This window comes from Scleropages formosus, chromosome 18 (genome assembly GCF_900964775.1).
Source record: "Scleropages formosus chromosome 18, fSclFor1.1, whole genome shotgun sequence".
NCBI classification, from domain to species: domain Eukaryota; kingdom Metazoa; phylum Chordata; class Actinopteri; order Osteoglossiformes; family Osteoglossidae; genus Scleropages; species Scleropages formosus.
This window is the reverse complement of record NC_041823.1, coordinates 25207054-25495411: the sequence shown is the minus strand read 5'-3', so window position 1 is coordinate 25495411 and position 288358 is coordinate 25207054. Positions and strand designations below refer to the sequence as shown.

Sequence of the window (288358 nt, the reverse complement as noted above, 5' to 3'; positions counted from 1 at the left end):
GGCTTGGGAAAACATGTCCGGTGAACACACATCTTGGTTTAGTCATCTTAATGAGGCAAGGGCTCCTGTAAGCACCCCAGGGTGTGGATGCTGCCTGGCCTTTGGAGCACTGCCCCAAGGGCTGCTCCGCACGCTCCAAAGCACCGGTGGGTTTCTGCTGCCTTGGAACCTGTATCAGCGCCTTGGTAACTAAAGTTTCCACGGCAGGAGCCTGCTGTGATATTTGGAGATGTTGTCTTCAAAAGCTGTGAGGCAAAAAAAAAAAAAAAAAAGCGCTTTCCATGCAGTGTTCGGGTGAATTCACCACCCCTTCCTGCACTCCACAGCCCGCTGCCCTGCCAGAGAAGTAGGGCAAATGATGTCTGCTCTCCCTTGGCAAAACTGCAAAAGATGAATGATAAGCGAGGTCTGATATAACAAATGAAAGCGAAAGATTCTTTGATGAAGCTGCGTAAATAAGTGTCTGCGGAACCTGCACACCATGGACTGCAGCTAATCGGGTTCTATTAAACACCCCACCGAGTCCATGGTTCCGTCACGGAAAAGGATGGTATGCCCCCTTCAGGTAAGGGGAGAGTTTTTGCCCCAGGTGGAGGAGTTCAAGTATCTTGGGGTCTTGTTCACGAGTGAAGGGAGAAGGGAGCATGAGATCGGCCGCAGACTGGGAGCAGCGGCAGCAGTAATGCGGTCGCTGTACCGGACTGTAGTGGTGAAGGGGGAACTGAGCCATAAGGAGAAGCTCTCCATTTACCGGTCGATCTACGTCCCTACCCTCACCTATGGTCATCAACTCTGGGTGATGACCGAAAGAATAAGATCGCGGATACAAGTGGCCGAAATGAGTTTTCTCCGCAGGGTGCTGGGACTCACTCTCCGTGACAGGGTGAGGAGTTCGGACATCCGGGAAGAGCTCAGAATAGAGCCGCTACTCCTTCACATTGAGAGGAACAAGTTGAGGTGGTTCGGGCATCTGATAAGGATGCCCCTTGGATGCCTCCCTTTGGAGGTATAGCAGGCACGGCCAACTGGGACGAGGCCCCGAGGTCGGCCCAGGACCCGCTGGAGGGATTACATCTCACAGTTGGCCTGGGAACGGCTGGGGATCCCCCAGGTTGAGCTGGAGGAAGTTGCGGGAGGACAGGGGCGGCTGGGCCTCTCTGCTCTTCCTGCTGCCACAGCGACCCTTTTAGGACAAGTGGGACAGAAGATAGATGGATGGATGGATGGAACCTGCACAAGAATGCACCAAACACTTCACTGCTACCGTCCTTGTGACATCCATACAATCCGCTTCAATTCAACGTATTTTTATGGCATGCCCTCCTCACCAAGTGGCACCGAGTGCTGAACAGTGGAATTCCAGGGAATTATGAAAGCGAGAAGAGCAGCCCTTGTAGTTAACCTTCAGGATAAGGCAGCAAGCAGCTGAGGAGAGGAAATTGAAAAAATTCCACTGCAAAGAAAAGGAGAAATATAAACATTTCTTCTTGAGCCTTCAAAAAACTCTGTCCCTCCTTGCTTCTACCTCTTGAAATATTAACTCCAAAATCAGTTTGGCCTCTCCTCTCCAATAGCCAGGCCTCTGAAACCCACAAACCTCCAAAGCTGTTTACGTACAGAATCCATCCCATAATCACTTCCATGGGTTTCGAGGGGGGTTCAGATGTCATGTGCTGGGTCACCGATTCCAACCACAATCTGAGACCCAATCAAGACCAAAGCGCACTCTCCAGAACAAACTGTAAACTTTTTATTGGAGCTAAATAAGTATTGTGTGTGTGTGTGTGTGTGTACATGCTTCAGGAGCAACTGAACGCCATGGTGTGTCTTGTTATGTAAGCAGACCAGTGAAAGCTCAGAGTTTGGTCTAGGCCCTCGGTAGTTTAGGCTGGATGGGAGAAGTTTGGTCTCCTGAAAAGTGTGGTTGGGAGGCAGTGTTTTCGTCTGCATGTTTCTGTGTGTGTGATGTGGCCAGAGGGGGAGTGAGGGTGTCGCATTGTTTCCACTTTCATTTGAGCAAAATACAGAGGTTTGCATAGACGCACTTAAAACTGCTTTCTCTCTCTCTCCCTCTCTTTCTCGCTCCCTCTCTCTCTCTCCATTACCAGCTTCTGTTCTATGACACCTTCTAAATAAATCCACTGTTTTGGCTCCACAAGCAATGCATCTCAGCATCCTTTTCAAACCCTGCACATGACAGGCGCTCTCTTCCTCGGGTCCATGTGAGGGTAGAGAGCCAGTCTTCCTGTTTCTCTGCAGCATGCGGGAAAAATCCCCATTTGTTCAAATGCACTTCCCCAGAGCCCATTTAATTCTGCTGATTTTACTCAGCTTTACTCTGATTTTACTGCAGTTTTAGCTCTTCTCTCTGGATCCTGTGTCACACATTTTTCCGCATTTTCACATAGAAAAGCTGTGCTCAGCATTTATCAGTAGTCAGAAGTACTTCTCTCTCTCCTGCCTTATGCCACAGCAGGTTGCTGGTACTGCTGGAAAAGCGACATTTTAAAACTGAAGACACTTTTTTGTTGAAATTACACTACTGTGCAAAAGTCTTAAGGACTTAGGTGTTTCACAGAAATATTTGTTTTAGATGGTTATTTAATGGGGGGGTGCGGTGGCGCAGTGGGTTGGACCGCAGTCCTGCTCTCCAGTGGGTCTGGGGTTCAAGTCCCGCTTGGGGTGCCTTGCGGTGGACTGGCGTCCCGTCCTGGGTGTGTCCCCTTCCCCCTCCGGCCTTACGCCCTGTGTTGCCGGGTAGGCTCCGGTTCCCCGTGACCCCGTAAGGGACAAGCGGTTCTGAAAATGTGTGTGTGTGTGTGTGTGTGTGTGTGTGTGTGGTTATTTAATGTCTTCTGCGTTAGTGTCAATGGGAAAGAGCATGTTTTAGATTTCCAAGCATTCCTTTTGCAAAAAGTTACAGTGTTACAGTAAGGGTTTTGTATATCATTAAAAAAATAAAGTGTACACACACACACACACACACACACACACACACACACACACACACACAAAGAGTCTGAAACTGCTTGTCCTGACCGGGATCATGGCAAAGCGGAGCCTAACCCAGAAACACAGGGCGCAAGGCTGGAGGAGGAGGGGACACACCCAGGACGGGACACCAGTCCATTGCAAGGCACCCCAAGCAGAACTCGAATCCCAGACCCACTAGAAAGCGGGTGCCGGCCAAGCCCGGTGCGACCCCACTCGGGACAAGCGGTTGCTGACGATGGGTGGTTACTAAGCTTTGTAGGAAGTTTATTAATTAAGAGCATTATTTTTGGAAGCATTCTCACTCTACAGCTTTTTTCCCCAACCAAGTGCCTAAAACTTGGCACAGTACTGTATCTCATAGGAAAAGAAAATCCTGCTGATATGTGTCCGGTCACGATTAGTCTAGATCACCTAATTAATGAGAGCGGACAGTTCTGATCCAAAACTTAACCTCAAGGATGTATACCACCGTGATATGTTTCATGCCCTGGCTCACTTATTCACTCATATTTTGACATGTGTAATTCGCCAGGCTGAGAAAGATGGAACCTCTTAGGCTTCTGTTGTGAACAACTCTTACGCAGTAGGTGTATAAATGTGTAGACATGCATTTTCGCTGACCTGGTAGCAGGTGGTGTACTGATGAGAGCTGCAGTCTTGCCATCTGAAGGTTGCCGGAATGCATCCCACTCCTGCTGCAGCACCCTTCATGGCGCTATTTACTCTGAATTACTTTACTTTGAATACCCTGCTCTATTAAAGGGTGCATCATTGTAAAAGTTGCATTAATCAAACTGTAACCTTTGACAAAGAAACATTATCACCATAGATGATGATAATAATAATAATAATAATAATAATAATAATAATAACACACACACGGGCCAAAGCCGCTTGTCCTGAGCGGGGCTGCGGCGAGGAGCCTAACCCGGCAACACAGGGCAGAGGGCTGGAGGGAGAGGGGACACTCTCAGGATGGGACACCACTCCATCACAAGGCACCCCAAGGGGGACTCGAACCCCAGACCCACCAGACACCAGGACCTGGCCAAACCTACTGCACCACTGCACCCCCTAATAATAATAATAATAATAATAATAATAATAATAATAAGAATAATAATAACAAGAAGAAGAAGAATCATCATCATCATCATCCAGTGGCAGTATAGGGCACCTGAATGTCTTTTCAATTTTTTCTGCGACCTCAGCACAAAGTTCACTGGAGCCATGGAGCCACTGGAAGCAGGAACCCAAAACGCTGTGTCAAATCGGGCTCCGTGTATAGGTTTACAGAGGCCAAGATTAATTATCTCTCAGGTCAGAGTAACAGATGACTCCAGTCTGAAAGGCTCAGCCCTGCAAAAGCTCATAAGACTGTAAGATGACACAAATAACATGCAAAGTGAGGTGTGTTTAAGCCCACAAAGGGGTGTGCTCCATGAACTTGAAACACAATAAGTCCACCTCACCTAAAATACAGTGCGTGGACAAAGCAGCTGCATAAGAACACGGCTCCAAATGCAACAGGGCTTAAAATACAGCGAAGACATACAGTAGAGGTTGGGGAAAAATCCCTTTTCCAGCTTTTGAAGCCTCTGTAAAGGACATGGTCCACTGAGACAGTGAGGTGACACTGACCCTTCAGAGACTGGAACTGATTTCCCATCTGGAACTGATGCTCCTGTGAGTCACTACATGCGTTTTGTCCCTTTGCCTTTCTCTTCTTCTCTCAGCCTGGCCTCTCTGCTTCTGGCTATTTCTGTTCTCCCTTACTTCGGTGGACATGTCGGCATGGAGATGAAAAATAGTTCCAAGAATAATAAAACGCGTGACAATGTTTTAAAATAAACAATTGCAGATACAGTTATTATAACCCGTTTTTCCTCGGACTCCTTTCTCCTAGCAGATGAGCAAGGTTTTAAGCATTTGGGTATTCTCACTGTATCAGTTCGGGGCAAGATCTAGTACAGCAGGAGTGGGACTCGAACCTGCAACCTTGAGAATACAACGCGCGCACAAGCCGCTACCCGGGATTCGAAGGCACAGCAGATGGAGAAGTGCCGCTTCAATCTGCGTTCGCTTACTTCGTTTTTATTTTTTTATTTTTTTTTAGATAACTACGGTGTTAGGAGTAAATCCCATCATCATTCGCTCAAATCTCCGCACTGCCCATATTTTCAAAGTTACTGTACATCCCAGGTGGTTGTTGACACTTGAGTAATTTAAAAACACGACGCCCAGAGTAAAAAACGAGCGTAACACAGTAGAGACGGTTCACGCAACCAACCAGCGGTTACACACGAAAGGGTTTCGATCTCAACAGGTTCCGACTCGACTGTGTTCGATTCCATTCCACGCGCTCTGGCCCGAAGTCTTCGGACGTGTCCCTGTCTGTCACACGAGCAGCAGTAAGTTCGCTTCTTAAGGAGAGAGTGACGCGCTGCCCACGGGGTCGCGCAGCGAACTCACCCGCGGCGCTGGTTGCTGTGTCGCTGACCCACGCGTGGACGATCGCTCTTTTCCCGCTGTGCGGTTCCTCCCCACTGATCGCGTCCGCTGCCCGGTCGGCGGTGTCCGCTCAGCGGCGCGCAGTCCGGCCCCTTCCCTCGTGGGCCGATCCGGGATACGGTACCGTACAGTACTCCCTCCACGCACGAGGACTGGAGCGCGTGGCCAGCGTCGGGCGGCGCGCTTAGGAAGCCCACTCCTGTCTGCTGGCGACCCTGCGTTCACAGGGGGGTGGATCCGAACAGCGGACTGGGGGCGGGAGGTGTCGGTGCGATCCTCCCCGCGCTGCACGTGCAGCCCCGGGTGGGTGTTTACACTGCAGCGAGGGAGTAAGTGGCCGCATCCACGGGCGGACAGCGACACTCAGGCTGCTGAGCCGCACTGATCCACGGGCATCGATCACATGATCATGATACAGGAGCCTTTTTTCTTCCGGCCACATATAAAACGCGCATTATACTGTATGTCAAGTAAAAACGCAGTAACAAAGTATGAATCGTGCAGTTTTGACTGTGTTTAAGCTCCATGTGGGTCAGTGCATTTTTACTGCTTTTAACAGCCTTATCATGGTAACATGCGTTTTACCACACTGTCCAGGTCGCCTGCTGACTTAATCCATTAACATGATCTACTGAATTAATCACAGCATTCACTCATACTACATGGGGGTGGGGGGGATTTGTACCTTCTGTATAGGCTAAGGGTGTCGTGATCAAGAGAACTCAGCAGGAGTGGGGTTTGAACCACCAACCTTCAGACTGCACAGTAACAGCCTGAAACAACAAAGCATCCACAGCGCAGCATGGAGTGACTGGACAGCGTGGTAAAAAGAGGAATATCTGTAGGTGTTGTTCTAATAGAGAAGGAAGTTGTGTACTGAAGGTGGGGTGCAGTGGGTTGGACCAGGTCCTGCTCTCCGGTGGGTCTGGGGTTTGAGTCCTGCTTGGGGTGCCTTGTGATGGACTGGTGTTCCATCCTGGGTGTGTCCCCTCCCCCTCCAGCCTTGCACCCTGTGTTGCCGGGTTAGGCTCCGGCTCCCTGTGACCCTGTATGGGACAAGCGGTTCAGATGGTGTGTTGTGTACTGACAGTAAAATAGAGTTGATCGTATAAAAAGGTGCGGTGCGCTGAAATGAAGTCCTTGAGGTTGTAAGAGAGAAGCAACCGGCTGCTTCAGAATATTTCCCTTATTTAAATAATGAAGCGCACATCTGGGGGGGGGGGGGGGGGGGGTCGGGCTGTACTGACATTCCATGTCACTTGTAGTTTAGTGGTCATCGGTGTCTCAGCCCTCCAAACATCTATTATTATTAACCCCATTCCGTCGACTGGATGTTAGTCTGGAAGTCTGGGGCGTTGGCACAGCAACAGCTTTCCTCACGCAGGATACATCCAACATCTTCCACCTCTCTGCGGCAGCAACATACTTGCGCTGGGTTCGCAAGTGGGTTTGTAATGGGGAGCAGCAGTCATTTCTTCCCCATAGAAAACTGCTTCTGCTTGTATAGCACACCAGTTTGTTTGTCATCTTTAAAGACCCAAATTATTGTTGGACAAAATCACACAGCACCCATTTGCTGGTGAAATACATTTAAGGAAAGCTGTCCTGTCTTGCAGGTTTTCATCATTACTTGCATATCTGAAAGAGATCTTTTCCAGAGTGACTCAGTCTAGCAAAAACCTGAAGTGTGTGTCAACTAAAAGAGTTTACTGATGGATTATAATCCTTAATGGACACTTGTGACAGACCTGAGAGCAGGGTAGCAAACCGGACCAATTTATGGAAACTTCTACTTTAGCTGGATAATACAGACTAGCTTGGCTTTTTAAATCTTTGTTCAGTATTTGCCTTAGTTTACCACATTTCCTGTAAATTTTCCTGCTGACTGCGACATCCTGAACCCCACAAAGGCAGGATGTGTCTGTCTCCAGAAAATTTACTGCAACGCTGGTTACCTACAGGACACCCTACAGATGACTTGGTAGGGTGGGGCAAAATTAACGCTAATCATAGCATGGGCTTCTTAGCCCTGCTAGGTGGAAATTTCAAGATCCTTAAGAGGTCCTTTAGAGGCTCATACACAAGGAGCCCTAAACTGGACACTTACTGTTAACGATGCCCCAGAATTATGAAACGAGAATCTGTGCTGCTGGATTTGGCTTTCCTGGGTAAGAATGCCTTTGAGATAAAACAGACGTGACAATTGCAGATGATGGCAGTTGTCTGGCTCAGTCCTGGGAGTATGGCTGGACTCTCTGGAAGAAGTAGCATAGGGATGGATTCCAAAACTCCTAGCCATCATGAACCATGACTCTCACCTTTGGCACAGCACCCTATACTGCTGGGCAACCTTTTACTGGAGCAATTCAGGATAAATACCTTGCTCAAGGTGGGAATCAAACCTGCGACATGTGCGTCCAAAGACAGGAGCGCCAACCACCAAACTACCAGCTTTACCGTGTTCAGCCCTATGCTGGCCCAGTTGAGCTGTCCAAGACATGGTAACTGAGGTCATATCTGCTAATGGCCATTAGGATCTGAAATGAGTCTTCAAGCTATCAGAGTGGTACTAGGCTTCCACTGTCCTACTCTATTTAAACCCTTTTTTGTGTCTGAATATGCTATTTATTTGTGTTATTCATGTGTGATTTTAGTCTCTGCACCCTTTCCTTTCTTTTTTACACATTGCTATACATATGGCATGTGGGGGCATGGTGGCGCAGCTGGTTTGGCTGGGTCCTGCTCTCTGATGGGTCTGGGGTTTGAGTCCTGCTTGGGGTGCCTTGTGATGGACTGGCGTCCCGTCCTGGCTGTGTTCCCTCCTCCCCACTTGGACTGTGTGAGTATGTGTATGTATGGCTTCAGACAGTATCTGAGTGGGATTAATTTCTTGCTTTCTGGCGCAAACTCTATCTGAACCCTCTTTAGTTGTTCTTTTGGCAGCTGGCAACTTCTTAGGCATTGAAAAATACGAAAAATCTGGCAGTCTTATGAGTTGCACACCTTGAGTTGTCATTAATGTCGGCTCCCACTTTGTCTGCGCCTCTTGCATCGCCACCCGGACAAAGTAGCGGCTCTCAGCCCTTTCGAGGTAGGGCCGATGTTTTGTAAGAGGGTGCTGTGGGAACTGCAGTGGTTAATAGTGCAAAGTGCCAAATAACTGGGGTGGTCACAGCACCTTCCTCTGGTCTACAGGGAGCTGCGAAGCGTGCAGGGATCGACAGATCAGCATTGTTTTCCCTAGGCCGCCTCTCCCTTCCTGTCCCCAGGCGCCTTTTTATTGGCCTGCCCTTAACAAAGAATAACACAGGCAGCTCTGGAGCAAAAGGCTGGCACAGATGAGAGGGCATGATTCTCACACCTGTTCCTCATTCCTGCCTCATCACTCAGAAGGAGCTGACAGCCCTCCAAGGAGCCCCCTAGATCCTTCCCAAGAATCACGCCCACAAATACAGTACATGCACGCAGACACAAGCACGCACAAGTAAACACAAAGGTGCATCTTTGCACAAAGTCAGACAAAATATGTTCACATATTTTGGGATTAAGTCACCAGAATTACTTATATTTTCATAACACTTGCAAACTCGTCAGAAAGGTAGGAAATGTAGCCTTATGATTTCAGTTAGGGTTACAATGAGCTGTCCTGGGTTGACCTCCGGGGAAAGAGACTTTCCATCAGACTGTGAGGACACAAGGAGGTGAAGCAGCACTTCTGTGTTGGCACGGCTCTCCCTAACTCTCCTAAAGTCACTACTTGATATATTTTCTGCAGTGCCGTTCATGGATCCAGGCCTTTTAATCATGGCACTTGTCAACATCTTCACACACGTTGCCCATGTGTGAAGTTCGGTTCTGAAATGTACCACAGCAAAGAACTTGTTCCCTGTGGCACTCTGATTCCCTCAAGTGTTTGCCAGTGAGGGAGGTATAAACTTGTTTACTGCAGATCCGTGGCGTGTGAAATCACAGTTTTGCTCCCTCTGGACCTGTGTTTTTCGTGTGTGAAGGAACACAAGGGTGTCAGTCAATCACTTATGACTAATCTGTGGCTTCATGCAGATGTTCTGTTGGGGAGGGAAATAGATCTAGAGAACTGTGTTTCAGGAGGTTGTTGAATCGGCATCAGCCTCGGCTTGTTCTTTTATATCCCCTCCCGCGGCCTCCAGTATGCGTGCTCCGGCCCCCCCAAGGAAGGTGGGTATCAGCCCTACGTGATTTTCGCCCATTGTCCTCTTGGGGCTTTACCGTGGCACCGGTTTGTTTCTAAAAGCATTTCTCTGACATTGCAGATGTAGTCCAAATTTGTAGTAATACTAAGGAAATCCTTTCACAGAGCTTGACAGAGAAATCAGCAGTTTTCAGCAAAGCAGTGATGTTTTGACAGTCAGTGTGCTGGATATGTACACGTGCAGCTGTTCGCCGGCTAGATATGAAATCACGCCACTTGGCACCGAAACGCACTAAATTTGTCTCGGAAGCTGAACAAGGCCAATGCACTGGACTTTTCTGCATTTCTTGAGAATACAAAGCCATTATTTTTAGAAATTAAAAGGACTTAAATATTAATTGTAAGTAAGATGCATGTATGTATGCTTGTGTTTTGTATTTTTATGGGATAAGTAAAGGTTGTTGAATCGGCATCAGCCTTGACCTTCAACCCCATACTATTCCTGTGTATAGTGGTGAACAGTCGTTACAGCAGCTAAAGTACAATTCCCAGTATGTCCACTTTTGTGCCATTTGTTTGTGTCCCTTTCCTTGATCGCCTGCTTGTTAGCTATGTGGTGGCTATTTGGTAAGTGTTTGAGTTTGAAGTTTGTTGCAGACAGGAGGTCAACAATCCAAAACACCATTTCTCTCACATTCAGAATGGTTCATGATACATTGACCATGATGTATATTTGGAAGATTCATTTTTGTGACACGGAAATATTTTTAACCACTCGATCCAGGAGGTCACCTCCTTTCCTAATTGAGGTGCAACAATAGAATAAATCCTTGATGATCATCTAGTGGGATTTGATTACTTTCAAAGAGGAAAAACATTGACCTCTGGACACATTTACAGCTGACCACTGCCTTCCGCCACAACAGACATAAGAGGAGGGTTTTTGCGGGCAAATAAACAAATTGAAAAAAATCCTATATAATTTTGCAACATCTTTAATCTAATTTTTTATGTATTATAAATTAAATATAATTCCGAGTGCAAATACGTAAACACGTGTAATAGACTTGCTTTAAATAAAAGGGAGTCATTGACCTTCTCCAGAACATTCCAGAAAATACCACATTTTTAGCATCTCATAGGGTTTGTTCAGCATTTGAACCACCATCACCCCCTGCTCACGTGGTGTTTGTACTGCCCCAGCCATGGCCAAGGTCTGTTGCCTCTAGTAAATGAACCAGTTATCTGTCCTTCTACTTGCTCTATAGCCCCTCCCTTCCTCCACCGCATCCTCACTTCTTTTGTTTGGGATGTGTGTCTTGTGGGAAATCCCATGCCTTCATGTTTAATGCTTTGATGCTGATTCTCTCAAGAAAAGAGGGATGGTTTCGGAGGGTGGGGAGGAGGCAGTGGAGGAAAAGAATTTCCTGCGACCTGCAGATGTCTAAACTGTTGATGCGAGGGCACTGGTTGTTTGGAGGTGTAAAGATAGTAATTGATGAAAGTTATTGTTTAGGTTGTCCAGATTCAATGCCCTGGGACAGCATTGTTTTGATAAATGTCAGGTATGTGTGGATAAGGGGCAATGCATGGACGATGTTTGGACATGGAGGTGCTCAGAGGCCATGTTGGCCCTTACTCTGTAATTCCTGTTGTTTTTAGGATGCTTCCATGGGCAGCTGTGAGCAAGGAATGTGGAGAGGTTATATTTCATATTAAAAGACAACATTTGTGCATGGCCGAAAGGCGGGTCAAAACAGCGATCTCAGAAGGCCCAAGCATTTCCGGCAGGGCTCAGGGAAGGGTGGACTGCTTTTCTCATGAAGGACATCACGCTGCTTCAAGAGGGTCTTCATAAGGAAAGTGTTGGTGCTGTGAAAATGATACAGGTATTCGCCAGTTTATGCCACTTAAACAAATATATATATACATAATTCTAGAAATAACTCTAGGAAAAAAAATCTGCTAGTCCTTCTCTAGGTACCTGTTAGATGCCCTGGTATTGCTAAAGATAAACTTGACAAGCACAGGGATGAAACTGAGGCATCTGATTTATGGGGTGTTTGTCGTGAAGTTGGCCAACCCTTCCAGACTTTATGAAATAATGTGGAAGTTGACCATGACCCCACTCCTTCGCAGGAATCTGCACACCTTAAATATGACAGACTTATGTACAGTGCTGGGCTGGGAGTATGATATTACACAAATATCTCTCTGAGCTGAGATTAAGATATTGCGTTCCAAAGATACCTTTCCAATCAGGTGTATGAAATGCATCTTTTCTCGCAGAGAACAGGGAATGTTTGCTTTTTAGAGGAGTTTGTGTTCATAGCTTCCCCGTTCGTGAAATGCCATCTTGAAGCACGTGCAAAGGATAAGAGTATAATGTGTATTTAGGCACCCCTGAAAGTGTCAAGAAATCTGTTAGAGATTGCGTGAACTCTTCAAACTTTACGTGCAACCGTGGACTTTTGGGTGCTGCATTGCACTGATGCAGCCTTACATCACATGCTTTTGTAAGTTGGTGGCTTCAGAAGACTTTATTCTGGCAGATGTAAATGTTTGAAAGCCCTTGCGTGATTTTTCTGTTTCAGCTGTCTGGGCCAACATCAGGTCTGGGTTTAGGAGCCATCACATTGAGAAGTGGACCTGGATAGATATAGGTCTGGACGGGAAGGCCAGCAGACATCAAAGACAATTTAGCTGAAGTTGGCCAAAAAATTACTAAGTGCAACAGGAGGGATCTATCAAGCAGTTGGCTGTATATAAATGTAGATGATTTCATAAAAAGGTATTCTGGTCGGAAATAGTATATTTTTGGTGTCAGTCGTAGTAATGGGCAGTACGCAACTATGCTGCATACAGTTGTGCCCAGTTGCTGCCCAAGTTGAAGTAGTATTTTCATTTTTGCGTCACCCAATTCCATAATAATCACCCCGTCAGTCAGAAACAAAGACTAAATGACCCACCTATTGACTTGTAGCTATGCATCACACAGCGTTTACCCTTCCACAACTGAATGACATGACTTAATAGAACAAGGAACTCAGTTTTGGGCAGGGAGATCTTCCTGATTCTTCCAGAGAAGTAGCTATGGAAAGGCACTGATCCAAGACCTCTGGGAGGCATTTTTCTCCTGTTTTCAGAGGCCGAGATGCAGTTGGGAGATGCTGGATGGTGTGGCACAGTCATCACTCACCACCTGTTTTCCAACGTTCACTCTGGAGAGGGACACCATATTAAGTATCTTCTTGACAGACGGCATTGTGGCCATTTCCTTCTTTATGCAGGTCCCAGAGGAACAGGTGTGGGGGGTTGATTCTCACCCCCAGGACTTTCTACCTACATGGGTGTGCCCTTTGGACCCTCTCCATCCTACTGTTGTTTTGGAAACAGTTGCCCTGGCGGATATGGCGCCCTGTAAAGCCTGTCAGTACCCTCCTTGTCCCAAAACAGAGAGTACTAAGTGGAGGTGTTTTGTGAAGCCTGGAGATGTGGAGATTGGAGTTCCCTATTAGATTCCTCCTTTCTCCTCTTCCTTCCCTTTCTCGGGGCAAATGGATTGCATGGCCACTGGTTTCTTGCCTTCAGCAATAACCTGTATCTGTAGATAATGGCATCTTTTTCTCTTTTCTTCCTCCCTGGTCTTTTACAGGAGTGCGCTGTGAACAGAATGGACCACGAGGAAGGTTTTAGACCACATCCTGGGGTCATGTATCATTACAGTCGCAAGCAGCTGTTCACCATTCTGCACACTACGGACAGCAGTGTTGAAACTGAGCAGCAAACCGTGACAGCAAATGTGTGTTTATGACACTTCTGACATGGACACCCACAGCTATTTGCCAAACATCACGTACAGGTAAACACTGACAGGCAGCAGAGAATCAGATATCCTGAAAGAGAGCACCCCTCATTAAGCAGGCATCTGAAGAACATGTGTCAGTCAAGAGCTGCCTTTTGTGAGCTAAAGTCTGTCAATATACTTCTGGTCCAAAGGTGAATCACACCCAAATGCTAAATAAGCTCTTGTTTCTTTACGCAGCTCAGGACAAAAGAGAGCGACGTGTTATGAAGAAGGACACATGCTCGAAACAGCACTAGAGACAGCCTTACTTATATTGCCGGACAAAACATGGTACCTTTGTCAAGTTTGAAATATTATGATGAACAGCTCTGAATTTTTCTTCATTATATTTGTTTTACAGAAATCTTTTTTTCACTTCAATAATTCAGTGTTTGATTCTTGAATAATGAAAAGAGTGAGCAGGTCATACAAGTCTTGGAAAAAGTTGTCTGTCCACAAACACCACCTTCTAACAAATGACAACACACACACACACACACACACACACACACACACACACACACACTGTCCAAACCACTTGTCCCATACAGGGTCATGGGGAGCCAGAGCCTAACCTGGGAACACAGGGCATAGGGCCAGAGGGGGAGGGGACACACCCAGGACAGGATGCCAGTCCGCTGCAAGGCACCCCAAGCAGGACTTGAACCCCAGACCCACCCGAGAGCAGGACCCAGTTCAACCCACTGCACTACCGCACCCCCCCAAATGACAACATGCAACAAGAAAGTTCTTTTCACATTCTCTTATTCCGCTAAAACACTGCAGCCCCCATGCCCTCAGCCGGGTGGTGTCCAGGAGGACTACCCTGACGGAAATTAACCTTAAGTCTTTCAGGAAGTTTCGGGGTTCTAGAGTTCAACAAGTGTGATCAGCAGTGGCTACATTGTTCTACAAACAGCCCTTGTGAGTCTCAGGTCACTGGTGCCGGAGCTGAAATCGCTTGTACCTTCCCAGCAAGGCACCGTCTTCTCAATGCCGCATAGGCAGCATTGCGATGTGACACTCAAGGCGGGTCGATGGAGGCAGACAGGCAGTCGCACAGAGCCCCTATTCTTACATAACCGTGGGGGACCGCATTGCAAAGCTGTTAACACACGAGGACAACACCTCTGGGAATGTGATCAGGGCTCTGTCTCTGAGGAATCAGATACAATGTGGAACCAATGTGGGGCTGTTATTAATAGGATGACCACATGGTCCACATAGGGCAAGATTATGCATTCACTATCAAGGAAACTTGTATAGGAGTCCAAATGGGCTGGCTCACTGACACTCCCCTTGGCAGATCACAAAGTCTGCCTTCTGATATACGTTCGCGCTGAATGGAATTTTTTCCTGTTTGTAAGCCTTTTAGGAAAGACTGTTTCATGTTCTCCCTGACCCTCACTTGACATTTTCAGAGGTCCCAGCCTTTCATTGACTTTACATAAAATGTTGACCCTTCGTGCAATTTATTATACCAAAGAAGAACCTGAATTCAGACTTATTTATTTAGCAGATGCTTTTCTCCAAAGCAACTTCCAATGAACCCTAGGGAGTGTCATCAGCCCACACACCTTATTCACCAAGAATATGCAAACTCCACATGGACTTAGCAGGGATCAAACCCATGTCCTCTCACACCCTCCAGGCGCTGTGAGATATCAGCATTATTTGCTGTGCCACCCCCTATTGGCGTCATTCATTTCAAATCAAAGCACACAAATGATTTGTCAAGTGTCTTATATTAAACTGATTACAGAAAAAAAACAGCTGTGATTACAGAGCCAGTTCTGACACATATTCAGAGTAACACTGAATTATAAACACAGCAAGAGCGTGTACAGAACTGGGTCACAGCAACACAGAGACAGAAACAACACACTGCAAATCGACAAGTAGATACAGAGCGTGATACAACACAAGGGTTAAAGTATTTAACAGGTTTTTACATGTAGCACGATCAAAGATGTTCCAGAAAGGTGAATAGATTCCCAAATTCGATTATCATGGAGTTCAAATGTTAACTCTTCTAGTGAAAGCAAGTCAGGAACTTGTGACAATTGCCTATTTCTCACAGCGCCTGGGTGGTGCAAGAGGATGTGGGTTCGATGCTCAGTCTGTGTGGAGTTTGCATGTTCTCCCTGTGCCTGCATGGGTTTCCTCCCACAGTCCAAAGACATGCTGTTCAGCTTCACGCATAGTGTGCGAGTGACAGAGAGTGTGTTCCACTGATGTATGAATGAGTGACCCATTGTAAGTAGTGTCTCTAGCAGTGTAAGTCACCACAGTGAATAAGGTGTGTGGGCTAGTAACACTACATAGAGTTCATGGGAAGAAAAGTGTGTGCTAAGTAAACCTATATGTAGAAGGATTAACACATAAATACAGGTGAACCAATTAAACACACACATTTTCGGAACCGCTCGTCCCATACGGGGTCGCGGGAAACCAGAGCCTACCCGGCAACACAGGGCGTAAGGCCAGAGGGGGAGGGGACACACCCAGGACGGGACACCAGTCCGTCACAAGGCACCCCAAGCGGGACTCGAACCCCAGACCCACTGAAGAGCAGGACCCGGTCCAACCCGGTCCAACCCACTGCGCGCGCGCACACGCACACACATACATTTTCTGAACTGCTTGTCCCATACGGGGTTGTGGGGAACCGGAGCCTACCCTTGCACCAATTAAACATTCTGTTAAAAATCTTTTGAACGGGCGAATGAACGTTGATCCAGTAAGTTATTTCTTTTATCACATGTCCAAAATAAACGCATGAAAGTTCCGGAAGCAGATTTACATCTTAAATAGAGCTCTAGATTCTGTAAATGATTTTGAAGTTTTGTTCCTGGATGCTGTGGGAGGTGCACTCAAGGATGTATATGACTTAGTTCATAAGTTTATAGAAGTTATTTCACAGATGGTGAAAACTTGCCACCATCTGATCTGAAACGAAATATGATGTATTCGCCAGACCCTTAGACATAGATTCCTGGAGCCCAGTTTGTCAAAGTGTCGAGGGGAGAACTTGGTTTCGGGCAACAGGACACCATAATGAGAGTCCTGCTGATATCCCTGAATATCTCTTAACATCTCTGCAAGCTTGAAGGCTGTGGAGTACCACGTTTTCCAGGTAAAATGGAATACTATGGATTTTTTTGAATAAAAGAAACAGATCTTAAGAGTGTCTGATAACGTGAGAATGACTCCACACCCACCCACATTAAGAATCCAGCTGAATCTATGTATTTATTTCCAGACACTAACAAGTTGGACTTGTGCCTTTGGCCACCCAGCAATTTATGTTTGTGTGTAAAACACTGTATAAAACATTTTTCAGCACAGGAATATAAATATAACATGAATTTGTCAGGGTGCTGTATTCGTTTCTCTAACTTATGAAGTGGCAATCAGCTGTAAAATACAGAGTTTGACCTTTGGCCCTGGAGCTCTGCAGAGGTGTGTATATACCTCTGTGCACGTCTGTGTCTTTGTCAAAAGGACATGAAGCACATAGGCAGCACTCAGACACTGCATTTATAAGCGTTGTTTTACTGTCAGTGGGCTGTGTGCTCTGGAGGTTTTCCCTTGATGGGAGAAAGCAAAACAAAGCAAAACAAGCCCATGAGACAGCCGATTATCAGTGGTCTGTGCTTCAGGTGTCCAAGGGAAAGGAAGCCCGCTCCCACTTGCCCCAGAATAGTTCACCTATTGCACATGTTTATCTTTAAATGTACTCGAGGTTTATCCATGCCTCGGCACTGCGCCCCGTCCCTGATGCCCTAATCTCTGCGCCTTCTGTGATGCGTTCTTGCACCCAGAACGTTAAGAGCTGTAAACAGGAAAGCAGCCAGGTCTCTTTGTGCACCTCCTACCCTCCCAGGAACACCCGCTGAGGGGGCAGAAACAGGAATGCTGCCACTGCCGAGTGATGAGACACAGGGCAATTTCAGGCCTCTTTCACCAGAGTAAAGGAGCTTCTGGGATTTTCAAGCACCAGGATTCACTTACCTATTGTTGAGCTCCTTCCAGTGACAGACGTCAGCTGACAGCAAATACAAGCAGCTCCTAAATGAGCGGAAGGCATCTGTGGCCTCTATTCAATTCAACATAGAGAAATTTGATTTATTTTTATAGAGTTCCTATCCAGCATGGCTACCTTAAAGTGCTCAGTAAAATTGTAATCAAGATCTAACAAGTGTTAAACTTTGTATTCACATCTTCAGTACTTATCATTTTTCTCTAGTTTGTAATACTTTAGTTGTACTCGTTACATTTGTTCAATGTTTTTTTTTTTCCAAAATCAACTTCCAGTGTTAAGCTCCTGATAATTACATACCCATTTATACAGGTGGGGAATTTAGGGTGAGAGCTTTGCTACAGGGTGTGGGGGGTGCAGTGGGTTTGACCAGTGCCCACTGTGTGGTGGGTCTGGGGTTAGAACCCTGGTTGGGGTGTCTTGTGACGGAGTGGCATCCCGTCCTGAGTGTGTCCCCTCCCCTTTCAGCCTTGTGCCCTGTGTTGCCGGCTAAGTCTCCAGCTCGCTCCAGCCCCGCAATTGTTGACATTTGGTTGGTTGGGTTGGCTTCACCAAAGGGCACAGAAGCTGGGATTCAGACCTGTGATCTTCAGGTGTAAAGGCAGCAGTTCTAACCACTGTGCCACCAGCTCCCTACAGCAGTGCATTTTTAACATATATAGGCAAGGTCTACGTACAAGCAGGCCTTATTTGAAGACGTGTCTACAAGTGATGGAGGGGTTGAGAAGGAATTTGCCTGGAGAAGGTATTCTGCTGAGAGAACTGACGTCAACATGTACTGTAGTTTTGCAGTTTGAAGACTGGGGTTCAAAAAGGTAAGTATTACACAGAATTAGTGGCTCAGGAATTGTGATGCCATTGCCTCCCATTGTGTGCACATGTCCTGCTCTGCCCCATCCAACAGTAAATGACGTCACTCTCGCTCAGTTCCCAGAACCGGGAATTCGGAAACTGTGCAAAAGCAAACAAAGCCATAGAGTAATTTGGGCACAGTCTAATGAACAATTTCTGTGAGTCACTCACCACGGGTTGCATGGACGAGGCACAAGTGCAACAGAACCTGTGCAGAAGCACTTGGCATTTCTGAAATGTTCAAAAGGATGTTTGGACAGTTACACACAAACTGTATACTCTTTGAATTTTGTAACAATTTCCTCTTTTGGAAGCTTCTGGGAGAACCGTGTATTTCCCCCCTCCCCCCTTTGCAAACAGGAGCTCACAGATGGAGTTTGTTAGAACCCGGTCCCAGGGCTACAGGCTGCAGCTGTGTCAGAACTGGGAGGAAAAAAAGGATGAGAAAATGAGAAAGATGAAAATGAAGAGAAGAGGTGGAAGGTAATGGAAATGCAGGGTTCACGTGAGGGCTGTGTTTGTGTTGGACTGTTTTTTCCTCCTCTTCCCCTGTCCTGCACTCCCTGGGGACATGAAGCCAGTTCACGACTGGGATATCCAGGGCTTTCGAAAAGGCTGGAAACCCCTGGGACACTGTGTGTCGTCTGCAGGAAGGAGAGGTGCAACATCAGGATGAGCTCCCGGATGGAGGGGACTGAAATTACCTGGCGGTGTTGGGAGCCCCTGCTGTGCGCCGTCCCCCCCCCCCCCAAGAGCCTGCGTATCAGGAGGAGTTTAAACAGCCATGGTACGCCTGCATACACCCACAAAGGTGGCGATGTTCTCATCAATAGCATCCACCATTACATTTGTCAACTTAAAAAAGGGGTGATTTAAGGAATCATGTCATGAAATTGCAATTAGATCATATATATATATGTCTATGTCATCAGTTGCTCAAATACAAGGTGATGCATGCACACCTTTGCATACACACAGATACAGTACATATCGGTAGATACAATAATGTGGCACGCATCAGCATGCATTTAGATGTGGTGAAGAAGAATGCATAACCAGTGTTCTTCTCAAACAGCTCATTTGAACACCAGCAGACAAGAAAACAATGCTCTCAGTCCAAAGACCCCCTTTTCCTCAAGTACCTATAGTTCTAGCCAGTTTTTCTAGCCTGCTTAGCACCCCCAGGTTCTTTTCTTTTTAACATGCTCTCGAACACAGTCAACCCCATTAGTTTCCCCATGAATCGCCCTAGTGGTTGAACCCTCTACTTCCAGTTTACCCACAATTCAACTATTCACATTAAATTAATTCACATTAAACACACACACACACACACACACACACACACACACACACACACACACACACACACACTTTCAGAACCGCTTGTCCCATACGGGGTCGCGGGGAACCGGAGTCTACCCGGCAACACAGGGCGTAAGGCCAGAGGGGGAGGGGACACACCCAGGACGGGACGCCAGTCCATCGCAAGGCACCCCAAGCAGGACTCGAACCCCAGACCCACTGGAGAGCAGGACTGTGGTCCAACCCACTGCGCCACCGCACCCCCTCACATTAAACAAATCTTCCCATCCAAACACACAGTAACGCGAGTCGTTACAATACACACTTACATGTACTCATGTTGACAAATCCATACATGAGCATGCATGCATACTCAGTCCCACACAGGTGTATTCTGAAATACAAGCACAAATATAGCAATCTGATGGACTGATACACAAACACAAATTGAGCGGCCCAGCTCGATGTACAACACAAATGCACCAGACAGATTCTCATTTGTTTTTTGGAGAATATTCCAAACGCTGGCATTCTTTTAGGATAATGTTGGAGTGACAGCCTCCTGACAAAATGATGATATGGCAAACACACACACACAGAGAAACACACCTGACATGAGACAGTCTACTCTCTGCCATCTATTGACTCAGAGAAGCAGTATAAGAAGATGTTCATTTATTTAAAGTCAATTTGCATGCAGAAGTGGCATTGGGTTGTGCCTCTATGCTTTTCAATGTAAGAAGAAGGTGGAAAGCCTGACAGAACTGCGCAGAATCAGTCAGAAAGAAAAGCAGCTCTGTTGTAAATATATTGTCAAAAAAACACCTCTATGACTTCTTTCCTCCTCCTCCAGTAGCTGTGGGGGATGCGACTCTTGTCCTTTCAAGCAAGAATTCATTCTACATTTATCTGATGCTTTTCTCCAAAGCGACTTAAAATGTTAAGGTTATAATTATCAACTCATTTAGACAGCTGGGTAATTTTACTGGAACAATTTAGGGTAAGTACCTTGCTTAAGGAGGGGGTCCGGTGGTGCAGTGGGTTTGTCCTAGTCCTGCTCTTCAGTGGGTTTGAGTCCCGCTTGGGGTGCCTTGCGAGGGACTGGCGTCCTGTCCTGAGTGTGTCCCCTCCCCCTTCGGCCTTACGCCCTGTGTCCCATATGGTGGGAGTGGTTTGGACAGACCTTGCTTAAGGATACCATAGGCAGAGGTGGGGATCAAACCTGAAGCCTTTGGATCCAAAGGTAGTAGCTGCCCTCTTCTAAGAGTCAGCTGTGCAAATGTCAGTCTAAAGGTGTGTCATGCCACACATCTTCAGAACCGCTTGTCCCATAGGGGGTTGCGGGGGACCGGGGCCTACCCGGTAACACAGGGCGTAAGGCCGGAGGGGGAGGGGACACACCCAGGATGGGACGCCAGTCCGTCACAAGGCACCCCAAGCAGGACTCGAACCCCAGACCCACCGGAGAGCAGGACTGCGGTCCAACCCACTGCGGGTGTGGCATGACATGTTTCTGTAATTGCGCGAGTCTCACAGATTGTGTTCAGAGAAGATATGTGTGCTCACATATACTGATGATGGAATTTCTCCATCCTAGATATTACATAAGCCAAATACTGTTAATGTATGCCATAAATGTGTGTGCATATGAATATATTGGTCAGGCCTGAATAACACAAAGCTTTTCACATTCTTGTGTGAAATACCACATTGCAACCCTTTTGCTGGGTTTCACATTAATCCTAATTATCAATAATTGACTTGGACACAGCTGGACAGAGTAGTGTATTCAGCTGGTGCTTGCTGTGCGGTGGGTCTGGGGTTCAAGTCCTGTTTGGGTTGCCTTGCAATGGACTGGCGTCCCATCCTGGGTGTGTCCCCTCCCTCTTCAGCCTTGTGTCCTGTGTTGTTGGGTTAGGCTCTAGCTTGCCGCAGCCCTACTCAGGACAAGTGTTTCTTGACAATGGATAGCTGGACAGACATCATCATCTAACCAATGACATTAGATCTGCAAGTTTGTCCCCTATGTATGGTAAAAAAAAATGTGCACTTATGATTACATTATAATTAATATTTAAACACTATCTAGAAGAATTAAACCGCAGTAAAATAGATCTGACATGCCCTTCATACAGAAAATAAGGTGGTGTCTCTTGGGAACTCTTACAACTATGGCAAGAGGCGCACACACCCCATACAGGGTTACAGAGCCTACCCGGTAACACAGGGCGTAAGGGATACACCCAGGACGGGACACCAGTCCGTCGCAAGGCACCCAAAGCAGGACTCGAACTGCAGACCCACAGAAGAGTAGGACCCAGTCCAACCCACTGCGCCACCACACCCCCCTGGCAAGAGGCATTGACTTTTAATTCTGAAGTATTTCATGTGGTGTCACAGATATTCTGACCAATAATGTAACAAATAACATGGAAATGAGCCAAGGTGACATCACTACAATATTGTGGCTGAGAGTAACAGTGACAGAAAGATATCGTACATGGAAACAGTGGCACTGGGCTGGAGTGCTTTAAAGTGGTGGAGGTACGAGTGTAGGACAAACCCCTCCAGGACAATACCCCCTTCGGACAAATAATTAAAAAAAAATTTATTCTTCTGATTATCTGTAGTCTATGAACACTTCTCTGAATTGTAAAATGCTACATTTAATATATAATGACACTACGCTAAGGAAGGCATTATAAGTTTTGTATTGTAGCATACATTAATACTTCTGTTATAAATTTGCAGCTCACTACTTTCCGACATAAATTTATTTGTGCATATCATAAAAAAGCATAATTTAAAGAATATCTTATCTTTGAAAAATAAAAATCATTATTATAAACATCATTCAGTGTTAACACACACACACACACACACACACACACACACACACACACACACAGTCTGAAGCCGCTTGTCCTGACAAGCTGGAGCCTAACCCAGCAGTACAGGGTCCAAGGCTGGAGGGGACACACTCGGGACAAGATGCCCGTCCATTGCAGGGCACCCCAAGCAGGACTTGAACCTCAAACCCACTAGAGAGGAGGCACTGGCCAAGCCCACTGCGCCACCATGCCCCCCCCTTTAAAGTTAATTTACTGCTACTAAATTTCATTTACTTTGTTCCACTTTGTGTTTCAAAAGGGAGAGTTTTGTTCTATGTGGCTTTTGTCTGGACCCCGGAGGTACAGGCCTAATTACAGCCATACGGCTCTGTTTCTTGTCTTGCTCAGGAAAAAAACATGTAAAGAAATACATCATGTGAATCGAAGTATAACCCTGACCATATCAATATGCTTACATACAATGTGCCATTGAAGCTTACTGAGTCCCTCTGTAAAAGTACTACATTTATTGGAAGCAAGTCACAAATCCCTATTAACTGCTATTGTGCTCACTGATATATACCATATTAATCACCTGGAAATGTGATGCACTCACTGTCAACATGTATTAGTTCAAATCTGAAAGTGGTTAGTTCTGACTTTTCCATGTGGGGAAATAAAAAAAAAAAAAAATCCTACACATTGTTATAGATGAAAATGTATCTAATTCTTCTAGAGTATCTCCTGCAGTTACAGTTTAACAGGCGTGAGTGGCAGTCGTGGGTGTGTCTCCCAAAAAAGAATAGTTTAACTGATTTTTTGGAAACAGCTACAGTTTTGTTCTTCTTCCCCGGTGCTGTTGTTCTGTGCCTAGGCGCAGACAAAGGGAGCTTTTAGGGAAGGCATTGAGAGCTCTTGCTGTGTATTCCTGCCCATGCATTGCACACTGCTGGAGTGAATGACCCCATGTAACCCCCAGCCCCCCTTTCACATTAACTCCTCAGAGACATTTAACTCTTTTTTTTTTTTGCTCTTGTTTGCTACCGTTCAGAAGGAACACAGCACCCATCCTTTGTTCAGATGAATTTCTCTTTTATATAACCGCCACTTGAATTATTGTGACAGTTATATGATTAGGAGTGAATTTTTCCAAAGGGGGTGACCTTTTTTCATGCTTTTACAATGATTAGATTAATGTTGGGCTGCATGTGCATACAATGCACGGTATCAGGGAGCAAACAGCTTGCCAATCGTAGGGCTCTCTTTCGGTCTCGGTCCTGCCCCAGGACGTTGGATCGCTTGCTCAGTGAGCCGTCTTATAGCTCCTCTCATCCTGCCACATTTACCCTCGCGAGAGTGGAAACGAAGGAGCTGACCGATGTCCACGTCGATAGAACACGCTTGTAACTCTGCTGCTTTTCCAGATGTTCCCGTCGCACATCTTCTTGCCCTGATCTGACAAAACAACAGCAGTTTGCTCATTTTCCTGGTCTGCTGTCACTGTCAGCTTCATTACCATATTCATTACACAGTAATGTGTTGTTCTCTCTCATTCCATTCTTCCTTGCCACATTCTGCCAGCCCCTCTCTTGCATTCCTCTTTCTTTTCTTTCAACACATTTGTCATGGTTTGCTTTTCATCTTCATCACTCTGTCCCTCTTCCACACATTTTCACCTGTACGGCTCTGAGGTTTTTTCCACTGCTCACGACTGTCTCTGAAAATTCCTCTACCCTCCCCTTTTCACCGAGCTCTTGCATCTTAATCCTCCCGTTCTTAAGACATCGGGAATCTTGTTAACTTGTCCATACAGCAGCTGCTAATCTCATCATCGTGTGCTGGGTGCTGGAGAGCAATAGCTGCGGCAAACCGCAGACCAAACAGTGCCGCGCTCTTCTCCAATTCCAGCGGGGAGGTCATCTGCGGTCTGGCTGGGGGGGGGGGGGCTTTATTCATACAATTCCTCAATTTTTGGAGGGATTTTGGGGAGCTTTGAGGAGCTTCGAGGCCTTTCCTAAAATTTGCCCACACTGCACTTGCCTCATGCCACAGCAAGCCCCCACCATAAAACTGTCCTGCTGCATTCCCATCCCCAATGATTCACACTTTGTGCAGATTCATTTCCACCCACATTTCTGAGGTCTGCCGCAGGCTGTGGAGGAAAACAATGCGCTGCACAAAACACGCTTGTACACACTAATCGACAAAATAACAGTTCTTTTTTCTCATACCCAAGCACAAATTGTCATTGGATTCATTAAGATTATGGTTATGAATTTCATGTTGCCAGACTGAAATATTTAGATGGCATATCAGTGCCGAAATGCTCACCCGGCTTGCTGCTTATGCGTCCACTGATGACCTCATTTCCAGTTTCTGCACAGCATTTCCGCTCAGATGCTTTCGACATCGCCACCGCTCCTTAAAAGAGTAAGACAGGAGGAGACAGATGCACAATATGTCCTTTGGAGAACAACTAGAAACTCACTGCAGGCAACATATGGTTGTCGTCTCAAGCTTCACAAGAGTACATTTTCAGTATGTCTGACAGTAAAGGACATGGGTGCCGAAGACTGAAGGCAGGCGTGTTGCTTCCCTGAAGTCATGATATTGAAGTCTTGGTGTCATCTTCAGAAATATTTTCATATAACCATTCTCTCATCAGTGCTTATTGCCACAGCCATGTCATAAGGGCTATGTAATGTGACTTTTGAGTACCATGCTCTTTACTTATAGAACATACAAACTTTACAAAGTGTTCAGTGTAAATAAGTATCCGATTACTGAACCAACAAAACTGATTGTATAGCCTCTACATTTGTTTGACCAGTGTTGCCACAGCAATGACTATACAGAGCACAAGCTTCTAATGTTTCACAGCAGTGTGTTCAAAGTGTTTCGGTGGTGGTTTCCTCGTGAACAGCATCCGGCAGTACATTTGTCAACTTAAAATAGGGGTCATTTAAGGAATCATGTATTGAAATTACAATTATACTATAACATACACACACACACACACTTTCAGAACCGCTTGTCCCAGACGGGGTCACGGGGAACCGGAGCCTACCCGGCAACACAGAGCGTAAGGCCGGAGGGGGAGGGGACACACCCAGGACAGGACACCAGTCCCTCGCAAGGCACCCCAAGCGGGACTCGAACCCCAGACCCACTGGAGAGCAGGACATGGTCCAACCCACTGCGCCCCCCACTATAACATACAGTATATGTTAATATACTATAACATAACATAACACGCAAACACACGTGTGTGTGTGATCAGTTGCTCAGCAATATGTCATCTCTGAGTGAAACAATAAGATTTAAAAAATAGTGACATTTTTAAGGAAAAGAAAAATACAGTATGTATCCATAATTTGTCAAAAAACAAATGTACAAAAATACTCTTTTTACTTGTTACTCTTCCACTATAAGCTGCAACATATATACTCATAGAATATAGGACAGTTTATTGAATGTTTCATTGCCGATAATGTAGATGTTTTACAGTCAAATGTACTTTTATGACGTTGCACATTAGTTTCTCTTTTCAACCCCATTTTCAAAGTAGTGTGAGCCTGTAATTCTAACCCAACAGGCTGTGCGAATGGGAAGAAACAAGTCAGATCAGTTACAGTCTGGACAGGACAAATACACCATTAATTATTCAAGCTGACTTGATCCTGTCCAGTCTCTTGACTATTTCCACATGCCACAACAGTTGGGTTGTCCTGGCATTTACAAACATGTCCCCTTGGGGAGATGGCAGACAGCTGATAGCATAGTGGTTAGTGCTGTTGCCTTTGGATACCAAATTTGCAGGTTTGATCCCCACCTCTAGATGCAGTATTTCCAGGTAAGGTACTGAGCTGTGTAAATGGTTGTAATACTAACATTATAAGTCATTTTGGAGAAAAGCATCAGATAAATGTGTTTGCATTTTCACGCATCTGCTTGAAGTGAATGATCCGCATTGCCATGCAAAGCTCTTCCTACTGGCTTATGTTTTACTGAAAAAAAAATGAAGTGACATTCTTGATGTTACCAAAAACTATTTTGGTTTTGGAACAGCCCCCCTATTTTCTGGCTTGGAGATGGAGCTACTGGTGTTCAACATTCATGTTCAACTACACACAATTAGTATCAACACAGCAGAAAATCCTATCATGCACCAGTAAGGGAATCCTGTCATGCTGGTTGAGGGCTGCCTCATGTTTTTTGTCACTTTAAAGACTGAGCTCAGCTGAAGCTGCATTGTCATCATCCGGGTTCACGGGCCATCTCAAATGTGGGCTCTCGGAATACCACAAGGGCGGCTCCCTGAAAACTCCCCATGTCATGGTTGGGGGTGGTACGCCAGTCAGCAGAGCTGTCCTTGGGAGCGATTAAAGAGGCTGATAGCCTAATTGAAGGCCTGCCCTTAAAGAGAGGGTGAAAAGCATTATTGGTAGTTACACATTGGTTCTACTTATAAATAGGAAATGCAAGCTAAGTATTCCACCCCCTGCTCTTCAGGCAGCCTTAGGTTTAAACATTTTCAACACACACACCTGCTTGTCCCATACAGGGTCACAGGGGAACCAGTGCCAACCCGGTAACACAGGGCATAAGGCCGGAGGGGGAGGGGACACACCCAGGACAGGACACTAGTCCGTCGCAAGGCACCCCGAGCAGGACTCGAACCCCAGACCCACCGGAAAGCAGGACTGTGGGCCAACCCACTGCGCCACCGCACCCCCTTATCACATTTTCAACATTAACGTTAAATTGCAGAGTGAGAACAGAGGATTCTGGGACAGCAGAGAATAATTACGCGGATTTTGCAGAGTAAGGGTGTCAAGACAATTTTGTCATCAAGGGAACACAGACATGGATACAGTGTAATGTGGAAGGGTCCAGAAGAATCACTGCAATGTCCTTCTATAGTTTTCTATAATGAAATCCGCCTGTCGTGGAGATCAGTGGAGCAATGAGAGGCTGATATTTTAGTGTGTGCACCCAGGCACTATTGAACAGCTGTGCGATGCAACGATACACACGTTAAACAGGCAAATGGTTAATACCAGTCTTTGCCTTGAGTGTCAAGCAGAAGACATCATTACCGCTTCCCTGCAGTGTTACCCAGGTTACAGATGTAAAGGGAACATGACAAGGTCACTTCCCTTTAATTGGCACTGATAGATCAGCACTAATGGTTTTGTACCCTCACTTGGTCCATAATGTTCATGCCTCTTTCCATCTGTACCTTACTGGATGGCCAGAAAAGTGCTGCAACTTGTCCTTGTTTTCACTTCCCACACTACTGGGCACCAGGGTGTCAATGAAAAATATATAAAAATATAAATAAATATAAAAAATATTTTCCAGATTCCCTCATGTTATTCTTTTTGTATAAATGTGCATAATCACACACACATTTTCTAAACCACTTGTCCCATACAGGGTTGGAGGGAACCAGAGCCTACCCAGCAACACAGGGCATAAGGCCAGAGGAGGAGAGGACACACCCAGGATGGGACACCAGTCTGTCACAAGGTACCCCAAGCAGGACTTGAACCCCAGACCCACCAGAGAGCAGAACCCAGTCCAACCCACTGCACCACCATACGAAATAGGATGTATCTAAGCTCAATTTCGAGTGTCATACAAAGGGTCTGAATACCTGCGTAAATGAGAAATTTCACTTTTCATTTTTAATAAATCTGTCAAAACTTCTAAGATGTTTTCAAACGTTTTTAGTTGTTGCTCAAGTATGTCACTTCCATGTGCTACAGATACATTATATTGTCACGTATAATGTTAATTCTTTTAGAAAATCGGAGTCCACACTTCATTTAAAGTCACAGTTTTTACGCCACTGTGACCTTTTTCGGGTTGGGAAAGTCCTGTCGGTGTTTCTGCACTACCTGCAGTAAGAGCTTTTTCTGTTCCTCCTGGATATTCAGTTCCGAGCTAAAGATCCCTGTGAGAGCTATTCTACTTTCTGCAGCTTCATTCACCACCTTCAGTGCACACTGGTGTATTTGTGAGATATTCATATACTTTTACATGCATGAGTCTGAATGAAAATGAACGTATCTTGAGAAAATGTGCCAAATCCATTCTCACAACACCATTAGTATCATGTCCCAAAGGCATGTTGCTAGTAAACATTAAAACTTGAAGAGTTACATAAAATGATGGTGGGGAAAACTGATAGACTCGGTAGATCCAAGCGTATAATGAGGGTGTGCTGGGAACAACTATCAGAGGACCTTGTCCGGAATGATTTTAACTTACACCACCGGGAGAGCTTCTCCCATGTCCAAGAGAAGGTAGGGGACATGGAGTCTGAATGGACCCTGTTCAAAACCTCCATTGTGGAAGCAGCAAAAGCTTGTTGGTGCCAGTCATGGCGGCAACCCAAGAACCCACTGGAGGACACCGGTGGTGAGGGAAGCCGTCAAGCTGAAGAAGGAGGCCTTTAGGGCCTGGTTGGCTCTGGGGACTCCTGACTCAGCAGACAGGTACTGGCAGGCAAAAAGGGCGGCAGCGGCTGCGGTTGCAGAAGCAAAATCCAGGGCATGGGAGGAGTTTGGAGAGGCTATAGAAAATGATTATTGGTCGGCCTCAAAGAGGTTTTGGAGAATCATCCTGCGGCTCAGGAGGAGCTGGAGGAGCTTTGCTCAAACTGTGTTCAGCAAAAATGGAGAAACTCTGACTTCTAATGAGGACAATGTTGGGAGGTGGAAGAAGCACTCTGAGGATCTCTTAAACCCGAGAGATATGCCTCCCTTACAGGAGTCAGGGCCAGAGGTTTCTGGGATATCAGAGTCCATTTCCCTGGTGGAAGTCACTGAGGTGCTGGAAAGCTCTACAGTGGCAAAGCACCAGGGATGGATGAGATTTGCCTGGAACTGCTTAAGGCCCTGGATGTTGTAGGGCTGTCATGGCTGACACACCTCTGCAATGCTGCATGGACCTTGGGGACAGTACCTTTGGATTTACAAACTAGGGTGGTGGTCCGTATCTTTAAGAAAGGGGACCGGAGAGTGTGTGCCAACTATTGGGTTATCACACTTCTCAGCCTCCCTGGGAAAGTCTATGCCGGGGTGCTAGAACAGACGTTCCGGCCCATAGTTGAACCTCAGATTGAAGATGAACAATGCAGATTCCGCCCTGGCCGTGGAACAATGGACCAGTTTTTTAACCTTCTCACAGATAATTGAGGGGGCATGGGAGTTCACTAATCCAGTCTACGTGTTTTGTGGACTTGGAGAAGGCCTATGATCGTGTTCTTCGAGATATTCTGTGGGAGGCGCTTAGGGAGTATGGGGTGCCGGGGCCACTACTGCAGGCCATTCGGTCTCTGTACACACAGAATGAGAGCTGTGTCTGCATGCTCAGCATTATGTCAAGCCGTTCAGAGTGGGTGTTGGACCCCAGCAAGGTTGTGCCTTGTCCGCACTCCTGTTTGTGGTTTTCGTGGACAGGATATCGAGGCGCAGTTGAGATCAGGAAGGCATTCTATGTGGGACTGACTAGGTGATGTCTGTGCTTTTTGCGGATGATGTTGTCCTTTTGGCATCGTCAGATGGTTGCCTCCAACACACACTTGAACGGTTTGCAGCCGAGTGTGAAGTGGATGGTATGAAGATCAGCACCTCAAATTCTGAGTGCATGGTTCTCTCACAGAAAAGGATGGTATGCCCCTTTCAGGTAAGGGGAGAGAATTTGCCCCAGGTGGAGGAGTTTAAGCATCTTGGGGTTTTGTTCACGAGTGAGGGGAGGAAGGAGCGTGAGATCGGCCACAGACTGGGAGCAGCGGCAGCAGTAATGTGGTCGCTGTACCGGACTGTAGTGGTGAAGGGGGAGCTGAGCCATAAGGCAATGATGTACGTCCCTACCCTCACCTATGGTCATGAACTCTGGGTAATGATCGAAAGAATAAGGTCGTGGATACAAGCAGATGAAATGAGTTTTCTCCGCAGCGTGTTGGGACTCACTCTCCGTGACAGGGTGAGGAGTTTGGACATCCAGGAGGATCTCAGAGTAGAGCCGCTTCTCCTCCACATTAAGAGGAGCCAGTTGAGGTGGTTCAGGCATCTGATAAGGATGCCTCCTGGCCGCCTCCCTTTGGAGGTATACCAGGCACGGCCAACTGGGACGAGGCCCCAAGGTCGGCCCAGGACCTGCAAGAGGGATTATATCTCCCAGCTGGCCTGGGAACGGCTGGGGATCCCCCGGGCTGAGCTGGAGGAAGTTGCGGAGGACAAGGGCTGCTGGGCCTCTCTGTTGCTACCGTGACCTTAGAAGGACAAGCAGGCAAGAAAATGGATGGATAGATAAATAAATAAACATTCTTGGTACAAACAAGTAAAGGTCAGCATTAAGATTACCATATGGTTTTTTCCCTAGTAAAGAATAAGTTATGCAATAGTATTGATGGTAGAATATCAGACAGACACTGAGCAATTTGTTATACACGAGATATAAAAAAAATTTTTCAGCAAAACTCACTTGATGAAACCGAACAATTTCAAGGGTTGAGACGTCACAAAGAAAGAAACTTAATTATCTTTCTGTCTTTCACTGGCACCTGACGGGGCACACGTGCAAAACTTTGGCACTCCAGAAGAAAGGGCTCTCTCTTGTGGATTTTAGGAGAAATACACTGAAAGAAGGCAGCACGCCGGTGCAGCAGGTAGAGCTGGAGCCTCACAGAGCCTGGACTCTCTGATCGGATAGAGGTTCAACTTTCTCGAGGGTCTCCTTCTGGCACTCCACATCAAAGGCACGCCTTTCAGGTGAATTGTTCACTTTAAATGGCCCTTGCTGTGAGTATCTGTGATTGGATGGATGTCTAATTGCCGCCCTGCTATGGAATGGAGACTTACCCAGGGTATACCCTGCCTTACACCCCAATGCTTCCAGTATAGGCTCCGGACCACCAAGGTCCTGCATTGGTCAAGCAATTATTGATTATGGATGGATACAAAGAAGATTCAAGATTGTATAGTTTTTCTGGGCATTTAAAACAAATTCAAGTTTTCCCCACTTATTGGAGTAGTTCTATGAAATCACCCCATTAGGTGGAGAACTATTATACTGGTGTCAAATGACCATGATTTGTTCAAAGACCTACAAAGTTGTATTAGAAAATCGCTGAAGCACTAAAAGAATGACAGTGCCAACTATAAAAAAAGAACATGATCGTAACAGTGGTGTTACAGCTTTTCAGGTATTAACATTTACACTTATTCATGTAGCAGACACTTCTCTCCAAAGCGATGTACATCTCATAGAAAATACAATTTGTTCATTACGTTAGCAGAAAGACTTAATTGCAAATGTGTGATTCATAAGTGCAGTTAGCTTATTTCTTTCCACCATAAGAACCAATGCTCATCACACGAGTAGCTGCATAAAACTTTCTCTGAAAATCGACGATTCCCAGTCACCTTCCTAATATTTTTTTTTGGGGATATATATATAAACATTTACATTACATTATATGAGTAGCTGTGTAAAGGTTTATTTGGGCATGATCACTTACACCTCATATGAACTTAAGAGATCAAAGAGGGCAAAGTGAGTCTGGAAAAGGTGAGTTTTAAGACCCATTTAAAATGAAGACAGAGATTCAGCAGTTCTGAGTGAGAGAGGAAGGACATTCCACCACAACAGAGTCAGATTGAGAACCTCTGCGCTTTACCTTTTGTGCATGGGACCACCAAGCGGGCAGATGTGCAGGAGCAAAGCAATCTGGTTGGGGTGTAGTGGACGATCAAGTCTTGTAGTTAGCTCAGAGCAGTTCCATTGATGTTTTTGTAAGCCATAACCAGGGTATTAAATTTGACCTGGGCAGCTATAGGAAACCAGTGCAGAAAAACAAGTAGAGGAGATACATGGGAACACTTCGGCAACTCAAACACAACTCGGACAGTATTGCAGGCACACAAACATTATCGGTACTTCTCAAAGCAGTTATACACAAGTACTGGGGGGGACACTACACATATATGATACACACATTAGACTTGCTTGAACCCGGACTTAAAGCGTCTGCCCTCTGCTACGGAAAATCACAGGAGAAGGTTTCACTCTTTGACAATGTTATAAGCAGTCCTCTGTAGGTGTAATTTGTGTCCTGCTTCATCACTGTGATTTTTACACGAGCTACAGCTCTGCGGTAATTTACCTTCCCCTTTGAACTTCAAAGTCAGTTTTATTTACCAGGTGTTTCCAGGCCTCACCAGATGTGACACAGGAGAACTGCTGAGAGGCAAATCTGTTGCCGTAATGAGGCCGGAGGCCTGGCTGAAACCCACATGGGACAGAACGGGAGAGAAGCGGTCCAACTGCCACCGTCACCGATCCCTGTAGAGCCTGACAAGAACACACCTGAAACTCCATTTACACTCATTAAAATAAGTGCCGACGTATGTTTTCTATTTCAGAACTCTAAAAAACAGCTTTGACATTCATCAGCTTAGCCAGTGCTTTTCTCCAAAACAGCTACATTTAGCTGATGCTTTTTCCCAAATCAACTTACAGCATTAAGTTAGTTATTTACGCATTTATACAGCTGGGTAATTTTACCGGCGCAAGTAAAATAAGTACTTTGCTCAAGGGTACTATAGCCAGAGATGGGAATCAAATCTGCAGCCTTTAAGGACAAAGGGAGTAGCTCTAAGTACTACACTACCAGCTGTACCCATGTATACATTTAGGTGAGTTTTACCTTACTAAGGGCACTACAGGAAGGAGGGATTCAAACCTACAGCCCTCACAGCTAAAAGCAGCAGTTCCAACCACTATGTTTTGTGGAATGTTTTAAAGGAAACTGCATCATTTATGAATAAAAAGTAGCAAATACATTCTGGAAATACACACTTTAACTTATTTCACTCTGCTTTTCAGGCGTTTTACTGTGTATTGCTGTCTAACACATCGGATGCTTCACATTCTTATTCATACACATGATTATGAAATGAAGCCACTTTTTCTGCATCCACAACTTTTCAACCCCCATTTCCAAGCAGTGTCGACATGCTGTACAACCCAAAGGCTGCGTGATTCATCCGACACCCAAAACAGTGAGAAATTTCCGATTTCTTCCGATCCTGACAGGACAAATGTGACGTTTGACTGAAGCTGAAGCGACCCTGTCTTTTCCTGTCAATGGTTCTACACATTAAAACATCTCGGTTCTACCAGAGCCATGCAAACATATTCCTTGCCATCTTCACGTGCAGGCACAGGTCATGGAAGCACTGCAGACAGCCTTTCTAAAGCTGAGCGAAGCCTCTATTACCCCCAGGACATCTGCTTGGAGCACGAGCGCCACCCACAGGAGGAACAATTCTGACACTAGTGCCACTGTGAACTACAGCAATTTGTGTCCAGAAACACAACTATGTCCTGACATTTGGTCCCAAAATGCAAAATAAGCAAAACAAAATGTACATACTATTTTCCACAACAGCTGGGCTTTCAGAGCAATTTGATGTGGAAAAAAGTCCCTAAAGTAGCTGCTCAATACATTGTAATTACATTCTCTAAAGCAGTTTTCTTTTTTAACTCCAGTTTGGAAAACTTGCATTTATTTATTTAGCAGATGCTTTTCTCCAAAGCAACTTCCAATGGGTACTATGTAGTGTTATCAGCACACAGACCTTATTCAGCAAGGTGACTTACACTGCTAGATGCACTACTTACAATGGGTCACTCAACCATACACGAGTGGAACACACACACGCTCTCTGTCACTCGTACACTATGGGTGAACCTGAACAGCATGTTTTTGGACTGTGGGAGGAAACCAGAGCACCTGGAGGAAACCCACACAGACAGGTGAGAACATGCAAACTCCACACAGACTGAGCGGGGATCGAATCCACATCCTCTAGCACCACCCAGGCACTGTGAGACAGCAGCGCTACTCGCTGTGCTGCTGTGCCGCCCGTATTAGAACATGGGCTCGGGAATACTGCAGTAAACCTTTGTCAGTCACCACCATTTGCCGCTGCATCCACTGATGCAAGTTAAGGCTTTACTATGCAAAGTTGAAGCCAATACGGTACACTAGCACCGCTTTCTTCTCTGGGCTCAGTCTCATCTAAGATGGACAGTAACACAGTGGAATCGTGTTTTGTGGTCCGATAAGTCAACATTTCAAATAGTTTTTGGAAAAAACAGCTGTCATGTTTTCCGGGCCAAAGAGGAAAAGGACCATCCCATCTGTAATCAGCGTCCGGTCCAAAAGTCAGCATGTGTCATGGTATGGGGGTGTGTCAGTGCCCATGGGAGAGGTAACTTGCATTTCCGTGAGCGAACCATTAACGCATAAAGATATGTACAAATTTTGGAGCAACGCGTGCTGCCATCCAGATGCTGTCTTTTCCGGGGACGTCCCTGCATTTCCCAGCAGGATGACGCCAAACTGCATTCTGGCCGGATTACAAGTGGATGGTTGTGTAAGCAGAGAGTGTAGGTACTAGATTGGTCTGCCTGCAGTCCTGACCTGGGTCCTATTGAGAATGCGTGGTGTATTTTGAAGCACAAAATTCGGCAATGAAGCCCCTGTACAATTGTACAGCTGAACACCTGTGTAATGGATTAATGGGTGACAAATTCTACTTGATAAACTCAACTAACTGGTGTCTTCAGTGTCCAAATGCTTAGTAAGTGTTATTAAAAGACATGGTGACGTTACACAGTGCTAAACACTCAACTGTCCCAACTTTTTTGGAACGTGTTGCAGGCATCAGATTCAGAATAAACATGTATTTTCAAAAAACAATGCAGTTGATGAGGTAAAACATGAAATACCTTGTCTTTACACTGTTTTTGTTTGAATATAAGTCAACATAAATTTACAAATCACTACTTTTTGTCTTCAGTAGCATTTTCCATACTGTCCCAATTTTTTTAGAATTGGGGTTGTACCATATATGAACTTTTAACTCTTCTCAGAGTAATAATGGAGACCAGATATGTGCTCTTAGATGTTCTCATTATAAGTTCAATTTTATTTTTTATCATTCATGGGTAGTCATATCCAGCAGTGGAACATTAAAAACATAAGATGACCTTTTTCCAATTAGCTCTGCTTTTTTACTGAAATTTTTCTCATTTTCACTTAACTCTACTTTATTGATTACACACACACACACTTTCTGAACCGCTTGTCCCATACAGGGTCACAGAGCCTACCCAGGGACACACCCAGGAAGGGATACCAGTCCGTTGCAAGGCACCCCAAGTGGGACTTGAACCCCAGACCTGCTAGAAAACAGGACCTGGTCCAACCTGCTGCACCACCGCAACCCCCTACCTTATTGATTATTTTTTTTCTATTCCCATAGTAATTGAGGCCATTTACAAGCTGCATTGGTTTACTGAACACAAAATACCACAAACGGCACATGCTGCAGTGATATAAAGACTTCAGCTGCAACATCAGTGGCTACAGCTCCAATAAAAAGGCTGGGAATACTGGGAAATATGGTGAATGCCTCTGTTGTGGCCTGGGAGAATGAATAGCTGTCATCTGGAACAGGATTTTAGAAATAAGACCAAGTTAGTTTTTATTGGACATATGGTCATGGTTGTTGATACACAACTTCATATTTACTGAACTGAAGAGATACTGTCACTGTGCAATTTTCATTACCTACCTACCTACCAACACAGGACATGATGGTTCTTCTTAACTCTAAATACTACTGAAGAAATAAGTTTTTTAAATGGGTTCCTTCATTCCCCGCAACAGTCTCACATCTCTTTATATCCTTGTCTTCAAAATGTCCTTTTGGACACTGAAGAACTACAAAATATATACAGTAGCCAAAAGCAGAACCACATACTGAGAACAGAGAACACTTTTAACTCCACAGCAGCCACATTTGCCTTTTCATTTGCATAATTATGAACCTGGGTATGTTATTGAAGTAAACAAGATTATATACCTTGATCAGAATTGCCCCCTCCTTGGACAAGGAAATCATCATCAAGTCATGTGTTCCTCCACTACGGTACATAAAGTAGACATATGCGTATAACAAGATTTTGTTTCAATATTAGACAGAGGTTAAGCCCAATTTATGTCGGTAAACATTCAAAAACAGCATATTAAAAATCTGTGTGTGTGTGTGTGGCCCAACAGGGACTTGAAAGTTTAATGAAGAGCACTCAAAAACCATCTTGTTCAACTTTAATGGTTAGGGTTTGTAAAGCATTTTGAGGCCATTGGGGCAATTCAAAGATCCTTAAAGTATATATGCATAGCTAATAACACACACACACACACACATTTTCTGAACCGCTTGTCCCATTCGGGGTAGCGGGGAGCCAGAGCCTAGCCTGGCAACACAGGGTGTAGGGCTGGAGGGGGAGGGGACACACCCAGGACAGGACGCCAGTCTGTCGCAAGGCACCCCAGGCGGGACTCGAACCCCAGACCCACTGGAGAGCAGGACCTGGTCCAACCCACTGTGCCCCCTTGCCCCCAATAGCTAATAACATGTTATGTTATTATGTGCCTGAAAGGGATGAAAAATGTGTAGAATTTATGGCCCTAATTAAATAGACTTTGTAGCTAGAAGGGAATACAGTAAAACAATGTGGTAGACACACACACAGACTGAAACCACTTGTCCCAAGTGGGGTCGCGGCAAATCAGAGCCTAACCTGGCAACATAGGGTGCAAGGCTGAAGAGGGAAGGGACACACCCAGGACGGAAAGCCAGTCCATCACAGGGTACCTCAAGCAGGACTTGAACGCCAGATCCACCAGAGAGCAGGACCCGGCGAAAGCCACTGCACCACCACATCCCCGTATGTGGTACACAAGTTGTTTAAAAAAAAAATCATTTAATTAGTATATTATTAATGTGCAGAGACACAGAAGACCCCTGCATAATGTAATTCAGTAATGCCTCTAGCGTGCAGTTCCAACTTATCATGCAGTCACAGGGTATAATTCATAGTAAGCTCTCTAATGCAGAAATGTTCATTTATTCATTTTGCTGATATTCTCCTTATAAATTATTTACATTTACATTGATTCATTTATCACACTTTTCTCCAAAGTGACATACATCTCATAGAAAATACAATTTGCAGATTTACAGTGTTAAGCTACTTACAGTAATTTACCCATCTGAACAGCTGGGTACCTTTCACAGGAGCAACTCAAGAGAAGTACTTTACACAAGGAAACAACAGCAAGAGGAGGCAACTCTGACCACTACAGCACCTGTTGCCCCATAAGAATGCCTAGACATTCTCAGAGAGCTCATGTCACCAAAATGTTGAGCGTGTTGCTTCTCTCTTGTCCACAGCGTTCATTTTGCAACACGGGACACCATAAGATCCCATTACATGACTGACAGCGCTCTGAAAACATGACAGATGTCACAGTACTGCTTTGCCGCCTTTGGTGTACAGCATCTGTCCTACACGCGGTGATGACTTCAAAATTCTTCGGAATAAAGGTTCTTGTTTTCCCACTTTTTAACGTGTTTATTAAATGTGCTCTAAAGACTAGACATTACTCAGTGGATGTGTTCCTGTGACTTATCAAGCTTAAAAAGTGCCTGAAGTGCAACAAGGTTTAGGCAGCATTGTCATAGATGGTATATCCATGATGTTTCATTAAATTAAACTCCTGGGAGGAAAAAACCAGTCCTAATGAATGCACTGTCACTGTTTTTTTATTCATTTCAGTGCCAGGTTGCCCTGCAGCACCCAGAAAAGTCATTTACACAGCTATTAATCCTGTTGTGCTTTTCACAAATGGGATAGAAGCTTAATGTTTCTGTTTCTACTATAAATCAACAGAATTTGCATAAGCTTACATTGACTCATCTAGCTGACACTTCTTCAAAGCAACTTCCAGTGTTAAGGCTAAAATTATTTACCCATTTATACAGCTGGGAAATTTTACTGGAGTAATTTAGGGTAAGTACCTTGCTCAAGGGTACTACAGCCAGAGAGGAGGATCAACCCTGCGACCTTTGGATCCAAAGAGAGGAGCTCTAAGCACTACGCTACCAGCTATCCCAATAGCTGCCTCTCAAGCTTCGTAACAAGAGATATTTGATGGTGACAGAAAAGTAGCTGAGTAAAAATTACCCAAATTTTTAAATTCTATGTCCTCTTTCTTGCTGGAAACTGCAATCTTTTTTACTGGGTCAGAGAGGAATCAGAGGGAGAAATTATGTGGACGTGTACAATGCAGGAAGGAAGCCAAAAAGGAACTACAGTCACAAATCTCAGTGAACATAGTATTTTGTGTCTGTATTTTTTGACAAAAGGTTCAGAAACAGTTTCATCACTGCGCTCCAAGACCTTTGAAAAAGTACAGTACAGGTGTGCCCTGGTATACATATTCCCAGTTTATAGAATTTCGGTATAACGGCCTCAGAAAAGTTGTGTATGTTTGGTATATGGACCAACTGCTTTCGCTTTTACAGACTTTTTTCTGATACCTCTCGCTATGTGCTGGTGTTCCAGTAAACATTTGTCATAAACGGCCTCCCTGCATATTTCTTTGTCCCATTGGAGCCCAAAGCTCTCCTCGCTACAGTATGTTGACATTTTTTTACATACATTAGTTTAGTGAAAAATAAAATTTCTGCTCTAATGTACTCTTTCATATCTTACTATGTCTTTAGACTGTCTGTAAATGTTTGAAGAGTATTTCTGGAAACACTTGGGCATGTCTGCAAAGTTGAGGAACACATAATTTTTTTCCCCATTTGAAATAATGGGAAAGGACCTCCTGGCTTACCGACTCTTGGTATATGGACTGTTTTCAGGAACAAATTAAATCCGTATAAAGGGGGATACCTGTACAAGTGTATATTTAAGTAGATGGTTTACCTGTCTTTACAGATACCCAGCTTGCGGCTGGACAGTGGTTAGGGGGAACATCTAGCTGCACACATCAGGCCAGGGAGCAGGGGGTTGGCCTGTCTGTGACACGTGTCAAAAATGGTCCCCTCAGGCATTTCAGGGGCAAATTCCTCAGATTACCCAGATTTAAATCCTGCTCTACTGTAGTACCTTTATTTAAGCAAGGTAGCTACCCTAAATTACACCAGTGAAAATTATCCAGCTGTATAAATGGGAAAAGGCCATAAGCTTAACTTTGTAACAAAGTGTCAGCTAAATAATGCAAAAAATGTAAAAAAATTACAGTCCCAAGTATTTTGCACGATTTATTTTTGCTGAGTCACTGCTGCATCTACACCTCATGTTTCCTTAATGAGTTGGTTGGAATGGCATCTCTGCGTGAGCGTGTGAAGTGGACACCAGCTTCTGAACTGAACCACAATGAAGAAGAACTTTCATTTGTATGTGCAAACTTAAATAAGCCTGGAAGGAAAATGCAAAATGAGTGAAATGACTGGTACTGAATACAAACATTTTGAAACACAAGGCTTTAACTCTATGTATAATCTTATGGCTTTCTAGACTTACTTTTTAAAAAAGTAACTTTTTCTTAAACTTAAGCCATATAACCATATGACATGATGCATGTAATATTAGTATATAGTAAAAAGTAAATTATTATTGTTATTTGTATAAAACTGATCTGAACACTCATACTACAGGTGTACTGCATGCATGACAGTGTTGATGGCTGACCAGCACTTTCCAGCAGGGAAGATGAATGTTACCACCGCTGGCCGTACCCAGTCCGCAGCATAAAGGAAGTGTAGAAGAGCAGTCTGTCCAAGACAGTACACCTGTGCCTGCAAAAACCAAGCAAAGTAGCTCTAAAATGTCATGACTATAAAACAAGTAAAAATTTCCCAGCTGTATAAAAGGGTAAATTACTGTAAACTTGTAACCATAGTAACAGTAACATTAGCATTGTGAGTCACTTTGGAGAAAAGCATCAGCTAAATAAATAAATGTAAATTACTTACCCATTTATTGGGGTTCGAGTCCCGCTTGGGGTGCCTTGTGACGGACTGGCGTCCCGCCCTGGGTGTGACCCCTCCCCCTCCGGCCTTCCGCCCTGTGTTGCCGGGTAGGCTCCGGTTCCCCGCGACCCCATCTGGGACAAGCGGTTCAGAAAATGTGTGTGTGTGTGTATACTTACCCATTTATATGAGTAATTTTCCTGTAGCAATTCAGGGTAAGTACCTTATTAAAGGAAACAATAGTTGAGAACTGAACTTGCTCCCCCGGTGGCGCAGTGGGTTGGACCGGGTCCTGCTCTTCTGTGGGTCTGGGGTTCGAGTCCCGCTTGGGGTGCCTTGCGACGGACTGGCATCCCGTCCTGGGTGTGTCCCTTCCTCCTTCGGCCTTACGCCCTGTGTTGCCGGGTAGGCTCTGCGACCCCGTGTGGGACAAGTGGTTCAGAAAATGTGTGTGTGTGTGTGTGTGTGAACTTGCTCCCTTTGAATCTAAAGGGAGCAACACTAACCACTATGCTACCAGCTGACCCTGTCCCCCACACTATTAGCTGTAGTTTTCTTAAAATTTTTTAACAGTTTTCATTCAAAAAAGTGCTGGTAATCACTACATACTGAACGGGATACGTCTAGGTGTGTGATGACACCACTTTGCTGATGAAATGCCTGTATTATAAAAGTGATTTTTAAAACACGTAATTATACCAGACCTTTCCCCCCCATTCCATAATTAAACCTTGAGTTAGATTCATGGGGACAGGAAAAAATGCAGTTGCTTTCCAGGGAGACAAACAACTATAAGAGCAGGGTGCTGAGCTGTTTTAGGACCACAGTACGATAACTCTGAAAGCTGCAAGACAGGGAGGCCTCAGAGGGCAAACCAGGAAAAAAACCCCAAGGAAACCTGGTTAAATAAAAGGGATGCATAACCAGGGCATGCTATAATTGCAGCACTGGCGGAAGGCAGAACTTTGGGTGAACTTTTTTGGAGGGATTACTAAAAAGAGCTTGATGTTTCTAGAATTTTTAGCTACCCTTTGACTTATGCATGTGAGCAAAAGTTTGTGAGGCCAAAATATAACCACTAAAGAGCTGAGTTCTTTGCGGTAAAGCAACATTGGTTTTCTGTATTTAGATCCATCAGCTCTAATTTTACTGCTCGGTCATCAGTTACAAGTTAATGGAAATATATCACCTACATTTAGTTGATGTTTTTCTCCAAAGTGATTTAGAATGTTAAGCTGCTACACTGATTTACCCATTTATAGAGCAGATTCATTTGTGGTGCAATTCAGGTAAGTACTTTGCTCAAGAGTACTACAGCAGGAGGTGGGACTGAAACCTATAACTTCCACTACACCACCTGCTACCACTGACAAAACAAAAACCTGGTAAAAAAATAAATAAGTTAGAAGAAAAAATGCAGAACCCTTTAGAATTCCTTGGATTTCAGCATAAAAAATGGTATCGGATAAGCGTGGTGCAGTTCTGCAGAAATATTGCACTGCACTGCAGAAAAAAGTGTCATTAACTGATTATGTATGTATGTTCGTTTTCAGTAACATACCATCAAACGGTGTGACTTCCAAGTAAGACTGGACAGACAGGTACCGCTGACATTTTGTCCTCCACACTAGCAGATATGTGAAGCCTGAAACCACTCTCCAGCTTTCAGTGGTTTTGTGACCAACAGGATGATATTTCCCCTTGAGGCACTCAAGATCCATCCGTACTTTGTCACTCTGCGATGCCTTAAGCTGGCATGGCTAAAAGTCCTGCCTGTCCACAAGATGAATAACCGCTAGGAAGTATGTGAATGCCTTGTAGTTCTATAACTGTCACTGTTAGACCCTTTCAGTGAAGATGTGTCAAAGCACCTCACTGCATTCCTCCTCATCCCAAACTTACCCATTTGTCAAGTCATTTGCATTGCTACATTTGCACTTGGGCATCGTGTTTTGAATATTATCATGGTGCCCCAGCTTATGCATCTCTGTTTTGCTATCATCCCCAGCCAACCTTTTTGCCACAGGTCAGGGTCTAAACACGAAACGATTTTCCCATCGCTGCTCTCGAGTGTAACTCAGCAATCCGAGTCCCCTTTATAGCATCTCTTGCCCTCACGTTGAAGAAGGCTGAAGAAACCTCACTTTGTTTTGATGTCTCCAGCTCTGTGTAATGACCTGTGTGATGATGTAACACAAATGATGACACTGAGGTGACCATACTTCAGACACATCATGAGAAGGCCGGATTCTCTGGAAAACAATGGATGGGTGGAAAAAAGTAGAGGATCACCAGCAGCCACGATGAACTCAGTCGCAGTAACAGTGAACACACCATCCATCCATCCATCGTCAACAATCGCTTGTCCCATATTCCTTACATCATGTAGACATTAACTCAGTGGTTAATTAACACAGAGGCACCTTACACAATCACATAAGTGTGGTAAAAAGCAGAGGAACAGTATGACTCAACCAGCAGATTACTGAGGAAAGGAGCAGGGTGTGCTGACTATACTCTGGTATAACTAACCTGTAGACAGTGTAGTTCTGTCATTCAGTCACCGAGAGATTGAGCTGTACACGATCATCAGACAGCTCAGCATGATCAGGTTATGATACGTTCGTTGGTATCAGCCAACGCAACGTCTCTCTACTGTACTGCAGACGCCGGGCTCTTGTGACTCGCAATATCAGGCTGATAAAATGTGCTCCATCTTGTAGGCACCTGTGTGTCTTACCAGCAGCTGCAGTGACGAGAACTGCAACGCGACTGAGAAATGCAACGCGATCAGCGTGACGAGACGGGACGGGACGCGACGCGACGCACAGCGACACCCCGGCAGCCTCTAGGGCGACTCTCTGCAATGACCCTCCTGTCCAGCAGATGTCGCTGCAGTGGAACTTCAATCCCCGCCCCCTTTGTCCCTCCTAACTCCCTCCCATGTGGAAACCCTTTCTCAAGGGTGTGTTTTTTCCGAGGGTTATATTTAATAACACTCCGGCGGTTGGCTGGAGTGCCAAGGACTGTGGAGACACGTTTCGGGGTGGGTGGAGGAAGTGCGCTTACGGCCGTGTGTTTGGGGGAGGGGGGCTTCTTCATCACGACACGAGCTCAGAAGACCGGGGCTTGACGGGACAAGGAAGGCGACACAGGGACTCATCACTCCTGGAAACCGACGCCACCCGTCTGCTCGGGCTGCGGGTCTCCACGCGGGTACGCAGCCCAGTCCAGTTAGCTGGAGCTGCCTCACTCTGCTCTGCGTGTGTGTTTCTTCCGGACTGACTCCTCAGTCGTCCGAGTACTAAGTGTATCCGCGTCGTTAGCAATTGAATTATGAATTGTTCTCCTCACTGGCGACTTCTGTTCGCGCGCCCCGCCGGAGATGGTCCGAGTGTCCGCTTGCGCGCGCCGCGCAGCTAGCAGCTAGCAGCTTAGCCCGTGTCAGACACACTTTCAGCGCAATACCCGCGTTTTTTTTTTTATATATTACCTTGAGGTAAGCGTGCGCTGCTGTCTGTGTGTGTGTGGACTGACTGCGTGTTCTACTCCTATGGCGTGACGACTGGACGTGTTGTTGGTGCCGGAGCAGTGCGGACCATTTGTCACCGAGACGGGAGAGAGGGCGCGCGGCGTTGTGTGTGTCTCTGTGACTGTCTGTGTGTGTGTGTGTGTGTCTGTGTGCGCGCGCGCGCGGATGAGACGCTGTCCGCGTTTTTCTCTTGGCGCGAGCTGACGGAGCGGAGGACGTCGCGGAGACACGAGCCATGGCTCTCGGAAGGCTCGCGCTTGGCACCGTTGGCGCGAGCCGGCGCGTGTCGCTGCAGCGCGGGCTGCTCTTCCTGTGCGCGCTGGTGCTGCTGCTGCTCTCCGAGGCTGTGGAGCCGCTCGGCGCGTCCGGGAGCCCAGGGGGCGCGGGGGACTCTAGCGGAGGAAGTCACGGCCTCCAGAAGGGCTGCGAGGCGGACGTGACTAAGTCTAAGCACCCCACGAACCGCACGAAGAAGCCGTTCCCTGTGCTCTCCTTCGACTACGAGCACGTCAAGACACCCTTCGAGATCTCCTTGTGGGTCCTGCTGGCATCCCTCATGAAACTCGGTGAGTGTCCTGGACCGGCCTGGCGCTCTCTCTCTCTCTCTCTCTCTCTCTCTCACACACACACACACACGTTGCTGTCAGACAGCAGTCAAGGTCCAGCAGAAGGAGGCCTTCACGACTGTTCATTTGGTCCCAGGACTGTAGCGCTGAGGAAACAAGTTAGGCAGACTTAGCAGCATGATTATGCAGCCTTTCCACTGACTGAACGCTAATAAATAAGTCAAGACAGGCAAAAACTGCATGTTTCGTTTGTTTTCTCTTCTAGACGTGTCTTGGCGACTTCAGTCAAATGCCGAACTGTATCTTATGTGCAGTAATTTCCTTACACACACGCTCCTATCCCGATCCGTACTATCGATTCAGGGTAAGTATCTGTAGCAGGAGCAGCACGATTCAAACCATCCACCTGAAGGTTACAGGGCTGAAGCCCTCACAACACAGGCTGCCGACACATGATCAGATCAGTGTGTGGCCTTTCACTGTAACTGGGCAGGAAGACTGATTGTGCTGCAGAGGGCCTTTCTGAGAGATGGCATCGCAATGTGCGGCGGTGGAGCAAGTGCGTCATCCGACGGGTCAGGCGACAGCAGCAAAGTAGATGTTGCAAGACAAACACCCAGTGTCTGAAATCAGTCTTTTGAACAGCAAGCCAGATCATGTTGCCTCTCTCTCTCTCTCTCTCTCTCTCTCTCTCTCTCTCTCTCTCTCTCTCTCTCTCTCGCACGTAAATGTGGACGGATGCATTGTGGTGCTGAACAACGGCGCTGGGGATTACTCCCCTATGCTTGTGTTGCTTACCTTATTTCCTATTGCTGTCTGAAATAGCTGCTTCAGTTTGCTCACCTGTGCATGACTTGGCAAGTTTTTTTTTCTTTTTTTATTTAAAAGATCACACTGGAGGTTTGTCCACCACATCACAGCAGTTTTTACACATCTTTAGCTAGGACATTTGGGGAGTGACAGCACTTGTGGGAACAAATAACATGTGCAAACAAGCATGGGGGGGTCCTGTCCTGTCCTGTCCTCCCTGTGGCAAGGTCTTACCTCTTTACTCTGCTCTGTCAGGATACCCTAGTAACTGTTGCTGTCTCCTCCCCATCTTTAATTTATTCAGTAGCTTGGAATCTGATGCCATTACCTTTTTATTTTCACTCTTTCTACACTTCCTTATTTCTCCTTTGTTATGGCTGCCTGACTTAGTTCTCTTCTGCCTCTTGTTACGCACTACTGTAGGCCTCTTTGCCCTCACATCACTGCCATCTCTCTGTTGCTCCCATTTCCTCTTCCATTCTACACACTCTTTTTCCCCTTCCCAAGCAGGGTTGCAGAGTCAACCAGGCTCCTGCTGCACCCACAAGTGCTCCGAACCGTAGTTGTCACAAGCTCCCCTTGGTAGAGCTGTCTCCCATCACTCCCCCCTCCCCCCGGGAACTTGTTGGCCTCATCCCAGTTACAGTGAGATAGATGACCTTCAGAACCACCACTTCCCTGAATCCTCATCTTGCTCATACTGTATGTGCTGTAGGAGCTGTGCATCCTTCTCACTGTCCCATGTGTCTGCACAGATTAGTCTGAAAAGGGAAAGACTGCAGTGGGTTCACTGCAGGACATGCTTCTCCTTTTTGTTAATCAACCTGGCAACCCAATATTGCACACACTGTCTGTCTATATGCTCATCACTGTTGGTTGCTTCCCTATGCCCACCTGCTGATACATTGCTATCCTGTGTGTCCTTGCCCCCCTGGGGTATAGAACTCGAAAGCTTGTCAGGCTAAGCCCATGTGATTGCTGGCAGTGCTCTTTCTGGCATACCAGACTCATTATGTGGCCCACCCATACACTTACTCTTTGACCCCAGGAGAGAATCCTGAAATGAATGTCTAGGGAGGTTAAGCAGGTTCCGTGTGTGCGGGAGCAGGCTGTTTATTAGAGGCACGGCAGACTAAGCTGTGTTCTTGTCCTGGGCTTGACATCCAGCATAGCATAAAACCATTGATTTCAGAAAGGCGCCGTGAGGCTTGGGAATAAACAGCCAAGCAGACATGTGGACAGTAGTGAAGCATTTGCACAAATGATGCAAAATTGGATATGTTGTTTTAATGGCAGCTTGTAGCAGCTGAGAAGCTGCTTTGGATACAGCTCACACAGAATTAGGAGAAAATTTGTGAACTTTGCTGAATTTATGTAGTAATGAGCTTTCCATAAGCCTCCCCTTCCCCAGGACTTGTTTCTGTTCAGTGTCTTGCACCTGCAGCCTCTTGCATTTGTTCATTTTATGCCATTGCCAGGTCCACCTGACAAGCTCTTTATATGCTGGTGTACCAAGTTTCCTGGGAAATCAGTTATGTTTTAGGCTTGTCAAAAAGTCTTGGGTCTGTGATTTGGAAGAGGGTGAGCTGAGTGCTTGTCCAGTGCAGGGTCGCAGTGGTCTAGAGCCTGTATTGGAAGAACGGGGTCGTAAGGCAAAGGTACACCCTGGACAATACGGTGGTTCGTCACAAGGTAATCGCACTCTTTCATTTGGCCACATGCACCATGGGTCCATGTATGTTGCGTTCATTCGATTCGAAATTGAAAAACAAAATGCGAATTACGATGCCTTCGTTTTTTGATTTGATATTGAAAGCAGAAAAATGGCTTATTTTTTCTGAGCGCACACACAAAAAGAAAAGGATTTTGTCAATTTTTGTTTAATCATACAAAGTGTAGAAATCTCTCTCAATTCTAAATATGAATGCCTAAAGTGCGCAATATTTTATTTTTACTTCATAGAGCACTCTTCTCACGCAGTGACACAGAGCACTTTAACACAGGCATACAGCAAGAAAAATTGATACAAGACATATTTCAAATATTTCTCATCTAACAAGTAGTCTAACCTAGAACAGGTGGTACGGTGGCACAGCGAGTAGAGTTGCTGTCTCACAGCACCTGGGTAGTGTGAGAGGGTGTGCATTAGATCCCTGCTCAGTCTGTGTGGAGTTTGCATGTTCTCCCCATGTCTCTCTGGGTTTCCCCTGGGTGCTCGGGTTTCCTCCCACAGTCCAAAGACATGCTGTTCAGGTTCACCCATAGTGTGTGAGTGTCACAGAGAAAGTGTGTTTCACTGAGGTATGGATGAGTGACCCAGTGTAAGTAGTGTACCTAGTAGTGTAAGTCACCTTGGTGAATTAGGTGTGTGGGCTGATAACACTACATACTATCCACTGGAAGTTGCTTTGAACAAAAGCGTCTGCTAAATAAATGTTAACTAGAACTTCATGGTGCTTTTATAAAAATCATTAGCATCTGAAAAATAAATCCTGCCTATTTTCTCAGTGGACATGTCATCCTGTCATTCTCTTGCTGCTTTTGAAAAGCACTTAGTGATCCATGTTAACTTATGATCAATAACTTGGAGTGAAGCCGGCATGTTTGATGAAGCCACTGATTGATTATGCGTGGTTTAAATTAGTTTACACCCGGGTTGTACAAGAATACAACAATATGGAATTACTCAGTCAAAAACTAAGATGGCAAGAAACTATAAATGAGGCATATTTTAAATATTTTACATTTTGAGCGACAAATGATTTTTAAACACAGTTAATTCATAAATTTTTATTTTTTTTTAGAAAAAACAAAAAAACGAATGAAGGCATCGTAATTCATTTTGTTTTTCAGTTCCGAATCAAAAAAAAATCAATGAACCGTGCTTGGACCACCAAGGGTGGGGTACCCCCCCACCACCTCTCTCTCACTAGTTCACCTGAAATGTTTACCTTTGAACTGTGTGAGGAAACCCATGCAAACAGGGAAAGGAAATGCAAGCTCCGCTCAGAATGGGCCGTTTGAGGAAAAACTCATATCTGCACCCACAGTCCTGGAGCTGACAGGTACCTGTGCAAATCCACTGTACCAATATGCTGCAGCTTGAATTTAACAGCTAAATAACAGTTCTTATGTATAGTTCATGTGCTTTTGTACAGATGATACCTTTTCATTTTTCTTAATTTGTTTACTTGGCAAATACAGAGGAAAAGTAAACTGTAGTGAAGTCAGTATACTTAAAATGGCTGCAATCAAGGTGTGGCACAGCAATTTCAGGAGTTCACAGCTCTTAATATGTTGCTTGTGAATAGTTGTTAAGGAGGAGTCACCAACAAAACAGTATTTGTGCAACTTCATTCTGTGTTTGTAATTTCTAGTCTAGCCAGTGTTTATTTGCTTGAAGGGAGCAGGTTCAGCAAAGTTAACAAAAAAATGACTTATGTTGCAAAGTTTGGAGAAACATCCTCTCTGGATCCTAGTGTGTTTACAGATCACCCTGGGTGGTGGATATTTTTTATGATTTTGGAAGTTTTGTTTTTGATTCCACATACAAGATGTAGTCATAGGGTATTGACTTGGTGTTGTCACAGTGGTTACGTATTTCAGTGAAGGGGGTTTGGTGACAACTGTTGCACAACTCAGTGAAGAAACATCTGTTCTCATTTGAGTCTAAATGTCTGCACTGTCAGTGTAAGTTCCCAGACATCTCTGATGCATTTGGATACGGTCTGTCTTTGCATGAAATTTTTCACCATTCTAAAAAAAAAAAAAAAAAAAAGGATGGGATTTTGTCTATGTAGCTCCAGTAATAAAGTACTTCAGGACAAAGATGTGTAGCTAGTGGCACAGAACTGGCATTTTCAGAATCTCACACTGGAAGGAAGAGACTTGCAGTCTTGGATTAGGATGAAATCAGTTTACCCTGGTCTAGCAGTTATGTAGTTGGGCTTTCTGAATGCATCCATCTTCAGTGTTCATTTAAAACTTCAGTCCACAGTGGTCCATCACTACCCCATCATTTTACAGGGTTTGCATTGCCTTTTAATGGCAGGGTGGGGTTCTTTTCACTCGCAGCATTATTCCGCTGACATTGCTTGCAAGATAATGGTCACTTGGAGGTACAATTTTTGGTAGCACTCAAAAATGCAACAGTACAGCATGACCTGCTCAACCAGACATGATCTGCCATTACCAAACATTTGATTTGTATCAATGTCTCAAAGAAAGGGCATTAACATAGTGTTTTCAGTGTGTGTACAGGCCATCCCATCTGAGAAGCCTGCCTGCCATCACATCATCCAACCAGTCAGTAACCCATTGTGTAGAATAAACTTTGTACACTCGCATGTGCTACTGATTGTATGTACTACTATGTACACTTTAATACAATGTTACTTTATTGTCCTTTCAAGGAGTCGATAACTTATTTTCTGAATTCTGGCTTCTCAACTTACTAGTGTAATTACAGCATGAATTCTTTTTGTAAATCTAAATCCAGTAGTTTGACATTATTAGTTTAAAATGGCTGAAAATATAATTTCTAGAAACTTCTTTGCAGTCCTGATTGTTGACTGATTCATGGGCAAAATGCCATGTTCTCCATCTTCATGCCACTTTCAGCTTTATCTGTACTGTCTTCATGGTGACAGAACTCCTATTACTGGTGTTAGGGCAGCAGGTGGTGTAGTGGTTAGAGCTGTGACTTTGAAATCAAAGGGACCAGTATGAATGCCTGCTCCCTATGTCACACCCTTGGTCAAGGTACTTAACCTGATCTAGCGGTATACATTTATTTACATTTACATTTATTCATTTAGCAGATGCTTTTGTCCAAAGCGACGCACATCTCAGCAAAAGTACAATTTAGAAGAAAACTGTATGTAGCTTAGTATTCAGAATTCACATTTTAAGTCACTGTGAACAAAAGTATCTGCTACATAATGCTTAATTATGTCTGAATCCCCAACATTCACAGACAATGGAAATGTGGTGTAAGTGTTGAGAACGCAAACTGATGTGGTTCCACACTCTGGCTGCGTTTCACTAATACATATAGCATCATGTAAATGTACAGAAATCTGCAAAAAAGGGGGGGGGGGGGGGGGTAATGGCTTGGTAATTAGCAACTTGATGAGCCAGTATGTTTGGGATTTTTTTTAATTCCCTCTTGAATCTGAATAAGATGTTTACTGAACAATGCAAGATTTACTGAATCCTTTTAACCCTCATATAACATGAACCAATTTTAATGTTTGTGTGACTCAGTAATATTAACCATTTGCCATGTTGACATTGTCTAGCCTGGATGTTTCTGTATGATTACACTAGAGAACTACAAGCACCTGTCTGTGTGTGGTGTGCTGTGGCATAGTCCCTAATAGATGATCGTAAAGCTGCTTAGTGGCTTATCTGTGTGACGCTCCTCTCAGTCATGGCTTTGCTCTAATCTGTCAGACAGTGGCACTGATTACATCAACAAGCAGAAGGGGAGGCAAACGATACTCCCAATCACATGGATTTGAGTTGACCTGCTACTTGTAAGAACTACAAGACATTTGTAGTTATTTCTTATGTACTTTGTACATTGTACTTGTAAGGACTGCTATGGCGAAATGCTGACAGTAGATAGGCCCTGCCTTTTCCAATTATTTGTCACTCTTCAAGTCTGCAGTGAAGTCTGGACTGGGTAACCATTCTCTTGAATCTTGGAAGGTGGATTTATCAGATTTCATAAACTTCCATCAATTTTTGTTCTTTTTTTGTTCTGTGCTTGAGAATTACACTGGTAGAAACTGGGGCACAAACTTGGTAAATGGCAACCAGTGCTGTGTACTGGGTAAAGTGTGTTGACGCACAATCTTTTTTTCCTTTGGTGCAGTGGCTATCTTTTGAGTATTCAGGTTCTGAATTAGGTGTCATTCACTAGGTGTCTGACTAGCTGGAGAGGTGTAGAAAATGGGCTTGCTCTGAATTAATGTTTGGCTCAGGTGCTGTGTGCTTATACAGAGATAATCCCATTATTAATTTAGCAAATGGGTTGTAGCTGTAAGGCCCAGCAGCAGCAGGGTTGCCCAGGTGCTGCTTTCTGAGGCAGGAGGTGGAGCTTCAGTGGTTGCAGAGGGGGTGGCTCTCTTTGGCAGCTAAAGCCTGTTCTTTCACAGCTATACACATGCTCACCCACACAAGTTCTTCTAAAGGTCCCCCCCAAGGGTGTGGTCAAACAGGTTCTGCCACCTGGAAAATGAGTCACGTGGCCATACATGTGGTCGGGCTCTCCATGGTTCATGTCTTCCAAATGAATTGCGTCATTTGCATCAGCAGCAAAATCATCTTTTCTCCTTATGTTTAGCATCCACATTTGAGCTGGGTTGTCCCTTTTAAAACCTGTGCTATAACATTCTTTTGTTTGTCTTAAAACTTTGAGTACATGATAAATTTCATAAACGTTTGAACTTGCCATGTGTCACTAGACTCCATATAGCAGTAGTTTATGCTGCCATGTACCTGTGACAGCCAGGCAGTGTAGCCTCATCACTAGTGCGCTTTGCTGCAGGATGCAGCTTGGGGCCACCCTCTTTGCAGCCGCCACGAAAGCTCACTAAAGGATTCTCAGCAGGTGGACCCACAGAGGAAATGACTCCTCTGAAAGTGGGAAAACTAAAGTTTTGAGAGCAGTCTTCAGAGGAGGGGAGAAACTTCCTGAGGAAAGAGCAGTCCAAGTTGTACCATGAATCTTCTCCGAGCTAAGGAGCTGTAATTGTGTTAGCTTTGTCACCCTGCTTTCACATGCCGCTATATGTAATTGACTGAGGACTGTGCCTTCTCCCCCCACTATATTCCTGATGTGGCTCCACTTCAATTATCTGCAGGTCTGTAAAGCTTACCAGTGAAGTGCTCGTTTGTCCTGAAGGACCACGGTGTTGTCATTCTGGTCATTGTCTCCAACGATCCTTGTCTTGATTTTTAAACCAGTTAGACTCCTGAGCCCTGAGAGAATGAGGGTGAGATACATATTTACTGAAAGCTGGCAGATTCTGAATCATTTTAGTATAGCTTATCTTAATGGGACTTTTTTAATACCTCAATTAATCTAAGCCTCTTGATCATATAAGGCCGCCTTGGTTTTCAAGTGCGTGTGTAATATAGAAGAAATATTTATTTTTTTTTGGTCATCATATGATCTTTATGTACATCATCCCAATAAACTTATCAGGAAATTTGAGTTTTATTTATCAGTTGGTTCCATTAAAGTAACAGTGGTTATGGAAAGTGGCATTTCAAAATGATTGAAACACTTCGAATGTTGCCTGCACTGTAACAGTTCAAAAATGCCCTTATAGGTTTTCCATTTGTATCCAAGTTTCCACCTGTTTTGCCTAGCTAACCTTCATGTTCCAGTTCTGAAAAGTGTATCCATTTGTTTGTTGCGGGACACCTCTGACTGTGTACACCATCATCCCAGTACTTTTTGTGTGATCTCCTTTGTACAAATCCATGTTGGGTAAACACTGGATCTGTATGTGAACCCCAGCTGGGTGTTGCAGTCGGTACGTTTTTGTTGTACATGGTGGAAGCTGTACATTCTTAGACAAAAAATATTATGAACAACTATATTTCCAAATTATGCCAAAGGATAAGAAAATGTTTAGCTTAGAGTACAGGGCGGTTTGGACTGCATGGAAATTATGGAAATTTATATGGAAGTGGCACTGTTGATCAGATATTGTTTCTGAGGAAATCGGAGGCATTGCTGTATTTTCACCTTCGTTGCAGCTACATTATGCTGTAATGCAGCAGAGAAATGTTGGTTTGCTGGCACACCGCCTCTTTCTCATTTAAGCAAATCAGTGTTTGCGGCCCTGTTTTGAATATGAAAAAGTGCAGCATCCCTTTGTTACAACAGTGCACACCTTATTCACAAGCGCTGCTTGATGGGGAATCGCCCGATACGTTTTCCGTGTAGTATATAGATAGTTGCTGGTAGGCTAAAGTTACATTAGTGTGTGCGTGTGTGCGTGTGTGCGTGCGTGCGTTACGTTTGTTTGCAAAAGCTATCTGTCACTCAGTGGTAACTTGGCAATATATTAATGGGTGACTGATTGGTCGCATGCTGGCGGAGCTGTAAAGTAGCAGCACAGGTAACAAAGTAGCAGTGCAACACAGGTAGTAGTGAATTGCTTTGGTTTGCTTTATATGTGTGTGTCCAACAATTCCACAGAAGCTTTTCTTTACTTATCTGGAACCCCTATGGTGGAAGTCACTATCCTCATATCTGCTCTGCTGACTTCCTCTTTCCTTTGGAGCCTCTGTGTATAACCTGGTGAAATATTGGTGCTGAAGGTGGGGGCGGTGGTGATATTTTACATTTATCCGTTCAAGGCAACATACAGCTTGGCGAGGTCCATTTCATCGCAGGAGCTCTCAAAACCAAGTGTGTGCTGCTACTCCTACAAACCTGTCTGACATGTAAGACATTAGATTTTCTGTCAGATACAAAAATGAATCCCTTTCTGCATACCAAGTGTTTGAGCGTAAATATTTGAGGTTTCTCCTTGTGGTAAAGGTGGGAGCCATAGTGCTTTGCTGATATGAATCCTATTGCTAAGCAGAGTAATCTTGTGATTCAGGCAGTGAACAGATGCAGTGAGCAAGGTGAGAAAAGCAGCGTGGTAAAATATTAACCTCATTAATGGTGTGGCTACCACTTTTACGTAATGGCACCTGCCTAATCAGGCAACAGAAGAGGTTTTCATTCGATAGGATTTGTTACTGTTTGGTAAATGTGTGGCAGTAGTGTTGGTAGACGAGCATAACCCCCACCCTTCCAACACCACCACACCGGCTTGGCTCTTACTGGCTCTTATCCTTTTTATTTTTTTAAAAATCAGCAGATTTACCTACCACACACCAGAAGTGTTAATGTTTCAACTCAAATGTTTTTGAGGAGAATGAGTGTTGCATTCATAATTAAGGAAATGTGGAATAATGATTTAGAAGTGGGGCAGACATGGAACGAAGAACTTTCTGATTCTAATATCTGGAGTAAGGCTCCTACTGTAATAACTGTCTAGTAGCAAATTTGTCACAGTGGGCTTTCTGAACACAAAACACAACAGATTGACTTGAAAGTGTTTAATATGTTGTGCTTGATGAAGCATGCTGTACTTCTGTTTACTGCCTGCTTTGTGAGGTTTGTACACCACTATCCTGGTGTTCTTGTTGTCTTTCTCTCTGTGTGTGTGTGTGTGTGTGTGTGTGTGTGTGTGTGTGTGTGTGTGTGTGTGTGTGTGCGCGCGCGCGCGTGCGTGCGTGCGTGTATGTGCGCATATTTTGTGTAACTTTCACTACTTTGACTGCTTCTGGTTCTCTGTCCCTCCAAAAAGTTTTGACAGAGTAACGCAAGACTTTGGTATTCCTTACATCCAGTTTCGGTGAGTAGTTGGAACCGGTTTGTAATTGACAGATTAGAGGTTTGCTCTGCTTAATGTTTGGAAAGGGTGTGACTGTTCGACAGCCGATGAATTCCCTTTGATTTATACTGGTCACCACGCTCTCTCTCCCGTTATGTGAAAAGTGACATTCTCCACCAATTCATTTTCATCTGAATGAATTAGACGAGCTGCTGTGATCATGCTGGATTTCATAAATTAAATCGTGTTTCTAGAAGGGTTTTGGTTCTTCCCTGGGTACACTCTGTCACAAACCTTTGAATGTCTTCACCAGCTTAAACACATGACTGCTCTTTCCATCATGCCTTCCTCCTACTGTCAGCATCTGGAAGTAAGGCGGGTGACAATCAAACAGTCCTGCTTCTCTCACTTTTCTCCACTCTCCTATTCTAGGCCTCTTTCTCTTACCTGCGTTAGAACCCACTTTCCAGCACTTTGCAATTTTTCAGGCATGCCTTCAGACTTTCAGCTGTAACTCCATTATAAATGATCTGTAGTGGGCAATACTTTAGCTGTTACACATAGTTCTTGACAGCGGGTGGAAGGAGACAGGAAAGGCCTGTTTTCACCTTCTGCGGCTGTCCAACGAGCACTTGCATCCATTCCATTTTGATCCTCCTCCTTACTTCTTCTCGGTCAGTGAGAAGAAGCAGCACAGCGTGCCCTGGACACCCCTCTAGCATGACAGTAGTGTTCAGTGGGGCACTTGTTTTCAGTGATTCATGGTGCTGTGAACAGATGACACAGTTGACCTGAATTACTGTAGTCATTGTCAGTGGCATCCATACATGTAACCTAGAATAAGGATGTCTGTCTGGCAACTGCACATCTGTTTGGCTTTATCACACACAATTTGTCTGCTGTACTGTATAGATATACACGCAGTGTGAAACTGCTATAGTGCAGGAGATGTCAACTGAGCTGGTTTCTGGTGTGTAAACTTGTTAATTATAGGCTTTCATCACAGCTGATGTAGTCTTGCACAGTGTGGGCAGCATTAATGATGGACCAGGCTTATAATCAAATAGGTTTGCTGCATGTCTTCGTCAGAAGGGTGTGTCTCTTTATTTTGTATGCTCTTATTCATCCCTGACATCTCTGCCTAGGAAAGCCCAGCTATCACCTCTTCTAGCTGTCTGTTAAAAGCTTTTAATATTGCAGAAGGGGGCGTGCTATTAGTGAATGACTTTAGACCTTTTTCGTACTTCACATCAGCGTGACTCTTTCCTTCAGCTTCATGTAGTCCAGAACAAAGATCAGTGTCTTTGTGTTCCAGCTTTAACACTCACCTGTTTAAGCTGCTCTTGTGATTCTTCTGTTTTCATTGTCCCTTTGCCATCTGGGTGCCTTGTAGAGCCTCCACATGCTAGAAGGGGCAGCACTGTGTGATTGGTTAGTTCTTCAGGTAAGTTATGGAACCTCTGAAGGCAACGTGGCCTTCATTGCAGCTGCCACTGCCTGATTTGAAAGAAAGAGGTATTGAGTTGTATGCCTTCTGGAACCAGTCCCAAAATGTGTTTGCATCAGTTAATGCTTTTCTGCCTTCCCAGTAGGAAGGAAGGGGGGGGCAAAACTTCCTCTACACAATTTTTCTATTTATCACTGAGAAAAGTATGTAGTGGTTGGTCCTCAGAAATCACACTCATGACCTCAAGTTGTTACATGTAACATGACCATTCACAATGAATTCATGTGATACTGTTCTTCAGAACAAGGAATCGCATGACTTGTCGTCTTGCTGCCTTTGAGGAAGCATTAGAGAAGTGTGTGAATCAGAGAAGCAGGAAGAGATGTAGAACCTACAACAGAATGCTTCTTTTTTTGGTTCCTTTTCTGCCCCAACAGCTCAGTGAGCTGGTTTGCCCCCCAGTATTTTCTAATGTCACTTCCTGTGTAGCCACCACCCTGCTTGCTCCAGCTTCAGTCCCATATCATTTCAGTGAGTTTGAAATCACCCTGCTCATAGTCTGATCGGAACTTGAGGGTTATGTTGCTGTTTATTATTTATCTGTCGTTATCTGAATTGACATGGTGTTAAAGTAATCATTGATACAGTAGGGTGTTCTTATTTGAAAGTACCTTGATCAAGAGTACTGGGACCTTCAGACTTCAAGGCAGTACCTATAAATGCTATTCCAAATGCTGTCCCAATCAAGTGACAATGCAAATATGAGACCCAAAAGCTGCAGTTCAGGGGCAAATCTGAATTTCTTTAGCAAAAATGTTTAGCTGTATATAAAAATACTGATAAATTACATGTAAAGAAATTTATACATTTGTTTTTTCTGTCAAATTATTTGTGTGTTGAGGGGGGCGCGGTGGTGCAGTGGGTTTGGCCGGGTCCTGCTCTCTGTTGGGTTTGGGGTTTGAGTCCTGCTTGGGGTGCCTTGTGATGGACTGGTATCCCGTCCTGGGTGTGTCCCCTCCCCCTCCAGCTTTGCACCCTGTATTGCTGGGTTAGGCTCTGGTTTGCCACGACCCCTGTCGGGACAAGCTGTTTTAGTCTGTGTGTGTTGTGTCCAGAAGGAAAGCTGAGTAAACTTCTAGGGGATTGTAACCAGGAAGATCATTGCTGCATCAGCTTGGTTTCAGGTTGTAGCACAGGATTATTTGTGCACAAGTTTTTTTCATGTCAGAATGATGGTGACGTAGCAGGTGATTACAGCTTATACTGTGTTTCTTATGTATGTGTTTGAAGTCCATGGAATGGGAAAATGGGTCGGTTGCAGTGACCCAGCAATCAAGGAGACGTGCTGTAGTAGCTGATGGCCTCTCCCATACAGGCTGAATTAACAGATGCTCCCCCCCCCCCCCCCCCCCCCCTTTTTTTTTTTTTTTTTTTTCCTCCTGCCTAGGCTTTCATCTGATCCCACGGTTGTCCTCCATCGTGCCAGAGAGCTGCCTGCTGATTGTAGTGGGCCTGCTGGTGGGTGGCCTCATCAAGGTGGTTGGAGAGACTCCCCCTGTGCTGGACTCGCAGGTTTTCTTCCTGTTTCTTCTGCCACCTATCATCCTGGATGCTGGCTACTTCCTGCCCATTCGGCCCTTTTCTGAGAACCTGGGCACCATCCTGATGTTTGCAGTGGTGGGCACACTGTGGAACTCTTTCTTCATGGGTGGCTTGCTGTATGGAGTGTGCCAGATCAAGGGCACAGACCTGAATACGGTCAACCTATTGGCCTGCCTCCTCTTTGGTTCCATCATCTCTGCCGTGGACCCTGTTGCTGTGCTTGCCGTGTTTGAGGAGATCCACATCAATGAACTGTTGCACATCTTGGTCTTCGGCGAGTCACTGCTCAATGACGCAGTCACTGTGGTAAGTAGATGGGACCTATGTGCATGCTAACCTCAATTACTTGAAGGATTGATATATCCTCTCATTTTACAGCAGCATGTGATGTTGGGACAGCTGGTAGTGTAGTGGTTAGAAATGCTCCTTTGGACCCAAAAGTCACAGGTTTAATTCTCGTCTCCATCTGTAGTGTCTTTGAACCCTACAATTACTGGAGCAAAAACTGTATAAGTGGGTAAATAATTGTAAGTAGCATAGCATTTTAAGTTGCTTTGGAGAAAAGCATCAGCTAAAAGAGTAAATGTCAGTGATTCTTAGTTGTGGTACAATGCACAGGTTTCTGGACCCAGCAAGGTACACAGAGCAACAATAGACTGACAAAGGCAACATAAGCCACTTCATTTATTTTGAGTACTCATCCTGTCTTTGGCAATTGATTGTATAACACCTACTGTTCCTTTTGTACCAGAACTTGGTCTGGTTGCTGTTTTAGTCTCATTCTGTGGGAGCTTAGTTTAAAAAAAAAAAAAAAAGCTTACTATGTAGTTTCTGCATTAGAGCCTATCATATGTTCTTCCTTGATGATATTGTGCATGACCTTAAGAGCAGAAGACCATTTTAATGTTGGATGAGTACAGAACAAATGAAATCTAGCCCTACTCCAAAAAAGCTCTAAAGCATTGTTCTGCATGACTCATTCCAGAGGTTATTTGCATTTCCTGTTGGTGATGGGTGTGGTGTGCTGTGTAGCTGGAGTTTCAGGTCCTGTTTTCAGCTCCTTAAACCACATCAAAACAGGTGAGATGAGTGAATTGCTGTGGTGCTTTGAGTTTTGTCTGGGATACATTCGAAACCTGAAGAACACGTCCTTATCTTGTAAGGTTCTGATGTTTCAACTCCATACCTGCTATAGAAGCACACACAAGCACCTGACCCCTGTGAGTTAAACCTGGTGGTGTTAGAGGGTTAATCTCTTTAAATAAATTATGCAATCTAAAAGAATTGGTTTGGATTTCAGATTTCCTGCATGAGCACACAGGTAAAACTGTTGGATCAGAAGGGTATTAAGATGAGTAGGTGGAACCTGTTGTCAGTGTACAACTCACCTTTTCATTCCTACTAAATCTGCACGCGGCATCCTGTACCAGGTATGAGTCCCATCTGTAAAAGAGTGGAGTCCTGTTTTCTTGTAAATTTTGCATGTTCACCGAGCATATGTTAGCACAAGCTGAATTTCTTGCACAAATGGTTGAACAGCTGTGTGTAAGTTTGAGGTCACTTTAAGGATGGCCTGTAAGTAATGCTCATATGACAGTCTCCCAGATCCCAAAGAGAGTTACAGCAGAGAATACATGGTACAACACAGATGTTTGTAAACAGCCACATACACCTCTCTTTTGGGCCACGAGTGGTGATGTAGTGTGCCGAATCTCTCATTGAAAAATGAGAATGAAATTAACTGACAAACATAATTTAATATAACTTGGAATGTAATTACAGGTTGTCCCCGTTTTTTGATGGTTCGACTTAGGATTTTTTTTTTTGACTTTACGATTGTGAGCTGGCGATAGACATTCAGTAGGAACCGTACTTCAAATTTTTTTTTAAACTAAATATTCATTCATTCATGACAACGACAATGATCTGCATCTCCCACTGTGTCATGCAGAGGTGTGTATTAAATGGGTTTCCGACTTACAATATTTTTTACTTATGGGTTTCGCAGAACGTAACCCCATCATAAATCGGGGACCACCTGTATATGAATTTGTAAAGCATATAGATGTGTACACACTTAACAAGGTGTGGGTTTTGAGCAAGTCTGACGTGAAATGTTAAATAAAACATGATCTAACTTTAGAACTGCACTGGAGTCAGTTTCAAGTTTATTGTCATAGGTACAAGTATCATGAAATTCTTGAATGCTTCTCCACAGACTATGAACAAAAACAATAGAAATACTACACAAAACAATAACAATGACAATGAGTAATGCTAATAAACAATAACAATAAATAATAACAATAAATAACAGCAGATTGCCAGAAAACTCAGAACATGAGAATGCTTAAAGTGACAATGTAATCTACCAATGTGCTTGAAAGGAGCAGTCCAACTCTAGTTACTAAAGGTGGCACATTGGTGAGTGTTGTATATTCTTACAGCACTAGGGTGAAAGCTGTTCCTGTACCTAGCAGCGCAGGTTCGAATAGACCTGAGCCGCTTTCCAGACAGCAGAAAAGAGAAAAGTGCCTGTGCGGGGTGACTATGATCTTTCATTATTTGCATCGTCATTCTGAGGCAGCGTGTGGTGTAGGTGTCCTGGACTGCTGGTAGCTGTGTGCCAATGATTCCCTGAGCTGTTTTGATCACTCTCTGTAGGGCTTTCTTGTCCTGTATGGAGCAGCTGCCACACCAGGATGTCATTTGTATTGCTCAGCAATGTAGTAGTCTAAAGGGCCTGGATAAGAATTATTAGGTTTAGGAATTAAAAAAGAAAAAAATTACTCTGTATAGAACAGTTAAGAATGGTGAGGTTTGTGTTAAGGTGGGGGGCGCAGTGGGTTGGACTGGGTCCTGTTCTCCGGTGGGTCTGGGGTTCGAGTCCCGCTTGGGGTGCCTTGCGACGGACTGGCGTCCCGTTCTGGGTGTGTCCCCTCCAGCCTTATGCCCTGTGTTGCCGGGCTAGGCTCTGGCTCCCGGCGACCGTATATGGGACAAGCGGTTCAGACTGTGTGTGTGTTTAAGGTACTGGACATGATAAATGGCAAGGCCATTTCCTGTTACCTTGTCATGTCTGTGCATGATGGTCTTACTGTGATTTAGTTGTCATTGTAACTAAAGACTGACTAAAGAATGTTCAGTGGTTACTGTAGGGGGAAAACCAGTCTTCTCCCTGTGGTGTACAATTATATTGTAATCACTGAGTGGTTAGTCAGTATACTGTTATATATTGTTGCTCTTATAATGTGTGAGCAGAGTATGTCATTTGATTGGAAACACTGCTCATGTTGTAAATGGCTCTGCTGAGTTTCTCTCACTGTCATCTTTGTTACTCCTTCCTAGGTGCTGTACCACCTGTTTGAGGAGTATGCTGGCGTGGGCTCTGTCAGCATACTGGACGTTTTCCTCGGCGTGGTGTGCTTCTTGGTGGTGGCATTGGGCGGCGTGCTGGTGGGGGCCTTCTATGGCATCCTGGCAGCCTTCACGTCACGCTTCACATCACACACTCGTGTCATTGAGCCACTCTTTGTCTTCGTCTACAGCTACATGGCTTACTTGTCTGCCGAGGTGTTCCATCTTTCCGGCATTATGGCGTGAGTGTCAGCTCATTTAGCAGCTCATTTTTGTTTCCCTCCACCCCCCTTTCAGTAGTATGGTGGCCCATCCCGTAGTACTGCTACCTCACAGCTCCTCGGTTGTAGATTTGAATTCAGTCTTTGTGGAGCTTGTATGTTCTCTCTGTCAGTTGGTGACTCCAAATGCCAATAGTGTGCGCACGAGTTTGTTTTGATTGCCCACTGAAGTAGTCTCCCGCACATTCTGTTTCTGTGATAAACTGTAGATCACTGCAGCCCTGCTTTTTCGCTAGTGGTTAGTGTTGATGCTGGGGCGATCAGTGTTTCTCAAGACTTGACTTTATCCTTTATAAGAGTAAAGTACAGATGAACATTATAGGTGTGCCACATGTTTCAGAGGTTTAAGACTGCTGAAGGCCTAGAAGTAGTTATGATTCCCTAAGACAAACTGTTCAGAAACATACTACAAAAGTAGAGTACTCCTTTTTTGGTTTGATGAAGTTTGTGTCACATAACGTGTGCCTAGTCACACTTGAGTCAGCAGTAATGCAGTTGTGTCTGCAGGGCAAGTATGCTAGATGTACTTCTTGCTGGGCTTTGAAAGCTTTTCCTAGAAGCTGTGGGGACAAGCCAAGAATCTTGGAGGAATAGTAATTCATGTCTGCCAGGCATGACAGAATGCTGGAGGAGTGAAAGGAGGACCAGGCCTGTAGCCAGCGGCTTCTTCCTTGCCAAGAGCAGTTAGGACTTTGGTCCTTGTGAGCAATGCAAAGCATTACATGTGTTTTTCTATCACTGGTAGTGTACTGGGCAGGGCCTGCAAATTTGTCTCCTGTCATGGTGATGCCTGGTCCTCAAAGTGCTGTAGTGTCAAGAGCTCCTGAATGAATGTCAGATTGAAGAATGAGGTGTGAGGAGATTATTTTGGGACAGGCGGATGTTTGTCAACAGCGGTGGCTTTTTGTGACATTGGTGCAGGAGGCTTGCAGCAGGACCTGTACTCATCAAAATGCCAGAACTTCAGTGTGAGTAAAGCTGTGTCATGGGAGAACATATGACTCCTGCTGTGGTAAAATGGTGCAAAGGCTGTCCTGAGGCTGCTTTGCTGACAGCTGGCTTCACATTTAAATCATTTTGCTTTTGGGTGGATTTCACTCACTGGCTTCTTTTCAGGGCTTCCAAATTGGGTAGGACTCCTTTTTGGATTTGTTCAGGTTTCCATCAATGTTCTGACCAAAGAAACTGATTTGGGAAATGAGCCCTCTTGACAGGTGAGATGTGCCTGTTGGCAGTGATGTAATTCACTGTGGTGGGGAGTTCTGTGACTCTGCTTCTCTGCTGAAGTTCCTGGATTCAATTCAGTTCCTACAGGGATTGAATCCAACTGTCACTTGAACCAGATACTTTGCTAGGAATTTAGTGTTCCTCAGTCTTTATGATTAAATTCTGGTGCTGAACAGATACTACCATGTGTCACTGCCTTTTGGTTTATATTCAGCTAGATCTACAACTTCTGCTCTCCTCTGGTGTCTTATTAAATTTAGGATTTTGTTCCACTCTCTTTCCCTGTCCGTCTTAACCCATTGTCTTCCCCCTTCCGTCAGGTTGATTGCCTGTGGGGCTGTGATGCGCCCCTATGTAGAGGCCAACATCTCCCACAAGTCCCACACAACAATCAAGTACTTCTTAAAGATGTGGAGCAGTGTGAGCGAGACTCTCATCTTCATCTTCCTTGGTGTCTCCACGGTGGCAGGGAACCACTCCTGGAACTGGACTTTTGTCACAGTCACTATCATCCTCTGCCTTGTGTCTCGTGTACTTGGTAAGTGACTGAATGAATCATTCACTCATCACGCAAATGGTTAATATGTTTTGTCAGTCTGGAAAGTGATGCATACGCTACAGTGCAAATATTGTATTAAGGATAGGTTGGATGTAAAAATGAGTATAATTACTTATTCATTTAGCAGACACTTTCTCCAAAGCTAAATACAGCTTAGTAAAAAGTGCATTTCACAAACAGGTGGAGAGAGACAGATGCAAACATGCTATTCTTGAATTAGTCTGTTACTGATTCAACAGGTATACATTATATGTGTGGAGGATCTGCAGAGATGGCTCCATTTTCTGTAGTAGCCCATGAAGAAATTGAAACAGGGTAGAGTAGTAGTCTCCAATGACAATGATTAAGCTTGGTCTGGATGCCAGAGACATCTTCAGTGTTAGACATTTTCAGTCCATGATACCTTGCAGAATACAATATGGACAGCAGAACTCATTTAGTATTGTGGACTCGTGCAGGTAGACCCTCTTGTCTCTTCACACCAAGAGGCTCCTGCTGTTGCTGCCACAATGCATCAGTTACTGCAAAGTAAAGTTGACCAAATTGCATGAGCTGACAAACAGGACCGAAACTATTGTGTGATTAGCAAATAAACAGTAGGCAGTATGATTATTCTAAACCCCAGACTTATAGCACACCACACTGCCTTGTTACCAAGCACATGGGTAAAATAGTAAATGAATAGATTTGTATATAAATTAAAAGTAATATACAGTCTGTGTGCGAATATACGGGGTATGTGTGTATATATGTATATACATATATATTATACATACACACACACACACACACACACACACACACTGCATCTCCGACTGTGGTCCCATAAGATTATAATGGAATGAAAACTTATCGACTAGTGAAATCATAACAGAACGTGTTGCTCACGTGTTCGTTGTGCTGCTGTAAACAAACCTTCTGCGCTGCCAGTCGTATAAAAGTATAGCACATAGTTATGTACAGTACATACTTGATAATAAATGCTTGTTACTGGTTTATGTATTATAGTATTTCGTTAGTGTACTCTTTCCACATATAAAAAGTTTACTGTAAAACAGTATGCTGTTACGCCGGCAGCAGCATCAAATCTTGTTTACCACGTCTCTTGACTGTGTCGAGGCTATACCATCTAGGTTTGTGTACTGTAAGCACACTATGATGTTCACACAGCGATGAAATCGCCAAACGACACATTTCTCAGAACATATCCCCGTTGTTAAGCGATGCATGTCTGTATATAAACAAGCTGCTAAGACTGATGCTGTGGTTTTGAACCTGTGTAGGGCCATTTAGTTTGAAGGCTCAGAAAAATGTATAGGAACGGTAATGTGCAAGTGGCATAGGGCAGTGGGAACAGTGAGGTTCCAATATCACCTCAGGAGAGTTGCAAATATTTTCCAGAAGTTCTCTCTAAAAAAAATTTCATATAACTTACTGTACATTCAACAAAATGACTTAATTTGAAAGCAGATACCAGATGCAGCGTTTTCTTAGTCCTTGCTCCTTATTTATTTGCTAGTCCTTTACAAACACTTTATTTACTGCAGGGGTGGTGGGTCTGACCTACGTGATCAATAAGTTCCGGATCGTCAAGCTCACCACCAAAGATCAGTTCATTGTGGCATATGGTGGACTACGAGGGGCCATTGCCTTCTCACTGGGGTACCTGCTGGACAAGAGCCACTTCCCCATGCGGGACATGTTTCTAACAGCCATCATAACGGTCATCTTCTTCACCGTCTTTGTCCAGGTGGGTTCCACACTGGGCATGTAGCTGAGTTGGGGTTAAGGGTCCCCCCCCCCCCCCCCCACCTTTTGGTTTTTAATGAACACTTGAGCTCCATTCAGCTAAAGTCACAGCCTTCCAAAGTAGAGCCTTATAAGGCTACTGAGTAAAATAGCTCATTGTACTTGCCATTGGAAGTCTCCAAGTTCAGATCTCTGGAGATGGATTGCAGTTGTACTTTTTAGATGCTTAGACTAACTTGCATCATAAATGCTATAAATGTTACCACTCAGATGAAGTCAAGAATTAACAAATGAACATATTTGTAGATTATAATTTAATGGTTGCAGGTTTTGGAGATAGCAACCATTTTTGTGACTCTTAACCTGTGGTAAGCTATTTATATATTTGCATCTGAAACTGAAAATAGGAAGACATTAAAAACAACAGTTGTTACTCCCTCAGATTTTTTTGTAAGACTTCATAGGTCATTATGTCTTCTTTGGTCATCTGAAGTGTCAAACTCATATAGGACTTTGCCTTTATGTATAATATCATGTGGGAAAATACTGCTGAAGCTTAGAATCTGCATTAAATGGCCTGATTTCCTGCTAACAAGCATTACTGTTTCCTGCTAGGCTTTTGCTTGTGATCTGTGTGTCTTGGAGGGACCTAGAGAAGGCAGCAACAGGAATACACTCGCTACCCTAATCTCTCTTCAGCACTACTGTCCATGATTTATTCATGCCTTTGAAGTCTTTAGACAAAGTGCAGATTTTGTGATGCATCTGAACCAGGATTGTATGGGTTTGACCTGCAGCTGTGCAGGATGAAAGGGGTGTGTGTGTGTGCGCGCTTGTTTGTTCCTGTGGTGTCCTGCAGATGGGTGTTGAAATGTCAGCCCCCATTGCTGTACGCTGGTCCCGTTGCAGGTATTTATCCTTTTGTGAGAGAAGAGGGCATGTTTAACCTGACAGCACACAAACAGGTCGTTTTGGTCTGATTTGTGTCAGGTTATAAGCCCAGACCGGACCCAATCCCAGGATGCTGCTTGCTTTTCAGGGTGTTTGCTGTTTATTCAGAACAAGGAAGTGAAGGACAGAAAACGATACAGATCCAGGGGAAAGTTGAAACAGACAATTTCAGCATTAAAAATTAAACATTAAAACCAACTGGACCTCTGCTGTGCAGATAGATTTTTTTTTTTTTAGTCCCTTTTAAACACTTGCCCTGTGTGACAGCATATAACGCTAAGTTTAATTGTGTGGCTCTGATAAATAGAGCAGGACGTATAGCTGAGAGATACTAGTCCTCTGTCAGCCAGTAAATACTTGCTCTGTTGTCCTCTCCTTTAGTCTGCACTAGTGCAGTAAATTAATTTACACATTTGCATTTGTGTGTCACTCTGCTCATGAGCCTTAGAGACGACATCCCCACATATGAGAGTAAAATACAATCGCCTGCTGAAAAGAGAGGGGACTTGTCAAGAGTTTGGGGTTTTTTTTTTTTTTTTTTTTTTTTTGCCCCATATCCTCCCTGCTCTGAAGTACATGAGGCTAAGAAAATCGCAGCATTACGTTTGAGAGACGAGGGGTAGCTTGGCTGCTGTTCCTGCCAGGAAATTGTGATTTGGGTTGCTCATCTTGCCTGCAGTGCTGCAGGGGCAGCCTTTGTTTGCGACTCTGTGATGCTCATCAGTGAGTTACAGAACACAGCCCTAAGGAAGGCGCTATGTGTCAGAAATGGACTTCAGGTTTGCTGTGAACATTAGGGGCGTAACTTCACTTAATGTCTCACGTGAGATTCTTTTCCCTGTGCTGTGACCAAAACAAAATGTGGAGAAGAAGGTGCTGTCAATTATCAGAGGCTGGTCTGTCCAGTACAACTACAAAGGTTTCAGTTTGCTGCTTATCTTAACTTCAGTTGAGTGGCATTAATCCAAAGTAGATGGTGATGGTTGGATAGATCTGCTAAAGCTTCCTCATTCTGTAACCTCCACATCCTGTCTCTTTTAGGGAATGACTATTCGACCCCTTGTTGACCTCTTGGCTGTGAAGAAGAAACAGGAGACCAAACGTTCCATCAATGAGGAGATCCATACCCAGGTAAGCAGCCACCCCAGCTCTTCGTGCCCACAAGCACATGGCTTTTCAGCGAACTGATCTTAGGCCTGTAAGTTATGAAACTGGATATCTGACAAATTAGAAGTAAGCGGGTACCTCCCAGGGAACTGACTGACCTAAATTAGTTTTCCTTTTTTTTTTTTTTTTTTTCCTTCTTTTTTTAATAAAAAAAACCTGGTTTAAGATACTTTGCTCTATTGCTGAGCCATAACTCCTGAGAAACCATGAGACTGGCAGTTTTCCTGTGAAACCTAGACTGTGATCAACTTAGGAACGGTACAATAGGAAGCATTTTATGGACCAAAGCCTGTGCATTAATGCACTAACTACACAAATGGCCAGTTTACACTTTTTAAAGATACAATCATTGTCCTGTTTATATATATTTTTTTAATTGTTTTCTTGTATATTTTCCAAATTTTTGCCAGTTGTAAAAGCAAGCTACATTTACACATCAGCAAAGAGTTGGCAGCAAAGAGCACCCAAGGTGACAAACATTGTACAAGTTCATGGGATGAATCTGTCAACAGTTAGGTTTGAACAGGAGGTGACCAAATCAACACATTTTTATTTTCTGTCAGTTTAGGTTAGTATTCATTTTAATGCAGCTCAAAGTTAATAGAAAATTGTAAATTACATTTATTCATTTAGTAGACCCTTTTCTCCAAAGCGACGTACATCTGTTTGATTTGTTATGGCTGTATAAGGTTTCTACAGAACTTAAATCAAAGAGATCTGTATTGCTAACCTTTCACTGACTGTGTCGTTTAAAGGGATACTGGATTAAAAAACAAATATCATTAGACTTCTGGTTTTGGTTATGTTTACATGCAGAAGGGCCAGTGTACTTTATTACCCTTTTCCTCCTCATTGAGGTTACATTGCTCAGTATCACTGATTGTTGAGCAATGTATCGTCGGCTAATCTCCTTTTAGTTGTGTGCGGGCTGCTTGTTAGCTACCCTGATAGCTTACTACCAGGCACTTTCTTTTTTCCCTCTCCTGTCTCTTCCATAATGAACAACTGTTGTAGCGCCCCCCTTAGGCTTTTAAAGGATTGCTTGTCATCTGGCCCTCCAAGGCCCTGGTGTTCTGACAATGAATCTCACACACACTGTGTCTCTGAGGCACCGGTGCCTTCAGAGTGATAAGTAGCCAGACTCCCATCACTGCTTTCTGTGGTAATAGCTGTGTCCAAATAATGCACGTTAATGATAGCCAGGGCAGGCCTCTTCACTGGGAAGGCTTTAAAGAGGACCTTTACCTTCATTCCCTTCCCCCACTACCACAGATGGTTGATGGTCTGTGTTTAAGTGCTGTAGGGATGTTGCAGTAGCGACAGCCTTGGAGAGGCTGGCAATGAGCCACCAGGTTTGAAGCGCATGAGTCACAACTATGAGTCAGCAGAAGCCCATCTGTGCTGCTTGGGTGCCTTTCACAATCTCCCTCTGTCTCCTGAGGTTTTTTTTTCTTTAAATTCACCTGACAGTTTTTATACAAAGCATCACAGATACATTTAAATGCAGTGCAACTGTGATCAGGCATCATGGAATATTCAAAATGTAAAAACACGTACATACAGGGCTTAGATACTGCAACAGAGATGGGGCTATTGATTACCATCCTGCACAGGTAGAAAGTGTAGTCTGCAGAGATGTTTGAAATTGCTTTTTTTTTAAACTAAAACATGTTTTGAACATTGGAAAATTCAGTCAGTACAGGCAGTCCCTGGGTTACGAACATCTGACTTACGTACAACTTGTATGTAACCAACCACCCCCTTACTGACCGGAAGTTTTTTTTTTTTTTTTTTTTTTTTTTGGTCACCCTCAAGTAGCAATCAAATAGGCTTAATTATGAAGTTTCTATTATATTTAAAATTTGAGTTGTATACAATGGTTTGTAATAACAAATGGGCGCTACTTTGCGACCTCCATCAAAAAATTGCGTGTCTACAGCTCTTTGTCAGCTCGTGGGCAGGGCGTGCAAGCCCAAGGTATGACAGACGTTGTTCTTCGGTCGCGATTGAAACTAAAGTGGAAATAATAAAGCAATCAGAAAAAGGTGAAATGCCAACAATAGTTGGAAAAGTGAACATTAAATCTTCTTTAATGTTTTGCGAGCGCACACACATGCATGTTCTCTCTCTCGCTCTCTCTGTTATAAATAGTAGTTGTCACAACCACCGCCCACACCTCACTCAGTAGTTTTCAATCAGACCACTCTGCTATAAAAGACGCTTCACCATGATTTCGGTTCGTCGCCTCTGTTTGCTGATTGACTGACCATTTACTCAAACATGTCTAGTCCTTTGACTGAATAAATGATCCTGCACTTGTGTCCAGCCTCCTCTGTGTCCTCTGTTCATCATGACATTAGTAACATTTATGATCTTTGTCTCTGTGTTGTAAATACTGTAGCTACATTTATTATTGTTGCTGTTATCGTATTATCATTACATTGTATTATTACTGTATTGTTATATTAAAGATGTTTTACTGTATCCAAAGTTTCTTTAATGTTTTTTATGCATAAAAAGGTATATGATATGCTAAGACAAACAGTTGACAAACTGACGCTAAATACCCACCATACCAAACTGTTCTGCCTTACGTCAAAATCCGACTTAAGGACAGACGGAGGACATGGAGCTCGTTCGTAATCCGAGGACTGTCTGTATTATAATTGACATCATGTAAACAAACAATCTCACTACTTTTCTGATCCTCTCAGTTTCTGGACCACCTGCTGACAGGCATTGAGGACATCTGTGGTCACTATGGCCACCACCACTGGAAAGACAAGTAAGTTCCCTGTCTATATAGATGACATTAGCCACACTATGGCAACGTGCTGCAATGTCAAAAAGGTAACGGAAATACTTAGCATAGGGTTAACTGAACCAGTAGAAAGTCCTGCAGTTTCAGCAGCTTTCTTCCCAATTCAAATGAGATGTGTTTCAGAGTCCTGGGAGATAGAAAGGTTAGATTACATCTTATGATGGAAAGACAAGATGTGGTATAAATGTTTTAAAAGGGGACACATGAAAGGTGTCAGACAGATGTTGGGTTGTTGGGCACTGAGTGATGGAACACAGTTAACAACATCACCACCTCTACCACATTTCTAAGCTCAAATAAAAGCAACCACAAGGCTATTAAACCCCAGGACAAGCTAGATTGAGTCACTGTAACACATGACCGAAAGAATGAGATCGCGGATACAAGCGGCAGAAATGAGTTTCCTCCGCAGAGTGGCTGGGCGCACCCTTAGGGATAGGGTGAGGAGCTCAGTCACCCGGGAGGAGCTCGGAGTAGAGCCGCTGCTCCTCCGCATCGAGAGGAGCCAGTTGAGGTGGCTCGGGCATCTGTTCCGGATGCCTCCTGGACGCCTCCCTGGGGAGGTGTTCCGGGCTTGTCCCACTGGGAGGAGGCCTCGGGGCAGACCCAGGACACGTTGGAGAGACTGTGTCTCCCGGCTGGCCTGGAAACGCCTTGGGGTTCCCCCAGAGGAACTGGAGGAGGTGTGCGGGGAGAGGAAAGTCTGGAGGACTCTGCTCGGACTGCTGCCCCCGCGACCCGGCCCCGGATAAAAGCGGAGGAAGATGGATGGATGGAGTCACTGTAACACCTCAGAGTGCTGGGGTTCCATTTTAATGCAGGGAGCCCATGATTTTTTTAATTTGACATGCAGCAGTGAGGTAGAGTAGTGGGCACAGGTTTTTTTTTTTTCCTTTTTTCTCTCTCAGAATATCCTTCGTATTTGTAATAAGCTAGCTGCTGTCTGTCTCAGTACTTGACAGTCTTGCCCTCTTCTGCCAACCCTGCTTCATGCAGACTGAACCGCTTCAACAAGAAATACGTGAAGAAGTGTCTGATTGCTGGTGAGCGTTCCAAGGAGCCGCAGCTCATTGCCTTCTACCACAAGATGGAGATGAAGCAGGCCATCGAGCTGGTGGAGAGCGGGGGTGGGGTCAAGTTGCCCTCTGCAGTGCCCTCCACTGTGTCCATGCAGTAAGATTCCCCCATTCCTCTTTTACCTAGCACCTATATCAGAAATGTCCAGTAGAGGTGTTTGTTGTGCACGACTGTACTAAAAGGGAAACGGTCTAGTCATTCATTCTTTATCCATATCCCTATCAGCTTTATTTGGCACTTGTACATGAGTAGTTGTGGGCCTAATTACTTTCACCTTTTCTACTCTTTACACATCCCCTCCGATCTGTTGACCACCCGTCTCTTGTCTGCTTCCATATCTTTATAGTATCATTTGCCTAACAAATGTACTTAAGTGAAATTTCCAGTAATTGCACAAAAGCTTCATATGTCTGTAAGCTGAAGTGGTGAGATCATAGTAGTGCCAGACTGATCAGGATTTAGGTAATATGTTGAACAATGTAAAATATTTGACATCCCATGCTGCTTCTGTAGGAACATCCAGCCAAAGAAGCCACCCTCTGATCGGGCCATACCCCAGATCTCCAAGGGTCGGGAGGAGGAAATCCGAAAGATCCTCCGCAACAACCTGCAGAAGACCCGGCAAAGGGTGAGGGAACCCCTACCACTCATTCCTCTCTGCCCGTAACTGCTGATTTAAGATCTGTGTAGCCTGCAGTGAAACTGACAGCAATCTTGATTAGTTGAATAATCAAACTGATCCAGTGTCAAGTGATAAAGCGTGTTTTGCAGGACCCGCTTTGTAAGATAGTACTTTGTGTCCTGTTCTCTTTTTGGCTGCAATTGCCCATCACCACAGGGAAGCACTGATAGAAAGGCAATACTTATGTGCCCTGAGTGGGCTGACTGGGCTCCTCTCTTTTGTATGTGTGAAGTATATAATGCAGTGTAGTGCATGTTGCTGAAATTCAGTGGTGGGGGAAGGATTTACTGCACTGCTGAAACGTTGCTTTTCCGCGTCTGTCCTGCTAGCTGCGGTCTTACAACAGACACACACTGGTGGCAGATCCCTACGAGGACGGTTGGAACGACTTGCTCTTCAAGCGGCAGAAGCTAATGGAGATCGAAAAAAAGGTCAGTGAGCACAAAATGTTCCCTGCGTATTCCTACATTGATAACATGGGAGAAGAAAAGGTGCTGCTTGTTTAATTTGGGCCTAGTTAAACTGAATGGATTGTGTAAAATTTAGCAAAACGGAGTGGTGCTTTGATATTGCTCTATGCCTCTGCTGTTTCCCCACAACCTTCAATCACTTGATTTGGTTGATACCAGAGGATTGAATCACTCAAGCCAGGATGTATGTGTAGAGTTGGAAATAGCAGCCAAATGAAACCACTTATTTCAGGAATTTAGTCAGGCAGAGGCAAGTAGTGCTCTGTTACATAATGACTCCACCCCCTTTCCACAGATGTCAAAGATGAGCAACTACCTCACTGTCCCGGCAGCTGCCCCAGACTCACCCACCCTCAGTCGTGCCCGGCTGGCATCAGGTAAGTGAGTTGGTCCTTTCGGTGCAGCATGGGGTAGATTTGTCTGCATGCTGGGAGTCATTTCGTATGGCCACTGTTTTGAAGCTCTCTCCACACCCAGATATAGGCAGAATGAAGCTGCTACTTGTTTATAATAGGTGCTGTCCTCTTTCAATTTGGGGTCCCCCCACCCTTCAATTTAGTTTCTGTCTGTGAGAGTGCCTTTATTTTTGGATTACTTCTGCAGTAAGGCTGATTATTGGCGCCAACGTTTCACTGCAGCAAAGGGACATGCTGGGACAAGGCAAATACATAAATCATTTGGTAGAGAAGTGTTTATGTCCACACACACACACACACACACTAGTTTTTCTTCCAGGTGAACCTGAATAGCCAAAACATTCTCATTTCAACCAAAATTCCTTTCCAAGTTTCTTTTGTCAATTAGTGACTTCCCCAAAACACTACTGGGGTGACTGAGGATAAGTAATTAACTGTCTGTAAAACATTTTGTTGTCAGTCCTTCACTCTGTCCGTTCACATTATTTGCAGACCACTACGTAGGAAGTGTCTCGTTGGTCACATTTGTGGAATCAAACAGTATCTTATATATTCATTTAGCTGATGCTTTTCTTGAAAGCAACATATGTCTTACAGAAAATAGTTTGCCCAATCTTAATTTAATGCAGTTATTCACTCACCAAACTATATTAAATATGGTTCCATTTAGCTTAGAGTACTGAAGCTGTGAATTTTTAGTTTTACTGGCAAAATTCTAGTAACGACTATAAAATTGACAACGATGACAAAATTCAATAGGAATTTACTTTAAATATTCAGTCTCGCACAGGTGTGTATGCGAGTGTGCGTGTCTGTGTCTCTAACCCATGTCCCTAATTGGTGGCTGCACTCATCAGACCCCCAGGCCTACAGCTCCAAACCCACCTCAGACGACCTCCCCACCATCAAGGTTGACCTGGCCTCCCCACAATCGCCAGACTCAGTCAACCTCGTGAATGAGTTCCAGAAGGCCGCTACACAGAACGACCCCGACGATGATGGGGGCTTGGTCATGAAGGTGCCTTTTGCTGACAAGGACCAGGGTGAGCAGGACAATAAGAAGGAGCAGCAGCGGCTGATGCGCTGCCTAAGTGACCCAGGACCTGGTGGCGATGAGGAAGAGGATGAGCCTTTCCTGCCCTAAAATGCCCTTCCCACTGGGTAGGGTAAGGAGGCTGTGGCTCACACCCCTTCTCTCTTTCTCCTTCTGAGGATATTGGTCATTCCCTTTAGGTTGAAAGCCTGTAACAGGCCAACACAAAGAGAGGGGGGGAAAAAAAAGGGGGCGGGGAATCAATCAATAAACCAAAATGCAACGGTAAAGTAAAAAATAGCCATTTATTTTCTATTATCATTGTTTATTTTAATGTCCCAAAAGTCATCCCCAGCACTCAGGCAGCATGGGTTTTGGGTGTGGTCCTGGGACAGTGGGGACAGAACTATGCATTACCAAAAGTTTGAATCAGGTGGTCCAGTGCTGGTTGTGGAGGGCAGACAGATGGCCATGAAGGTTTTCCATACAGCTGAGAGTGCAGACACCCCAGTCCTTCCTCTCTCATGTCAGGCACTCCAGCATCAACGGGAGCTGGAAAACCTGCCAGTCTGCAGCTTGCCATTCTGGTGCTGGAAGCCCTGCTTTCTACTGTTTTAGTCCAAGACAATGTTCTCTGGTGTTAGTTTAGTTTCTTTTCTGTGGAGGTTTTTGTGCTGTTTTTATTTAAGCAATTTTTTTCTATACTTTGCCTTTTTGTTTGTTCACAATTAATGATCTTTAGTGAATTTTGTTTCAGAAATTGCCTTGGCTTTAATGAAGGGGAGAAGTATTCTGTTCACACCAGGTGTGCTTTAGTGTCCTCATTAATTCTCTTTTGCTCCAGTTCAGGAAGAATATGAAACCATTCTTTCACGCTTGTACCTTTAAGACTACGTCTTTGATTTTGAGCAGATCTGGGGTGTTTACTAGGTTTTGTGCCATTGCAACAAACTCGCAGCTTCTTTCTGCCCTTACAGGAGTTTGCTGCCAAGAATGCTTTGCGTCTTCACTTGTAGACTCTGCTCCTTATTGCCTCCAAAGCCTTTTCTCTGGCTTTGAATTGACACAGTAGGTTGGCGTGTACGGACGCAAGGAAAATCCAATTTTACTTCCTCCCAAAACAGGTTTTCTCATGAATTGCCTCCATTGTGTGTCCCATCGCGAGTGGTGAAGAGCACCACTAGAATGAAAGCAGGCAACCTCAGAGATTGGCAGTAACATTAATGCTAAACACTTGTTGGACTAACATTAACTCTGAGAACCTCATGTGGGATCGTATGCAGCTCCCAGAGGCGGCTACAGTTTGCTCACTTTGTTTGAATGTTTGCTTACGAAAACTATCCTGAATGTGTATTACGTGTTTAATGAGGATATGCCAAGGTTTCATAGCATCTGAGAGATGTACCTCTTTAGAGATGTTTCTGTTGTGGGAAGCGGAAATACGGGTGGCCTCCGTTTGTGCTTCAGTCATTGTCATGTGAGACACCCACTCTTCTCCCTCCCCCTGGGTGACTTCTCAGGACAGTTTCAGTTCACCCCTCTTCAAACTGATATTTACTCTACATCTCAATAAAATAAGCACCTCTGCACTGAAGCAATACGTTCCTTTTATACATACTGAGTTCTGAGGTGCAATTTTCCCTTGTTTTACCCTACATTTTTATGTCATTTTAGAGCTTTGTGGTTCTGTGTTTTGTTTTTCATCTTCAAACACAGAGCAGCAGGGGCAATGCAAAATCTTAATCTTAAGGTTCCTTACTATGGCTCCTTGCACTGTTTTATAGAACAGTGTATTAAATTGCATGAATATGACTCTTCAAAAGAGTGCCATGTACCTGTATTGGTTTTATTGTTATGGCTCTAACATATGATGGGCATTAAAATAGAAATCTCACAGCCATTTTCGTGTACAATTGCTGACTCGAGCTGAAGTCAAACTGGGTGTTCATGAGCTAGAATTGTGTAGAAGAGTGGCTGTCTGAAAAGTTGTAGAAAACCAAATCTATGCTTTTATGTTTTTACTGCTTGTTAGATTATCCTAACTTGCTCCAAAATCTGACTCTAAATTAGGGGTCTTAATGTTTTTTCCCCCCACCCATCTGGGTCACCAGCAGGAATTTCTGCTGAAATATATCTGCCATTTATCTGTCTCCTATTGATGTTATGTATATGATTGTATACTGCACTAAATTTTATATATATATATACACACACACACACACCATTCCCTTTAAAGCTGATATAACGTACAAACAGTGCCATGTAACTGCTGTCTGTTTTTATGTCAAAGCTTGTGTTTGACAGAGGCACTGAAATGATTGTCTCAGTTGTGAAACCACCTTGGTTCAAGCTGTGCACTTGAAACTATTGAAAATGCAAAGCGTCAGTCCTGCTCTTAACTTTGGAGTGTGTACTGCACATGTGAGCTGAAACAAACGATTCCTGTAAAAGGCACACCTCAACACACCGAAATGGGAGATTGTCACAAGTGCACGGATATTGTAGGATGTGTGCAAGAAAAGATGCAATTGTTTTTACGACTGTTAATATCACATTATCTGAAGTCCCACATCTCTGTGAAAGTAAAGCAAGGGCATGTTCGTGTTTCGGCCCCACTTCTGTGTCAATCGTCTCTTGGAAGTTGCATTGTCCTGCCAGCTTTTTAAATGGACTTTTCGCTCAACCCTGTAACGTTGCCTTATATACGTCTCCCACCGGTGCACAGCAAAGGCAGCCATGACGATCAGAGCACCCTGGTCAGCTTTCAAAGCCAGCGTTTCCCCATCTCACTTGTAGTTCCTGTTCCCAGTGTGACAGTCTGCGCCACCTACGGCTTGTGGGTAACAATGTGGAGAGGGAGGAGAACCTTCAGATGGATGGGCGCACAGGGTTTCAGGTCCCTGTGGGCTTGCCTTCTGCGCTCGTCTGCATCTTTGTCATCTGAAAGACAGCTGCTTGGGTTTGCCTTGGTGTCACGTGTCCTGCTGGAGCAGCACTGAAGTGTTAGCACTCCGACTTCAGTCTTTTTGCAGGCTTGAACGTGTCGCCAAGGGAAACAAGGCAACCCTTGGTCAAGAAAAGGGTGATTGTCTCACCAACAGGGTTCACTCCCTTTTTAAGTTTATGGTCTTGTGCTAGATTGCTTTCTCCTTACAAATGTTTTGGAAAAACGTGTCTCGCATGGAAAGTCTTTGTACGTGTCCCATCATGACCGATATGTTGAGAGGCTGTGCAACATGCCACTGACTGCTGTAGGAACAGCGAAGGTGCTTCTACATGGAGTCCACACTCGGGCTCTGTTCAGCTTTTATTGCAGTAAACAGCTCTTCGTGTTCCCTAAACCCCAGCGCGTGAAACTCGTCTCAGGTGGATCTCTGAGAAAGACTTTGTCATACTCATCGCTGGCTGCCGTCATAAAGTTTGTGTAATGACTACAATAGATGTGCTGCATGGGTCACACATTGTGCTTTTTGATGTGTTCAGGAAATACTTTCTAAATGTTGTATCCTAGGACAAAGAAAACAGTGGTACAGTCGTTCGGTATAGAGTTAAGGCAGGGAGGTGGTCAAGAATGAAGACCTGTAAACCCTTGATGGTTGCTCTGTGTTGCTGTCACTTACAGGGAAGGCAGTGAACGTGCGAGACGAGCATACAGAGTGCTAACCATCTGAACAGGTCCTCCCGGGGCATTATGGAACTGCGACCCTGGGTAAATGTTTTCGATCCCCCTGTGAGCGTAGCCCGGAGAAGCCATTGCGAGTTACTGAGTGCGTGTTGCACTTTTTTTTTTTTTTCTTTTTTTTTTTCTTTTTTAAAGAAAACCATGTTGGACTTGGCTAGGAATCACTTTGAGAAAGTGTACCAGTTCTGCAGAAGCGTCGACGCACTCGCACGCTGTGTACATCTGCGCTCTTTCCATGTGTCTGGGGAGGTGTCACATTTTCCGACAAGTTTTCGTGTAGAATAGTGTAAAGTGAACTGTATTGTATGACTCAACTCCTGTGAGCTTTTACTGCAGCCTCTCTCATCATGTCGTGTCAAAGTCCAACACTGGTGAGAGGAACAGAACTGCTGTGGACTTGTGGCTCTGTCTGCTCCAGCTCTCCCTCACCAGTCCTCCTTTACTGTAAGATCAGGCCCCATGGTCACTTTGGCGATTCTAAACCACAGGGTCAGCTCTCTGCGTTTGTATCTGTAACTACATGTAGGCTCTTTGACGTCATGCGCCATATGACATCACGAAGAGCTCCTTGTGTTTCTATCCGTGTGCTGTTACCTCATCAGGCGTGCGGTGGCTGAGTGTTAACAGTGAAAACAGTGCGTTGCGGATCAGTCTCTTTTTTTGGAAAGCAAAGAGGCCTTCTTCCTACATGGAGCTGCATTGATGACTCAGGCAGCCTGACCCATGACCCCCCACAAAGACTGCTGCTTCTTGACTATGCCCTTCTCTGGCCCAAGTGAGCTTCTCTGACATGAAATAAATAAAAACACAAGTTTTACCTAAAACATGAATTGGTGTCACGGAAGAGCAATAACCAGCTGTGGCTCTCACTGGCAGGAAGGACCTTGGGGCAGCAAAGAGGCAGGATTGTGGAGGGGGGGGGGGCTAGGTGCTGGTCTGCTCACCCACAGCCTGTGCAGCTGCAGCTTGGGTCGCATCCCCAGAAGGTTCTCTAACATTGATGTGTTGCCAGCTGTCAACAGAATACCACAGCTTTACACCTTTACTTCACCATGGGCTCTGTGTTGTGTAGTACAACACAGTGGGGCTGCTGCTGCTGCTGCTGCTCCCCTCCCCCACCCCCACAGTAATGGGATCACCCTTCTCCTCCCAGCCCACCCAGACACTGTCCTCTTGTTGTCAGATCCTCCCCCTTTCCAGCCCCAGCAATTCACTGCTTTATAGTTGTCTGGTTCTGTGCAAAACTGTACTTTGCAATAACATAAGATTATTTTATATACAGTAAATGTAATATATATGAAGATGTCCTATAAATTGAAATTGTAAAACTTTGGACTGATGTGTATTGAAAACCACTACAGTGAAGTGCACACCGTAATATAAAGTCACCTGGCTTCAGCATTCCATTCTTGTACTTTGGAGAAACTAATGTACTGAAATTGTCATAAGAAAACATACCAAATTAAAGTTTTAATTTATAAAATACAGTATGTGTCTTGTACCTTTCTGGAGCCAACTGTTCAAAATGGTCAACTTTGTGCGCACGACACACACACACACACACACACACACACGTGTGTTGGTTTGAAGTGACTGTGTTGTCTTTCAAAGAGACCTGATAAAACCGCAGGAGGAGCAACGGAGCAGAGTACAGAATGAGGAGAACAAGAGTCACAGGAAGGTAGGCTGAAGGGTAGTACTTCACAATGTATGTAAACAAGGGTTTTGGGGAAAGACCAGGGTGTTCAACATGTTCATGTTTGAAAGAAGTGGTGGACAGTCATCTACATCTATGAAATACAGTGAAAGTTTTCAGTAGTTTGTGTTCAACTGTAATTGCAGGGATAATGTACATCATTGCAACTTTACAGCAGACAAACAGTGCTTAACAAGGCTTTGGTAATAAAATATATTTTGCAGTCAGTCACAGATGCTTTTACTAGATGGTTTATTTATATTTGCTATATCCATAATAATCCGTAATACCAGGGACAACTGACAGTGTAGTGGTTAGAGCTGTTGCCTTTGGACCCAAATTTTGCAGGTTTTAGTCTCACCTGCAGCTGTAGTAGCTGTGAGCAAGGTACTTACCCTAAATTGCTTCAGTAAAACTAACTAGCTGTATAAATGGGTAAATAATAAGTAGCTTAACATTGTAAGTCGCTTTGGAGAAAACTGTCAGCTAAATGTAGAACTTTTGACTGAGGGGAAAAATACAAATAAAATGACCTGATCTGTTCTCACCCCAAGTGGCAGCGTTTGGCTACTCTATGCAAGTGTACAATCTTCAGAAACATGATAGCAGTTCCTGTTTTGTATCCCAAAATTTCCAAATGTATTACGAAATCCTGAAAGAAAGGAGTAATGCATTAGTAGTGAACTGTGATTCCTTTCAGCATAAGGGTGTCTGATTCTTAAAAGTTTTGTCCTGCATGTCCATCTGTTAATTTGTACTTAAATGTACTGAACTAAAGTACATTTGGTTACTTTACAGCTAAATGAAAATTTTCTTCTCCTAGATGATGCTAGACTATATTAAAGTTATCATGTAAATGCACCATATAAAACCATCCTTAAATATTTAAACAAATACTGTGTTTAAAACAAATTTCAGTGTTAAAAACATTTATAGCATTTGTTACAGCGTAGGTCAAGGTATTGTGAACTCAGGCTTAAGGTTTTAAAAGCCCCAGAGGAAGAAACTGACCAACTGTGTTGAATATTATCAGCAAATGTGAAATGTAGCCTAGTTGTAAATGTAACTTTGTTTTTGAATGAAATGATTTAACTTGATTTAATGTGCGGTTTAATGACAGAACTTTCTTTCAATGTTCAAATGTACTCAACCCTGATTTAACAGGGTGATTTTTGAACTATTTACATTAATCCACATCAGCTTCCCTCAGCACCAGTACAGTATACTTTAAAAATGACAGTTTTTATGAAATATGGCAGTGACGTATACAGGATTTTACCAAAGTGATTTTATTGCAAAAATATCAGTCACATCTAAATGCCTGCTGAGAAGCCCATGAAATTTATTGCATCTCAGTTTTCTAACTGTTCTTCCATTGAAGGTATGCGGGTATTCCACATATCAAAACGAGACTAAACGGATATTTTAAAGGGAATTATATACTGATTGTTGTGATTTATTATATCCTTATTATTGACTGTTAGCCGTCGCGTGACACAATTTGTATCTTTACCGTCAAAATCGTCCTGGTTCCGCCCGTTTCAGCTGCTTTCCCGACGTCCACCACTAGAGGGCAGCGATGCGCCACAAGACCGCGCGCGTCCCCTCTGCTGAGAACTGAAGCGACTTTATTTTTTTTGACTTGGTTCCATTTATGTTTGACCGTCGGATTTACAACCCATTTAGAATCCGATGAGATCCGAATGCGGCCAGACTTGGACCTTCACAAGTGCGAAATAAGGATGACGTTCCTTGAAGCTCATGATGTGCATAGCTTTGTGAATTTAAGTGCCCCTTGACAAAATAGTCTGTCCAATTCTTTTATGCACTTGCTTAAAAATACCTTATAAGATGCAGCTGAGGAATTAAACTTGTTTTAAGATTACAGTACAGTACCATGTAATACACAGTATCCATCCACTGCAGGACAATCTCACACAGCCCACCTTCCCCAATAGGTGACATTACATGTGCTCATTTAGCTGACACTTTTCTCCAAAGCAACTACCAGAGTTGAGGTACCTAAAATTATTTACCCATTTTGGTAATTTTACGGGAGCAACTTCGGGTAAATACCTTGCCGAAGGGTACTACAGGTGGAGGGATCCGAACCTGCAACCTTTTGGTCCAAAGGCAGCAGCAGCTGCTTGGGGCCCCATAACCAATTAGTTACCAACAGAGTCTCTCAGAACTTTGTCTCTCAAATTCCATGAATGCGATTTGGTGAATGTCAGTTGCCACAAAAAAAAAAAAAAAAAAAAAAAGAATGATCCTGTCATGATTGGAGAAGGAAACAAGACCGAAAAAAAAAGAAGGCTAAGAAAAGTAACAAATATAAAAGGCAAATCGAACAGTTTTTTTTTTTTTTTTCTTTGATTTAATCAGCGTTGACATTGAAATATTATAGCGCGGTTCTCTGGGTTCGGATGGGGCAAAGAAGGACCACAGACACCGTTGCTGTGAATGTTTATTGGAACAGCAGCACATACCAAAGGAAATAATGCTCTTGGTCCAAGGACTCCTTTACCTCAAGGACACACACACCTGACGCAAGCTTTGATTAGCCTCTTTTACTTAATATGACTCTACAGACACTCACCCCCTTATAGTCCCTGTCAGCCTCCACGGCGGTTGAACAACTATTTCACATTTTTCCCACAATTCCCATTATTGCCACCTGTTTACAGTGAACCTCTGTTCCCGCTCGAACATGACACTCCTTAGTAACGCAGTTTGTTACATTGCACCCTGTCAACAAGAACGGCAGCGTCCACACTGCCCACCCGCCCAAGTGCTGTCTTACTATGTCAAATGCATCTCCTGCCAGAAGCGTAGGTCCCGGACGCTCGGTGCTGATAGCCGGGGCAGGGAAAGCTGAAGTATCCCTCCATGGTGGCACGCCCGGGGCTGAAGTGGCCATTCTCCCACCTTGGCCGCCTGGCCTCAGTTCCAGCACAGCTCTTTGAGGTACATGGAACCAGGCCTGGAGGCGCAGGTGTGGTTTTCCTTGCGGAGGAAATTTGGGTCGACTTGCTGCAGACGCTCCGCGCTCTCCCTGCTCAGTGGGCGATGACGATGAACACCCCTCCTGCGTGTCTGAGGGCCCCACCACACCTCCTGTCGTTCACTTACCTTTCGTCGGAGGACCCCGATGGTCCGATCTGCTTCCCGCTAACGCCCCTACCGCCTCGCCGCATTCCAGGTCCGCCATGATGCCCACAGGACCGGGTGCTTCCCATTGGCCAGCACTCTTGTTTTTGCACTATTCTTGTTGGCTTTCTCCACTGCATTGCCCCTTTTTAGGGCAGCTGGAAGGGTCTTTCTCCGCCACAGTGGCAATGCGTTTAAACGCGGGTGATCTCGCGTATATGGCTTTGCTCGTCTCACCTGGGCAGCCCTGCCTTTGCGTAGGTGGGCTACGCTGTTCCACGCCATCTTGCATGCTGTTGGGAAACGCTCTTTTTAGTGGGAGCAGGGGGATTTTTTTTAAACGCAAGCACTCGCACTCGGAGGCAGTTCACTGCCCTCCTCTGATGCATTTTCCACTGGTGCAGGGAGACCCCATTCGACCTGCTTGCCCGCCATCAGCAGGACCTGAAAGCTCTTCCCCCAATGTCCCGCTGGACACCAGTGCTTACATACTGTCTATTAGATGAGTCTAACAGCTCCTCTGCATCGACCCTGATCACTGCAGGCTCCTCCGTCACAGATTGATGATTTTTTTTTTTAAAATCACCCTGCTCACTTCCTCCTTTGCACTGATTTCTGCTTCTCCATCTTCCGGGTTCCACTACTTGTAAATCCAGCTTCTCGTTGTCCTGCCCCATCCCACCACTGACACCAACTTTGGGTTCGGATGGAGCGAAGAAGGACCGGCAGACACCATTCATTACGCATATCTATTGGAACGCTGGCACACAGAGAGAGGAATTGGCGCGAAACAATGGGAGTAATGCTTTTGATCCGAGGTGATTTCTAGTCAAACTTTACTGAATAAAGTTATTTCAATCACCAGTAATGCGTCACAACATACTGTAACGATCCACGTTACTGGGAGTTTCAGCAGGAAAATTGTTTTATTGAAAATAGTTGAATTGTGGGTAAAAGGGAATTGTGTTCAACCGCTATGGGGACTCATGGGGAATCTTAGGGGTTGAGTGTGTTGGCCAGTGAAAAGTGGAAGAAAGTCTGGAGAGTGTCAGACAGGCTTGTTGGAGGTGTAGGTCCTTGAGGAATAGAGATCCTCGGACTGAGAATATTGTTTTGTGCCAGTACTTCTTGCTGTGTGCTGCTGTTCAAATAAATGTTTGTACATCCCTCTTCACCCCATCCAAACCTATAGTCCTGTGTTGCCATATGTACTATTCCTCTTACTTGAACAGAGCTGTCTACCCATGTGTAACAATGTAAAAGAACTGACATTAAATTTTATGATTTCCTCATCAATATATAATTCTACCTCTCCAACAAAAAAAAATACATCACTGAAACACACCAAACCACGTAATGAGATAAAATATTCAGTACTGCATATTCTCGATCCTAGAAGCCCTTTTCTTCAAGGAGCTGCACCTCAAGACAGCCTTACAGACTCCCCACCAGACACATACTCACCCCTTATGGTCCCTGTCAGCCCCCACAGCGGTTGAACAACTTTTTAACTTTTTTCCCACAATTCCTGTTAGTCTCATCTGTTTACAGTGAACAGCTCGTCCTGCTCCAACATGACATGCCTCTGTAACCCAGGTCGTTACAATATAATTACATTGGCTATATTAAATGGGGGGGGCAGCGGCACAGCAAGCTTTGTCAGGGTCTGCTGTGTGGCGGGTCTGAGGTTCGAGGCCTGCTTGGGTGCCTTGATGTGGACTGGCATCCCATTCTGGGTGTGTGTCCCGTCCCCCCCCAACCCTGCGCCCTATGTTGCTGGGTTAGGCTCTAGCTTGCCATGACCCCTGTGTATGTGTGTATATTAATAGATATCATATTTCTGTTGATATTGATCAATGTTTTACTATAACTAATGTGATTCCTAAGGAATCTTGACTTTTCTAAGGTTCTGCAATAGTTCTCCATTAGAAATATTGGAGGAATTTTACAGGTTGTACCAGACTACAAGAGAAGAATATTTTGAACCATAGAAGTAATTAAGTTTTAATATAAAAACTGTAAGTTGAAAGACAGCATGTGTTGTACAATTAAAGATGTGGTTTTTTTGTGAAATCAGCCCTTAAACTATTGAACATTTATTAAAAAGAGACAAATGTTGATATTAACTTTAAACAAACTGATGTGGTAATAGATTTCAATCCAACTAAAAGATCAAAAGATATATTTGTTCTAATTATTTTTTTTGGCATTTTATTATACATACAAAGTGAAATGGTTGAGGAAGAGTCCTACATCGGAGCACTCCAACATTCATGTAAAGACTCATTTGGAAACTATTTCGAAAAGTGTATTTGTATTGTAATGTGCTCCCTCATGTTGTTTTGATACCTATATGGAAAAGCTGTGTCCTCGTTTCTATGGTTTCCATGTTGTTATTCTTGTTGTTTTAATAAAGTTAGTTTTTTCTGGGGTTTAATTCCAATGTTATCTAACTGCTTTTGGTTTGTAGGTGCACCAGGAAGTGGCAGCTTTACATAGCAAATAATCAGTGTTGTTTTACTGAGAGGGGGGTGCAGCGGGTTTGGCCGGGTTCTGCTCTCTGGTGGGTCTGAGGTTCGAGTCCTGCTTGGGGTGTCTTGTGATGGGCTGGCGTCCCGTCCTGGGTGTGTCCCCTCTCCCTCCAGCATTGCGCCCTGTGTTGCCGGGTTAGGCTCCGGTTTGCTGCGACCCTGCTTGGGACAAGTGGTGTGCGTGTTTTACTGAGAACATTCTGTCATTTCGGCTGTCGCAGTCATCGAGCGTAGCTTGGGGTGCGCATGAGGGAGGGGAAGACACACAGAGGAATCCCACAACAACCCCAGGAATCAGCAAGAAAGTATGGCAAGAAGAGTTACAGTACCTTTATTCACTACAGTACCCACTGTGATGATTCAGCATGAGCCACAGCCTCTTGTCTCACTCTGCTTGTTCTGCTGCAGGACCAGTGATGTTTGGCCTGCCTGCAGGAGGCTGTGAATCTGGTAGCTAAAGCCTTTCCATCAGCTCTTTTGCCATATTTCCAGTGCTTCCGTGGGGTCCACATTCTTAACTGAGGGTAGCTGGTAGTGTAGTGGTTAGAGCTGCTGCTTTTGGACCCAAAAGTTGCAGGTTTGAGTCTCCCCTCTAGTTGTAATAACCTTGAACAAGGTATTTACCTTAAAAATTGCTGCAGTAAAAATTGCCCAGCTGTATAAATGAGTAAATAATTGTAAGTTGATTTGGAGAAAAGCATCACCTGAATGAGTTAAGGAAACTGAGATTTATGTGGCTTATATTCATATATATCATAAGCCTTATTATTCATACACCTGCTGCTTCCAATTTTATAGTACATATTTACAGAAGCAAGTCAGCTGTCATACCTCCTCAAAGGGTATCACAAATATTCCTCCTGTAGTTTTGAACCCACAACCTTCAGATTGTTACCTCAGTGCCTTAACTGCTACACACCAAGGAATACATTGTGCATACTGCAGCACAGCTTTTCAATTTTAAATAGCTGATGCCTTTTTACACAGCATCTTTTACTGAATACATTCAGATGTTCCATGCCGAGCTGGGGATCAAAGATGCCATTTCCCAACATTATCATTATTACTTGTTACACACTGGCTTACAAACTGTTACTTTCTAGAAAGCCCAGGAGGGGTGGGCTACCACTGGCCCATGGACCGCCAGAGGTTTTTTCTCCCTCAACCTTCAGTTGGGAGTTTTTGTTCTTTTCCCCGCTGGCCAGTAGGTATACTTATAGCTCTATAATCAGTTCTTCATAATGGTAGCCATTGGTTGACTGTCTTCTTTGTTTGTATCGATTTTTCTTGCCGTATGCCTGTGTTAAAGCGCTCTGTGTCACTGCGTGAGAAGAGCGCTCTATAAAAAAAAAAAAAATTAATAATAATAATAATAATATATTATTAAGTAGCGGGGTGCGGTGGCGCAGTGGGTTGGACTGCGGTCCTGCTCTCCGGTGGGTCTGGGGTTCGGGTCCCGCTTGGGGTGCCTTGCGATGGACTGGCGTCCCGTCCTGGGTGTGTCCCCTCCCCTTCCGGCCCTACGCCCTGTGTTGCCGGGTGGGCTCCGGTTCCCTGTGACCCTGTATGGGACAAGCGGTTCTGAAAGTGTGTGTGTGTGTTATTAAGTAAAGCAGGGGTGCCATGTGGTGGTGCAGTGGGTTTGCCCTGTGCCTGCTCTCTGGTGGGTCTGGGTTCATGTCCTGCTTGGGCTGCCCTGCGATGGACTAGCATCTAGTCCTGGATGTGTCCCCTCCCCCTCCAGCCCTGTGTTGCTGGGTTAGGCTCTGGCTTGACCCCACTCAGGACAAGCGGCATCAGTTAATGTGTGTGAGTGTGAGTGAGGGGCTCCATGGGACCTTCTTGGGTTTTCTATAAATTTTCCATAATAGACTTTTTGTGCTGTTGAAGTCTTTGTTGTAATGGTTAATGCTTACATATAATATCCCGCTTTGACTCATCTGAATCTGAAATGTTTACATATAAAATCCACACACAGCCGACTCATCTGAAAACGGGTCCCAAGCGCTCGCATCCCTCCTTCGGTTCATGGAGTTGGTGAACGAGAGGTGTAGTGGGGGAAAAGGTTACGAGACATTACAAAACAGAAACAACTTTGACAGTTTTATTCACGAATAGGCAGATTTATTTTGTGGCTTCTCAGTATGAATTTGTAAGGAAACCAAGAAGGTTTCACTACAACTTTGACATTACATGAAACCCACACTCACACACACTGTCTGAAACCGCTTGTCCCGAGCGGGGTTGTGGCGAACCAGAGCCTAACCCGGCAACACAGGGCGCAAGGCTGGAGAGGGAGGGGTCACACCCAGGATGGGACGCCAGTCCATCACAAGGCGCCCCAAGCAGGACTCGACCCTCAGACCCACCAGAGAGCAGGCACAGGCCAAACCCACCGTGCCACCGCCCCCCCCCCCCCTTTACATTACACCTTTCCGTGTAAATTAATCAACTCGGCCAGAGCAGTGCCCTCTCACATTCGCATCTCTTCCTGACTGAGCCGACTAGTGAAAAAACAAAGATCACCAAGTCAGCCGTTGGCCACCCATTCCTGATTCCCCAAAACTCCTAGCCAGTACTCATGTCAGTGTTCCAGGACTCGTGTTGACCCACCACTCAAGGCCAGAGTAGAGATGCTTCTCAGCTTACGACGGTCCAACTTAGAATTTTTCGACTTTACAATGGTGCTATAGAGATACGCATTCAGTAGAAACCGTACTTTAAGTTTTGAATTTCGATTTTTCCCCGGGCAAGCGATATGTAGTATGATGCTTTCTTGTGATGCTGGGTAGCGGCAGTGATCCACATCTCCCAGTCTGCCATGTGGTCGCTAGTTCATACAACCAATACTCTACAGTGTTCTGTGTTGCCACTGTTTTTTTGATGCCCCCTACCGTATCTACGTTGTGTTTTGTGCATCCATCATGTCTACGATTCATACATTTGTGTCTCCTGCTGCTGGTGAGAAGAAGAGGAGGAAGGCAGTTACTCTTGAGGAGAAACTCTAATTAGTATGTTTATATCTATCGTATTTATTTTTCTATAATTTCTTACACTTTTCGTACACTTTATGTAGTCCTGTGTAAGAGGTTTTGTGCTGTTTTATGTAGCACCATGGTCCTGAAGGAACGTTGCTCCCTTTCACTGTATACTGTACCACCTGTATATGGCTGAAATGACAATAAAGCCACTTTGATGAAGGTGACAAGCCCATAATGGCCATCGCACGTGAACTTGGACTTTCGCAATCAACAGTCTCGACCATCTTAAAGGATAAGAAGCAACGATGTTCCGTAGGTTAATTATATCAGATGCGTTTTCGACTTCCGACGGGTTTATCGGAACGTAACCCCATCGTACCTCTGAAGCCCTAGACGCCTGCTGGATGCTGTCTCAGGAAGACACCAGGAGGTGGCACTCTGCTGCCAGGTACGGAAAGTCAGCTGTGACAGCTGAGACCCGGAGCCCAGGAGGGCCGTTGGAAGGAGAATGTAGAAGATGGACAGCGAGGCGTCGGAGGGCGCGTCATCCCAACTGTCACGATTCGGGCGCCGAAGAGATGTTCCCGGACCTGCTTTGTTGTAAGGACAAGCAGCGCTTTCAGGAGGCAATTTAAGCCTAGCTTTTTCCTCCCTTTGGTGGACGTATTGCGCCGTGGGCCGGCGCCACTCCCGCCTCGCTCCAAAGGATGCGAGTCGCATGCTCCCGTTGAGTGGGATTGGCATATTTGCCGTGGATGTAATGTGCCTAATGGCCTGGCTGCTGCTGCATTTCACGCTAATGTGCGGCTTGCTGTTTCGCGGCTTCACGCGCACTCGGCACGCTCCAGCTAATTGCTGCTTTCAGGAGTGTTTACCTGTCAAAATGGAAAAGAGGGAAAACGGCGGGTCCTTCCCTGTGTCTGGGATGGTCTGCTGGGCTGCAGCGGATGTGACAGCAGACACTTCTCTTAATGTTACCGCTAATCCATTTTGTAGCATGGAAAAAAGGCCTTAGATTTCTGCTGGAATGGGGTCACATCACCCTGGGCCATGGTGGCTTGCGGTCGATGAAAAGGTGAAGGGCAAAGGGAAAGGTGAGCACTGCTCAGAGGGACGACGTCTGTTACCGGCTCTAGCTGCCGACTCCACCCGTCCCCCGTCCTCTGTCCTCCGTCCTCCGTCCTCAAAAGCGTAGCCCCTGCAATGCGGAGAACATACATGGGCTGAACCACCACTGCCTTCTCTTCCATTAAACTGTGCAAGCCTCCACTTCGCCCTGAAAGTGTCTGTCTGTCAGTGTTTCTGAATGAACTTTATCACAATTATTTCCCTTATTTTTTTATTAAACTGACCCGTCTCTCTATGTCGGGCCTCTGCCGACGGCCCGCGGGCCGAGTCTGACCTGCGAATACTTATCCGGTCCTCAAGCTGATTTTGAACATTAAAAATTAAAACACATTTATCTCTGCAAAGAAAGCTGTTTCTGGCCAAAACTGTGCCCAGTCCAAGTTCCTCAAGTAGGAAACGACTCTTCCTCTTTGCCCCTGCTGTCAGATCCAGCATGGGTGCTTCTGACTCACGTGCTGGAGCTTCAAAAAGTCTCAAGGTTCCTCACCACTCTGCCTATTTGTTCCAAAAGCGGCCAAACACGTCTCCCTACTTTAAAAATAGAAAACGGACAGATTAACAATGATTGCACTGAGAAATATCTATTTGTAAAGGCATAATTACTCTAATTATGTTCCCTAGAACATGTGAGTCAAGATTCTTGCGCATGAATAAAAACAACCACCCCTCCCCCCCCAAAAAAAAAATCAGTGTCGGCAAAGTGGTCCTGCTTCGTATGAAACCCACTTTACAGCTGTTGCAAAGTCAATCAAGTGCAGTTTTGGCCATTAGAAGGCACATAAACTGAATACAGGTTGTTAGATGTGCACCTTATATAAACAACATAAATCAGTTGTCAAAACAGAGTGAAGGTCAACTAAGATCGGGGCATTTTGAGATGTCATCTGTGCTCCTGTGGATATGTTCTGCTGTCTTAAAATGAAAAGTGATTGTAAGAAATTATGAATATGATCATAAAAAATGTAACAAAAAGCAATATATCAAAGCGATGGTACTGCAGCCGACCCCTTTGAGACACAGCGTTGCATTTAGTGTTGTTGCTCTTGCACACATGAGGGGGGCACGGTGGCGCAGTGGGTTTGGCTGGGTCCTGCCCTTGAGCGGGTGTGGGGTTCGAGTCCCGCTTGTGGTGTCTTGCAGCGGACTGGGGTCCCGTCCTGGGTGTGTCCCGTCTCCTTCCAGCCTTGCGCCCTGTGTTGCTAGGTTACGCTCCAGCTCACAGCAACCCTCCTCAGGACAACCGGTTATAGCCATTGTGTGTGGGTTTGTTCATTTACTCATTTACATGTGAACATTGAGATTTGAGAATTACTCAAAGTAATTTTTTTTACCATTGCTATATTTTGCTTTTCGTAATCTGGCCCTCATGAGGAAGTCGTTAAAGAACCTGCCTCCAAAGCAATTTACAATGATTTACAGCTGGGCAATTTTACTGTGTGAATTCAGGGTAAAGATGTTCAAAAGTACCACACTGAGAGGTGGGATTCAAACCTGCAACCTAGAAAGTCTGTGCCTCTAACCACTACGCCACCTGCTGCCCTGCCTGTGTGTTTGTCTGTCTTTCAAGCACAGGAAAGCATTCGACGCTCAGTGCCTTCCTGCTAATTTAAGCGGTTACTCAAATCTGAGCTGCACACCTTCCAAAAGCAAAGAGTAGAAATACGACGAGCCACGAATGGGTGAGGCACAGAAATGAAATAAAGCTCTCCAACTGCCCACCTTAGGAAGCCCGATAAGGCAAGCAGTAGTACATGAAGTAACTTGGCTGTGCTTTTCGGAGCTTCGTCTTGCAAGGATTAGGGGAGGTTATAAACACTTTTATCTCCATCTGTGAGAGGTGTGCTCCCCTCAGGATGCTGGGAGAGGCTCCGCCCCTTTTGTCGCCGATTGCTCCGGCAAGTTCTCCCTCACACCACCCATCTACTGTGACCCATGGCATCACCTCGAGGTCGTCTCCTGCGCTCTCCGCCTGCGGGACACATGGCTGTCACTCATGACGAGGGCCTTGTTCCATAAGGGAAGTCGAAGAGTGACGAGCTGAGTCGTCAATCAACGCTGGACAGCTTCTATGTTTACATTTACATTTATTTATCAGCCGACACTTTTCTCCAAAGCGACTTCTAATGAACCCTATGCAGAGTTACCAGCCCACACACCTTACTGACCAAGGTGACTTACACTGCTAGATACACTGCTTACACTGGGTCACTCATCCATACATCGTTCTATTCGTACATCGTTCTAGGTTCTATTTCTATTTGTACCTTCATCAAACCACATCTCGAAATTCCCCCTGCTTTTTAAGAAAGTGTAATAAAAGTGATCAATCTTTATGCTCTGTATCCCGTATCCTACAGGCAGCGTGCTCTGAAAGAGGTTTAGTGTGCGACGGCAGGAGAGGCGGAGGATGTTTTTACCGAGTCAGGATGAATAATGAGAACATTTCACATCAGTGAGAGCACGGCCATTAATTTAGCTTGCACTAAAAATAAGCCTTGTAAGTAATGATTACTATTTTAATTTTCTTATTGACAAGTTGCATATAAAACGGCTTATATATTCATCACTGCCAATATGAATGGCGCTTCTAAAAACGTCATTCTGCTGGACCTCATGGCCCCCTAAGAAGAATGCGTGGATGAGGTCAATGAGAGGAAGAAGATGAAGTACAATGTACTGGAGGAGCAGTGCCACTCAACAGGCTGGAGGGCAGGTGTGTGCTCATTGGCATGGGCTTTAGGGGCTTTGCAGGGAAGTCTTTGTATACGGCATATAGTGTGTTGGGTATCACAGGCAGACAGAGGAAAGGCGATGGAAATTGTTATTGAGGCCGCAGAGAATGTGGGTTCAAGGTAGAGCTACTTGGATGCAGGCCGAAGCCTGACTGACCCTGGCTGTATCCCCGAGACGAGGGTATATAATGTTGACAAGCTCAAACCACCCAGCGGCCCCAGGTCACATCACTGATGATGCATAGCAAGACGAGTGCTTAAAAAAAGAGGTACAAACATATTCTTGGGCTAAATGTATAACTATAGGTTAAGTCCTCAATGTACATCACACACACCTTGACTGAAACCGCTTGTCCCAAGTGGGGTCGTGGCAAACCAGAGCCTAACCCAGCAACACAGGGCATAAGGCTGGAGGGAGAGGGGACACACCCAGGACGGGACACCAGGCCATCGCAGGGCATCCCAAGCAGGACTTGAACCCCAGACCCGCCAGAGAGCAGGACCCAATCTAACCTGCTGCACCACCACACCCCTCGATGTACATCATTTATAAGGAAAAGCTCATGTTCGTGTGGGAGCCAGTGACAAAGTCGCTTTTGTCAAATGTAATCATCCTTTTGTAATCATCCTGCTCACCAGAGCTTCGGGAACACAGAAAACTGCAGAATTTTGAGAGAAAGCTTCCTTCACAAATGTATTCTTTTCATGCATTTATAAATATTTCTAAACAATAATTAATTTAAAGACCAAAGCACAAGAGTTGCTCCTCAGGTATAAGTGTCCACTGCGTGCATTTTCAGTGGTACAGTCACTGCCCGGTCAGCGCTAGGACCCACAGTCGTATTGCGATGCTCCTCCACCTCTACTGACATCAGCTGAGCCACAAATTACATTGGCTTCTCATCTTATGAATATTTGAGTGATGAATTTTTGAACATACAAACATTTCCCAATGTATTTATGTATCTTAAATACATTTTGTTCACTCTTCCATTGTCTATCATTTCTGTTTTTGGTGGACTACTGCACTCCTCCACCTATTGTTTCTTGGTCGTCTCATACAAAAGAAGTCCAAAATCAAAAAACCGTAGGTTTGTGGAATGAGCTCCCTCTCCCACTCAGAACTGCTGAATCCCTCTCACCATTGAAGAAGGGTCTCAGACACATCTCATTCAAACACATATCTGCTCCATAAATGCCCACCATTTTATCTCTTCAAAAAAGAACTTCCTTTCAAGTCTATAAAGAGCACAGGTATTCATGTGATGTATGCAGGCAAAAGTGATGGTACTGTATTGAACTAACTGACTGAACATCTTGTCTGCATCTCTGTCTCTCCACATATTGGTGTATTGGTGCTTTTGTTTTTCCTGTCATTGTTTCTCAGAGAAGCATCTGCTGAATTAATCAGAGTATGAATGTACGTAAATTTACATTTATTTATTCAGCAGACGCTTTTCTCCAAAGTGACTTCCAATGAACTCTGTGTAGTGTTATCGGCCCACACACCTTATTCACCAAGGTGACTTACACTGCTAGATACACTACTTACACTGGGTCACTCATCCATACATCAGTGGAACACACTTTTTCTGTCACTCACACACTATGGGTAAACCTGAACAGCATGTCTTTGGACTGTGGGAGGAAACCAGAGCACCCAGAGGAAACCCACGAAGACACAGGGAGAACATGCAAACTCCCTACAAAGTGAGAGGACTTTGGGATGGAAAACTTTACATTTGGGCTGCTGATGTGAAGTCATTCTTCTACTAATGACCAAGGTGAGGTATTTTGACTTTATTTCTCCCTCATTCTCTCTTCAGGGAACTGAAAAACTCAACATTGTACATAAGAAATGAAAGGAAAACACATATCGTAGTGTGTATGTTACTTTGTTCCTAAAAACCCTTGTATCACCAATTGCCTTATGATCTAAATTAAATTAATGGCGATAAAAAGTTACATCTTGAACCTAATAAACCCAGAAGTTCACAACTTACAAATGAATTCCTTCATTGTATCTTGAAAAAAGACTTTCATTACTTTATTAGTGGTTATTATTCTTCATGTAGCCAATAATACAATGATAACATTGAATCATTGCTTGTAATGTTAACTTTTTTTACTAAGCTGCTTACATTATTTAGCCATTTTTACAGCAAGGTATTCAGGTTCTGCCCTGTGCTGGGTCTGGGGTTCGAGTCCTGCTTGGGGTGCCCTGCGGTGGACTAGCATCCTGTCCTGGGTGTGTCCCCTCCCTCTCCAGCCTTACGCCCTGTGTTGCCGGGTTAGGCTCCGGCTCCCCGCGACCCCGCATGGGACAAGCGGTTTCAGACGATGTGTGCGTGTGTGTGTGTGTGTGTGTGTGTGTGTGTGTGTGTGTGTGTGTGTGTGGGTATTCTTATTGTAGCAGTTCAGGGTAAGTACCTTATTCAATGGTATTGCAGCAGGAACCTTAGATTACTAGTAATGACTCAAAATACTATGTCATCTGTCTCATTTTGGACATAAAAAGTGCTGGTTTCAACTCTTCATCATTATTCATTCTATCATTATTATGTGCTTTGTCATATTGTGTTTTTATGGAGTAATTTATAGTGTGGCACTGTACTACAAATTCCGTGTCGTTTTACATCTTTTAAGAATCTACTTGGTTGATTAAAAGCAATGCGTCACGCGAGGTCCTCTCTGTTGTGCAGTGTCCTGGGTTGGTCACGACCCAAAGTTTGTTTCATTATGTACTGACACATCAAAGATTATTTTTGCCCCAGTGCAAAGCCTGGATTTATCCTCTCTTTAAATTTGTGATTCTCCAGCAAATAACGGGTGTTCTGTATGGGATAGTGGTACAAATCGAGGGAGAATCTGTATTTTCAAGCTAGGGTTTCAAAACAAACAGCACCAAGAGAGAGTGTATGGTGTAATTAAAATAAGGGTATTTAAATAAAAGCACTGTACCCTGTTTAATTAATACATTGAGCCAGTGAGGTTAGAACTGCAGCCAAGACAGAAGCTGAAGACCATTTATAGGAAAGGAAACTGAAACAAAGTGAATAAACTGTGGTGAAGGGTGAATTAATCTGCCACAGAAGAAGCTATTTTGAAGCCTTGTAGTCTCAAATGTTCAACCTGCTCTCCAAACTGCAATGAACTTCATTTAATGAGTTCATCTCCATACAGAGAGTCAGCTGTAACTGAGATGCTGAGTAGCTGTAGAGACCAGTTCTAGTTCTGGTTAAGCCCTGACCTGGAGACTGACTGGCCACCACACTGCTCTCATTTCACCTCTGTTAAAGAAACCCTTCCTTTGGTGCAAAACTACAGACCGGTCTCCCTCCTCTCCTTCCTGTCTAAGACTCTAGAGCAAGCGGCCTGTGATCAACTTTCTGATTTCCTCACCCGGGAACCATCTCCTTGATGGTTATCAGTCTGGTTTCAAAGTTGGTCACTCCACTGAGACGACCCTTCTGGCGGTATCTGATGCTCTCCAAGTCGCTAGAGCCGCCCCCCTCTCCTCAGGCCTCATCCTCCTCAATCTGTCTGCAGCATTTGACACTGTCAGTCACCGGATTCTACGCTCCTCTCTTAACCAGCTTGGGATCAAAGGTGTGGCACTAAGATGGTTTCAGTCCTACCTATCTGACAGATCCTATCAAGTGGTCTGGCGGAGCTCTCGTTCTTCTCCTCTGCCTCTCTCAACCGGTGTCCCACAGGGCTTGGTATTTGGTCCTCTTCTTTTCTTGATCTACACCTCCTCCCTCGGTCCGGTCATAGCCAGATTGATGCATGCATTCAAATACCACTGCTATGCTGATGATACCCAGCTCTTCTCCTTTCCACACGCATTGCTGCCTGTCTGTCGGACATCTCTTCATGGATTTCTGATCACCACCTCCAGCTCAACCTCTCCAAAACAGAGATCCTTCACCCCCCAGCTGGCCTGTCTCCCTGTCATGACCTATCGATCAAACTGGACAACTCACTCATCTTGCCTACCTCCTTGGCTAAGAGCCTGGGAGTAATGACTGATACGAATCTGTCTTACTCTCAGCACATCAAAGCCACAACCCGGTCCTGCAGATACATCCTGCATAATATTCGTAGGATCCGTCCCTACCTCATAATTGACTCTGCCAAACTACTTGTCGAGGCCATGGTGACTTCCCATCTGGACTACTGCAACTCTCTCCTGTATGGCCTTCCTACTACAAACCTCTACAGCTGATACAGAATGCTGCTGCACGCATTGTGTTTGACTTGCCAAAGCATTCCCATGTATCTCCTCTTCTCATTTCTCTGCACTGGCTTCCTATAGCTGCCCAGATCAAATTCAAGACCCTGGTTATTGTCTACAAATGCTTCAATAGAACTGCTCCCAGCTATTTACAGGACTTGATCAACTGCGATACCCCAGCCAGACCCCTTTGCTCATCTACTTCTGCTCGCTTGGTGGTCCCGCGCCCAAAAGGTAAAGCACGAAGGTTCTCAGTTCTGGCTCCGGTGTGGTGGAACGACCTCCCCCTCTCACTCAGAACTGCAGAAATTCTGTCTGCATTTAAGACTACTACTACTACTAATGCCTACTACCCCTCTTGGGGCATAGGCTGTCAACAAGGGCTCTCCAGGCATCTCTGTCCTGGGCCAGTTTTTCCAGTTTTCCCCAGGTGTGGCCCATCCTGTTGGTTTCTGCATCCAGGTGGCGTCGCCATGTGTTTTATGGCCAGCCTCGCTTCCTCTTGCCTTGGGGGATCCACGTGAGGGCTCTTCTTGTAGTGTTTGAAGCTGGCTTTCGCAGAGTATGGCCGATCCATCGCCAGCATCTTTGCAGGATATCATCCTCAACTGGTTGTTGTCCTGATCTCTGCCATAGCTCTTGGTTGCTGATGATCACGGGCCAGTGGATCCTGAGAATCTGTCGCAAACAGTTCTTAATGAATGTCTGTATCTTTTTTGTGGTAGTGCTGGTGGTCCTCCAGGTCTCTGCTTCGTAAAGTAGGACTGACTTTACGTTGGAGTTGAAAATTCGGGTCTTGATCTTAGCTGTCAGAACTCTGGACCCCGACACGTTCTTCAGTTGCAGGAAAGCTGCCCTTGCCTTGCCTATTCTGACTCTGACGTTGACATCTGTCCCACCCTGCTTGTCGATTACGCTGCCTAGGTAGGAAAAGCTGTCCACCTCTCCTAACGCTTCACCATCAAGTATGATTGGAGAGTCCTTGCCTGCATTGACCCTCAGTATCTTGCTTTTCCCTCTGTGGATGATGAGACCTACTTGTGCTGAGTTCTCTGCCACAGTGCTGATCTTCTCCTGCATTTGTTGGTGGGTATGTGAGAGAAGGGCGAGGTCATCTGCAAAATCCAAGTCATCCAACTGTTCCCAAGGTGTCCATTGGATCCCAAGTCGTTTCTCAGCTGTGGAGGTCTTCATCACCCAATCAATCACAAGCAGGAACAAAAATGGTGACAGGAGACATCCTTGTCTAACTCCTGTTCGCACCTGGAAAGCGCTAGTGAGCTGCTGACCATGCACCACCCTGCAGGTCATCCCGTCGTAGGAGTTCCTGATGATGTTGGTACACTTTTCTGGTATTCCGTAATGTCTCATCAGCTTCCACAGGGTGTCTCTGTCTACACTGTCAAAGGCTTTCTCATAGTCAATGAAGTTTATGTAGAGTGGTGAGTTCCATTCTATTGACTGCTCCAATATAATACGGAGCGTGGCTATTTGATCTGTGCAGGATCGCTCTTTCCGGAATCCTGCCTGCTGGTCTTGGAGCTGTTGGTCAACTGTGTCCTTCATTCTGTTGAGGAGGATCCTATTAAACACCTTGCCTGGAACCGACAAGAGTGTTATGCCTCTATAGTTGGAGCAGCTGCTGAGGTTGCCTTTCTTTGGTAGCTTGATGAGGTATCCCTCCTTCCATTCTGTTGGGACAAGTTTTTCCTCCCAGATTTTCTTGAAAAGGGGGTATAGCATCTCTACTGTGGTTTCGATGTCTGCTTTCAATGCCTCTGCTAGAATGTTGTTAGGTCCTGCTGCCTTGCCAATTTTCAGCAGTTTGATAGCCTTACGGATCTCCTCCCTGGTGGGCTCCCTGCAATCGATAGGCAGGTCTACAGCAGCTGGCTGGATGTCTGGTGGGTCCTGAGGGGCTGGTCTATTAAGCAGCTCTTCAAAGTGCTCTACCCATCTTTTCTTCTGTCCCTCATCTCCAGTGATGGTCCTTCCCTCCTTGTCCTTTACAGGCCTTTCTAGTTTGTTAAACTTTCCAGACAGCTTTTTTGTAGTGGTGTATAGATCTTTCATATTCCCTTGTCGAGCTGCTTCTTCAGCCTCAATAGCCAGAGAGTCAAAGTATTTATTTTTGTCAATCTTGATGCTCCTCTTTGTACTTTTGTTGGCCTCCCTGTATGCTTCCTGTGCTCTGGCTTTCTCGGCCCGTGTACGGCTGTTGTTAAGAGCTAACCTCTTTTCCTTCCTTTCCTGTATCTTCTTCATGGTCTCTACTGAGATCCACTCCTTGTGGCTGTATTTCCTGGGGCCTAGTACTTCCTGGCATGTTGTTATCATTCCCTCCTTCACTGCCTTCCATTTCACATGAATAGTCTCCTCATCCAGAAGCTCCTGCAGAGCCTGGAACTTGTTGGTGAGGGTTAGTCTGTATTCCTCTAACTTTGTTGCCTCCTTGAGAAGGGCGGTGTTGTATCTCTGGCGCTGGTTTGTCTCTCCTGTCCATGTCTTCTTTAGCTTGAGCCTGAGGTGAGCCACAAGGAGATGATGGTCTGAGGCAACATCTTTTCCTCGCTTGGCACGTACGTCCTGCAGGGATCTCCGGAACCTCCTTGTGATGCACACATGGTCTATCTGGTTCTCTGTAGATAGATCCGATGAAACCCAGGTTGCCTTATGAATCCTTCGATGAGGGAAGATGCTTCCGCCAATGACCAGGTTGCTTGTGGCACATAGGCTGACAAATCTTTCTCCATTGTCATTCATCTCACCTAGTCCTTGCTGCCCCATAATCTCCTCATAGCCCCTGTTGTCGCTACCAATCTTGGCATTTAGGTCTCCCATGACAATGGTGACGTGTCTTCCTGGCAAACTCTGGATGACGGTCTGCAGTCTGTTCTAGAATTCCTCCTTCTGCTCTTTATCGCTGTCGTTAGTTGGGGTATAGCACTGCACGACATTCATGCTAATCCTTCTCATCTTAGTTCTAAAGGTTGCTGTGATGATGCGTGGTCCATGGGCCTCCCATCCGGTGAGAGCTCTCTGGGCTGTCTTATTTAACATCAGAGCCACACTTTGGGTGTGGGGAGCGTTGTCTTCCTCGTGTCCTGAAAACAGCAGCATCTCTCCCAATGATAGCCTCTTCTGGCCTGAGCCAGTCCACCGTGACTCGCTGATTCCCAAGATGGTGAGTCAACTCCGCCGAGGGATTCCTTCGGGGTCCCCTGCTGGTCCCAAGCCCGGATAAAGGAGGAGGGTTGGGCATGGGGCTAGCGACCCCATCCCGTAAAAAACCCACACCGCTACAGAAACGCCAACAAGTACTGAAGACATCTCGGCCTTGGGCGAAGATGGATTTCCAGCTGGAAGTCTTATGACGCGGAGAGGTGAAAGCCAGAAGCATCTGGAAGCTGCTCAACCGATCACCACCCTTTCAACCAAGGCCACCCTTAATATCAGGACGTGGAATGTGAGGACCATGTACGAAGCTGGAAAGGCGGCACAGGTGGCTGCAGAAATGAGGTCTGCATTTAAGAAGGGTCTGAAAACTCACCTTTTCCGGACCCATTTCGCCCAAGATCTCTCCAGATCATGTATTGTGTAAATGTTCATGCACCGTAACTTCATGATCATCCCCAGATAAGTCTTTACACAACCACTACTTTGGCATTGTATGTAAATGGTTGTGTACCTTATTTAAAAAAAAAAAAAGAAAAAAATTGTAGGAAAGTTATCAGGATACATCTGTCATGTGTTTTATCCCCCTACTTGAGTGATGAACATCGGTGCATCAAGTGGAAAGAAATAAACTAAGTTTACTTAAGAATCACATGTCTGCAGCTATGTCTCTTTCTCCTAAAGAAATGTACAAATTGTATTTTCTCTGAGATGTATGTTGCTTTGGAGAAAAGCATCTGTTAAATGAATAAATGTAAATGTAATAGATAGTAAGAAGATGGAGATCTATCTCAAGATCAATGTACTGGAACCCTGACCTGGTCAAGCGTAGGGCTGTATGGCAGAAAAGGATTTTGCACGCTCTCGTCATAATACAGTCAACTTCAACTGTGTTAATCGTTGATGTCAGTATATGTGTGTCATGGTGGTCGATTGAATGAAAACTGGTCAAATTTAGAAACCACGGTGTTTATCATTTTTGGCAAAGAGGTTTTATGAGTGAAGATTGTTTTATGTGTGAATATTTTTAATTTTTCTTTCAATTAAAAGGTGTTTCAATGTGGTGCACCAAAGAATTAAAGCTGTTAACATAACGTAGCGTGTCAGAAGTCAAACAGAGACATCGATGTCAGCCAGGGGAACAGACTTCGAGAATAGCATGAAGTACAAGTTATCTCTTTGATTAATTTAGCCATTCAGAAATATCATGTTCAATACCGGGCATTTGTTTTCACAGACCAGATGTGCTTTATGAAAAATATTTATTCAGTATATTGCAATACATATTATTTCTTGAGGCATTTAAAAGGGGTTTCAGAACTGTTCATCCTGTGTCTACACATTTTTTTTCTACAACACAGTAGCACAATACATCATTTCATAAGAGATTTAGAAACTACAGCTTCAAACCTGGCCCAATAAGCACTTTTTAGAGTGAAACACTCTAGTCATGATGATGTCTGAGCATTTACAATTCATAAACTTGGGACTGAAATACTTCCATTTGGACAGGAAATATACTGCCAAAAGCTCTTTGGGATTGTGATTTAGTCTAAATGGTCACTTCTGACACTTTCTGAAAATGGATTGTATAATTTTCTTTTATCATCTCTGCCATCAGCTTGGTCTACTTTGGATATTGCATTAAGTCTGGAATTGCTCTGGCATTTGGGAAATGCCAAAGCACTGTATTGCACCTGACGTCCCACTGGCTTGTTTCGGCGAAGTTGCGGTTCAGTGACAAAAGCATTTGTTATACCTGTGCCATTGGCTGGTGAAATCTTCAGGCTTTTTGACCCCGAGAAGGGGAGAGAGAGGTTTTCTGCTGCCCATTGCAATGCTATTCTATCCGGACTATAGGGTCTGCATGAGATTGTGCTATGCTGGGCTTTTTGGCAAATAGCCGGGGGCAGAATTAATTCAGGCCATCAATCTCATTTTGCTCCTAACCAACAACAGGCTCAAGAGTACAGCACACTTTTACCTTCATTCCTCTCAGAGCAGTGCACACACATTCGTTTTAATGTAATCTACTACTATTTTCCATTTCACTCTGAGACTATGTCATTAATACACTACTTAAATGACTTAGAGCTCACTACCATCCCAAACACTGCGGGGAGCTCACGTCACCCAGTGGCTCTTCATCTCGTTTCTGCAAAGGAACTCGGCGTCTCCAGTTTTCCAGCAGGAGCATCAAAATAAAGTGTCTCTTGATACTCCACACCAACCCATCTCTCTCTAGGTTAGATATGACTCACTTTATGATAATCCGATGTGAAGCAATACTGCCCAGCATCAATAAACTAGGGGGCACTCAAGAGTAAATGGATATAGCCGCTGCTGAGTGCGATAGGCCTGCATTCACCACTCTTGGCCCCAACTGGATCGAGACAGAATAGATCCCAGGCTGCAGGTGGTGGACGGTGGCACGGTACAGTGTCATTTGTGCGAAGGAGAGAGAACAGGCAGTTTCATTGTTACTGCCGGCGATGTGCAGCAGCAGTAAACTTCCCTGCTGAAGTTTTTCCTCGGATGATGGCAGGCCTGATGTTTTTTATGCGAGAGGTTGTTTGCTTGTTCCTTGGCGCATAAGGACTGGTCACAAAGAGCTGCCAGACCTCACAGACTCTACAAGAAAGACCTCTAAAGGACATTACCTGCAGTGTACCAAAAGCACTGCAGCTACACGTGGTTGCAAAATAATACTGTGTGTTACGTCAGATCATTCTCAATACTTCAAAATCATGTTTCCATCGATTTTGGTCCCAGGGTGCAATGAGTCATCCTGCCTGTATGACCCAGTACCCCCACACAACTGTGGCCATCAAAATGTCAGTCCTTGATGGGGAGCCTTCTTGTATCTGTGGCTTGTCGAGGTTTTAGAAAACAACTTAACCCGAGGCTCCCATCAGTCAACGTGTGAACAGCTCCAGTAAACCCTGACCTCACAAACCACTGTATGAAACTATAGTGAGTAAGGTGTATCACTCTCTTGGCTAGTAAATTACTGCAATGTGTTATACTGAAGGTGTGGTCCCTCCAGTGCTGTATATAAAATGCTTAAAACCAGGGCAGCAGGTGATGTAGTGGTTAGAGCTGTTGTCTTACTGTCTGGAGGTTGCCAGTATGAATTCCAATCCTACAGTAGTACCGCTGTTCAAGGTACTTATCCATAACAAATGCAATAATTGTATATTTGACCTAATCACTGTAAAGCTGACAGTGTAGTGGCTTGGGCTGCTGCCTTTGCATCCAAAGGTCTGCGCTTTGAATCTCACCTACTGCTGTAGTACGCCAGAGCAAAATCGCTACATGTTAATGGATAAATAGAGGTAGGTAGCGCAACACTGTAAGTCACTTCAGCTAAATGAATAAATGTAGAGCTATGTTGCCTTTGACAAAGGTGTCAATAGTTTCATCAGAGATATGAATTTACTAATTTAGCTGATGCTTTTCTCCAAATTGACTTACAAGTACATATCCATTTACACAGCTGGGTAATTTTACTGCAGCAATTTAGAGTAAGTACCTTGCGCTCAGGTACTACAGTGGGAGGGGAAATGTGAACCTGTGACCTTTGAGGTCCGAAGGCAACAGGTCTAACCACTATGTCTACGCTGCCAGATGTCTTGTACACTTTACATAAGAAAATCATTCTCTGAAATAAATGTACATGTGAATTTTGTTCATGACATGTCTGTCATGATATTAGACATGTATTAATATCCCACCTCACTGGACCCTGGTGCTCACCTACTGTACCCTCCCTGTACCACTGAACATGTTGTTTTCCTCGCTGCCAACGAGACCGGATCGCAGCAGAGCACCACCATATTCCGTTTATTTAGCTCTTCACAAATAAAGACGTGAAATAGAGAAATTATAAAAGAAGCCTTTGTTTGTGCCACGGCCCCTACCCACGACGAGGACGACACAAAGAGCCCGGGTTCACAGCCCACCGCGGCTGCTCCGTATCTTCGCTCCTCACCCTGTTGATGCTGCGCTCTATTCTAGCGTGGAAAACCCACTGGTCCCGTGATATTTGAGCTCCCGAGACGCGTTCGCGGCGGCCCGCCCACAGACACACATTCCGGACCGTGGGGCGGATCTCTGGCTCCGCTCGCTCCCTCTCTCTGCCGACTCGTTCGCGTGGGCTCCGCTCTGATAAGCTGCCGTGGGAATCCATCAGTGGAGAGCCCGGCCCTGCTCCATTTTAACCGCCCTGTTCGTTTCTCACAATATTGCATTTTTCCCCTCCATCCCTCGACCGCCGCGAGCGAGCGAGCGCGCGCGCACCAGAGGGCAGGCAAGGCGAGGCGACGGAGAGGAAACGACGCTGTGCGTTTTGACCGGATTGCAGAGCAGCAGCAGCAGCCGCGGCGGCGGTTTTACCAATAACCGCACGTTCTGAGCATCTCATCTGCTGAACCGCCCGGCAGGAGCTCGGCCGTGTACGCGGGGCTCGTTCTTCTCTCAGCACCACCCGGCGGTGGAGTTAATGTGCGGCGAGGGACGCGACCAGTCGGCGGCTGAACGACGATCGTACCATATAATATACCCCCCGTCCTATGTTCTGGACGCAAATCCTCCTCCGGGATGTTGACGTGAATTGGCCGACGGAACCGGCGCGACGCAGAGCTCTCCATGTGGAGCCGGGTTCGAGCAGAGCTGCAGGCGGTGTGACAACCCCGGGCTCCGGGTTACGCTGCCGCTCACGCCATCGGGACACTTGCGCGGCGTGCAACATAAACTTTGGCTAGTTTTGCTGCGGACTCGTGCGGAACATGGTGATGAACACTTAAACAACAATCAGCCTCGTAAACGAAAGCACGACTTTTCTTTTTTTTAATGAATAACACCAGCGTTTTAGAGAAGACAGAGCGTTTCTCACCGGCTGCACGTACAACATGATGATCATGTACAATGATCATGACATGTCCGTTGCACGCAGAAACGATCGCCTGGGTGTACGAAGCAGGACGTGTACAATGTGCTTGCAGAGAGATCGTTTTAAAACCTATTTTTAGCCACAATGATTCACTTGTAGGACGAGCGTGTTGAAAAACGGACAGTAGCGGAGCATCCGCCACGCGAGCCTTCCAGTGACTGTCGGCGGAACCCTGCACTCAAGCTGTTTGTTCATTAACCGTTACTTGTGTGTTGTGACGCGAGACGGGCTGCGCGCGAGGTCACCGTGTCTAGCAGCGCTGAGCTGCACGTGAACTTGTTCTCTTGACGAGCAACAGTCGCGTCACGAGCCGCTGGCAGATAAAGGGCGAAATAAAGCGGTAAAATTTACTAAATGCTCCGACGTCGTTGTTCGTGCGGGAAGTAGAGATGCTGCTTCGCAAGTTGCCTGGCGTGTCCGCCTCGGGAATGGGTCTCCGGCTCTCGCAGAAATTCGTTTTCCTGCTCTTCATCTCGGGTCTGGTGACTCTCTGCTTCGGGGCCCTTTTCTTCCTGCCGGACTCGGTGCGTCTCAAGCGAATCTTCCTGTCGAAGAGCGAGAGCCCCGCCGTGACCGCCGTGTCCGAACACGGGGCTCGGGAGCAGCCGCGGAATGCGGCCGGAGAGCCCGAGCACCCGCGGGGCATGACTCCGGGCCGGGGGGACGTCAGCACTCGCCTCAGAGCCCTGAGCCGCAGACCCTCCGTGTCCTACGAGGCGAGGACTGCGGGCAGAGCGCGGGAAGAGCGGAGCCGCGCGCGAGCGGAGCCCGGCGGCCGAGCTCGAGATCATCATGATCATCATGATGCTGCTGCTCGCGCCGACAGAGACGCGGGCTTCAGCGGCCAGAGCAGGGATGCCTTCGATTACGGGAAGCTTAAAAAATGCCTCTTTAAGCCGCCTCTGGGGTCTGACGGGGGGCAGCCGAGCGACCCCCAGGCTCGGGAACGGCGCGACAAAGTAAAGGAGGTGGGTTCTTGTTACGTACTGGTCTTCGTTCGTCGTGTGGAACACCGAATGACATTTGAAATGTGCTCCTCTTCTTGTAACCCTAATCCAGCTCCTCCACGGGGGGGGGGGGGCACTTACTTTTTTTCCAGACAGTGACCGACACTGACTGAGTCCCGGGCGCGGACACCCTGCGCCGTACGTACACGGAACCCACGGCCACGCACCGCATTGCATGTGTAACTTTAGCGGAGTAAGGACCCCCCCCCGCGTCCCCCGCTACTCCGAGTCTCTTTAGACTCCAGGAGCGAACAGCCTGGCGCGTGGCTCGCGCTTTTACTGACGAAACTAAGTGTTACATTTGTTTGCTGAGCGCTGCGTCCATCAGTGAAACTGTCAAAGTTGTTAAACGTGAAGTCGGATTTTGTCAAAACGTTAACCTTGCCCTGGAGTTGGAAAGAGGAGGCGTAATAATAATAATAATAATTTATATATTTTTTCATTTTGTTTTTTCTTTTTATTTTTATATAACTACACTAATAAATAATAATAATAATAATAATAATAATAATAATAATAAGAAGAAGAAGAAGAAGAAGAAAAATTATTATTATTATTATTACTATTATTATATAAGTGCACGTTTCTAAGGAATTTTGAGTGTGTTCGGTTAAGTTCACCCTCTGCACCCTGTACTGTGGGATGAGATGCTTTCCCATCTCCTCAGCCTGGTGAGACACGGCACAGATAGGGGACAGACACAGGGTACAGACACGGGAGGGACACGCGACAGACATGGGACAGACACTGGGGACAGTGCGTCCAGCTCAGGTCATTGACCTTAATCAGCTCGTTGTGTCCTTTGATCAGGAGATAATACTGTATACCCCCATGGCCGTCAATGGGGCCGCCAGCGCCATATCGTATTACTTAGAGCTGTATGAAAGGGTAAAATTGGGAAATAGATGATCTAATGCTCTTATTTGCCTTGGACGGGTGTCTGCCGAATAAACATGGATAAATACAGTTAAAAATAAGGTGTATGCTGTATATGGTACAGTGAGTTATCACCCCATACTTCCAGTTGTGTGTGTTTTAAAGGCACGTTTTCTCTCTCAGCTGCTCTATTTTGTGATATGGCTTCATCTCAAGAACATAAATAATGTCTGTTGGGATTTCAGTAATTTAGCCTTGAACATGCTGCTACAAGTCTTCCACACCATTTTGAAAAACAATATTTTATGTTCTCACCCTTCATGTTTTGGAGATGAAAGTTATATTTTGAAAATGTCTATTACATTTTCAGTATAGCGTCAGGATTTAAATATCTATAATTGCATATAGTTCTGTAATAAGTTTTTTCATAGCAACCCAAATTTAAATCTTGTTAGAAATGTTCAAAAATATTACACACACACACACACACACACACACACACACACACACAAAATGACTGAAACCGCTTGTCCCAAGTGGGGCCACAGCAAACCGGAGCCTAACCCGGCAACACAGGCCGGTGTAAGGCTGGAGGGGGAGGAGGGGACACACCCAGGACGGGACGCCAGTCCGTCACAAGGCATCCCAAGCGGGACTCGAACCCCAGGCCCACCAGAGAGCGGGACCCGGCCAGGCCCGCTGCACCACTGTGCCCCCTCAAAAATATTAATCCACTATAAACAATTAAAGTAATGTAAGTGAAATTTCAGTGTCCAGACAAATGTTTCTCATTACTGTTACATTTGCCAGCTTGTCATAATTACATACAAGGTGAGATGATCTTTTGTTTTCATACCTTAACACTGTCATTGTAATTGTTAAGGTATCAAAAATAAAACTCAGTAACCACTATAACAACATGGGTTCTTATTGCTATAACAGGATCTTGTGAAAAATCTTAAAGAAGTTGCTGAATTATTTTGAAAGACATTAAGGGGTCTAAGATGTTAGCATTTTTTTCTACATCTTCCACCATTGTGAGCAAGGACTTCTCATTACTGAACAGACAATTTTTCTCTGCTTTTTTGCTTTAAAGATCATGAGAGTAAACCGTCTGTAGAAAACCTATTCTTTGGCCCTGGTGTCTTACTATAGTAAACTTTTGTCTCTGGGCTATTTTGGGTGTGACCATAGGGCTGAGCTTTGTGGCTACAGTCTGTCGAAGGACCTCAGGACAGTTTGTCGTGTCTGCCCTGCGTTTGTGGTGCTCTGGTGGTTTTCATATCCTTTATTGTAGCTATTTTCTCCAGGGTTCCATCAGCTTTCTCAGCTACTACAGTCTGGGGACAGTTATTTTCAAGGATGGGGAACATTTGATGGCACCTAGACACCCAAAAAAAACAAGATTCAATGTATCTTTGCTGCCTATCCACCTTCAAGTGAGTGTTTGTTGCTACTGTTTAATTTATCTTGGATACCTGCTGATCATGGATGATCCAACCCAGACTGATCATCCCAGAGCTGATGGAGATTTGAAGCAATGTAGAGGTCTGGACAGATGAGTGTGGCCTTTCTGGGGCTTGCTTTGGCTTGGAAAGCCTTCTGGCTGTGTAACTGCTCCCTGAGGGAAGTGGGAACAGCATTGTCCATCTGGAGTCTCTTTGAGCTCACTGTCCTGGGCTACAGGGAGATGTTGCTTTTTTATCTGCCTCCTTTTGTCTGATGTGATGACCCATAACCTTATTGCTTGACTGTGTTGCTGCCTTGTTGTGCCTTGAATAAGCTTTTATGAACGCATGGTCTTCTGGAGGTGTGGCAGATTCATGCGGCGGGAAACACCATTTCTGGGGCTTCCCTGCAGTCATTTGCACCTTCTTCCCCTGTTCTTTTTTGCATGGACCAAGACTTCATAGGCTGTGACTAACTGAACCCTTCTGTTACAGAAATAATCGTGTTAGCAGTCTAGCCAGGAATTTGACTTTCACTTTCCTTCTCTGGCTTAGCAGGCACTCTTCAGTCTACCTCTAACAGGTACACATGTAGATACATGCAGAGCTTCTTTAAATGTTTCAGCAAACTAGCAAACTAGCTTGGCTTGATCTGTTCAGACTTGATGTGTTTATTCCCTCTGCTGTGGCACTGCAGACAAAAAAGCATGAGTCTAATACACGGAGGACAATGTGAAGACTTTAGCCTTAGGCACATGTGGTACAGTGTGAAGGGTGTTGACCCCAACTGGACATCAAGTCCTACCCTGGAGTGGGTCTGGGGGTGGAGATCCCGTTCCACGTTTTTAGAGGCAAGCTGCTGCAGCCTATAGCTGTTTCTACATTCAGAGTGGATCGCGGGGGTTCAGGGTCATACCAGATGAGGATGTTGTAACCTTGGAACCTTGGACCATGCTTTAGAGATTTGCAAGGTCAGTACTCTGTCTTGCCATGTCAGCTTTGTTTGCTCAGTGTCGGGTAGAGAGTGCTGGGCTAAATCCAAACCAGCAAGTACTGCATGAAGAGACTAGTATGAAACTGAATGGCACAATGGAAATAATGAGCTTTGTTCAGATCTGGCTTGTGTGACTTTCAGCATTAGTTTGAGTTTTTAGAGTTACGTGTTTGAATCCAGGTTGTGGTGGGTGTGTTACCCAAACATGTCAAGCCTAATATGGGTGTACATTTTATGGAGGTGGTCAGATATTTTAGGTTTTGTTTTTCTAGTGCTACCATCAACCTCCCTGCTAGCAGAAGCTCAGTCCAGGTGTGGAGGGTAAAAAGATGTGCAGTCACACACCATCTATGCAAACCAGGCTGATGGGAACCAAGTATGTTGAAAAGCACAAGGAACAGGAAAGCTAGCAGCACTGATAAGCTGACTAGCGATGTCTCCCTGGGCATGTTTTTTCTTCTCTGTTGTAAATGTAAAAGAAGCCATTTACCTGATTAGTAAGGGACTCTTTCTAAGGCAAGAGTTGTACTTTTTGAGAGGGACTGTATATGTAGTTTCTCTGAGGTTGAAATCCAGAGCCCTAACTTTGCTTCTGTTCCCATAAGGAAAGGATTGGAGTTTTGATTTTGTTTTCTTGTCCGGCAATAGAAGGTGTCTGAGAGGGTTTTGTGGGATAACGTGACACAAGGAGAGAAAGTGTAACTTGCTCCTGGGCTCTAAAAGGGAATATTCTTGTCTAAACGGTAGTAGTTCTCATTTCTGATGACAGCGGCTGCTCCTTACCAGCAGGATGGAGAGGCAGGAGGAGGGAGAGCTTTGTGAAAGGCATCTTCCTTCAGCAGGTCTAAGTCACAAACATTTAGTTGGGCTATAGTTGTTCTGGTCTGTGCTTGTGTCCTTTTCCCCATATTGCTTAGAACTGTGTGTACTGTTTGCTCAGTGCCTGTGGCCTTGTATTTGCTGGCAGGGTACACAGAGATGCAACACTGTCATTGTGTTTGCCTGTGGATTTTCACGCAGCTTAGCCTTGTCTGGTGGACAGACATTGGTGGGTCCTCTGCAAATGCCCCCCCCAACAGCCGACTGCATAGCAGATACGATAAGCGCTGGCTCTGAGTTTGAGTGAAGTTCAGAATCTGAGTCTGTCTCATGCCTGAAAGTGTATAGACAGCCATTGAGTGTGTTTGTTGCCACTGGGGGCCCAGTATATCCTATATGGGGCATGGATGTTTATTTACTGCCTTAATGCTGCTGCTTCAACCCACCCACCAGACTTCACACATTTCACAGTTCACGGTGGCCTCATGGAAGAGAAGGAGTGCACATAAAGAATAGTGATGCCTCAAATAAGCAGCTCTGTGATTCATTGGTCAAAATGTTCAACACTGACTGCTTTTCTGCCATTCCATTTTTGTTGACTTTAGACACTTGCTGAGACAAACAGATGGTTAAATCAACAGGATTCTCACCGATTGTGTTTACTAAATTTAGTTGTCTGAATCCATTGTGAATCCATTGAGATTGTCCATTTGTGATTTGCAGTATGATGTTTAGATGGACCTTTGGCTTGTTTTTGTTTTCTCTTCTTTTGACAGGTAGTGTTACCCAAAACCTTTTGCTGAGAAGCACATGGTGAAATGTGACTTAGTTGCAAATTTGGACTAAAATGCAAATGAAATGTTTATTGCTGTTTGTTTCACCCCACAGTAAAATCTAGGCTAATGTGATGCAAGCAGTCAAAGGTCAGTGATGAGGTCTAACCCAATGCTGTGGAATACCTGTGTCAAGGGCTTCCTGTAAAAACCCGGCTGGAAAGATTAATGCAGACGATGCCATGAAGAACATGAGTGTCGCTCAAGGACTGTACCACCTCAGGCCTCAGCTCTCCGTGTCCTCTGAGCTAAACGTCTCCAAGAGGGGGTACTGCTATATAATTATTTCATCTGTGTTCAGTGGCAGTCCCGTATTTGTTTTGACAGGAGAGTTACTCATATCTTTCCTGTTCCCCCATCTCTCTTATGCATCTTTGTCCCCATCCCCTATTCCCTTGCCTCCAGCAATGCGGTCACTTCCTGCAGCTCCAGGCTCTGTGGGATGATGGCTGAGATGCGGCATACACAGGGACCACTAATGAACCTGTTTTTTCCGTTCTGTATCATCACCTGTACACTGCTGCCACTGACTCTGACATTAGCCGTAGAGTTGAGAGCATCGGCCGGAGGGAATGCTGGTTGCTTGTGGAAGCTAAACCTGCCACATGGTGTTCAGGCGGGAACAAATATTGTACATGTGAATGATGCCACTGTGAATATGGGACTGTATGTTTTGGGAGGAGCCAGGCATGGTTTTGGCCTTACTACCTCCTTGGAGAGAGAGCTCATGAAGGGCTGTGTGATGGAGGCTGCTCTTTGTCCCCACTCTTGTACATTGTCTGGCAGAAATCAACATACGGAATATGCTTAGTGATAAGTAAAGTACCTTAATGTTGACCCATGGCTGATTCGAGACCCGACCGTGTAGTTCATTCTTGGCTTGAGACATCTGACATGTAAATGTGTTGTTTCTACTTCCTTTGCATCTTTACTGATATCGGATTTTTGTTCTACAGTTTAACTTTCCTTTGTACCTCTTACAAGTGGTGGATGGCTGTGGGAAGCAGGGGGACCTGCATTTCATAGTTGTTGTATCACGTATTTTAAAGGAAGAAAAGATGTTTAATGCAAAAAAGTGTCTAAACGGCTGCGACTTCATTATCTTGAAGATGGAAGTGCATCATCTCAGGCTGAGCAACAGTTCTTTTTTTCCTCCTCCTCCCCTCCTTGGTCTGCAAAGGTCCGAATAATCTGTAATTAACTGGAGTCCTCAAAGTACTCTCAGGCTTTTATTTAACCCCGTGGAAAAGATATTTGTTCTTTATTATTGCAATTAAGCCACTAATCAAATGGCACTAATGACTCTGGGTACTCATTAGAGCCCAAAAGAGCATACCCCTCTTTCCGTATAAATATACGTGATGGTTGACAGCACAACTGTTACTCTCCACTACTCTTCCTGAGAAGAACAAAGCATATCGTATTCCTCCACTAGCTAGTGATTACTTTTGTGTACATGTGTGTTCCTACAGTGCAGTGGATTGTCAGCTTAAACGTTCCTCTTGTTGATAGATGTGCAGAGATGATGGGCCAGTAAAATGTATTTCTCCTGCAAGGCCACATGCTTCCATGATAGTGTCTATGCCTCAGTCACTGAATCTATATGGAGGCAAACAAGGGAAAGGACACCTCCTTGATTGGTGCGTTAAAACTGCTACCCATCTCCGCAGGAAGGAGACAGGAACTCACCCATGGTGATAAAATTCAATTCATTTCTGGTCACCAGCTGCTGCAGTGGTATGGGAGCAGGCAGAGGTTCACCAGAGTGAGCTTGGGTGGGGTCATGGTTTCAGTTTGACAGTTACTACATTTACTACAGTTCCTCCTAGCAACAACCTCACATGTTCTTCAATAATTTGCTTAAAAAGAGGAAGAAGTCAGGAGCCTCTATAACAAACCCTGGGCCCTGACAGGTTACTATTCTTATAATCATTATTACTAAAGTGTGATTGAGCTGAACACAGTTTAAAGACTTAAATGTGTGTCAACATGGAGCCAGAGGACACACAGACGTGCATGCACACACACCCTCTTGCATTCCTACGTTCTGTTAATGTAATTTTGTTGCATTAGGCTGCATTATTCAGCTGCTTGCCAGATCCCGTTATCCAGAGCGATTCATTCCTACATTTTTAAAGTCCCTGATCCCGGATTTCTGTGTATTCTATTATGTATAGCTGTAATTCCGCATATCGTTTGCCTTTTCATTGGAGCGCTTGAAGTCCTTGCTCCTGGGGTACAGCAGCAGTGTGGTTCCAGGTTCCATGAGAGGCTCACCACATCACGTCTTGCTCGTGCAAAGTCAGTCAGGCAGAAGCATGTCTGAGTGTCTTCCTCGCAAGGCCACTTTTTCATTGTACTTCATGGACATCTGGAATTTAGAGCTAATTGTAGAGATGGATTTGAATGTGTGTGCATGCTGGGAGGAAACTGAATTGCGCATGTGTGTGAACTACAGCTTCCTTTTGAAGCTCTGTGTGGTTCTCTGTGACTTTGTCAGGAGGTGAGGTAAAATTTTAAGTGTCTAACACATGGTTGGAAGCAGGTGGGTATTCACTCAAGAGGGCTATATATTCAAGTTAAACGTGTTTCATATTAACAGTAATGTTAAGCAAATGAGTTATTTTCTTCCTGTTTTTGTCTGAAGATATGTTTCAGGTGGACTGTTGAATCCACAAGGGGCGTTGAACAACACAGAGTATGGAATGGAGTAGATGGGTGGAAGACTTTGCAGCAAAGAACCACTTTTTGAACAATGATGCACAATTCATGGTGGAAAGAAGAGTTTTGCAGTCTCACTTTTTCCTCATTCCACGCCATCTTGATCACTCAACTTTACTGTTGCTCACTCTATCTATTGCTCTTCTACCATATTTCTGTCACACTCTGTTGCTCACTCCCTTTGTATCTTGTGTATGATTTTTTTTCTTCTGATCTCACTCACTGACATTCTCTCTCTCATACTCTTTCTACCTTTCATGATAGTATTCTAGATTTCTTTGCTAACACACAGGAACATGGTTTCCGTTCTTGGGTGGTACTCTGGCCTACGCAAAAACCAGAGCATTTGTAACATCTAAACATCGTAGCTTACAGTATACTGATGACGGATAACAGAAGGTTGAGTAGTCAATAACAGAGGTCATTTAGAGCGATACGGCACTCTGAGCTCTTGACCGCATACATGAGATCAACAGCAATGACATGCAAGCATTCAGTTGTTTTGAGCAGCTGTATGTATTTAATTCTGCCATCCAATGCCAAATGCCGTTTGGTTCTTTGAGTCCCTGTAGACTCTGACAGGCGAGAAGCGAGCGTCCCAGGGCTTCACACTGTGTGAATGGGTATATCCATGGTCAGCGATGTCAGGTATGTTCACATGGCGCCTCAGCTCACCTGTCTCTCTTTGAGACATGGAGGCGTTCCGCAGCAGCGACCGCTTTATTTACTCCGAGTTTGCATGTTTAATACAGTGTTTACAGATAAAGATAATTTTTCATACTGCCGAGGCCTTGAAGATGCCTGCTTTCTGTGAAATGTCTGTCATGTAGGTGTAGTAACTTGATCTCTTGGTTCCCTCACAATTGAGCCCTTCACTGGGGGCCACATATTAGTTACAGTTTTTCTTACTGGATTAAAAAAATGCAGGAGGTTTGTATACCTATTGCAGAATGCAGTCCATTCCTTTTTTAATAATTCAAATTGTTCAGTTTTTGAGTGCTGTGGTTAAATCCATTGCTATATAGGTGCAAATTCAATAGGGAGCAGGAGGACATCATTACTGATTTGAAGGCTAATACACCTGTGATTAGTTCCCTCTTTTGTCTGTTTGCAAAGTGGTACATTCTCACTTATTCAGATATATTTTAGACTCATTTAATTTCTTCCTCGCTAATCAGTGTTGCAGCCTCCTTGGTGCATTAGGTGCTTCCTCAGTCTACTAATCCCAAGGTTGTTCAAATATTGGGTCGTGAGCTCAAACCAGTCCTTTCATCTCTTTAGGATTCTGTTCTGTCTACTTTTATTTTCAGGGCAGTTTTAACCCGACTACCTCTGTTCAAAGCTTTGATTAAGCACAGTTCAAGGAGGCCTTTATAATGTAGCTGTAACACAACGTATGAGTATCATTTATTTGTTCATTTTTTGGCGGCCTTAAAAGAATGCGCTCCTTTTCACTGAATATTTCTAGGCACTCTGTGCAAGGGCTATAAATGTCAGTTTTCCATATAGTACTTCACTGTCTTTTGTGCTTATTATTTTCAGGTTAACTTCTAGTGATGAAGCTGAGACTAATATAATGGTATGAGATTTGTTCTCTTCACAGATGGGTTTTGTCATTTCCTGCTGACCAGACTGATGATTCTTTGGGTAATACATTTGATTTTCTATCGAGAATGCATATTTTGACAGTTTCGGAAGTGGTGATTCCCATCCCAACAACTCTGGATTTCTTGTCATTGCCAACATGGGGAGGTGGACGGACAAATGGTGAAGGCATCACTAAGAGTATTTGAGTGTACTAGACCTGGGAAGCCACCTATTAACGAAATGTGGCAGTGTGCTTTGTGAGCAGTCTGTGAACAGCTTTGTGAACCACACAGGCATGGCCCAGCCACCTCCTGTACACCATCACCTCCGGGCCTCTGCCTGGTCTCATTCTGGGCTCTCCAATTAGCTGGTGGCCGGTGGGTATTCTGTAGCAAGAAGGTGGGGCTGCTGATTGGACAGGCAGTAAGGAAAGTCTTAATTTCCAGTCCAGGCTTTGATGACACCATTCAGACATGGGGTACAATGAAGGGAGAAACTGGGGACTCGATTGTCCAATGGGCTGTTGGCAGCTTTGGGCATGCGGGTGGGAGTTAACAAGCTCAAGAATGAGGTGTTTAAACACCTAAAAGGGATGGCAGAGAGACATTTTACATTGTGGCTGGTTGTGCAGTTCCTGTCAAGTACTGTGATAAGATTCTAGTAGAAATCTAACATCTGTCATGTCAAGCTAACGTTTTCCTTTTGGGTTAGGAGCTATCAATGAGAGACCATCTCCTCTGATTCATGATAAGCTTTACCTTGCTGTCAAAATTACTCTTATTTATTTGTTGGCCCCCAGCTCATCACATGGCTGCTGATCTTTTGTTATGATTAACAGTGTAATTATATTGTATTGTTGGCAACAGACGTTGCCATTGAAAAGCATTGCGTCCTAAAAGTGCTGTGCTGTAATGGTGTCTACCAAACAGCAACCTGCAATCAGCAATGAAATATTAGGGTATCCAGGCTATGCAAACACACTTACACAATGAGCAGTATTTGTAGAACCCAGGGGCAAAATTTTGCAACTCTCCCTTGCAGTTTAATGACCCCATAGTTTTTTTTTTTTTTTTTGCGCTACAGATGATGATGTGTAAAAAGAATTTGGTTACACTTGGAGATGATTGAACACCAAGCCTTTAAGGGCTTGAGGGAGTGGGGTGGAGTGAACGCTGAAAATCGGGCAGACGTGGAAAAACAAGACTAACCAAACACATACGTCTCCTTAATTGGGGAAAGCACTGGGAAGTTCTAAGCACACCTTGCATTGCCAGAGAGACTGGGTCTGTCACCTTGCTGTGTTTGTCGTCAAGGGCCACAATCATTTTGCTTGTTGCCTGGCAGAAAATTTGTTCCTCAGATTCCACCAGACTTTGGAAGGTGTCTTGTAAAAGTGAGCAGACTGAGTGGAAGGAGTCCTGTGGGGTTGATGGGCAGGTCTAGCACTATTCTCTAGCCACAGGGCCATGAGAGTGATCAAAGATGGCACACTAAGTACTGTTTACATGCCCCGCTGGTCTGCAGCCTGTGTTTATGCATTCAGGTTTTGGATTTCGTGAGGGCGACATTGTGATGTGCTTAATGCATGTTTGCCGGTGAGTGTCCGAGAGAACGACAGCATTTGGCACTTGTCTCGGCTACCCTAATTATTGCTTCTTAGCCCCCTTCCCCAGCTTAAAACAATCATGATTGTGAGGTCTTTTTTTTCTTTTTTTTATTTGAACTGCTCTAGGCAGTAACAGTCCTCTGGGTGTTTTATTGTCTCTTTCTCGTACAACAGATTCATTTTGCTGGGAAGGTCATCAATTATTTATAATATGTCAAGCTGCCTGCTTAGCCCAAGTTCATCCTCCATCTCTACCTCTTCCTTCATCTTCTGTGTGATGCCCTGATACCAGACTCCCACTTGCACTTCATCCATGCGCTCAGCTTGCTGGTGGGTGGCACAGCAAAGCCCCTTCTCTCGTGAAAGTGAAGTTGTGAGTTTGCATCCCGTGAAGCACCCTGCTTATTGTACCAATGCAAAGGCAGTATAACTTTAACTCCTATAAATGGACAAAAAATCTGTGTCAAAAATTTTGAGCTTTATAAAATAGACTTTTGGATGAAAGGGTCTGCAGAGCATTTGAATGTAGTGATGATATGGACCACACTGCTATGTGGCAAAGGACCTATTAGTGAAAGAAGGTGGGTGCAGCCTGGGGGGGTGGGCTCCTGTTGTGCTTCCCACTCCAGGGTCGGGGTGCAGAACTGCCTTTGCCTTTTGAAGGATCACAGGCTTTCCCTTTCAACTGCAGGACTTTAGTCCAGCATCTCTGTGTCCTGACAATGTCACTTAAGGTCAGAAGTCTTCAATATCCATTTAGTGACTGGAGGGCCGGTTTAGGGCTAGTGATTTTGTATTTGACTTTGTTATTTACAAGCCATCTGGTAGACAGTATTCTGGAGTGAATAGTGTAGATTATACCAAATACTAAAGAAAGGCATGCAAAGCATGTTACTAGACAAATATTAAAAACAATAACAACCTGTATGCTGACAATTGTAGTTAATCTAATCAAAAGCAAGTCAATCCAATACATTTAGGCTACAGAAAGCACACTGAAACAGCATAATTACAATACTCAGCACTCAGCAGCCAGTGTTTGTTGGTTTTATGGATCTTTGAGGGGAATACAGAAATGTGGGCCCTGCAGGGGTTGGGGGAGGAGGAATTACTACAGTGGGAAATTGGGTAAGGCATGGTGTTCAGCCCTCTGAACGCAGACGTTTTGTGGAATGTTTGATGGAGAGTGAGTAAGAGTTATGTGTGTTTGTGGGCATGATTCTCAGTTGTCTTTTAGGACAACAGCAAAGGTTGAAGTCCAAATAGCAGAGACACCGGAAGGGTGAGAGGGTGACCAAGGCATCATTTGAGGGTGTTCATGACCAGAGGGGCAGAAGCAGAGAGACTGTCTGGAAGGGTGATAAGGAAGCAGAGAGAGGACAACAGAATGCTTGGATCCAGCCGTGCAGAATCAGAGGTTTTATGTCTCACTAGAGCAGGAGACAGTGCAGACTTTGATTCTGACGAAACCGTAACGGAAATGGGTTTGGAAGGTGGGCAAATATCCTTCTGCAGTGACCAGTCAATTCCTCCATGTTCTTCTCATCCCTTTTATTTATTGCTGCATAAGGAGGTGTGAATTCACTATGCATTAACATACGTTTATTCATTTAGCTGGTGCTTTTCTGCAAAGCGACTTACAGTTTTAAGGTACATACAATTATTTACCCTTTTATACAGCTGGGTAATTTTTACTGGAGCGATTTAGGGTAAGTACCTTTGGGTCCAAAGGCAGCAGCTGCAACTGCTATACTACCAGTTATGCAAATTAATAGTTTAGAAAATTTTTCCACTGAAAGTGATGTAGTAGGTGTTAATTAGACGCAGTGACATTTTAGTATAAGATTGAGAGCTGCAGTAACCAAAATCATCTCTGGGGCTTTGGATTCAGTGCTGCCTTTTTTGGGTTTAAGAGTGAGCCTAGTAATGATGTATACGACCAGCCTGTAGTGTACATAGTTATTATCACTTAGAAATAAGTAGATGACAAGAGGAAGAGTCCTGCACAGACCTCAGTGTTTTCCTTCTGGTGAAACCAAGGTCTCCGTCTGTGTCTGAGCTGATGGTTTTCTTACTTCTAAAGTAAGAAGGGCAGCTGTTTCTTCCTTGGTATGGTGGTAGCGTACGGTCTGGCACCACTGTATTTTAGCTTGGAAAGTGAGGAAACGTGACTGGTTTTTGGTGCTGTATATTCAACCAAGGTCTGCTTTGGGATCTGGCAGTGTCTTTCGGCCTTCCAAGTCATGGAAGCGAAGGGCCTATAGTCTCACTAGCTGCGCTGTCCAAGCTGCAGCCACTGGCTGTCCAGTAATCCTGACTGTGTCCCCAAGTCCCTTCGCCAGGTTGAGCCACTGGGCTGCCTGTTTCCGCCTGGCTGAGTTCTTGGATGTTCAACTAATATTTTACAGAGCTTAGTTCATTTTTTTTTAACACAGTGCTTAGTGCACAGGCCCTGAGGGTAACCGCATCTCCCAATGTGCATTAACATAAACACTGGGGTCCTAAACGAACTAAAAAGGCTGAACAACTCCTTTCCGACATGCTTTGAATTCCTTTTTATGTTCAGTGTGTTTAAATCTCATGTGACTGTATGGGACTAAATATGCAGCTCCCCCTCCACACCAGCCTACTTCTGGAATAAATTATCAGTGATTTGTTAATTTTCAAGTTATTTTCCTTTCCCTCACCTCTGGGGTGCTGACAGAGATGTTTAATTAGGAATGTCGCCAGTACACCGTCTCAGGTTCATTCCCCGCTGTTTTTTCCGCTTGGCTCTCATCACATGGTTGTTGAGAGGTAACAATATTTCCATATTCCTGCAACCAAAGGTGCTACCAATGTGGAGAAATGCACATGCAGCAACTGTTAGGGAAATCGGGGTACTGCCTCCGGATAACAGATAACATTGTCTTAGAGGACGCCTTTTAAAGGAAATGAACTTTATAGATAGGAAAAAGAACAGAAGATAATTTCTTGTATGTGAACCTTTTTAGCTGACTTTTTCTCTTGGGTTTTGTGGAGTGGACAGGAAACAGGAAGTTGACACAGCACTTACTCTGATACATATCTGACGAGGTGGGCGTCAAGCAGGAAGGACACTGCAAGCTGCTGTGGTCAGTTTTGCCAGCCAGTGCTTGTCAGGGTCAAAAGCCTGTGTTGTGTACACATGCACGCACACACATTCACACACTTGTGCACAGAGAGCCTGAGCGGTATATCATAGCCTTGATGATCTGGGCCATTGTCCTGGGATGAGATATGCTGTCTCAGCATCTCTGGCCTGTTTTTGGATGCTGTTATTGCGGAAGAGGGGAAAAAAAAAGAGATTTAGGTCTGAGGTAGTGCTTTCCCAATCTCGCGGCCAAGGTTGAGCGTTAAATCCCAAGTCACCTCTCACCTCCAAGCCAGCTTGCTCTGTTTCAACCCCTCTGTTTTCCCCACTGTGCTAAATCCCCTCATTGTTTATAGACCGGAAACTCTAAATCATAGCTGAAAACTGTGACACAGTCCTATTTGTGCTTTTATGCCAGTAACCTGATGTTCAAGGCACGAAATGAAGTCCCTAACTACCTTACAGTAAACTTCACCAGGCTGAATGGGGAGTTTGTGTCGATTGACACCAAGTGGTGGGGCACTTTTGCTTTTACCTGCTTTCTCAGTTGGGCATTTATTGGGTGACAAGACTGCCTTGTGGCAAACAGGCATATGAAGGGATGGCCAGGGTAGAGGAGGAATGAAATGTATCCTGGAGGCAATAATCCAAGGGAATTTTGGCCACGGTTCCATTACAGTACCACCTCTAATGTTGTCCTGTAATGGACCAACATAATGGCTTGCATTTTATTCATGCTGGAGCACAGGTGGAGATAAAACAGCTGGGAAATCCTTGCAGAAAGATATGACGTGTGGTATATACAACTACCTTCCTGCCCTCCGTTGGGACACACATGTGAGCTCCTTTATTTGTTTCTTAATAGGGCCCACAGTTCACTGTGGGAATACTGTATCTACTTTATGCAGAACCAACTGCTGAGAGCCCATGGTGTTCCTTCCTGGTGTGCTGTTGGACCAGTGGGAGCTCACCCCGGTGCTGCAGCCTCATCCTGATCTTGATGCCCAGTGAGGTCCAACTCTGAGGACTCAGCTGCAATGGTTGTTAGCACCAGGCATGAGTCCCTCGGTTCCTGCACTGATAATGGTGATGCTGTGTTTCTCTGCTTTCCCTCTGCCACCAAGGGAAACGGCTAACAAGGACGCGGGTACAATCGTTTTGGTAGCTTACGCTGTTGGAATACACTTTGTCCCAGATGACAGTGCTCTTGGGAACCACCGAGTTATATTTCTCTTAGCTGCACCGTTCAATAGCACACAGAATGCACACTTGAGGACTCCTGGTCAAGCAGGCAGAGCTACAATCTCCTGCTCACACACAAAGCATTTCTGTCCTGTAGTGTTGCTGTTTCTGGCTGTTAAACATATGCCTGTAAGTCTTCCTCTGTTCATGTTTTGGTGGCAAACCAAAACTGCTTTTTAAAGCTACAGTTCCCCCAAGGGGCATCTTGGAAGAGGCCAGCAGCCCTGGCTAAGGAACTTATGGAGTTTTGATTGGTGGATGGCAACTTCCAAGGCTTAACTCCCCCCTCTGGGTGCCCTGATAGACCCAGTTTTGCTGTGCTCCTCTGAACTCTACTGTTGCTTCCAGTTTTCCCTCTACTGGAAGCTTCTGCATGTGCACACATAGTGCAGGTGATTACAGAACAAGCTTGTCTTACATTTATTCATTTAGCTGATGCTTCTTCTCCAGAGCATCCTTTCAATTATTTACCCATTTATATGGCTGGGTAATGTGTTACTGGAGCAATTAGGGTAAGTACCTTGCTCAGGGGTACTACAGCCAGAGGTAGGGATCAAACCTGCAACCTTTGGTTCTGAAGGCAACTGCTCTGAAAACTACACTACCAGCTGTACTGGCTATGCCCACTGTCTTCATATACCTGCCATACATGCACACTTGCATATTGAGCTCTTCACCACACACTCACTCATACACAGGCACCCTGCTGTTGTGGGGCTGAGAATGGGAGAGAGGCTCCTCTGTGACATTTTCTCTGCAAAGTGGGTGGAGTGGGGCTACCGCTGAAACTGCGCGGCAGTGGTTTGCCTTTGACGGTTTGCCCCTCCCTTCCGTTCGCCAGGGTTTGCCATCTGTAGGACTCCTCTTGACGCGCAGAGGTCGGCCTCTATTAGTGAGCGGCTGTTGTGCCCAGTCATGTGAGAAGATGTTAAATGGAAATGAAGCTGGCGGGCTAATTCAGTCGCTATTATTTCACACCCTGCTGCTTCAAACTGAATGCAGGTTAGTTTCAGTGGTGGATTTCTCACCGAGTGATAGTGGACAGGTCATGTTAGCTTATCGTCTCCATGACGTTGCTGATATTTTTCTGGCTCGAGCTGAATGTGTGTTGTACCGTTTCAGTTCAGGGAGTATGTGCTGTGTTATCATTGAGAGAATAGCTGCATGGACAAACTGGACAGAGTGAAAGCAAAGCAACCCACAAATATCCTACATCTGTGGAAAATGCTGCATAAAAACTGGAAAGTCACAGTGACTGATTTCCTTCTCAAACCACCTCATTAAATAAACTAGTTTCCAGCAAGTGGACTCACACTGTTCACTGGTACATTATGTTAGGTAGGGTGAAGAAAAGAAGTGAGCATGGAACCACACCTCCTTATCTCACATAAAGTGGTCTGTAAGGGGGTGCAGAGTATTTGCACCACGACTCAGCAGGGAAACGGCCTTCTAGCCTTTTCTCAGGTGCAAGTGGCACACTCGACTTATATGCGTTGCTTACCTGCATCTGCTTCTGTCGGAGGACCGTGGAATGTGTCCAGATGGTCAGCTTGGGAAGTCAAACAGAGTCTCTGACCAGGCTTTCGGCTAAGCAGAAAAAGTAAGTGTAATTAGGATGTTTGAAGAAAGATGAATTATTGCTTCATCTTAACTAACGCTCTGGCTGTCATCTTTTTCTTCAACCCAGTTATGCTACGAGGACTGCAGCTAATTTTGAAATTCCTTCTTAGGGTCTATCAAATGGGTCTGATGCAATTTTTTTTTTAAACTTGTTTCGAAGCATATGCCTCTATGGTCTTTGTTTATGTTTGTGAGTAGGGTGGTACCTAGCTTGGTGCAGCGTGAAAGTAATATATATTGATACTAAATAATATTAAGGTGAAGATAAGAAACAGGGTAAAGTGATGCTTACAGAGAGATGGAGTAATGAGGCCCAGGCCTCCTTAATCTCCCCGAGCAACATTGATGGCTTTGTGAGGACGTCACTGTGAATTCCTCTGTCCCCGGCTGGTGGAAATGAAAAGGCTCTGCCTCCCATTTTGTCAAGCTCCACAGACAAGACATGCTGCCAGTGTCCCCACTGAGACCCCACAGTAAGACAGAGGGCCATTGTTTTGCGCCTGTTTTTGTGACCAACAGTCTTCTCACAAAGTTTATGGGTTTTCGGTTCAAGCTGATGCCTTTTGGGCTGACTGACACCCCAGTTACCAGTGAGAGGACAGGAATGTTTTGGGGGTTTAGCAGTGACAAGTGGGTATTGGGATGTTTCCCAAGCTCACATGTTGGAAGCAAACCCTTGAGGAAAACAGTGTCAGTCCTTCTTGCTAAGAGGCGGTCTCCTTTGAGCAAAGGGGTGTTGTATCGGGGCTGGGGAGTGCTCTGTGTGTGTGGCTGGTGACTGGCACTGTATGGGAGTGGGGAGGGCTGTTGCTGGGACAGTTTGTCATTGTTTGTGATGCAGCATGATACACACACACACACACACACACACACACACACACACACACACACACACACACACACACACATTTTCAGAACCGCTTGTCCCATAAGGGGTCACGGGGAACCGGAGCCTACCCGGCAACACAGGGCGTAAGGCTGGAGGGGGAGGGGACACACCCAGGACGGGACGCCAGTCCGTCGCAAGGCACCCCAAGCGGGATTTGAACCCCAGACCCACGGGAGAGCAGGACTGTGGTCCAACCCACTGCGCCACCGCACCCCCCAGCATGATACACCTAAATGCCAAAACCTTCACCAAGCATGGTCCATGTGATGAATAAGAGCTTCCTCATATCAACATCTCGTTGTTTGGGTTGTTTTCCTTTCCCTCACTTTTTCCCTCCTGTAATCCACACTAATAGCGGAAACCTAGTTTCCCAGGTCCCTGCAGAGCCTGTATTTCGCCATGCTGTGCCTCTTCACTATGTATTTATATCCTCATTGCCACATATCCTTACCCTTTACTTTTTATTAAGCTTTTTTATTCCTTTCAGTAGTTTGTATCTATGTGCTGTGACTCAGAAATGTATGTGATGTCTCTGCTCTAACCCCCACACCTCTTGTTCAGGTTTTCTTAGCTATCAGAGATAGTTTTGTTGTTGGTTGCGATTGAGCAGTCCTGTCCTGTGTCGGCTTCTTGTATCCCCTCCCCCCAACCCATTTCATTGTGATCATAACAAGGAAAGCACTGTCTGCCCTTCATGGAATTCATTACCAGCAAAGTGGTCACAGTCGCATTGCTAAAGAAGGCCGTTTCCCCGACTGTCTCATTCCAGGCGGGTGTAAACGGCTTCCTTCTCTCTTCCACTTTGGGGGATTTCACTGGAAACAAAGCTTGCTGTGGAAAGCACCGTCGGCTCAATGGGAGGCTGCGTGCAGCAGCGGCGGGACATGTTGAACTCAGGGTGACCCTCTCAGTCCGATCACCTTGGCGATGTGTCGGGGGCAGGAAGGGAGGCCTTTGTGATTTGCACCCCCCCACCCCCCATGATGTCATTGCCTCCCTGTGCCAGACTTCTGGAGAAACTGCTCAATTTTGGGCACTGGCCCTTTTAAGCCTCATGTATTTTTTAATTGTTTGACATCCAAAGCTTTTTTTAATCCCTTCCTAATGAATCAAGGATGTCCCTTTTTATCTTTCCATCTGGTTGTCAAGTGGGTCTTTCTCTGTGGGTGTCTTAATTCCTGGGTGCTGGAGCTGTGTTTCAGTCACACAAGACATGTGTACAGCATGATTTAGTTGTAACCAAACAAAGGCTGACCAGTCTTCCTGTGCTGTTTGGAGTTCATCATGGCTAGTTTCATCTGCATGGTCTCCACCCCAGTTCTCTCAATTCATCCTTCACCATCTTTTCTCCTTGACCGCGGGTTTCCTCATCAGTTTTGCTTGCTGCCCTGCTCACTCCGGTGCTCTGTCATGGCTACGGGTGGGGAGGGGGCTGTGCCTTGTTAATAGGGGACTGACATCCAGGTGGCACGATGGCACAGCGAGTAGCACTGCTGTCTTTTGGTGCCTGTGTGGTGAAAGAGCATGTGGGGTCGATCCTCGTTCACTCACTGTGTGGAGTTTGCATGTGTTTCTTGTTTCTGTGTGGGTTTCTTCCCACGGTTGAAAGACGTGCTGTTCAGGTTGATTTGTGACTCTAAAAACACCCATATTGAGTGAGTGGCAGACAGAAAGTATGTTTCACTGGTGTTTAGATTGTCAGGGACCCATTGTAAGTAGTGTATCTAGCAGTGTAAGTCACCTTGCTGAATAGGGTGTGGGCTGATAACACTACTTAGAGTTCACTGGAAGTTGCTTTGGAGAAAAGCATCTGCTAAATGAATACTTATGGGAACATCTTTTTCTCTGGTATGCCTTCCTTAACATGAGGTCTTGTGAGGGGAGGAAACGTAAAAGATTTTTAGTTATTCTGAATGCAGTCCTTCATCTGGCTGGAGAAGTAGTCTTTGTAGCCCATCTACCAAAAGCCACAACGTTTGACAAAGACAAATTGGAAAAGCTAAACCTGCCCTAAAATCCCACCTCATCTAAGAAAGGCTACCACAGCATAATATTTATCCCACTTCCTGTGTTAATTTTGTGCCTGATTGGTTGGATCAGACACAGCTTCCTGTTTGTTTTACTTTCCTTCATCTTTTGTGCCTCCACACATTTATTAAAGTCTTTATTTCATGTTTTTATTTCTGCTTCTCTCTTCTTAAGCTGCCCGGCACTAATTAGGTAGCAGATGTTTTCTCTGTGTTTGTGTGTGTGTGTGTGTAGGTATGTCTAAGTGTATAGCCAGCGAGAGTGTTTGTTCCTTTGTGTTGGTCTTTGCTGCCAATTGCACTGATGCACCCGGGAGAGTTGATTCTTTCTTTTGTTATTCTGTAATTGTTCCTCTCTGCTCGTGTGCCGCGCACGTCTACAGATAGAGATGCGCACAGGTGACCTGGAGTGCTTATACTGGGACTGACCACACGCACACTCCGTCTGGTGCCAGCCTGCCACGTGCTGCTGCTCTCCTGTCCCCTTGAGCCAGCAGCCCTCCGGCTAAGAGCAGCAGAGCTCCAAGGGGCCCAAGGGGCTGAAGCCTCCCCAGGGTTCGGTTAATTAGAATAACGGTCTACATTGTGATCGTGCTGCGCCAGATGACACAACAGCTGTTGTGTGAATGCTAACTGATCCTGTTACGTCAGTTTATTGTGACTTGTCGAACACCTGGATGACTCTTCCACTGTCTGAGCAAAGGAAATTACTGCTGATACCCAGCATGCGGTGCCATCTATCGCTGACAGAGGACAGTGGTTTTTTTAGCTGCAGAAGATGAGAAATAGTGAGGTCAGACATTTTTAGGTATGCTTTAGCATATTTTTAAACTTGGTATGGCAGCATCTAAGTATTAGTTGGCTGTGAAATAGTTATGTCTTCCAAAAACCCGAGCTCTTTCATAGTGGAAGGAACTTCTCTTTAAAGAGAAAAATGTTGTAATTTTAGACATGGACACAAGGGACATGCTAAGGGTGGGATTTGGTTTTTTGTTTGGGGCAACAAGTGCTGTAGTGGTTAGAGTTGCTTCATGGCACTTGCAGAACCCAGCTGCAAATCCCGCCTCCTGCTGTAGTAAACCTGAGCAAAGTACTTAACCTGAATTGCTCTGGTAATGTTAGCCAGCTGTATAAATGGGTAAATTGTTGTAAGTCAGTTGACATTGCAGTTCGCTTTGGAGAAAAGCATCAGTCAAATAAACATAAGTCTTTATCATACACTCTCAGTTAGACACAGTAGGATTCACGTTAATGCATTGTCATTGGCGTTGCAGGGGTGTTGCGAGACTCTTTGAGCAGTGCTGTTCACCAGTGAAGCCGTGTGTGAATTACACTGCACTCCCTTCTCCTGTTGGAGAAAAGTACAGGTTGCTATGAGATGAGGACCCCTTTGGACAGACATTCCCCTTCCCCTTCCACCCAACTAACGGCCAGTGTGAGATGCTGGTGGCATCCAGTGCATTATTTCCCCAGGAGGACTGACTTGTCCTCTGTGCTTTAAAATCACATGTCCGTGTTGCAATCTCTCTTTCTGTTGATGTAATACACTCTGCATGTGATGCACTTTTTTCTGGGATGTACATTGCTTTGGATAAAAGTGTCTGCTAAATGTAAATGTTCACTGGCCCACTTCTATATACGTAGGTGTAACTGCCCCCTGGTGGGCAGATGTGGAGTGTGTCGGAACGAGGGCAGGCTTGAGCACAAGGAGCACCACCTGGATTCAAAACTTTGGCACACACAGCTCAGTCACAGAACTCTGTGCAATTTAGAAACTATGTGCAGGTCTGTGGGTGTTTGCCCCAGATAACATAGGCTGTTCCTTAAAGCTCCTGGTCTTGCATGATGTCATTGTCAGCGCTCACTTTGCTGCTGCAGGGTCCTGGCAAGGTCATTGATCCTCAGGCCTATAGAAAATGTATCCTTACTGGTTTCTTGCTCAGAGCTTCCTGGGATAGGAGAGACTCCTAGAGCATGTTCTGAGGTGCCTTATGCTGCATGGAGAGCGTTAGTGCCTACCGGCAGATATAGAGATGTCTCATTTAGGCCTCTGCTTGTCAACCCGATTAGTCACACTCGTATATGTGGTTGGCGGCTTGCATAATTTAGCCCAGATGTAGTGTGGCGCTGGGGGGGAGTGGAGCAACGGAAGCTTTTACTTCAAATCCCCACTCTTTCCACTATGTTTGGAGCTGGTAGTTCACAAGGGAAGATGTGGGACCAGACATTTATCAGGGGAAGTCTAGGTTTGGGAATGTATCACTGGGTTGTGTCTTTTCTATTCCAAAGTGCTATTTTTAAAGTGAGCATTGAGTAAAAGAGCTTCCATATCTTGACTAAATGTAGCTCGTTTTTCTCTCTGCTGTTAAGAAAAGATGCTAAGTGGTTTCCTAGCAGTAAGTTGCTCCCTTTAAAAAAGTTTTGATTGTGGTGTTTGCCAGTTGCACAGAGTTTTTTGATTACTGTTTTTTTGATTACTATAACCCCCCCCCAGCTTCAGTCACCAGATTCTCAAATGTTCTACTGCTTTTTCTGGTCTTTATTGTTGATTGTGTATGACAGTGGTGACTCGCATTCAGAGGGTGTGAAAGTTAATACACCATCAGATAGGCATCCATTGGGAATGTTAGGTACATGCTAACGCCTGTTTGTGTGTGTGTGTGTGTGTGTGTGTGTGTGTGTGACAGAAGGTTTGGAGAAATGCCACATGCATGCTCACATCCCCCCACTCACCATAAGCGAAAGCCTTGGTAACAGCCTGCTTCTTATGTAAACATATGGGTTGTCATAGCAATTCCTGCCGTCAAGGGTGCTTCAGACACAGCTGAAAGTCACCTCAGTTTTGTGTGAGGCCTCACGGAACAGGCACGCTCTGAATAACCGGGATAACATTCGTGTCTGAAGGTGTTCAGCATTTTGGGGCAGAACCTCAGCATCAAGTCAGAGTTGTCGTAAATTTCACACACGATATTGTCCGGCAGTTTTCAAGTGCTCTTCTGTATATTTCCGCATCTAAGTTGTAGGCTATAGTTGGACCCGTTTCTGTTGACAGATGGCATAAATCCCGCAAGACTGCTGTTTTCTCAAGCAAAATGATCCAGTAGGACCTTTTGGCCCATGTCTTTCACCTCTAGTTGTACGGTTCCAGCAATGTGACCTGACCTGTCTCTTTAATTTACTGTGGCTGGTCAGAATACTGTGATTGTTGCTGCCATGCCGGCTTGCCTTGGCACATCTCATCAGCCAGAACATCACATGGATGTGAAGAAAGGGTCATAGAGCAGAGGCTGATGAAACACAGTCTTTGGGTTAATGGATGGCCCTTATGCTACACACACAGCATCCCTCTCGTGTCCTGGTAAACAGTGTTCCCACTGCGAGAGTCTGTGAGCCGGGTGTCGCTTTCCAGGGAAATAGCTGGTGATCAATTAAAAGATGTGCATTGTAGCTGGAGCTCACAAACAACACCCATACCCCCATCAACCGCCTTGTACTCAGGCAAAGTTTTTGGTCTTTGCCTTGAACGAGATGGAGGAAATGCGATTCCAGGTGATCGGCAGAAATCATCTGAATCCGCCTGCAGGAAACCAAACGAACAAATAAATGATCTTGTTGCATCCATCTCAGCACGGGCCTCATTTTGCATGTCCGTTTTGTCTCTGCTGTTGAGCAGGGATCTTCCTCCTCATCTTTTAGATGTATTTTGTTTGATAATGGGCAAAAGGAGTATCCACTTTTTTCCACTTGAAATGGACTCTTGCTGGCATTCTCTGCTTATTTTTTAAATTTTTCAGTCAGTGGTATAATTAGTTAGTGTTCCTCTTTGTACTTTATATATTCTTTGAGTGCTTGTCATGTACCAAGAGGTAGCCCGATTTCAGACACACAGTTCCACAAAGAGATGGCATCCCTCATGAGTGTCAGGTGGCAGATGGGGACTTCTGGTTCTGCTTGTGAATGTGGTCACGCCAAGCACGACCTCCACTGGTGCTGGTTATGCTACATCCTCCTCTGCATCCAGCACATTGTGGCCCATTCATTTGAATAATTGTCTTAATTGGATTTGTTGTTGACTGTTATTGCCTGCTAAGGAGACAAGTGTCGCTGTTTAATAACTGATGCCAAATAGCATGTGATCAAAATGCACACATAAATACAACTAGTGTTCCACTTTTATTGATTTAGCAGGCGCTTTTCTCCAAAATGACGTGCAATGATTATTTGCTGTTTAGATGCCACTTATATCAGGGCAATGCAACACACTTACAAAAGGCAAATTATACTGACGCCTTCACCTGAAGCATGTCTTTGGACTTTAGGAATAAACCCATGCAAGCATGTGGAGAGCATGCAAACTCCACACAGACGGAGAACGATTTAAACCTCGCCCAGAAAGACAGGTGAGATGCTGTAAAGCACCAGTGCTACCTGCTGTGCCATTGTGCTGCCCATGGACCTCATTACCCAGCACTGACTTGTGCTTTTTCTGTCCACAATTAAGTAGTTAATTGATGACGACTTCCAGGGAGATTGTGTGTGCTCCAGAGGCCCTCCTCAAGGGTTTACTTGTGTAGATGTTATTGAAGATTAGTGGAGATTTCTACAGAGGTCATATCTTTGTGATGGGGATGTCATGGGGCCGAGGATGTGCTGTCTACCTCCTGGTCCTTTGGGAGTAGACTGGTCATCACCACTCTTTCTTGCTAATGTGGAAGGATGGCAAGGTGTGTGTCTCGTAGGGTTTCATAACAACCCTCCTAAATCCTCTGCCCACTGCACAGCCTTGAGCTTCCAGTCTGCACATTTGAAATGCTTGTCTGACTCAGCCTGTCATCTACCAAGTCCATCCTGGCTGCTCGAGTGACTCAGGAGTGATTCAGGCATATAATCACTCAGGGTTTAGCAATTAGCCTGCAGGTCAGCTAGAGGCTGTTATTCAAGTGGTGCTCTCGTACAGGTCACCAGACCAGTCACATGCCACATGTTTGTAGGCCTGTGTGGCTTGCTAAGTGAAATGTGATTGTGAGATAGCAGGAACCTTCTGCTTATTATTATAGCTACCTATCACATGCACATGAGCAGCGGGGCCCGAAGCTCAAAGTGACATTTTCTAGAAGGTTACTTGCAGTTGCTTATAGATTTCTTACATTTTTACATTACATTTATTCATTTAGCTAATGCTTTTCTCCAATGCGACTTACCACATTAAAGTACTTAAAATTTTTTACCCATTTATACAGCTGGGCAACTTCTACTGGAGCAATTTAGGGTAAGTACCTTGCTCAGGGGTACTACAGCCACAGGTAGGATTCAGACCTGCAACCTTGGGGTCCAAAGGCAGCAGCTCAAACACTATGCTATCAGCTATATAAATTTCTTATTACTTATATACTGGGGGTGCGGGGGCATGGTGGCGCAGTGGGTTGGGCCGCAGTCCTGCTCTCCGGTGGGTCTGGGGTTCGAGTCCTGCTTGGGGTGCCTTGTGGCGGACTGGCGTCCCGTCCTGGGTGTGTCCCCCTCCGGCCTTACGCCCTGTGTTGCCGGGTTGGCTCCGGTTCCCCGCAACCCTGTATGGGACAAGCAGTTCTGAAAGTGTGTGTGTGTGTGTGTGTGTGTGTGTGTGTGTGTGTGTGTGTATATACTTATATACTGTAGCTGTGCTTTTTCTTGTAGTTTGGTAAAGGCTTGACTGTGGTCCTCAGTAGAAATGTTGTGTTTCCCTGATTTTCTGTGAATGTGATTCCATCTCCTCTGTTAACAAGGTTTCTGTGGTATTGCTCAGTCATACGGCCTGTTGCTGATAACAATATGCTGGAAAAAGCAGAGCTGTGGTGGGGATGTCACATGGGGTACAAGCAGTTCAGAGCTGTGCTGGCCAAGGAGCAGCAAAGTTAATCATACAAAGTGAGCCATATTACTCTCAAATGCATATCGAGGTGGAGAGGTGTTGTTAATCTCCTGTTATTACCTGCTGTCAGAGGGGTGGTTTGAGAGGTCGGACCCTAGGGTTTCTGCTCCTGTAAGCAGGGCGCTTGTCTGACAGACGACCCTACAATTTTTCCATTGAAATAACAGAAGAGTCTGCAAATTGTGAGACAGATCGCTAATACTCCATCACCTACTTGAGATGGAGAATTTGCAGATATGACACTGATGCTGTAAATGCCCTTTCGGGAGGTCGGTGCACTATTGGTGTCACTGGAGAGATCTGGGTTTCTAAATAGCAGACTACTTGAACCAGTGGGCATACAGGGAAAGGTGTGGGATGACTGATCAAGTGCCTTATGATTCGGCACATTTTCGGAAGGAGACAGGATTTCGGAGGTCTCCTGTCACTTCTTGTGCTATGCCATGGCTCCACCTCCTGTTAGCTCACACAGTACAGATGTAGTGAGCTGCTTTCTCATGAGATCACTGTTGTTACACAGTTCAGTCATGCTTATCTGTAGCTCTTGATCGGACCATTAGTTGTAACCATATGTTCTGTTTAGTAATTTGCTTTGTTCAGCGCTTCATTTACAACTCCAGTTTGTTGATCCCTGTACCACCTAGTTCCTCCTACTTGCACTGTTCTCTAGAACAACTTTGAATACGGAAAGCTCTGCCAGATTCCGGATTAATCATGAGTTTTTCTTTTGGATGAATTTGATCCTCTGACTTTGCTACTAGCAAAGTCTTCTGGTCATCTGTGCTTAAATGAACATTTACCCCTTTAAATAACTGGGCTTCTAACATGCTGTCATGTCAATGGCCTTCTAATATGTATTTTATTTGTATAGCAGGAGTTTTGGTAGAGTTTATCGTAGGAAAAATGTGTGCTGAGATACCATGTCTTTCACATTATATTTGAGATTGCTGTCTCTCTTTCAGTCTCTTTGCTGGCTCTTTAAGTACATTTTAATTTTCTCCAAAGCGACTTAACGTTGTTAAGCGACTTTCAATTACACACACACTTTCTGAACCACTTGTCCCATATGGGGTCGCGGGGAACCGGAGCCTACCCGGCAGCCCAGGGCGTAAGGCCGGAGGGGGAGGGGACACACCCAGGACAGGACGCCAGTCCATCGCAAGGCACCCCAAGCGGGACTCGAACCCCAGACCCACTGGAGAGCAGGACCCGGTCCAACCCACTGTGCCACCGCACCCCCCTTTGACTTTCAATTATTTACCCGTTTATACAGCTGGGTAAATATTGTACTTTTACTGAAGCAATTTTTGGGGTAAGTACCTTGCTCAAAGGTGGGATTCCTTATGTTGTTTGTATTCTTCCATATTATCTGCCTTCTACAGCAAAAGCTGTTCTCTGCCCTTGAGCTAACTGGTGACAGTGGTATTCCCCAGGGACTGTGGCTGACCCGAATCCGTACTGTCAAATACGTACATCCGCCCGAGTTTAAACGATTTAGTGTACAGCGAAACGAGGTGCTGGGCATGCGTCCAGGGTTTGCTTTGCTCGTAAATTGTCCCCATGGTTGTACTTATTTCCCAAGATCTCTCAAGGCTCATATAAATACCATGGCTTCCAGTAACATGTAAACAAACGCCAAAGCTAAACGCTTAAAGGGGCGTGCCCAGCATAAATCGGCAGGTTGACATCTGTTAGAGGGTTCCGGAAGGAGAACGTCGTACTGAGTGCATGAAGGCATTCTGCTAGGTTATCTTGAACCTACAGCGGCAAAGCCCAAGAGATGAACGTGCTCTGGTTGCATGCTGCAAGACGTTTTATTCAGTTTGGTTTTACCAAAATGTTTGTTTTTTGTTTTCAGTAATGTTGTTTTGGAACTTTCTGTGCAATTATGATGACCTTGAGCACTGAGCATCCGAGTTACATAGAAGGACTTTATGTAGGGTTTGTATATTGTGTTTTCTTGGAGTGCTGCCTCTCCCTTGTAAGCAATCCTGCTTGCTGTGGGACAGCACACACACCCACACACGTACACACCCTGTTCGGGGAAACCCAGCATGTAGAAACCTCCACCGCAAGCTGTTTGTTTTTGCTGTTTTTCTCATTACGTCTCAGTGCTCTCTGCTGCTTTCTAACAAATATATTCCCTCATTGACTTGTCCTTGATGGAGGAGAGACACAAACAGTACTAACTGACTATCGCTGGGAATGGAAATTGGTTCGACAGGCAGGTGGATAGGATCCCGTTAGGCGAGCTATAATTACTGGTCCAACTTTGAGCGCAGCCCTTTGCTGTTCCTCCGGACATATTTTCGGGCCCCAGAGAGTTTAGGCCCCATGAAGTATTCTTGCCTTTGGGTTGTGTGTCGTTGTGCCCATGTACATCAGCACATTTAACTGCAACAAGGCATATGTTGCACCTAGAAAGGAGTGCGATGCTTTGGAGAGAGAAGTGCTCCTGTGTCCGGGGTCTTCTCTGTATTACCTGCACTGTCAGTCAGGTGAAGGGGACTTTGTGAAATAACAGAACCCTTCACTGCGATTTGTCAAACCACCACTAGCTTCGTGTCATCCTTCAAGCATAAGAGTGAGAATTTACTATTGTTGATTAGTTGTCTTTGGAAATAGCTGGGTGAATTTAACTCATTTGTTAATAAACTCAAGACTGTTTTCTTCACTGTCAGTGACTAATTTGGAAAATTAATCACCAAGGCAACATCTTCTAAACTATAGTCAGAAGATAAAGACCAGTACATCAGCACGCAAGTTGTAGTGAAACTAATTACTGCTAAGTGTGTGCAATTTCTTGTTAATATCAGTTTAAACTGTAAATTCTGGTCTAATACATTTGTTAGTACATCAACTCAACAGCATTCACAAACCCCTGGTACCCACATTCTGAGTTCTAGCTTTCCATAATTTATCATCTGCTGTCTCTCTGATGTATTTCAGACTGCAAATCAGTATTTTTATTGTATGTAGCCAGCTGGTTAACCTTGTAACAAATATAATACCGGTAAGGTGTGCGTCTGTTTTGGTGCCAATTGCAGAATGAAGTGAAATAAGACATTTCTTGAAAAGACTTGATTTTTGTCAACTTAGCACTCATAAGATGGAGCACAGTAACAGAAGAAGATGGTTGAGGATATGCAATGCCATAGATGTGTATTGATCACCTGCATGTTGAGAGCACGTGGATTTGAGTTTTCTGTGTGCCCTCAGACAAGAGCACATGTATCAGTGGCACTCTGAAGCAGAGTCCAGTTATCTGTGAAACAAAGTACACCGGCAACGTGGTAAAGGCTATATGGCAGAGTGGAAAAGTGTCCTCGTCAAACCTTTATTCTGTATGTCCGCAATCCCTCTGGGACCACGCAGGGGGTCCATAGTACAGAGGTCACCGGGGTTAGGGGTTGGGTACATCATTAGAAGAGCCACGCAGAGTCCTGCTGTCATGGGTGTGTAGCTGTCCCATGCTGTGGAGGCCGGGCCAGGACACACTCTGTCCAATGACTGGCTCTGAATGTAGTCCCGAAAGGGTCCTCTCTGTAGCAGCAGCTGGGCAGCACTGACATTTCCACAGAGCACGCGAGGCAATGGGGCAGAAATGAGCCGTTCATGTGCGGTCATTTCTCATTACCGTGGACTCGCTGGTGCAGGGAATTTGCTAGGGTGCAAAAAGAATATACCGAATGAGCCAAGCAAAAACAAACTCAGGCATCTTTTACTTTATCTCTAGGTAAGCTTGTGAGTAAAATTCCTGTTATTTCTTGGTGTGTCTTAGGACCTTGTTGGGACGTCTGCGACAATCTAAAATGCCTTAATTAACATTAGTTTTTTAAGGACCGAAAGTACTAAAACATGTTGACAACTTTCATTTTTCATACGTTGTTGATTCCCCAAAGTGATAGATATCTGGTTTTGAAATGTTAAATTTGGCAAAGATGGTTCAAGTAATTAAAAAATATACACACACACACACACACACACACACACACACACATACTGACTGAAACCGCTTGTCCCAAGCGGGGCCACAGCGAACCGGAGCCTAACCCGGCAACACGGGGCGTAAGGCTGGAGGAGGAGGAGGGGACACCAGTCTGTCACAAGGCACCTCAAGCGGGACATGAACCCCAGACCCACCGGAGAGCAGGACCCAGTCAAAGCCGCTGCACCACCACACCCCCTATTTAAAAAATAATACGGTGCAAACTGGACTTGTGTTTTATTGACCGTGCTTTCGTGGTTCTGCTGATATGCCAAGATGTGCTTTGGAATCTGGAAGCGAGAATAGCACAATAGTCACACATCTTTTGTTGTCTCTATCGTCCTGTCTCTCTCTCGAAGGAGTCCAGGCTGCAGCCTATTTTCCACCTGTTCGTTTTTTGTGCCCCCTTCCCTTCAACCACTTTCACACTGTACACACACCACCAGAAAATGTGATCCCTTAATTAAAGTTTGTCGCCTGTCACAAAGAACCTGAGCTTTATGTGGAGGTCACTTTTTCAATGGGATGCTTCTTAACTTTACTGAAAAGTGCTGAGGAGTCAGGGTCACACATGCCGGTGTTACCTCTAATGAGCTTGTCTTTGTCTCTTTGCATGCATCGCTGTGTTCCCTGTGCCTGCCCACAACTCATCTGCAGGTAAGAACCCTGCCACTCCAAATGAACTTGGACTTAACTGTGAAAGTATCCATGAAAACCCACACCCTGTTCAACACACGCCGTGGCCTCCTGACAGTTGGTCCCCATGGAAACGTGTCACTTTATTTCAGCTACATGAAAGGATGCCTTGCACTTTCAGGAAGCACAAGTACACATTGTTGTTTTCATGTCTGCTGCAGAAATGGGGGATGGTTTGGTTTCTGTATTAGACTTCATTTTCCATACCACATCTGCACAATCTGAAACTTGATCCAGTCAATCAGTATATAAGGAAACTATATAAGAAAAGAAGACAGTGAAACAGCACTGTGAGTCCTTGAAGGGGCTAAAGAAACATGGTCTTTGGCTACCAGCAATCTGTGCTATGAGCTTGACATGCTCCAGCCCTACCTTAATCCCCACGCCATGTGGAGCGCCCTAGTCAAATGGGGAAGTGTTGCTGCGACCCCAGCCCACTTCCTTCACAACCCCCAACCATAATGTGGCTCATTTTTTTTAAATGCATATAATCTGCACCTTTATGATAATCCATGTGCAGTCAGACCATGCTTTGCGGTTGTCGTGCTGTGTTGCCACATGGCCTGAGCTCTCGACCCAATAGCTGTCTCTTAACCCAAAGTAGGTCGTGGCCGCCCGCTCCCCCTCCCTCCTCACCCACATGCCCTCTCCCCCTCTGCTTTATCTTGTTTGTTCCACACTTTCTAATTCCAGATTTTTAGTGCATATTTGGAGATGTTAGCCTATGTATTTATTTTGCGGGTGCTGTCAGATGGCAGTACTTGGTGACAGGGATAAGGGACATCTGGCTGGAGACGGGGTGACGCAGATGTCACATCACATTCCGTGCGGCTGCAGAACGTCGCTGACAGCCACGGCCAGGCTCTTCTTTATGCAGTGTTCGTGGTGCTGGTGGGGGTAGGGGGCTTCTTGTTTAAAGTGTACATTTATTGCTGAATGTATATTCAGCACACGCTTCACGCCACTCACTAAAGATTTCTGAAGATCGATTTTCCTTTTGTTTTATTGAATTAGTATCATTTGCATGGAGTTTCGATGCTTTGAACATGTACAGGTGTGCTGTGGGTCTGGTGCTGTGTCTGCATGTCCACACTTTCCAACAGAGACTCCCACATCCTGCCTGCGATGTCCGTACAGCCAGTGGTGCTCTTCAGATAGCTACATATAGCCACCTAGTCAGGTCTCATCATCGTATTGACTACTGCAAGGTTGTTTTTCTTTGTTTGTGCACAGATGGCTTTGTGTGTGCGTGCGATTGGCGAGTGGGTATTTTAGTTGCCTCTAGCTTTGTGCTCCTTCTACCTTTGAAGCTTGTGGAATGTGAATGAACAGAGTTTGGAAGAAACCCCTGCTGTGCATCGCGGTCTAAAAATGTTTTCAAATCAAAGTACCAGCAGCAATACACCAAAAGATTAGCCCCTTTGATAGCGTAGCTCGACTAAGGCAATTTTCCGATGGGGGAGGGTAGAGGGGGCGTGGGTGGAGTAAAGTGGGTGGGACAGGGTCGCAGTGTAAAGAGAGACTGGACGCCAGTAAAGCAGCACAGATTATCTGTGCTTTTCGGAGGGACTGAAAGAGGGCCTACGTCTGTCCCGATCCTCTTTCCATGTTGACAGATTTTCATCACGCCTGCGTGTGATGATTTGCTTGAAATGGCGAAGGATGCCGTCTTCCATCAACACCACTAGATGGTGTCACGCTTTCTGCTCCATATGCTAACTCACCTGTTGGTTGGTGCAGGGATTACGGTTACACGTGCTGACCAGTCTTAGACGGCTGTTGTTCAGCATGTTTCCTATTGACATTAACATTACACTGTGTGCATCTGTGAGTATCAGGGAAGGAAAACCAAAACCACACATCCCCTGTGGGTCTGAAGGCCCGCTAGTGGCGCCAGTGGCCTCTAAGGTGCATTCAGGATACCAGAGCACTTTTTGCTTTGTTTCTGCTAGTCTCACATCTGAGTGCAGCCTTGGTACAGGAAACAGGTAAGGAATTGATGCTAGGATGTTGAAGGACTGCATTTTGCATCCCCCGCATCAGCTCTTTGATGAAACACCCAATTAGCAAGTTATTTGTCATTACAGGGGAGTGGATGGGGCCTACGGAGTTGTTGGAGATGTGTCGCTGCAAGGGCCTCGCTGGAAGGAGCGGTGTGATCCTGCTGAAGCCCTTACATCCCAGCAATTGCACTTCAGGTGCTCAGGCTGCCATTCTGCCCCTTCTGGATGCCAGGCTTCAGTCATAAAGCAGCTGTGTCGCCTGCTCTCCCTCTGCTGCTGAGATGATCGTGTGGAGGTGCAAGCTGTTCAACTGGGTGAAGCATAGTACTGGAGAGCCCTCCACAACAGAACAAATGGCGCTATCTGCGTCTTGGCCACCCATGATAGATAACAGTTTATCTTTAAATGCGCCTCAGATACTAGCAACTTAGCTCTGTTTGCACCTCTTACAAATCCCTAGCAAATGCTTTCATCTTCCACGAGTTTGTGCAGTGTAAACTGTAAACTCTTTTCACGAGTGGGCCGTGCGCTGCAGTGTCTTCCTGGGGATGAGATGAGAGCTACAGTTTTAATTAAGCGGCCTTTGTCGGTCTCTCTCAGCCGCATTTGTTGTCAGCGAGCGTTAAGAGATCCTTGCTGTCCCAAAAAATGAGGAAAGACAACAAAAGAGAAAATTAAAACAATGTTTGAAATAGAAACTTTATTTGAAAATTAATAAATCAAAATTGGGATGTTGCTTTTGTGAAGAGGAAGCATGTTCAGAAGCGACGGTAGTGACGTACGGCACTGTTCGTCTGCTGTGGCTGTTGCCCTCAGTCCTGCCTTTGACCCTGATGACCCAAGATGCGAGCCCAAGGGGAGTGCTTGGTCTGCCGCTGAGGACACCATCCCCTTGGGTGGAGGTAAATGAAAGGGGACCTCCCAGAGTCACCTGTGTTACTTATCGTGTCCCTTAGTGAAGGGCTCTCCTCCTCCTGCCCCAACACTGTACTTCTTATTCTTACGGAGACAGTGTTGCCGTACAGAACAGCTTCCTTTTTCTGCTGAGAAGCAGTGCATGCTGGGAGCTCAGCGGCTTCCACTGTTACTGGTATCTTGTGAAATTTAAATGTGATCTATGAGCTTTGTGTTTCTCAGATGATATTTTTCATGATACGTCTTTTTTTTTTTTTAGTGAGTTTGGATTTCTCAATGAAAGCGCGTGCACGTGTGTGTGTGTGTGTGTGTGTGTGTGTGTCTGTCTGGTTGTCTGGGTGTGCATATGCTGGCATATGTGCCAGCGGCTATGTTTTATGTGTATGTATGTACACACAGATGCGTCCGCTTATGTATGAGCAAGACTGCCTACATGAAGTTGAGCTCTTGATTCCCCAGGGATGACTACAGCCTCTCTTGAAAGTGATGCCAGTGCTTCATCCCCTCCCCACTCATGGAGCCCAGCACAAGAGACACAGACCATGCTTTGTCACTTCCACAAAGGAGAGTATTATAAGTGGCCCAGAGATGGACTTATTTCAAACTCCATAAGTGTGGTGACAGATACGTCTGAGGAGGTGTTCCTGCCCCTCTGGGATGGGATAGGTACTATATTAATCATGATGTACCTGTCTGTTCATACATGTATAGACCCCATGGAGCTGGAGACATTACATTTCAGCCAGGATGGTACAGGTATGGTGTTGATGGAGAAAACTAGTTTTGCTACTGCAGGGAGAGTAGGAGGTGCAAGAAGTGTTTACCCACAAATGCTTAGTGCTGATCTATTGAGTCACACATTGTGTAATCTTTAAACAATAAAAATGCTGCCTTGCCCTGTGACACTGAAAGCTACAGCTGATGGACCTGTGGTGTTGTGATGGCACCCATAAAAATGCTCTCTCCATCCTTTCTGTTCCCCCTGTTCAGCAGCTGCCCTTGTCTATAGGAGATAAATGCAGCCTGTAGGACACTTAGCTGGCCGGAGGGGTTTGGTGACAGGAGGACCGAAATGGAGCAGTTCAAAGATTGCTACCTCCCTGCACTACCCTAGTTGGATTTGATCACTAACCGGATCACTGGACCGGACTAATAGGAAATTGTAGCTCACGCTGCTCGTAGCTACATGTGTCATTGTGATTTGCCTGTAGAACGGATCTCTATGATGCCTAAGAATCGCTTTCCATCTCTTGGCCAAAATGAGGCCCGTATTGTCCCCTTCTCCTGCCACTGTCATTGGCCTCCCGTTAACACTCTGCTAAATCAGGATGTACTGCGCAGGCACAGCTGCCTTTTCTGCTCAGGGGATTTATGGTAGTGGGTTATCCATCCCGTAGGCCTTTTTTTATTTGCTGTCTTATTGATTTTTGTCAATTAAACATTGCTCTGCTTACTAAATGTTTTTTATAGGCGAAATTTATCAAAGTTCCATCCCTGCTTGCGCTCAGTTCAGCTGAACTCCCCTGAACTGCAGTTCCTCTGAACTACAGAAATTCGGCAACCTGAACTTTTAATTGATGGCACACTCCTACATCTAAACAATGAGTGTTATTCCAGGAAGAGGTTGAAAATTTGCCGGAGAGCAATAAAGAAGTATTGAGCTGGCCATATATCCGTATGTGTGAAGAGGATCAGTATAGATTTCCCCCAGCTTGTTATTTAATCTCTGAAATAATATTCTGCCAGAAAGATATCCCCTTTATTTGCGATGAGAAGAGGCTGCCAACTCTTGAAGAGAGAAACAACAGTCAATCATGTAGACAATTTTTTCAAATGAGAAATTAGATCAATTTCAGTGCAATAGCTGGAGATCCTGTAGGATGGATTCGCTCTAATTAAACAATGAGGCCCAGTGTCTTAACATAATAAGTGGTTTAACTGGTTTCGACAAACTGAGGGAACAGGACCATAGGTACTGATTACCACGGTAACGCAACTATGTCAATGTGAAATTTACTTTGCATAGTTTTTTGCAGTAAATTGATTATTGCACTATGGTCAATGACCCAAGGCAATAGCTTTGCAATAAGTTAAGTCTTTCATTGCTTTTTGAGAGAGGAACTCAGTTAACAGCCAAGGCTATGTTGAACTCATAGATTCGTTGACATCAAAGGTTACCATCGAGATTTTAGCTGAAATGGCAAATGCATGGAGGTAACTGCTACTTCAGTGGGAATAAGGTGAATATATACAAGAGGAGAGTGTGAGTGTGATGTTTTTCAGAATGTATGCATGTGAGAATCAGAATGAAATGACCTGTGACCGTGTGATGGAAGGAGGCGGGTGTGTGTGTGTTTGCTTTAAATATGTGTGAGGATGGTTACGTCTTGCCCTGTGGTGTATGAAACAGAGGGTAAGTTCCAGGGCTCCGGGCTTGTTGTGCAAGGTCCTGATGATGGTGTCACTGAGCTGATGCGTTACAACTCTTTACTCATTTATACAGCAGAGGAATCACACTGCAGCAGTTCAGGACAAGTGCATGGCCTAAGGACAGTACAGCAGGGGTAGGAGCAGGATTTGAACTGATAACTGTCATAGAGGTTATCAATATTATTGTTGCGCTGCTGGTGTAGGAGAAGGTTCGACTGTGTGAAAAGACCAGCATCCATCTCATGCTACTCATTAACTCGAACTGCTCCCTGGCTCCTCTTTGCATTTTATGCTTGTTGCAGTTTTTTTCTACCCCCTTGAGACACTCCTGCATTATACTGTATATGTGACCCATATGCCCTTGTTCTGCCCACAGATTGTTTAGTTCATTTAAAAAAAAAGAAAAGAAATGTTCAATGTGATTAATTGCTTTGTTGAGCGGAACCTTTAATTCCATATGTTGATACGTGATTTGTTCACGTGTGGTATTTCCATGATGCACTACTGTCTGGATAGGTATAGTGGAAGTGTCTGAGTTCTGTGTGTTTTTCCTACACCCGTGAAAGCAATAACTGTAAGGTGTGAAGTTCTTGCAGACATTGGTTAAGATGTTTACTTGCTTTTAAGTTTAATCTCTGTAAACTCTGTTTACACACACACTTTCTGAACTGCTTGTCCCATACGAGGTCGCGGGGAACCGGAGCCTAACCCGACAACTCAGGGCATAAGGCTGGTGGGGGAGGGGACACACCCAGAACAGGACGCCAGTCTGTTGCAAGGCACTCCAAGCGGGACTCGAACCCCAGACCCACCAGAGAGCAGGACCCAGCCCAACCCACTACGCCACAGCGCCCCCCTTCTGTTTGTTTATTCAGCCGTAACTCCACGTTACTGTCCTTGTGAAACGCGTATGTGAGTTCGCGCTGTGTCATGCTAAGTTAACTGTGCTTTCGGTGAATGAGTTAACTGGTTATTATAGCGATGTGTTGTAATTAGACTAAGTTTCTTCAACTGTTTCTGTTTATTATAGTCTCACTCGCATTTTCATCTGTCATTTGGAGACAATAAAGGAGCAAGACGTCATATCCTGGCTCGTGAGAATCGAGTTTGGCTTGCTGTTAAACTACGTTAACGTAATAGATGTGCATAACACGCAGGGAGAACAGTACATCCCTCCTTGGGAGAAACAGACAGCTTGTCCTACCTTCTTGAGCCCTTGCCCTAGCCTTCCGATCCGGTCTGTTTTTCAAGAGCAGTGCCTTGTCAAGGTCATGGTGGCAAGAGACTGCAGGTTTGGTGGGGGGGCTGACACTCCGGTTCCCCAGAGCCGTGTTCAGACTCATAAATGACACTGTAGGTTGGGTGTTCATGCAAGATTTATACTAAAAGCAATGGGATTCCCAGAATGGTCCTCACAGTCCCCCCCCGTCCCACCTTGCTGTGGCAATTGTTTGCAGAGGAGCAGGAAGACAGTTAATTATAGATTGAAATCATTTTCCACTTTGCTGTTGTGTTCAGGGGTGCTGGGGTAGCGAACCTTCATGGATAGGAGGCTTTCGGGACTGTTTGTATGCGTGTTTCTGCAACGTTGGATCGATGTTAATTCATTTCATCCACTGAGCCCATGCGGGCTTAATGGCGATACTGATGTCATGTAATTTCGCTCATGCATAGAATAGAAGGATTGAGAACTGTAACATGGCTGCTGGTAAGAAACTTGCAGGCTGTCATTTCTGTGGCCCCCTGGTTCCAATCAGTCCCCACTCAGTCAATCCAATGTCAGAAACATGCATCAGTCACGCCAACCGATTGGTTTTCCAGTGGGAACCATGAAGGTTGCGACATGTCAGGGGGTCAGAGGTCATGGAAGCTTTCAATCCCTACAACATGCTGAGGCTCCAAGTGCTACTGTAAACCTTGCTTCCGCTGGAACAGCCTGCTTGTAGAGACTGTAAATATTGTACCGTCATCCCTTCAACTTGATAAATCACTGTTTATCACTGCTATCATAAACTGGAAAGGTGGAGAGATGAGATTCCCCGGTTAAAGATAAACAAATAAATGAGATATTCCTATATCAGGTCAGCCCATGTTGCTGACTGTGTGTTGATATCGGAGGTTGTGCGGATAAACAATAGCTGTGCCAGGGAAGGGGCCACCTGTCTGGGTGGAACTGGGTGCAGATTAATAACAAGTGGGCACTAGTTTAGCCACTCAGCCAGCGGGGGCAGCAGGAAAGGGGGACCGCTCCAGGCTCTGAGTCAGGGGGGTGGCGGGAGGCAGATGCAATATGTTCCTTTTCTGAACTTATCGGCTGTTTGCAGAGAGACACCGGAGGAAAATGAAAAGCTATCTGTGCCCGGCTCTTGGCCAATATCAGGGGCTGTAGCAACCAATAAACCCTCTGCTAGGCGCTCTGCCTTTGGAAATCCACTCTGTCATCCCATTGGGTGCCAACCCTGTTATTTTTGTCAGACCAGTTTTATTTTTCCTTCCAGCACGTTTCGTTTAGGGTGTCTCAGGACTGTTTTCTTTGAAATATTGCATTAGCTGTTGCTAGGCCTCTATAATTTGGCCATAAAATTCTGCAGTGCGTTCCTGATTCTTAAATTTTTGCTGTTATTATGTTTAGCTGACATGTATCCGACGTGACTTGCTGTTTCATCTCTTTCTATAGCTGAATATTTTGTTTGACCGATTCAGGGTCAGTACCCTGTTCAGGAGTGCTATGGCAGAACCCAATTTCAACCAGCAGTTTACACGTCCTGCATTTTACAAGTTTGTGCTCTTAACTGCGCCAACTATTTCTTCTTTGAAAGAGGCAGAGTGCCACGAGTTCTTTTCCCAGGACTAGCATCGCCTCTCAGCACCATGGAGGAGAGAAGCAGACAGGAGGATGAGTGATAGCCTTGTATTAAATGAAAAAAGAGGACAAAACGCCCACAATAGTATTTTTCTGTTACTTAATGTTCTTTCTTGGTTGTGTGTTCAGCCAGAGACCCCATAAAAAATTCACTTTGTACTGCTGAGCACAATGAGGGAAGGGGGATCCAGAGGAGGGGCAAATGTGAGGGGAACCTGCCCACTCCATTTCCAAGGGTGCTGTGAAACTAATCCCTGTCCCTTATGCGCTGTAGGATGCTGACAGATCGCCCTTTGCTACCCCTTAATTTAAAGTGTGCTGTCCCATCATGCTCTGCAGTGTCAAGGCCAGAAATGAGGTCTCCCATGAGTTATGCCTCCTTCCTCCTAATTCTTATTCATTTTTCTCTGTTTCCGGCTTGGCTGGGGCTGGTGTCAGGCGGTATTTGTGTGTCATCTGTCCCTCTCCCTCAGTGACATACACCCATGTGTGTGTGTGTCACTGAGAGGGACAGATGACAATGTCGGTGACCTCAGTTTCACCTGAGAAGGGATGGGTGTGTATCCACTATTGCACTACCTACTGCTGACCTCCTCAATCTGGAGTGTTGGCCAGAGAATGACAGGGGAGCAGGTGATGTGCCCCGAGTGTGTGACACTCGCAGACCCCCAGGGCCTCTGGTGTGGTAAAGCAAAGGTGTTCTTCTGTCACAGCTCTTGTATAAAGTGGCTTCCGATGGCCTCTAGATCTTGCAGCTATGCGTTTGTCAAATTCAACCAGTATCCTGTTTGCTGTGTGGTTCTGGAACAAGCAGTTTGTCGCATGATGTCCCAGGTGAGAATCGCATGCCAGGGTGTTTATGAGTGGAAGTGTTACTAGGGCTCATGGGAGTAGAGCTTTCTTGGTATCCTTGGGACTGCCCGTTCTGGAATGCAGGTTGCAGCCTCCCCACTATCTCCAGTGCGCTGTGGTTTGTATAGTCAGGAAGTTAAGTGGCGTAACTGGGAATAGGTCAGAGGTCAAAGATAATTAATAGTCTCCTTAGCCATATGGGGGTTCAGTCTGTCGAGGCCGAACCTACGGTGCACGTAGTTCCACACCTTTAGTTCAAGTAGAAAATGTCAAAATAAGCATGGCCTGGAGTCTGCAGACCGTGTTTGCGGCACCTCTAGTTTGGTCTGTGTTCAAGGACGACGCGGCAGTCAGAGCCGAAGCTCTGAGGGAGTGCGGATGTTGCCCTGGAGCTCTGCTTTCATTAACCCTGGTATCCTCAACACACCCTCACACAAAAGGTTTTGCAGGGATGAATAGGGAAGGAACACGTCTGCTGCGGAGCTGGTTACAAACAGCATTTTAAGTGGTCCCCACAGCGTTGCCATCACAATGGGGTGGGGAGAGCAACTGCTGAACCCACTCTGTATTCCTTGTGCTTGCGTATGTTACATTGTAAACAATCTCGCCTTCAGCCGAAACAAATGAGACTACAATTGCAATCCAGGGCCTTTTCAGATCCTTGCCTTTCTGGCACTGGACCTTTCAGAATCCTCTGTGTGAACAGCATGATGTGTTAATTTTCCCTTTCAAATTTTGGTAAACAAAAAGGAAACAGCATATAATTTGCATGAATCTGATGTTGTGTCACAGGGGTGCTGCAGCCAGTAGTGCAGTAGTTTCTCCCAGTGCCTGGACAGTGCCAGAGGATGTGAGGTCGACCCCTGCTTAGTCTGTGTGGTGTTTGCATCTTTTCACCCTGTTCATGTGGGTTTCCTCAGGGTTTGGAGAGAAGCATCTGATGTATGGATGAGTGAGCTATTGTAAGTAGTATATCTTTCAGTATAAGTCACCTTGGTGAATAAGGTGTGTGGGCTGATAACACTACATAGAGTTCGTTGGAAGTCACTTTGGAGAAAAACGTCTGCTAAATCAATGAAGGTAAATGTAAATCTGCTAAATAAATAAATGGACACGTAAAGGAAGTGAGATGCTCTTCAGCTTTTTGTGGCCGTCCTGCTGTTATTTTCGAGAGTCTGTCAAGGATGGAGGCCAACACCTAGTCCAGGTTCTGGAGTATATCTGTGACACTGAGCACAGGTGTCTCCCAGCAGCGGGCCTTCTCGTCAACCCCTGTTGACTCGTGGACAGGAGAAGACAGGCGTGGCCATGGCGGCCTGTTGCTTCTCATCTTCCAAGAACAGAATGAGGCCCTCTGGGGTTCGCCTTCTTCAGCGAAAAGCAGATGAGGAGAGAAAGGTGCTATTTTTATGTGTGTTGTTTTCTGTGACAGACAGGTGTGGGACCTCAGAGCACTGTGGTGGGCGTGGCATCTGTCTGAGTTTCATTGCTCACATCTACGTGGAGTGGATGGCGCACTTCAGGTTTGCAGGATTCCATTTCCCTGTGGCTGGGAAGTTGAGCGGTTGAGAGTTTTTTTGATGGAGAGCAGCAGCTTCAGACAGGTTTTTGGGAGGTATCGATGTCCTCCTTTCACTGCTTGCATTACACATTCCATGATTTTCTGTTTTTCCTCCTCAGCATCAAGCACTTCCAGAGCACAGCCAGCCTGTAGTGGCCACACAACTGGCGGTGTTGTCGAGCTCTTGTCCAGTGCACTTTGCTGTATCCCTCTGCTGTTTGTTCAGGGTCACAGAGTCCTGTAATCACAAACCTCCTTCCTTGCTGTGTAGCTGCACAGGACCAAGGCACTGCGCTCAGCCACGAGACCAGATCTCGTACAGAAATGGGAAGGAAACTCTGGGTCACGCTGAAGGAGAAGCAAAAGATTCATAGACACATACACAGTCTAAACTGCTTCTCCCATACGGGGTCGCGGGGAGCCGGAGCCTAACCCAGCAACACAGGGTGCAAAGCTGGAGGGGACACACCCAAGACAGAATGCCAGTCTGTCGCAAGGCACCCCAAGCTGGACTTGAACCCCCGACCCACCAGAAAGCAGGACCTGGTCCAACCCACTGCACCACCGCACTCCCTCATAGATACACAGATTTGTATCAATTGATTCACAATACTGGGTAATCTAAACAATCACTCACACAATTATACAGCAAGCAGTGAAATACACAGAAGTACACAAACCTTAGGGGCAATGTACTGTCCTATTCACCGGACACACGTCTTTGGACTGTGAGAGGAAACCAGAGTGCCATTAGGAAATCCACATAAACACGGTGAAAGATGCAAACTAATAGATAGACTGAAACTTAAAAATCTCTTGGGATTGCAGAGAAAATTGCACAAGACTACAGATGCATACAGACACAACACAGTACAGTCTGTTCCTCAGAAAAGCAAGCTGTATGGGGACAGTTTCCACTGCTCCAAAAGTCCATTGTTTTTAACATTTGTTATACTATACCTACATATATACATGCAAGCACATATACAGTTCAGTTTGTAAATATGTGCATTGGTTATAAGTTGCATCGATTAAACAAAGTAGGTGAGTAGAATCAGGTGTGTAAATCACAAACATTTGTTCTTTTTATATGTTTAAGATTTAGATTTTATACATTTAATTTAACATTTTCTACTAGAATAATTACCATCCCTATAGGTTCCACATACTTTCAAGCAGCAAGTATGTATTTTCCTGGAAAATATTTTAGTTCAGTTTCCTTTCTGGTTGTCTTGCTGAGGGTAGCAGGCGGAGCATCAGGCTTCCTGTCCCCAACCAGTCTCCTGCTCCTCTGAGGGAATAGCTCTGAGATATAATCTCCCCAGTGTTTCCAGAGTCTGCCCTGGGGTCTCTTACCAGTGGGCCATGCCCTGGACAACAGCGGCAGGAGCTGATCGGCGGCATTCCTCTCCTCCGACATGTCCGAACCACTTCAACTGACTCCTCTCAATCCAGACGACTCGCGACTGTACTCCGAGACTCTCCCGGATCACCACACTCCTCACCCTGTCGTGGAGAGTGCGTCCGGCAATCCTGCAGAGAAATCTCATTTCTGCTGCTTGTACCCGCTGTTTTGTTCCTTCAGTAATTACCCAAAGCTCATGACCACAGATGAGGATGGGGACAGAGACTGAACAGTGAACTCTAAGCTTCATCCGAAGGCGCAGTTCACACAGCGCCTGCAAAACTACTGATGCCACCAAACCGCCTGTCAGTCTCCCGCTCCCCTCTTCCCTCACTCGTGAACACGATCTCAACATATTGAACTCTGCCACTAGGGGCAGCTGCTCGTCCCTCACCCGGAGGGAGCACTGCACCCTTGTCCAGGAGTGGACCATGACCTCGGGGGGAAAAAAACATCACAATGGATAAGGAGCCCTGCAAAACACATGCACCTGGGCCTGCTTTGCAAACTGCTTTGTAGTATAAAAAGTGCCCCGGATGCCACCATAAGTCATACACCTTCTTCCTCTTTAGGAGTTTACTGGGAAGTGATTTTGGCAGCAACTCAAGTGAAATGGCTGGACTTGAAATGTGGATTAAAATACCATCCAAGTGAGGGTTATTTTCTGTATCTTGACATGTCGCCTCAATGTGCTGATTAATAACTTGTAGCAGACGAAGTTGCTCTTCCCTGATTAGGGGAAGGTGCGAGGTAAGGCCACCCATTCTCTGGCAATAAACTGCAGTGTTTGCGATTCACATGGGGAACTGTAAACTTGCGAGGCAGTTCCGTTTGTAATTATCGCCCTTCCCTGTGACACTTGTTAAAAACTGCTTCAAGCAGGCGGCTCTGCGGGAACATTTGGCGTCTTCGATGTCTTCTGCAGTCGGGCTTCAAGCCCTGATATGTTTATTCCTGTGCTGCTCCTGGCGTTTGGAGGCGGGGGGGCTGAATCGACCAATCCTCTGGTTTTTATTAACGGGGTCGAACATGGGGGTGGATCCTTGCAGCTGAATTGGTGTTTTTGTTTTATGATGAAGCACTTCTTGACACAAATGTTTGCTGAAGGCACAATGAGCCTGCGAGAGGAGTGTCGTCCTGCAAAAACCTTGATAAAAGCACAAAGGGTTGGGTGGCCTCGGCTCTGTACACTTAAGAGCCTGTTTTGCTTTTTCTCTTCAAGCCAAGGTTTCCGTGCTTTTTTTTTTTTTTTTTCCTGGAAAGCTGTTGCTGGTTTATGTGGATTTGACTCCTGGGGGAGTTCAAAGCCCTTGTGTTGGCAAGGGGGAGAGTTGTGTTGGTGTGGGGGCTGCGGGGGGCGTTTGATGTCAGATGCAAGCGGAGGTGTTTGAAGCTTTCTGACCATCAAGGTGGCCTGTTGCTGCACAGAGAATTTCTACAGCTAATCGCTTCAGGTCTGGTTTCACACATTAGTCCTGGCCACACAGGGTGTGTTCTTCTGCCACACGCTACTTTTTCTGTCCTTGTTGTGTACAGGCATCCATGTCTGCTGGGATGGCAGGCAGCACTTAAATGTCAGCATAGTCCTCTTCCCCTTTATTTTGTTGTGCTGTGGAGGCTATGAATGTTGCCGTGTTATGAGAGCTGAAACGGTGCATAAATGGAAAACAAGCCTGGAAAAGGAGACAAATGAGGAAAATGGGTCACCCTGTCACTGAGATATAAGGTGTGTCCCTCCACTGTCAGTCGTCTGTGCTGTTTGGCGGGATTCTTCCAGCGTGGCGCTGTGCGCCCATCTCCCCGCAGCCCCATAGTGGTGTCAGACTTCAGCGGGGCGGTGTTTGTCTGGTGAGGGGGGGCAGGACTCCTCCCAGAGGGACCAATCTGTGCTCAGAATAATTGTGAGCAAAAATAAGAGGATGTTTAATAATAATAATAATAATAATAATAATAATAATAATAATAATAATAATATCTTTAGTAGATTGTTGAGAAGGTAGGGGTGGGTTTCATTTTTCACCATCACTCCTAGTAGATTCTGTTCAAGGAGGTGGGAGGTTCCCTGTTTGTACATCCTCAGTTAGGGTTAAACATTTAATGACTTTTCAAAGATGTGGTGCCCTGGCCTTTACCTCTTTCAAACAAGCAACCAGTTTCTTACCTCACGTGCCCCTTTTTGATATCAATCCGTACCCCCCTTCCGTTTAAGCCAAAAAACTTGCACTTGGTGCAGCTCTGAGTCCCTTTTGAAGTGATCTGCTTTTAACAGGCATCGTCGCCGTCCTTATCTGCCCAGTGTACAGAACATGATGAGCTGCTGTATCCCTGCAGCACCATCTCCAAATTGGCAATTTCTCGCTTGCAAATGACTTTTTGTTCCTCCATGCGCAGCATTTTGCCCCCCCCCCCAGCCTCCTCCTGTAATTGCATGCTTTAATATTGACACATGGATTCTTCTCAGACCTGTTTTGGTGCTTTTTACTGCTAAACCTCCTCTGGGAGGGATTGTTGTTGCCCCCTGCCTTGCAGGAAAATTACACTTTGCTCACAATGCACACTGTCCTCCTCGCTACTGTTCTTGTTCTTTACTATTAAGAAAAAAACGTCCAGTTTATGGTTACAGCCCGATTTAGTAACTCCTCATGAAATGTGGCTTCTTGAGTCCTATATCAATATTCTCACATGGTTAGCTGTTCTTCCACTTCTCCCTACTCTGGTGACGTCTTGCTATTGTCCGGGATCTGGAGTGCCCCACCTCGACCCCCTGGAAGGACAGTGTGCCCAGCAGTGTACATTACAGTGGCGGGACACCCAGGAATTGGCCCAGCCACAGAGAGGTTTATGTAACAGCTTGGAAAGAGAGCCTTTTACCTTGTGTTTTAATGTATCTACTAATGTTCAAATCAAGGTTAATATCACTCTGTATAAATTAATTAGAAGCACTAAACTTTAATGGTATAAATACAGATGAAAAAAATCCTGTGTGTTCTAAATAATTTGTCAACATTTACTGGATCAATTTTTATGTAGCGATGTGCTTTCACTGCTAAAAATTAGATCATTACCCAGAGTTCCCTAGGAGCTTTCTGTCTAGCCTGGTCTGCTATGAAATCGGCTTGGGGCATCTACGTCGTGAGTCCCTCTAATGAGAACCACGGGTCCTCTCCACAGTGTCCTTGAAGCAAAACCAGCCATTTTAATAGTCCTTCATGACTGGATTTTTACTTGGTCTCCTTCGGTTCTGGGATGCGACTGTCGCGGCGGCCCCACTGGGGCGATCACAGTAGGAGGCGGCAAGGAGGGTCTGGTCCAATTGAAGGCTGGCAGTGAGATGCTGCAGCGGAGAAGCATATGCAAATTTATAGGCACAGAGACTGAATTCTGGGCGCTTTAATTATCTTTTCCTCCCTTGTATCTGACGCTTTTGAATAAAACAAAAAGTGACCCAGTTTGGAACGGTCGACAGGAGCAAACGCCTGGTTCATTGTGTAGGTGTTGTATGTGTGGATAGCGGCTGTAGATTGAACATGCTGGCGGCGGGGGAGGGTTTGCCTTCTATGGTGCACTAACCTTTGCTCCAGCTCAGCCGGGAGGACCCCACGGTGCCATCCTCTCCCAGGCTTTAGTCTTTAGAAGTGCACACAAAACTTAAGGCACAGTGAGTCACTTCCGGCTTCTTCCACCATCCTCCCAACCTGCGGCTGCTAATAAATCCCATCCGACAGAAAAGGTTGCTGTCGAGAGTTCCTGAAACTCTCAGTAGCCCTGTGCTGTGCATTAGAAGCAGATCAGCATCTGAACTTTGATTTCAAAGTTTTGCACACACGACTTGCACACGCTGGACATCCAAACAGTTGCTATGGCGATGGTGTACGTCATTGTCATTTACAGAGCAATTTGCCACAACACTTTGTGTAATAACAAAGAACAACTGTCTGGATGAGCTCTGAACAGGCTACTTTTGGGTACATTTTTGACTTTAGTCAGACCTTTTTGTTCTTCCTTCAGGCTTCTTTACATTTGTCTTTTTTATGAATGTGTCCTACTTTAGTTGTTTTAAAAAAATGCTATTTTAACACCTCATTTGCTAGAACTTATGATGCGTACTAAAGGTCTTAAAAAATTAAACATTTATTCATTTAGCAGACACTTTCCTCTAAAGCGACTTACATTTCAGAAAACAATACAAAAAAGTGGACACATCTAGATTCAGACCTGTGATTCTTCAGTAGTCAGTTTGTCACATGGTTTTGTATAAAGTGGCATACATTACACTAGTAACTGCATATAGTTTTTTTTAATTATTAGAGAGATAAAATAGCATACACAGATCTTGTGTCAGACGCTTGAACATGTAAGTTTTTTCACATATGTCTCATGTTGCAGTGCTTTATGACTCAAACTGTCCATTGCTAGGAGTGAGTTTTTCCCTTTTTATCTTAAAGCTGCTTGCCTACAAGCACTTAACCAAAATTATGGTGAACTCTTGATAGATTTGTGGTGTGCAAGATGTCTGCGGCCCATGGAATCCGCATCAGCGCACTTAGAGATGGGGTGAGAGGAATCTCGGCTGGGGAAGGAACCTGAAGTATGAAGCTGAGGTAGTGCTTCGTGTGTTCCCAGTGGCCCCCTGTGGCCCCCCGTGGCCCCCCGTGTCTCAGCACCTGCGGGAGGGAAGTGATTTATATCTTACAGTATCACACACTCTGCCTTTTCCCACATAAAAGCAATACCCTTCTTGTGGCATAAACATGAATTGTATTGTGGTCCTATGTGTAAGTCTCTGTGTAAGTGTGTGTGTGTGTGTGTGTGTGTGTGTGTGTGTGTGTGTGTGTGTGTATTTGTTTGGGGAAGGGGGATATTCTCTGTAAAGACAGATTAATTTTTGTATGTGTAGGTTTTTTGTTTTTCTTAAAATTTATGTTCTTGAAAACGAAAGTGCCGGATATTCCCTGGGGGATTTTGAGATGAAGGTTAGGATATCATCTTGGATATTATCATCAAAACCTGTTTTGCCGTTGATATGTCACATGTGCTGCTGTGCAGTGTGAGTACACATTGATGCCCACTCTGCTGCCCCATTGTTGTTTCCAGTGCAGCATCTTTGAAACGTCCCGTCTTCCCTCGTGTGTGTGTGTGTGTGTGTGTGTGTGTGTGTGTGTGTGTGTGTGTGAAAGAGAGACTCAGCTGGAATACGAAAGACACAAACATAAATGGTGTCACTTAACCATCTTACTTAAGCAATGGAGGAGTGTGTGTGTTTGGAAGGAGATGGCAGCCTTTGTGTGCACAAATCACGTGATGATGTTCCACAGAGTCACATCTGTCCTGCTACCATGGTGGTGTGACCAGGAGCAAAGCGCTGCATGGCGGTTTCCACGGTGCTTTTGAGCACTGTAGCTGCACACTTCCTGTGCTTTCTGCCGTGCTCCCTGTGTCAGCTCTTTGGCTGCTCAAAGCAGCAGGGGTTCAGACTTGTAGAGGATCGGTCTCCGAGGTTCTGAAAGAGAACACACATGTACTTGGGGTGTGCTCCCGAGACCGCAGCTCATGCCTGCCTCGAATGGTGAGCATCATAGCAGACTGGTGGTAACGGAAAGCAGATCTTCTGTGGGGGGCCCTCTGGTCTTAAGTCGCTATCGTCAGCGGCTCGGTCCTGAGCCACTTTGGAGAGTTTTAATTGCTATGAATGTGTAGAGCGGATTCTGCGAGAGAGTGGGGAAGAAGAGAGGATTGCCCGAGGAATTGGAAATGGCACAATGAGTGATTGTTCCCATGGCAGATGCTTTTTTTCTCTCCTGTCTTGATTAGGTGAGACAAGGGAGGTGGGTGGGGGCTGGGAGAAAGGTTAACAACACATGAAGGGGATTAGAGACAACAAAGCACCTCATTTAGGAGAAAACAAGTCCTGAGTTCTCGTAAGGAGACAGCTGAAGTGGGGCAGCCTGCCTCGGTCTCCGTGCAAAAGAACTTATTGCGTCATTAAGGAGGGAAAGGGGCCTCTTGGGCCGATTGCTTGCGGGCACCGCCTCCTCTGCTCAGGCATTCCTGATGCATGAATATTCCTTACAATGGCTGGATTTCCCACCCTACGGCACCGGGGCCATCCGTCTCCTTGATGGATCCTCATCCTGAGCTAAGCCAGCAGATGAATGGTGATGGGTGCCGACCGACCACATGAACACCTGCACAGACTCTGGCCCCACTGCGGACGATCTACTGTCAAGGCACTGGACGAGAAAAGGCGAAAGGTTTTTAATTCTTATGTTTTTATTTATTTTCCCATCCAGGCCCCCTGACAGACACAGCTCTGTTCCAGGGCTGGCCGCATCAGTGAGGGATGTCAGCGGTGTTTCTTGTACAAAGCAGAGCACTGCTCAGAAGCTGTACAAGCTCTCATTTCCTCTCCCAGTCCCCTTTACTTTCCTTTTTCTATGTTCAGTGCTTACCTGGTCAAGAATATTCAAGAGAAAGAAGTTTTTGCCTGTGAACAGACACTTTTTTTGGGGGGGGGGGCAATTCAGCTGTAAAGCATTTGCCCAGAGCTGCGCAGAAAGTATATTCAACAGCGTCGCAGCTGCCTGCATTGTCCTGGGACTTCTCAGGGTTTTAATACTTGCGAGTTCAGCAGAAGAGTGTGATTAAGGGGAAAGTGCACACTGCTACTTTGGAAGGGCCCTCAGGGTTGTTGGTGGCGGGTGCTGAGCACTGATTATTGACTCTCCATTTTTTTGTCTCTACTGGTCAGCAGGAAGACAGAAGGGCCAGCCAGGGAGCAGGTACCCCTTTTTAACACAGCATCTATCTATCTATCTGTTTCCGTGTGGCTTTTATTTATTGCATTTATTCATTTTTTTTTTAATCCTCAAAGCAACTGAAGAGCAGTGCCTGTCTTGAGGGAAATCATGTAGGAGTCCTCAAAGAAAAAAGAGAATCAGGAATAATGTTCATATTTCACTGGACACTCCCTTCGTTCAGTTTTATATGAAGACGCTTGGTTCTCTCTCCAGACTCTGAGGTAAACCTGGAGTTCGGGGTTTAAGGGGTTAAGTTCAGTCACTCTTCTGTGTTCCTTGTCTGGCGTGAAAAAAGGAGGCCTCTGAGATGGGATGCTTTTCAGAGAACACGTGAAGTTCTCCTCCTGATGCAAGGCTGTCCTGCCGGGAGTGCAGTTGGTTCTGTAAAACGGATCGGTGCCTGCGGTGCAGTGAAGATTCGAGGTATAGTGATGGGTCAAATGCCGCTATACCCAGCAGCTGGTCTTGTGGGTGCTGGGCTTGATGGATTGGAGTGCAGCCTGGAGGTTAGGGTGGACTTTTTGTAAGATGGGGGTGGACGTTGCTTTTTGAGAGCCGATAAAATTTCAAAGGAGAGATAAGATCCTGTGCCGATGGCCGCCTGCCCTCCTGCTGTCCCCTCCAATGATCTTCCAGCACCACCCCGTCCCCCAGCAGCAGCCATTGTGCAGGCCTGCCATACCTGCCTGTGGATCTGACCCGTGTGTCAGCAGCCCATAACCCTGCAGCTGCATTTGTTTTGCCTGCACAGCTGGGGACGGCACTGTTGTCAGTTACTAATCGCCCTGCCTTGTCCTTTTTCCGTGCCAGTTTTACTCTCCTCTGTTCTGCTCCCCAGTTACTGTCTCATTCAGTGAGGCTGGCTGGCTGTCTGGCTTCTCTCAGCCTTCCGCCAGCCCACCCCCAGCCCCCTTGCTGCCTTCATCTTGCCCTGTCAGCCTCTTCCTTCCTTGTCTTATCCCTCTTTTCCTGCACATGGGCTGCAGCTGCAGACTGTCAAAGACTAAGACCCCTTATCAGTCACCTCCTCCAGCTGCTAGTTCCTCCTTTGGCCTCCTATTTATTGTACTATGTTATTTTTATGTCCTCAACTTTTTTCCTCTCTCTTTTACCCTGCTCCTTTCATTCGTGCACTGTGCTCATCCCGCAGGCATACGTTTGGCAAAAGGCATCCACATCGCCATGGAGTGGCTTCCAGCAGAGCCCAGAGCGCTTTGTCTGCCTAGTGCCATATCCCACCTCCATTTTGCAGCTTTTCAGTCACTTCTGAGTTCCAACAATTAAGAGGCCACCCGTGCCTTATCAGTAACTGATTAAATGTCAATAAGAAGGAAACGCGGCACTGTGCTGGAAACAGGAGTTCCGCTGTAATTATGGTGTCACACCAATGGCATAATTTGCCGGAAGGAGCAGGGCTCAGTCTAACACCTGGGCCACACGGCTGTGCCAGCATCAGTGGTGCCATGGTACAGACGGGCCCTTCCCACTGGCTTGTCATCTTCGACTCGGAGCTCGTTGCTAGCCTGCTGCTCCTGCTGCGAGCACTAGACTTTAACACGAGCTGGTTTACTCACAGTCTCCTGTGTCTCTGGGTGTCTGCTGTGTGGGCAGTCCCAAAATTCATTGGAGCAAAATTACTTTTACTTTTGTCTTACATCACGGAACAGTTTCTATTGCATGTAATGTATCTTTATGGATATAAATATCAGTAAATTCATTGGTTTCCTTACAGGATGAAGGTGAAATTATCCCATCCTTTTTCAGTTACCGCTTGTTCTGATCAGGAACCATCCCAGAATCAATGGGTACAAGACTGAAGGGCTAAAGCCTGGACAGGATGCCAGTTCATTGGATGGTAACCACACCAACAAATTCACACAATATGGACAGTTTATTGTCACCAATCTACTTGAACTGCATGTCTTTGGACTGTGTGAAGAAAGCAGAGCTTCTGGAGAGAACCCATGCAGACACGGGGAGAAAATGCAAATTCCACACAGTGAGCCGGATTCAAACCTACACCCAAACTGCCCAGTCACTGTGAGGCAGCAGCACTCGCTCTGAGATTGTTGCATGTGCACTCTTTTTGTTATGATTCCTGTCGTTATTAGATTGCTTGTTTTCAATTGCTCAGCCCTTTATTAATTTAGCACTTGTCTTATTATTAATTAGTATTCAGCTGACGCCGTTCTCAGAGGTGAGGTGGCTGCTGTGAGTTCCTGTCTGCCACTGTCTGGACCATGGGGGACGAGGTCTTTTACACCTCCACTGCAGTCGGGCAGGGATCAAACCGTCGACTTCCAGGTGTACAAACACTACACTGTGCCAGTACTGTTGTTCTTTTGCTGATCCCATGGGTCTGTATGTTGACACGAGGAATGTGTCATCTCTGTGGACTGTATGGACGTGACCTCACTTGTTCTTGAACATGCAGGTTTTTTCCCAGGAGGTTACACCTAGACTCTGTAATAATCAGACCAGTTTATAGAGGAAAAGACAATGAAATGCTATTTAGAAGAGGTTAGAGGTGTGATCTGGTACAATAATGGCTGGTGAATGGAATGTTATTGGTCAAGGTGGATTGGGAAGAAGTGTGAGTCATAATTACGGGTTTAAGGAGTGTTAGGAAGTTTAAGGACTTTAAGTAAAGGTTGCAGTTGGCAGCATATTAGAGCTGTTGCCTTTGGCCACAAAGGTTGCAGGTTTAAATCTCACCTTTGGTTGACATACCCTTGAGAAAGGTACAGGCCCTAAGTTGCTCCCAAAAAAAAAAAAGTAGTTGTATAAATGAGTGAATATGTGTAGGCAGATTAACATTGTAAGCTCCTTTGGAGAAAAGTGTCAGCTAAATGAAAAAATGTAACTATATTACTGGGAAAAAGGAACAGGTAGGCGGTGTAGATTTGATGGGCGTCAGAGAGGGTCAACAGGAGAATTTGTGAAGCTGCCACGTGGACACAATGCAGACCAGGCTCAGTGGACACAGGCTGCAGGACACAGTCCCGTGGTCTCCCCAGAGTGACCCCGGGGCTGTGCTGTGCAGTGCAGTGTGCAGAGACAGCCTCTGTCTCCTGCATGTAGTGCCCTGGATTGGAGGGAGTAATTGCCCATCTTTTGAAAGCTACCTTTTGCCAGGTCAGCAGTTGCCATTTGTGTGTGAAAATGATTCTGGGACAATTGTTTTTAGCAGATGGCGGGGGTGCGGTGGCGCAGTGGGTTGGACCGGGTCCTGCTCTCCGGTGGGTCTGGGGTTCAAGTCCCGCTTAGGGTGCCTTGTGACAGACTGGCGTCCTGTCCTGGGTGTGTCCCCTCCCCCTCCGGCCTTACGCCCTATGTTGCCGGGTAGGCTCCGGTTCCCCGCGACCCCGTATGGGACAAGCGGTTCAGAAAGTGTGTGTGTGTGTTATTAGCAGCACACATTGTCATTGTTACATTTATTAAAGGGCCCATTGGCTTGTCATCCCATTAGCGGTTCATTTATGATTTTCCAGTTCATCATTTTTCTGTCAGTTTCTAGGTGTCAATTTTTTAATTTATTCAGGTGTTAAATGTGTGTGTTTGTGTGTGCATGTGTGCGAGCACCCAGCATGGCATGTAGCAGTATATGGTACAATAGCTGAAGCTACGGGAGGTGTGAACCGTGTGTTTTTCTTGAGCAGTGAACGTTCCCGCAACCCTGACCGTAATACAGTGCAAAGGTGGGCAGCTGCCCCTTGAGCTGTCTATAGGTGTGAAACAGTGCCCCTCCATTTAGTTCAGTGACCTCTGTTGTACTCTGTCATCCCTGTCAAACAGCATTTTCCTGCTCCGTGTGTGCAATGGAACCCGAGCTCTGAGCAGTGTTCTGGTCCTGTTTCAGCCCCTACTGATCCACAATGTTAGACTGGTGTTGGATTGGACCTAATGGCTGCCTAATCGTGAAGACTGCATGCATGTTAAAATTTCTGCCAGTCAGCACAGGTGATTATTGGATTCCTCCACACACACACACACACACACACACACACACACAGAGCACAGATGAGAGCCTGACGCATTTTCAGAAGTTCCTGTGGGAACTGAAAAGGTTCACTCTGGATCCATATCCACGACAGCAAATGCCTTCTGAAACACGTGTCTGTGTCACTTCGGATGTAGGCTAAGATTGTCATAAAAAGCACGGTATTTTTTTGCCAAACTGTTATTTCTCGCATTTTTCTGATTTACTGATAATAATATCACCATACAAATTAGACTGATAAAAACCTCACTAATTTAGTGCTTAAGGTCCCTGTAGCCTGCTAGTTCTCTTCAGGCTTCAGGGTGGATGTGGAGTTCACAAAGAAACATGAAAATGCACACTTTATTTTTTCCCTGTTTATATCTACCATGTACCAGCTGAACAGAAATTTAAACCAGGAAACTGAGACAAATGTTCTCCTCGGAATTAATTAAAATTAAACCTGAATGCTTTGTAAAACAACATTTTTGCTTTGAGCAAAGAAGTGCACCGGACCTTTTTGATGTAACATATTTGCCCAGCTGCTTCCTTCTCCTCCCCCAGAGACGCCTCTGCATTGCATTCATTTCCTGCTCTCGCTTTTGCTCTGAGAAAGCATCACCACGTTACCAAATTTGGGGTTTTCACACTCAGTATTATCTGTTCTAATTCGTATTATGTGACCTTGTGAATGAAGTGCCTACTGAAACTCTGTCAGATTTGTCACCACTTAAGAACAATAATGGCGATAAGTGCGTTCTTGCTGTTTAGGTGCGCCCACCTGTGAAGGCGTACTAAGAATGGCGCCCTAACGGCACTGAGAGAGTGTAGCTGAGCAGCCTGTGTGGGAGTACGTAGGTGTAGCGTACGTGGCGATGGAAATGTACTTTGCCTCCAGCTGTGCTGTTCTGTCAGCTAACTCGCTCACCATGTAAGTCAGTCGCTGGGGGGACTGGATCTCCACTAGCAGTGCACTGTGCGCCCCAGCTCTGGCTGGGTTCTCGGTGGCAGAGCGTCTCTCTTCTCACTTCCATTAACCCAGCGACTCTTTGTGGTTCAATGTGTACTGCAGTGGACCTGTGTGGAGCCATGTTTCTGGTTGCCATTGTGTTCGGGGAGGAGGTCCAGCATGTCGATGAGTGAATAATAGAAATAATAGAAATGTTCTTCATGTCCACAGTCAACAGAAATATGAAAACCAAGCCAGTAAGGTTCAGCGTTCCTTGTTTTCAAGTCAACGGTCCAGTAAAATTAATGCTCTGACACCAACTTTACCATTTCTTCCATGTTTCCATAAATAGTACATCATTTATGACGGCCACAATTATATTTCCTGTCACCCTTACAGACAGTTACTTTTGTGATGCGCACCAGTAAAAGTGTACTGAACAAGCTGACTAACTGTGGCTTATCGACATTTATATCTCTTTGATCTGTTGTGAAATGCACTTTAGTCTGCTCTCAGTTGTATGTTGTTTTGGAGAACAGATGTAAATGTAAATAAAACTGTACAATATTCAAACTCTAGAAAGTGTAAATTAGTACACAGTCACACTTTACACAAATGTTGAGGTGCAAAACATATTGGAGAGCGATAGGTAGCACAGCAGTTAAAAAAACTGAAGGTTTCCGGTTTAAGTCCAATTCCCACTGCTGTCATAGTGTCCTTAATCAAGGTACTTAGCTTGAACTGAAATACAGGCAGTCCCTGGGTTTGAACATCTGACTTACGTACAACCCGTAGTTACGAACCACCCCCCCATAAAGCCTGCTACATTAAAAAAATTTGAGTTGCATATAATGATTCATAATAACAAGCAGGCGCCATTTTGCAACACGCATCAAAACATTGCGCGTTGGCAGCAGTTCGTTGGCCCGTGGGTGCGTGAGCCTGAGGTAGGGCAAAGACTTGGTTCTTTTCAGTCGCACCACTTGTTAACAGTCTCTCGTGTGTTACTCTATTTGGCTTTAATTTTTGCTTTTTACCTTTGTAACCATGGCACCAAAGCATAAATGTGATACAAGTGAGGGTGATGCATCAAAGAAAAGGAAAACAATAACGATTGAAACTAAAGTGGAAATATTAAAGTGAAAGGTGAAACGCTAACAAACACTGGAAAAGCATTAGGCTACAGTCGGTCAACGACAATGACCGGGACAATTTTAAAGGACAATGCGAAAATAATGGAGCACGTAAAAGGCCCTGTCCCGATGTCGCTCTCTCTCTTTCTCTCTATTATAAATATTGTAGTAACATTTATTATTGTTATTATCATTATTATTACTGTATTATTATGTTAAAGGATTTTTAGTCTATCTGGAAGTGTTTCTTTTATGTTTTTTTATGCATAGAAAAGTACACGATATACTATATACTAAGACCAACATTTCACTAACTGACGTTATTTAACCACCATACCTAACTGTTTCGACTTACATACAAATCCGATTTAAAGACAGATTTAGGAATGGAAGTCGTTCATAATCTGAGGACTGCCTGTAGTACACATACCTGTTCTATAAATATGTAAATGGAGAGGCAGGTGAATCAATAACTCTAATTTGCCTTTAATTTACTCTGCTGTACATGTGGGGAATGATGGTAGGCAGTTCTGTGTAACCTGTGTAGAAACGTGTTGGCTGAATACTAATGAATAATCTTCATACTACATCTCGTCTCTAAGATAAGCCCTAAATTAGTGAACGTAAATGGATAAAAGCAACAGAAACTTTCCTTATTTAAATGGAAAAAAATTATATACGGTTTATTAGCATGTGTAAATTCTCCTTTATTATAGACATTACATTTGTACTTTAATATAATTTATCATAAATATAATGCCACCAATAATATGCCACCTGGAAAGGTTAAAGTATTTTAGCTATTTGATGATGTGGGACTGTTTAAAAGCCATCTGAAAAGTTCTACTTTGACCTTTTTGAAAAAAATGTTTTCTGTGAAGTCTTTAACTTCATTTTATGTTTTCTTGAGGATTTACATTTATTCATTTAGCAGATGCTTTTCTCCAAAGCAACTTCCAATGAACTCTATGTAGTGTTATCAGCCCACACACCTGATTCACCACAGTGACTTACACTGCTAGATACACTACTTACAATGGGTCAGTCATCCATACATCAGTGAAACACACACACTCTCTCTCTGTTACTCACACACTGTGGGTGAACCTAAACAGCATGTCTTTCGACTGTGGGAAGAAACCAGAGCACCTGCAGGAAACCCACACAGACACTGACAGAACATGCAAACTCCACATAGACTGAGCAGGGATCAAACCCACATCCTCATGTACCACCCAGGTGCTGTGAGACAGAAGCACTACTTGCTGTGCCACCGTGCTGTCCAGAGATGTTGCACTGAACTGCATTTATTTAATTACTTAAGTTTTTGTGGATTTAATTTTCAAAATGAGTGTCTTGTCACATTGTTTTTGTATTTCTGTGACTCTGAAAGTGATGTGTAAGCAGGTACCCTCAAGAATTTTGGAATGGTTACCTTTCCTTGCATCAGTCATCTGAACATAGAAGCCAATGAAAGGAACCAACTGCGGGACTCTGGGATGTCCGCATCAGTTGTACTGCCTTTGAAAGGGGTACAACTTCCCCCTTTTGCTCCTGGATCTATCACTGAATTAGCTTTAGAAACCGAAAAGATACAGAAAAGTAAAACTGTTGTGAGTTTACAATTACTATATCCCATTGGCGCTAGGATCAACCTTGAGTCAAAGTCAAAAGTAAGAACAAGTTCAGTAATAGAGTATTCATTACTCTTCAGTCTTTTTCTTAATCTAAATGGTGCTCTGTGGTATTACCATATTAACAAATAAAGACTTCAAATGAGTCCCTTCCTCCCTGAACCCAATCTGCGTTTGTCTTGAAACATAATTTTCACCAGTGCTGTCTTTTTCATGAATTTATGTATTTATTTGATGAATGTCAGCCAACTTTGCCTCTGTTTCACTGGAGCTAATTATGAGTGCCTGTCGCTTCAGGCTGTCTTGTTTCTTAAATCATTGAGGCCCTGTCCCAGACTCCTTCCTCCCCTGATTACCTCCTATTCCAAGCTCACAGGGTTTTGACGCATTTTATCACTTTTGCTTCATGACTTTGTCACAGTGGTGCTGTGAGTGAACGATCACATCTGGCTGTAGTCCAATGCTCTGGAAGCTGTCACAAGCAAACAGGTGGGAGAGGATCTCTCCTACCAAACAGAGGCAGTGTGAACCACAGGGGTTCCAAGTTAAGCACCTTTGAAGCAGACTTATTGGAATGCATCTGACAAATCATTGTTATATTTTGTCCACCAGTAGACCTGTAGATGTGTCTTGTTCTGCAATTATGTGATAGACAGAAGGGGAGAGTGATGGATCAAGATAAAGGTACTTGGATTTTGCCTGTCACTCATCTAATATCCTCTGTACTTTGATTTTTAGATGATGAAGTTCGCCTGGGAAAACTACCGGCGCTATGCCTGGGGCAAGAATGAGTTGAGACCACTGACCAGGAATGGCCACATTGGGAACATGTTCGGTGAGTGCTGCCTGAGATTCTCACTGGTTATAGGCCTCTGGGAGGCTCCTCACAAACAGGAAGAGCAAGTAGCAGTTGTTGGCGGTGGGGAGTTGGGGTGGGGGCTCCTCTCTATTTAAGCTACTGCTTAAATGGCTCCCTATCTGATCACTGTGACCCATCCAGTGTTACATGATAAAAACCTCAGGGGTAGTTATGATATCACCAAACAGATTAGACAGAGTACAGGGCCCACGCTCCTTGGTGCAGTGCTTTCCCTCAAGACTTTCCGTGAGTTGCTTTTCCTGCCATCGTCCTTTCAGTTGCAGGAGACAGCTCAGACACCTAGAGATGGTATTGAATGTAATTGTGGCTGTTCGAAGGACTGGCAGTGCCTCACTCATACCAAGTTTGCCACTGGCATGGATCACTTTAATAAAGTCCTTAATAAAGAGGGATCATGTTCTATTTTTAATGAGGACGGTTCAGCTGTGAATGCCAGCTGTGGCTAAAACCTGCAGCCTAACTGGACATATTGGCATACAGATCCAATGTGCCGGGATGGATCTGAACTTCTGCTGTCTTACTTATGGTGTGCTTATTTACTGTGAACTTTGGGGGCAAAATATAAATCCACAATTTAAGATTGCTATTTCGCATAGGAGCCACTGGGGTTTGATATACGCATGTCGGTGATGGTGAATCATTCACGGAAACCCAAGCTTATTTTTTAAATTAAAAATGAACAGGAACAGAGGAGAATTAGACATTGCCACTGGACACATCATCCACTTGGAATGTTAATTGCCTTATTGGTTTTGGTTAGACGTTGACCCGAAGTGGACCCTCGCATAATTCCATACCAGTTACTAGTAGCAAGAATCATAAAAAGCAAGGAGAGGCCTTGTCACAACATGGGCCAAGTAAAATGCTGCAGTATCATTTTTGAAACACTCTTCCACAGTATTCCAAGCTTCTTGAAATGTTCGGTGGATTTACGATCGATAATCCCAGCCCCAGGTAATACTTTGCTCTGCGACTTTGTGTGCCCTTCCTCAGGTGGTTGGGATTAACGTTAGTCGCCCTGGCTCCGTGCACCACGGACAGCGTGCAAGTTAACTTTTTGTCAGCAAACAGGTGATGGCTGATCCTTGTGACGGACAAGCATGTGGAGAGTCTCTTCTGGGGTCAGAGGTCACTGATGTGGCAGGCAACATCAGCGGCTATCATTTAGCTGCTCTCTTATCACAGGAATGCAATTAGTGGAGGAGTATATCTCACGGAACAGATTGTCACATCTGAGCTTCAATGTGCTCGAGTCATCAATTCATCCCAAAGCCTATGAAATTAGCTCCACTTTCATGACCCCGAAAAAAAGACTGTTTGCTTAACATATTGGTAATCCGATACACAAACGGATTTTTATTCTGCTGTCATTAATTTTTTTTAGGAATGGCTTTTGCTAGAGTAGAGCTCTAGCCTCCTCTGACATTCTCTCGCTGTGTCGGGATATCAGCTGTTATGTTCTGCAGTAAGCCAGGTATGAGATGGGATGCTGTGTTTCATTATTTAATCCTGGGGTAAACAAAGATCCTTGGAGATGCAGTGTGTGTTTGGTGTGCTTGTTGGAGCACGTCAGAGAGCTGGGTGTCAGCAGAAGACCTATCCTGCCTGAGGCAGAGCGCATCCAGGCTGATTCTGTGTGCCTGCTCTCCGAAGGACTGGTTCGACAGCTTTTTGCTCCCTTCTCAACTAAGCCCTCTCCATCTGCGAAGGCTCAGAGCGCAACCCATCTCTTCCCATCGCTCTTTGCCTTCCTCCCTTTTCCTTCAAAAGTGAGGACTTACCTGTCGTGCCTCTTCTTCTGTCCCTCTTGCTCACACTTACACTTGGGCTACCTCTCTCCCTATTTGCTTTTCTATGCCTTGTCCCCCAGCATGTCCGTATCTATCTATCCCTCTGTGTAATACAATCCCAGGCTATCGAAATCAACTTATGGTATCCGCTTCTGAGGCGACAGAGTGACAAAGCCGCAAAAGCAATTTTAAAAACAAAAGGCTTTAATTGAACGGTGGGTGTGTGCGTGCAGTTGGACGCTTGTTCGCATGCAGGCAGATCCTTTCAGTCAGCCTCCTCTACCCATTGCCACTTGAGCTAAGGGAACAATGGCTTAATTACTTAATTAGGGAAGCCTTTTTACGGCATCTGACAGGCTCTGCTGTTTTGGGGGGGCAGCCGAAGAATTGCCCATCGAAACGCTTGAATGAGTTGTTTCTGCTTAACACCGGGTGGCAGCAGGGCCCGGAGCAGACGCCTGTCTTCTTTCGCAGATGCATCATGGTGAAGCAAGCAGAATAATTCGTTCCTCTTTTGTTATTCCTTGTTTTGATACGAGAGCAGTATGTTAAGTGGGAACATTCATTACTGATCGTTCAAAATCAGTTAACGTCAGTGAGGAAAAAACTTTGAAACCGCTTCATTACGATCCAAATCTCGGCCCTCTGGGCACTATTTTCAAGAGGCAGATTGAAATGCTGCCTCCTTCGACTAAATATCATAATTCTCTGCTGAGTGCAGGCATTGCCTGAACTCAAACTCTTTTTGTGCAGCTGCTTTTCCTGATGGATGGGTGAAGAAGCCGGGGATATTGAATCACATCGAAAGCGTTCAATGAAGAAAATGCCATAAGATCTAATTTTAGAATAACAAAAGAAATTCTGTTGAGGTATAGACTATGATTCTGGGGTGGAGAAATGAAGCCTTTAATTCAAAATCCAGGAATTTCAAAAGTGACCTAATGAATCCTTCCCCACACCCAGACATTGTATTGTGCCATATTACAGTAAGGAGAAGAAAAAAGCAAGGCGTTAAAGTCGGGTCCTGTGGACATTCCTGCAATTTTGCAGGTAATTGAAAAATTATTTTTCAAAACATGCCATTTATGGATCCACCATGGAGTATGATAAGGCCTTCTCGCGAAGTGATACCATGGACACACTGTGGGCATGTGGAGTGAGAATATAGGCAGGCCATACACGGGTCATTGGCTTTCCATGAAAGTTAGAAAGTTGTGAAGATGTTTTATTACTTTATATTCCCTTTATGAGGAAATATCATATCACTTGCATACTGACTTTGTATTTTGTACCTCATATTCACCTACTCATCACTCCCACTTAAGGATCTGGGGTCTATTTATGAATTAGGAGAGGGGAGCATGCGAGCTCAGAGGTCACAGGTGAGCTAGGGTAGCAGCAGCATCTCCACACTGCTTTCACCTCTCTTAGCACCTACTCCACAACGTTCTCGTTCAGCCACATCTTGAATGAGGAGTAAGCATTTTTAGTCATTGACAATGAGTTCACGTCAAGTTATGCAACTTTATGAGCTAATCACTGCCCGATTGATACCTCCCACTTTTTCTCTATGGTAGTCAAATTGCTGAAATCTTAAGCTCTCTGAATTTTTTCATAATTATAGGGAACTATATACATGCGCTGAACTGGCACTGTGGTTTTGAAACTGAGAGTTGGTGTTTCTTTTTTCATTGATAGCTGCCTGCTCTCCACAGTAATCCAAAAATCTAGCAGTTATGCTTCATTATGGTGTATCTTTTTAAATAACAACTTGTCAACACACTTTTGTGTACTGCTGGGAGATCTGATAACGTCATGCAAGACAAAGCAGCTTAGCGAAGCAGGTATCATGGAACGCTTTATCGTAACTCAAACAGCAGGTGATATCTTCTGTAACGTGGTATCCCACCATTAGTAACTGCCTACAATGCACACAAGTCTATTCTGAATAAACACCCAGGAAAGCACATGGAGTCCCTTGAGCAGGACAGGATAGCCTGAGCATGTGTGAACAGAAACCTAGCAGATGACCTTCAGTGTGTGCCATTCTGGACCTTCATAGGACTGGTCTGAAGGAGCACCTCCTATCATACAAGAAGCTCCTGCACAGTAGCTATAGTTTAACCTTTTGCAATCCTTTTTATTTTTCAGAGTACTTTTTAACCTGCACTCCATTCAATTCAATTCACACATGCTGAAACTGCTCGTCCCAAGCAGGGTTGTGGCGAAATGGAGCCTAACCTGGCAACACAGGGCGCAAGGGTGGTGGGGGAGGGGACACACACAAGACGGGACGCCAGTCCATCGGAAGACACCCCAAGCAGGACTCGAACTCCAGACCCACCAGAGAGCAGGCCCCTCTCAATTTGATTAATTTTATTTTTATTGAGAGCTCTTCTCACTAGTGTGACACAGAGCGCTAAGAAAGGTTATGGTATTAAACAAGTTTAGTTAAATAACAATAGAGGAAGTCAGCTGCCTACAGTGCAGAGGAAAACAGAAGTCCCAATAATTAACTAAAGAAAAAAAAAATTAACCTCTGGAGTCTGAGTACTATAGATATTCTACTGTAGCAACAGAGGACCTGTGTAAGTATGTGTAGCACAAAAAAGAGCAATGCAACTGTCATGGCAATGGTGCAACCTGTACACACTGTAAGTTTGTAGTCCAAGCAGCATAGCTGGTCATGCTAACTCTTAGAACGAAACAGCTAAATAACACCCCACTTGTATTTTCTTCTTCACTTCGGTGGTTTCCATTTGACTAGAAATCAAAAGTATCCACAAAAATCCAGTTTTTTTCCACCATATTTCCACAATAATTCACTTATTTATATATCAATTATGTTTTTTGACCTGGCCTCATAGTTTCTGCCATACAGTCAAAGATGCTGGAGGTACAGTGTGGCAAGAGGACACAGAGACTTCAAGGTCCGTGAACAGATGTGCATTTTATTCACCCAATGTGGGAGTGTCTGGGAAATGGAGTGTCGATAAAATGAGGTTCTTGTGCTCAGGATCAGGCTGACTGCTGCTGCTCTTTGAGCTTGTTGTCTGGCGCACGTGCTTCTGGTTTGTCTACCCAACAGCCTCTCGCTTCCAGGGACATGGATTAATTAGGACAAGTCATTACAAAGACCTGAGGAGTGTCATGTTTGCTAGGATGATGCGAACAGCGGAGCACCTTGAATGAGATGATGTATCTGGAGCTCAGTTTCTTGGTCAGCAATTTCATCCGGAGGTCCTTGGTGGACAACCACACTCGCTGACCTGGCTTAAGGGAGAGCGGACGCCTGTGTCAATCTGCTTGTTGTTTGTTCCTATGAGTGCGGTGCTGGAGATGGTTCCGGACAGCTTGCCAGGTCTCCGAGCTGTTGTTATACCAGGTGTCCACAGCCGGTACGTCACTGGAGCTGGGGTGCCAAGGGAACAGTGGGGGTTGATAACCTAGCCCTCTTTGAAATGCTGAGAGGCCAGTGGCTGTGTGGGCCAATGCCTTGTGAGCATATTCTTCCAAGGTAAGTACCTAGCCCACTGATCTTGTTTGGAAAACCTTAGGAACTGTCCGGTGTCTTGTTGCAGCCTCTCGACTTGTCTGTTTGCTTGAGGGTGATAGCCGGATGTCAGACTCACTGAGACCCCTAACTTTTGCTAGAAAGCTGGGAAGGGAATTGTGGTCCCCGGTCCAAAACGATGTCTTCTGGAAGGCCAAAGAGGCGAAACACTTGATCGAAGAGCAGTTCTGCGGTCTCCAGCGCTGGAAGCAGCTTGGGGAGAAGGACAAGATGGCATGCCTTGGAAAACCGGTCAATAATCGTGAGCACAGTGGTTTTACCTTTCGATGGGGACAGATCTGCAAGAAAATCGATGGCCATGTGAGACCAGGGACGCACCGGGATTGGCAAGGGTTCGAGGAGTCCTGCTGGCTTCTGGGTTGGGGTTTCTGCTTGAGCAGAGGTGTCACATGCCCTTAGGTAGTCCAGTACATCCTCCTTCATGGAGAGCCACCAGCATTGGTGTTGGAGGAGCGAGAGCATCTTACTAAGCCCGGGATGACCAGTGACTTGGGTACACTGTGCCCACTGCAGAAGCATCGGCCTCATACTGGTAGGGAGGTACTGCTTTTCTGGAGGGGTCTCGGAGGTTCAAGCTCTTGCGCCTTCAATAAGTCCTCAGTGAATTGCCATTGCACCGGAGCCAGCATACAGTGACTGGGCAAAATGAAGTCCGGGGTCTCCACAGTTGAAGAGCTCTTACACCCGGGAGAGAGCGTCGGCCTTGGTGTTCTTATTACCTGGTTTATAGGACACCGTGAAATGGAACCTTATGAAGAAAAGGGCCCAGCGGGTCTGTCTGGGGTTTAACCTTCGGGCCTTCTGGAGGTATTCCAGGTTCTTATGGTCCATTAGGACCAGGAAAGGGTGCTCAGCCCCTTCCAGCCAATGCCTCCATTCCTCTAGGGCTAGTTTGATGGCCAAGAGCTCCCTGTTTCCTATATTGTAATTTTGTTCTGCCTTGGAGAGTTTACGTGAGAAGTAAGCATATGGGTGGAGCTTGGATGGATATCCCTGTTGTTGGGACGGCACCGCTCCTACGCCCATGATGGAAGCATCCACCTCCACGACAGGGTAACGTTGGGTTAGGGTCATGGAGAACGGGAGTGGAGGTGAATCGCTCCTTGAGGCCATTGAAGATATGCTGTACTGCTTCGCTACAGCTTAGGTGAATGCTCTTACCGGCTGTGAGCGCCGTGAGCAGAGCTGCCACAGAGCTCTACTCCCGCATAAACCTTCTATAGAAGTTTACGAAGCCCAAGAACCTCTGTAAGTTCTTCACGGTCCTTGGGCGGAGCCACTCCGTCACCGCTTGGACCTTCACTGGATCCATGGCCACCCCCTCCTTACTCATGATGAACCTGAGGAAAACCATCCTTTCCTGGTGAATGAGACACTTCTCCGCCTTGACGAACAAACAGTGATGCAACAAGCACTGGAGTACCTCACGTACCTTCCCAATATTTTGTTCCAGGGTCCAAGAATAGATGAGAATGTCATCCAGGTACACTAGGACACCATTGTTCACCAGGTCCCCCAACACATGATTGACAAAAGCCTGAAATACACTGGGGGCATTGGCAAGGCCAAAAGGCATAACAAGGTACTCATAGTCACCAAGGGTGGTACTAAAGGCCGTCTTCCACTCATCTCCCTTCCTTTTCCAGACCAGATTGTACGCGATGCATGGGTCTAACTTGGTGAACACCTGGGCCCCATGTACTTGCTCGAGCGCAGCGGTGATCAATGGTAAGGGATGTGGATATTTGACCGTGACACTATTGAGGCCCTGGTAGTCAATACACTGGCAGAGGCCTCCGTCTTTTTTTGCTGATAAAAAAGAATCCAGCAGAGGCCAGAGAAGTTGAGGGGTGAATAATGCCTGCTGCTAATTCCTCTGTTACATACTGCTGCATAGCCTCTTGCTCTGGCAAGAACAGAGGGTAGACTCGGCCTCATGGAGGCGTCGTACCTGGAAGGAGGTCGATCGCGCAATCCCAGGGCCTGGGAGGGGGCAGCGTCACTGCCTCTTCTTTGCTAAAGACCTCATCAAGATTGTCATAGGCAGCCGGAGCCACAACCTGCTAAGAGTTCTCGGCACCCTCCACTGAGATGGCTCTGCATGCGATGAGCTGCCCCTTGCTCCAGCAGAACATCGAGTCATGCTGTACCAACAAGGGGAGACCCAGGATGACGGGGTTGTCTGGGGACTTAATAAGAAAGAACCCGATGTCCTCTTTATGGCAGGCCCCTACCTTCAGGCAGGCCGGGACCGTGTGAGACTCGACGACCTCTGTGCTCAGAGGTTGTCCATCCGAGGCACTAATTAGTAACGTTACGTCACAAGGACATCTGGGCACTTATTGGGACTCCGCGAAACCTATATCCATTAAGCACCCGGCTGAGCCTGTATTCAGCCACTGGGCGCTCCCCCTGCTGAATCTGCATCAGCCGATCGCAGGCTGCATGTGCTGACAGGATGGCAAAAAACAGTCATAAAGTGCTTCCTAAATGCACTGTAGGAGGTCTTGGAGCATCTGTCCCACACTGACGTGTCCCACTCGAGTGCTGGACTCGTCAGGAGCGCAATGATGTAGGTGATCTTGGTATACCGCGGATTGGTACACATGAAGCAAGCTAGAAAAGATGAGCTCACATTGCATGAGAAAACCCCTACATCGTGCTGGATTACCGTCATAACATTCCGGTGTGGCGAGGGTCCAGATCTGGGATATGAGGTGCAGATGGCATCTGATTTTGTGCACCTAACAGCGTGTCCTGGAACGAGAACGCCTGATGTAGGCGGTTCCTTACCGCTGGGTCCGAGGGAGAGGTGGAATCTTCTGTCATGTTCGCTGGGGTGATGTGGACACTAGTGTGGTTGCACGGTGTTATTCTGTACAGAATCGGCAGGCAGAATGCGTTGTCTTTGTCGTAGCGAGGGTCACCGATGAGCAGACATCAATACCAGGAGAATCCGAAGCTGTAGTCCAGGAAACAAAGCCAATGATCAGGGAACAAAGAGAATGAAGAGACAGGGGGACTGAGTTTGGGGAGGACAGGAACAAGACGAGGCAGAAACCGGAACAGGTACAGGAACGAGGAGGAGGAGGAAAACAAGGATGCGGGAGAAATCGCAGGAGATTGCAGGTGTGGGTGAGCTGATGGCTCAATAAGGTTCCACGATCTGGTTGGTCTGGCATCGTCCTTTTATGCTCCATCTCCCTGATCACCCTCAAGTGCAGTGAGTTGCAACAAGATCGTGGGCGTGACAAGGAGTTTGTTCTCTCTGCCTCCTCAGCTGCCCTCACCCGCAGACCTGGCATGCCACTTACTGTGTACAGTCATGTGCCGTTTAACAACATTTTGCTTAACAACTGACCACATATATAACGGTGGTCCCATAAGATTATAATGGAGCTGAAAAATTCTTATTGACATCGTAGCCATCGTAACATCGTAGTGCAATGTGTTAAATGTTTGTTGGTGATGGTGGTGTAAAGAAACTTTCTGCACTACCAGTCGCATTTATTTATTTAGCTGATGCATTTCTCCAAAGTGACTTACAGTGTTAAAGTTACAATTATTTACCCAGCTGAGTAATTCTTACTGGAGAAATTTAGGGTAAGAAGCTTGCTCAAGGGTACTACAGCCAGAGAGGAGGATCCAACCTGCAACCTTTGGATCCAAAGGCAGTAGCTCTAAGCACTATGCTACCAGCTGTCCCAGTTATATAAAAGTATAGCACATACAATTATGTACGGTGCATAATACTTGATAATGATAAACACCTATGTTATTGGTTTATATATTTACTATACTGTACTTTTTATTCTTATTTTCGGGTGGACTCTTTCTACTTATAAGAAAAAATTTACTGTAAAACAGTATGCTGTGTTACACTGGCAACCGTGTCATAAATCTCGTGTTTACAGCATCTCTTGACTACATGGAGGCTATACCATGTAGATTTGTATAAGTACGCTCTATGATGTTCGCACGATGACGAGATCGCCTAGCAGCGCATTTCTCAGAATGTATCCCCATCGTTAAGCAACACATGTCTGTATATGGCTGACAGGTAATGTTTTGGTGTTTAACAGCAAGCTAAGTATATACAAAGTTATGGCAGTTATTCTATGCTGCTTCTTGGCTATTGTGCTAGCTTCACCATGGAGTAAGTGGAGCGTGTGACTTGGGTGATGAATATTGCATTAGTTCTTGCATGGCCCATGCCATTAGCCTTGGCATAGTACAGTGGTCACTCGTGCTTGGCGTGATACACAGCTGAGATGTGCCAAATATCCCTGAGATCATTTTTTTATCCTTAACCAGCAAATGACTTGGGAGGCTGTTGGTCCACTGCTACATAAAATCAGCCTGCTGTCTCAGCTGCTCTCTTGCCCCTCTGCCTTTTTGCTCTGTGGGATTCCTCTTGAGATCAAGAGAAAACTCTCAACCCTGCAGGTTTAGGATTGGTTGGATGGGGCCTAGCCTCTGATAGTTCTTGATGCACAGTCTGAAAATGGTCCTGAGAGCACAGGTCAGAGAGAAGAAGGTCAGCAAATACACATGGGCCTCAGAAAATAGTTTGAAGAAAATTACTGAAGAGGTAAGGGTGGAAAGCCGTCAGCAGAGAGAGGAGTGTAGAGACTACACTTGCTTGTGAGGACAGAAGCTTGTGAACTTTTTGGAAAGAGCTCTAAAAGGAAAGCAGGCTGAAAGCCACAGGCTGTGATATATATCAAGCGGATTGAGAACCGAAGTAGATGGGTTTTGTTCTTCTATCAGTTAAGGAAGCGTTTGTGGAAGGAGTTCATTTCATTGTAAAGGTTTGCAAGCTTGTGTTTCCTGTATGTTTTTGTTGACAGTCCACAGAGGTTAACTGTCTGTTAACAGCAACAATGGGTAGCCAAGGCAGTTGTATCAGCAGATAAGTACTCACCAGTGAGTACTTCGACAGTGAGGCTGTGTTTTTATCAGCCTCACTGTCGAAAAGTTACGTTTACTATTTCAGCCTCCAAGTGATGCAGGGAGAATTTGAAACTAAGGAGAGATGTACTGTTGTTTAGGCAAGATTGCATTAATTCATACCACAGTTGTTTCTCCTTGAGGGGGACCAGCTGGAGCAACTCACACAGCGTTTCGAGGCAGAGTGAGCAAGCACATGACCACTGCGTGAGTCATAAAGCCCCTGATTAAAGGCCTGTTGCCCACGCTGTACAGCAGAACCAGAATTTGTTTGGAAGGGTGGATATGAGATGACTTGAAAGGCTCCCTCCATTATTTTCTTATGGCGTTAGCCTCCTGGCCAAGACCAGGGGTCACGATCACTGCCTCCATAATAATTTTTAAATGGGCCCATTGTAAGTAATGTATCTAGCAGTGTAAGTCACCTTGGTGAATAAGGTGTGTGGGCTGATAACACTACATAGAGTTCATTGGAAGTTGCTTTGGAGAAAGGTGTCTGCTAAATAAATAAATGTAAATGAAAAGTAAACCCAACAACACACCACAATTCCTCACATACATCCTTGTCTTATTAGCAAAACATATTACAAAACCTTTTGGAAAGTACTTACAAAGCATAGCTTTTAAATGTACATTTGTGGCCTTTGTTTTTCGAAATATATCAAGTAAATTCATGTCTGCTGCTAGACCACATGATCCCTTGGTTGAGAGGCTAATAGAAGTTTTTTCAGGTAAATCACCCACTTGAAAAGATGACTGGCTTTAGTAAACAATACATGGGGATACATAAGTCCTTACAGGGTGAAAAGTTGTAAATGAGTTTTTCTTACACAAATGTGTAAAAAAAATGCTTTTAAATCAGGACCTTCACCATAATGTCACAGTACAGCTACCTAAAGGAAGGTAGTCCATATCGACACTTTCAGTTGTTTCTGTGGTTCATGGAATTTTTTATTAAGGACACAGGATTTGGGTTGGGAAAGATAGTGCTAATGACTGGAAACCATTAATGAAGCAGTGGTCTGAAAACACTCTTCTGACTCTGGCCTGTTTTCAGACTGAGGGGTACTCTTCCCATTTCTTTTTCTTCTGTATACATTTAGTAAACTCTTTTCCCTAAAGCAAACCTACAACAGGGTAAACAGAAGTGTATTTTACAACAGATGAAAAGCCTTAGACAAAGACTATTATCAAAGATTATTCAAACGCAATTTGTCTGATACAATCATTTTTACCAGCTCACTTTTCATGACTAGCTGCTTATAAGATTGAGAGCCAGATAGGGAGTAGAAAGATGATCATGATAGACAATAAGATACAAGTTTACATAGCTGTTAGATCACGAGAATAGTGGGTCAGTAAAGGATGTATTTTGACACCCTTCTTGAATGCTGGAAGGGATTCAGCAGTTGATAGAGAGATGGAGTTAATTATACCACAGTAGTGCCATAACTGTGAACCTATGAACTTTTAATTTTGGACTTGTTGTAAGTGGGACCATGAGATGGCCTGAGGTGGTAGAGCATAGCAGTCTGACTGTAGGGTGTATCTGGGTGCAGATCATTTTGGCTTTTGTAGGCTGTAACCAAAGTCTTGAATTTTATATGGGCAACTTTAAGAAGCCTGTGGAGAGAGACAAGGAGGAGAAATGCATGGGAACACTATCAGGCCACACAATTTGTGCCAGAGCATGTTATATCAGCTGGAGTGACTTGATTGCAGAGGCTGAAAGACTAGACAGGATGGAGCTGCAGTAGTCCAGGCGGGACATCACCATGCCCTGGACTAGGAGTTGAGTCTGTTATGAAATATGGACAGATCTGGCAAATGTTTTACAGGAGTAAGTGCAGGGTCGTAAGTGTTACAGCTTCAGTGTGCTTGGAGAATCAGAGTTTTGAGTCAGTTGAGAATATAAGAGTTGTCATTCACAGGCTTTTGACCGATGTAGGGGATACAATTGATTTGATAAAGTTTGACAGAGAGTTCCAGACAGGTCAAAGAACTGCTGGGAGGTGGAAAGTCTTGGAAAGATTTACTTGTAGGTAGTGGTCATTTAACCAAGCAGAGGTGTAGGGAAGGCAAGCAGCAGTGTGAGATTGATACATCTTCTTTAGTTAGGGAAAAGAAAGCACTGTGTATTATCTCTGTAGTGGTGATTGGAAAATCCATAATGGGCAATGAAAAAGTCAAGGAAAGTGGCACAGATAGAGAAGTGTAAGGGTTCCAGCTCTGAACGCACAGGACAAAGAGACTAACGGAGAGATTTGCTAAAGTACATGATTAAATCTGTTCAATGGGTACGACTGAAAACATTTTATTTGTTGTCTTTTGATGCAAAGCCGTTCTAGAAAGGATGCTAGGAATTTGTTGTTGACAATGTCTAATGCTGCTACAAGATCAAGGTGAGCGAGGACTGAGGATAGGTATGCTTTTCTGAAAGCTTCTGACACTGCAAGAAGGGCATTCTGATCAAGGGATATAGAGAACCAATAGTAAGCTGCACAGTTTTAGAAGGAAAAGAAGGAAGTGAGACTGGCCTGTATTTCTGGACTGTTTGGGTCTAGAAAAGTTTTTTTTCAATAGTGTTGACATGTGGTCAGTTTTAAAGGCATATGGGAAGCAACCAGAGGACAGGGATTACCAAAGGAGAGGAGATGGTTAAGACCAGCGCAAAGGAAAGGGCAGTAGAGATTAGTGGATTGTTTTTGTGTCAAGCCTGTTTCCCTAGTTCCAAACACCCTGGGAGAAACAAACTACTACAGAACACAAGGCTGACTTTGAAACACCCTCCAACATCTCAGCCCCCTGGAAGGAGTGGGATTAGACAGACACTGTGACAAAGCCTGCGGAAGCCAGTCCTTAAACTCATTAAACAGGGCCACTTGTATGACCATGGTTGCATAAACACAAGGTAAATCCCTCCCTTTTCCTCGTATTAAATACCTCTGGCCTCAGTTAAAACTCTTTGGTTTGGAGCAGATCCATGTGTCCCATGCTCTGTTGAGGGTGTGCTATTAACTGTTCACCGATTCACCTTCTGAATGGACCAAAAACAACTGTACATGCTCTTGAGGGAAGGTCAGAGTTGCTCCATGTGTCAAAACCTGCTCATGTCATGTGGAGAGGATGATTGGAAAACACACTGATTGCTGTGGTGTGGTGTGTGGGCTTAGAGTACAAGTATTGCATCAGGACAGTCTCCTTCTCCTTCCCCGAGGACCAAAGAAGATCAGAGGAACATCTGTCGTCAGCTAAGAGGGACATTACCTTTCGCAATATCTGAGTCACAGGCTGCAATAACAACCATGTGTACAAAAGGAAAGGGAAAGAAGTCCTGCTCAGTGGTGTGACGACAGTATGTGGGGGAGAATAAGAAAGTGTGCCCCTCTGTAGCTTTCAACACACAGTGCTCATTGCCATTTCATTTCCTCTTCCATCACTATATATCGCAGCTAACAGGACTGTCCTCATCACCCCCTGGGCTGTTCCTGGCCGCTCTTTGTCCTCTTCCAGTGTTCCACATCTGGGTTTCAGTTGCTCTGCCTGCCCGTTGTCTTGCCACAGTTCTATCATTTCCAGCACTTTTCTTCCAGCCTCCAGCCCTGTTTTAATTCTTTGTCTTCTTCTCCCACTCCTCCTTTCACTCAGGAACAATTTTATTTTGCCCAGGCCACTGTTGTGCCAAAACATATCCCACAATGCCCATGGCACTAACCTGAGCAGTTATGTGATATGTGACCCTGCAACACCCCAAACGCCTCATTCCCATCGGCATGCAGAGTTGTCTAGTTAAACAAGGAGGACTTCACAGAAGCTCTCCACAGCACATGGTGATAATAGCAGCACAGCCCATCTGGGAGGCTGGCAGAAGCATTTGATGTACTGCGTGATAGGCAGCGTTTTATTTATTATTTAGCAGCGCAGGAGTCTACTTCAGCGGGGCCAGAGGGCTGCGGTGGAGGGCAGGGAGTGCTCAAGCTGGAACCATTTAGAAACCACTTGTCTGGGTGAGCCTTTCTCCGGAAAAATGTATTATTTTTCAAATTGAGAAGGGTTGTGTGCAAGTGGGAATCAAGGTGCTTCCTTGGGGCACTGTTTCGGACTACAGCACAGTTGTGTGGAGCTGGCATCGGAGGTTCTCGAGGTGTTGGAGCACAGTGAGAAGTGCTTTATTACAGGAGTGCTCCTGTTATTACAACCCTTCTGCTGCACTTTTCCCTCATGTTTGACCTTCTAAACTGCAGTCCCGTTTTTTAGATTTCCCCCTGTGCTCTGTATGCCAGAATGTAGAGGCTAACAAACAGCTTCTAATTTTGAACAAAAATATCGTACTTTTTTAATCACTATGGTTTGCATAATCCTGAGGAACCCGATCTTTCAGTTGATTTTTTAAATTTATTTAATTTGATTTACACTGGCCAATTTTTGAAATTGTGAAAAGTGCAGACATCCATATGCATAATTCGTATTTATGGCCACAGTTTGTACGTTAATGCTTCTTGACGCAAAAAAATTTGATTCAATAAATCAGTATGTAATGGCGAGAATTGATCGAAAGAGATGATTAGCTTTTTAATGATGCCTTGCAGATTGACATTATTTGCAGCATGAAATTTTCTATATATCCATTGGGACATATACACAGGGCATTCCTGATGGTATGCACAGGTTGTTTTCACAGTCCTGTGTCTCTCTGAACTTTAAAGCTGTAGCACTTAATGACCTAGAGCTGCAGTGTAAAACTGTGCTGGTTCAGTCCCAGAAGGTACTGCAGTAACCTACAGGATAATTTTCTAAACTTCAGTTGCTTAAATACAAACATTTAGCTAAATGAACTGAAGTGCATCCTTTTCTGCTAGCTGTGTGAAAGGGTGGCCCAACCGCACCTCTCCACCACCTCGTTCCAAGTAAAGTAGGGCTACTCTGTGTAGGGTAATCTATTTCCATGGTGACACAGAGGGTGATGATGGGGCTTCCATGTGCCATGCGTCATCTCTTCCCCCTTCCAATCCTCCTTCACATGTCTGGCACAAAGCATAAAGCAGGTCTAAGGCAGTGATAGCTTTACAGTTTGAAGCGTGCACACACACACGCACGCACGCACGCACGCACGCACGCACGCACGCACGCACGCACGCACGCACGCACGCACGCACGCACTGTCCGAAACCGCTTGTCCCAAATGAGGTCATGGCGAGCCGGAGCCTAACCCGGCAACACAGGGCGCAAGGCTGGAGGGGCCTGCCTGGCCAGGTGTTCTCAGCAGCAGCTGCTCATCTGTGCCTGGCAGAAAGTCGTCACTGTGGCAACCAGTGAGTTAAGTGGCACGAGTTAGAGACTTAGATGGGATGCTAACGGGTTCTGACTTTCTGCATCATTCAACCAAAATTAACAGATTTAACTTTGCTTCGTAACAGTAAATTTGAGGTGTTTGTTGCTAAGGCGATGCTTGTGAAAACAAGCCTAATTAGTATTCCCTGTAACACAGCATGTTGGTACAAGTGATACCGAGGTACAGATCTGCACCTTGGTCCTGTCATTTTTCACAAACGTCTTCCTGTTTGTTTACAGAAGGCTTTGAGACCTCGGCAGCTCAGTGTTTGTGTGTGGGCATATGAGAAGCACGTGGATGAAGGACAAGGTAGACAAGCCTGTGGTGTTCCGCAAGTCTCTGTGCTACACCTTAAGGGCCAGATGGGAGCACAAACTAGAGAAAACACAAGTTTCTGGGAGGAGCTCTGGGGCTGCCATATGTGGTCTCTGATAGATCTGGGATTTTTTCCGGCTGCTCCTGAGGTGGTGTGGCTCGGTGATTCTGCTCAGCAAAGCGTTGCGTTTCAAATGAAGTCGATGTTGGAGTTGTGTGAAATGCTGCTTGCCGCTAGACATCTGGGGTCAGCCCGTGTGCCTCTGGTTCAAAGCGAGTAACATTTTTCTTCTCTGCTCATTTAGAGATCAGCTGTCAATCACTCGGATGGATGGTCAGCCAGTCACAAGCTTTCTTCCTGTAACTGCAGTGATCACACTAGGCTTCCTCAGGCTGAGGGGTGTGATTTGTAGACAAAGGATGCAAAGGAGTGGAAAGGCTGTGGGACTGGGGGTTGGGCTATTCTTAAGCTGCAACTGCTGCTCTCGGGGCTGACACTCCTCGGGCAGATTTGGGGGAGCTAGGTTTCCTGCTCCTCCCCCAGTTCACCCCCGCAGCAACCAGTCCTGCTCCATGATGCCCACCACTGCCCATCCGACACACAGCAAGGCCATCTTCCCTTTGCGTGTTGTCAAATCCATTTCCGCCACCCTTCCCTTTGTAGTTTAAACCCTAAAAACTAAACACGGAGCACATCACTGAGTGCTGCCTGGGGGATTACAGCCAACATAATGAAAACCCGCTTGCTGAATGTTTGGCAAAGGAGGATGATTAAAGGGGATTGGACATCATTTTATTGTGATTCCTGAAATAGGGGGGAGAAGGGGCTTGGATTGGATGTGTGTGTGTGTGTGTTTGAGGGAGGCTATTTACTTTGTTTAGCTAAGGCCTCATACTGTCCGCAGTATTTTTCTGTGTCCTTGTACATGACATTTGGATTTAAATGGGCACGCCAATATTGGTTCATCATTAATAAATAAATTGAATAAAGTGTCATCTGTGTCGCTTTCCAGTCTGGGTCAAGTTGTCTGTTAGTGAACTAAACTTGTCATTTCAAGGTCCGAACTGACCCTAAGACATATTTAATACAGCTGAGAAGGGGGGATGTCTTTCAGGGTTATTATTTCTTTCAGTATTTTAGATAAATTTCTTTTAGGCTATTTTAGGGCCTCCGTAGAGTACATCTTTCCTACTACTCAAAATTGCTCTTTATGCTTTCCATTGCTGAGTAAAGTGGTGTCCCCTGTTCCCTGCTCCTGCTCTGTTTTCCACCACGCATGGAAAATCGAGCTCTCCCGGGTATCCAGTGCCTATAACACTACTGGGCAGCGCTGTACATTTATAGAGATATTCACCAGGCATGTAGAATTGCATTTGCACGCTTTCATGGTCGATGGTGGTGGTGGTGGTTGTGGTTTGGGAGGATTGAAGATTTAATCCTCACGTGTTCTGTTCTGCAGAACATTCTGCCACATGTCTGTGATGATGCATACAAAATGTTATAACATTCATATGCAATTCTTGCCGTTATTATTCCAGGAATATTGGAGTAGGCTTTTCGACTAAATTGTTTGCCCATTTACTGGACATTTTAAATGGGTGCAAGTATTTCATCACGATGTTTTATAGTTTGTAGATGGCATGTGTATATACGCGTAAGAATCCATGCGTTTGTGGCTTCAAGCAAACATTTTCATGTTTCCCTAATTGGCAGTAGAATCAAACAGGACTGAGCAGCTGAGATTGGAGTTTGTTATAAGTTACTACTGCAGCATAGAAACTTCACTACAGTTATTCAATTAGGAAGATGTATCATCTTGACCCACCACAGTAAACATCTGTCAGACATGCACGAGCAAAATCATTAATTGTCATTGTAACAATGGGCTCCCATAAACAGCGAACTTCTGAGGAGATATGGGTAATAAGCACTGGAAGCCCAGCACCTGGGATGAATTTTCAGCCCTTTATTTGGAATCTGTGATTGGTTCTGGGATTACTGCTTTTGGGGCTGGCCTGTAAGTAAACTGCCTTGAGTGTGACCTGTTGTTTTTATTCATAGGACATAATCATAACTGGTACGTTTTGGTTGAGGCAGTACAGTGGCGCAGCAGAGAAAGGTGTTGCCTGAGTTCCTTGGTTGACATGTGATGTGTTTGAGTCAAGCTCAGAGTGTACAGAGACGTGCGCAGAAGAGGACATGCGAGTGGTGGCCAAAGGTCAGATTCAGCTGCCTGAAACCTCCGCACACACACACTTTGCTTGTATGCACAAAGTGGATTTTCCTCTTTGAAAGAACAAGTCATGTCACATTTCAAATCATATCAAATGGTTGACAATTAACTGAGGAATGGTGATCATTCCACCAATGGAAGGGTATAATGAGACCTTTTACAGCACCTCCTTCTTTGATTAGAAAAATTCACACTGCTTTTACTGTATTGGTAACAAAAGAAAATCATTATTAGTACGAGCTCTTCAAATATACATAAAAGTATAAAGCATACAAACTGGAAACAATCCTGTTGTGAAGATACCAGGCTCCAGGGGTATGACTTAAGGGTCCAAGTCCTCAGTGGACAGAGATGTGACGTTCAGAGTTGCCAGAGTGATGCTGTGATTCAGCTGTATGATCTGGATACTGAGTGCCTGGAAGATTATCGTTTGCCCTTTTGAAAATTGCCTCAAGAATTTTAAGTGTGCTATGAGGGGGAAAAAAAATCGGACGTTTCAATTAAAATTTACCGCTGCTTTCTTGCTTGTGTATAGCAGACATGCCATAATTCCAGCTAATCCCAGGCTTGGAGGAGCTTGAATACCTGTATTCACCCAGGGAAGCTAATATTACATACATTATTTATGTGCTGAGATGATGCCCTTATCCATGGTGACTTTGCTCTCCTGAGTCTGCATTCTAAGCAGGCTGGAGCACATCCGTGCAGCTGTGCTTTGTATGAGAGGAGGCAAGGGGGCTTAGCCAAACCTGCAGCCCCCCGGGGCTGTCCGCTACCGAGGGCAGAGGACTAAATGCACAGCGGCTCACCGCTGTGCTGCTGAAGTGGCCGGTAGCTGTCACACTCGATAACCTCCCTTATGGGCGACACCGCACCTGTCCCTTCTCATCGATGGGGCTAAGGGAGGAGGTGTGTGTTTGTGGGGAAGGCTGGACAGGGGGGTGGAGATGACAACTGGGGGTGAGGCAGAGTTAGCAGCATTCTCAGCACTGACTGATCACAGTCAGGTTTTTCTGTAAAAATAGAAACAGATATCAATGAAGACTTTGTTGTCCTTGGGCGAATTGTAAAATGACAGTGGCGGTGCAGTTAATTGGACTGGCTGGACAATACCCTTGTTGCGTTTGCGTCAGACTCTCTCTCTATTAGGTGGGTGGTTGTAGCCCCACTTTGTGTGGTCCTCGCCATTATAGGTAAGGTAAGGTAATGTATTATAGGAAGCAGCCAGTTAGTGATCAAATGCACTTTCCTCATGTAAGTTTGACACTACAGTATGGTCTCATCTGCGAATTTGGGTGTTACATGCTGTGCACTGTTGCATTAAATGTGATGTTACCCATACTGCACTCATACTGTTCCTACAGCACTTCAAAACCGATACAGATCAGTACTCTCCTTAAAGGTAGATTTTTCGTTTAACGTATTTCCTTCCGGCAAACCCTTAACCACTGTGTCAGCTAGAATGTGGTTGCCAATGCGCATCTCTTGTGAAGGTGGCGAAAGTAGTTGTTTCCAGGCTATGGGATTCAAAAGCTGGAGACTAGAAACATAAATCAATGCAGAATTAAAAATTTTGCATTAAAACGAAGAATTAATTCAAGCAAATATGCAAATGAAAGTGTTTCACAGTTTGGCCGTGCTTAAGTGTGTTTATGGTTGTCACATTAGCAGATGTGAATGCCCAGAGATTAAGCGGTGACATGTAAGCCCTAAATGCTGCTCTTAAACACATTTATTTATTTATTTTTAAAACCAGATGGCTGCACTTCCCTGTACCCCTAATGGACTGAATTTATTTTGACTGCGGTCTAATGTCCCTTGATCTGTCAATTCTCGCTCAGCACGGAAGCCATCAAACCAGGCACGAGGCACCATTAGGCTCATCCGCGTAGACTCAGGCTCCCGCTGGGTGTGCCATAACCACAGCACCAGGACAGGCAATTAGGCAGTGCTCTGCTGCCTGCTTTTGTTTGTTCCTATGATGGACCTCAGCAGATGTATCAGGTGGAGAAGTACCAAGGAGGCTTTGATTTAGGGCCATGTGATGCCACAGGTGATGCGGTGTGTGCCTGAGTATTCCGCAGTATTGATAAAATTTTGAAACAGCAGTCTGTGGGTTTGAATACAGTTCTGTCTGTATTGAGTTCACATGTTCCGTTGGGTATCCTTCAGGTGCTCCTGTTTCCTCCCACACTCCAACAACATGCCTGCCAGGTGATCTGGTGACTAACTTGCCCTTAATGTGTGTATGTGGGAGTGAGTGTGATTTACTGACATCCCTTCCAGGGTGTACCCTTCCTCTCACCCTGTGTTTCTGGGACAGGCGCTAGACTACAGGAACTCCACACTGCACAAGTGGTTATGGTCATGAATGGATGGATACAGACATGAGTTCTCTGTGTGTGAACATATTTGTTGAAGCACTCACAGGAAGAGCTGCTGTTCCACAGCTTGATTTGAAGGCTCCAGGTTGTAACCTCATTTTACCACACACTTCTGGTGATTCATTGGAGCAAACCCAAGATATACCTTTAAGTAACACAATACGGAAAGCTTTCAGAAAGAGCAAACTGGGTTTTCCCTGCCCTGCTCCTTTCCTGCTGATGATCTTCCATGAAGATGATTGTCAACAGTATTTGCCAGTCCAGCAGTTTTGTCAGTGGTCCAGAAGCCCACTGAGCCATTTGTTGATGGGTTGCATGAGGTTTTCAGAAAAGTCAGATGGAAGTTCTTCTCGCATGGAAGTTCTTCTCTCTGTTGGTGAGACGTCATTGCTGCCTGAGGTTTCTCTGCCAATACTGTGGCCTTCAAGCTGATCTTCCTCAGCCCCTTGTCAATAACAGGCAACCTGCAGGCAGTGAACTGATCCTGGCCTGTCGGGGAGCACTGCAGGTGGTCCACCTACTGATGGAGAGTCTAATCTAGTCTAGGAGCAGGACTTGCTCTCTGTCGCCACCATTCACCTCTACCCCCTGCTGCTCCCAACTGGGCATGGGGTAAACCCCGGTCTGTAGGGTGAAATGACGGGTAATGATAACTGTTAGAAACTCAGTGAGTAGAAAACAGCAGGGGCAAAAATAGTATTCTCCCCGGGGACTTGAAAAGTGCAGCGTTTGAGACGGTTTACCATTACAGGCATAATTTTGATCATTAGAAGCCATTCAAATGCTTTGCTTCATACTGTACGTAATTGCTGTGCTGCTTTTGTGAATCCATTAAATACTGGGTTGTGAGCTTTCTGACTCTCATTTGGTGAACTGTCAGTTGTTACAACATTAACCAGATGAACGAGAAATCTTTTCATAAAAAATTACAGCTTGCAGTCTCTGTGTAAGTAAACAAATAACTGCAACAAAATACTGTGAGAGTTATTGATCTCATGATGACTAGCTGACCAGTTGTCTCAGTATCTCATGATTAACCCTGCCTGAGCACCCAGCTTCTTTGTTATGGCCTACAAGACAGTCAAAGAATCAAGACTCTGACACATACAGGACCTGGTCACTGTCCAAACCCCAAAAAGAGTGTTACACCTCTGCAACTTCGGCCTCATGGTGGTCCCATTCGCAAGGAGCCCGCTATCAAAAGCCTCTAGGTTCTCTCTTTTGGCTCAGATGTAGTGAAATGGGCTCCCTCTCTCCCTCAGAACTGCTGAACCCCTTTCTTCATTGAAGAAGAATCTTAGTTTATCTTTTTCCAATCCACTTCTCGTCTCTGTACTTCCTATCAGATTCAATTCTTCAGGCAGATTCTTGTCTAATGTGCTCTGGAGAGAATGCTGGTATCAAGCAAACGGACTGCTTCGTCAATTTTGTGCTTATTTTTAAAACTCTTATTGGTTTGTGAAACACACTTTTGTTTACTTAGTCGTATGTCACTTTGGAGAAAAATATCTGGTAAATGAATAAATGCAAATTTAAGTGTAATAGTGCTGATACCGGTGTCCTTTTTGTTTACACTTGGAAACAACCACTAGTTGTATTGTGTCCCTTTCAGGAGATGGAAAGATGGCCACTCTTACACAGCCGAAATCCGCATACACAGAATAGACAAAAATCCTTTGGTTCCCATTCAAAAGTTCTCAAGGAGGTAAATGCAGTGAGAGAGGGCTCCTGATGATACTGAAACAAATGTAAACAGTGGACAGACATTTACTGTACTGTCAGCAGGATCCTGATGGGACGTGTGTGTGTGTGTGGGTGGGCAATATAAGTAAATGACTGATGTGATGAAACCACATCAGACCTTATAATGAGAAGTGCCTCACACCCCCAGACTGTTACAACAGCTGTGATGAAAGGGCTGTCCGCAGCTGTGTGATCTGCTCACACACACACACACACACACACACACACACACACATACACTCTCTTTCTCACACATAAACAGGGCTGCTCTGGGGTGCAAGTATGCCAGATGCTGGCAGCTTTCACTCAGTGTCATGTTTTTAATAAACTGCCATACAGACATGCACATTTCATGATTCTTAAGTTGGGGCTGTTTAAGTAGTTAATGTAATGTGCGCCTGAACAGCTAGTCTAAATCCGCTGGGTACAACTCATCTGTACCCTTAAAGGTACTTCTTACCCAAATTGCTCCCATAACAATCTTCCTGTAAAGACAGGTAAAGAATAACCTTATTATTAATTCATTTACCTCATGCTTTTCTCCAAAGTGAATTATAGCAATGTACTTCTTTGTACAGCTTGATTATTTTTACAAAATCAGTTCAGGGCGAGTATCTCACCAAAAGGCACTACAGCAGGAGGGGAGATTCAACCCTAAGTCCACTGAGTGTAAGGTGGACGCTCAAACCACTGCGCTACCTGCTGCCCTGAAAATAAAAATGAATGATGTGCTTGTAACCAGAGAAATTGCTCAAGTGCCTGGAGCAGTACTGCTGTTGTACATTTTGGAAAGATGTTTACGTAGGTATTTTTATTATAGGTGTCAGGTAAGAGACGTGGAGTCGTTCTGGGAGCCTGGAGAGGGCAAAAATTTGGCTTAGAGACATCTGGAAAATAATAAGCTTCATTTAAATATTTCACCTTGAAATTTCCATTTTCACATCTGATCTTTGCTAAATAAACCCTATTAAGACGTTCCATTTTCTGTCCTCGTGCCATTCAAACAACACAGAAACAGAATGATTGAGAGTGCAGTTGCGGCAGTGCTGCTAAATGCCATACGAATGAGTGCGTCTGCTGTGTAAATGCTGCCCATGTTACCAAGTGACGGGACATTCGCATGTCAAACATGTCTCAGCTTTGAAAGAACTTTTAATTGGCAGCCAATAAAGGAAAAAAAAATCTGCTAACAGTGATTTGTTGGTTCCTCTGTATTGTTTCTTTTTCTTTACAGTAGATTTCTATTGTGAGTGAGGTTATTAATTCCTCAGTGTGAATCGGCCTGTGAGGACTAATGGCTGGTGTCTCACAGAGTCTCCCCACCAGCCAATCCCACTCATAGAATCCTAAGAGCGCCTTTTATTTATGACGCCATGAAGGGCCCAACCCCCTCATCCAGACCCAGAGACTGTCGTGTCAGCTCATGAAATAAATAAGGCCATTTAATGGCGGTTTTGTGGATGGCTTCGGGTGCGTATGATTGATTGATCTGTTCCTTTCCTCATCCTAGTCTATAAATCAGGCGTCATTCGGGCATTGCTCTCAATAGGAATCTGCTGCGCCTGAATGCATCCAGGCCTTGTGAAGAGGAGAGGAGAAAAGAGAAGAGAATGCTATTGCCTGGGCCTGTTTTCCCTCAGTGTGCTTTCTCTTTCCATTTTTCCCTTTTTGCATATTTCCTCTACGTGCAATCGTGTACTCACATGGAGACATTGTGGCTGCACAGCAACAGGACACATGCTGTCTCTGACTTTGGCCTGGAGGCATATGCTCAGAAGAGGGCGGTCTCCCTGGGCAGGAAACAATACCTCTGAGGTGTGGTAGAGCTGAGTGGAGGGTGCCGTCTCTTGACCGGGTGACCGTTACGATGGAAGCAGGGGAGTTGGGGCGGGCTTCGAAAGGTCCAGGATCCCCTGAAACGAGGCCCTGCTCTCAGCTGTGGCGGCCCCGACCCTCTCCATTATTGACATAGAGAATCGTGGGAATGTCATGGGCAGACATCTCAAGTACCTCATATTATGAGTCCCGTAAAATGAAAAAGTGCTAAAATCGCTTATGAAAAAACATGCAATGGTCCAGTTTTTCAATGCAACAGCATTTTTCTCTGTTATGTGGACATTTTGCTTCCACACTGGGTATTTTATTCTCTGCTATGTATTTCACTCTGCAAAGCATACAAAAGCTATGCTTCGTCCACAACAAAACCAACAGCTAGTATACGTGCTTCAGAATTACTCTTCATCACCTTTAGTCTCTAGCAGCCTTCACTTGACCACATTATACCACAGCTGAACTAGCAGATTTAGTAGTATTATTGTCACACCCATGCCATTGGGCCAAACAACTGCACCTGCCCTCAATCACAGTATAAAAGATGCCATCGCGGTTCACCTGGTTGCAGAACCTCATTGACTTAAACCGCTCCTCCTGCGATGCCAAAAGAACCCCACTTACCTCCTCATCCTTCCAGTCCCTCTTCGCCTTTTGTCCTTCGCTCTCTGTTTGCTGCCTTCCTGGTTTCAGATCCCCTGCCTTGCCTGATCAACTTAGATTCCTGTCTCCTCCCACGAACAACGTCTACGCCTCGAACGACCCACGCCTGTCCCCGACTATGATCCCGGATTGTTCCTTGTCTGTGCCGCAATAAACGAACCCGCAGTTGGGTCCACACCAACTCCTCGGTCTCTCGCCCTCGTCCTCGTTACACTTATTAATCATTTCTTTAGCTGATCTTTTTCTCGGGACTTATAATGAGACTTATAAGGTAAAGCCTCTTACAATCATTTAGGCTCATTTTTACTGGAGTAAGTCAGGGTTAGCACTGTGATGAGAGGACTACACCAGGAGTAAATTTGCTAGTTAACATTACATACCTTTAATAGCATAGTGTCCAAGTACTTTTTTCTGTGACAAACATTTGTGAGTCAAATCGTCACAAATGTTTGTCCAGGGAATACATTTACATTTGCCCTGCCTCACACCCCATGCTCCCTGGGCAGACTGTGGTTATTAATAAATAGTTACGAATAAGAATGAATGTAATTGTAATAGCTGATCATTTTTTTATGAGAAACGTAAAATATGCTGGCAATATCTTTGACCATTTTTATTTTGGTTTATGTATTAATTTTAGGTGGGATTAAGTAACATGTCTGGGAACAGATTATTTTATTCATAAGAATTACTTATCTGAGCCCCTGGCAACAATGTTTTGCCCAGTGAGGTGATTTCGGGGAAACAGTTAACGCTATTATTGGAAAGATGGGTGTAGTTGATTCCATTGCAGCCCCTCTTGTAATGACTGCTCACTTTCAGTCGCTGACATTAAAAGTTTGCTTTAAGGATGGGAAAGGTGGAGCCCCTGTTTTAGTTAATATGAAAAGCAAGAACAGTCTTCAGGGTAGAAAAACTGGAAAGATTCTTGCTCAACATCAGATGATTGGCTAAGCAGTTATAACACAACCTTCCAACACAACCTCTCCCAAATCTGAGTCTTACCAGCAGTGCATTTTCCAGAGGAGATTAACCATACACTTCCTCCCTCAACAAATCACTCCTTTTGGGCCATTCTATTAAATTATTTTTGTCTTCTGTGATGCTTAAACAGTGCCCTGAAGATCTGCCTGGCCTTGCCGTTATTTTTACTTGCTTAATTATGAGTATTTATTCAGAGGCAACCATTAAGGTTTCATTCAGAGAGCGAGGGGTGATTACCATTAAACGGTATGCTTATTGTGCCCTGGAGTTTGCGGCATTGAGCTTCTGTGCTGCTGCACTTTACTGCTGTGCTGTATCTCCACCCTCCATCGAGACTCGTGCCTCTACCTCCAGCCCTGTCGCAAGGTGTTGTCCATTCCAGTTACTGCCACCCCCCCAGAACGCACCACCTCCTACCTACTCCCGATATTCTCTCTGTCACTATTGGGAAGAAGCATCTCCCCCCTCTCATTGCCCTGTCCTGAAAGCCCCACCCGTACCTTGCCCACAAACCCCTTTCTCTGAAATGTAATAAAGAGGTTGTTTTCTGCATCCCAGCTCCATCCGTTCCAGCCGTGTTTGCACATTTCATCAAGCGATAAAGGGGGGGGGCACAGCAAACTCATTTAAAGGCAGCGAGATTAAATAAAAGCCTCTGAACATTTCTCATTAAGGTTGTGAAGGGAATATAATAACTTCAAATTAAGTGCATCTAAAAGCAGCCACTTAATTGGGGGAAAGCACTAATTTTGTGTGTTTGAGGAGCATGGAGCAGGACAGCAACATTGTCCTTTGCATTGTGCATTGTGGGGCTGCTTGCTTGCAATGCCTGTGCTGAAGGACTCGCTTCGCACCGTTATTCTAACGGAGTGCCTTGACAGTCATCTGTACCCCATGCTTTACTTGCAGATGAGCCTTTAGGCACTGTAGCTCTTGGGTTATATGTGTTACTTTCAGGGTTGACTGACAGTTTGATTGGCAGGTTACACTCGCAAAGGTAATGCGAAGGTGGTAGACTCTGGCCTGTGGTACAACCCCTTGATTGACAGGTGGTCTGTGTGCTCTGCAGGTGGCCTGAGGGGGGCATCCATCGTGGACTCTCTGGACACGCTCTACATCATGGGGCTGACACAGGAGTTCGAGGAAGCCAAGGAATGGGTGGAGAACAATCTGGACCTCAACTCGGTAAGAACGTTCCCCCAAGCACCTACTGCTGGACTGCACTGACTGCTTCTTGTTTCCCTCTGTTCATTCAGAAGCACAGTAATTAATAGACTCTTTCCCAGTAAGCTCAATTACTCCCTATTTCTAAGTCTTATCCTGAGATTTGAAAGTGTTCAAAAACAGCTGAACCTAACATCTTCAAGCCAAAAGAACTTCACTTGGCCACTGGTTCGGGCTGTCCTATTGATCGTCTACTTTCACTTGCTTGTGCCACTCGGTGACTCAGGACTTAATAACTGAGTCAGCCGTGGAGGAGAGTGAGAAGCACCCTGACCCCTATGCCTTCGCATTCTTGCTAGAAGTTGTCTGCACAGCCCTTCTGTCTATTTATCTGACATTTAACTGTCAAAGGACCTAAGAGAGAGGTTTGCTCATCTTTCTCTTTCTTCTCATCTTTTTCTTTCTCATCGTTTTCCTAGCGAGTCAATTTGAAATGACTGTTAGTGCTGGGTGTTATTTAGAAGGAGCAAGTCTAATTGGACCCCCAAATTTCATTTTATTTTTGCTTCATCTCTCACCCCCTCAGTGCTTACTTTTTCTAATGTTTCTTCAGCTGTCAGGTCAGTTCCCCTCAGAATAAACAAGGAATTACAACAGCAGGAGCGTGTACGTACTACTGGCCCGTAAGCACACCTCATGAAGGATAATTAGTCTGTGCAACGTGTGTAGTGTCTGTGGTGTATAACACTGCTATTTTGCTCCCACAGCCACTGGGGAAAGGGGATGTGGGTAAAAGCTACAGTTTTGATTACAGGGTTTCAGCGTCAGATTCCAAATTTCTGTTGTACTTTTGCTTTTAATCTGAGTTACTTACTGCAAATATCCAGCTGCTGAAATGGGTGAAAGTAGGGGACTGTGGCCTGTGTGAGGTGTTTGGCTGAAAGTGTCTGCTCAGCAAATGAATAATGTAAATGTTGCAACCCCCCGACCTGAGTATTGACAGCGAACCCAAACAACGCGAAGTGGGCACAAACAGTGGAGTGACCAACAGTGAGGCGATCCCCTGCCCTCGCACCCTCAGCGAATGGATTAATGAGGTAATCATCAAGATAGGAGGCAAAGCTTCTGCAGAGTCAGCAGTGGTTGTCCCTCTATGTCTTCTCCATCGTGGGTGCGGCGTGACGGGTCGGAGGGAGCACTCCCGTCCAATTTTGGCCAGCACAGCCCCATGGAGGAGACTGTCAGTGTTGAGGGGAGGCAGTAAAGACATCACTACAAAGAAGCCTTAAAGGAGCGGTGATGGCAGGAAATAAACAGGCTGTACCTCACATGTTTAGGCAGGTTCATATGTACTGTACTAGGATGTGGTATGGATCGGTGTTCTGAGAGCAGTGGGCCCAGGGGCCGCCTGTATTTCAATGGCTAAGGCTCTTCACAAGCAACTAGCGAAGCCCGCAGAGGCTTCATAGCCCTGCCAGCACATCCTTTGGATTTCTGTTTCCTTGACCCTTCAAAGGTTCTGTGTCACTACTCATTTCTTTACTCATTAGAGAAAAGCTCAATATGATTGAGATTTCAAAACAGTAAAGGGGAAAAAAAACATAGTTTGCTGTTAGTGCTTGGCATGTTGATGCTGGTGGTTCGAATGTTGTCATGGGTCTCCTTTGATCATCCTGTGAGCCAATAGAAATGTTGCACTTGCAGACAGAGACACACGCGTGCCGTGCCTCCACCCCACTGTGCCATCTCTGTTAATTAACTTTCAAGAGCTGTCACCAGAGATAGCTGCTTGGCTTCGGAAAAAGCAAAAAAAAATCCTGTGCCTCTGCTCAGTGCTTCTACCATCCCCTTCCATCAGTGGTATGGGAGGTAATCTTACAAGTGCTTTCGATGATGGGGAGCTGAAGGCATCGCGGGGGGTGCAGGAACGTGGGGCAGCAGGAGTGGTCACATCTTGGAGAGATTTCCCCTGAGGCTGGTTCAAGAACTGCACATTTACAAGAGGAACCCAGGACACAACTGGGTCAGTACCCCAGGTTCGCCTCCTGAACAAGAAGCTAAACAGCGGCCTTAATAAAACATGCAGAGATGGAATCTATTTTTGGGCTCTGTGAATAAATTAGTTCTGTATAATTTGTTCCCCCCTGCCTTGAAATGAACAAACAGACAAGACAAGCGATGTGTTGCTTCATGGATGATGCAATTTTTCCTGCTCTGTCCTTTAACTCATCATTTAAAATGAAGAGTACCGTTTCCCCGCCATCGGTTAACAAACTCAGTCTGAAGGGTAATTGTAAACGATTTTGCCCACCAGGTACTACATATTTATACCATGCCGATTTGATTGTGCTGCCAAGGCATTCTTTGTTATCTCGCTTCCCATGAACTGTCTGTAATAGCTCACACAAAATGGCAGCATTGATTACAGCTGGAACCTGCATCTTCGTGGCAGCTCCGACATGGTTCGGGCTGCTGATGGTCACTGCCGGTAATCCGAGCATCCGACTGGCTGTTGATGAAACTCTGCACCAAACCAATCGCTCTAGAGGACCATGCATTTTGCACCCCCTGAGAAATAAGACTTTGTAAAAGTTGTGCAGAAATAACGTCTTTGGATCAGGGTGATGATTGGGACCAGTTGGAGTAACTGGAGACTCCCAGCAGAGGGAAAATATAGACCTTCTTACTTTGCTGGAGAACTGACCTAGAGAGAGGCGCTGGAGGCATTTCCATGGCTGGTCCAAGACAAGACAAGGTCTTGCAGCTGCTGAGATTTGTTGTTCATTCATGTTGGCCATCAGGGGATGATATGTCCTCACATGTCCTGTGTTCATTGGTAGTTCTAAACGCATGTTCCTCATTGCATGTTCCTTATCAAGCTGTATCGCAGTGGTTGTGGAAAGGGCGGTTGCAGTAAGATTCCTTTGGCTTTCCCTTCATCTAGAGAGGGAAAGCAAAGCAGAGCAAGAACCCTAGGTAATATGAGACTGCAAGAGGGTTGTGCAAGGGAAGAGTTCCCCCGTGCCTATACTCAATTGCCCCACATCCTCACAGGCAGGCGAGCGTTCTCAGCAAACGTGAGGAGTCGCCATCTGTCCTTCTCTGCTGTTCAGAGCCAACTTTTCTCTGTAGCCCACCCGGCCCCCTCCCCACATTACGAAGTCCCTTGTGTTCCTCCATCCTTCCATAGTCCAGTGAGTCTCCCAAAGCCGGCGCTCTGGACCTCGGCTGCCTCTATCTCGGGCCAAGCTCCTGGCATCTTCAGGGTCTGTGCCTGTGTGTGTCTTTGACAGTGCATTTTAATTACCTCAGGGGCCTGGTTGAAAGCAAGGCGGCAGGCGACTTCTAGAGGCCGTGCAGGGTTTGGGGTCAGTTTAATTTCTGGGGATTCAGTCTGTGTGCGGAAGAAACGGAGCCAACAGCCTGCGTCTGCGGTGGGCAGATAGTGGTATGACTGGGTAACTGTGGGTCAATCAATCTTTCGAGCCGTGTGTGATGTATCACCCATAGCAACAGGATCGAGCAGAGTGCTTCAGAGCAGTGAAAAGATGCATGTTTTGAAAGGATGTTAAAAACTGCAAACTCTACTAATGTAACACAGTCCAAGAGCACAATGTGTGACCACAGATGATATGGAAGAAAAACCCTTCAGAAATAATGAGTTCAGTTGTTTTACAACATACAGAAGGGTCTTGGGAAAATAACTCTTCCATGTTATTTTTTTAATACAGGTAAGATTCTGCAAAACTGTATGTGGATCAGATTGGGATTACTGCACCGAATGATACTGTACCATACAGAATAGTGCATTCAAAGTAATTTTGAAATACTGTTTTGTTATAGTAGGGGGGCGTGGTGGTGCGGCAGGTTTGGCCGGGTCCTGCTCTCTGGTGGGTCTGGGGTTTGAGTCCTGCTTGGGGTGCCTTGTGATGGACTGGTGTCCAGTCCTGGGTGTGTCCCCTCCCCCTCCAGCCTTATACCCTGTGCTGCTGGGTTAGGCTCTGGTTCACCGTGACCCTGCTAGGGACAAGCAGTTTCAGACAGTCTGTGTATGTTTCTTTATATTGAAATTGTGCTTTAAATTGTGTTGATGAGCCTTCACTGATACAGGCTTTTTACTGTACACTCATTTCCATGGTGAACATATGATGCCCCATTTTGCTGGTAGTGGTTTCCAGTTTTGTCCATCATATGTATACATAGGGGGTGCGGTGGCACAGCGGGCTTGGCCAGGTCCTGCTCTCTGGCTGGTCTTGGGTTTGAGCCCTGCTTGGGGTGCCTTGTCACGGACTGGTGTTCTGTCCTGGGTGTGTCCCCTCTCCCTCCGGCCTTGCATCCAGTGTTGCCAGGTTAGGCTCCGGTTTGCTGCAATCCCATTTGGGACAAGTGATGTGTGTGTGTGTTTATACATACTTGCATGCATACTTTCCTTTAAGCGTTACTGCAGATTTCTTTCTTCAAATTGTAAAACCTGTGAATTTATTTATATCACAGTTTGCATTCCTTAAAAATTATTGTACTCAATATAGAAAAATATTTTGTACATATGATGTGCTTTCAAATGTTTAAAATAAGAGCTGGGAGGAGAAGAAGTGCTCAGCATATATTTGATTTTACATATTTAAAGGGAGTACTTTTGTTGTAGGGGATGTTAGGGTATACTGTACATTGACCAAAGATCACAGGTTGTTTTCAGTTTATTTGACTCTGTAGGACAGAAAAGTTAACATATACTGTACGCTAAATGTAACATTGTCCAGCAATGAAACTCATTATGGATAGGTGATAAATGGCAGATATGCTGCCACATGAAGCAAAGTGTCATGCCCACACCTGCGAGCACCACAATACCTGGTACCAATCAGCCCAGCCAGGTATAAAGGCAGTGCTGCCCTGGTAATGGGTGTGGAATCTTGCGAATTACATTTACATTACATTTACATTTATTCACTTAGCAGATGCTTTTGTCCAAAGTCACTTACAATGGATACCATGTAGTGTTACTAGCCCACACACCTTATTCACCAAGGTGACTACACTGCTAGATAACACTACTTACAAGGGGTTACTCATCCATGCATCAGTGAAACATACTCACTCCGTGACACTCACACACTATGGGGGAACCTGAACAGCATGACCTCCCTATGTGGCTTTGTGACATTCAGCATTCTTCTCCCTGTACCCAGTTTCCCTGTTTTGTGTTTTGACTCTCCTGGTTTCTGACCCTTGCTTGATCTCCTGGTTACTGAGTTTTGCTTCGTCCCTAGAAACGTTGTCCGCGCCTTGAAGACCCACGCCTGTCCACGGCCTCTGTCTTTGCCTGTCCCTACGAATGCACCCGCACTTGGGTCCAACCCCTACCTCTCCTGGCCTCAGTTGTGACACAGAGTTGTAGGAGAGCCGTTTTAGTTTGTGCAAGAGGTGGCTTGTGGGTGTTAGCCGAAAGTTAGGGATTCAATAGTCTCTTTAAAAAAACACCCCTCTCCACTCACAAGAGCTCTTTTTTTACTGGTTTCCTTCTAGATCCTCACCTAAAGGGAGGTCTGCCATATCCCATGATTTCATGATGAGTCCACAGGAAGGCCTTTGCCGTATTCAGTATTGGCCACAATGGTCAGAAATAAAGAACAGGAAAACCCAGGAAGTGTAGATTTAAAAAAAAAAAAAACGGTTGAGGTAATTGATTCTTGTCAGGGAGGTGGATTGGACCGGAAGATAAAACCTCAGTAGCCATTTGTAATGTGAGCAAGTGGTTGGAGGGTGCCTTTGGTCGATATAGATGGGCATCTTCAACACTCCTTTTGATGGATGGCAGCACCTCAGGGCTCAACTGAAGTAGCTTGACCCAGCAAAGTTTAGTAGCTGAAAACTTTTTTACCTCCAAGCGCAGACCTTGGTAGGAGTCAGATGACACTGGAAATGTTTGTTTGGATGGACTCCACCGTTTTTATATCCGAGAAGGAGCTTTTATGGGACGCAAATGAGAGGACGTAAGTATGTTTGGTTGCCATCATGCAGAAGACAGCTGCTTTTTTATCCAGGTTGCCTTAGTGTACTGTGAGGTTACAAGCTTAAAACGGCATTCATGCAAGATGAACCCAAAGGATTGCCTCCAATTCTTTTGATTGCCAATTTCCCAGCCTTCAAAACCCAGGACATCAATTGTTCCTCTTTCCATGTATTTTGATTTGTTGTTTAAAACACTGAAGAGAATCCACCTTTTTTTGGTAGCATTTCGGTTGCCATGGCTGCTGTTGAGTTATTGTGTTACCTTGCTTGATCTTCCCCTAACCACCATTCCTCACTCCCTTCAGATACTGGCACTATGACCCTCATCAGAAATGCTGGCACATCTTCATTAGGCAGTGAGCAAAACTGTATCTGACATGTCAATCGTGGGCCTGAAAAGTTTAAATGATTTCTTAGCCTACAGTAAGAGCAGGTTAGAGGCAACGCAGACTACATCAAAGTCACATCTTTTTTTTTTTTTTTCAAATCTCGATTGCAAGCATACATCATCTCTTTTGCAGTTTGCTGTGAAATAATTAGAGGTATACGCATACCTTTTAGCATTTTTAATCAGGTGCTCTCAAACTGGTCACTTGGTTAAAGACTTTATTGAAACCCCCTCCCTGGGTAATCCCCCACCAAGCACAGGGCTTTGGTCAGGGATGTTCAATCTCCCAAGTTACTGTCCCTCTCCACCCAGTGAGTAACACTGATGGTACTACCTGTTGCAGCTGCTCAGTGAGGAAAAAGAGAGGGGATGATGTTTCCGCATTCCACCATTGCGCCTGGACCTGTGACCCCAGGACGAAGGATGTGAGAAAAACCGCTTCTCAGTGGACAAGCAAGGAATGGATATGGCTCCACGAGTCTTGCAGGCAGGACAGTGTGTTTTAACAGTACTTCGCTGATGCAGTCCGTGAACCCCACAGCATTTGTCATCGCTTAGAGATATCCACTTCGGTTTCCTCTCTCATGTCCTCAGCTGTGTGCATGCACATGGAGAGAGAACCATTTGAGTTAAAATTTCCCCAAACTCTCCTCTTAATCAATTGCAGCGTCGGCGTTCCTGGCATTTCCCCCGAGTTGAAATATCACAGCTGTTTTGATAGCGCTACTGCCTGACAGGCAGGGGGAGGGGCCTGGGAGTGAGAGTGTGTGTGTGTGTGTGTGTGTGTGTGTGTGTAATTTGGTGTAATCACTTTGGTTGCTCTCGTTTAATTATTCATCTTGTCTTTTAATTTGCTGTAATGTGTTTAAGTGAAAGAGCCGATGGCAGGAGACTGTGTGCCAGGGTTTCTGGTGCACGTAGCAACCCCAGATGCTCACAACTCCTGTATCCGCTTTTGTTCTGTTCCCTGCTAAGCACACTTCCACTTCCTCCCTGTCCACTCTGACATGAAATGTGTGCAGCATCCAGATGTGCCACTCACTTTGGTGTATTGCTTCTTACTGTTTGGTCACCTGCTGACCATGATCTGAAAGAGGTTTTGGAACAATATCTCTGGGTCTTGGGAAGACTAGCAGCTACTTTTCCCGGAAGTGCACTGTTCTTCATTTCCTATTTCCGCAATCCACAAAATGTGCTGTATCATAACAAGTCCATCGATTTTACAAAATGACAGCTACGCAGTGACCGAAGGGTGAACTGCCAAAATGTCGGTTGACAACCATGAAATAACTGGAGCACTGTACGTTTAGTAATGACCCTGAAAACAGTATGCGATTTGCATGATATTGATTGGACCTAAATGAAGACATCACACTTCTAGCTGTGTCTGATATTAACCTTTTTTGTTGAGGGCTTCAGTCGCATCCAGCGAGGCAATAATTTCAAATCTCACAGGAATCCATAACTCTGCTCTGTCCTGTGGCGATGCACTATGCCGCTCTTGCTCAAGATCAATGCATAGTCCTGATGCTGAAATGTCACATTTAGCACGCAGTGGCTCGCTGCAGCTCCATCGCATTTTCATCATAATACCATGAATGACACAGAGTCCACAGGGAACAGTCGCACGAGTAGTTACCAGTTGGATGCTACTTTTAGAAAAAACTAACCTGGTCCAGCCAGTTTTTCCATACGTTACTCTTTTTGTTTATGCATTTGCTCTTTGCGGTTATATATAAGATTGTAATTGTTAGAAATTCAGCATGTCAAGTGCAGGCTAACGGCTCACAGCAGTGTCCCGTATGTGTATGAAGGTGTGTTCCACCCTGAGGCTTCAGAAAAAGTGCCATCAGTCACTGACAAAGGCAATGCATGCATAACAGCTCATGGCTCCACTGACTCTGGCTAATTTCAGCCTCCAGCTTCATTATTTTGAGGCTCCACAGATTTTATTAATTATCTTTGTCATGTGGATGGATGCGTTTGCCATGCCTGTGTCAGCCTAAAGGCCTATTGGTCTTTTCTCTGGCTCCTTTTATTTCTTTCCATTTCCAGTCTGATCAGTTTCAGCATCACATTTCATTGCTGTTTGGTGCTGCAGCGATCCAGATCAAATAATTGTATATCCCTCTGATGGATACCAGACAAAGAGTGCGCTCGAGCAGGCCTCACCTGCCTATTTTTCACTGTCACGTCCAAGCAGCGAGCCGGTTGTTCAGCTAGCAGTTAGCTACTGGGAGTGAAGAGGATACCATGTCACCCGCCTTTTGCAAGAACCCTGTGCTAGTGTCCAGGTTTCTGTGGGAACAGACTGAAGGAGTCTTTCGCAGCGTTGCTTGAGCACACACCCTCCATCTTGGCCCGAATCTTATCTGTTGAGCCGTATGTGGAGCAACGTTAATTAAACTCTGGGTGTCAAGACTGGCTCCCTGCATCTTGGAAGCTAATCAAACTGCTAATTGCCACACATTAAAAGCAGGAGGCACTTTATGTGTTATTGCCTGGCAGGGAGTGAAGGAGACTTTTTGGAACCGCAGGGCCTTTGGATGTGAGGCACGTAGGGTTCGAATGCTGTGCTTTCATCGTCACTTCATGCTTCATACGGGTGGGTGATGACAGTTGCCAGTCTGCAGATCATTCAGTCCAGAACAAGAGAGCATGTTTTGTATGATTTGCGTTTTTGCTGTATCACCTGTTCTGTTCACTCAGCTTGTTGGACACCACAGAATAGGTCTGGAACCAAACCAAAGCAAAGCATGCTCTTGTGTGGCTTTGAGCCTTTGATACCCTGACAACATGGATTCGGTGTTATTGCAACACTGGGTAATGTACATTAGAGCGTTGGGTCATCCTGGTTCCCCTGCGAGAAGTGTGGGATCAGTCACGACACTGCTCTGTCTCAGGCCGAAGAAATGGTCACTGCACATTGTAATAAAACCCGGAGGAACACAAAGCACGGTGCTTACAAGCTGAGCCCGGCCCCATTCGACATACAGCTAATTTAATTCATTATCTGTTTGTTCCAGTTGTTTTATAAGCACCGCCACCCACCACGTCCATGTCATCTCGGTGGCAAGGTGGTGCAATTTAAATGTTAATTTTGTTCTATTAGCATTTAGGGCACACACATAACCCAAGGATGCGTTGGCTTCACGCAGTTCCCACCCCATTACAGTACAAACAGGAGCTTTATGTTGTATAAAAACAGGAGAGGCAAAGCTGTGTGACAGTTCTCATACGAGAAGCCCTCTACGTGTCAAAACATCAACTGGTAGGATTGTGTTTTGGGAGAATCTGGTGGCATCTTATTCCAATCCAACAAAATCCCTACAGAGGAAGCGATATTGTTGAGCGTCTAACCATGAGAGAGAACTGAGCAGAACGTGTTTACGCCAATGACTGCATTGCACTCTAATTAGATGCTTCCTATGTGCTTTGCTTTAAGAGAAGTATTTGTGTGTGTGTGTGTGTGTGTGTGTGTGTGTGTGTGTGTATATAAGAGGGGTCCTCTGACCTGCATTTTAAATGGAGCAATTACAGTGGGTTATTGCTCCATTCATTCAATCATTTATTTCCACTAGAGGCCTTCAGGGGAAGAAAAAAAAAACAGCTTTTTAAAAATTTGCTCTTTCTTCTCCCTCATAGAAATTCCCACGTTTCATACTTGCAGTCAACAGTCTCCACCTACAAAGTATGTTTCCTGAAAAGCGGGCGCACCTCACTCTTCTCTTACTCTGTGTTTGCAGCGCTTTGTTTGCTGCAGAAATTCGGGTAGCACTTCTGGGCCACTCACCTTAAAGCGTTTTCCACAGTTTCCTGTCAACAGCTACTTTTTCACCAGTTTTTTTTTTTTTTTCCCCACACCATTACTGGCTGCTTCTCTCTCTCCATTTATTTCTGTTTTCGCATTTGCAACCTGAAACGGTTTTAAGAGGCTGTCATTGAAAATGTGCCTAAGTATTCCAGCAGATGTTCTTTAAACTGACTGGGTGCCTTCCATAAACTGTTCATGTGGATTGTAATATTTTGTCAAATGCTAAGAAAAATGAAACAATAGTAGATTTGTGTTTTTTTTCCCATGAAGGGCGAATGGCTAAAATTCTGAGCTACAGAACATTCGCGTTACTGTTTCCATTAACACTACGCCCGCCTTGCAGTAGTGTGGGTGACATAGAAGATGATCATGTAAATAAGTCCATTTTTAAAATTGATATTCATTTATGCAGTATTTAGGTGGACACAGTGGCACAGTGTGGCACAACGCTGCTGTCTCACAGAGAGAGTCCTGATTGCCACTGAGTCTGTTTGGGTTTGTATGTTCTCCCCGTGTTCACGGGGGTTTCCTTCCACTGCTCCAGTTTCTTCCCACAGTCCAAAGACATGTGTTTGGTGCTGTCTCAGTGGTAGGCTTGAGTGAATTTCCCCCAGGGGCCTGAGAAAATATGATAAAATATGAACCAGCTACCCATGCTGGTTGAAACGGTGACAACAGACCAGCTGACTGTTACTTGGACAATTGCATCTACAGTATATCTCCCCATGTGCTGGTGAAATACACATTTCTCTTGAGTTGCATATCACTTTGAAATTGAAAAGCATCTGCTAAATTAATAAATTTGTACTCATTTATTTGTGGTTCAGTATTCATTATACTAGTTCTTTATAGTGTATTTATATTACATTTTTAAATTAATATGTGTAATATACAGGACAGTACTCTGTACCATTAAATGTGCACAGACATTGCGAAAATGTATATACATACCCGATGAGGTGTCATGAATCGGTGGAGCTAACCTTGACTTAAGTTAGAGCTTCTAGGTTCCCAGCCCTGGTGTACCCCATGTCACACCCTGTGTTTCCTGGATAGACTCCGGACCACTGTGTTCCTGCATTAGGACCTGCGGCTATTTATAATGAATGACTGAAGGCAATATGCATTATGTTGCCTATGTTTTTTATGTTTAACCACAGAATTGGTTGAAAGCAGCTCCACACCAAAAATTCTTTATTAATCTATAATACCACATACTTATACCGGTTAAACTGATTACCCCACACTGAACAAAGCAAAGCAATAACAGAAATCCTGCTGTGTCTTGTTGTGGTGCTGCTTTGGTGACTAGACCTGTCTCCACTACATGTTTACTTAAAGGCTTGCTCTTCCAGTCTGAATTACACTGCAGGCTTACCCATTTTCTGAATTCCCATTGTTTTCTTCTCTCTGTGACACCCCCCCCCCGCCACCTGCTGCGAAGGCCAGTGACAAATGGACAGAGACAAGGAGCCTCTAATTGCGCCCATCTCGGTAGTGTTCGCAGAGCAGCCGCTCGTCAGACCTGCCACGCTGCCAGCAGACAGGCCATCCATCCACCGCGACTGTAGGGCCGTCTCGTGGGGGCTGCCGTTTTCAAATTGATTGTCATCCAGATTGATTGATTGACCTGAATGACAGACAGGCGTCTCATCTCCTCTTTGCCACTTTTTCCTTTTTGTTTTGCCTGTGAAGCCAGAAGCATGCCTATATTGACAAAGTCATCCAACTGTGGAAGTGTGCTCTGTATTAGTGGAAGGGAAGCAGTAATATGTGGAGCTCGCTGGATTCTCTCCACAAAGTGGTGACAATGGTTCTGACCGATAGCTGGAGAGTTGGGATACTGCCAGTTCGGTTCTCTCATTCCTTTTTTGGTCATGGAACAGTAAAATTTTCTCAGTCTCACACCCCCACAATCAGTTTTCTATCTTCAGCTGTGATGCTGATGAACGCTGCCACCACACAGAGAATTACACTATCGGGGCAAGATTTTACACAATGGCATAATTACAGTTTCGTGTGAGCATCTCGTTGTGTTGTGGTTAATATATTGTGTTATGTGATTTTTTTTTTATTCCACGGTTTTCTACATCTTTGTATCCTTTCCTTCATGTCTTCTTCATGTCCCGAACCGTTGAAACTCGTCACTTTTGGTGTCCCTTTTGTGGTACCAGTTTGGAATTGCTGTGGTCCTCCAACATTTCAGTCTTCTTTCAAGTCCTTTGGATTCTGCATCCGCTTGATTTTTTTTTTTTTATCTGTGTTTGTTTTTTTATTTGTCTGCTGGAGTGTCAAACACAGAAGGTGGAGATCTAGCAGAAACAAGAATTCCTGAAGATTTCCAATTGTATACATTTCATTTCTATGTATTTCCAAAGCTAAACTTGAAGTTAAACAGACCAGTTGCCATGCTCAAGGAAAGCTTAGATATGTTTCTCAAGCAGTTCTAGTCCTGGTGATATGTTGGACAGGTCACAGATGAAACCATACTGATAAGTGCATACTGCCCTTGCACACACACACACTCACACAGTGTTTACCTCTCCTCCCTAAAGTGCTTATTTGCAAAGTCTCTGCATACGGGGGGGGGGCTGCAAGCTAGGAAAGACCCGTTCTACAAATGTGTGCCTGCTAATCTAGTGCTACCGAGACATTGACAGCGCCCATTCACAGATATGTCTCGTGACACACGGCTTACTCACCATATGTCCGCTAATGTACTTTGAGCTCAGAACAGCCTTTGAGAATTCATCTTGAAAACTTGTCTTTTTAGTTTTTACTATTTCAGGATGAGTTTAATGTGTCAACGCTGCGTTAGATAATGGGTTGATCTGCTCAGATTTCACCACTCACTAGTTTATGGTATTTCTCCTATTTTTGAAAGCCTTTCTCTGTTGGTTTTCCGTTAATGAGCGGGGGGGAAAGCATTTTACATGAAAAACACAACTATTTTAAGTAAAACACTGAAGGAAAAAACTGAATACATGTCTCGGTGCCCTGGGTGAAGATGAGATGCAGGAGGTTGCGTGTGGTGATTTTCTAATGGGGTAGATTTGTCAGCAAGGATTTAGATTGAGACATTGCCAGGCAAGAGGAAATTCATTTTTAATTTGTTTTTGATGACTTTTTTCTTTTTATTCCGCAGAACGGGGAGGCATCCCTCTTTGAGGTGAATATCCGCTACGTCGGTGGGCTACTCTCAGCATACTACCTGACAGGTGCAGAGGTAAGATTAATCGATGTCCTTTACCCCAAGCAATTCCTTCCGAATCAGCACCTTTTGTTCTTTATTTCCTTTCAGCCATCCAGAAGTGCAGAGAGACTCCTCTCAGTGTCAATGAAAAATGGGGCATGCGCATCACTAACTCTGTTTAACACGCATTCGAACACATGCATGCACTAACGGTACATCATTACCATCCTGTAACAGCAATGTGGATATATCGCAACCGGTAGTGATATTTTCTTCTGGACCTTTGCGTGCTGAAGAAAGCAGTGAAGCACAAGTTGAAAAAATCCATTGTGGCTAAGTATACATTTATGATGCATGGGGAGTGACACATACATCCTGGACTCTATTTAATAGACATTGATTTAAAGGTTGGAAGAAGACCAGCAAAAATTTATTTTCTTTAAGCTTTGTAACTGGGTAAAGCAGCTGTATACGTCTAATGTCAGGCTTCTGCATGTGTAACGAAGCATCTACTTATTTCCTTTAACATGCATATGAAGAAACTTTCTTTCAATGGAGTCTCTACATTGCATTCAGTAACTGACGTAGTTTTAAATATTTTGAAACTGAGCTCTCGCGTCTTATCTAAATGTGAGTAAGAAATGTTTTATCCAAAATTTGGTGGTGGCTGAGATTCTCCAAATTGAACTATGAACTTTTTCAGGGCTGTTTGTGGTGTTTTATTGAAACGAGGCCATAAAACTATGGTGCGCTTGATTCGGAGCAGAACAGCCTTAGCATATTTCTAGAAATTTGCTGGAAACATTTTGTGCACAGGAAGAGTGAGGGACCATGGCCCAGCGCCCGTCACATTGCTCTCTACCTGTCCTCATGTCTGTGTAGTCTTTGAGATATTTTGCTCCATGGAAGAGTGTGGCCTTTCTGCTAATTTTTGCTCCTTCAGAGCACACCTGTCTTACATAACCCCACGTTCCTCTTATGGCCACAGGCAGGTATTTCTGAAGAGGCCTCCGGTGTCTCTGTTGATCGTGTGCACATGCACTGTACGTAGTTTAGCGACACACACTCCATCTGTCAGGCATGGGGACCGGAGACAGGAGGTAAGGGAATGGACCCAAGTGCGGGTCTGCTTTATTTTTGGTGGGTTCACAGGGGTAGGCAAAGAGCGATGGTCGTGGACAGGCGGGGGTCTTTTGAGGCACAGACGTCGTTGCAAGGGCGAAGCGAATCTCAGAAGCCGGGAGAGGCAGGGAAACGAAGCAGGGACTAAGGTACAAGGAGCAGAATGCTGAATCTACAAATCCACGAAGGGAGGCGCTCGCAAGATTCCACACCCCTGTGCGGTTACTGTGCTCCCTTTATACCTGCTCATGCCAATTAGCAGCAGGTGCGATCGTTTGGCTTGCTGCCAGGGGTGTGACACCATCATTGCCCTTTCTAGGGTTACCTGGGATGCACAGCAGCAAGAGTTGCTACAGCCAGTAACTACTGTAATAATTGAGAATTATTACTGCATCTCCCTTCCTGTGAAGTGTGTCCTCGGGCTGAGATGAAAGGAGGGGAGTTTGGAAGAAATGAAAACAGAAGTCAGTTGTGGACCGTTGGATTTTGCATGAATTCCCGTTGAAGGGAGAGATATGGCAGCATCTCAACAAGTGTGAATCGAAAAGTTTTAGGATCAGGCCAATAACAGACGTAATCTTGAATTAATTCAGCACTAGCATGACTAATATTGTATCACTAAGAGAGGGAAACACATTTAATGTATACACTGCTAATGAAGGAATTTGAGTTTTAACCATTGTGGCAGAAGTGTAGTAAGATTGCAGTAATGACTGCTAAGGTGAATTAGGGTACCCTTGATGTAGGAAAGCTTTTCGCATGAGAACACAGGAAATGAGAATCAAAATCATTCTTTGTTGATTCTCCTCAGTTCTGTTGCTGTTTGCAGAGGCCTTTATTTGCTTCTGAATTGTACTTTGGGCCTGTCAGTTTGTGATGGTCACAGCATAAAGAAGAAGATGATGATGCACTATGAAAAGCTGAAAAAAATGTGACGGGATTTCAGACACGGAGACATCTTTTTTTCATGGTTATTCATTGCAATGTAGAATCAATGCTTGTTTTACCTCACCGCACTCCTGGAGAGAGCTGCCCTTGGCATGTGCGTGAGACGATAGGTATGTGTCAGTGCCTTTACCTGCTGGTACAAGGGATGGTACTGTAACCTTAGGAAGCATAAGAACCCATTTCTCCCGAATAAACCTTTCCTTAGCTGAATTCCCTCAGGGAGCGTTGAGCTCCAAAGCTGGAAAATATATCTGCTAATTTCCCCATATGAAAGGCAAAAATCAGAACCGCTGGGTGCCTGAGCAAGTAGGAGGTCTCTCACTCCAAGCGGGACCTCTGGACAGCCGCTCTCCCATCGGTGTCCTGGCCCCAGCTCCTCTGCTTGCCTGCTGTTTACTTTGCTGTGCGGGTGACCTACTTCTGCCTCCGATCGGCGCTGAGCGTGTGTGACGTGCAGCAGCCGAAGCACTTACAGTCACGGGGGGCTGGGGGGGCAGCAAGTGTCTCAGGGCTGAGACTGGGTGTCTTGCCCCTCCCACCCCACGCACATTTTTAAACCTCTGACTCTGATGTCTCTTTGCAGTCTCTCTCTGTAAGCTTCCTCACACTCACACACACACACACACACACACACACACACACACACTTGGCAAATGGGGCATTGGAAAGTGGAGAGGCAATTAGATTAATCATGGCTGCATGGAGCCGGCGGTATTGAGCGGGTCGGCGGCGAGATAGCCGGAGTGGTTAAGGGGGGGTTAAGATCTGTGATTAATGTAGGTATACATATGCACAGTGGGTGTGTCTGGAATAGACCAATGTAATGGACTAAAGATCTCCACCATGTTTGTTTTAAACATTCAAATGCCGTTTCACCCCTCATGGCATTGTTGCTCACATGTGAAACACAGGGGTCTAGGAATCAGCTGCTACAATTTGCTCCAGATAGGGGGTGCTCTTTATCCATTGCTTCCCTCGTGCCCCGAATACAAGCATATTCATCCTGTGCACACGTGCCGAGGTTCAGTTATTGTGCTTGCGACGCTTCTTTCTTAGGCCTCATTGTCACAATTTATTTGAATGAAGCCTCTATACATCCAGGGGTTTGTCTTTTACGAGAGTACGTGCCAGGTTGAGAAACACACCCCTCATCAACAAGAGGTGCACGGAGCTGCATCGCTCTGCTGATGGAGGCCTTCAAAGAGGCCGAAAACACAGAAAAGTCGAACAGATGTATCCTTCTGAAAAGAGCAGCAGGGAAGATGAGATCTGACACATGGTGGTGTGCACACCAAAATGTTGCAGATCTTCAGCGTTGTTCTCTGCAGGTGTTAGGCAATGATGGGATGATTGAGGTAGTGCACACCACCGAGGACCAACTGTTAATGTGTGCCCGATGTTTGCCCAACCTGCATTTGAGGACCCTCCCATCTATGTAAGGTCAAATTGGAGATCTTTGATTGTTGCCAGGGCCGTGATGGCCAGGGCAGGGGTTTGCCTCCATGAGCTGCCAGCAGCTGATGTCCCCCATCCATCTCAGTGATCAATATACAATAGTCTTCTGCTGCAGTCCCCTAAGGGGGGATCTGGGCGGGCTGCTTGAATTGTGTTACGTGCGCAGACCTGTCACATGTGGCAATTATGTGACAAATGAAGGCGATCTCAGCACCTGCCCACTCACACAGTGAGCCGAGATGAATCGCACTGAACAACGCTGAGCTCCAGAACACTTACTCTGGAATCACTCCATGGTTCAGAGGTCACGGCTCAATGTCACCTTTCACTTCAGTTTCTTACTACAGTCCTGTTTTATTGGCATCTACGTCATAGGCACTGATTAGTGCAGTTTGGGCTTCTCATTGGCCCTGTGTTCTTAACACACACATTGTCTGAAGCCACATGTCCAAAGCACAGTTGCGGGGAGCTGGAGGGTGTGAGGCTGGAGGGAGAGGGGATACACCCAGGACGGGATGCCAGTCCATCACAAGGCACCCGAAGCAAGCCTCAAACCCCAGGTCCACAAGAGAGCAGGCACAGGCCAAACCTGCTGCGCCACCGCACCCCCTCCATTTGTGTTCTTAACCCGAAATAAAATCTAATGTCAGCCTCCTGGTAGATGGTTGCTTTTCTCACAGTGGTGGTACCTCCACTCCCTGCTAGTGTAATCAAGGAATTGCGACTTTCACACAGTATAAGAATTACAGTCGATTTTGACAAAGCTGCGTAGTTCACAGTTCAGGGATTACCAGGCTTCAGGAAAAGAAAGTATATTTTCAGATTTTTTTTTGCTTAAAGCTTAGAGTTTAAATCTCTTTTTAGAAACTACACTTTATGAAAGATTAACGTCAACGGTGGAGACAACTTCATAACCTGCGCTGCTGTTATTCGGCTTCTGACCGTCTGAGGTCCACTGGAACAGAGTTGTGTTTCTGACCATGCCAGGTATCTCTGTGACCATTAGTAACTGAACTCTGAAAATATGTGCTAACTGTTAGTAACATGCCATTATGCAATGCTTATAATTGTTGTCAGATGTCTGTGTGACACATCATAATTATGCTTAACGGATATGCTAGAATAATCTTCACACCTGCCTGCTGCATCCAGCAGATGATGCTTGTGATAGACTTTTAGACATCCACTTTTCTCAGCAAATCTTGGTTTGTCATAAACAGTTCCTGCATAAGTGCTTGGTTATGTCAAGGGTTACATCTCATTATGGAGGCATTATGAAAGTATTTACAAGGTGTAATGGTAGCCTACTGTACATTTTCCTTCATGACATGTCTCAGGAAAGGTAATTAACCTTGCTCCTCTTCTTAATTTGAAATTTACGCATGCTTCAAATGTCATCCAGTGGTTGTGCAACTTTTCTTTAGTCCACGTTCTGATTATACAGTCTTTTACTGTGTATCTAGGGACTAGGATCTTGTCCCGAACACCATGTGATGCATAAAGGGTTTGGCTGCAGATACCAGGGAGGACTGTGCAAGCTGAGACATGGCTTATGTTGTGTCCCTGTCCCAACATGCCGAAACATTTTTAACAGGATCCTACATGGCTTATGGAGGCCATCCCTATTTTCCTCTTTTCCTCGGTAATTCTTTTCATTGTTTAAAGCCAAAGGATTTTCTGTTACCTACCTGGTAGCATGTGATGATGACACCACAGATTCCAGCCCAGCTCTGAGTGTCCTGGGTACCATCCGGTCCCTGACGCTATGGATCCGCTGCTGCCCAGCCAGTTGCACCTACATCTAAGTATTTTGTATGTATTCAAAAAGGCCTGTTGGAATGAAGCCCCTCTCTTAGCTGTCTTGCCTCTCAGTACAGTTTAGCGTAACTGCTTTCTTCAGGACTTTGTTACGCTTGCTGTTTTCTACATCATCAGCAGTTTAAGTGCCCTCTTGAGCTCAGATGGGAACTGAAAGTTTCCAGTTCATCCAGGCAGGAACAGACGTCTCTCCGGTTGGGAGGAGTGGGGATGAGCAGGAGAAGCTGCGTGACCAAAGCTGCACACCCATGTCGACTGGTACAGAAAGCATGCAAAACCAGAGATTTGTGAATTCGGCAGTGGCTCTCTCTCTGTTCGCCAATGAGGCAGCATGTAGTCATTTTTCTGGTGAAAATCCAGTTACAAATGAAGGAAAGCTGTACCGAAAGTCTCTATAAAGCAAATGTTAAAATAGCTGTAATTCACTTTTTGCTAAACTTCGAGAAAAAAGTGTGTAGCTTACAGTGAGTTTTTAAAATCCTATTATTCTTGAGATTGATGTTGTCCAGAACGAGCACTGATGTGTGGGAGTATGTGCGGTCTTGGTATAGATATCTCATTTATTCTATAGCAAATTAGGTAGTTAGGTTTTATGGGAGCAGTAAACCCACACAAATAGCTCTTTGGAGGCTCTTGTCATAATTAAAAGGACAGTCAGAAAATTTCCACTGAGATTGTAGCTTGTTTTAATGGGACAGAGGTGCCTGCGTTAGGCGACAGCGTGTCCATCGATTGTAGAGTGGGGAATTGTGCCGTGGTCAATGCTTTCTGGGAACTGGGGTGTTTGTCTCTCATTGCATTGACCTCCTCTGTCCCCTTGGGTACAGGTCAAGCTCAGGGTCCTGCAAACCTATACCAGAGGCCTCAATGATCTGGTCCCCCAGGTATTAGGTGGTGCTACGTGTGAAATGTATTCGTCTGTACTCTCTGTACTGTGTAGTGTAGAGTAGCATAGTGTTACAAATACTGTTTTTTATGAGACTTGTGATCAATAGGTTTTGAGACTTGCTGGGTGATTCCTTGTCCCCCCTGACTGAAGGCTTTAAATGCACTCTGAATTAAGCAAAAAATCTCTTGAAAAAAAGTCTGCTGATGACTTAGTGATGTCTGTTGAGATGTATTTTAATGCGATGAAAAAAAAAATTTGGTTCAATTAATGAATTGTCTTTTCTGCACATGGTAGTTGATCTCAAGTGCTCTTTGCAATCAACAGAGCGCACAAGTGTTTTTTAAGGCAAGACATTAAAAGTACAAGCAAACGTAAATGAGCCTTACTTAATAAGTGCCTGTCAGCAGGCTACGAATGAGATTCAGACGGCAGATTTTTAATTGCATTGTGCTCTTACTCTCCTGTTGGGAGAAGAAGTGTTTTCCCGACTATATTTGTAGCTAACCTCAGCTCACAGTTAAAGTTCAGATAAGTACAGCTGACTGCTAGCTGTAGCCACCCAGATGTGCTCTTTGAACTGAGTCCCTTTGAGCTGAACCTCAGTGGATCCCCCATCACTAAGTGATCGCTGATCAGTGATGGCTGTTTTTTACTTGTTCTTCAGTTAGAACTTCGCCTTCTTCTCATACAGTGAAGAAGCCCAAAGGTAGCTGGTCTTGTAAAAAGAATTTCAAACATAACATTATCAGCTCTGTTCCCAGCGCCTGCGTTCACACTTTGACACAACAGAGGTGTGCATGAAGAAGTGTCCTTTCTGCTCCATATCTCTTCCATATCTCCATGTTTTGCAATGTAGTGCATGAGGCTTTTGGAACCTCCATTGACAGCTTCAGCTTCTGGAGATGATGGAATAAGTGCTGGGCAGTTACGCAGTCCTCCTGCTTTACGAAGGTAATGCGTTCCTAACAAACCCTTTGGATTATGGACTGTTATAAGTCAAAGATGTAATTGCTCTTAGTTTTATGCATTCCTGAGCCCTCAAAGGTGACACCCATTTACGCTAAAATATCACCAAATCCAATTAAAATGCACACGATTACTTGAGCAGTCAACGTTTGTCACCATAACGCAACATAATATGGCAGTTTCCCCTTATTAATGACTCTGTTTTACTGTGTGGCTTTTTATTATTATTGTTGTTAGTACTATATCTTTGTGAACCTGTGCTTGTTCAGCTCTTTCCGAGTTCTTATATACCATATACTTGAACTGCATAAAACGACAAAAGAACATGACAAAACAAGAAGAATAGAATGACGTACACTGAACAAACTGAGATGGTGTCTCATAGCACCCGGTTTGTGTAAGAGGACATGGGTTGAATCTCTGCTCAGTGTGTTGCTTAGTGTGGAGTTTACATTTTCTATACATGTTCGCTTGGGTTTTCTCACAAAGACGTGTTTCAGGTGAGCTGGTGAGTGTGTGTGTGTGTGTGTGTGTGTGTTGCATTGCTCTGCTCTATCAATGGGTGAATGACTGTAGGGAATTTAGCGCAGTGTATCTGACAGTGTATGTCACCTAGGATAAAGTTGTCCCCTAAATACTAATTTATCACTGTAATTTGTTTTTGAGAAAAGCATGTCCTAAATGAATAAATGTAAATGTAAATGTGTCACACCACTTAGCTGTCGGGAGGCACACAAAATCCAAATTCAATGATTGTAAGTGCAAGGAAATGGCTCATAACTTGAAGTTGGAGTATTAAATGAAAACTTTGCAAAGCGGAATTCTCGTAATTTGAACGAAAATATCCTGGGTGTGACTGTACTCGAAATGTCCCATGTAGACTGTTTGCTCACAGGGTGGTTGGTCAAGGCCACTCCAACCTGTGTACGAGGACCGCGGCCCCCAGAGGTTTATTTTACTCCGTTTTTCTTTACTCCTCTCCTTTGTTGCCAGCAGGCAGCTTCCATCATAACTTCAGCATCGTGAAACTCATTGTTAATGACTGTTACATCAGTTTTTGACAATTTCTTATCTTCTGTTTATTGAAGGATTTATCTGTTTATTTATGTTTGCTTTTTCATTCATCCACGTTCAATAACTGCCTGTCTGAACAGGGTTACAGTGAACGGGAACCTATCCCAGTAGCATCGGGCACGAGGCTGAGGGGATACGTTCGGCATGGAAAAAGTTTTCTTTTTCTTGCTGTTAATATATTTTTACTTATTAATTTAAAATATAATGGTTTCTTTAGTCATATGTTGCCTGTGATTGTTTGTCATTTGCTTCATCTGTAAACTTGTGCTCTGAATTTGTCTTTGGAGTATGTAGCTTCGATCTCTCCTCAGCTTTTGCGGAGTTTGCGTGTTCTCCCTGTGTTTGAATAAGTTTCCTACAAGTGCTCTGGTTTCCTCCCACAGTTTAAGAGCATGTGATTCAGGTGAATTGGTGACTCTAGATTTCTTGTAGCACCAGCCACTGGTGAGTCAGTGCTGCCCCCAAACCCAGGTAAATTGTTAAAGATTGATGTCAGGAAGGGCTTTCAATCTGTAAAATCTCTGCTCCATCCAAACCTCCATATACCACGTCACTTAAAGGTAAAACCACCACACCAGGAAAGTGTGCTGTGAAACTGAGTAGCACAAGAAGTTCACTGTATTTGTCTAATATATGTGACAATAACAGTCAAAACATGAGTAGTAGCAATATTGCATTATGTTCAGAAAGGGGTTGGAGCAGGTTTACCCCAAGTAATAGTGACTGGAAACCGTGTCCGAGAGTTGGGGTGATGTTGCAAGACCGCAGTGTGTGATGACCGCTGATGCTCACTGATTAATGGCGTGATATTCTCCCTGGAACCCCATAAAACACAGCAAAAAGCAGTTCCTCGTATTCAATTAGCGTATAATTGAGTGTTTTCTTTGTTCCTTTACTGCAGTGGCTATCAATTAAACACAGAAAGCAATGCAATTTTGAAGCAGGTTAGAGGGTCTGAATATAAAATAAATAAATAAATAAATAAATAATGAATAATACTGCTGCTCGCAGTGTAGGGAATTGTAATTAGTTTCTCTCTCTCTCTCTCTCTCTCTCTCTCTCTCTCTCTTTCTCTCTATCTTCCTTCTCCGGAGAATTCCCGTTTCTCTGATCGCTCTGGTAAATGGATGGGTTAGCAGAGCAAGTTTTCTTCCTTTTTGCTCCCCCATAACCCCTCCCCCCACACCCACAAACCCTTTAACACAAAACATGCACATGCCCGTGCGTCGACTGATCGCTTTCCCTTTGCTCATCATAACACAATTAGCTAATGGTTTGCCCGTTTAATAGGCACGGGCTATTATGAATGGGGGCCCCAGGGAAAAGACTCTTCTGATTCTCTATTTAGGGGAGCAATGAAAGTCAGCAGGGCCTCAGATGGTCTTGGCTAACTCCTTTATCGTTTCTTTCCCTGCCAGTTTCTTTATTTCTGAACATGCTGCTGGGAAATTTAGGCTGGCTCTGAAGCAGCACTGGTGTGTGCATGGACGGGGGTCTTTGAATGCTGCTGTTGTACTTTCTGTAGTTTTGGTATGTGTTTCCATTGGAGATGTAGGCCTGGGAGGTGGGGTGAAGGCTGAGGCAGGAAATATAGACATAGTGTCTTCTGCATATCAGGTCATATGACCCTTTGGAGCTCTTTCCTGCTGGAGATGCAGAGCACAGAAGGTTAACTGTTGCTTTGCCCAAGAATGGATTCCTTGAAAGGGTCCTTGGATTGATGATTGGTTACCTGGATCTAGAAAAGAACTCCCATGGCCCTTCTTTCTCAGTCTCTCACTCACGAAATACGCTTCTCTGTTTGCATTTCCCACATCCCCCTCTTCCACTTTTGATCCCGGTGCTTCCCGCTCATGTCCTGGACCTCACTCAGCTCCCAGATTACTGCAGGCTGTGCTAAGAGCCATGCAGGCACATTTGGCCCACACCTTTGTGTCAGGGACAGATTGGATTGAAAGGGTGGTGGAATGAGGGTACATGGGGGAGGTTAATATGGGGACAGGAACATACGTGGCATAACGGTCAGGGGTGTTGCCTTCCATTTCAGGAAGACAGGTTTGAATGAACCCTCCCACTGTAGTACCTTTGAGCAAGGATACTTTTCCTGAATTGCTACTATAAAAGTAACCGTGTAATTTTACTGTAACTGTAAGTAGTCTTCCCTTGCCTTATGGAGGTAATGCATTCCTGGGAAACTGTTTCTAATGCAAACCTCATAGGCTGAAGATGTAATTTTGACTCGTTTCAGTGGTTAAAGTTTTTATGTGTTCCTGAACCCCCAAAAATGACACCCATTTATGCTAAAATATCAAGAAGTCCCATTAAAATAGATGCAGTTTACTTCTGTTATTAACATTAGTTATCATAACAGAACATAAAAATGCACTATATAATTCTTGATGGTATTATTATTATTATTATCATCATTAGTAGTAGGAGTAGTAGCAGCAGCAGTAATAATAATAATAATAATAAAGTTCCTAGATACCTTGTGCTCATACATTCAACACACATATGATATTTAGTGTTTATGTATAATTCAGACTCAGTGAACAAACTGATATGGCGTCTCACAGCGCAGCGTGACTCCACATGAGTGCGATTCCAGCTTAGTCTGTGGGCAGTTAGCATGTTCTCCCCATGTTCTTGGGGCTTTCCACCCAAAGACATGTTTCAGGCAAAGTGTTGACTATAAATTATTGGTAGTGCACATGTGTGCGAGTGTGTGTGTTTCCTCCATTTTTTCACTTGGTGTAGCCATGATGCAGTAAAGTCTCGGAAAATAAAAGCAGAAATGGGACAGTAAGTGCAGAGATGCAGATCAAACATTTGCACACACTGTAAGTGCTGAGATGACTGCCTGGTGTGCTGTGGTGTGTGTCTCACCCGTGAGCATGAAGGAGCTTTTGAAGGATGAAATAAACTGTCATGGTCGCGTCTGAGGGAAGCGGCAGACCCAAGTGCAGAGCGGTAATCGTGGTGTCTTCGGGGAAATCCAAGAGAGGAGGTCAGAGGACGGGCAAAGGGTCTTCGAGGTGCGAACGTCGTAACAGGGAGGATCCAAAAGGCGAGGTCAGTGTACAAGCAAGAGGTCGATGATCCGAAGGAGGCAGTAGATCGGGGGAACAAGGGACGGGTTCGGGGAAGGCGTTCGGGAACAGGAAATGGCTGGAGAAGGTCGCTAACGAGGAGGCAGATCAAGGTTCCGCATCAGCTGGTTGTCCGACGCAGCCTTTTATGCTGCGGTCTGCGTTGGGTCACAGGTGTTCCGTGTTGGCCTGGAGGTGTGGGCGTGGCATAAACTACTTTTGACGGAGTTGCCAGTGGTTTTTGTAATCATGACGGAAATCAGAATCAGAATCAGAATCAGAATGAGCTTTATTGCCAAGTATGTTCACACATACAAGGAATTTGTCTTGGTGACAGGAACTTCCACAGCACAGACAGAATGACAGTGACAAGACAGATGAGAAGATAGAGTATGTGAATAAGGGATAAAAAATATATAAAAATATAAAGTACCCAATATACAAAAATAGTCACTAGATACAAATGCAAGGGAGTGTGAGTAAGAGATATGATGTGATAAATAGTTATAAATATAAATAGCGTTGTGTATTGCACTGGTTTATTCTCTAGGGGGGGGATTTAGCTGTTCATGAGGTAGATGGCCTGAGGAAAGAAACTTTTCTTGTGCCTGGCTGTCCTGGTGCTCAATAGAAATAGAAATGTGGTATTAAATAACGTTCTTTGTAAATGCAAATTGTCACAAGTCAAATGTTGAATCTCGGCAGATTAGTGTGGTAGATTTACGTTTTAAGTCATTTTAAGAAAAGCATTAACTGAATGAATTAATAATAATAAAAATAAATATATCTATAATAAATAAGATGAACGAGAAGAAGACAAAATCTGATTTGACATGTACCATTCGTCCTTCTATGGACGGGAGCACTCTCTTTTCCATTCCCTACTCATTGCCAAACAGCTCTGGTGTTTCTTTCCACACTTCTTTCTGTCCCCCCATTAGATAGATAGATAGATAGATATACTTTATTGATCCCACAAGGGAAATTATTATGTTACAGCAGCAGAACACAAGTCAGATAAATACTTGCAATATATATTTAAAAAACATATAAAACAAGTGGAAAAATACAAGTTAAAAATACAAGATAAAAATATATGTGCAATTATGTATACTGTTGGAAAAATAAAAGAATAAAAAGTATATTAAATAAATTAAAACAGTATGTAGTGCAACAGCAAAGTGCAAGTTGTACAAAACGGTAATATAATCAGTAACAAGATGAACTAACAATAGTGCTGAATAGTTCATCTGTCACACAGAGGTGAGCTGTTGTACAAAGTTATTGCAAACAATAGAAATGATTTCCTGAACCGTTCTTTACGGTAGCGGAGCTGAATGAGTCTTTTAGAAAATGAGCTTCGCTGTCTCTGCAGCGTGCTGTGCAGAGGGTGGGAAGGAGTGTCCATGATGGAGGGCAGTTTGTTCAGTGACCTCCTATTCCTCACTGACTCAAACGTCTCCATGTTCTGTCCAATGATGCTGCCGGCCTTACGGATGAGCTTGTTCACCCTGCCTGCATCTCTGGCATTGATGCTGCTCCCCCAGCAGACCACGGCAAAGTAGATGGCGCTCGCAACAACAGACTGGTAGAAGATCTCCAGCATCTTGCTGCACACATTGAAAGATCTGAGCTTCCTCAGAAAATAGAGTCTGCTCATTCCTTCTTGTACACAGCATCAGTGTGGTCCCTCCAGTCCAGACTGCTGTTCAAGTGGATACCTAAGTACTTGTATTTCTGAACAGTCTCAACCTCCTCCCCCAGGATCTTTATGGGTCTGACTGCAGTTCTTGTCTTCCTAAAGTCGACGACCATCTCCTTGGTCTTCTTGACATTTAGGAGCAGATGATTCCTGCTGCACCACTCCACAAAGTTATCCACCAGGTGCCTATACTCCAACTCCTGTCCATCTCTAATATACCCCACCACTGCAGAGTCATCAGAGAACTTCTGCAAATGGCATGATTGGGTATCATACTGAAAATCAGAGGTATACAGAGTGAACCGGAATGGTGACAGAACAGTTCCCTGTGGCGCTCCTGTGTTGCTAACCAAAACATCAGACAGGAAGCTCCCCAGCCATACAAACCGAGGCCTGTCTGACAGATAGTCAGAGATCCAGGAGACCGTAGATGCACTGACACCCATCCCCAGCAGCTTCTCACTCAACAAAAGAGGTTGAATGGTATTAAAGGCACTGGAGAAGTAAAAAAACATGATCCTCACAGTGCTGCCACTACCATCCAAGTGTGAATGAGCTCGATGCAGCAGATAGACGACGGCATCATCCACACCCACATGAGGCCGATAGGCAAACTGAAGAGGGTCCAGACTAGATTTAACCTGTGGTCTCAGCTGTATCAGCACCAGTCTCTCCAGTACCTTCATAACATGTGATTATACCTCTTCTCTTTACCTTTCCTCCTCTCCACATTCTCAATTTTTTTGGTTAAATCCACTTTATCTCACACGCCTCCTATATATGCCCTGCTCCTGCTTGTCCTTCTCTGCCTCCCCCCTCTCCCCAGCATCCATGGCAGTTCCTGCAGTTGCCCAAGGGTGTGTGTGATCACAGCTGTCGTTAATTGAAAGAGCAGTGGGTGCTAATGAAACGAAACGCTCCTTGTCGGAATTCCTACCGTGAAGCACCCCATTGCACCCCACCCCACCCGTTGAGTGGTCTTTTGATGCTCGTTTTTCAGCAGGAAACACTCCCCGAGGTGGGAAAGGGTGTTGTCTGAGAAGCTCAAAATAATAAGGCAAGTGCAACATGGCTCTCAATGCTTGGTTCTCAGACAGGTTCTTGGTGCCCATGCTGGATGCACCATTATTTTACAGTCTACATGCATCACTTTTGTTTTCTTTCGCAGCAGAGTTTTCAGTCTCACGGTACACCAGGCAGACATTGGAAGTCTCCTTTTGCTGGCCACACTGCTTTGAGGTTCAGTCGAGTCCTGGAGATCAAACCAAGGGAGGGTGACCTCAATAGTGCGCTGCCCTTCTGGCCCACAACTCACTACCTTATTGCCTACAGTTTGCATCAGTTTCTGTTTCAGTGACTTCAGCATTTGGAACTTAAATCCTTTAAGGGGAGGGACGTTCGAAAACCACAATTACAAATGGCCTTTTTGCTTTATGGGCAGATTGTGCCGTGTTGGTGATTCATTGTCAGGAACAAGGCTGTTGACTTATTACACAACGTTCATGCTTCGTTCCCTCCTCCATTATTAAATTGTTGTAGAACTACTACTGATATTTGGTACCTTGGACAGCTCACTAATCACTGGGGATAGCGGTTACTCCGTGTTCAGGTTATTACCCATATCATTAGCCAAGTCTGGGAAGGGCAACCCTGCATGAGTCCTGTGAACGCTATTTGTTTTTATTAATATAGCAGATGCCTTTGACCAAGGCAAGTGTAACTCAGATCAAGCAAATGTGCATTTCAGATCAGATGAAGAGACTGAGATACAGATATAAGATTATCAAAAGCACAGCGAGGTTTGTCCAGTACCACCATTTTTTGCCAACAGATTTTATTGAGTAGCTGCATGTAGAATTGAGTCTGATAGGAAATACAATGTGATCGTGACAAGCAAAAGAGAGATTTAGCAGTTCTGAGGACAGAGGGAGCTCATTCCACCACGTTGCTTTTGGAATTTTCATTTTGAATTACTTTTGAGTCTGATGACCAAGCAGTCAGAGATGAAGGAACATACTATTCATGATGGGGTGTTGGATAAGGTTTCTAGGAATCTAGAAACACTCTTACCTTGGTATAAAAACCCATTTTTCAGAGAAAGACATCTGATAAATAAATAATAATAATTAATAGCAGTCTCTGATCCCATCCCTTCCTTGGGGCACATTCCACTTTTGATACTCTAATGTTCTATTCTGGGGGTCTGTTGGCGACAGAGAACTGGTGAATGGCTCCCTTGTCTTGTTCCCAGTGTGAAGGGCAGTGTTTCACTACCACCATGAGGGCAATCCAAAGGGGGTTACTGTGGTTTTGGATCCTGGGCAGAATGCCTCCAAACTGTTTGCTTAGCAAGTTCTGGAAAAAAAATGTCCTGTTGCATCAATGAGTTACAGAAAAATGTAACATTGTGGCTACAGTAAGCTGTCAGAATGAACAAGAAACATACATGTTCGTTGTTTATTGTCCTGATTTATTTAAATCATGTGTAATCTGACATTTTTATCTTAAAAGCTTAGTTGTAAATATTTAGAGATTTTATTCTTGATGATTTTTAACAAATAAAGAATGTTTACAATACACACACACCTTTTCTGAACTGCTTGTCCCATACGGGGTCGCGGGGAACCGGAGCCTAACCCGGCAACTCAGGGCATAAGGCCGGAGGGGGAGGGGACACACCCAGGACGGGATGCCAGTCCATCGCGAGGCACCCCAAGTGGGACCCGAACCCCAGACCCACTAGAGAGCAGGACCCGGTCCAACCTACTGCGCCACCACGCCCCCCTTGTTTACAATACAGCTATTCATTTATTCTTCCCATTTTAACTTGCTTTTGAAAGTATTGTTTGTGAACTTTATGGGGAACAGCTGAAAGATTTTTTTGTTTTCTATAATAGATACAGAGACAGGTGTGTGTTCCTCTGTGGGTATTTATTATCATGGCTTAAAAAAGAAAACATCTGCAGTAAAATCATAAATCTTCCACCTAACTTAAATTATTCAGTATTATACTTGCTGCATATTCATTGTTGTCTGGAAAGCAGTCTGTAATACGTGTGAATACACATAGTGAGTCCAATCAGTTCTGTTTACAGCTGAACTAAGTGAAATGGCGACATTAAAGGCAATGATATGCCTGTAAAAGAAATGAGAAGCTTGTGGGTGGGAAGAATGTGCTTAAGCAGTGCCCATGTTCAGAGTGCGTTTGGAGCGTGCACTATGGTCAGTTTTCTGTCAGGCTTCATACAGTCCCTGTGTAACCATGGCAACTTGCCAGCCACTGAAATGGACATGGCAGAGGAAGGAGGAATTCAATACTCAATGCTAAAAGCCATAGTGTATTTATTTAGATTTCCTACATTGTTGACAGCTGAGCGGGGTGAGCAGTTGCAGTGCTATAGTAACATCTACAGGTGGCACTGGGCTGGCCTGTGACGAAAGCAATGACAAAGAAAGATATCTGTGGCCTCCTTCCACCTTAGGTTTGGTACATAGGATGCTTTAGAAACCCATCTGCTGAGCCTGAATGAGCAGAGTAGGACCCCACATGTTGAGTGCGGTGCATGCAGGTTAATGGTGTCCCTTTCATGGACCGCATTGGCCTGTTCTTGCATTAAGATCACCTAAATGAGCAGCACTGCCATTGAATTTCATTTTCTTTGTGGGACAGCTGGTAGTGTAGTGGTTAGCACTGCTGCTTTTGGACCCGCAGGTTTGAGCCTCACCTCCTGCTGTAGTACCCTTTTGCTCCAGTAAAATTGCCCAGCTGTATTAATGGGTAAATGAGTGTAACTTCAACACTGTAGGTTGCTTTGGAGAAAAGCATCAGGTAAATGTCTTTGCTCTTATACGAATGTGAACACACCTTCATTTTGTTTGATCAGATCCTTGGACATGAATGCAGGTGGTGATTTGCTCTGGGACTCACAATGAAAATTTGGGCCAAAGAGAGTTAAAGCCTGTGAATTCTGGTGTGAACCTCACCTACCATGGCAAAGTGCACTGAGACAAGTTGACGAATAGACCACGAGTATGATGAAAATCCATGTTGTTTATCTTTCCACCTGTAATGGAGTACGTGCACTGGGTAATTGCACCACCTAAGTAACATCAGTCCCGTCAAATCATACGGCTTGTTTGAAAGCGCATGCTAACAAGGCGTAAAAATGGGCCTACATTAATCTTGTTGTGCCAGAATAGTTTTGTGATTCAGCGCCGCGTTACCTGCAGCTGTGTGCCGCAGCACTCGCTGTGTTGTCTGGCAATTGCAAAGAGTCCAAGTCTGGACCCTGCTCCCGGCCCCCACTCCATAATCTGGGCTACCTTTCTGCCCCTGCCAGCTTTGGAGGTGCTTCTGTCACCATCCAGCTGTGGGGGTGGGACAAGTAGTTCAGGCCCTCAAAGTCCTGGCAGGGTGTGGGGAGGAGGTATACGGAGTCCTTTCATGTCATTCCAGAGTGGTCCACCATCCAGGCTGCCCTCTGAGATGCCCTTAGCCTCCTTAGTGCATGTCTCTGTGGAAATGCAAAGTGGCATCAGGCAGCAGGGAGCTCTCTGACAGCCTATGGTGGAGGCTCCACAGTCACTAGTAACGCTCTTGCCTCTGGGCATGGTGCCAGTCCATCACATGCCATTATACCTTTGTGTGGCTGGTGCTGAGCTGCACGGCTACAGCTACATTTTTTAATCTCTCTTCCGCTGCATGATGAAGTGGGTATTGAGTGCCCTGTGACAGCAGTAGGAAAGGGTTTCCGGTCACAAGGCAGGTGAACTGTCACCTCATTGTTTTGTGAGGAAAGTGCTGCGTCTGTATTGGGCTGAAATTATGAGAGTTCCATGATTCTTACGGTGTAAAGCTTCCCTCCCCATTTAAAGCCTCGAGGACAGTGGTTTTGTCCAGCCTCTTAACTGGCACATTTGGATCGATGACAGCCTTGGAACGAAGAAGTAGACAGGTCATTCTGGTAGATTTAAGATGAGTGAGTAGATGAAGCATCTCACTAAATTCCAGGGTCTGCTGCGCAGGGAGGGTGTCTGCTGTGCTGAAATCGGCACGTGGCATACAGCAGTCAGTCTGCAGTGTGCCTGTTTCCAGTGGCCTGATGTCTTCTTCTCATCCTATCAGCACAGACAGGATTGTATCATGTGACAAAAGCTTGCTGTGCAACCCATTCTGCCGTTGAACCAGCTGGAGAACCCGAACCTGCCAATGAACCTTGAAAGAGAGCTTGTCTTTCCAGGCCTGAATGAAACAGTTGTCAGCAGAAGCTTGTTTTCTAGGTCTTTTCCAATGGATTGTGTTCCCTCTCAGTGTAGCCTAAGGGAACATAACAGGGGGAAATGGCGTTGGCTGCCTTCCTCCATGTGGCTGTGTGTGGGGAGTGTCAAGTGCTCCATACAAAAACGGGCCCAATACGGGGACCTCAGAATATTCATGCATTTGGTTGTACTGCTGTGTCAGGAACAGTCAAGCCAATGTGAAGGGGCAACATCAAAGTACCCTTTTCTTGGGACATTCAAAGGGATTGAATATGAGGACAGAGGTATGACCATTTGTAGAGACACACCACAATGTGTGTGCCAGTGGGTGGGGATTTTTGGGTTTTTGTGGTTCTCTGTTGTGGCTGGAGACATGCATTGGTACCGGGCTTGATGCAGCAGCCTCTACACAGGCCTGGCGGGGTGACTATTCTCAAGAAAGCACGAGAGGTGTGTCCCAGGTTCAGTGCTGCTGTAGCTGGGCTGGGTATGGCCCTTCCTGAATTTGTGAGGGTTTAAAATAAAATTCTATCAAAATGAAGGAAAGATATAAATATGTTGCTTTATGCAGTTTATGAGCAAATATTATACTGATTCGAAAGTCTTAAATATGTCTTAAATAGTATCAAAAGTATAGGGGTGCGGTGGCGCAGTGGGTTGGACCGCAGTCCTACTCTCCGGTGGGTCTGGGGTTCGAGTCCCGCTTGGGGTGCCGTGTGATGGACTGGCGTCCTGTCCTGGGTGTGTCCCCTTCCCCCTCTGGCCTTACGCCCTGTGTTGCCGGGTAGGCTCCGGTTCCCCGTGACCCCATCAGGGACGAGCGGTTCTGAAAGTGTGTGTGTAGTATCAAAAGTCATAATTCTCCTATGTAGAACCCTCTGACTTACAGTTACAGTCTTTTGCCACATAGTGTTTAATAAGAGTGATAAACTTGCAACGTTGCCAGTGAATATATGGTACTCCTCAGAACACTGAAGTGTGAATCTAATCAAATCAACAGGCAGCTTTGAATTTGTTTGTCTTCTGTCCATGGAGGCAGCAGTCATTGAAAAGTGGCTGAACTGTCCCCACTTTGTATCCGTGCAAACTACCCACAGCGACACTGCAGCAGAAGGAATGCGATGCCTTATAGGTGTGATACAGCAGCACTACGAAGACACTGTGTGTGCAGTGGGGACTGTGCCTTGGAGGATGACAGCTCAGTGCTGGGAGTTGTCCAGGGTGGCCCTAATGTGGCAGACAGCTGCCAGACAGGCCGCTGTCCGGCTGACGTTGCCCCCCGAGTCTGCTGAACCCCCATCTGTCAGATCAGTGTGCTCACTGGAGCGTATCGCCTCACATCTAAAAATACAGGGAGCAAGAAATGAAAACTTGACTTGAGCACCAAGGCCAAGCTTGTGGCACCTTAATTTTATTTTTGTCAGTCCATTGCCTTGTTCACAGTGAACATGCCTGTATGTGGCCATCTTGTAGGGCTCTTTGCCTGGACACACCCTTTGTTCACCTTGTTGGGCCATTGGTTTGTCTCTGTTGGAGGACAATCTGTTTTGTCCTTTATTATGGCTTCAGAGAAGGACGCATCCCTACTTGACATCTTTACACTGCTATTGATCTAAAAGTGGTGTCAAAACAGGGTTCTCAGAAGCAGACTGTGCACTGTTGATGTGTATGTATACCGCATGCTCGTGCAGTTATCCCACATAATGGCTTCCTTGTGCTTCTTTGATAGACTATTGGTAGAAATGTGATGGAGAAGAATCCTTCCCCTGAAGAAGATGTTCCCAAAACTTCCCGAGGAATAGCCCTTGGTGCAGCTCCCAGCATGTCAGCTGGCAATTAGCCATCGCAACCATGAGTGATGGCTTTTGCACGGGAGTCGGCCAGAATATGAAATGGCTGAAAAATGAGCCACAGCCGAGTGGGCGCTCACTCGACTGGTACCGGCAGACAGGACACTGCTGTGCTGGTGGGCGAGAACAGAAGGAGAAAGATGCCCAATCCCCAGCTTCACTCTGTTCTCCTTCTGAAGGTCTGCGAGGTACCACACGAGCCAACCTAGCTTTGTGTGCTCACCTTCCGGGGCTCCCCAGATTAAGGGCATTGTTAGCGAAAATGACACGGGGTTGCCTAAGGGGTAGTGTAGCTTGGGCTTCATGGTGGCAGGGTAAAGCAGAGTAAGGCTGGAAATGTGGGACATATCCAAGCTCAGACAAGCTTCTGGAATGAATGTAATGTCTTCCTTTGGTTTTGATGTCTTTGTTGTTCCACCCAGAAAAGCCATTTTGTACCTCGGTAGGCATTATGAGATATTAAAGGCATAAGAGTGTCATTATTTGGAAATAATAAATAGTGTGGGTGCACAGGGTGTTATTTGATGCAGTGCAGCATTCTCTTCTGAGATTAGTGGCACCCCACTGTGGAAAGTAATGTAACCTTGCCATTTTGTGAAGCGGTGTAGACAGCCTGGCGGTGACCAACTGAACTGATTTGAAACCATGGCAACTAAATGCACAGTCCGATATGGAACCAGTATGGCCAATTTGAGCAATTCTGCAGCATATGGCTAAGCGTATTTGAAACACTTGCAGTAAATAACTGGCTGAAGAACATTGCCGGGGGATGTGTTTCTCCAAGCCTTGCATCAATGAAAGTGTGAGCTGATGTTTTCTGGAGGGAATCACAACCGGCTGTATGCAAGCAAGCACAGGCGAGCAACTGAAATGTGCCAGGCTGTAGTAAAGTGGAGTTGACTCATGAGCGTGTCACACATGCCCTCGGGTGGTTTCTCCTTAGCGTTCCTCCCTGACTCGCCTCCCTGAGACAAGGCAACTTTCTTTCCGCTGCGCAAAGCGATGTCAGGCCCCACGTGTCTTAAGAAAATGCAAGCGCTTTGAAATGCGGTTGAGTCCGGGCACTTATTTATATGAAAGCTCTGTACAGCGCAACTCTTACACTCCAAAGTATCGTGAGCAATTGGATGTGGTGTGGTAACCTTGGTGATTCCGAGGGGTTTAAAACCCATTATCTCCGAGGAGGACACAGTTTACACATTTGTTGAGCTCCATTTACCGAGCTCAGTGTCCACTCTGGGATTTGCACCCCCCCACCCCCCCACCCCTCACACGAGTTTCTCCTAGTTGATCTGCTGTCGCCAGCTCTATTTTTTCCATTTCTTAGCAGACTGGAGCAAATCTTCCTCTAGTACCGAGGGGGGGCTGCTTTCATCCCACAAAGCAAGGTCCAGTTGAGCGCAATTCATCCTTCTGTTGTGCCAGTGCCTTCGGCTTTTCAGCTGCCTGGGGTGAGTGTGAAAGTGTGGATTAGCTAGTGCACGCTCATCGAGGGAGCCAGATGTCCCAATTGGCTTTAACTGGCCAACTGCCCGGTGCCATGACAGAGCCTGGATGGCAAGGCATCCCCCTTGAGGGCCTTCCATTTGTGAGACGAGAGACAAATAAAGTATGAAATGGGTTTTAAACACCAATTCACACAGATCTAAAATTGACCCTTTCTGAAATCACTGTGCATAGACAGAATTGTTACACATTTAAGCTAAAGTTGGGTGGTTCAGTGGACAGCGAAGTGGAGTGCTGAATGCCACCGTTAGACACATGTCCCTTTGGGCTTGTTGTAAGCACAGGACCACATGGCAGTAGCCTTTGTTAAAGCACACTTTTCCTCCCAGCACCACGCTGGCGAGTTTCACCCCCACTGTCTCTCCCAGCTGTTCCCCGCTTCCAGGCCAGAGCTGTATGCCGATGCGTGTTCAAATGTGCTAAAATGTCATCTATACACCATTGCCCTCAAGCTACCATCTGCGCCCTTTCCACACTTGGCGATCCCAGCAAAATGCTCCACCAGACAGTTGATGCAGTCATACTAAAGCTCAAGAAAGTCTTTCTGGAGTGGCACACGCTGTCCCCACTGCTGTCGTTGTAAAATGAGCCACACCTTTTTAAAACATCACTAAGAATTTAAAACATTACAAAGAATCGGTGTCTTGCGCATCCTCGTCTGGATAGGGTCCTGTTTCTGCTCTGGACATGAAAGCAGCTTTGAATTTGGAAAGCTTCTTAGTTTGATTATTAAAGCAATGGTGTGGTTGTAGGCAGCTGACAAGCTGAAATGTCTGGTTATTCTCAGAAAACAACGGGGAATGAAAGCAAATAAAAATGTATGTATGTTTTTTAAATGTATATATATAATATAAAGTATGTTAAAGAGAGGGGCACGGAGAGCTATTGTTGCTGCATAACTAAAATGTGAGGCACCAACGGGCACAAACATTTTAACATATCAGATTTGAAAACGTGCATCAATTCAGGTGGAAATGCAGGTACATATGTACTTACGTGTTTACAGTAATGTAATACAGTTAAAAGTAATGGTCTGGGCATTTGGACATGCACATGCCTTTGTGACAGTGACTTCTACATCAGTCTCACATGAACCTGGATCCAGACTTTTCTGGCCATTAAGTTGCGCTCTGACCTCAGCTGACCGAAGCAGGGATGCTGAGTCGGTAAGATAACCCCGATGTGAGGGGCATCGCCTCATTTAGCCTGCCCGGCCAAATCATCCATGCAGCACCTGGTAGTTTGTGTCTGGGCTTTGGCGCCTCCTCCCCTGTAATCCCTTCAGACAGCTTAGCTGTGTCTCTTTTTATTTATCCTTGTTCGTATTTTTTCTGTTTGGAATTCTGGAGCAAGAGATGGGTCTCAGTTTCCCCCGGTGGAGTTTTTCTCTTCTGGATGCCAACACTGAGTCGAAAAGCTCATCAGCAGGCACCTGCCCCACTGGTGTCTCTCCATACACTATACATACATCTGGGCAGAATGACAGCTGGCCAGGGACATTCTGTGGGAGGCACTGTAGGCATTTGAATCGAATTTCATCAGTAAATAAATAAAACTAAGAGAGACCCGAGTGGCTTGGATTTGAGATCTTCAGCAATGTGTCCCAGGCATGGCCCCATGATGTTAGATCAATTTGCCAAAGCTAGAGACAGGAAGTCATTCCTTTCTCTCATTTGGGTTGATTCACAGCTCACTGTAATGAGATTTGGGGAGGGTTATGAGATTTTAAGATTCTCCGATAGTCAGTTCCCTGGGTGCAAGGCAGTGGAAGTCTATTCATCCTCAGTGTCACCTGGTAAAGCCTGCTCTGCATTTAACGGCAGGTCCTCTTGACAGCCCCAAATTGCCTCTGTCTCCATCTTTGTCTTCTTCCTCAAAGTGTGGAGTTTTTCCAGGCGTGTCTCACAGCACGAGGACCTGTCAGTAAATTGCGGGCGACTGTCAGCTTCGTTTCAGAGAAACCTGGGGTAACGTCAGATATTTCAGGTCACATGCTAAAATGTCTCACTGGAAACAACATTACAAGTGCAGGCTGCTTTCCTCACAGCTCACATTAACAATGCCAAAGACAGCAATGAAAAATAAAATTCTCAGACCGTATTCTGCTTATCACATTGATCAAACAAATATGGTCAAATACTTTATGAACATATGCAGCAAAAATCAGAATACAGCAGCTTGTTTTTCACGCTCTGTGGAAGATCAGCATCGTAAACCAGGTAGGGGAGGAGAAAATATGGAAGTGATGCCCTTACATGGAAGCTTCTTCGTGGATCTGCAGTTTTGGAAAACAATGTAGATCCACTTGTTTGCAGGCCAGTGCAGATGGCACTGGTGCACAGACTCAACCTTGGGGCTGCATTTCTGTTTCAGGTATTAACGTTCATGTGAGCACAAGTCAGAACGCGTGATATCAGGGCCCTGCAGTGTTGAGACATCGCGATGCCGCACGTTACCTGAGGAATCCAGACTCACAGTGTGGATGTTCGCCTCTTGTCAGATGCACAGAAAAAGGCACACACGGCGGATCCCTTATGTCCCCCCTTGCCACAAAAGTCACGTGAGTAGAGTGGACGCTATGAGTCAAGACTGATTCGAAGGTACATACAATACCTAATACCATGAAGAAAAAATAGTGAAACGCATTTTAAGTTGCAAATTTTTTAAATATTCCCTGGCTCTATAGGGTATCAGGAAGCTTTTCAATGAAATGTAATTTTCATAAAGAATGAACTTGAAGGGTCTAGTGTTTATGAAAAATAATAATTACAATTTCAAAGTAAATTACAAAGTAAAAATACCGTGATAGTGTACATGGATTGGCTTGAGGAAGGCCAAGGCTAAAAGCGATTAAAAAATAAATAACTTAATAAATGAATAATTAAAAAATTCAAGCACAAAGTTGCAAAGCAGAGGATACAAACACGTGAGTACGCAAGCAAGACTGTAGAGTGGCACAAGGCAGCTGAGAACATGGGTACATGGTTCCCACAATGCAGTTCAGTTTGCAGTCCCTCTCACACAGCCATTTGGCTCAGTTTTTAAATGTGGTCTCAGTGGTGGGTCCTGACCAGATGTCACACCCCAGATCAATGGAAATGTGGACCAATTAACAATACGTGGTGTTAATATTTGTGGACCAAATAAGTGAAAATCCGGATATCAGGTAACAGAATAACGGGGGATGAGTATCTAGTCAGATGTGTCTAAATTACCAAATACTGGCTTTTCACACATTCAAAAGTAGACAGTCCTGTTCATGTGGACATGGCTCTAAGGCTGGTTGTCCTATGTCCAAACTGCAGGCCATTGCTGCTGTGAATCAACTTCAAATTCACTTCCTGAATAGATGAAAATGTCCGTTTGTACTGTAATGGAAAGGAATGAAAACAAGTCCTTCCCTCACGTTAGAGCAGCAAGAACAGCGTATGCATTAGCCGTCTTTCAGCAACACCTTCCCCTCCGATTAGGGTACACGAGATGTAAATCAGCTATTAACCTAAGAGACCTCTTCTTCCTTCTGCTGTTTCCTTTGTGTTAAATTAACTGGACTTATGTTGCAGTTTAAAGTCCTGAAGCTCTTTTTCTGTTGTTTCTTTTGCATATCCTGAGCTGTAGTTTGCTTTTGAGGAAGGCATATTGTAAATGTGCACATGTAAGTGAAAGACCAAAATCAGTATGCTTTAGTTTGTGTTTTGTCCCTGACTTGCAATGAACTCAACCATCTGAACTTCAGATTATAAGTGCTAATATAATTATTCAATATACCATTGAATGGTTTTAGCCATCACGTTTGAGAGAATAGTTAAACACACACGCACACCCAGTGTCTACAACCGCTTTTCCTGAGCGGGGTCACAGTAAGCCGGAGCCTAACCCAGAAACACAGGGGACACACCCCAGATGGGATGCCAGTCCACCGCAAGGCACCCCAAGAAGGACTCGAACCCCAGACCCATCACCGAGCAGGCCCCAGCCAATTCTGTTGGGCCACCGCACCCCCCCCGAATAATTAAACATTTTTACGCAAACCAGTAACTGTCTCACAGTTTAATACATTGTTATCTTTTTTGTTTTGTGCTTGAAACTTTTGATATATTCTCATATTTCAGAAATCGTGAGAGACTGATCCGTTTTCTTTAGGACATGAAAGACAAGATTGCAGCTGAGTGGTAGTTACGATGGTTATTAACTCTCCTAAAGTAGTCGTTATATCATAGCAAACAGTGCCCCCTGGTGGCCGAATAAAACAGTCCTTCCACATTACTGTACAGTAACACCCCGCCCTACGTCGTTAATTGGTCCCAAAGGGCGCGACTTAAGTCGAAAAACGACGGAAAACGAAATAACCCCTAAAAAACTGATTTAGACCCCCTATAAACCCCTAATAAGCATTCCCCTTAAGTGTATACACTTCAATTAATGCTAAAGAAAAAAACAAAAAAAAAAAAAATTCCAAAAAAATGGCAGGTAAATAAGACCTTTTTTTTATTTTTAAGATTTTGATTGATTTTATAGATTACAATATATTATTTTATATATTTTAATGTTTATTTTTATTTGATTTTACACTTTTTTATTGTTTTTAAGTGATTTTTAAGTTTTTAACAATTTTTAATATTTTCGGCTGACCGACGTAAAGTCGAAATCGACGCAACACGAAACGACGTAGGGCGTCGTATTACTGTACATTGATTCATTTAGCAGATGCTTTTCTCCAAAGCGACTTCCAATGAACCTCTGTTCACCCAAGGCCACTTACACTGCTACACACACTACTTACAATGAGTCACTTATCTAAAGACCAGTGAAACACACTTTCTGCCTCTTTGTCATTCACCCACACAATGGGTGATTGGTTATTAGTCACCAGTCCACCTGAACAGCATGTCTTTGAACTGTGGAAGAAACCGGAGCACCCAGAGGAAACCCACGCAGACACGAGGAGAATATGCAAACTCCACACAGACTGAGCAGGGATCAAACCAACAGTCTCTCGCTCCACCCAGGTGCTGTGAGCAAGCACTACTCACTGTGGCACCATGTGACCCCACACGTGCATCGCATTTTACTTCACATTGGTGTGACTGAAATGGTCTCAGTCCATTCACCCGAACAAACTGAGCAGAAGAGGCTGAGACTCAACCTGATAAATGATCTGTGTTGCTTCTTTCACTATAGTAATCAGTAATAGGAACACTAGGAACTCCCTGCTGAATTTGGCACATGGCATGTTGGGAAACCCCATGCAATTCCTTTTCGAAGGAGCAATGGCAGAACCATGGTGGCTATATTACACCATCCTAACAAAGTAGGAAGCAATTTATATGTGCAAACACTTTACGAAAGTAGAGTGCATTTCAGGCGCAGTGAAGTGCGGCAGAAATAACATTTGTGCTAGACGTAATTATCTAGCAGTTGCATCTGCTTATTCATTTATTTGTTTATTTCACAGGAAGTCAGCACAACGTAATGTTATCTTGTTTCTTTTTAATATATTACATTTTAATCGTAAATACTGCCTTGATGCTGTTTGCCAAGAAGGTTTATATCTAATTTATCTGATCTTGCTTAGTAGCAGTCTTTCTCCTGAGTGAAACCACTCACAATAAATTATGCATAATATATCTCATTTTGCTGTTTGGCTGAACAAAGGAAATTATATTCATAAACTCATTGTCACCTTTTTTTCAAAGCAAGCATGCGCTGCCACGTTGATCGCTGGCCCTTAGGTCAGCTGGACTCGCGGCAATGGTATCGTTCATGTGCACTTTCCATCTTAATGTTACGTGGTGGTGGCAGTTGTAGATGTGTAAGAGAGCCACGCGTAGAAGAAAAAAAACAAGTTGGTCGGCAGACGTGGCCCCGCTGCGGTCGTTCTGCAGTTCTGTTTTAGCAGTGCATTGATCGCCGCCTGCCAGCCAGAGAAGGAACGGTGGCAGGGAATTCTAGCTTTGTAGCAGCGCGTTTGTGTTTCTCTTGATCGTTGGAGTGGAACAGATGCTTTCCTGAGCCCCAGCAGGTTGGGTTTGGGCTGCACAGAATGTAGCGCTTTGTTCCTCACCCCCATCCTGCACGTGCCCCTCGCTATGCTGTTTTAAGCACTAACTTTCACTCGGATCATTTGAGCCTGATGGAAGATATCACAAGGAATTATTTACCGCAAGGGAAGCCATAAAAGCCGGTCACTTTAAAGCCCATGTGGAATTCTACAGAAGTGTACATCTGGCACGAATAATAAAATCATGTCAGAACAACATGACCTTACCGTGAAGAATCGGCACCTCCGTAGCAGAATTATCTAGCGCTCTACCAGCACTGTTTCCCAGCGATCTGCATGCCCAAGGTCAGGGGTTACCGACCTCTCAGACCGCAGGCGATGCGTGATGTAGCTACCATGTGGCCAGCAGCCGAACAGCAGCGCCGGAAGAATGGGCCACGGCAAGATGGAAACCCCTGTCCAGGCCCAGGTGCACTGTTTCCATAGCAGCAAAGTGTACTTACACAGTGGAAGTTACAGATTTTGTGCCCCCAATAAACAGCCCCTGTGTCATGCAGTCTCCTCACCACAAGACGTCCCTGCACCGTGTTTGGCACTAATGCGCAAGTCGGAGTGCCATTAGTGGATCAATTTAGATTTGTACAAGTCAAGGCCTTTCGAAGAGAATTCTCCATGTTTTGAGGCCTAAAAAGCAACAGCATGCAGGTTATTGTTTGAAATAAGGAAAGGAGTTCCACAGGAGATACCATCGCTCCTCTCCCTGCCTCGTTGAGTTGGCCTCTCCTTCTGCGGGATGAGACAAGGGGTGTTACTCAGGACAGGTACACTATGGCATGTGTTTGAAGTCCGGATGCCGACAGAGAAGTATTTTCTAAGATCCCACTAATGGGCATGACAAATTATTGCAGCTTAAGAAGTTCTTGAAATGTCATCCTGAGGCTGTGTGCGCTCGACTGAGTTTTAAAAGCAAGAGACAGTGCTAACTTTGTAGGGACAGATAAACGCGTTCCCCTTTTTGTTTGCCTTCCACACACTGTGGCACCGGGAAACAGGGCTGAATACAATGAGTCTACTTGAAACAAGCCTTGTCTGTGTAACTAAACACAAAACCGTTGGAGTAAAACTAAATGATGTTAGAGTGCAGAGGAAAAGGTTGCATGACACACACACACACACACACACACACACACACGCACACACACAGGAGTTCTCTTTTAAGATGTGATTCTGCTTTCTTGATTTTCTTTTTTCTCCCCTCATTATCATCAAAACACAGGAAAGCAAAAGGTGTTGGGAGATGACAGGAACAACTTTCCCTTCACTCTCTGAACAAAAAGTAAGAAAGCAATAAATAAATGGAAAAAACTTCAGAGAGCAGTTGACCTTTAACCAGCCAGTGGTATTGCCTCACCCACCAGTGCTTATCACGTATAAGAAGTCACACTCCACACCACAATCTGTTTCCAGCGCTCTGAGCTCGTTTTTTCTCTTCCCGGACTGTCATTCTTTCCATCTCTTTTTCTACAGCATCGTATGGAGGTGCATGGAGGAAGAAATGTATCTGCATGATTGGAATTTTGCTCCATGGTACACATTACAGGGGGGATGCGGTGGCGCAGTGGGCTTGGCTGGGTCCTGATCTCCGGTGGGTCTGGGGGTCATGTCCTGCTTGAGATGCCTTGTGACAGACTGGTGCCCTATCCGGGGTGTGTCCCCTCCCCCTCAGCCTTGTGCCCTGTGTTGCCGGGTTAGGCTCCGGTTTGCTGCAATCCTGCTCGGGACAAGCAGTTTCAGCCACTGTGTGTGTGTGTGGGTAGGTGGTGTGCATTACAAAGTAGAACATACGTTTCTGAGACTTTACCTGCGTGGACAGTGTGTGCAGTGTGGTGAAAAATACCTGCAGCAGATGCCATAGAGCAAGTACGTCTCAGGAAGCTGTTTCAACAGTACTCATTCCAATCACACGAGGTCTGGCTTCACCGACCCCTCTGCTATGCTGCTGCTCCTGTGCTGTGTGTACATATGATGCTGTTCAGCACATCAATGCAAACTAGATACACTACGGATGAGCTTTCCTGGCTCCCTGAAGATGTGCTGGCTGCACTCATGAAAGGGTCGGACTTTTTTATTTACGGTCTTGATTCCTTGGCCTGGTGCTTTTTTTTAGGCTTTTGGTTGTGTTTTAAATCTCTGTCTGTGTTTCCTTAAACTTGAAATGCCCTGTAAAGTACTGTAAGTACAGCATGTACTTGCATACAGTTACAACAGTTATCGAACAGTCAGCACTACAAGTTTAGTCATGAAAGTTCCAGGTATTTGGGAAAATACACTGAGTTTTGTCTGAACAGCTGGGTGTGGGCTTCTGAGGACAAGATCACATCCAGAACGGATGTTAAAAGTAGAGGGTGCGGACAGAGTGGACAGAGTTAATCCCACTCCTACAAAATATAAGAGAAGAGAAGAGAAGGGAATTGTTTCATAACCAGAGTAACTGGTGCGGTTTTGAGTTTATTAATGAATCCGTTTGCAACGACCTACAGCAGAAACTTGATATGATGGCATCTTGTGTGCTGTTCTCTACATTTCATCGTATTGTGGTTTCATATGGAGCAGCGGGAGAACTGCGGGAATGTTCAACGGTTGTCAGTAGTAAATGTAAAACGCAGTCCAATTCTTAGAAAGAAGCAGGTAAAATACACGTGGAGATAGGTGTTCAGCTTGCATCTTTCTTATTTCTTATTGTTTGCCTCTCAGTCTTTGGTGTTTTTGACAAGTGCATTTTGTTTACGGAACTTTTCGATTGTGATTGCCTTCAAGTTACTTTTTATTTAAAATGGCTAGCAAAAGAAAATGAGTGTTCTGGAGGTGCCGACGAGAAGAAGCGAGAGACAATAGATTTAATACAACATACGTATGTCAATTAATTACTTATATATCCTTATGGTTCATATGGGGGGGGTTTCAGTTTTCGATCCTATTGCCGTAAAGGAACCCATCCTGAGCCGAGGAACACCTGTATGTTGCAAATTTAGGGCTATTTCACAATGTGGGGATACTCAGGATTTCCATACAGTTTTTTTGGTCACGTTTAGGAACATATAACTGGCTAATGTGGTGGTGGAGCTGTGTGAAACACCCTCTCGTTGTGAATTTTTGGTGTCCCAAGCTCATAGAATACTTATAGAATTTGGAAGAGTATGAAAAATGGGATAAAAATTATTGGGCCCCGTGCATCTCTTTGTGTCTCTGAGGCACCGGGGAACTCCACTCTTTTCCCAGCATTCCAGCAGTGTCGTAGACTAGAAGAGAAGCCACTGCACTGTCTTGGCACATGAATCCCGTTTCCTTGCAGAACCACATGCCCGTGTGGTTAGCGGCATTCGCACCATTCTGGGTTTACCATCGTTGTAGTCATCCGCCTCTTTCTGTGCTTTGTGTGCAGAGATGAGACAAAATTAGGCTGATGAGCGAGGTGGAATTGAAATTGTTCATAGCAGAAAGTAAAAGTAAAAGGAAAAAAGGAAAGGAAAGGAAAGGAAAGGAGAAACAATACAAGGAGGAAAAACATGAGCAGATGGGAGACCCCAGTGCTGCACTCAGTCCACTCGCCCACTATCAAAAGGACATTCACATAGCGTGATGTGTTTCAGCGTTACGTGACTCTGCGAATGCCTTGTCTTAGCAATACCTTCTTACACAGATGGACATTTGCAGAAGCAGTTATGTTAACATGTTAGATGAAGCGTGCAGTGGGAGTGCCCCTTCTGGGATACGCTACTTTTCATAGGGCCAGTGTGCCACCACACATCATGCACACCTTCTACAGGAGCACCTTTGAAAGCATCCTGACCAGCTGTATCACTGCATGGTATGGGAACAGCAATGTCTCCGACCACAAAACCGTACAGCATACAGTATGGTGGCTACAGCTGGGCAGATCATTGGTACCCCACTCCCACCCTACAGAGCATTTTCCAAGCCCTCTACACCTACAAAGCCTCCAAAATTGTGGATAACCCCACATACCCCTCCTATAGCCTATTGCAGTCTCCTGCTGTCTGGGAATAGATACAGGAGCATACGAGCCGGCTCCATCACACTTTGTAAGAGCTTTTTTCTCCCAAGCTGTCAAGATCCTGAACTCTCTCTGCCACCTTTAACATACCTCACTTTGAACTCGGACCCCTACACCCACACCCTCCATTCAGAATGACAGCAGCCACTTTAATACGGACTGCAGAGAATTTTTTTTTTTTTTAACGGCACAGACGGTTTCTGCTGAAACATCACTTAAATTGGTGTGCATACCAAGTATGGCTGCTGTATTTCTTAAATACATTCCATATCAGCCTACATCAGGTTACACTACTGCTCAAATCCACAATTATTGCACAAGAACCTGTTTTCTGTACTATCCCCTGTAAAATCAGTTTACATTTCTATTTATTGAATTGAACACATCACTGCACCTTATCCCAGAGTGTTTTCAAAGTTGTAGTAGTGATTCTATATGCATGGTGTCCTCTATATTCACACCATAGGTGGAAAAAAAATGCTATTTCGTTCCTATGTGTGTCCGAAACATATTGTGGAAATGGCAATAGAGTTGACTTTGACTTACACATTTACACATTCCACATTTACAGTTACACATTTAGTGCAATGAAGCTGACCTTTTGTGACATCTCAGCATGTATCGATAAGTCCATTGCTTGTTCAAAAGGACATATTTAGAGTGAATTTGCACTGTACAAAGACACTGTGGAATGGAAGATGAACTTGCCTTTTAAGAACAGCACCACTTGCTGTCTACATAACTCCACCAGCCATCTCTGCACGCAAAGTTGGAAATTAGAGTGTGTAAGATGTGTAACACTGACTGATTATGAAGGAGGTAATGTATTCCTGATACTGTGCGGTGAATTGATACCTTTAAATGAAAGTAAAAATTGCCTTACTATTTAAGTGGCTAAATTACTTAAAGTAGCTTAATCTTTTTCTTGTCTGGGTGTGGTGATCACCTGTTCCCATGTTGGATGATGTCTTCACTCACTGCGTTGTTGTATGTGCGCTTGTGTAGTCTTGTGAAATTTCGTCTATCTATCTATCTATCTATCTATCTATCTATCTATCTATCTATCTATCTATCTATCTATCTAAACAGTTATTCACATAATTTATACCTGAATTCCCTGCATTAATTGTCGCTTAATCTGGGGAACCTCTGCCCTCTTCATTAGACGTTTGATCCCTTCCCAGTGCCGTAGCACCGTAGTACAGTGGGTGGTCCAAGTTAGAACTACAGTATAGACTGAGTGGTTAGGTGCTCATCTGACCCAGCCATCTGATCAGATGGAGCTCTTAGTGTAAACCTGTCACCAGGTCCTAGTACTTAAGCAGCCTGCTGGTCTGCTGGATTCAGGTGGCGCATCAGTATTTGCTCTGGACGATGAGTAGCTGTCTCTGAACTTCTCATTGCCGCCACCACCGCAGAGCAGAAGTTGTGCTGGATTGCAGTGCGGTGGATCACATCGGTGAGATTGCATTTAATTCTGCAGCAGCGACGGTGGCAGCTTTCTTTATCTCTCTTGCTCTGCACGAGATAATGAGCTTGATTTGTCGCAAGCAGTGGGAGGGGTTGCGACACCCTGGTGGGTAATGTGTTCCCCCTGGCTTTTGAACATAAGGCCTTCTTTCTTCTGCTTCCCCTCCAGGTATTTAAGAAGAAGGTAGTGGAGCTGGGGGAGAAGCTGTTGCCAGCATTCAACACACCTACAGGCATCCCACGTGGAGTCATCAACCTGGGCAGGTAAGTGTCTCTCACCTTTGGCCATGTGGCCCCACTGTCCTGGGAGGTGGAGCAAGCACAGGCAAAGAAGGAAGTAAAGTTCAAAGTGAAGTTCCACAGATAGGTTTATAATGTCTGGACCCATTCTACACACTTCTTCATCACCGCAACATACAAGCGCCTGGAGATTTTTGTGTGTTTCCTATGCCTTGTCACTTTCCCTCTCCTGTTTTTTTAAACAACGCTTTTTTGGCACCTCCACCACCCACCTGCTTCCAATTAGCCAGCCAGCTCATTCGGACAGCTGCCGGCAAATTTAATTAACTGATTCCAGAAATAATTTCGGTTTGATCGGTAACAAGAGTCTGTGATCCAGATGAGGCGAGACTGCTGTGGTGTATAACGGCACAAATGCCTGCTCTCATCACTGCTATTGTGGCCACATGCCCCCACTGAGTTCTGCGCTGTCAGCTTCATTCTCTCTTGCTATCTCCCTCTCAAAGATACACGCATGCACGCACGCAGACACACACGCACACCCACGCGTTTGCCTATAGAAAAGAAGCAGGTAAAAATGAGGGGCCGCTTTACTCACTTCTTAGTTTATATAGGTACTACCTCCATGACAGCACAAGCAACTCTTTTGCCTCCCATGTAATTTCTGTATGTGGCCAAAAAGACCGCTTGGCTTGTTACAAACCTCAGTTTGGCCTCTCCAACCCAGAATGCATCAGTGCACATTTGTCAGCCTGAATACTGTCTGTGATCGCACCAGCCATTAGAGGTCTGGGCTTATTCACCTTCCTGAAAGCTTTTGCCGTACATCTGATTATTTGCTTATGTCCAGCAATCGCTGGCTGTCAGATTCATTACGCCTCTATGCAGGCTGCCTCTGTCATGGTGAGCGTTATTCTTTGGCATGGAAAATCCACAACCGTAGTTATTAAAGTCCTCTGGCTGCTTCATAATATACAACATTGCAATCCCTGCATGGGTCTGTTGGCATTCTCCTTGCAGGTGTGCCATACTACCAAGGGGGTTGTGTGAATGTTTTGCAGCCAGCACGCATCTCCCTGTGGAGAACTGTGGATGAGAAGGCCGGGTATGCTGCCTGAGCCTGTTGTCAGAGGAAGATACAACGTTTTGGTTGCGTTTTTGTTCCAGCATGTGGTAGAGCAGGAGGATGGCTCCATGTAGCCTGTTCACTCCTAGCCTCACTCAGCCTCTCTTAGTTACCGCTCTTCACGGCTGGCTAACACACTTATGTTTCCCAAATCGCCATTTTTGGATTAACACCACAGCAACCTTAAGTCAAAGTGATTTTCTGCTCACTGCCAGTGACATCACTGTCCCATCCGGACTCCAGACCTTCAACCATGTGGTTGAGTGACATGCTGCATGCTGCAGATCCTGTTAGGGAAAGGAGGGTGGGAGAGTGCGAGAAGGAGAATTATTTCCTAGTGTGGGCTTTACTTCAGCTTATAATTGCCCTTTTTCTTCTGCACTCTTTTTTCTGCAGTAATCGTTGTTTTTATATGGTGTGGCTAGATCGGTTGCTGTTGTGCATAAAGAAGCGGGTGGTTAGAGAGAGAGACGAAGGGGATGGCCCTGGTGTTTCTGTGGAGCAGTGGGTGATGCCCTTGCTCATGCTTAGTCTATTACCACTTGATTTTTGTGGGCCAGAGCTGCATGTGACTGTTTTATTTGAGCGGCTATTGATGTAGACCAAATTTTTAATAAGTACGTACATCAGGGATTTACCACTTGAAGCTATTAGCTGATCATTCCTGGTTCCCCACTCTCGTGCTCTCACTACACCATTAACGAAAATACAGATTTCCCGTTTCACTAACTTGGACATGACATTTAATCATCTGAAACAGAGAAGAGTAAAACTTACTTAAACAGGCTCATCGTGAGTGTAGAATTCATCCCAAGACCACGTATTTTTACTGAAACTAGTTTCTTTTCTTTAGCTTTGTTTAAGACCAGACTCTTGTCTTTAAGGTTAATGGTCTACACAATGCTGCCACTGTGCTTTGTTGTAAAGGTGCTTTTTCCCATTAATTCAGGGAAAGCCTTACAAATGCTCTGTTTCCACCCTGATTAAGTCTGTGTGGTTTTACCCTCAGGGATATCAATTGATTTTGACCAGGTCCAAAAAGTAAAGTGAGCAGAACTGTCCCCTTTGAAAATGGTTAAAAGCAGACAAATTCAGTGGTGATCGGGATGATGTAAACAAACCATCACAGAGCATTTTTTTCTTTACTAGTTTAGGCATTTTGAGTGTCTATGAATGTTTTGAGGGGTTTTTATTGTTCTTGACCTGTATCTTTTTTCAGTGGCACCAGCTGGAGCTGGGGTTGGGCCTCAGCGGGGAGCAGCATCCTGGCTGAGTTTGGAACCCTGCACCTGGAGTTTGTCCACCTTACGGAACTCTCTGGAAACCCTGTGTTCACAGAGAAGGTGAGCTGCTCTCCACTAGGCTTCTTGCTGAGACCAGGCAACTGGCTTGTGTTCAAGCTCAATTTGTGCTAGACAGTTTCACAAAGCTTTGTGAAAGGTTGCTAAATGCATAAATTAACACCAAAATCACATTTGTATAAAATGTTAACTTATGGAGATGAAGCTGCCTCATTATTAAATTCTTGTTTTGTCTTTTGATATCTTACTTTGATGTTAAATGATGTTATCCAGACAAATTACTTTCCATCGACTACTGAGAACCATTGCACAGCAATGTGTCTACATTCAGCTGTAAAAGAGCAGAAAATGGAAAGCAAAGATTTCTTCCTAGAAGTACTGTTCATTTCTTTCACAGGTGAAGCAAGCTTAAGTTCTCTTATAAAATACCCATGTGTTTTGCTTCAGGTGATGAACATTAGGAAGGTTCTGAACAAGATTGAGAAACCACATGGACTCTACCCCAATTTCCTGAGTCCAGTTAGTGGCAACTGGGTCCAGCGTAAGTAACGAACACTCCTGGAGATTGGTCAATGATGTCAGTCTTTTACAAACTTTTTTGTCCAGAGGGAAAAGGGGGGAACAGTGAATCCACAATTTACTTTGTGAATTGCTGCTAATTTATTAGCTTACTCTCTTGGTAGACATTTGTGCACTTGCACTGAAAGCCAAGCGCTTTCATTTTAACATCCGTTACCCATTTTGCCTGTATATACGAAGTTGTGAATTGGATCTGGTTATACAAGCAGGATTCAGTCTGCTCCTTACCCATCAGTCAAACCAGAACCTTGTGCCAGAGACCTTTTTTTTATAGATTGGTGAAAGACAAAACAAAGCCCCCGTTAAAGGCCTCCACAGTCGTATCTATGGGAACTGAATGTCCTTGTTCATTAATTCAGTTTGACAGTTTGTCAGTCAGTTTTTACTCCATTTAATAATCAAAAACGTTCTCTTTTATACCTTGAATGTAAATTGTAATAAATCCCATTACTTCCCAATATTGAATCTCTTAAATCCTCTGAGGGTGAAATGTGTTTGGGAGCATAGGTTCATTGTCCTCATTTGTTGTGAGAAAGGCTGCATTGGTGCTGTGAGGGAAATTCTAATGAAGCAGCACTATAGGTTTATCATCCGGGGCCCAAAGTGATGACCCCCTTGCATCCAAATGCAAAGGATGAAGTAAGACACCAGTAAATAACCTTTGCCATAAAGACTGAATGTGGTATGGCCCACAGCCAGCATTTTAATCCAGAGAGGATGTTGGTGAACCTTTGCTTTGTCTGTTTTGGATTGTTTGCTTTGTTTTTTTTTTTTTCATTTGTTTGCATCTATGTTTAACTCTTTTATCCAAAGCAACTTACGGAATTGATGTACTTAAAAATATTCATATTTATATATCTGGTTAATGTTTTCTTGGACCAGTTTGTGGTAAGCTTCTGGAGCAAGTTCTATAGAGAAAAGATTCAAAGCTGGGTCCTTGGAAAGAAAGGAAATGGCTCTAAGTACTATGCTACCTGCTATCCATTTATACTTTTTATTATTATTATTATTATTATTATTATTATTATTATTATTATGTTTCTTAGCTGATATTATCTAAAGCTGTTCACAGATTTATATATATCCTCACAACTCTGGAAGTTGATTTAAGGGTACCTCAGCAGTCACATTCTTGGGACACATTAACTGACTCTGGCCTGTTATGTTTGACACATGCTGAGTCCAGGAACTGTGTTTAGATCAGGGCTGATTTTTAGTCAGTTGCATCTCAGTTGCAGATTCAGCTTTCAAGATTTAGCTTTTTTGTTATCTAAATCCTTTGGAAATAAATTGTAAGAACCCCCAATCTCCTCTGTAAACCCACACCATGGTATTTATTTTGTACTCATTTCTAAAATCTGACAGAACAGTGGAAAGCAGTCAGTTTGTGTCTGTGCTGTCACACAAAATGTGGATGAAACGTGATGACCCCAGGTCTGAGCAGGTTTGTGGGGATGAATCCCTGGGGAGCCACTGAGTGATGTCTCCTCCTCCTCCTCCTCCTCCTCCTCCTCCTCCTCCTCCTCCAGATCACGTGTCCATCGGGGGCCTGGGTGACAGCTTCTACGAATATCTGATCAAATCGTATTTGATGTCAGACAAGACAGATGAAGAGGCCAAGAAGATGTACTACAGTGCTATGGATGTGAGTGTCCTGTGGGGGTTCCTGAGGTCACTCAAAGCAAAGGATGACCTACTGTGGTCCTCAGACTGGGGCTAGGGATGCCTTTTGGGGTTAGGGGAAATGAAACAAGAGAAATATGGATAATGAGGAGACAACCAACATCAAGTTCAGATGATATGGCTCAAACAAAACATACAGATACTCGGAAGTGAGCACATACATTCACACTACTTCTCATTTGTATGGTGCCCTGTTGATGGGCCACACTGTTACACCCATGGCCTTACCTCCTTTAGGGGCTAAGCCACATTAGGCTCATAGCAGTCCCAGATAAACCCCTGCAGCCTTCATGATCTTCATCAACCTTTGCAGCCTGTCAGTTAATTATATTTCCACAGCTGTCTTGGAGCATTCAAAATGGAATGGGATTTGAACATAAATAAAAACAGACTTAAATAGTCTTAAAGGCCTGAGAGCTGGCTCATCAGAGGGTGTGGTCTTGGAGGGCTGCATGTCACCTGAAATCAGAGGGCTAGGGAGGAAGGGTGTTGTGTGTTCTTGGTGTGTTCTGCTTGAATGGGCTGATGGTAAAACATTACCATCAGTGGAGTCCTGACGAGAGGACAGACATAGGAGGTTCCTCCTTGCACATCACAGGGAAGAGTCCCTCGATTGCTAGGCTGCTATTTATCTGCCTGTTGTTGGCAGGTTGAAACAGTTTTTGTAGGAAGTGCAGAATATTGTGGAAGGAAATCATCAGTTTTGCATTCATACTAGAAATAATTACCCCCAAAGCATCAGTCTGTTATGCACAACATTTCCACCCCTTGTGCAAAACTGAATTGTAATGAAGATACTGTATTAGATAACACATTATTTTCAATTATTTCACACTATAATTAGCGCAAACAGGTTTTAATTAGACTTGCATGCTTCAGCCCTTGAGAAATGTAATGGTCGTATAATAAAATGAATTAATAATAAAGGGGGATTCATTTTTCTTTGTTAAAAAGCTTGCAGGGCTTACTTTGGTTCTCTGGAAAGCTTCTGTCGCACAGCTAGTTTGTAAAGGTACGGTGTGGTTGCTGGAATGCTGCTCAAGCTGCCCTTGTGTACATCTTAGTTTTTTGTTAGACACAGACATGCTGTGAGAAGCTGGTTATGGAACATTGCATAAGGGGTTGGCTTATTGCTGGGTCAGAGATCAGGGTGTGCAGGGAATTCCTACCAGTGCCAGTTAGAGCTAAGGGGGGACTTGTGGGTTAGCAACGAGTCACAAGGGCTTCTGGATCCTGAGATTCACTCTGCTCCCATCTTGAAAAAGGTTTCGACACAATGACAAAAATTTTCTTCCGTGGTGACATAGAATCTCATTGAGCCTTATTCTGAATCTGGAACACAGAAAGCTTTTATATTAGAAAAGTGAAATGACTTTACAAACAAATGGATTCCTGCATTTTCTTGTATTTGGCACTTTAGCCACTTAACATGTGTATTGATCGGTTTGTTCACGGTGCCACATGTACTGTGTGTATCAATAGAGCACATATCAAAACACAAGAAAACACTATGCGTTGTTGAAGATTTCCCTGTAGACTTCCCAGCAGGCCATTCTGACTTCCTTCCCACTGACTCCTCAGCAGCGCACTTTCTGATTTTTGTTCCTCAGGCCATTGAGGCCAACCTGGTCCAGAAGTCACCTGGGGGACTTACCTACATTGCAGAATGGAGGGGTGGCATCCTCGACCACAAGATGGGCCACCTGGCCTGCTTCTCCGGGGGGATGGTGGGCATTGGTGCAGATGATGGTGAGCTGACCAAGAGGCAGCACTACCTGGACCTGGCAGCTGAAATCACCCACACCTGCCATGAGTCATACAGTCGCTCAGGTAAGGGTGAGGGATGTCTTATGATGGTCGACACTGGTTTTGTTGCTGGTTGTTGCATATGTCTATGTATAAATCTAAAGTATAAATGTTTTCCTGGCAGAAGTTGATAAAAACTGCATATTTTCTGCATTAATTTCATATGCTTGCAATCAAATCACTCATGAAGTTTCATTTTGTTCTTCTTTTAACTTCAGATTAACTAACATGTTCACACATATCAGAGTGTTAAAGCTATTATTGTTATTTAGTTGCTTACCTTATAGTTTCATCCAGAGCAACTTAAAATTTTTAGTTATTTGTACAGCTTCATGTCTTACTGAAACAGTCCTCTTTGATAAAACACCTTTCATAAGGGTACTACAGTATAATCCCTCTTGGAATATGAACCAGCGGCTTTCACGTTACAAGTTCATGTCCTTTCTCACAATGCTGTGCCCAGCCCCAGACCATTTACTTTCCCATATAGGTGTAGTGACATTAAAAGCATTTTTCTGTTTAGTGCTGCTGTTGCTATAAGCAAGTGTGGTGCCAAAACTGGACATGCAGCCTAGGTATCCATCATCAAAACTTGGAAGTTGCTCAGACCTGGACATGAAGCTGAACTGTGGAAAAATGGAGTAAAGCATCAGCTCTGGGGGTGGGTGTTGGGGGTGGCTGGCTGTTTGATCTTACTGCGCTACATCGCTGTGTTCTTCGAACACTTAAGAATAATCAGCCAAGCTGCTTTCATTTTCCGCAGAAGTGGTGGTGTTCATCCACTATTTATTTCAGTTTTTTTGGTGATATCATATAACAGGTTTCTTCGTGCGCTTAGAATACCTTTGATCTTCAACCAGTGGCAGCTTGACTTTTTTAAAACCCATGGTGGTTTTGATTCTCATTAATGGGTGCTACATTCCAAAACGCTCAGGGGTAAATGAAGGAAAGGAGTAAAGCAGATTTGAGTCGAGAATATTTGATATTAGTTGGATCATTTGAAGAAAGGGTTAGCGTTTTCTGGGGAAAGGTAAAGAGATGGTTTGATGACCACAGTGGAACAGGTGAGCAACATGGCAATACATAGATGCCTTTGTTTTGAGGCATGGGGAGGTGATGATGAGGAGCTGATAGAAACAAACCAGAAAAACAGACAAAATGTACAGTACTATCTGAGCTCCTTTCTCCTCACTTCAAAGGGAAACTTCAAACGTCTAGCGGTTCTGCCAACCTCATGGTGTGAAATGAAGCTGCAGCGCTGGAACACAAAGCTAAATGGCCACAGGTTATGCTTGAAAGTGACCAGGAGGTCATGGAAATTTCTGGTTTCCTGCAATCGAAATAAAAGCTCCTTGGTCAGATTTCCACTCCCAAGGGACTTCACTGTTCCCCCCACTCCAAGGACCCTTGTAAACTTTTCACTTGGATGACTGACTGCACAGTATGCAAATTGAAACACATTCACACACTTAACTTGGTTGAGAATTTTCAGAGAAGGGATTTAGTGGTGATCCAGTGTCTTTGCTCAGGTTTTTTAAGGGGAATTGTGGAAAAGAGAGGGACAGCAACTGATGTTTGAAACAATTTTTTGATGTTTACTGTCTCAAACCCAAAACATGTATAAACCTTTAGATGCTCCAGGTATGTGCTAAAGCTCCAAGGACTGGGGAGATTTTTTCCTGTTAAAATTTGTTCCTCACACTAACATTTAACTCCAAAGTTTGTGGGACTTCACAGCAAAGCCTTTGGTTCTCCATTGGACATTTTTCTGTCTTTCCAGTGGATGATAAGAGCAACAATGCGCTCAGCGTGTTCGGAAGAGTTGTTAATTAAAAATGGATGTAGACTCGGTGAGGAGTGATTGCTCACCCACTGCCCTTAGATTGTGGTATTTAACAGCATTGCACGGATAAAGCATGCCACTGCCTGCCACTTCTGCCCCATGTAGCCCACCACAGATTTCCTCTTCCAAGAGCCTGATGGTCGGTAAACAGAGAGAAACTGTGGGTATTGTAGCCACTTGTAGGGCAGAGCTATGGCACAGTCCAGCAGGACAAAAACTGTTTTATTTAGACCAAAATAAACACCTTTGAGGCAGCAACAATAAGAAACCCAACAAAAACACACAGCCCTCATTTTCTAGTGGCACTCCCCAACATTCCACAAGTCCTCAGACCAGCTGCTTTCACAGTCCCACTTATTTTTCTTTAGTGGGAGCAGCTGGCCATCATTATTTGATTAGGGCATAGGTACATTCTTGGAGCTCTCTATCATGATGCTTCTGCCTCCTTCCCTGGGTTGGACTGTCCACCAGCTCACAGTATCTTTTGGAGTACAAAACTACAGGGGGGCAAAGCACAGCTTAAAGGTGCAGGCCTGATTTAAAGTTACGGATTTTTCTTTAACTGTAGGAAAGGAAGACGCTTAAGGAAGTTAAGGATTATTCTATTTTTTGTGTGAGTGACACAGACAGAGAGTGTTCTCAACTGATGTATGGACGAGTGAGTAAGTAGTGTGTCTGACAGTGTAAGTCACCTTGGTGGATAAGGGTGTGCGGGCTGAGCACTACATATTATCCATTGTAAGTCGCTTTGGAGAAAAGTGTCTGCTAAATAAGTAAATGTATGTCATTGAGTGAACATATGTGTTGTCAAGAAATCAAGAGAAATGGCTGAATCTGTTATAATCGAAACTTGAAATAAACCTCTCCATTACAGCTTAATTACATTATGTAAACCTAGTGCAATAAAGAGGTTTCATTTCTTGACACAAGACTGTGTTACTGAAGGAGAAGTAGATATGGCTCCTGATTTTGTCATCTCTTAAATTGTATTTGTAAGAGCACATTCAATAAAGCTAACTGCAAGACATTAGCGTGTCAAACACCTGCTCTCCCACACCACGAACAGTGATGATCAATATCTGTTTTACTTGTTTGTTCCTGTGCCTTTAGCTACAAAACTTGGGCCAGAAGCTTTCCGGTTTGATGCTGGCGCTGAGGCCACAGCCACCAGACTGAGTGACAGATACTACATTTTACGACCAGAGGTCATCGAGAGCTACATGTATATGTGGAGGCTGACCCATGACCCCAAGTACCGACAGTGGGGTTGGGAGGCAGTGGAGGTAGGCATGTCCTGTCCATGGCTGTGATTCCTTATATCGAAAATAAGATTTAAGTATTTCAAAGTGACACAAACATTTATTTGTGCACATGTTACACTATTTTTTAACCTGTGTTTATTTATTTTATTATTTTAATCTCTTCTTATATAGCTTTTATGTATTTTTGGACCATTTTTAAATATATGTGTACTGAAAATGTGTTACAATATATTTCTCATCTCTATAAGTTAATGCAATTGGGGATACTTTTTGGATTGGTGTCTGATGAAGTGTCTCTGTTCACTTTGCCAAGTCTTCACTCTTCACTTGTCATCTCATAATAGTCTACCTGACAACATGGCTCAAACAAGCCCCGGTTTAAAGGTCATGCTTCAGTTACGGCTAAAACACACAGCACAAATCATTTGCAGAGACTCAAGCAGGAGTTCAGTCATTTTATTCAGAAGTTAAAATGTGGCTTTACCCTTTGGCATTCAAGGAGAACTCGGTGGCAGGTGTGATATTAATTGAATTCCTGTAGAAATGGGGATTTGCTTTTGGAAAATACCCAAAATACCATTAATAGCCATGGCAGCAAAAGTACCAAGTGAGGTTTTTCATACCGTTTCAAATCCAGTACAGGATCCACTGTTAACTGCAGTATGCTAGCCTGGTGTTATAGCATAATAATGTATGAGGGGGTGTATTCGTACTTGGGTGCAAGTCAGTAACATCGAATTTGTAAACCTGTTTTCTACAAATGGAAACCTTCAATGAACACTCAGTGTAGATGAATGTGCAGCATGATGAATTGCCTTGTTAGTTATAGTCTGTAAGACTAGTCATAGTCAGCGAGTTATACTAAGTTTGCTAACAGTAAATTAAAGGCAGTAAGTGATGCCCATCATTAGATCACTGACAGAACACTTTATTTTCCAATAAACTGACACTACTTGTGCATCGCATTGCACGGCTTTCAGTGTTTACATTCTACTGTATATTTATAGAGCTTTGGCAGGAGCTATGGTGAATGGAAATTTGAACCCCAGTTACTGTCACACTGCATAAACAGTCAAAACTTCTGTTGACAGCTTGGCTTGCTGGACCCACTTTGCCATTCACAATGGACGTTTGCCATGAAACTAAAAAAAGGTCTCCTATTTGTGACAGGCAAATGGTTAAGATGATTGATTCCTGTCCTGGGGCCAGAATAAATCAAAATGTTGAGCCACGGTACTTAGCTGCAAATAGCAGTTCATATGCAATAAAATGCAGCATAGAATGGATTGCTGTGATAGGTTTGCGATTAGAGCTGGACATGTGGCATTATTTATTTATTTTTTTTAATCTGAATATCAGCATTTCTTCAATCTTTCCTGTTTGGACTTTTTGATCTCTGTGTGACTCCACCTCACAGGCCCTGGAGCACCACTGCCGTGTGGAGGCAGGCTTCTCTGGAATCAGGGATGTGTATGCAACTACTGTCAGTCATGACAACATGCAGCAGAGCTTTTTCCTCTCCGAGACACTTAAGTGAGTGAAGCCCGAAAGCTTTTCGCTACTATTTTTTTTTCTGTCAAATAATATTGCACACAATGATGTAAATTAAGCATGCAACATTACAGGTGCATTCAGCTACAGTCTGTTTGTTCTTGAATTCATAGATATAACTCTTTACTTACCAAGGCCTGCAGATATTTTCCAAGAAAGGGAAAGACAGAGACATCATTTAATCCATTTTTAGGCTCTGACTTTTCCTAAGAGTACCCCACCCCACCCGTACATACACACACACACACACACACACACACACACACACACTCACACACACACACAAGACAAACACCACTTCTGCTCAGGTTCTTTAGTGATTTGAACCGTCCAGTCTGTGGTGCTGTGTCAGACTTTAGAGCGCCAAGAAGAACACAGCCCTGCTACAATTCAAAAACTCCTAAATCCTCAGTATGGATTTTCTGAACATTTTGGTTTTCCTTTCTCTGGAGCTGGAATTCCTCAGCATTGTCTTTGAGAGTTTCTTTGAGAGGGAGGAAGTAAAATGAGTCTAGCTCATAGTGCCAGTTCACTTCTCCTCCTAGTCTCTACACTGTTGCACTCTAACCCTTTATTCCAATGGCCCTCTGATCACAGAGTCCTGTTCCCTTTACATCCACAATTCAGCTGCCCTCACACACACATTTTCAGAACCGCTTGTCCCATACGGGGTCGCGGGGAACCGGAGCCAACCCGGTAACACAGGGCGTAAGGCCGGAGGGGGAAGGGGACACACCCAGGACAGGACGCCAGTCCGCCACAAGGCACCCCAAGCAGGACTCAAACCCCAGACCCACCAGAGAGCAGGACTGTGGTCCAACCCACTGCGCCACCGCACCCCCTCAGCTGCCCTCATTTTAAAAAAAAAAAAAAGGAAAAAAAGTTCTTCAATGACTATTGTCAGGTGGACTACTTCTCACTGAATCATTTCCTCTGGTATAGCGATGTGCTAAGATCCGATTATATCAGTTACAGAAAATTATTTTCTTAGCCAATGCTATTATCCCAAGTAGCTGACAAAAGGACCCAAGAACTAGATTAAGCTCTTTAATGGCTCCACAAGAGACTTTCTGAAGAGTAGTATTTTGTGGCATAAAAGCATTTTATGCTGTGGAACAGGTAAGTGTATGAGCTCAGCAGGAGGAATATAGATGACCTCCTCTCAGGAAGAAGAGGTCAGGATTTATTGTGCCTTTCTTGTCATCTCTTCACCCTGCCTACTATCTGACCCTGCAGATACTTGTACTTGCTGTTCTCCGACGACGACTTGCTGTCACTGGAAGATTGGGTCTTCAACACGGAGGCACACCCCTTGCCTATCATCCGTCGGAACTGCCCTCCAGAGCGTGAGGATGCAGAGGAGGCACCTGAATAGCACATCCCCACTCCCCTCTCTGTCCTTAAAACGAACCCAGGACGACACCCCCTCCACCCACAAGTACTAGGGAGGGCTGAGGCTAAGCCACAGATTCCCAATTCCTTTCCAGCAAAGGACCTTCTTGTTACGCTGCAATTATATTTCCAGAGTCGGGACACCTGGCCCTGTAGAGGGCGCCGGCATTATTTTGAGTGGACAATCAGAGACTTTGACAAAGAAAAAAATAATCAAGCACCTTTTTCTTTCTTTCCTTCTTTCCTCTGTGAGGAAAATTGAATAACAAAATAACTGGCGGCTCCCAGTCTGGGGGTTTAGCAGAAATGTTGGCCATATTGTAAGAAAGCGAAAACCACTCAGCTTCTTTAACATCAGCTTCTTTCATTTTCCTAATTTTTGCATCACATGCTTTAGATTTATATATCAAATCATGCTTTTTTCTTTCCTTAGTGCGTATTATTTGACCAAAGGTTATTGTTAACATTTTCTTACTTGTTATCAACATGTGCTTCTTATTGGACATGATACTTTCGTTCCAGTTCGTATGGCTTATGGTGTGGATGTTGGCTTTTTTGGGTAGAATTACAGAATGTGAAAACTGAATGAATAATACTTATGTAATACAACTGTTTCTGCAATTTTTTTACAGTCTTTCTTCAGAGATGGGAATAGAACCTAAAATGTGAGGTGAAAGCGAATAAGCTGAAAGACTGCGTTTGTCATTGTTTCCACTGGTCTTTCTTTCTTTTTTTTTTTTTTTTTTTGCTGTGCTGCATGAGCACCGCTGCTGCTTGTGTCAGCGGCGGTTTCCTGTTCAAGCTCAAGCCTTCTGCTGTTTCGGGTGGAACAAGGCTGAACCGACAGCTGCCCTGCCGTGGCTGTTCTCGCTCAGCCAGCGTTCAAAAACATGAGCTCTTTGCTATACTTTCTCACAGCCAAGGTGGTGAATGTCTTTGCAGCTTCTCCATTCTGTTTTATTTACTTTTTTTTTTAAATAAAACACCAGTAAAATGAATTGGAAAGAGGAAGATGTACATACCTTGAAGAATGTGAGTGCTCCATGTTATTAACATTTTCCTTTTTTAATTCTGTTAATTTTTTACTTATGTTATTTCTTTATTTCACTTTCCTCAGGTGTTTCTGTGAAAGAAAAAAATGAGTTTAATAATTTGAATTATTGCTATTAATGTGAATTATTCTTATTCTCCATTTGACTTATCTTTCATTGCTGAATATTTCGAGATACTGGTAAATATCTGTACAACTTTGTACATTTCAAACAAGATTGCTTTGTCTGGTTTCATTTGTTTTGTTGTATTTAATTCCCACACTTACAGAAACAAGTTTTCTACCCATCATTGCCAACAGATGGGCAAAGACACCAACACAGACATAATATGATGTTTGCATGTTGTATCGTTGTGTTGGTTCTTGCTCTAGCTGTACAAATATATGCGAATGCTAGTGTATTGGTTCAGAAATGTTAGCTTAGCAATACAATAATAACTGATAATTTTATAGAAGAAATTGATGGACAAGCTTGGATCCAGTCAGAAATTATTGTATTTTCATTGAGTTGCTGAAGCTGGCTAGTGTTTTTTTAGGCTTTCAGTGGCGAGTCATATAAGCTTTTCATCTCCAGTCTTGGGAAGCTGTCTGACTCACACACTCGAGCCCTGGTAGCACTAATGCACCCGCATCTCAGATCTCAGTGAGTGTGTGTGACTCATGTAGAGTCCAAGGTGCCTCCCACCTGATGGCTCTGCATAGAGGTGTCACACAGGGTTAACAGAATCGCCTTTCCCAGCCTCCCCTGCCCATCTCTAGTCCTGGATGTCTCATATTTATGACTGCGGAGGTTGAACTGAACATTTAGCAGGGCTCCCACATTAACTGCACCTCCTTCTGTCTCTCACTGTGCCCCTTACACCTCACCCCTCTTCCTCCGCTACCCCAGTGTGATTTATAAACACTAAAGTCTTTCGTGTGAAGTGCTGCCAGTTAGGGCATGAGCACATGCCACGTGGGAATTAGCGGGTGGGGACAAAGTGGAGCATAGCAGGTGGCACATGCACATGGTCCTTTTTGGTCTGGGTTGCACTGCAGCCAGAGTGTGCCAGACAGGCTTGAAAGTTCCCCCATTCCTTCCATCCCTATTCCCAACCCTGTCTATTTTAGAATTTTACACAAAAAGGCTCAGGATGAAAGCAACACGGAGATATTGCCTGTAATGTCTTAGCACACATTTCAGTTGCCAAAATCACTGCTCTTCCCTCTCACCAACGAGCACAGATCAAGGTACAATTTGTAGTGCCAGCTGAATGCACGGAGTCCCGTTTGTCCAAGGAGAACTCTTCGCCCAAATGTTTCCCATAACTTGAGATGGTAATTTTAAAATTCTAGTGTTGGTATTATTAACTAAAAGCTGAAGACCTTCTTAGCTGCACCAGCCAGTTTGAAATCAGTTTGGCCCCAATGACTTATCTGCACAGTCTCCTTGGTGATACAAGATCTGTACACTCAGCTACTCAGAACCTTCATGTCAATAGAAACATAACCCAGCTTTGGCCCTTGCCTATCTGGCAATAGTGATGTAGGAGGCAAACCCCAAGGACAAAAGGAGATGATTCCCCGCATGCTCTGGTTTAGTCACACTCCGCCCACTTTAAGCACTGAGTAGCTGCTGGATTAGTTAATGTTTGGATCTAGAGGATTACCAGGTGGAACAAGAGTTTGGCTCCATGGTGCTACACTCGCTGTCATGTCATGCCTCTCATGTAGGTGGAGAGATGGGTCAACAAGCAAGGTCAAAGGTAAGCCCTCCCTGCAGGCTGACAGTCCCATCCCACTTCACTGACTGGTATTAACACTGCCCTCGATTATGCAGCAATTCTCACTGGCAAACACAAATGCTGCAACAGGCAAAAGATTGCAGTGGAGTTTGTTTCCAAAAGTGGAAAGAAGCAGGATATTGTAGGGATGTACAAACACGGGTTGTTTGTACATTTTTGTCTCCTCTAACAGCAGAACTGCTTTAGGCTCACCTGCAACCATAAGCTTAGGCATTTTTCAACAGCTTACCAGCAGGGAGCAAACAATTCCTGTTTCATGTACTAGGAACGAGTGATTTTTCATAATTAAACACTTGCTGACGCAGAAGAGCTGTCTGTGCTGAAGCAGAAAGCCCATCTTGAACTAAACTCCAATAAGCAATTTTTCCCTAAACAAAGCACAGTATCGTGGTGAGGTATGTATAATGGCTGGTAAAATTTGTTTTATTATTAGCAGATGAAAATTTAATTTCTAAATGGATTTCATGACATGCATATGCTTCCAAGTGTTGTGCTAGGTGGACACAAAATGAACGTTAAGACATCAGGCAAGTTTTGTTGTTATGCAAAGGACCCAAGTCAATTCTCAGAAATTATAATTTAGTGAGTGGCGTTCTAATGCGTACAGCGTACACTTCCTTACATTTATTCCTAGAATTAAACATAAATGTCACTTTACTAATTACATATTGATTGCAAGTCATACTGTTTTTATGCAATAACATTAAGCCATGGATTAAACTGGACTCAGTTGTGCTGTCAAAGTAATCAAGTGTGGATTTTGCATTGCTCTCTACAGCAAAAAAGCGACTAATGGACTTTATTGAAAGTCTTTTTATAAAACTAATGGCTGTTTCACTTTATGAGCCCTGTAGCCCCTTTCTTTGTGGAGGAAGACGTCCACCACAGCAGTCAGTTCGCTTTCTTTGAGTATCGTGGTTGATTATATCCTCAGTTGGTTTTTTGAGTTTTTGTCAGAGGGCTGTTTCTGAAGCTTTAACTCTGTCTCAAGGCACCACACAAAATGAACTGGAAACATACAATGAACCAACTGAACTCGTAAAGTTAGTACCAAACAACCACCTGCAAAAGCTGTATTTTTCCACACCTAAAACATTACGACATCCCTCTGTCCACAGGCATGGAGATATGCCTTTTTCTGAGATCAACACTTGAGTTTCTCAGGTATATCTATTTAAATAAGGATCATATCAAATGTGACACAAAAGTTGCTTGTTTGGGGAAGTTAAAGGAGGGACACCAAGTTTGCTACTCTGCTAGGTCTTTGTATTTGCTGTCACAGAGTGGTCATCCAATAAACCCTCTGCGTTGACCAAGAGAGCAGAGGCACAAAGAGTTTGGAGCAGTGAGACTGGAAGGAAGGAGATGGATGGACCAGGGTTAGTATCAGTGGCCACCTCCTCCATTCAGCCATTCCTTCCAGTGTCCCTAGTGAGAGTCCCTAGTCCATCCCATTTCGGCCCACAGAAAGAGTGTGTTTGGAGTGATGTTAGGGCTGAAGCTGGCAGTGGTGGTGGAAGCCAGGACATGGTGGCGGGACTCAAGGAGATGTGAGACACTCAAAGATCCCCAGATCAGAACACACATAGACAGGAGGAACCATTTCAGGACCACCCATTTCACCCTGGGACCAAATTAAAGTTTTACTTCATGCTCAGTGGCTCCATCCGCTTTGTCTCTTGCATGTCACGCTCTGTTAAATGGGATATGTTTTCTGTAGGGCTTGCTTAGCAGAACTATAAACAGTCTGAATTGTTTCTGCTGGTGAGCAGAACCAAGAAGAGTTTAGAATTGTTTTTTTGTGTGTAAACAGACCAAAACCAATTTGACATTTCTGTAGGTGTTACTGTGGTTCAGCAAAAAGACTTACTTGAAATGGTATGAATGTGTTTGCAGTTGCAGAGCTTTAGCCATTTAAGATGAAGAGTAACCTTTTCAAAGGAGGGATATTGACCCAAAATTGTGCTTTGTTTTGCTGGAGTCGAAAAGAGAGGCAAAGCAAACCTTTCTGAGACTTGTGACGGCTTAAAGGGCTCTTTTGAACTGCTTAGAAAAAGCAGCTTTGCAAGGCAGAGCAGGTGAAATGCAGCCAGAAATCCAACTGAATGAAATTGTCAAAGATGATGAAGCTTAATTGCTGGGTTCTGTTTTCTTTATACAGCTGCTCTGTGTGTGTGTGTGTATGTGTGTGTGTGTGTGTGTGTGTGTGTGTGTGTGTGTTTTCTGCGGTCAAAAAACTGAAATCATAACATTGCTATAGTCTGAGACAAAGGATTTGAGATTGATCTCTGCAAACATTGGATATACTGGTGAAATGTAATCACATACACACACTGTACAAGGTAAAGACGAGCAAATAACACGGTATAAGTTTTACCACGTACCCTCCAATCTTGTGCATTTATAAAATATAGGTATTTGTCAGATGAATATATTCATAATTGGATTTCTGGAATACAATTATTCTACAGAATTCCAATTCGGATTATTTGACTTCCAGTTTTAGTCTGCACTGAGAATGAATCTAACCTTTTCTTTGATTAGGTTACAGGAAAATGACACTGACATTTAAAACAGATAGACTGTGTTAGTGGGAAATTAAGCTTGGAGAAAAAATACAATCAAGTCCATTAGACGCATTAGAGCTACACTATTTGTTCAGGAGTACAAATTGTTATAATATTTTCTTTCAGTGCTGAACATTCATCACTGGGCTTGTAACATAAGGGAAGATGGACACTAATACATCCCTACAGAGTTTAATTTTGTTAATGAGCAAATAAGTTTCTTGACTGGACTGTCAGCACTTTCCAAGATCTCTTAGATGAACAAAGGGGCCCAGCTGGTCACGCAGCCAAAACACATGCATATAGAAACACCTGCATAGTAACAAGCTGCTAATACAAATGCTTCAACCAAAAGCTGTGGTCAGCAGAGCAAGAAGAACAGAGTGTGCAGTAAACAGATTCTGGTGAACCAACAGGAGAAATTTGACACTCTCATCCATCAAATTCCAAATGGGAGGGAATGTCACAATACACAGTCAGTGCTGAGACTCAGATCTCAACTACAAGACTTCAGCTTCTACAGGTGTAGCAGCATCCAGAGTCTATATATGTGCCAGGCAATGAATTAAGAACATTATGCATTTAGCACTTGCTTTTCTCCAAAACAACATACAATTCAGAGTAAACAAATGTGTCCCACAAAAGGGGGCTTAGATACATACACATGATTATTTGTTTGATACAACTGTCACTGCACACGTTACACATATTACAGTTGCTACCTACTGAAATAGCAAATGAACTGGAAAATAAGTTCCCGAAAAGAATGTGGTAATGAAAGGCTTATCTATGAAGGCTTCAGCTTATGAAGGTTTGAAATCCTTCTTCAATGCTTTGAGGAACTCAACCGCTTTGAGGGAGAGAGGGGTTTCATTGTACCTCATCAGGACCAGGGCTGAAAACCAATGGCCTTTAGATGTTGTACTCTTTGCCAGCCAGAGCCAGAGGGGTCTAGTCTTCTTTCTGGGGTGTGGTGTCTTAGCACGTTCTGCAGGTATCGGCGAGATGATCCTTTGACTGTCTTTTAGGCCATACACGCTTGGTATAGGCTGCTATAGGTGGCCAGTGGAGAGATACAAGGGGGAAGACTCATGGAAATGCTTTAGCTGGTTGAACCCAACTTGTGCTGCAGTAGTCTGTCACTTCTGTTGAGGCTAGATAGCAGAGGCATGAAGACCAGACAAGGGGCCCATTGCAATTGTCGGAAAAACACCACCATAGCCTGGACCAAGAGCTGTATAGAACATAATGTAAAGTACTTGTGAATCCAGCCAATATGTCACTAAGGAGCAGCTTACCACTATGATTTGTGGGGATCACATTACAATTAGTTGACACTTTTCTTCAAAGCACCTTACAATGTTAAGGTTACCTACCCATTTATACAGCCTGATAATTTTACTGGATCAGTTTTAGGGTAGGAAGGGGGATGCGGTGGCACAGTGGGTTGGCCCGGGTCCTGCTCTCCGGTGGGTCTGGGGTTCGAGTCCCGCTTGGGGTGCCTTGCGACGGACTGGCGTCCCGTCCTGGGTGTGTCCCCTCCCCCTCCGGCCTTACGCCCTGTGTTGCCGGGTAGGCTCCGGTTCCCCGCGACCCCGTATGGGACAAGCGGTTCCGAAAGTGTGTTTTAGGGTAAGTATCTTGCTCAAGGGTACTACAGCTAGGATTGAACTTGTAGCCTTTGAACCCAAAGGCAGTAGCTCGCTCCACTACACTAGCGGCTCTCCCCTGCTAGACCACCCATGAATGGAGTCAATGTTATTCTGAGACTTTGAATACAGGTGAGGATGAGAAGAGCAAGGCCTTCAGTGAGACAGAGAATTCTTGGCAGGGGGAAGGAAAAGAAGGGAACACGGGATTTCAGTCTTGGAGATGTTGTATTGCAGGGGATGATCAGTCAACAAGTCCTTCCTTTACCTTTACAGAATTAAAATTTTTACAGAGTTATTAATATTACTAGATAAAGTCCCCTGTCCTCTTTTTGAGCATTTTTATGACTAAAAAAAACTCTTTATAAATAATTCAGGCTCTTACTGATTCACCTGGACAGTTTTAAACCTGATATTCTCCATACTTGAAAATGTCTATCTTGATGAAAGCATACAGTACCTTTAATGATGGCCATTATGAGAAGTATATCTGTATTTTGGCATTAATTTCTGAAAGTATGAAGCTCTTGATTGAGAGATGTCAGTGGCAGGTGAGCTTGTACTGTTGCTGCTTTTCTAAAGTGTAGCCTGCTTACCCAAAGTTCACCCCTCAACCTCCAGGCTGGTTACAGCCAGACTTACACTCACATTCCTGAATATCATGGAATGATGCTCACTGCTTCCTGTGCAAAACTGTGGGTAGCAGAGGCAGCCAGAATGTGTGCATATTTATATAAATGATACACAGCTGAATGAATGGAGCACTCAGCTTTAAGATGGCAGAAGTTAATGTAGGAGTTTAATCCTATGGTATACTTAGCTCTTTACTACAGGAGTGCTATATGCGGTATTAAGGTGTCTTAAACCCTTGAAGAAATCATTGCTGTGCAGTGGAAAAATTTTATTTGTTCTAAGTTCAATTGAGGACAGAATAGTTTCCTTGCATCGTGACCTGACCATTCTGCCACTCCTTTCACTTTATGATTGATGTTTACCAGTCTGAAAAAGTGATTGAAAAAACACAGTTGTCTGAAAAAGAGGTTTTCTTGGAGGGAGAATAATGAAATTTCTGGTACACTAAAAGAAAAGCTGTAGAAAGTGCTTTGAGCAATGATTCTTTTCAAATGCAGCAGATATAGTGTGTCACCTTGGTTGTTATACATGCAGTTTGTTTTTAAAAGTGATCCTTCGGAAAAGGTACCAACGTGCGATCTTAAAAAAGTGTAAAAATACATGTACTCAGCTCAAAGAACTTTGTTTTCTAAAGTGTTTAAATAATTTTTCTACATGTTGTCCTCATTTGGACAAACATAACGACATGGCCGAGTGTTCAAGGTGATGGAGTGCTAATCTACTGTGCTTTACATGCATGGGTTTGACTCCCATTCTCGTTGATGTCCTTGACCTCCAAGGTTAGTTTCTGTGTCTTTGAAACGTCAAACGGAGGTATTTGCGATTTCTAGGGATATTCTTTAAATTCTATGGGACAATTGGTAGCGTAGGGGTTAATGCTGTCGCCTTTGGACCCAAAGGTTGAGATTTGAGCTCCGGCTGCAGTACCCCTGAGCAAGGTACTTGCCCTTAAATTGTTCTGCTAACATTACCCTTTGTAAGTTGCTTTGGAGAAAAGTGGCAGCTAAATGAACACATGTATATGTAGTAGTACTGCAAAACCCATGAAGCTCTACCATAACCAATCCATACACAGTTCAGAACAGAGTGTTTTTCATGTGCTCAATGTAGCTAAGAGGTCATACAGTATAGACTGTATGTGACACTGACTTCACGTCATGCTGGATCTGATTATCACAGTTCCTCAGTGTGAAAAAATAAAGGTCCACTGAATCTTGTTAATTCAGAATGGGGCATATAATAAAAATGTTAGCTGCACCTGGCCTAGCAACTCCTGATCCCACACAACTCAACGGGGACACCTCTCACCATATTCCCAAAGCAGCAGCAGGCAGGCCCAACTCAGCCACCCTCAGCCTCTGCTTTCTTTGCTCTTATGATGTATGGGATCCCTTCATAAGCCACGTGGCTGTTACTCCATGTGGTTTCTGCTTTGCCATGTCAGCATCCCAATTTATCCACAATTTGTATTTTTGTTCCCCAAAACATTTGCCCAGGTGGGTCAAGAATCACCATGAACTCCTTATCATGTCCACATGGCAATATCAAAAATAGAGAAAGTAGCATAGTGCTACTGGAAATTGTACATATCAGTGAAAAATTGCCCAGATGTTGTGCTTCATGCATGACTTTTTAATCTGATATTTTCTGGTGAAACAGTCAACTGCATGCTTGGGAAAACCAGTTAAATAAAAGATAACCAAATGAATAATGAAAGCAACTCTGGGGAAGAGCATCAGTTAAGTGGATAAGCACAGACATATCACACAAATGAGATTATAATGGCTGTCAGCTTGAATACACAACATTTCTTCTTGATGGCTGACCTACACCAGTCCTGCTCTATTTCCAAAGGCATTTATTTTATTCTCTTAGAGCCATTCCTTGGCTGAACTTTGGCTACCTTTCCTTGGAAAGAAGTGACAAATGTTGTTTGTCTGATCTTTTGTTCTGAGCAGCCAGATTTTTCCATGGCTCCGTTGCAGCCAACCAACTTACCCCTGTCAAGGGCTAATAGATCACTCCTAAAAGAAACTTGTCCTTATCATGCCAGTATGAAAATGGCACATATCTAGGGCCTTGATCTGTGATTTTTTTTTTTTTTTTTGAGTTCACTATGGTCTCCCAGTTAATCAAACCAGTTATTTCAGTTGCTTCACTGACGAATCACAGCCATTTATATGCTTTTTTCTCCACTCTCAGTTTGGAAAATTCTCAGTGACACCTCCTTGTCTCTGAGAACAATACAAATTTTTTGCATTTTGACCCTAATAACTGACAATTACAAACTTATCGACTGAAATAAAGTTATGGTACCATTTTTGGAAGAGTCTAGGGCCATGACTTCTTTATCCACTCAAAATCCTACTGACGCCGTAGTTCCTACGCTATGGAGCAAGACATTCAAGACATTTTCACTCTATGTCTTTTTCACAGTAACACTCTCCCTATGATATCGGTTCAGATTTATAATGTGAATACATATGAGATTTCAAGTTAGATATTAAACTGGGAAATGAGTGTGCTTCTCGACTATTGCATTTGGCTTCCATCACTTGCTCAAGCAAAATTGCCTCTAACATGAGGAGCAGTGTCACCTCTGCTGTAGGGCAGCATGATTGCTTGTAAGAGTGCTTTTCTCCACCTCTCACAATTGTGTGAGGGTTTCCAGATGATGGCTGTTGTTTGCTTGAGTCTGCGTCACTGGGAAAGATAATAAAATGAGTTCTTGCAGTGACAAGCTGGCCTTCGTACTGTTTGTTATGTGTGTTTGTGTATGTCAAGCCAACATTGCAGCTGCTCAGACATGACATTTTGCTCTGTTTTCTCAGACATCGTAGACAGAGGGCGGAGACGTGGATGAGGACCTGAACATGTCAGCAAAAGTTTGCAAGGCCAGATGCCAGGTGCGATCTTGCCACTCTGAACAGGATATTCAGGTGACTGAGAAATGGACTGTCTTATTTCTGATTGCTTTAACCAAATTATTCAGCTATGCAGAAGGAAAAGAATATTTACAATTACAGACACACACACATTTTCTGAACCGCTTGTCCCATTCGGGGTCGCGGGGAGCCAGAGCCTAACCTGGCAACACAGGGCGTAAGGCTGGAGGGGGAGGGGACACACCCAGGACAGGATGCCAGTCTGTCACAAGGCACCCCAAGCGGGACTTGAACTCCAGACCCACCGGAGAGCAGGACTTGGTCCAACCCACTGCGTCACTGCACCCCGCCATATTTACAATTATCAGACACTTTTTTCCAAAGTGACTTCCAATGAACTCTATGTAGTGTTATCATCCCACACACCTTATTCACCCCAGTGGCTTACACTGCTAGATACACTACTTACACTGGGTCACTCATCCATACAGCAGTGGAACACACTCTCTTTCCGTCACTCACACTGTGGGTGAACCTGAACAGCATGTTTTTGGACTGTGGAAGGAAGCCAGAGCACTCAGAAGAAACCCATGCAGACATGGGGAGAACATGCAAACTCCATACAGACTGAGCAGGGAATTGAAACCACTTCCTGTCACACCGCCCAGGTGCTGTGAGACAGCAGCGATACTCGCTGTGCCACTGTGCCACCCAACCTATTTGTAGGTTTGTCTGTGATGTTGCAGCATGAAAATGAAGCGGGGGTGTAGTCATGCTGGCAGAAGCTGGTAAAAACAGAGTAAGGAATGATCGGCAGAGAAGAGAGCTGTGTAATTAGATTAATAGGTTCGCTCCAAAAGCCGTGAACCGGATGTTGTGGGTTATTTTTTCTGGTGATTTGAGCTAAATGGGAGCTGTTGAGCATAAGCATGAGGAAGGCTTGATGCTGAGGGCGGTGTGTACATGTTAGCTTCTCACCACGATACTAATAGTTAGTCAAGGAGTTATTGTGCTTCATATCAAGTATGATTACATACACGCTGGCTAGGATGTCATTTTCCTTAATGCCTATGGGTACAGTGTACTGATGAAGACATACTGTAGATTCACTTCTAGCTGTCTCTTTGCCAAGTTTGGGCACATCCAACCCTGACACCATTGTGATGACAACGCTAGTGTCAGGAAATATACCAAGAGGGAGATGTGGGTGGAATCAAGAGCTGAGTTTATTGGATAAAACAACCAGGAACTGATACAGCATTGAGCATGATGAGGTAAGGAACACTGCGTGAGCGCTGTTTGGGATGGAGACCAGGCATCAGTACAAAAGGTGAAATAGAAGGGAATTTTGAGCATCAAGTGAGTCTTGGTCCAAAGCTAGTTCGAGATTCTAGTTGAGTTGTGGTCAAATCTAAAGGTGAAGGACGATTCTGTGGTGAAGAGCAGTGTTTCATATACAAGTGGCAGTCCAGATCAGATCTGGGGGTTCAAGACAAGGTCGAGTACGTGATTAAATCAGCAGACACAGATGAGGAAAAGCGCAAGGGGAAGCATCAATTCTCTAAGAGATTCCACAACTTTCCTTTTATTCCCCCTTCCTCGATTGTGTCCAGGTGCGGTGGGTGGATCTTTCAGGTTAAGTTGTCCAAAGGCATGACAGCTGGGAAGAGTTTTACTTTGTGTTGAGATCAAAATCACAATCTCCAACAACGAGGCCAAGCAAAGCCTGCTTAATGAGCGTTCTCGAACTGCTACAATATCATGCAAACTGTAAATAAAACTTTCTTTCATTGCTTTTTAATGAAGTTGTAATCTTTTTCTCATCATGATGTTGACTCATAATACTATATGCAATTTAAAGAGTTAATTCTCATAACCTTTTCATTATCATTTGTCCCAAGCTTGCCACTGGGGATATTAAAGGGAATGTAGATCTGCAGCTTTAGATTCTAAAGTAATCCATTTATTTTTTGTCTTTTTAAAGAATTTTGTAAAGCACTATGATTATTTTTGAGGCAATATGTGTACCGCATTCTTTTTGGGGGTCACAGGGATAGGTAGAAGGACATGCCATGATAATATGTGCTGGAAAAGAATAGAACACAGATTACAGACTGCAACAGAAATGTAATCAAACTACAGCATATGAAGATTCTGTTTCATTAAAAATCTTTAAAAGGATCTCGTAGGTTGCAGGAGTGTTTACAGTAAGTCTAAATATGTGTATTTAATGCACTCATTGTACGTTTCTCTGAGACGTACGCCACAGTGGCGAAAAGGGTTTGCCAAATGAAAACATATACATGTAAATATGATGGACAAGACAGTAAGAAACTTGAGAACATATATTGCACATAATGGAGAAGGACTGAAAAAACACACATGCAGCTGAACCAGACAATAATTACAGTGACATAGTGTGGGCTGTTGATAAATTACTCTGCTTTTCTTCCATCAATAGCGTAATGAGTGAACTCCTTTCCTTATTTTAGAATTAGCTCAATTAGACTAATTATAGGGCGTTAGAGCTCACAGGGTGCCTTTTTTGTCAAGGACTTAAAGCAAATAGCTTTTGTCCCTCAACAACAAATTTATTTCCTTGTGTTTTTTAATTAAGTCTTTGAATTATACATGTAATTTCCAATTTATCTTTTGCGCCTGTATATATTCCTTGGCCGGAGTCATAAGATTAAAAAGCCTCAAGAGATCATTTGTAACTGATAAACAATGTGTTTGTTCAGTGCAGTAAATGCTGGCCGACAAATAACGCCTCACAACCCCCCCCGCCCTAATCAACAGATAAATAAATAAAGAAATAAATAGACAAATACTGGGTTTGATCAAATTTGCCAGTTTGAGGTGTATCATTTTCCATTTTTAGGAGATGTAGGCTCAGTAATCAGAGGACACCCTTAAATACACTGTGAAATCAGTATTCTGCAATGGCAGGGTACTGCCAGGGATTTGCTTCACACTCACTGATTTTGTTGGTGGCTCTACTAATCTACATGCTAATCCTATTTCCATTCTGAGACCTCACTGAGGATGAGGTACAGGACAGCTTTCAAAAGGGTACATGAACAGACTAGAGCATGGTACAGCATGATAGTAAAAGCAAAAAAAACAGTCCATCCATCCATCCATCCATCCATCCATCCATCCATCCATCCATCCATTTTCTTGACTGTTTGTCCTTCTAGGGTCACGGTGGCAATAGGGAGAGCAGAGAAGGCCAAACATCCCTGTCCCTCTCAACTTCCTTCAGCTCAACCTGGGGATCCCCAGCCGCCCCCAGGCCAACTGGAAGCTATAATCTCTCCAGTGGGTCCTGGGCCGACCTTATCATCTTTTCCCAGTTGGCCATGCCTGGTATACCTCCAAAGGGAGGCGCCCAGGGGGCATCCTTACCAGATGCCCGAACCACCTCAACTGGCTCTTCTCAATGTGGAGGATTAGCGGTTCTACTCTGAGTTCCTCCCGGATGTCTGAACTCCTCACCCTGTCACGGAGAGTGAGTCCCACCACCCTGCGGAGAAAACTCATTTCAGCCGCTTCTATCCGCAATCTTATTCTTTCGGTCATTGCCCAGAGTTCATGACCATAGGTGAGGGTAGGGACGCAGACAGACTGGTAAATAGAGAGCTTTTCCTTATGGCTCAGTTTCCCGTTCACCAAAAAATAAACAGGATACTGCTAATTTATGTGTGAAGAGCTATAAAGGGGGACATACTGTATATAACAAAACAATTTCTCATAGTTCCTGCACATAAACAATACATTCCTTTTAACAAAGTGCAAGAAGTACTAAATAAACAGCAGCTGTGCTTCAGGATAACAGAAACTGAACGAGAACATTGAAAAGGATACTTCTCTGGCACATTAAGACCTTTGTGGGTTATACTGATTTTATTTTGATAGCGAATGTCACCCTGACAAAATACATTACCCAGTTTGTCTTCTCCAGAAAAAATATTTGATTGTGAGACATTCGATTCTGTGTGTTTGTTCATTCTGGATACACTGTGCTTAGGACAGAGGAAGGGAGGAGTTGGCTTTGTCAAAATATTTTGGCTGATATGATGTGAGTACAGTTCTCTAGGGAAGTGACTCCAAACACCGTTTCTGTCATCAGTGCTGAAGTGAACGGAACGTTTTTTACCGCTTTTAAATGTTTCATTACCAAGTATTCCCATGGTTGTGTGAGCAAAGAATGGATGCAAATGGTGTATCGATGACACTCAAGCCTCTTTTCATTAGACTTCAGAAACATAATCTGAAAAGCCGTTACTTGCAGCCCACGCTTGTGCCCCCCGCACTCACGGCAGTGCTGGATCTGTTAATTGCAAATGAAGTAATTTCCATAAATAATGGCTGGTGTTGATTAAAGATGCTCCATCTGCCATTTATAAATAATTAAATAAAGAGCATGGTCTGAAAATTCCACTTGTGTGCCAGGAGCTGAAAGATCGTGGCTAAATTGTGATGCTGTTGAGCCGGACTCCTGCGGTCCACATGGGCCCGGCTGCGCAGACCAACAGCTGGCCAGAGGATGCCTCTCTGGTTGCCTTTGTGGACCAAGAAAATGTCAAAGACACTCCTTTGCTTTTCTGAGCGAAGCCTGTTTGGCACACAGCTCAGAGTAGGAAAGGAGAGATGGGAAACCCACATTTAATTAGTGAAGAACATTTTGGAATGTGGTCTGTAGTGCAGAGGGATTAGAGCTGGTGGTGGGCAGGGGTTCGACTGTACGAACCCATCTCCTCAGCGTGGATCATCATGTCACTTCTCTGCAAGTGTTTACTCAAGCAAATAACCACTTCCAACTTTTTCTTTGATTAGTCTAATTGCCCACATAATAGAGAATTTGCCTGGAAAGCCTCTTCTGGAGTGCTTCACAGTTGTGGTTCAGCAAGTTAAAAGTAAATGGTACAGACTCAATTAAGTAATTATATGTTCAGCTGCAACTTGAGGCATCACCATCCTTTTTAATGCATTCTGTTACAGGTCTTCCTTTTTGAAGTTTTACCAAAAATATTATTTGCAGTCTCCCCAATTATTATTCTGGTCCCTGAGTGCAGATACCAATTAGTGCTCGCCCAAGCAAAAGCCTGTTTTTAGTGCTGCTATGATTTCTACGGAGTCTCTGTTAAAGTGGATAAAAGCAACGCTCGATCTGAATCCAGTCGAGGCCTATGTTCACAAGCCCAGTGATCCCACTTCTCTGCTCGGGTTCAGCCACAAAAGAGGGTCCTATCCGCTGTAGGGGCATCACAGCACTCCTTTGCACATACCCACACACTTCAGACTCTCCATTAGTGTCACGCCCTCCTCGGCGCAACGAGGATCACCTGCGGCGGATCAGGGAATGACCGCATAAAAGGACGGTCCGGAGCACACTCAAATGCGGAACCTTGTTCAACATTGATCAGTGCTCTAGTGTACTCCTTGACTCCTTGACTCCTTGACTCCTTGACTCCTTGACTCCTTGACTCCTTGACTCCTTGACTCCTTGACTCCTTGACTCCTTGACTCCTTGACTCCTTGACTCCTTGACTCCTTGACTCCTTGACGGTCCTGTTCCACCTGTCCTCAATCCTGTTCTCTCTCTGGACCTCACGGTTTGCACAAATTCCTGCTTGTCTCACGGATCACAGCTTTCGGATAGTCCCTCTGGTAATGTTTGTGCATCGGCTACCCTTGGATTGTCTTGTGACCACGGTTTTTGGATTCCCCTTTTGAACCCTGGCGCTCCGCACTTGGGTCCAACGGCTTCCTTCTGTTTTGACACCATGACAATTAGGCCTGATGCATAGTGCACAAAACCCACTATACCACTCGAGTTAAGGCCCAGAATCAAGTTCTGCACCATGCAGGAAACAGTGCAAAATTGTGTTGTGATCATGAAAGTATTATGAATGTGGTGCTGTCAATGATTAGAATTTTTTTCACTTGTTAAACAAAGAAGACTAGAAAGATGAAATAAAAAAAGTCAAATTAGAAGACAAGGCAGGACGGGCTGGAGACCTGAAGTCGGACCTAATTTGAAAACTTACCATTCTTTATTATTGGCATTTCTTATCAGCTGAGAAAGGATTCCGAGTTTTCTTTTTCTTTACCTTTGTATAACACAAGCTAAGTAAAGCATTCAGATTTTGAAAACAAATTACCTGCTTTTTTTGGTCCTCTGTCTGTTGCCTCCTAACAAACTTAGGGTATTCTGGTTTTTACTGAGCCTTCCATCATCGTAAGAGTTAGTTGTCAAGATAAATATAATTATGCATAGAATCTAGCCATTCTCCATAAACACACATCTCATTAATTTTGGGGATGAAGTCCTCTGAGATAAAAGCAACACAGCTCTATTATTTCTGTCCTGGGACATTCATAGAATTTACCGGGCTTTCTTTCACAGAATGGTTTCTCTCACTGGAAACCTGCACTTGGTTGATAATTCGAAAAAATAAATATTGACTTTTACTCACTAGTTGAAAAAGAACTCATTGCATATGCAAAGTCAGAGCATTTTTTCCTCTCACAAACAAGGCGGTGCGGGTGTTGTTTACTGCTATCGCATGGAGAGGTCAAACTGCTTGTGTTTCCTCAAACAAACAGAGGCGCTCGGTGCTCTGGGGTTGCGGTTGCATGAGGGGGTTGACCGCCGGCACAGCATCGATTGCGATTCACTCCACCGGTCAGAAGCCTAAGAGACGCCATGGTTTCTAAGGGTAAAAAAAACAACCCACGCCAGTTGCCGCTGGCCATCGCTGCTCTGGGTTTTCAGCTCAGCTAAGTGTGGGTTTTCGCTACTTGAATTGCACTAAGCTGTATCTTGGCAACAGAACCGAGAAGGTCAATAATAGTTACGCTGGTATTCACATGTCGTCTCAGCTTCAGTCCAGCAAGTTGGTCTGAAGGCCATAATTAGAGGTAACTTGCTACTTTGGTTGCCATTAACAATCAGGCCTATGTTTGGGATATATCTGAAACAGAAAAAATATAGGACACTAGAAAAAAATACGGGGAAGAAGATGCACACAACTAAATGAAGCACCTGACAATGACGGTTTAAAGATGCTTTCTTCGTGATGTTCCCTGTTTCTAGAACCAAGGGATTCTGTTCCCCTGTATCGGGGTTTGCTTTTAGGAAAAGAATGAGATGTCACTGATAGTCAGGTGCTTCACCTTTGTAGCAGAATGATCTCGAAAGTGCAGCTATCCCGTTTTAAGAATGTGAGCAAACGCAGTGGCCAGAGCTACATTACACTTCAGGTGGAGGGTACGTTTTACAGTAAGTGTCTGTTAATACTCAGATTTTTTTTCTCATTATTCGCTGTGCTGTGTGAATTCACTCTAAGGGGTCGTAGTGACCTTTGTTTGCTGGCCAAGAGCAGATGGGTCTTGAGCTTGGCGTGTTGGGGTCGATCAGAGTGCAGTGTGAAAGCAGGAAATTAATGACAATCTGGACAAGAATGCATCCGTTTAAAATACTAGAACTGAGTGTACCAGCTGAAATCTCAGTCCATTTTGCTCAGATTCAGGCATGGAGCTGTCAGAAGCTTCAGTCAAATTGCTAGCAGACAGCAAATCTGAATTTGTGCTGCTCTGGTGGCTCATATTTCATACATAATGCCATGGACATACTTTCTCCTATTTCTCTGGGTGCAAATGAATGGGCAGCACACCACGTGCAGACATGTGCACTAGGGCATTGGTGTAATTAACCCAGAGCATTTAGAGTTTGTAAATATGCTTGTGTGTGGGACTCATTAAACTGCAACTAAACTAAATCTGTGCATTAAACATAGAATGTTATGTTCTAATAGGGGATGCGGTGGCGCAGTGGGTTGGACCACGGTCCTGCTTTCCGGTAGGTCTGGGGTTCGAGTCCCGGTTGGGGTGCCTTGTGACGGACTGGCGTCCCGTCCTGGGTGTGTCCCCTTCCCCCTCCGGCCTTACGCCCTGTGTTACCGGGTAGGCTCCGGTTCCCCGCGACCCCGTATGGGACAAGTGGTTCTGAAAATGCGTGCGTGCGTGCGTGCGTGCGTGTGTGTGTTATTTTCTAGTAATGAGCTTCTGATTGCCAGTATTGAAGAACTAATGATATGATTGCTGATGACTTGGAAATACTTTTGTAAAAATTTGTATATTATATAAATAAGTTAATATGTATGTGTGTTTGTATGTTAAAAAGAAATATAGTGTGTGAGTGACAGGGGGAGTGTGTGTGTGTTCCACTGATGTATGGATGAGTGACCCATTGTAAGTGTATCTAGCAGTGTAAGTTACCTTGGTGAATAAAGTGTGTAGGCTGATAACACTACACAGAGTTCATTGGAAGTCACTTTGGAGAAAAGTGTCTGCTGAATAAATAAATGTAAAGTATAAATGTAAATGCATGTCGTAACTGCTTACACTGACAGACAGACATTTGTAGACTGCACAAATAATTAATATACCATCCAGAAATAATGACTCCTTTAAAGGCAGTTCCTTGCATTAGTTAGAGGACTGAGAAACTTTGAAGTGACACTGACGGAATACATGCCAGAGCTATTAGCACTGTTATCAGTGCCTTTTTGCGTGTTGGCGACTGTACCGTTTTCCAAAGAGCTCTTCCCCCTCGGCAGCCACTGGGTTGCAAGAAGCACGATAGGTCACTGATCGCCTGTAGGTGTCCGGCCGCTCTCAAGCGGATGGGTGCGGGTGGCAAGTAGCCGCAGGGGGGATCTGCCGTGGGAGACGGCAGTGGGATGTGATGCCAACTGGCACCGTCTCACTTCCTGCCTTTTGTCCCCCCTCGCTATCTTTTACGGGATCCATTCCCCCCTCACTTTGTGCACAGACACATCGTCACTCTTAACTCTGCTTCTGAAACATAATACGCCGAAGCTCTTCATCTGGACAAATTTGGTCCTTAAACAGTATTTTCAGGTTCAGAACAGTACAGTTTATAACAGCAAATTTCTGCAATCTCTCCTACTTCATAATAACACAAAGAGACCATTTGAACTGCACTTTAGTTTTCAAAAATAGCTGTGGATTTTTTCTGACAAAAATCTGAAATTAAATTCCACTGCCTTTACCCCCTTTTTTAAAACACATTAAATCCTTCTGTCATGCAGAACAGAGGATGTGGGGAAGGCTGGACCCAAGTGCAGGATCATTTAGTTGGAACCAAGGGGTCAGGCGGGTTCTCGTTGTCCGGGATGGGTGAAGAGTCGGTCGATCAGCGGTGAGAGTGGGAGCGAAGATCCGTAGACGAGGCGAATGGTCAGAAGCCAGGGAACGAAGAACAGGAACCAGGAATGAAGGAGAGCGGGACATAGGCAACAACTGTCTCAATGAGATTCCGGGGCTGAGGAGGGTCTTTTAACACTGAGTGCTCTGACTGTCATCTGGTGCTGTTGATTGTGATGCGGGTGTGGATGTGACCCCTTCATATTCTTCGCCGAATAATACACACAGGTTGAAGCTGCTTGTCCCAAGCAGGGTCACAGCAAACCAGAGCCTAACCCAGCAAGACAGGGCGCAAGGCTGGGGGGGGGTGGGGACACCCAGGACAGGATGCCAGTTTGTTGCAAGGCGACCCAAGCAGGACTCAAACCCCAGACCTTCCAGAGAGCAGGACTCGGCCAAACCCGCTGTGCCACCACACTCCTCACAATACATTGTTTCTGTTAACCAACCAGTGTCTACAACCGCTTGTCCTGAGTGAGGTCTTTACCCAGCAACCCAAGAAGCAAGGCCGAAGGGGGAGGTGACACACCCAGGACGGGACACCAGTCTGTCGCAAGGCACCCTAAGCAGGGCTCAAACCTAACACCCACTACATAGCAGGCGCTGCTTAAACCCACTGTGCCACTGCTCCCCTGTGTCCAAGTAATATAGTATTTGTCAAATAAATGCATATTTTGTAAAATTTGATTTTTGTTTTCTTTTGAATTGTATTTATTTTATGGGGGGGCACGGGGATGTGGTGGAGCAGCGGGTTTGGCTGGGTATTGCTCTTTGGTGGGTCTGGGGTTTGAGTACTGCTTGGGGTGCCTTGTGATGTGTCCCGTCCTGGGTGTGTCCTCTCCCCCTCCAGCCTTGCGCCCTGTGTTGCCGGGTTAGGCTCCGGTTCTCTGCGACCCCACTCGGGACAAGCGATTTCAGACAGTGTGTGTATTTATTGTCTGTTGCAGTTTTTTTACTTTGCTTATTTGTCCCATGCAGTCATTATAAATGTCACTTGCTTGCCCTTGATGTATAGTCATCCTTATGTTCCAGCATTAATGAGTTATAGAAAAAGGATGCATTAAGGGGGCCTTGTAACATGCTCCAGGGGTGCGGCGGCGCAGTGGTGCAACGTGTTTGGCTGGGGCCTCCTTTCTGGTGGTCCTGGGGTTCAAGTCCTGCTTGGCTGTGTTCTCCAGCCTTGCCCTGTGTTGCCAGGTTAAGCTCTGGTTTGCCACGACCCTCCTTGGGGTGAGTGGTTTTAGACTGTGTGTGTGTGTGTGTATGTGTGAAGCATTCTTATTTCAATGTGAAGTTCAATTGTTTTCCCACTGTATTCACATGAAACAGACAAAACGTGGAATTCCACATTCATAGCCTCACTCATATCAGAGTGCCTGGTCATGCAGAGCCTCGTAACTGCAGACCCTGTGTTCCTTCGTTTCGCTCTGCAATAGCTAGGAGAGGCAGACATTGGCAGGAACATGTGTGACTTGTCCCTCCACTTGTAATGACAGCTCGTCTGATGCAGACCACCCCATGCGGACCTTGCTCATTCAGATGCAAGATGCATGAAGCCGCCCTGACCAGTGTAATTACCCCTAGAGCTTGTTGTGACAGATGAATTTACAGCCGCTCATTTCCAATTTTATTTACATTTGAAATCACCTGGATCTGTTGACTCAAGTTTTGTTTGCTTACCGCAAATGAAAATTATATTCTCAAGGACCCCTTTAAAATGTTGACACTGCTGAGAGCTCTCTGTTGCCATACTACCCTCCAAAAAGCGAAAATCAACGTCAGAGTGATCATCTTGTAACCACCACTGTAACACTTGTGTTTCAGTTCCTCAGTAACTGACACCTGGTTCATTCCCTGTTAATTTTTACCCACCAGCAGTTACAGGATAGTTTCCATGTTAACCTCTCATGCTTTTGAGCTGCTGTTGTAGACATAGTTGCTACAAGTGTTACAACTATGGCTCGCACAGCGTAGAAGTCACTCTCAGCTGAAAACGGATAAGCAGCGAACATGATGCTGCAGAACTTCCAAAATATGGCACGCGACGTAAAACTTGTTTGTTGGAAGGTATGAATAGGGGAGATGGACATAAAGAGGCAGCATCCACCCTTTTGGTCAACCTTGGATTTTTCTGCTGTTTTGTTGCATGTTCATGCACTTTGATGATAAATCTAAAACAAATTCTCCAGCAGTAGGTCTTTTTGTCTCTCTTACCCTTTAGGGGTTTAATCAAAACTTTCCCGGGACCCTTTGAGAAACAGTCCTTTACAGCTATCCCACTGTGGCAATATTAGACTCCTTCCATTGCTAGAGCTTCCCATGGGCACAATCCAGACTGCAATTACTCCGGACGGAGGTAGGAAACATAGTCCACCAATGGTCTCTGCACCAACCTGCAGCTTTCATGTACTGGCTTACAAAACTTGGAGCCTAATAGAAATATTTATGTCTGTTCAATGCATTAATTTTTGTTTTGATTTCATGAATTCCTCATGCATTTCATGTTGTCTTTCAAAATAATGCCTATGTGCAATACTCTGTGTATTAGCAATCATTCAGTTTACTGAATAATTTCTTTTCTTTATTAAAAAAATGAAAAATTGAGGAAAAAGCTTTTTTTGTCTAATTCATTGATCGTTTCTCACAGTCTGGCCTCTGCGGTTTTATTCTTTCACGCTTTCACAGAATCTTTCCTATACCTTTTCAAGACAACTTCAGAGATTTTCTTTTGAATCTCCTATCATGCGTGTGAGTAGATCTACCTAAAATTCTTTTAAAACAATAAACATCAGTTGTAAGATATTTATACTGTAGGTTGCTAGCATTTGCAGAAGACAATTTGAATTGAAATATTTCAAGACTCTGACAGAGGAGCTAATTAAGAATGTATGAAGGACTGACGCTGTCCTTTTAATAATGTCTTCTCATTTATTAACTGTCAGGCCCAAGACTTAATATAGCACTGTTCCTATAGCAGCGCTACAAGGCTTTAGATACTTAGTTCTGCACATCCCCTCTCCCCACGTGAATGCTGAAATAATGACTGTGGCAGTGAGACCCAAGGCAGGAATGGTAAATTTTACATACCACACATCTTGTTAAAGTTAAGTCTTTTTCAAAGGAAACACACTCACTTAAGTGTCTTCATTCTGAATTATTCATTTTAATGATTAAACTGCTTGTTAAAGGGAGCATGTGTATTCACATCTGTAAGTAACAGCTATTTCCAGTAGACAGTCTCACTGGACCCTGCTGTACACTGGAATTACCTACCTTTGTATGGGCAGCAGAACCACTGGACACTTGGGGCAGCACAGAGCATTTATAGAGAACTGTACTAAGACAGTCTGAGAGGCACAGATAAAACTAGTTTATTGACTCAGTAGTTCTTCCACTCTGTAACTATTTCCACTTAAAAAGAGGAGGTGAATTTACATTTATTTATTTAACTGAAGCCTTTCTCCAAAGCAACTTACAATGTCAAGGTTACAATTATTATAGTTACAAGCGCACACACACACACACTTTCAGAACTGCTTGTCCCATACAGGGTCGCAGGGAACCAGAGCCTACCCAGCAACACAGGGCGTAAGGCCGGAGGGGACACACCCAGGACGGGACACCAGTCCGTCGCAAGGCACCCCAAGCGGGACTTGAACCCAAGACCCACTGGAGAGCAGAACTGTGGCCCAACCCACTGCACCACCGCACCCCTATAGTTACAAGCATTTACTCATTTATACATTTTACATTGCATTTACATTTATTCATTTAGCAGATGCTTTTGTCCAAAGCGACATAAATCTCAGCAAACGTACAATTTATGCATTACATTAAGAGAAAGAGACATGGCTGCAGACATGTAACTCTCAAGTAAACCTAGTTTGTTACCCACCGCTTGCTGCACCGAGGTTTATCGTTCAAGTAGGTGCATAAAACACAGAATAGAGAAATCCTGATACCCTCCTATCATTTTTTTTCTTTTTTTTAAATACTATAAGATACACAAATAAGCTAATACAATGCCAAAGTAGTGGCTGAATAAAGCCTTATACAGCTGGGTAATGTTACTGGAACAATTCAGGATAAGTACCTTACTCAGGGGTACTACAACTGGAGGTGCAGATCAGATCTGTAACCTTTGGGTCCAAAGGTAGCAGCTCTAACCACTACGTTACCAACTGTCCCACATAAGCTTATTTATGAGTGTTGGGACAAAGCAAAAACCCATAAATCTTTCTCCACTATCGCATAATTGTTCATACCTTTGTATTTGAAAGAAATTGACTCCTTTTGTCTAAAAAATGTGATTTCTTGTCCTTCATAGAAATTTCAGTGGGAAATCATCTGTTTTAAGAAGTGGTCTTCACCACTCAGCAAAATCACTTTATTATGGGTTTGGTTCATTTAGCTGATGCTTTTCTCTGAAGCAACTTACAATGTTAAGGTTACAGTTACCACAAACTCAAAATTAGTTACTCCTCCATTCAGATGGGTAGCTTTACTAGAGCAATTTAAGGTAAGTACCTCATGCAAGGGTACTATAGGAGGAGGGGGGGATCAAACCCATGCCCTTTAGATTCAAAACCAGCATCTCTAACCACTACGTTTCGGAGTCTTATGGTGCACATCAACTTCCCAGGAGATATAGTCAAATAACTTGGCAATCAGTGGTTTTACACACACACACACACACACACACACACACACACACACACACACACACACACATTTTCAGAACCGCTTGTCCCATACGGGGTCACGGGTGAAACCGGAGCCTACCCGGCAACACAGGGCGTAAGGCCGGAGGGGGAGGGGACACACCCAGGACGGGACGCCAGTCCACCGCAAGGCACCCCAAGCGGGACTCGAACCCCAGACCCACCGGAGAGCAGGACCGTGGGCCAACCCACTGCGCCACCGCGCCCCCTTTCAGTGGTTTTATTCTTTTTTAAAGTGTAGTTAAGTCATCATGATTGTCTTGCGCTGAAGTAAAGAATAAAAACAATATAAGCAAAAAAAAAAAATTGACTATACTTTGTCCAATTAAATGAACCAGTGGCACTGAGATGGAAATGTTTGAGGTGGCTTGGTCACATATAAGGTAGATTGACTGTCTCTGCCATCTTTTCAACATTGACTTATCTATAGAATTAATTTTTTCATTGCAGTAGCAGACATATACTTGCACGTGTATATAAGTGGAATTTTAAGGTTATGGTATTTTATTCTAGCAACATACAGCACTAATAATAACAATGTATAAGTAGGACTCTTTATCCAAGTTAAATGAGTTAAGTAATGAAAAATAACTGAGTTAAATGTTAGAGTTGGCAATATTTTCAAAAGCAGTACAGGTGCTCCTTGACTAATGACGAGGTTCTGTAGTGATGTTCTAGTCCTCACTCAGTTTTGTCATAACTTGTCATAAGTCATCACCTCCCCATATATGAACCATAGAGATATACTGTATAAACAATCAACAGGCATGAGAGTCATGTTGTACAAAAGAGCTTTGTTATATTTTTTCCACTAATTTCAGTAATTATTCATAATAAATATTAATATAGAATAATTATGTAAATACAGTGCAGTATTATGATTACATTTTCATACTGCAATATTTCCCTTTCATTTCTGAATCTGCTTTCACTTTTCTTTCCTGCCCCACCAACATGCTCATGTTCATCCTAACCGCTGTAAGAAAAAAAAAAAAAAACTTGAAAATGTTCTGTAAGTAAAAGTGTTCTGCAGCTAAAATGCATACACATACACAAAGTCAAGTCCAGCGCAGTTAGTCGATGTTCTAGTACAGCAAATGGAGCGCTCAGCATCAGATGTTATGACCAAATGTTGGGACTTATACATGATTAATAATATAATAAAGCTGATCGGATGGCCATTGTGTGTCGTATATGTCATAAGTCAACATCTATGACCTATAGATACCAGAAATATATCCTAAAATATTTGCATTATATCAGTGTTGCTATGCAGGGCATATATTTCAGTTGTTCTCATAATGCAAGCAGTTTGTCTGTTCTAAAAACAAATGTCACTGATTGATGGGCATGAGTTTTTCAGATTCAATACAGTGTTTTTTTGTTCTTTGAATTGCAGATTTGGCTGCTCCAGCCTTTGACAGTATGATAGATGAGAGATAGGCCCACTAAACAAATCCTAAAAAGCTTTGTGATGTCCAGGTTTTGAAACTGAGTAAAAAAGCAAAGTACAATTGAAATTGCCCCCCAGGGAAAAAAAATAAATAAATAATAATAAACAAAATCCTGGAGACAAAGAATGGCTGCAGAAGTTTTCTTTCAGAATGTTGACTGCTGACCTGGACAGAGAATCAGATTACAATTTATGTTATAGAAGATGAGCATGAATTTTTCTGGATAGAAGAGTAAACGGACCAAGTGCAGGGGGACTTATTGCTTGAAGTTTATGAAAACATAGTCACTGCAGAAATAACAGACTTTGCAAAAATAAAATTTTGGTTTTGCAAGAAGACAGCTTTCACTAAGTAGCATGAGAAGGAATTAGACTGAGACAGTACTGATGAATAAGTGAGAAACAAATTATCTGCTTACAACCGAGCACTTTCCAGAACTATGTATCTCTCTACTCTAATGGGCGATACTTTGTAACTCCTATACTTCTCCTGCAATTTTTTTCCCTTTTTTATACTGAAAAACAGATGAATGTATTTTATGTTATATTTTATGTTTATATTTTATGTCCTGATGTGTGACAGGTAACGACCAAACAAGTTAAAATGTGCTTCTTACGTTTTTTTGTTTAGTCATGCTTTTTTCTCCCCCAGGTAATCATTGTCATATGTAATTTTTAAGCACAGCCTCAGTAACTTCAAAATGTAATTCTTTTTCCACTGCTGTGAATTTCTGCACCCAAGGTCAGCAGATAGAGTGGTTAAAGACAAAGACTTAATGCATGAAAGCTGTTGGGTCAAATCCCAGGAAGAGGCTTCTTGTAATAACCTTCAGTAAATGACTTAAGCAGTGGATATAAATAGGTCACAAAAAAGGGGCTGTATATGGAAAAAGTCAAAACTGTAATTTTCTTTGGATAGCATCATCAGCAAAACAACAGGGTAGGAAGAAATATCAGCAATTTGTTCATTGTGTCCCATCATTGTACCAGTAAGCACAGAGCCAATGTGAAAAGGGGGAATGAGGACAAAAACGAGTCCTTAAGGAATACTGAGAAATCTTTGGAAACGATCGAGTTGAAATGGAAACAAAGAAATTATAAGAAGAGAAACATACAGAGCATCATGACAAGAAGGATTTATTGGCCTTGAATGGAAAAGCAGTGTTTTTTGGAAGAACAAAGTGGCTTATTTCCCAACTGCCTTGCGATTTCTTCTGCACTGTGTGACAAAAGCAATTAAAAACAAGTTATTTACTTTTTTGATCATTTTCTCAAAGCACGGAGGGGTCTTGCAGAGTGTTTATTACAGGAAGTGTTCAGGATGCACAAAATTAGAGGTTAGCTGAGGAAAACATTTCAAGGAGATGGGCTGCTGCTGCTGCTGCTGATGCTGATGCTGATGCTGATGCTGCATGCAGAGAGCCACCCAGATCACACATGCTGAACTGCTGAGAGGTGACATGTTGGTGACCCCACTCTCCTGCATACATTCTTTCCCATATTGACCTAGAGGGAGGTGCCCATAGTATGGAAACATGCACCTCCTCTTGAAAAATTCTTTATGAATTTCACTTGGTAAAATTGTTACAACCACTCACAGCTATTCTTGTCATGATGACCTACAGTAGAAACACAGAAACAGTCTATCCTGAAAGTTTTGTTTAGCGATGGAAGTCAGGGGTATCAATGAAAATATTTATCATTTCTAAGATTGTTTTGAAACTCCGCCATGAATGGTCCCAAGCCCGGCTGAGAAAGGAGGAGGGTTGGGCATGGGGCTCACTATCCCACACCATAAAATCCTTGCCAGCTATAGAAACACCCACAAGGAAATGTCATGACACCTCAGCTCTTAGGGACGCCTGGAGAGTCCTTGTTGGTGGTCTAAGACCCGGGAGGGGTGGAAACTGGAAGGCATAAGAAGAAGAAGATTGTTTTCAAAAAGAACTGGACTGGGGCCTGAAAGGAGAAATTAATTATCTCTTTAAAGAGACTACCAATTTATACTCATTAAACTCATTACACTACAAAACAGGGAAGCTTGGAAATTCAGGAAGCTGTGCTGCTGTCTCACAGCACATAGCTGGTGCAAGAGCATGTAGGTCCAATCTCCCCTGAGTCTATGTGTAGTTTGTTGGTTCTTCCTATGTTCAAGTGGATTTCCTTCAAGTGCTCGTTTTCTTTCACAGTGCAAAGGCATGTGCTTCAATTGACTTGGCGTCTTTAAGTTGTCTATTGTGTGTATGTATATATGTGGATGACTGATCAACTGTAGGTAGCATACTGTAGTGTATCCAACATTGCTAAAATACTTCATAGTATTCTTTGTGGGTTGCTTTGGAGGGAAGTATCTAGTAAACGAATCAATGCAAACAAAAAGGAACATAGAACGAAAGACGAAGTGAGTAAACAGTATCTTCAAAGATCTACTCACAGTGCACAGAGTTTACTCTACAAGAGCAGCAAATCATGACCAAAACATCCTTCATATAGCACATGCTTCCTCGCAAGGGCTTTTGACAAACAAAATCTGAACAGCCGTACACTCCAAGAATATTTGTTACACTTGGTATACACTAAATAATTATGATAAAATCATTTATGATACACAAAAATGCTAAGTACAGATGGTTCCCAACTTACGATAGGGTTACGTTCCGCAAAGCTCATCATAAGTCGAAAATACGTTTAAGACACCTCTGCCTGACAGACTGGGAGATGCGGATCATGGAGTCAAACATGATTAAATATTTTACATATCTGAATGAAAAAAACTGATTTTCAAGCAACTATGTGACAATTAATTTAACAAATTTCAGTGACAACTGCAGTAATGTACTGTTAAATGAGCAGAGTTTATTATATTCTCTCATGATGCTGTAAATTTTTCATGAGGACCAAGACATGAAAGTAGGATGGTGTCTGCTGGGAAGGTGTAACAGAGAAATCGTCAGCTAAATAAGCTACATTAATTTAGAAAATTGATAACCAAATACACTGTTTAAACAGGTATTTACATGGAATTTACTATTCTCTCAGGAAAATGTTTGTCGCAAAGTCACCACCAATAGCTAAGCTCCTTTAAATCCTAGCAATGCTTGTGGATGAAAATTAGAAAACACAAATATACATTTCAACAATAGCCGTTGCTTTTTTAGTACTGATAGCATACTGGTAGCATAAAATCAGGTTTGATTAGGACACATTTTGAAAAGCAAAATGTACTATACATTAAATCGTATTCGTTTAATATTGTGCTTTAAACAGTCTAACACTGAGAAAACTATCACTGACTAATAACAAGTCAAATTAAAATATTTTTCAGGTTTAACCCAAATACAAGAACAATAACACTGGTTTTGTCAAAACAGTTAAAAAACCCGAGTAGGGGACTTTACCTCACATAATAACGCAATATACCACATTCAAAACACCCCATACAAACATTAGGTTTCAGAAAAATTAGAAAAATGATAGCAGCAGTTAAAACAGCTTGTAATTTTACTTTGAAGCCTTTAATAAATATAACTAAGAATATTACTGCACAAGGGGGGGTGGGGTAGCGCAGTGGATTGGACTCAGTCCTGCTCTCCAGTGGGTCTAGGGTTCAAGTCCCGCTTGGGGTGCCTTGCGATGGACTGGCGTCTCGTCCTAGGTGTGTCCCCTCCCCCTCCGGCCCTACGCCCTGTGTTGCCGGGTAGGCTCCGGTTCCCAGTGATCCCGTATGGGACAAGCGTTTCAGAAAATGTGTGTGTGTGTGTGTGTGTGTGTGTGTGTGTATTACTGCACATTTAATGGATGTCTTGCATGGTTTCACTTACAATAACTCCAGGACAAGATGACTGTTTAATCCTACTGCCTCTGGCCTGCAGATGTGAACCAGCTGCTACTGTTTTGTCATTCTTGAATTATACTCCCCCACAGCTTCATCAAATCAGCCATGATGCCTTGTGAGTGGCTTGACAACATCACCCCGTGAATATTTCTTACCCATTTTTCTTGTTATTTGTGAGAAATGCATTCTCAAGATGAGAAACTATAATTAACTCAGAGGTGCTTACCTAGGAGTAGTTATTATGAAAAGAAATACTATTGACTGAGTTTTACACAATCTATCCATTCCTTCTCCCCTCACTATTTGTCCTTTATACTTTTATATGCAATAGTCAATACTCCCAAGTTAAGGGTAATGCATTAACAGGTCTGCCGGAAGTAATGCCAATTTACCATCCCCGATTTATGATGGTTCGACTTCTAATTTTTTCAACTTTACGATGGTGAACTGGCAATAGACATTCAGTAGAAACCGTACTTCAAATTTTGAATTTTGATTTTTTCCCAGGCAAGCAATATGCGGCACGATACTCTCTCGCGATGCTGGGCAGCGGCAGCGATCCGCATCTCCCAGTCTGTCATGCAGAGGTGTGTGTTAGGTGTATTAAATGTATTTTCCACTTATGATATTTTCGGCTTATAATGGGTTTCGTGGAACGTAACTCCATCGGAAATCGGGGACCACCTGTATAGAAGATTAACTTTCTGTACTCATAGTTACCTTAAAAATTACCCTTATTGCTTTTTGCAGGTTTAGGTGACTTAGTTAAAGATTCTAATTGGTGGAGAACCAAATGAAGAGCAAAGTCCTTAAGGGGCTTTGCTGTTAACAGTGGTTATGCCAAGCGAGACGTATTTCTTTGTCCTACCTCGGTGATGTTGTTTTTGTCTTATTATACATCAGAATTCCTCCTCTATGGCATCAGATTTCTCAGTGTGTGAATGCAGTGGCCAAAGCTGTCCTCTCTGGCTCCCATTGCTTTGTTCATCTATTCATTGTGAAAGCGCAGGTATTCCTCTCTGTCTGACAGGCTTGCATGTGTCTTCGTGGGTGAGATTTTCCTTTGTCAAAGCAGTCTCTGTCAAACACAAGCAGGCACATAAAAAGTCTGACTTTTTGGAATAAAAGGAAAAAAAAATCCAAAGTTATTTTCTTTGAAAACAAGAGAAAACTCATCCTTGTATACGAATGTGATGGTTCTGTCACTCAGCACAGGTTTCAAAGGCAGAAAGCAAAGTAGGTTTAGAGGAAGGTGTTAGACTGACATCAGCTATGCCACTATCTTGAGAGCATCCTGCTAACTTGGGAAGTCACTAATTTGCCTAGCATTTTAAATTACAGTCATCTTGTAATGCATCTGGATGTATCATCAGCTATATAACCTGTGGCCACTAATTGTTTAGTTCATTTCAGCATTAGACACCCTTGCCAAGGTGACCCAACCAGGTTTGATCAGACCCCAACCTGTCTCCAGGTAATGCTATCTTGAACCCATGACTCAACTGTCAAGATGTACAGCGATCTAAATCCTTTCTCAGTAGCCTTGGTAACAGCTTTGATGGTGACTTTTGCAGAAAGCCTCAGAAACCTTATTTCATTGCACACACCAAGCCCTCCAGCTGCTCAACTGGCACTACTCCGCCTGTTCCTCATACATCTTCCTCCTCTCATTGGTTTCCTCCATGTGTTCTTCCTATGAAACTGTAAGCTCCAAGAAGATGATTTGTCTAGAAGCTTCAGATAACAGAAAAATGCCCAGCCTCAAGGATTTCTCTTTAACGGTGACCTAAAAATGTTTCCTTCCTAATTCAACCATCAATTGCCAGTCTCATTTTGTCACAAGGAGCCTTGAACTGTAACCCGTGACAAATGCTATGGTCTATGCTTTGCTAGCCAGCAGGATCTACGGAGTGCCATCCCCATACTGACAGATTGCCACTGTGCTAACCACCTGTATAATACCAACAATAGCAACCTTCCCTTAGCGTTTTTGTAGAGCTGCCGAGAACATGCTGCTCTCTTAGGACATAATGAGCATGCTGGGCACTCTCACTTTTCCTCCAGCTGAACAGGTTAAGATGGACATAACGGCAGGTTACGAACAACCTGGATCAAGAACATGTGATGCTGAGGCCCTGCTCTTCTATGCTCTTCCCAGGGAGACCTTATGTTACACCATCTGCAGTCACCTAGTCCATGCTGCCAGCTGTTGCATACCTACCATTCTAGTCAACTCTTCTTCCTCTGTTACTGTGTGGACCTCCTCCTAAATCAGCTTGTTCTTCTCTTTTCCTGGACTGCCTGATCCAGCCTTTCAAAAGCCAGTGTGCCCACCACCACACTGTATTGAAGCTGGAACTCCTCCGACCTCACTGCTGTCAACACATTTCACTTCTTATCTGGCTTTTCCTCAATGTCTGGCCCTGCTCACATGTGTCTCTGTATTGCAACGCTTCCCTTGCCCTGTTACCTTAAACTGAACGTCTAAGCTCTTAAATTGTCACTATGGCTTGTTGCTCTGTTCGTACAAGGCAATGCTGCTCAGGCTTTGACTTAATCCAAGCTACCTGCAGAGAAAACAGCTTCTCCTTCTCTCAAGGGTCTTGACTGTTTATACTGAGACTTTTTAAACAGGCCAGAGTGTTTGCAACAGAATGCTGTGCTGATACCTCTATGCTTCAGACTTACCACAAATACCCGGTAAGTTGCCTGAATAGTTACTGTCAAACAATTTGTCAAGCTGCTAGTGCTAACCTGTGCTACAGCTCATTGCATAACAGTACTGCTGCCTTTGGACTGAAAATTTACATGTTCAAATACAGACACCCTTCGACTTACGTGAATCCAGATTTCTGTAAAAATTCCTGCCAGGTGCTTTATTTAAGGGGGGCAGCAGGTAGCATAGTGGTTAGAGCTACTGCTCTTGGATCCAAAAGTCGCAGGTTCCCTCTCCAGCTGCAGTACCCCTGAGCAAGGTACCCAACCCCAAGTTGCTCCAGCAAAATTACCCAGCTCTATAAATGGGTAAATAATTGTAACCTTAACATTCTAAGTCACCTTGGAGAAAAGCAACAGCTAAACGTATTTACAGATAGCATTTTAATTTTACGCAAAACACCTGAAATATGTTAAGCACAGGTCACTGTAGCCAGACAAGGCAAGAAGCTACATCTTTCCAGTTCCAGCATGTTTTGAGCCATCAACACATCTCCTCTTATTAGTGTATTGCTTTTTCGCACTTTTTTTCACTCATTTCATTATTCACAATGACTGGTGGTAAATGTGCACTTCAAGTAAAATGAGAACGATCTCGCAAGCGTACAGCAAAGGATTTGGAGATGAACTTGAAAATAATAAGCATGTATGAAGGTGGACAAAGATTATCGTCTATAACACAGGAACCAAGTTTAGCTGTATCGACTGGAAATACGATAGTGAAGGATGCTGCATGTAGAAAGGAGCATGTTAAAGGAACAGCTGGCATGAAAACAACAATAATAATGAAGAAACATCAAGGTGCAATAACTGAGATGGAGAAATTATTAGTGTTATTATGTTGAGGAAATCTGACATAAGTAACTTTTGACTTACGTAAAGGGTTGAAGAATAGTCTATTTGCGTAAGTCGAGGGGTGTCTGTACCTCTTTCAACTGTAACAGCCTTAAGCAAGGTACTTAGCCTAAAATTGTTCTCCCCAAAAAAATTACCCAGATGTGTAAAATTGGCCTTGGAGAAAACCGTCAGCTAAATATAAAATGCTTTTCAGCAATTTACCTAAGCTTTTCACTGGAAGTATTTCCTATACTAAAGCAGAACTTATCAGCAGGCTTACGTTTTCTTACTACCATTGAACTGGATTTTAATAGTTTGAAATGCATCCTGGTTGTAATGCTGTGCAACTGCATCTGTTTCCCAGATACCCTAGAGGATCCTCTGGAGCTTTAAAGAATGCTCATAGACCTTTACGGGTATTCTACTTGTACCTGGGGCTGAGCTTGCTCATACCTTCTTGACTGCCTCTTGCACCTCCTTCCAAGTAGGTTGCTTTTTGTCAAAGGTAGTAAGTGGACTTTTCAGCCCTGCATTTCCCCAGCTCCTGGTCTCTTCTTAATTTGCTATATGAGATTAATTTCCTTCTTGTACTAGAGCTTTTCACTGTATTTCTGCCCCAATCACTGTCTAGTGAACCTTCTTTCTGGCCATCTCTTTACTCCTGTTTCTATGCCACTCTGCCATCTGTAGCGATATGAGTCTCTTCCTAAAGACACATCTTAACTTAGAAGTGGTACAACTCTTTGAGTTGCCTACTTCAGAAAAATGAACATTTCCTAAACATACAAACACATAGAATTTGGCTGGATAAAGCAGACCATGCTTGTCTGGTCAGCAGCCTTTAACTTTTTAAACATTGTAATGCTTTGATCTGTATGTAGTGAAATGTGGGAACACTTCTATATCTATATATCTACATGTACAGACACATACAGATGTAGAATTACTACTGTGCTTCAGGCAGACTGTGGTGGGAAACCTTATTTAATTTTGCTTCTTTTATTCTCTCTTGCAATTGGTTTGCAGAAGAAAAGATTTCCAACAGGATGAAATGCTACCAGAGGGTTCCGTTTTTATCGCTGTGGGCGTCGCTGCGGGAAGTACAGCTGGTTGAACAGAAGTTGGATTATCATTTTGAAACAGATCCCAAAATTGTTCTTTTCTCCCCATGTTTTCTCTGGCATAGTATGAAAGGCTGAATGTCCACATTTGTGCTTCGTGGTGCTGGGTTACAGTATGATCATATAATTGTTTAATATGCTTAGAGAATCATATTTAGGATCAGTTTCCAAGAGAACTGCCCGTTGAATAAAAAATTATATACTGCATCACAAGCTTGTTTTTCTCCTTTAAGTACTATGTTTACTTTGATTCTGAGAAAACTAAACATGCAGTTTATCTATTTTTAAAAAGCATATTTTTGAAATGCTGCCACTCTATAAATATACATATAGATTAATAGATTTTTATCAATATATGAATTGAAACTCTGTGACATTTTGTCAGAAATCTAAGGCCCAGTGTGTTGTCTGGCAACATCCTTAGGATTTTCAAATTACAGAAAAATGTCATTAAAAGAAACAAAGCTTGTACGTAGCAACTGGAACTGCATATACTAGTCCCTAATGAAATTGCTGGATGTTAGGAAGGAAAGGAGGTTTCAAAAAATGCATTTCAAAGTTCTAACATTATGGGGAATAAGTCTCTCTAGCTGAGCTCACACAGTGAATCTTACACAATGATTTGCCTTGTTTTTCGCATATTTGGTATATAGGCTTATATACGTTTCAACGTTCACCTTCAGCTTGGTCACTATGGATATAACAAGACAAATATGATTTCATTTGGCTAAAGAGCTTGACTTAAGCCTCAGCAAAAGACAGGTGTGACTCTTTAGCCAATAGCCTTGATTATCTCTGATGGAGAATCAAAAGAGGTGCTCAGTAAATCCATCAGAGGCATCACCACTGTCTGGGAGTTTGAAGTGCTATGAAGCAATAATGTCATCCATAGTGCATTCTTATAATGTCTTGTTTATGATGTTCATGGTCTTGTTCCCATTTTGTAAGGCATCTGGAAGAAGGGAAAATGAATTGTTAAAGAGTGTTTTTTTGCCGGGCTAACATCTGAATACTTGCCTTCGCACAAAGCTTGCACCTAGGTTGAAGCAATATAAATCTTTCCTGATGCACTTCGATGAAGAAGCTCTGGGGCAACTGAAGCTCATACTCACAACTCATGTTAAAGAGAAATGTGCATGCCTATAAGTGTGTGATGGAGCTCTATCTATCTATCTATCTATCTATCCTTGCATACATACATACATACGTACATCCTTACATCTATCCATCCATAGATACATGCATACATATTTCTTTGTCTTTTTGTTCTCAGTTCTATGTGATTCCGCAGTCAATAGCTAAATCTGCACCAAGGGCCCAATAAAACCCATGTGCACTTTTTGAATAGTCAAGCATTTTCTTAGTGATATTAAGTGAATGTTTAATGTCCTCAATTAGCACATTAGAATGCAAGACGACAAACCAACCGCTTTGACACATTTGATTTGTGAGGTCTATTTCAAAACTGGGCTTTTCTGAGCAACAGAGAACGCCCCCCCACCCACCCACCCACACAGACCACTGGGAAAGGAAACAAGCCGTTCATTTTCACAGCTTATTTTTGAGAAACTGCTTCAAGCTTCAAACTATGTTCCCTTTCTCCCCATTCTCTCCTCCCCTTTCTGGACTTCTCAGGATGTCTTCACCTGCAACTTGCAATACAGTCAGACAGGGAGTGGGGAGCATCTGATGTTTTCTTCTTTGGTAGGCTTGGTAGATTTAGATTCAGAGGCAGGCAAGTCTGCTATTCCTTCCTGTGCTAGGATCTTCTTTTCTCTCCTCAGGAACCTGGGATACCACTACTCGTAAGGCTCCTTTTCAGGGCATTCACTGGCCCACAACTGAAGAGCAGATCTTTGTACCTCTCTAGTGACTGTGTTGATGCATATTTTCCTTTTGATGGTTTATGGTTGTCAAAATACTTATCAAAACTTAATTGGCAAGGCATTCTTTTAGGGCTTATTAATGATTCATAAAGGGGTGTGGTGGCGCAGTGGGTTGGACCACAGTTCTGCTCTCTGGTGGGTCTGGGGTTCGAGTCCCGCTTGGGGTGCCTTGCGACGGACTGGCGTCCCGTCCTGGGTGTGTCCCCTCCCCCTCCGGTCTTACGCCCTGTGTTACCGGGTAGGCTCCAGTTCCCCGTGACCCCCTATGGGATGAGCGGTTCTGAAAATGTGTGTGTGTGTGTGTAATGATTCATAAGAAAATGTTGTGACAACATTACTGCACTAGTAACACATCAATGAATATTGATTGATTCTAAACCATATGCCAAATTGCAACGTAATCTTGTATTGGACTTAATGGTTCATATGACAGATTTTAAAATGGAAATGAACCAATTTGCTTCACGATCCAGCTTTTAGCGGAGAAAAAAAATCATAAAATAAGTCTAATTGTAAAACAAGTCCTTAGGCTCAATTTTTTGGAGACTCTGCTATTGTTCATGAATACATTCAGCAATGGTACCTAGATAACATTTTTCCCTTGCCCTGCATTACTCCCACACACATCTCTGTGTGTGTCAAACTGAAATGATGTTGTTGACTTTTTCCTGGTCAGTGGGAAACACATCCCTCATGTAAAGCAGCTCCAAGCTCCATCCCTGGGAAGCTAGCTGACAGCAATATCTTTATATCTTTTATATTCACTTAGACCCCAACGAAGAAGCACTCAGACACGAATCTGATTGCCTTTCCATACATTCATTTCACTGATACATTTATCAAAAACTATTTAACATGTTAAATTTCCTGCCACTATTTTTTATATATACAGTTGGGTTATTTTACCAAAGCATTTTAGGGTTAATGCATTGCTCAACAGCACTACAGCAGTAGGTGAAATTCATACTAGCAACCTTCAGATCTGAGGGCAGCAGCTGTAACCATTACACTGTCAGCTGCCTCCATATTAAGGCAACCTTGTCTTTGATTATTCATTCTGAATGTGGAGTAAAATGGCTTATCCAATTACCTTAGTGTTGTGAGGATAAACAAATGCATAGAATGCGGAATCATTTCAATTTTGTTAGAATTTTTTTCTTTTATTTTTTTTTTTTTTGTGTGACTGAGATGCAGGTTGCTTGCTTTAGCTTTTGTGGAGGTAGGAAAAAGAAGAAAATGTTCTGCACTTGGACATGTTGTAATGCTACAGAGGCCTTTCAAGCGGAAAAAGCAATTAACATTTAAAATAGCAAATAGCATTAAAATTAACAAGCAATTAATTTTTTAAAATCCTGGGCGCTGCAGTCCTCAGCTGCACCTGCCTGTTCTCACTTGAGCAGGGCTCTGGGTAATGGCCATGCATTGTCGGCATGCTCAGAGACACCTGCTGGTCCCACTCTCCTGGAGGAAAGGTCAGCCCTCCCCTGGCCACCTTGAGACACAAAGCACGAAACGATAATCAAAGGATGTCAAGCCTGCCGTGTCACCAAAGTTAAGAGAGCAAATTAACATTCTGTTTGATCGGTCGTGTTTTGAGGAGTGCAAAAACACATCTCCCGTGGCTTCCGGCCAGTGTGATGTTAACCTTTTCGGCTGCTGGAATATAACTTTTTTTCTAACGTAGAGCTTGTTTGTTGAGATTATTTGTGTGTCAGATTTGGTTGTTTGTCACATTTGCTTAGGTTAATTCTCTGAAAAATGTGGTGTAAATTGTCACTTGTGCAAATGTGGGCCATGTTGTCCACTACTGTGTGTCTAAGGGTCTCCCATTACAACTTTAGCAGTGGTTCAGCCACTCGTGGGAGAAGACCAGAGAGATCACATGATGCTTTCATGCTGTCCACACATCTTATTCATGCCAAAAAAGTAACAGTGTTAAGGAGAAAGGCTTATAACCTGTAAGGCCTCAAGCCTCACTCCCCCCCACTGGTGTAATACACCTGAGCACAGTACTTGAACTGCTATAGTAAAAATACTCCTAAAATAACTCTTTATAGCTATGATAAATGCTACATGCATTTCTTTTAACAAATGTGTCAGCTAAGCATCAAATTAGTACTGATTAGTTAGCAGTTTATTTCTTGAGGTCAAACAGGTTTATTCAAGCTGACTCTTCTGATTTTTTAAACATTTTGTGTCACACATGTCTTAGGTCTCTGGCCATGGAATTCAAAACAGTTGAGCATTTTTGTACGTGTAATATATACTGGTGTCCCATCCAAGGAGTACCCTGTAAAGCTTACTACTAGCACAATGCCATCCTGAGAGCTGTGCCAGTAGTGTTCACATTACAAAGCCTTAACTGGAGTGCCACTCCTTTTCGGTAGCCCTGATTGACAGGCTTTCAGATGGCCTCTCCCAGCACAGAATCACCTCTTTCAGCAGGGGTAAAGAGGACAGCTTTAATGGTCTGCATGGCTGGCTAGCCAAGCTCTGAAAATATCTGTCAGAGTGCTGTGAAATCGTTTTTTGTAGACAGGTCTTCCATGGTAAAGAAACATTTACTAGGCCCGCCTAAAATGAGGCAGGATTCAGCTCAGCATAAGCACAGGAATACTTCGTTATTCAAAGAATGTTCTGAAAGTAAATATAATACTAGAGGTGACCTATGAGTCCCTGCTTGTAGAAGGCATAGAGTGACTGGAAGCAGCAGAATGAACATGGGCTTGTTTATTAATCTGGCCAACAGACAGAGCACTCTTCAGGGACACTGGTAGACATCTGCAAAGAAAGCGAGCACAGGGGCATCATGGGAAGGACCAGGCCACAGTGCTGGGGTAATTAGACTCAATGTTGTGCCAGAACATCCTCAAGGGAGACAAGCTGTATTTGCTTTTGTGAGTGGTGAGCCAGCAGGTGTCAGCAAAGAAAGGGCAAAGCAGAGCA

The 288358-nt window shown here is 44.5% G+C and overlaps 3 protein-coding genes and 1 long non-coding RNA gene across 5 annotated transcripts in view; 2 read left to right on the top strand and 2 right to left on the bottom strand.

The window, feature by feature from the left end:
• Window positions 1-5692, bottom strand: part of fam110d (family with sequence similarity 110 member D) — a 19303-nt gene extending 13611 nt beyond the window's left edge. The window contains exon 1 of the mRNA XM_029259817.1: window positions 5467-5692. The gene's annotated coding sequence lies outside the window, so the exon portion shown is untranslated. The remainder of the gene's footprint in view (window positions 1-5466) is intronic.
• A 33537-nt stretch (window positions 5693-39229) lies between these two features.
• LOC108919113 (uncharacterized) lies at window positions 39230-43318 on the bottom strand. The gene is made up of 4 exons (XR_001964886.1): window positions 43001-43318; window positions 42613-42720; window positions 40188-40294; window positions 39230-39914 (listed from the first exon to the last, which is right to left on the bottom strand). It is a non-coding gene; the product is annotated as an uncharacterized LOC108919113 (long non-coding RNA).
• A 103-nt stretch (window positions 43319-43421) lies between these two features.
• On the top strand, window positions 43422-78794 carry slc9a1a (solute carrier family 9 member A1a). The gene is made up of 12 exons (XM_029259883.1): window positions 43422-44566; window positions 57681-58141; window positions 61184-61434; window positions 63021-63238; window positions 64807-65009; window positions 67001-67090; window positions 69841-69911; window positions 70944-71120; window positions 71538-71652; window positions 72036-72137; window positions 72472-72553; window positions 73450-78794. The coding sequence occupies exons 1-12, from the start codon at window positions 44236-44238 to the stop codon at window positions 73734-73736; spliced, it is 2388 nt and encodes a 795-aa protein (XP_029115716.1). The 5' UTR covers window positions 43422-44235; the 3' UTR covers window positions 73737-78794.
• Window positions 78795-102838: 24044 nt separating this feature from the next.
• LOC108919178 (mannosyl-oligosaccharide 1,2-alpha-mannosidase IC) lies at window positions 102839-250256 on the top strand. Of its 2 annotated transcripts, none has more exons than XM_029259829.1 (12): window positions 102839-104855; window positions 162520-162616; window positions 189530-189645; window positions 202984-203064; window positions 236425-236519; window positions 238841-238964; window positions 239370-239463; window positions 241031-241146; window positions 242795-243014; window positions 245944-246116; window positions 247513-247628; window positions 248883-250256. In XM_029259829.1, exons 1-12 carry the CDS (start codon window positions 104277-104279, stop codon window positions 249019-249021), a joined length of 1950 nt encoding a protein of 649 aa, XP_029115662.1. In that variant the 5' UTR covers window positions 102839-104276; the 3' UTR covers window positions 249022-250256. The 2 variants fall into 2 exon arrangements, with proteins under 2 accessions (XP_029115662.1, XP_018582487.1); XM_018726971.2 differs by lacking the exon at window positions 102839-104855 and adding an exon at window positions 114182-114232.
• Window positions 250257-288358: the final 38102 nt, after the last annotated feature.

Bases quoted from the DNA above. Each gene is read 5' to 3' on its own strand.
- LOC108919178 (XM_029259829.1), top strand. From the start codon at position 104,277: ATGCTGCTTCGCAAGTTGCCTGGCGTGTCCGCCTCGGGAATGGGTCTC. The intron at 162,617-189,529 runs GTGAGTGCTGCC...TGTGCTCTGCAG, and splicing joins CCACATTGGGAACATGTTCG to GTGGCCTGAGGGGGGCATCC. The intron at 239,464-241,030 runs GTAAGTAACGAA...CTCCTCCTCCAG, and splicing joins TAGTGGCAACTGGGTCCAGC to ATCACGTGTCCATCGGGGGC.
- slc9a1a (XM_029259883.1), top strand. From the start codon at position 44,236: ATGGCTCTCGGAAGGCTCGCGCTTGGCACCGTTGGCGCGAGCCGGCGC. The intron at 61,435-63,020 runs GTGAGTGTCAGC...CCCTTCCGTCAG, and splicing joins CATCTTTCCGGCATTATGGC to GTTGATTGCCTGTGGGGCTG. The intron at 71,121-71,537 runs GTAAGATTCCCC...CTGCTTCTGTAG, and splicing joins CCCTCCACTGTGTCCATGCA to GAACATCCAGCCAAAGAAGC.